General features: G+C 44.3%; 1 protein-coding gene across 2 annotated transcripts; it reads left to right on the forward strand.

Annotated features, from left to right (window-relative positions):
• Positions 1-14,155: 14,155 nt before the first annotated feature.
• LOC125458929 (transmembrane 9 superfamily member 2-like) lies at positions 14,156-148,235 on the forward strand. 2 transcript variants are annotated; one of them, XM_048544776.2, is made up of 17 exons: positions 14,156-14,546; positions 37,746-37,813; positions 67,402-67,495; positions 72,480-72,607; positions 75,861-75,990; positions 79,560-79,687; positions 89,548-89,665; positions 94,442-94,521; positions 98,151-98,259; positions 103,952-104,084; positions 108,222-108,341; positions 110,391-110,448; positions 113,299-113,458; positions 116,998-117,149; positions 119,203-119,314; positions 125,778-125,949; positions 147,239-148,235. In XM_048544776.2, exons 1-17 carry the CDS (start codon positions 14,193-14,195, stop codon positions 147,304-147,306), a joined length of 2,184 nt encoding a protein of 727 aa, XP_048400733.1. In that variant the 5' UTR covers positions 14,156-14,192; the 3' UTR covers positions 147,307-148,235. The 2 variants fall into 2 exon arrangements, with proteins under 2 accessions (XP_048400733.1, XP_048400735.1); XM_048544778.2 differs by lacking the exons at positions 14,156-14,546; positions 37,746-37,813 and adding an exon at positions 38,015-38,131.
• The last annotated feature ends 140,123 nt before the right edge of the window (positions 148,236-288,358 follow it).

A 288,358-nucleotide genomic window follows, 5' to 3' on the forward strand; every position in this document is an offset into this window, starting at 1 on the left:
CCCAACTCTCTGCCTTCTGTCAGTCAGCCAATCCTCAATCCAAGCCAGTAGCTCACCTCGAACACCATGGGCCCTCACCTTGCTCAGCAGCCTCCCGTGAGGCACCGTATCAAAGGCCTTTTGGAAATCTAGATAGATAACATCTACTAGCTTTCCCTGGTCGAACATATTTGTTACCTCTTCAAAGAATTCTAACAGGTTTGTCAGGCTCGACCTCCCCTTACTAAATCCATGCTGACTTGTTCTAATCTGACGCTGTACTTCCAGGAATTTAGAAATCTTATCCTTGACAATGGATTCTAGAATTTTACCAACTACCGAGGTTAGGCTAATCGGCCTATAATTTTCCATCTTTTGCCTTGATCCTTTCTTAAACAAGGATGTTACAACAGCAATTTTCCAATCATCTGGGACTTTCCCTGACTCCAGTGACTTTTGAAAGATCACAACCAAAGCCTCTGCTATTTCCTCAGCCACCTCCCTCAGAACTCTAGGCTGTAGCCCATCGGGGCAGGAGATTTATCAATTTTTAGACCTTTTACCTTTTCTAGCACTTTCTCTTTTGTAATGCCTACCATACTCAACTCTGCCCCCTGACTCTCCCTAATTGTTGGCATACTACTCATGTCTTCCACTGTGAAGACTGACACAAAGTACTTAAGTTCTTCAGCTATTTCCTTATCTCCCATCACTAGCCTTCCAGCATCACTTTGGAGCGGCCCAATATCTACTTTTGCCTCTTGTTTGTTTCTTGTGTATTGAAGGAAACTTTTTTACTATCATTTCTAATATTACTAGCTAGCCTACCTTCATATTTGATCCTCTCCTTCCTTATTTCTCTCGTTGTTATCCTCTGTTTGTTTTTGTAGCCTTCCCAATCTTCTGATTTCCTAGTGCTCTTGGCCACATTATAGGCTGTCTCTTTTTCTTTGATATATTTCCTGACTTCCTTTGTCAGCCATGACTGTCTAATCCCACCCCGGATAATCTTTCTTTTCTTTGGGATGAACCTCTGTACTGTGTCCTCAATTATACCCAGAAACTCCTGCCACTGTTGGTCTACTGTCTTCCCCGCTGGGCTCTGCTTCCTGTCGATTTTCGTCAATTCCTCTCTCATGCCCCTGTAATTACCTTTATTTAACTGTAACACCATTACATCCGATTTTGCCTTCTCTCTTTCAAACTGCAGACTGAACCCTACCATTTTATGATCGCTGCCTCCTACGTGTTCCCTTACTTTAAGGTCTTTTATAAAGTCTGGCTCATTACATAGCACTAAGTCCAGAATAGCCTGCTCCCTTGTGGGCTCCCATTCCTTCAGTTATTTTTGTACAGATTGAAAACATTTAAAGATTTAAAAAATGCATTATGTTGCAGTCAAACTTCACACAAAATTCCATCATATGATTGCATTTCCCCCCAAGATTACTTTGAAGCAATGTATTAGCTGTCAGTGTACGTCAAATGCAAAATAGGCCAATGTCTGATTGGCTCTCAAATGTCAAGAACCAGAAACCTATTGTATCAGAGATAATGGGAACTGCAGATGCTGGAGAATCCAAGATAATAAAATGTGAGGCTGGATGAACACAGCAGGCCAAGCAGCATCTCAGGAGCACAAAAGCTGACGTTTCGGGCCTAGACCCTTCATCATAGACCCTCTGATGAAGGGTCTAGGCCCGAAACGTCAGCTTTTGTGCTCCTGAGATGCTGCTCGGCCTGATGTGTTCATCCAGCCTCACATTTTATTATCTCAGAAACCTATTGTTTTCAGTTCTAGTCACCTCATTATAGGAAGGATGTGGAAGCTTTAGAGGGTGCTGAGGAGATTTATCAGGATGCTGCCTGGACTGGAGGACAGGTTTTATGAAAAAAAGTTGAGGGTGCTAGGGCTTTTAGCAAAGGAGGATGAGAGGTGACTTGATAGAGGTGTGCAAGACGGAAAGGCATACATAGTGTGGATAGTCAGAGACTTTCTCCCAGGGCAGAAATGATTATTACAAGGGGGCATAATTTTAAGGTGATTGGAGGAGGGTATAGGGAGATATCAGAAGTAGGTTCTTCACACAGTGGTGGGTGCGTGGAATGCACTGCTGGCAGTGATATTTTAGAGACTTTTGTGTGACTCTTGGATAGGCACATGGAGGATAGTAAAATGTAGGGTATACAGGGGACATTGATCTTAGTAGGATAATAGGTCAGCACAACATCATGGGCCGAAGGGCCTGTACTGTTCTATGTTCTGTGCACACTCCAGGAATTCATTATGTTTTTGTGCATGTGCAAGTTACATTCATGTGATATCCAAATTATGATTTTGTTCAACATCAGAACAACAATTTGGTCTTGTATACAGAACTCCCATCATCAACATTTGCTATCCCTTGCTGTTTCTTAGCTCCATCCAAACAGATCATTAAAAATATTGTGATACTTTGATTAAAGAATTTTTTCTCATTATTATACTGAAGTTACATATTATGAGTGCTACCCCATCTCCTTTTCCCCCGTTGCTTATCCCTCCTATATGTAATCTATCCCTGGATATTCAGTTCCCAATTTTAATCACCATATATGCTTGTCTCTGTATGAGCAATTACATCGTATCCATTTATCTCAGTTTGTTCCTTCAAATCAACATTTTGTTCATGCTATCCCTCTTGCCCTCCTGATTTCCCTTTCAAGCATACCCTTACTCCCCTCATACTCAAAAGGATTCACTTCATCCCAGATGTTTATACCGGACATATGCCTCCTTTGTTTTCTTGTCCAGACCCTAAATATCTGTGATTCACCATTGTTCCCTACTTCTACCAACTTTGCTCTTCCCTAACAGGAACAAACTATTTCAGAACTCGTTATCATAGAACATAGAACAGTGCAGCTCAGTACGGGCTCTTCGGCCCACAATGTTGTGTCCAACTTTTACCTGAATCCTAAGGTCGATCTAACCTTCACCCCTGCCTTATACTATCATCCATATGCCTATCTAATAGCCCCTGAATGCCCCTCATGAGGCCAACTCCACACCCTTATCACTCTCTGGGTAAAGAGCCGACCTCTGACGTCTCCCCTATGTCTAGCTCCACTAACTTTAAAACTACGTCCCCTTGTATAGCTACCTCCACCCTAAGAAAATGTTTCTGGCTGCCTACTCTATCCATATCTCTGATCATTTTGTATATCTCTATCAAGTCAACTCGAAAGCCTCCCACTTCCCAATTGTCCCTTTACCTGTAAAACAGTCTACACGAATCAACTCTTGAATGTTCCTGTCTCATACCAAAATTTGCATTACTTCAATTAAGAAGTTGAAATTTTATACAAGACCTATCCTTTTCCATAAGGATTTTAAACTTAATAGATTTATTGTCGCTGATCCCAAAGTGCTCCCCTGCTGACACCTCCATTACTTGCCCTGCCTTATTTCCTCAAGAGTAGGTCAAGTTTTGCCTCTTTTCTAGTTGGTACATCTACATAATCGATAGAGAAAGTTTTCTTAAACATATTTAAATTCCTCCCTATCCAAGCCTTTAACACTATGGCAATCCCGGTCTCTGTTTGAAAAAGTTAAAGATCCCTAATGTTACAACTCTAGTACTCACAGGTCTGACATCAACCTGCATATTTGCTCCTCCATTTCCTGCTATTACTGGAGTTCACTGTATCAAGAGGGACTGTTCATTTGAAACAGAAGAGGAGAATTCCCACTCACACCCTCCACCCACCTTAGAGAAGCTGGAGTGTCTTTGGAAATGTAATAACTCACAAAAGTCAAACTAGAAAGGACATTTATTTTTGAACATCAAAATAGTGCCCCTATTCAGGGTGTTTTTGGCTAGTCCCAGCTTGAACAGACAGCTCTGCAGATCCATCTCTAGGTCAACTTCATCCTGGTTCAGTGGTAGCAACACAATCACTGCACCACAAGAATACTTAGCTGGGCCTGTTTTTTTTTTAAAAACTATTTTGAGAAGTGTTATCACACAGAACAGAATGGTTGTTTTCCCCATCACTAAATCAGCATGATAACAAAGTGTGGAGCTGGATGAACACAGCAGGCCAAGCAGCATCTCAGGAGCACAAAAGCTGATGTTTCGGGCCTAGACCCTTCATCAGAGAGCTCTCTGATGAAGGGTCTGGGCCCAAAGCGTCAGCTTTTGTGCTCCTAAGATGTTGCTTGGCCTGCCGTGTCCATCCAGCTCCACACTTTGTTATCTCGGATTCTCCAGCATCTGCAGTTCCCATTATCTCTACCTCAGATATTAGTTCAGAGGACAAAAGCTTGTTTAAAACAAAAAAAAGCTAAGTTTCAAGCAGTGTCTTCAAGAAAGAAAGCAAAGTTGAGAGTGGAGGTGTTCAGTGAAGGTATTCATGTATTTGGGGCTGAAGCTTCTGAAGGTACAGTCACTCATTATGAAACAACTAAAATTTGGATATTCACAAAAAGGCCAGAATTAGAGGAGCTCAGATAGCCTGTAACAATGACAGTTTTAAAAATCAAGATGTTGCTTGACCTGAATCAGAGACAGAGACAATGTGGATCAGTGAACAGAGGAGGGATAGGGGAATGAGACTTAAGACACAGGTAGCAGAGTTTTGGATGTACAGAGCTTAGAATGTTGGAGACCAGCTGGGGGTGTGCTGGAATAGTCAAGTTTAAGTAGTAACAAAAAATATGGTTTACATTAAATTCATGGACAATGTAGGAAGGTACACTAGCAAATATAGAAGAATCCAGGAAAGAGTTGGAGTAAAATATTCTACAGGCACATAAATAAAGCAAAAGATAAGCTGGGTTGGGAATAGGTCATTTAAGAATAATATCATAGACAGTGATAGCAAAATGGCAGAAATATTACATAATTACTTTAGTCTCAAAACTCACTAATTACTTTAGTGTTTACGGGGGGGGGGGGGGGGGCAGGACAAATCAAGCAGACGTGACACTGAAAGTAGATATTTAAAAGAATAAATATTAATTAAACTAATAGACTTAAAAGGGATGCAATTTCTTCCCTGGATGGATTCCATCAGGCATTTTAAAATAAATTAAGAAGAAATAGCAAAGATACTATTACATTTATTGAATAATCTATCAGAAAAAGGTACCCAAATAAAGGGTCTTAAACCTAGCTTTTCACAAATCAAAGGTGTCTGAGAATGCAACTAATGCATTACCATTTAAGTAATTCTAAAAAAAATAAATAAAATAACTGACCTACTTGTTGGGCTAGGTTCTGCATGAATACACCTAGTTATCAGCTTCATATGCTGGACTGTTTCTGTGCTTTGAGTGCTCAAATGTCTCTTCAGTCATCCAACTCAGCTTGGCCCAATCTCCCTGACTCAAGCACAGCACTTATCGGAAATCTGATGCAAACACAATCCTGAGGTAGTCATCTTTGAAACGTAGTAATTGTATAGTACCAAAAACTGAGTGGAACCCTAACATCACACCTATTTTTAAGGTAGCTGCATGTTCACATAGAATTATGCTAGTGGGCTGTTATCTACAAAATTCAGCTAACAATTTAAAGGTATGAGGTCAGGTCCTACAACAGTAGCTGGGGAATTTAAATTCAATTAATTGAACTGCTCTGGAATGAAGCACTAATATCAGAATGATCATTATTGCTTTCTTTGTTTAAAAAACTACCTGATTCAGGAAAGCAAATCAATCATGCTGACCTGATCTGACTGATAAATACTTTCAGAAACAAAGCAATATCATTCACTCTTAACAGCTCCATGAAATCACCTTGCCAGCCATTCAGGTGTTTTCAATGATGTAGCTTATCACCACCTCCTCAAGGACAATTAATGATGATCCACTAAGTGCTAACCACATGCTGAGATGGAGCACAAATGAGGAACATACACATAAGAAACAAGATTAGGCTATTCAGCCATTTGAGCCTGCTCTGCCATTCAATGAGATCATAACTGATCTGACTTTAGCCATAATTCTACATTCTTGCTTATCCCTAATAAACTTACATCCCCCTTAATCCTCAAGAATGTATCTCCCTCTGCCTTAAAAATATTTAAAGATTCTGCATCCACTGTCTGTTGAGAAAGGGAATTGCAAAAACTCAAAGCCCTTTAGGACAGGAAAAAAGTCCTCATTTCCATTTGAAATGTGGTTCCCTTTATTTGCAAATTATGACTCCTCGTTCTAGATTCTCCCAGAGGAAGAAACACCCTTTACACATCCACCTCGGGATCTTATATGTTTCAATCAAGTCATGTCTGACTCTTCTAAACTCCAGAGGATACAGGCTTAGCCTTTCTACTGTTTCCTCATAAGGCAATCCACTCATTGCAGGTATTAGTTTAGTAAACCTTCTGCAAACTGTTTCCTATGCATTGACATCCATTCATCAGTACATTGAGTACACAATACTTCAGATGCGATCTTGCTCTATAACTGAAGCATGACTTCCCGACTCTTGCATTCGATTCCCCTTGCCGTCAAATAGAACATAAGGGGCATGGATAGGGTGAATAAACAAGGTTTTTTTCCTCAAAGTAGCAGAATCCAAAACCTGGGGGCATAGATTTAAGGTGAGAGAGGAAAGATTTGAAAGGGTTCTAAGGGGCAACTTTTTCACACAGAGGGTGGTCTGTGTATAGAATGAGCTGCCAGAGGAAGAGGTGGAGTCTGGTACAACATTTAAAAGGCATCAGGATGGGTATATGAATAGGAAGGGCTTAGAGGGATGTGGGCCAAATGCTGGAAAATGGGGCTAGATTAATTTAGGATATCTGGTTGTTGTGGATGAATTGGACCAAAGGGTCTGTTTCCATGCTGTACAGCTCCATGACACTATTGTATTGGCTAATTTGAATACTTGCTTCATCTGCATATAAACCTGCAATTCATGCACAAGGACACCCAGAGCACTCTGTATCAGAGGTACAGCTCTATGACTCCATTGTATTGGTTAACCTGAATATCATAGAATCATAGAACCCCTACAGTGTGGAAACTGGCCATTCGGCCCAACAAGTCCACACTGAACCTCAGAGCATCACACCCAGACCCCATCCCGCATAACCCACTTCACCTACACATCCCTGAACACTCTGGGCAATTTAGCATGGACAATCCAACTAGCCTGCACATCTTTGGACAGTGGGAGGAAACCCACGCAGACGTGGGGAGAATGTGTAAACTCCACACAGACAGTTGCCCGAGGGTGGAATCGAACCCGGGTCCCTGGTGCTGTGAGGCAGCAGTGTTAACCACCGAGCCACCATGCTGCATCTGTATACAAACCTGCAATTCATGCACAAGGACACCCAGAGCTATCTGCACCACAGAGGTCTGATATCTCTCACCAATTAGATAATAAGAAACATTGAAACCGGTTGCCATGGATTCAGCTGAGAAGCTTGGTTGCTAACAAACCTGGTTGCTAAGGTACTTCTTTGTCAGGGAACCCGGTTGGCACAGAGCTCAGTTGCCAGAAAACCCAGACGACAGGGGAAAGAAACCAAAAGAACTATGATGCTGGAATTCAGAAACAAAAACAGAAATTGTTGGAAAAACACAGCAGGTCTGGCAGTATGTGTGGAGCAGAGTTCACATTTCAGGTCCAGTCATCCTTCTTCAGAAGTGAAGACTATTCAGTTGAGAACTAATGCGTGTTTGAGAGGTAACCCAGTTGCCAGGAAATCACATGGGATCCACAGTGAGCCGCTAAGATGGATACAGAATTGGCTGAGGCATTGAAGACAGGGAGTAGCGGGAGGAGTGTGTTTTTTCTGACTGGAGATCTGTGACCAGTGGTGATCTGCAGGGATGGTACTGACCTGTTATTTGTAACCTATAGAAATGATTTGGAGGAGAATGTAGGTGACCTGATTGTTAGGCTTGCAGACAGCACAAAGACCGGGGGAGATGCGGATACAGTGGATGATTGCCAAAGGCTATAGTAGGATAGAATTAGGCAGAAGACTTGGCATAGAAATGGCTAATGGAGTTTAATCTGGACAAATGTGAGGTGGTGCATTTTGGGAGATGAAATGCAGGAGACAAATATACAGGAAATGGCAGAACCCTTAGTAGCATTCACATGCAGAGGAATCTGGGCATACAGGCCCGCAGTTAGCTGAAAGTGGCAACACAAGTGGATAAAGAGGTCAAGAAGGCATATGGCATGCTTATTTTTGATCAAGGCGTAGAGGATAGAAATGGACAGTTATGTCGGAGACTGAGGGTGAACTGAGGCCTATAAATTCATGAGTGGCATGGGTAGGGTGAACAGCCAAGGTCTTTCCCCCAGAGTAAGGGAGTCCAAAACTAGAGGGCATGGTTTTAAGGTGAGAGGGGAAAAATTTGAAAGGTTATCTAAGGGGCAACTTTTTCACACAGAGGGTGATGTCTGTTTCAAATGAACTGCTGGAGGAAGTGGTCGAGGCTGGTACAATTACAATATTCAAAAGGCATCTGGATGGGTACATGAATAGGAAGTGTTTAGAAGGATATGGGCCAAATGCTGGCAAATACGACTAGATTAATTTAGGAAATCTGGTTGGCATGGAGTAATTGGACCGAAGAATCTGTTTCCATGCTGTAAGCCCTATCATTCTATGTCTCCATGTTGCAGCTGTCCAATGTTTTAGTTCTGTCACATTTTGAGTATTGTGTACACCCCTGGCATCTGACTGCCAGAAGCATGTGGGGGCTTTGAAGAAGGTACAGAAACAGTTTACCAGGATGTTTCCGAGTTTGGAGGGTTTTACCTATGGGGAGAGATTGGGTAAACGTGACCTATTTTGACCTGAATGTCGAAAGCTGAAGGTTGACCTGATTATTTGAGGTATGGATAGAATGGACAGAGAGAGTCTTTTTCCCAGTGTCGAAATGTCAATTATGAGGAGATGTTAGGTTTAAGGTAACAGGGGAAAGTTTAAAGGAGTTGGGAGAGACAGGATTTTACACAGACGGTGATAAGTACCTGAAATGTGCTGTCAGAAGAGGTGGTGGAGGTGATTGCAATAGCAGCATCTCAGAACCATCTTGACAGATAGAAGAATAGGCAGGTAATCGAGGGATACCGACCGCATAGAGGCAAAAGGTTTTTTAGTTTAGAAAGGCATCAAGTGTTGGTGCAGAATTGCTGGGCTGAAGGGCCTTTTCCTGTGCTGCATGGGTCGTTGTTCTTTTTAAGTCAGGAAACGCAGTTGTGGAGAAACCCACTTGTCAGGGAAATCAGGTGCCATGGAAACCGATGGCCAGAAGTCAGTTGACAAGGAGCTTGGTTGCCAGGAAACTCGGTTGCTGGTGAATCAGGTTGACAAAAAGCTTTGATGCAAAGGAGCTTGATTGACAGCTAACCTGGAACTCAATTGATAGTGAGTTTGGTTACCATGGGACTGGTTAGTTAGGGAACCCAGGTTGCTCAGTTGGTAGGGAAACTGGTTACTAAGGAAAAAACATTAAAGAATTGCAGATGCTGTAAATCAGAAACTGCTGGAAAAGCTCAGCAGACCTGGCAGCATCTTTGAAGAGAAACCAGAGTTAACGTTTCGGGTTCAATTTGACTTCTGAGGGTCACTAGACCGAAATGTTAACTCTGACTTTTCTCCGCAGGTGCTGCCAGGCCTGCTGAGCTTTTCCAGCAACTTCTGTTTGTGTTTGTGGTAACTAAGAAACTCTGTTGCCATGGAGCTCAATTCCCAAGGAGCCTGGTTGCTTGGCAACCCTGTTACCATGGAATCTAGTTACCACAGATTGTGGTTGTGTGGGAGGCCAGTTGTCATGGGACTGGTTCACGAGAGCATCTAACTCTCAAGAAATCCAAGTATAAGAAGGTGTGAAGCTGGATGAACACAGCAGGCCAAGCAGCATCATAGGAGCAGAAAAGTTGACGTTTATGGTCTGGATCCTTCTTCAGAAATGGGGGAGGGGAAGAGGGTTCTGAATTAAACAGGAAGAGAGGGGGAGGCGGATTTCAGAGCCCCTTCACCTGCCCCCATTTCTTAAGGAGGGTCTAGGCCTGAAACATCAGCTTTCCTGCTCCTCTGATGTCCATCCACCTCTACACCTTGTTATCTTGGATTCTCCAGCATCTGCAGTTCCTACGATCTCTCAGGAAATCCAGTTTTTGGAGATCCAGGTTGCGAAGAAACCTTGATAACAAAGTGTGGAGCTGGATGAACACAGCAGGCCAAGCAGCATCATAGGAGCTGGAAAGCTGACGTTTATGGTCTGGATCCTTCTTCAGAAATGGGGGAGGGGAAGAGGGTTCTGAATTAAACAGGAAGAGAGGGGGAGGCGGATTTCAGAGCCCCTTCCCCCGCCCCCATTTCTTAAGGAGGGTCTAGGCCTGAAACGTCAGCTTACCTGCTCCTCTGATGTCCATCCACCTCTACATCTTGTTATCTTGGATTCTCCAGCATCTGCAGTTCCTACGATCTCTCAGGAAATCCAGTTTTTGGAGATCCCGGTTGCGAAGAAACCTTGATAACAAAGTGTGAAGCTGGATGAATACAGCAGGCCAAGCAGCATCTTAGGAGCACAAAAGCTGACGTTTCGGGCTTAGACACTTCATCAGAGAGGGGGATGGGGAGAGGGTTCTGAAATAAATAGGGAGAGAGGGGGAGGCGGACCGAAGATGGATAGATGAGAAGATAGGTGGAGAGGAGAGTATAGGTGGGGAGGTTGGGAGGGGATAGGTCAGTCCAGGGAGGACAGACAGGTCGAGGGGGCGGGATGAGTAGGTAGGAAATGGAGGTGTGACTTGAGGTGGGAGGGAGGGGATAGGTGAGAGGAAGAACAGGTTAGGTAAGTGGGGACGAGCTGGGCTGGTTTTGGGATGCAGTGGGGGGAGGGGACGAACTGGGCTGGTTTTGGAATGCAGTGGGGGAAGGGGAGTTTTGAAGCTTGTGAAGTCCACATTGATACCATTGGGCTGCAGGATTCCCAAGCGGAATATGAGTTGCTGTTCCTGCAACCTTCGAGTGGCATCATTGTGGCACTGCAGGAGGCCCAGGATGGACATGTCGTCTGAGGAAAGGTAGGGGGAGTTGAAATGGTTTGCGACTGGGAGGTGCAGTGGTTTATTGCGAACCGAGTGGAGGTGTTCTGCAAAGCAATCCCCAAGTCAATGTTTCCCCAATGTAGAGGAAGCCACAATGGGTACAGTGGATGCGGTATACCACATTGGCAGATGTGCTGGTGAACATCTGCTTGATATGGAAAGTCATCTTGGGGCCTGGGATAGGGGTGAGGGAGGAGGTGTGGGGGCAAGTGTAGCATTTCCTGCGGTTGCAGGGGAAGGTGCCGGGTGTGGTGGGGTTGGAGGGGAGTGTGGAGAGGACAAGGGAGTCCCGGAGAGAGTGGTCTGTCCGGAAGGCAGACAAGGGTGGGGATGGAAAAATGTCTTGGGTGGTGGAGTCGGATTGTAGATGGCGGAAGTGTCGGAGGATGATGCGTTGTATATGGAGGTTGGTGGGGTGGTATGTGAGGACTAGGGGGATTCTCTTTGGGCGGTTATTGCGGGGGCGGGGTGTGAGGGATGTGTTGCGGAAAATGCGGGAGACACAGTTGAGGGTGTTCTCGACCACTGTGGGGGGAAATTGCGGTCATCAACGACTGTCAACAGAACCCCGCCCACAGGCGACTCCGACATCGGTCCGCTCACAGCCAGCAACCCCAGAGAAGACAGCCACACTGAGCCCTGCCGAATTTTCACCAGCCCCCCAGACCTCCCCCTGACTGAGGACGAACGGTGAGTCCTCAGCAGGGGCTCACCTTTGTCCCCCTCCACCCACACATCAACGAATACCAGTCACATTTGGACATAGAGCAGTTTTTCCGCCGCCTTCGCCTCCATGCTTACTTCTTTAACTGGGAGCCTAACCCTCCCTCCACTGACCCCTTCTCCCGCCTCCAACACAAGTCCTCCTCTTGGACACCACCCCCAGGCCTCCTACCCTCCCTCGACCTCTTCATCTCCAACTGCTGTCGAGATATTAACCGCCTCAACCTCTCCACCCCTCTCCAACCTCTCCCCTGCAGAACGGGCAGCCTCCGCTCCCTCCGCTCCAACCCCAACCTCACCATCAAACCCGCAGACAAGGGAGGCGCAGTGGTAGTATGGCGCACTGTCCTCTACATCGCCGAGGCCAAATGCCAACTCTCCGATACCTCCTCCTACCGCCCCACCCCTGAGCACCAAACCATCATCTCCCAAACCATTCACAACCTCATCACCTCAAGTGATCTACCACCCACAGCCTCCAACCTTATTGTTCCCCAACCCCGCACCGCCTGTTTCTATCTCCTTCCCAAAATCCACAAATCTGCCTGCCCTGGTCGACGTATTCTCTCCGCTTGCTCCTGCCCCACCAAACTCATCTCCACCTATCTGAACTCTATTTTTTCCCCCTCGGTCCAGGAACTCCCCACCCACATCCGTGACACCACCCACTCCCTCCACCTCCTCCAGAACTTCCAATCCCTTGGTCCCCAACACCCCATGGATGTCCAGTCCCTATAAACCTGCATTCCTCATGCAGATGGCCTCAAGGCCCTCTGCTTCTTCCTGTCCTGCAGGCCCGACCAGTCCCCCTCCACGGACACCCTCATCTGCCTAGCCGAACTCGTCCTCACCCTCAACAACTTCTCTTTCAATTCCTCCCACTTCCTACAGACAAAGGGGGTGGCCATGGGTACCCGCATGGGCCCAAGCAATGCCTGCCTCTTTGTAGGTTACGTGGAACAGTCCCTCTTCTGCATCTACACAGGCCCCAAACCCCACCTCTTCCTCCGTTACATTGATGACCTGTATCAGCGCCGTCGCTTGCTTCCAGGAGCTCGAACAGTTCATCCACTTCACCAACACCTTCCACCCAACCTCAAGTTCACCTGGGCCATCTCCAACACATCCCTCACCTTCGTGGACCTCTCTGTCTCTATCTCAGGCAACCAGCTAGAAACTGGTTTCAAGACCACCGACTCTCACAGCTACCTCGAATACACCTCCTGCCACCCACCCTCCAGCACAAAATTCCATCCCCTATTCCCAATTCCTGCGCCTCTGCCCCCAGGATGAGGCATTCCACTCCCGCACATCCTAGATGTCCGTGTTCTTCAAGGACCGCAACTTCACCCCCACAGTGGTCGAGAACGCCCTCCTCCATGTCTTCCGGAGAGACCACTCTCTCTGGGACTCCCTTGTCCACTCCACACTCCCCTCCAACCCCACCACACCCGGCACCTTCCCCTGCAACCGCAGGAAGTACTACACTTGCCCCCACACCTCCTCCCTCACCGACATCCCAGGCTCCAAGATGACTTTCCATATCAAGCAGAGGTTCACCTGCACATCTGCCAATGTGGTATATTGTATCCATTGCACCCGGTGTGGCTTCCTCTGCATCGGAGAAACCAAGCAGAGGCTTGGGGACAGCTTTGCAGAACACCTCCGCTTGGTTCGCAACAAACAACTGCACCTCCCAATCGCGAACCATTTTAACTCCCCCTCCCATTCCTTAGACGACATGTCCATCATGGGCCTCCTGCACTGCCACAATGATGCTACCCGAAGGTTGCAGGAACAGCAACTCATATTCCGCCTGGGAACCCTGCAGCCCAATGGTATCAATGTGGACTTCACCAGTTTCAAAATCTCCCCTTCCCCCACCGCATCCCTAAACCAGCCCAGTTCGTCCCCTCCCCCCACTGCACCACACAACCAGCCCAGCTCTTCCCCTCTTACCCAGTGCATCCCAAAACCAGTCCAGCCTGTCTCTGCCTCCCTAACCTGTTCTTCCTCTCACCCATCCCTTCCTCCCACCCCAAGCCGCACCCCCAGCTACCTACTAACCTCATCCCACCTCCTTGACCTGTCCGTCTTCCCTGGACTGACCTATCCCCTCCCTACCTCCCCACCTACACTCTCTCCACCTATCTTCTTTACTCTCCATCTTCGGTCCGCCTCCCCCTCTCTCCCTATTTATTCCAGAACCCTCTCCCCATCCCCCTCTCTGATGAAGGGTCTAGGCCCGAAACGTCAGCTTTTGTGCTCCTGAGATGCTGCTTGGCCTGCTGTGTTCATCCAGCCTCACATTTTATTATCTTGGATTCTCCAGCATCTGCAGTTCCCATTGTCACTGATGCCAAGAAACCTCCGTAGCTCGGTTGCTAGGGAGATTGGTTACTAAGGAATTCTGTTGCCATGGAGCTCGATTGCCAGGGAGCCTGGTTGTCATGGATCCCGGTTACTAGGGAACCATGTTGCCATGGCACCCGTTGCCAGGGGAGGCGGGTCGTCGTGCCGCGCCGAGCCGCACCCACACCCACACGGCCTCGCGCTGTCAGCATTCCCCTCCCCCTCTCCCGCTCAATGTCTACTTCGACTGTTCCGAAAGGCCTAGGCCGAGCCCGGCCTAGTCCCTGGTTCTGGGACCCAGCCCCGCTCCTGTTTCTCACCGTCATCCTGCTGCAGCTAGCGCTGTCCTCTGCCTTCTACCTGCCTGGACTAGCTCCTGTTAGCTTCTGCCAGAAAGGGGAGGAGACCGAGACGTGTAAGGTAAGAGCGGCCGAGGTCGTGGGCCGGGGCCTGGGTTGGAGTTGGACATGGACCCGGATGGTCGAGGCCTGGTCGCCGGCTGAACAGAGCCATTATCCTCACCGACCCACACAGCATCGGAGGCCGTTTGCGGGGTGGGGGTGGGGAAGAGAGAGAGGAAAAGAAAGCCTTGTTCCGTTCTCCCGAAGTGGCTGACTAAAGATTTACACAGCTGGCGCTATCCTGATCCGTCTCCTGGTCTAAACTTGAGCGGATGGGTCGGGGTGGTCCTGTGTGAGTGGAGGGAGAAGGGGAAGCAGAGATAAGAGGTGTCCTGTCTGCCTTTATCTTTGTGTGAGGACGAGCTGAGTGGTCCTGTCTGTGGGTGGGTGGGTGATTTCATGCTCAGAATTAGGTGGATGGACGGATAGCCGAAATAGCAAGTTAGATCCACAGTAGAAGTTCAGGAGTTAGAAAAGTTGGTGAGTCCATTCGGAGGAAGATAACAAAGCACGGACGTTCGAAGTGAAGACCCAACAACCTTGAACTGGTCACTGTTATAGAATCAGAGCTGTAAAACACAGAAACTGACCCATTGGTCCCGCCAGTCAACACTGTTCATAATCCCTAACTAAACTCGTCCCACCTGCCTGCTCCTGGCCCATATCCCACCAAACTTTTTTTTGTATTCACGTACTTATCCAAATATCTTTTAAACATAATAACTGCATCTGTCTCCACTACTTCCTCCGGCAGATCATTGCAAACACAAACCACTCTGTTTTAAAAAAAAAGTTGCCCCTCACGTTCTTTTTAAATCTTTTTCTCTCTCACATTAATTTTTCCCTGAGTTTTGAGCTCCCCTCCCCAAGGGAAAAGATCGTGTCACTCACCTTATTTATGCCTCTCATGATTTTACAAACCTCCATAAGGTTGAAATCACATGCCACCAGGTTTATTTGAAAACAAAAGCTTTTGGAGCTTCACTCCTTCAGGTGTTAGTTTTATCCACCCCAGAACTACCCAGCGCTTATGCATCATGAGGCCTAGAAGAAATAGATTAGAAACTGAGGAAAGAAAATTTAATGAGTGGTACCTTTGAGACCTAAACTTAAGAGAATCTTGTAGAAAGCCAAAAAAAATCATTGGGTGATACCACAGGTAATGATGTAGCATAAAGAGCAAACATTGCAAGAGATGCAACATTTTGCAAATCTGTGACGTAGGAACTGAGTAAACATAAAAAATATGGCATCAAGAAAAGTGACTGTGGTTACTTTAAAGTCTCTTATTGGGAAATGTAAGTCTATTTGAAAGGAATGTAATAAAGCATTTAAAAGTACACAATGGTCAAGCAGCGTCAGCATGGCCTCATGAAAGGGAAATCATGCCTGAGAAACTTAGAAGAATTCTTTGAGGATCACTGGGCCGTGGGAGGTTGAGAGGCAACCTTGTAGAAGTTAACAAAATAATGAAGGGTACGGATAGCGTTAAAGAATGGGGGATTTCAAGACTTGGGGCACGCTTTTGAGGTGAGACGAGAGACTTAAAAAAGACATGGGCAATTTTTTTGCTTTTAAGACGCTGGTTTGCCTATAGAATGAACATCCTGAGGAGGTGGTGGATTTGGGTACAATTACAACGTTTAGAACATTACAGTGCAGTACATGCACTTCACCCTTCGATGGTTTCACAGGTCAGCGCAACAATCTGAAGCCCATCTAACCTACACTATTCCCTTATCATCCATATGTTTATCCAATGACCATTTAAATGCCCTCAAAGTTGGCGAGCCTACTACTTGTTGCAGGCAGGGCATTTCACGCCCTTACTACTCGCTGAGTAAAGAACCTACCTCTGACATCTGTCCTATATCTATCACCCCTGTATTTAAAGCTATGTCTCCATTTGGGGACATTTGGATAAGTACGTGAATAGGAAAAGTTTGGAGGGATAGAGGTCTGGAACAGGTAGGTGGGACTTGTTTAGTTTGAGTTTGCGGTCAGGGTCTGTTTCCACGCTGTATGACTCTGTGGTGAGTAGGGTAGATAAAAGGAAGTCGTGGATGTAGGGTGTTTGGATTTTCAGAAGGCATTTTGGTAAGGTGCTCAAGCTAGTTGACTTAAAATAAGAACCCATCATCCTCAAGGTGGTATTTTAGCATGGATTGAGGATTGGCTAATAGAACGCAGAATTGCCTTGGAGGGGGTGTTTTCATCATGGGAAATCTGTGACTACTGGAGTGCCACAGGGATCAGTGCTACGGCCATGCCATTTATAATCTCTTTACTGGATGAAGAAAGTGATTATACTGTAGCCAAGTTTGTGGATGACTCAAACATAGGTGGGAAGGCAAATGATGATACACTGTCTGTAGAGGTATATAAACAGGCTAGGTGACCAGGCAGAATCTTAGATGGGATAGAATGTGGGAAAATATGAGGTTATGCACTTTGGCGGAAAAATACAGGTGCTGAATAGTATTTAAATGGAGAAACGTTACAGAATGGTGGGATTTGGGAGTTCTCATCCAAGTTCACTGGGCAGGAAGAAAGGCAAAGGGAATGAAACATAAATACTCAAATTATATAAGGCACCAGCCAGATATCAGATGGAACACTGAATAGTTTTGGGCTCCTTCCCCCAAAATAACGTAGTGGCATTGGAAGCAGTCCGGAGAAAGTTCACTCGGTTGATAGAAGGTTTGGAGGGGCTGTGCTTTACGAGGAGAGTTTGAGTAGGTTGGGCCTGTAATACCTGGAATAGAGAAGGATGGGAGGCAGCCCTCATGAAACATTCAAGATTCTTCGGGGACTTGGCAGGGATAAATGCAGAATGGTTGTTTTCCCTGGTGGAAGAGTCTAGGACCAGAAAGTATAATCTCAAGCGGTGTCACATTTAGGATGGATGACAAAGAATTCCTTTTCTCAAAGATTAGTGAATCGATGGAATTTTTACTGCAGAGGATGATAACAAAGGAAGTCCAATAGAATCTGTGGATAGAGAAACTAGTTGTTTGAAAACTATTTAATCTTTTGTTTCTGTTTCTCTCCAATAGCAAATGCTTGAATGGTTATGTTCTAGCATTTAATACTGCAGAACATGAGTATATCTGAGATTTTGGGAATCAAGGGCTATGGGGCAAGGAAAGTGGAGTTGTGGATTATCAGATCAGATCAGACATGATCTCATTGAACGGCAGGGCATAATCCAGCTGAATGGCCTATTCCTGGTTACTAGCTCATTTGGCTGGATGGCAGGTTTGTGATGCAGAGTGACACCAACAGCATGGATGCCATTTGTGCACTGGCATCTTTATCTAAACTTGTGCCCTCGCCTAAGGTGTGGTAACCCTGAGGTTGAACTGACACCAGTTGTGTGTATGGTGTAGTAAGACAATGGAATCTTTACTTTCCCTTCATATTATCCATCTTTCAAGCCCACTCCTCCATTTAGTAAGGCCAGGTGATTTGAATTCCACATTCTCATCCGCTCTTAATTAGCTTTGATTTCCTTGCCAAATAATGTATCCACTACCACCTCAGATAAATTCGATAGCACCACCTTTAATAGTTTCTGAGACAGATTTCCAAAGTTCCACAGAAATAATTTTGCCTCATTCTGTCTTGAAAGGCTATCCCCTAAGTTTAAAACTAGTGCCCTCTCATTTTGGATTCATTCACGAGGAAACCACCTTTCCACACCCACTGTGTCAAGACCATCCAAGATCGTCTACACTTTGATTATGTTACCCTCGCTCTTCTAAATTCCAGTGACAGCAATTCTTTCCTTAGAAGACAACCCACTCAATTCCAGGTGGAAGTCAAGGAAACTTCCTCTGTACTGCCTCAGGATTGAGTGCCAGTTTGGTACCATAATGGCACAGAAACTGATTGGAGGGATTCAGACATGAAGTCATGATAAATATGGATCATAAATATATATCAGGGAAACAACAAAATAAGGGACTTTGGAATGGGGAGAGACATTGGAATGTAAACGGCATGGTTGAAAAGAACTTGGCAAGCCTGGTTGCATCTGTAGAGAGAGAAACTCCAGTTGTCTGAAGAATAGTCATATTTTCCTCCTATTTCTCTCCAATTGTGAGTGCTTTACCCGCTAAATGTTTCTAGCATTTGCTGGTATTGGACTTGAATAAAGCTGTGAAAAAGGCATTTTGCCAAAGCTTTCCACCTTGCACTTATCAGGACAGTTCGCACGAATTTCATCTTTATTGGCGTGCCGCGCCAATTTCCCTAGTGAATGTCACATTGTTTTTTTTCTCAGCGATGCTCAATTTCTAGCAATGTGCTTTTACTTCACATTTACAGATGGGGAGGGAGACTAGAAGTGGGTGGGGAATAGTGAAGAGCTGCACAATAGGAAGGGGTTCTAAAGAGGGCATCAAATGGGAAGGGGGAAGAGGGAGTGGGAGACTCTTCCGGTCTTTGCTGTTACCAATCCACTCACTTTATCTCGTTCAGCTAAACAGCTATTGAAATATTGTTAATTATTTTATTCTTGAGTCTGGTTATATTCTCTTTACAAGCTGAATAATTTTTCAGGCAGCCTTTCTGTCCACTAATCAGAGAAATGTAAATTAAAACAGGAGATCTGAGTTTCTTGATATCTTTCACTAAAATGTTCATATGACTTTGTGCGTTCTACATGGGTTTCCGGAATTTGTCTCAATGTGCAGTCAGGTGATCCTTAAGGCCATCTTGAGCCCATGTTTCTTCCCTTTTTGAAATCATTTTAGTCTCTTAATGTCTTGGATTAAAATCAAATGATGGAAGTTGAAAATCAATACAACGCAATACAATTTTTCCCCACCAAACCTGCATCGATTCAAATCCTTATTTAGATCTCCTAGTTAATACCCACATGTGGTCTCTATCTCTTTTTTTTGCTCTCCTGTACATGTCTATCAATATCCAAGTTAAACGTTCCTAATGTGCCCTGCTTCACTGTCTCTACTGGCAATGTGTTCAGACACCCATGACCCTCTGAAAAATTTTCCACTGACATCTTCCCCCAAAATTGGCTGGCCAACAGAAGACAGCGAGTGGTAGTAGAAGGAAAATATTCTGCCTGGAAGTCAGTGGTGAGTGGAGTTCCACAGGGCTCTGTCCTTGGGCCTCTACTGTTTGTAATTTTTATTAATGACTTGGACGAGGGGATTGAAGGATGGGTCAGCAAGTTTGCAGACGACACAAAGGTCGGAGGTGTCGTTGACAGTGTAGAGGGCTGTTGTAGGCTGCAGCGGGACATTGACAGGATGCAGAGATGGGCTGAGAGGTGGCAGATGGAGTTCAACCTGGATAAATGCGAGGTGATGCATTTTGGAAGGTTGAATTTGAAAGCTGAGTACAGGATTAAGGATAGGATTCTTGGCAGCGTGGAGGAACAGAGGGATCTTGGTGTGCAGATACATAGATCCCTTAAAATGGCCGCCCAAGTGGACAGGGTTGTTAAGAAAGCATATGGTGTTTTGGCTTTCATTAACAGGGGGATTGAGTTTAAGAGTCGTGAGATTTTGTTGCAGCTCTATAAAACTTTGGTTAGACCGCACTTGGAATACTGCATCCAGTTCTGGGCGCCCTATTATAGGAAAGATGTGGATGCTTTGGAGAGGGTTCAGAGGAGGTTTACCAGGATGCTGCCTGGACTGGAGGGCTTATCTTATGAAGAGAGGTTGACTGAGCTCGGTCTCTTTTCATTGGAGAAAAGGAGGAGGAGAGGGGACCTAATTGAGGTATACAAGATAATGAGAGGCATAGATAGAGTTGATAGCCAGAGACTATTTCCCAGGGCAGAAATGGCTAGCACGAGGGGTCATAGTTTTAAGCTGTTTGGAGGAAAGTATAGAGGGGATGTCAGAGGCAGGTTCTTTACGCAGAGAGTTGTGGGAGCATGGAATGCGTTGCCAGCAGCAGTTGTGGAAGCAAGGTCATTGGGGTCATTTAAGAGACTGCTGGACATGTATATGGTCACAGAAATTTGAGGGTGCATACATGAGGATCAATGGTCGGCACAACATTGTGGGCTGAAGGGCCTGTTCTGTGCTGTACTGTTCTATGTTCTATGTTCTATGTTCTAAACATTCTTCCTCTTTCCTTGAATTTGTGTCCTCTTGTTGACCTCTTCACCCTGGGAAAAAGCCTCTCACTATCCACCCTATCTAAGCCTTTCATAATGTTGTAGACCTCTATTGGTTACCCCCCAGCCTGTGTCTTTCCAGGAAAACAATCATAAGTTCATCCACCCACTTGTTATACCTAAAACCTTCTGGATCAGGCACCACTCTGGTAAACCTTCTTTGCACCCTTTCCATAGTATCCAAGCCTATCTGGTAGTGTGGCAATGAGAACTGCATGCAATATTCCAAATGTGGCCTAACTCAAGTTTTGACCAGCTGTAACGTAACTTCCTAACCTTTATATTTGATGACGGAGCCAATGAAGGCAAGCAAGCTGTATGGGGCAGCACAGTGGCTCAATGGTTAGCACTGCTGCCTCACAGTGCCAGGAAGCTGGGTTTTATTCCATCCTTGGGTGACTCTGTATGGAGTTCGCACATTCTCCCCATGTCTGCGTGGGTTTCCTCCCACAGTCCAAAGATGTGCAGGCTAGCTGGATTAGCCATGCTAAATTGCCTGTAGAGTTCAGGAATGTGTAGATTAGGTGGGTATGATGCTGTGAGGTTTGCTGTGGACTTGTTGGGCTGAACAGCCTGTTTCCAAACTGTAGGGATTCTATTCTTGACCAGTTGCTTTGTCACTTTGTGATCAGTGGACCACTACTCTTAGATCCTTCTGTCTGCCAATTTGGCTAAGGATTCTGCCACTTATTGTACAATTTGCCCCTGAATTTTATCTTCCAAAGTACACCACCTTGTGTTTGTCTGGATTAAACTCCATCTGCTATTTTTGCCCAAATCTGTGTTCTGTTAATATCCCACTGTGTCCTTCGACAATCTTCCTCACTGTCTGCAACTCTACCAATCTTGGTGTCATCAGCAAACTTGCTGGTTAGACCATCTGGATTTTCTTCCAGCTCATCTATATATGAAACACAACAAAGGCCGTAGCCCTGATTTCTGCGGAACACCACTAGTCACTAATCTCTATTCCAAAAAACACCCTTCCACTGTCTTCTGTGACTAAGCCAATTTTGTTCCCTCTAACCAGCTCGCTCCAAATCCTGTGAGATTCTACGTCTTGTATCAGCCTGCCATGAGGTATGTTATCAAATGTCTTGAAGTGCAGGTAGACAACATCCCTTTCCCACATTAATCATTTTTGTTGCCTCCTCAAAACTCATTCATATTAACGGACAACATAACCATAGAAGCCCAAACCAAACATAGATACAGGAATACCTAGAGGCATGTTTCTCAACCTCATAATGCATTCAACAAACATATAGACTTGGACCTCATGTACAACTCACACAGAACAAAACCAGAAATGAGATAACAAGGTGTAGAGCTGGATAAACACAGCAGGCCGAGCAGGAAAGCTGCCGTTTCGGGGCCTTAGACCCTTCAGAAAAATTGGCCTGCTGTGTTCGTCCAGCTGTACATCTTGTTATCTCGGATTCTCCAGCATCTGCAGTTCCTACTGTCTCCAGTATCAGAAATGACACTACTCAGTGTAACGGACTGGACAGTATAACTTCCAAGAGGAGGAAAACAACACCACTTCAATGGATGCCTCACTGATGTTACGTAGCGTGGTGACGAAATGTCTGGACAAAACACGTCAGCTTGGCGAGCAAGTCAACCATGCCCATAACCCGAGTCACAAATTTTTGCTGAAACCTTAAATCTTGATGCATTTCAAGACACCCAACACCACTCCCCTCATTACGTTGACTTGCCTGAGGATATTCATAACTTTCCCTAACCTCACTCAAAGCCCCCCTCTTTGGTGAATACGGAGGTGGTCATTTAAGAATCTCACCCATTTCCTCTGTCTCCACACACAACCACAGTCCTTAATCTTTGATGGGTCTCCTCTTCCCTTAGCAACCTTCTTGCTCCTAACATGTATATATAAAATGCCTTGTGATTCTTCTGTACAGGACATTCTTTGGCCCCTTTTAGCCCTCTGAACTCCCCATTTGAGCTCTGCTCCTTCCTTCCTTTCTCTGTATTCTTCAAAGACTTTTGTTTTATTTGCCTAGACCTTGGGTATGGGTTTTATTTGGCCAAGCTGGTAATTTCCCCTGTCATCTGAGGATCCTGAGTTCATCCTTTCTGATTCTCCATTTTCACAGGAACATGCTTATGCTGCACTGTAATCAACTGGTCCTTAAAATATTCCCACATGTTAGATGTAGATTTATCCTTAACAGCTGCTCCCAATCTACATTCTCCAATTCTTGCTTAATTCTGTTATAGTTGACTGTCCCCCAATTTAACACCACCTTCCAAAGTGTACTCTTGTCTTAGAAGTATCCGAAGAATTATGGAATTATGGTCGCTATTCCCAAAATGTTCCAAAGGCATTCGACAAGGTGCTGCTCACAAGGCTGCTGCATATGCACAGTGTTACAGGCCCTAAATTAGCATGAATTGAGGATTGGTTAACTGACAGGAAGCTTAAGTGGGGATAAATGAGCAAGTTTGAAGGGCCAGATGCTTACTCCTACTCCTGCTTCTCGTTCTTGGGATCTTATGTACCCCCACTAAAATTTTGATCACCTGCTGGGCTCATTTCTTAATACCAGATTCACTCTGGCTCCCACCCTTGTTGGACAATCCACAGACTCTCAAAAATCTCTCCTGGGCACATCTAACAATATGCCCCCAGACTAAACTAAGGGACTCCTCATCAATATGGGGGAAGGTTAAAATCACTCTCCAAACAACCCTGTTATCTTTCCACAATCTTCCTCTAGCTCCTGCTGGCAGCTGGGAAGTCTGCAGTACAATCCTAACATTGTGATTGCACCTTTCCTTTTCCTGAGCTGGAACCATAACACTCGCTGCAAGATCCCTCAAGCGTGTCCTCCCTCATTCACAGCTGTGATGTTCTCTCAAACCAGTAATGCAATTTCCCCCACTTCCTTTGTTTCCTCTTCTGGATATCCTGGAACAATAAGCTGCCAATCCTGTCCTCATTCCAACTATATCTCTGTGATAGCAAGAACATAATTGCGTTTTTAATGTTTAAATGAATATCTGTAGCTCAGGTTGCAGTTTGCCAAGCTGACTGGCTTTCATGCACAACTATGTGAAAACCAGTCAGCTCGGATAATGGCAAGGGTTAATCCAGGCTCTAAATTCATCTATGTTATCTGCTATAGTTGCATTGAAGCACCTACAGTGCAAGCATCCTGTTCGGCTGAGCTCAGCAGCCTTCCCCTGCCCGCTCTTCCTCCTAGCTGTATTTGACTTAGATTCAAGTCTTCCTTTGCCTCTCTACTTACTGATCTCTGTTCTGTATCTCACACACTGCCACACTAGGTTAAACCCTCCTGAGTGGTGCTGTAGAACCTTCCTGCCATAATATTGGTGCCCCTGCAGTTTAGGTGAAACCTGTTCTTCTTATAAGGTCCTATCTGCCCTAGAAGAATTCCAATAATCTACATATGTGCAGACCTTCCCAGCTCCTTAGCCACGTGTTCAATTGTACTTTGTCCCTTGTCTCAGCATGTGGCACGGGGAGTAATCCTGAGATTACTACCTTTAGAGGTCCTGCTTTTTTTTAAAGTTTACTCCCTGAATCATTGTTGCAAGAGCTTGTCACTCTTCCTGCTGATGTCATTTGGGCCATTGTGGACAAGGATGTAGATAACAAACTGTGGAGCTGGATGAAAGCAGGAGGCCAAGCAGCATCTCAGGAGCACAAAAGCTGATGTTTCGGGCCTAGACCCTTCATCAGAGAGGGGGATGGGGAGAGGGAACTGGAATAAAAAGGAAGAGCGGGGGAGGCGGACTGAAGATGGAGAGAAAAGATAGGTGGTGGGGAGGTAAGGAGGGGATAGGTCAGTACAGGGAAGATGGACAGGTCAAGGAGGTGGGATGAGGTGGTAGGTAGGAAATGGAGGTGCAGCTTGAGGTGAGAGGAAGAACAGGTTAGGGAAGCAGAGACAGAGATAATGGGAACTGCAGATGCTGGAGATTCCAAGATAATAAAATGTGAGGCTGGATGAACACAGCAGGCCAAGCAGCATCTCAGGAGCACAAAAGCTGACGTTTCGAGCCTAGACCCTTCATCAGAGAGGGGGATGGGGGGAGGGAACTGGAATAAATAGGGAGAGAGGGGGAGGCGGACCGAAGATGGAGAGTAAAGAAGATAGGTGGAGAGGGTGTAGGTGGGGAGGTAGGGAGGGGATAGGTCAGTCCAGGGAAGACGGACAGGTCAAGGAGGTGGGATGAGGTTAGTAGGTAGCTGGGGGTGCGGCTTGGGGTGGGAGGAAGGGATGGGTGAGAGGAAGAACCGGTTAGGGAGGCAGAGACAGGTTGGACTGGTTTTGGGATGCAGTGGGTGGGGGGGAAGAGCTGGGCTGGTTGTGTGGTGCAGTGGGGGGAGGGGATGAACTGGGCTGGTTTAGGGATGCAGTGGGGGAAGGGGAGATTTTGAAACTGGTGAAGTCCACATTGATACCATTGGGCTGCAGGGTTCCCAGGCGGAATATGAGTTGCTGTTGCTGTTCCTGCAACCTTCGGGTGGCATCATTGTGGCAGTGCAGGAGGCCCATGATGGACATGTCATCAAGAGAATGGGAGGGGGAGTGGAAATGGTTTGCGACTGGGAGGTGCAGTTGTGTGTTGCGAACTGAGCGGAGGTGTTCTGCAAAGCGGTCCCCAAGCCTCCGCTTGGTTTCCCCAATGTAGAGGAAGCCGCACCGGGTACAGTGGATGCAGTATACCACATTGGCAGATGTGCAGGTGAACCTCTGCTTAATGTGGAATGTCATCTTGGGGCCTGGGATGGGGGTGAGGGAGGAGGTGTGGGGACAAGTGTAGCATTTCCTGCGGTTGCAGGGGAAGGTGCCGGGTGTGGTGGGGTTGGAGGGCAGTGTGGAGCGAACAAGGGAGTCACGGAGAGAGTGGTCTCTCCGGAAAGCAGACAGGGGAGGGGATGGAAAAATGTCTTGGGTGGTGGGGTCGGATTGTAAATGGCGGAAGTGTCGGAGGATAATGCGTTGTATCCGGAGGTTGGTAGGGTGGTGTGTGAGAACGAGTGGGATCCTCTTGGGGCGGTTGTGGCGGGGGCGGGGTGTGAGGGATGTGTCGCGGGAGATGCGGGAGACGCGGTCAAGGGCGTTCTCAATCACCGTGGGGGGAAAGTTGCGGTCCTTAAAGAACTTGGACATCTGGGATGTGCGGGAGTGGAATGTCTTATCGTGGGAGCAGATGCGGCGGAGGCGGAGGAATTGGGAATAGGGGATGGAATTTTTGCAGGAGGGTGGGTGGGAGGAGGTGTATTCTAGGTAGCTGTGGGAGTCGGTGGGCTTGAAATGGACATCAGTTACAAGCTGGTAGCCTGAGATGGAGACTGAGAGGTCCAGGAAGGTGAGGGATGTGCTGGAGATGGCCCAGGTGAACTGAAGGTTGGGGTGGAAGGTGTTGGTGAAGTGGATGAACTGTTCGAGCTCCTCTGGGGAGCAAGAGGCGGCGCCGATACAGTCATCAATGTACCGGAGGAAGAGGTGGGGTTTGGGGCCTGTGTAGGTGCGGAAGATGGACTGTTCCACGTAACCTACAAAGAGGCAGGCATAGCTGGGGCCCATGCGGGTGCCCATGGCCACCCCCTTGGTCTGTAGGAAGTGGGAGGAGTCAAAAGAGAAGTTGTTGAGTGTGAGGACGAGTTCCGCTAGGCGGATGAGAGTGTCGGTGGAGGGGGCCTGGTCGGGCCTGCGGGACAGGAAGAAGCGGAGGGCCTTGAGGCCATCTCCATGCGGAATGCAGGTGTACAGGGACTGGACGTCCATGGTGAATATGAGGTGTTGGGGGCCAGGGAATTGGAAGTCCTGGAGGAGGTGGAGGGCGTGGGTGGTGTCACGGACATAGGTGGGGAGTTCCTGGACCAAAGGGGAGAAAATGGAGTCCAGATAGGTGGAGATGAGTTCGGTGGGGCAGGAGCAGGCTGAGACGATGGGTCGACCGGGGCAGGCAGGTATGTGGAGACAGGCTGGTTTTCGGATGCAGTGGGGGAAGGGGAGATTTTGAAACTTGTGAAGTCCACATTGATACCATTGGGCTGCAGCGTTCCCAAGCGGAATATGAGTTGCTGTTCCTGCAACCTTCGGGTGGCATCATTGTGGCATGGCAGGAGGCCCATGATGGACCTGTCGTCAGGAATGGGAGGGGGAGGTAAAAAGGTTCGCGACTGGGAGGTGCAGCTGTTTGTTGCAAACTGAGCGGAGGTGTTCTGCAAAGCGGCCCCCAAGCCGGGCTCAGCCCAGCTCGTCCCCTCCCCCCGCTGCATCCCAAAACCAGCCCAGCCTGTCTCTGATCCCCAAACCTGTTCTTCCTCTCACCCATCCCTTCCTCCCACCTCAAGCCGCACCTCCATTTCCTACCTGCCACCTCATCCCGCCTCCTTGACCTGTCCATCTTCCCTGTACTGACCTATCCCCTCCCTACCTCCCCACCTATACACTCCTCTCCACCTATCTTTGTTTTCTCTCCATCTTCGGTCCGCCTCCCCCTCTCTCCCTATTTATTCCAGTTCCCTCTCCCCATCCACCTCTCTGAAGAAGGGTCTAGGCCCAAAACGTCAGCTTTTGTGCTCCTGAGATGCTGCTTGGCCTGCTGTGTTCATCCAGCTCCATACTTTGTTATCTTGGATTCTCCAGCATCTGCAGTTCCCATTATCACTGGACAAGGACATGTCTGTTTACCCTCCTGTTTCAGGATGCCCTGTGTGCCTGCTCAGACAACCATTTACCTGGCTCCAGGGAGGCAACATATCATCCTTGTGGCCACCGAAGCGCATGCACGCCTAACTATCAAATCTCCAATTACTGGTGCTTGACATTGTTTTTCCCCAGCAAGGCCATCCGTGGTGTTCTGGCTGCTGCTGACACTTGATGGCACCCCTCTTCATCAGGACCCAAAAGGGAATTCCCGCTTGACAGGGAGGCAGATGCAGAGGATCTTCACACTGACTGTCTGCCCTGTCTAGCAGTCACTCGTCTATCTTCTTGTAAGTCGGGTGTGACCACGTTTCCATAACTCCTCTCTGCCATTTGTGTGCCGTAGTGGCTGTTAATCCCTTTGGTGAGCAGCTGAAGCTGGGTACACTTCGTGCAGATGTCATTATCAGGGAAGCTGTTAGCGTCCATGAGTGACCATATCCTGCAGGCAGAACACACAACTCCAACTGACACTACCCCAAGTATTTTGGCTTTTAGATTACAAGTTAATATTTAATTACCGAACAATAGCTCCCCTCCCCCACAACTTATTCTTCATCTGAACTGCCTGTACCAACCAGAAAATGAACTAACTGTACTGACCTTGTGCTAACTGACTAATAATAATGTATATGGGACACTACTTTCGTGGCGGAGGATGTTCACTGGCAATAAGCAAATATTCTGTCCAGTAGATGTTCGAATCTCCTGTGATACCACTGAATAACGGGATCTTTCCGAGAATGATGTGGCGTATGTTGCACAGTACAACTTCAAACACCCATATGGGTCACGTTACAGGCCCTAGTTCCCAATGTTTATCTTGTGACCTTGTTGAAATTTTTTTAAAACTTTTACTGGATTTCTGGCTCCTTTGTTTCATGATCAAAAAGCTGGTTGCCTGAGATGGAGTCTGAGAGATCCAGGAAGGTGAGGGATGTGCTGGAGATGGCCCAGGTAAACTGAAGGTTGAGGTGGAACGTGTTGGTGAAGTGGATGAACTGTTCTCACACACCACCCCACCAACCTCCGGATACAACGCATCGTCGTCCGACACTTCCGCCATCTACAATCCGACCCCACCACCCAAGATATTTTTCCATCCCCACCCTTGTCTGCTTTCCGGAGAGACCACTCTCTCCGTGACTCCCTTGTTCGCTCCACTGCCCTCCAACCCCACCACACCTGGCACCTTCCCCTGCAACTGCAGGAAATGCTACATTTGCCCCCACACCTCCTCCCTCACCCCTATCCCAGGCCCCAAGATGACTTTCCACATTAAGCAGAGGTCCACCTGCACATCTGCCAATGTGGTATACTGCATCCACTGTACCCGGTGTGGCCTCCTCTACATTGGGGAAACCAAGCGGAGGCTTGGGGACCGCTTTGCAGAACACCTCTGCTCGGTTCGCAATAAACAACTGCACCTCCCAGTCGCAAACCATTTCCACTCACCCACCCATTCATTAGATGACATGTCCATCATGGGCCTCCTGCAGTGCCACAATGATGCCACCTGAAGGTTGCAGGAACAGCAACTCCTATTCCACCTGGGAACCCTGCAGCCCAATGGCATCAATGTGGACTTCACCAGCTTCAAAATCTCCCCTTCCCCCACCGCATCCCAAAACCAGCCTAGTTCGACCCCTCCCCCCACTGCACCACACAACCAGCCCATCTCTTCCCCTCCACCCACTGCATCCCAAAACCAGTCCAACCTGTCTCTGCCTCCCTAACCTGTTCTTCCTCTCACCCATCCCTTCCTCCCACCCCAAGCCGCACCTCCATCTCCTACCTACTAACCACATCCCACCTCCTTGACCTGTCCGTCTTCCCTGGACTGAGCTATCCCCTCCCTACCTCCCCACCTATACTCTCCTCTCCACCTATCTTCTTTTCTCTCAATCTTCAGTCCGCCTCCCCCTCTCTCCCTATTTATTCCAGAACCCTCAGCCCATCCCCCTCTCTGATGGGTCTAGGCCCAAAACGTCAGCTTTTGTGCTCCTGAGATGCTGCTGGGCCTGCTGTGTTCATCCAGCCTCACATTTTATTATCTTAGTTCCGAATTCTGTTGGGTTTCCTGGTTGCTGCTCTATATTGGATGTGTTGTAATGCGTTTACTAGGATTCAATGTCACTTAGCCGTATCCCCAGCTATTTTGCTGTTGTCCATGGCATATCTTGGTATTCCTCTTTACCTACATTTAACCCTTTTAGTTAATTGGTATTATTGATGAAAATAACAGACAATGTATTTTTGTATAGCCTTGGGAAGAAAAATTGGTTCACATGATTTTTCTGGTAATGAACACTGGATTGTAATTTTGAGCAGAGGTTTTCATTAGTTTGCAATCTGTTATTTTGGTAAAACTGTTGCTGAGGACTTAATTACAAGTTCTGATGACTTGATACACCACGATGTTCCATGGTATAGAACATTACAGTGCAGTATAGGCCCTTCGGCCCTCGATGTTTTCACAGGTCAGCGCATCCTTGCAGTACATCATTAATAACTGAACTCCAGGATGAACATTTCCCATCAACCACCACCCTCTGCTTTCTTACAGCTGGCCAGTTTCTGATCCAAACTGCTAAATCACCCTCCATCCCATGCCTCCGCATTTTCCGCAATAGCCTTACCGTGGGGAACCTTATCAAACGCTTTACTGAAATCCATACACACCACATCAAGCGCTTTACCCTCATCCTCCTGTTTGGTCACCTTCTCAACAAACTCAATAAGGCTTGTGAGGTACGACCTACCCTTCACAAAACCGTGTTGACTATCCCTAATCAAATTATTCCTTTCTAGATGATAAATCCTATCTCTCAAAAATCCTCCCCAACACTTTACCCACAACTGAAGTAAGGCTGACTGGTCTATAATTACCAGGGCTGTCTCTACTCCCCTTCTTGAACAAGGGGACAACATTTGCTATCCTCCAGTCCTCTGGCAGTATTCCTGTAGACAATGACCGCATAAAGATCCAGGTCAAAGGCTCTGTAATCTCCTCCTTGGCTTCCCAGAGGATCCTAGGATAAATCCCATTCGGCCCAGCGGACTTATTTGTTTTCACACTTACCAGAATTGTTAACTCGTCTTCCTTGTGAGCCTCAATAACTTGACAATAAAAAACTGGGGGAAAAAAAAATCAGAAATTTATCAGTTGGTAAGGTGGTGGAATGGGAACGGGTGAGTAATAAAACAAAAAAGCAAGAGAGTTAGGATAGAAGATGGGAGGCATTATATAACTTGTTCCTCAGTAAAGACAGAGGCAAGATACTCAGTTATCACCTTCCCACACTGCTTGGCTACATGCATAAATCCACTGGCAGTCATTTCGGAAATGTCTTTGATGTCGGGGAGAGTAGTTATGGTTTCTGAGCCCGTTTTGTCTGTTTGGGTTTGTTGCTGAGAAACAAACCCAAACAAACAGACAAAACGGGCTCAGAAACCATAACCACTCTCCCCTACATCCAAGACATTTCCGAAATGACTGCCAGACTACTCGGACCCCTTGGCATCTGGGTAGCCCACAAACCCACCAACACACTAAAACAGCAGCTAATGAACTTAAAAGACCCTATACAGACAACAAATAAAACGAACGTCATCTACAAAATACCTTGCAAGAACTGTGACAAACACTACATTGGACAAACTGGCAGAAAGCTAGCCACCAGGATACATGAACATCAACTAGCCACAAAGCGACATGACCCACTATCACTCGTATCCTTACATACAGATGAGGAAGGACACCACTTTGATTGGGACAACACATCCATCCTAGGACAAGCCAAACAGAGACACGCACGAGAATTCCTAGAAGCATGGCATTCCAACCGGAACTCCATCAACAAACACATTGACTTGGAGCCAATCTACCATCCCCTGAGAAAAAGAACAGGAAATAACATCACCAACCCAAGGAAACCTAACCAGATAAATAGAAAGCGGGACATAACACCAGCGCTTCGTCGGAGGCTCACTGATGATGTTACCTAGAATAGTGATGAAACGTTTGAAAACTAACCTTCCAGCTCAGTGAGCAAACTCACATCCAGAACCTCAACCTGAGCTACAAATCTTCTCAAAACTCGCTAACCATTATACTATTTATCTGCCTATTGAAGATTTTTGAATTCTGTTTTATGTTAGCTGGCAGCCTTCTCTTCATCATTCTCTTTGTTTCTTTTGTTTGTTTTTTCCACTTCTCATTTTACCTGCAGCAGATGTCAGGCTTACTGACTTGTAATTTCCAGGCTAGCCCGTTCACCATGTTTTAAAAATAAGTGATTTTCAATAAGACTAAGTTGTGGGCTCTGGAGAGCTCAATATATTACCAGCCACTTGACTGATTCCTGGACAAGTAACCACAGCCTTGTATTTGAGCAATATTGAGGAAGCTTGCAGCCCTCACAGAGAAAGCACCTCAATTTCTTTCTGCGCTGGCTGTGCTGATGAGGAACATGGTCTCCCAGTGGATGTTCTTGCTTAGCATTTCCCGTTAAACAATTTGCTCTGCAAATTCCCTTGTTGAAATTAAAAGAGCAACAAAACCACCGTGAAAGGTATCGAAAAAATGTATCCTTGGACAGTGAATGAAAGACACAGTGGGGTATCCATAAACCTCAAGGCATTAGTAGAAAGTCTGAAGAAAGCCACTTTGAAGTCTGTGCTTCAAACTGGTGCTAGAACTGTGCTGTGGTTATTTTTATTTTGGCCCTTCATCACCCATAATACTTGTCTGTCTTCCTTGTATGTCTGTTTCTATGTTGTGGGAGATATTGAAAGAGATAATGTTATTGTTAGAAGTCTGTGGAAGGGTCACTGGACCCAAAATGTTAACTTAATTTTTTTTTCTTGGCAGATGCTTACAGATCTGTTAGCTTTTCTATCAACTTCTGTTTTGTTCCAGATTTACAGCATCTACAGTTCTTTTGGCTTTCATTTGATTACAGTAGTTATTTTCTTAATGGAATACCTGGTGTGCATATTCCTTTAACAATCAGCTAAAATTGAGCAATTTGTGGTTAAGCTAATTTTCACATCTGACAACTCCGTAGAGCTTGATTTTTGTGCTTGTCCGCGCTGATTTTAGAGATTCCTTAAATAACTTTGTCAGAAATATCATAAACCCTGTTCTAGGCATCCTTTGCCCTTTAAATTTAGTGAGCAATAAACGACATCTATTAAGAAAGAGTTAAAGCTTAACTGCTAGACAGACGGGATGTTGGAAGAACACAGCAGGCAGGATGAAAGCAGCAGTCAACATTTTAGGTATTCTCTTTCTGGGGACTGGAGAAGCTTCACCGAAATGGAAGCAAACCTACAGTGTAAACTTTGTCTCCATAAATGCCGGTCACCTGATGACATAGACATCTTGCGAATGATTGAAAAGAAATTGGTTCTGCTTGATTTGCTGAGTATTTTCTGTATTTTTCTGTTTCTTCAGGTTCCAGTATCTGTAGTATTTTGTTTTGTAAGGGGCTGGTAATGACTCCGTGTACTGCTGAACAGTTCTACTGTTTGTTTAACCTGCTACTCAGTGTCTCCTTGATGTGTTACTCAATAATCAAATATTCATGCCATGTTTTTCTCTATTCAAAAGCCACAGTCTTCCTGAAGCCGCCTGTTAGCCCATGCTTAGCAGCAATTCAGTACAGGTAGACCAGGTGATGAAGAAGGCATGCGGTCTGCTTGCCTTCATTACCCAGTGCTGAGAATACAGAAGTAAGGAAGACTTGTTAGAAGTTAGTAAAACATTAGTCAGGCCTCAGATGGAGTAGTGTGTTGTTGTAGTCACAATGCTGTGGGAAGGACATAATTCCTCCGGAGAGGGTACAGAGGGTTGCATCAGGATGTTGCCTGGGTTGAAATCTATTACGACGAGAGATCGGATAGGCTGCGTTTGTTTTCCTTGGAACAAAGGAGGCTGAGGGGATGTCTAATTGAGGTATGTAAAATTATGGGAGGAATCGAAAGAGTAAATTGAGAGAATCTTTTCCTGTGGCAGACATGTCTGAGACTGGTGTGCATAATTTTAGGGTGAGAAGCAATGGTTTCAAGGTGATCTGAGAATAATTTCACCCAAAGGTAGATACTCTCACATTTAAGTGGCACCTGGATGAGTAGTTAAAATGCCAGGGCATAGGCTACGGACCAATTGCAGGTAAATAAGATGAGTAGTGTGGTGTTTGCTAGTTGGCAAAGACATGGTGGACCAAAGGGCCTGTTACTCTGCTGAATGACTCGATGAATTTAAACAAGCTAGTGACTCAAAGCAAATTTTATTCTAGACAAAACCTTTTCAATTCCTGCTACTCCCATAGGAGTAGGAGGAGGCCACTCAGCCCTTTGAGCCTGCTCTACCATTCTTCATGATCATGGCTGATCGTCCGACTCAATAGCCTAATCCTGCTTTTCCCCCATAACCTTTGATCACATTCACTCCGAGTGCTATATCTAGTTGCCTCCCGAATACATTGTGTTTTGGCATCAACTACTTCCAGTGGTAATGAATTCCAGAGGCTCACCACTTTTGCAGGTGTAACTAAGATTGTTGGCTAGCAGATAGTGAAGGGGTCTGTCAGAGATTACATCAGACGGGGTATTGAGTACAAGAGTTGGCAGGTCATGTTGCAGTTGTATAGGACTTTGGTTTGGCCACATTTAGAATACTGTGTACAGTTCTGGTCGCCACATTACCAAAAGGATGTGGATGCTTTGGAGAGAGTGCAGAGGAGGTTCACCAGGATGTTGCCTGGTATGGAGGGTGCTAGCTATGAAGAGAGGTTGAATAGGTTAGGATTATTTTCATTAGAAAGATGGGGATTGAGGAGGGACCTGATTGAGGTCTACAAAATCATGAGGGTAATAGACAGGGTGGATAGCAATAAGCTTTTTCCCAGTGTGGGGGACTCAATTACTAGGGGTCATGAGTTCAAAGTGAGAGGAGGAAAGTTTAATGGAGATATGTGTGGAAAGTTCTTTACGCAGAGGGTGGTGGGTGCCTGGAATGCGTTGCCAGCAGAGGTGGTAAACGCAGACAGGTTAGCGTCTTTTAAGATATATTTGGACAGGTACATGGATGGGCAGGGAGCTAATGGACACAGACGGTTAGAAAGTAGATGACAGGTTAGACAGAGGATCTCTATCGTCGCAGGCTTGGAGGTCTGAAGGGCCTGTTCCTGTGCTGTAATTTTCTTTGTTCTTTGTTCTGTGGGTGAAGAAATGTCTCCTCATCTCTGTCCTAAATGGTCTGCCCTGAGCCCTCAGACTGTGACCCATGGTTCTGGGCACGCACACCATCAGGAACATTCTCCCTGCATCTGCCCTGTCCAGTCCTGTTAGAATTCTAAGTATCTGAGATTCCCCCCCCCCGCCCCATTCATCTGAACTCCAACGAAATCAATCCTAACCTAGTCAATCTTTCCTTAGATGTCAATCCTGCCATCCCTGGGGTCAGTGATAATGGGAACTGCAGATGCTGGAGAATCCAAGATAACAAAGTGTGAAGCTGGATGACCACAGCAGGCCAAGCAGCATCTCGGGAGCACAAAAGCTGACGACTACCTCATCCCGCCTCCTTGACCTGTCCGTCTTCCCTGGACTGACCGATCCCCTCCCTACCTCCCCACCTATGCTCTCCTCTCTATGTATCTTCTTTTCTCTCCATCTTTGGCCCACCTCCCCCTCTCTCCCTATTTATTCCAGAACCCTCTCCCCCATCCCCCTCTCTGATGAAGGGTCTGGGCCCGAAACGTCAGCTTTTGTGCTGCTGAGATGCTGCTTGGCCTGCTGTGTTCATCCAGCTTCGCACTTTATTATCCCTGGGGTCCGCCTGGTTAATCTCTGCTGCACTCCCTTGAGCATCCTTCCTTGGAAATGGAGATCAAAACTGCTTGCAGTTTTCTAGGTGTGGCCTCACCAACGTGCTGGATAACTGCAACAGGATCCTAAATATATCAACATCTCAGGACTTGGCAAAATCTTCTCAACACTGTCTGGGATTACATTTTGAACATGAAATTCTTCTGTCTCTTGTTTTCTTTTGACAATGTTTTTGATCTCGAATGCTCAAGTTCAGTGCTTGTGTAGATCATGACCTCGATGAAAGTTGGAGGTTTGTCACGTTTCGATGTCTTTACTTTAATGTCCAAAAATAATGGTTCAATTTAGACATTTTTTTATTCACTCATGGGGCATGGACAACTGTTTTTTGCCTGTTCCTAATTGCCTATGGAATAGTTGAATTGCTGACATTGCTGCATCGTTCGTAGGTCAAAATAGTGGATTTACATTGGCGAACCAGATGGGTTTTTACATCAAACAGTATTAAGTTGGTTTCAAATTTCCTCATTGCCATTGGTAAGATTTGAACTTGTCCTCGGAACATTAATTAGCCCAAACTCTGGATTCCTAGTCCATTGTTATCACTGTGCCATACATCCCCTGTTACACAATGAGATGATTGATCACTGTTGCCCTTTAGCACACAGTTTTACAATGTCTGATCTAATTGAAACTTAAATGTTTAAAGGGGTCATCAGAGAGGAAATTTCCCTTGTTTTTGTTTATTGATAGGGAGGGTGCAGAAGATGATGGGAACCTGCGACACTTAGAGAATAAAGAGCAGGGCAATTAACAGTGAGATAAGGAATTTCCTCATTGAGTGGCAAGTCCCTGGAGTCCTCTATTCCCAAGGCTCAACAGTTGAATATGTTTTGGCCTGAGATTTCTAATATCAAAAACAGCAAGCAATACAGAGTGCATGAAAATGGCGTTGCAACAAATCAGCTTCAGTTTTACCAAATGGCAGAGCTGGCCCAAAGGACTGAATGGCCTGCTCTGACTCCTATTTTTAGTCTTCTCAAGCACAAGATGATAGCCATTTGGCTCATTGTGCCAAGCTTAGTTCACTCCCCACTGTTTCCAGTAGCCCTGTCAATTTGTCTATTTTCCAATAGTTATCTAATTCCCTTTTGAAATGTAGCTTTAAATTTCTTTCAGCACTTTTCATCCTATGAATTCAGGTTCATCTTGACTTGAAACAGTTAAGTTTCAAACAAACCTCTTCAAGTTATTTTGCCAATTATCTTAAATCTATGTCATTTGATTATGGACTGTCATGTCAGTGGAAACTGTTTCTTCTCTCAAACTTTTTTCAAAATCCTTGGTAAGTCATCGACCTATAACTGAAATCTTTATCATCACTATTATCTCTCTGGCTGTTTTAATTGCCTTATCTGCTGGTAGATTGGTTTCAGCATGTTTTGTGACACATATTCTTTAAACTCATACTATTTCAAATCAGAATATGAAATATATTCAGGCAGTATTTTCTTTCTTTTACTACAAGGTGATAAACATAAAATTTATGTTGAGTGCATTGTTCTGTTACATCTCACAGAATCTTAACTTGGAGGATTTATCTGTCAGTACAAAATAAGGATTAAACATGCAGCCTTGCTGATTTTGTTATTTGCAACTTGTCCAACCCACTGAACCACAAGGCCATGACCCTCACTGTTTGTACTTGAACAATGAGGGTGGGAGAGTGCAAGGGGAAGTGGTGTAGCAATACAGTTTCCTGAGCCAAGTTTGGATGTATTTGGATTTCCAAAACAATTCCATAAGCTGTTACACATGAAGCTACTTAATACGATAAGCGTACTTGATGTTGAGGGTCATAAAATTCCATTGCTGCCACTGGAAGCAGTCCAGGTTCACTCATTTGATTCTGGACGAGGAGGGATATTTTTGGGGAGAGGTTGAGTAGGTTGGAGATGTAATTTTGGAGTTTAGAGGGAGTGGAGACCATGCCAAAACTAGACGATTCTTGAAGTAACCAGGTAGATGAAGAGAGGTTATCTCCTTTGGGGATAGTCTAGGACCAGAGAGGGTAGACTCGGGGTAAGAGGTTGCCCACTTCAGACAAAGATGAAAAAGAATAACATCTGAGGATAATGGCCTGTTTCTGTCCCTGTGTTTTACGTTGAACTTTCTTGTGCCATTGAGTCATATGAAGGAATTGGAAATCATAATAATATGCCCTGGTGTATTGAAAGCTTTACAACTAAAAATGTTCTGTTTGTTTGTATTAAAAAAAATTCTAGGTGATCTTTGAATGTATCTATATAAGTGATAAATGTTGTGTGAATTGTAATATTTTGACTAAGTTGACAGCATGACCTAGAATTTATACTTGTTTATTTCCCTCATCTGTATTGTTTAGTGAGAAACTTGGACATTTTAACAAAATTGTAGCAGTTTGGATACACCAAAAGAGTTACTAAGCATTAACTAAGATGCAAATACTTAAAAGTATTTATTTTATTTTCAGTCAAACATTGAAGTATTTGTAAACAGATTGGACTCTGTGGAATCTGTCTTACCGTATGAATATGATGTGTAAGTATATTTAAGAATTACCAGATAATTTATATTTTTGATAAATTAGTCTATATTTGAATACATTATGCTAGCTATCTCGTTGCTTCAAAAGTGCATTAAATGTACATGACTAGCTTCTTTGTTCTGGTTCATGTTTTTGCATCTTAATCTGTTTGCAAATAATACATCTCAAAAACTAATCAATGATTTTTGACAAAATTTGGTACAACGGGTACGGTGCACGGAAGAACTCGTGTTGCAAAATTACGCATCTGGATGTAAATCCTGGGGTTACTTAAAGGATCCAATCATAATGAGAGATGGAATTAATTTTTCGTAAGTATTATAGATTGTTCATATTTTAGCAGCTGCGATAATTTGCACCATTGCATCCAAAAACAGAGTATTCACAAGTTTGTTAGACATGGATTGGCCTGCAGACACCTCGATGGAAGCTTTTACTGAACAGACTTTTTTCCAGCCTTGTGGTTACAGAGCATCAATTAGGTGGATGAAAGCCACAAGGAAAAGATTCATGTAATTGGAATAATATTGAATTAAGGTAGCACAGTAGAGATATGAGGTCTGTGTCTCCACTTAGCACTTGAATACGAAGTAGTTATAGCCTCCGATATGATTTGCATTGATATGCTTGTTGCTTAACTCCTCTCTTTCCCCATCTTTATCACAATTTTAAATTGATGGCTTCTTATTGCATTGTCCACATTGACCAGATAAATCACATAAGTCATGAATAGCAATGAACAGGTATTTATTGAAGCTTGTAAATGAAAATGGTGAGTGTGAATTAAGTGCAGTTAGCATGGCTTCGTGAAATGGAAATTCACCACCAGTTGTTGAGAGTAAATGTGCAGGTGCAGCAGGCAGTAAGGAAGGCTTTTAGAGATAACGGGAACTGCAGATGCTGGAGAATCCAAGATAACAAAGTGTGAAGCTGGATGAACACAGCAGGCCAAGCAGCATCTTGGGAGCACAAAAGCTGATGTTTCGGGCCTAGACCGTTCTTCAGAGAGGGGGATGGGGAGAGGGTTCTGAAATAAATAGGGAGAGAGGGGGAGGCGGACCGAAGATGGAGAGAAAAGAAGATTGGTGGGGAGGTAGGGAGGGGATAGGTCAGTCCAGGGAAGATGGACAGGTCAAGGAGGTGGGATGAAGTTAGTAGGTAGGAAATGGAGGTGCTGCTTGAGGTGGGAGGAAGGGATAGGTGAGAGGAAGAACAGGTTAGGGAGGCAGACATAGGCTGGGCTGTATTCCACTTGGGAAGCCTGCAGCCCAATGGTATCAATGTGGACTTCACAAGCTTCAAAATCTCCCCTTCCCCCACCGCATCACACAACCAGCCCAGCTCGTCCCCTCCCCCCACTGCATCCCAAAACCAGCCCAACCTGTCTCCGCCTTCCTAACCTGTTCTTCCTCTCACCTATCCCTTCCTCCCACCTCAAGCCGCACCTCCATTTCCTTCCTACCTACTAACCTCATCCCATCTCCTTGACCTGTCCGTCTTCCCTGGACTGACCTATCCCCTCCCTACCTCCTCACCTATACTCTCCTCTCCACCTATCTTCTTTTCTCTCCATCTTGGTCTGCCTCCCCCCTCTCCCCATCCCCCTCTCTGATGAAGGGTCTAGGCCCGAAACGTCAGCTTTTGTGCTCAAAGAAGGCATTTATGTTGGCCTGCATAATGAGAGGATTTGAGTGCAGGAGGTGGGATGTCGTGTGCTGAAATTATCAGCATAATGGTGAGGCCCCATCTAGTATATTTCTGCTGTTTTGACCTCTTTATCTGAGGAAGGATGTTGCTACAGGGGGAGTACAGCAAAGATTTAGCAGATTCTAGAGATTCCAGGACTGACATGAGATTGAGTCCATTCGTACTCTCTACTGGAGTTCAGATGAATGAGGAAGGCATCTTAGGCTATAAAATTTATAACAGGACGAGGTGGGTTAGATGCAGGAAGAATGCTCCCAACGGTGGGGAGTCCAGAACCAGGGTTCATAGTTTAAGGGTAAACCTTTTAATACTGAGATGAGAGGAAATGAGAGTGGGAAGCCTGTGGCGTTAACTACCACAAAGTGGCTGAGGCCAAAACACTATCGGACATAAAGAAAGAGTTGGTTACATTTCAGGTCAGTTGAGACTGTAGCAGATTTTTACGAGATATTGCATTACATTCAGCAAAGATGCATTCAAAAGAGAGAGAGAGAGAGAGACACACACACACTATAAGAGAAGGACGCAGCATCCTTGATTCACTAAGGAAGTCTTGGATACCATCAAATTGACAAGTGAAGAATTTCACAAGGATTAGACAGATTTTTTACAAAATCAAAGAGTGAATATAAAAATAAGGGAGAAACAAAGGTATGAGAGAAGGCTATTTAAAAATAAAATCTAGTTAGTTGTTTCTACAGATTTAGGAAAAATATATAGGTGTAGTGTTGATTTGTAAGTGACTTTGAATCAACTGTCTCAGGAACTAGCAATTGAAAGTAGGGAAGTAGCAGATGAATGAAACAAGTATTTGTCAGTCTTCACTGTAGGAGACATAAGTGGAAATACTTGTAAATGAACAGGTGAAAGGGAGGGAGGAATTTGAAACAAATGCAACTTTGAGTGAAAGAATACTGAGAAAATGATTAGAACTAAAGGCCAGTAGGTCCCTATATCCTGATTCACTTCATTCTAAGATCATAAAAGACCACAACAATGGCAGCAGAAACAGGAAATGCCTTTGTCATAATTTTCCGAAATTTCCCAATTTTGAGAAGGTCCCGTCTGACTGAAACATAGTAAAAATAATTCCTCTGTGATGATGGGAACTGCAGATGCTGGAGAATCCAAGATAATAAAATGTGAGGCTGGATGAACACAGCAGGCCAAGCAGCATCTCAGGAGCACAAAAGCTGATGTTTCAGGCCGAGACCCTTCATCAGGGAGGGGGATGGGGAGAGGGAACTGGAATAAATAGGGAGAGAGGGGGAGGCGGACTGAAGATGGAGAGAAAAGAAGATAGGTAGAGAGGAGAGTATAGGTGAGGAGGTAGGGAGGGAATAGGTCAGTCCAGGGAAGACGGACAGGTCAAGGAGGTGGGATGAGGTGGTAGGTAGGAAATGGAGGTGCAGCTTGAGGTGGGAGGAAGGGATGGGTGAGAGGAAGAACAGGATAGGGAAGCAGAGACAGGCTGGGTTTGGGATACAGTGGGGGGGAGGGGGACGAGCTGGGCTGGTTTTGGGATGCAGTGGGGGAAGGGGAGATTTTGAAGCTTGTGAAGTCCACATTGATACCATTGGGCTGCAGGGTTCCCAAGCGGAATGTGAGTTGCTGTTCCTGCAACCTTCGGGTGGCATCATTGTAGCACTGCAGGAGGCCCATGATGGACATGTCGTCTGAGGAATGGGAGGGGCCGTTGAAATGTTTCGCGACTGGGAGGTGCAGTTGTTTGTTACGAACCGAGCTGAGGTGTTCTGCAAGGTGGCCACCAAGTCTCCGCTTGGTTTCCCCAATGTTCTTCAAGGACTGCAACTTGCCCCCCGCAGTGGTCGAGAACGCCTTTGACCTTGTCTCCCACACTTCCCGCAACACAGCCCTCTCACCCGCCCCCGCCACAACTGCCCCCAGGGGATCCCCCTCGTTCTCACATACCACCCCACCAACCTCCGGATACAACGTATCATCCTCCGACACTTCCGCCATCTGCAATCCGACCCCACCACCCAAGCTATTTTTCCATCCCCACCCTTGTCTGCCTTCCGGAGAGACCGCTCTCTCTGCGACTCCCTTGTCCGCTCCACACTCCCCTCCAACCCCACCACACCCGCCACCTTCCCCTGCAACCACAGGAAGTGCTACACTTGCCCCCACACCACCTCCCTCACCCCTATCCCAGGCTCCAAGATGACATTCCATATCAAGCAGATGTTCACCTGCACATCTGCCAATGTGGTATATTGTATCCATTGCACCCGGTGTGGCTACCTCTACATTGGGGAAACCACGTGGAGGCTTGGTGACCACTTTGCAGAACACCTCCGCTCATTTCGCAACAAACAACTGCACCTCCCAGTCGCAAAACATTTCAATGCCCCCTTCCATTCCTCAGACGACATGTCCATCATGGGCCTCCTGCAGTGCCACAATGATGCCACCTGAAGGTTGCAGGAACAGCAACTCATATTCCGCTTGGGAACCCTGCAGCCCAATGGTATCAATGTGGACTTCACCAGCTTCAAAATCTCCCCTTCCCCCACTGCATCCCAAAACCAGCGCAGTTCTTCCCCCTCCCCCCACCACCACTACATCCCAAAACCAGCCCAGCCTGTCTCTGCCTCCCTAACCCGTTCTTCCTCTCGCCCATCCCTTCCTCCCACCTCAAACCGCACCTCCATTTCCTACCTCCCACCTCATCCCGCCTCCTTGACCTGTCCGTCTTCCCTGGACTGACCTATCCCTTCCCTACCTCCTCACCTCTTCTCTCCTGTCTACCTATCATCTTTTCTCTCCATCTTCGGTCCGCCTCTCCTCTTCCCCCCCCCCCCCCCCAAACTTATTCCAGTTCCCTCTCCTCATCCCCCTCTCCGATGAAGGGCCTAGGCCCGAAACAGCAGCTTTTGTGCTCGTGAAATGCTGCTTGGCCTGCCGTGTTCGTCCAGCTCCACACTTTGTTAAAAATAATTCCTCTGTTTGGCAAAACAGGAAGACCAAAAGCAAGAAACTGCGAGTTAGCCTAACGTCTGCTTTGGCGAAATTGGATTCTGCCATTAGAGTCTAAAACAGGATAGCTTAAAAATGTCAGTACAGTCAAAGAATGAAATAGTTTTGTTCGAGGGATATCTTACTTGCCTAACATGCTGGAGTTCTTTTCAGGAAATCATAAGCTTGTAAGTGACACAAACAAATTGGTTGTGAAACTCGGAAGGTCTGGCAGCATTGCTGGAGGAAAAATCGAGTTAATGTTTTGAATCCTGGCTCCCTTCTTCAGAATGCAAGGCTGTAAATGTTAACTGTTTTCTCCACAGATGTTGCCAGACCTGCTGGGTTTCTCAAACAATGTTTGTATCTGGTCTCCAACGTGTACAGTTCTTTGTTTTATTTCAATATTTGTGGGTGTACTTGACTTTGACAAGACGCTATGTCAAAGTATACTTAAGTGGTATTGAGCTAACATTATGATGGACAAAGGATTGATTAGGTGACTGGGCACTGTTAGCCTAAATGGGCTTTTTTTGGTTAGACAAGATGTAACGAATGGACTGCCACAGGGATCAGTGCTGGAGAGTTAAACTCTTCATAATTTATGTCAATGACTTGGATTAACACACTGTTGATATGGTTACTAAATTTGCCGGTTACACAAAGATAGGTAGGAGAGTGAGTTGCGAAAAGGATATAAGGAGTTTGCAAAGTAATACAAATAGGTTATGTGAGTGGGCAAACATTGGGAAGAGTTAGTGTAATTTGGGAAAATGTGAACTTGCCTGTTTGGAAAAAAATGGAAAACCAGCATGTTGTTCGTTAAATGGAGAGAGTATGCAGAACTATGTACAGAGGGATCTGGGTATGAAAGTATAGCAAGTGATTAGAAATGTAAATGAAATAAGTTTTTATTGCAAGGGAAATGGAATATAAAAATGAGCATGTCTTGCGACAGTTGTGCTCGACGTTGGTGAGATCACTTTTGCACATTTTTAGTTTCATTATTTAAGAAAGGATGTAATTGTATTGAATGTAGCCCAGAGAAGGGTCACTTGTCTGATTCAAAAACAAAGTTGCTGGAAAAGCTCAGCTGGTCTGAACTTGTTCTAAGGAAGTGTCACCCATCCCGAAACGTTAACTCTGAACTTTTTTTCTTCACAAATGCTGCCAGACCTGCTGAAGTTTTCAGCAACTTTGTTTTTGTTCCTGATTTACAGCATCCGCAGTTCTTTTTGGTTTTCACTTGACTGATTCTTGGATTGAAAGGTCTATTGAATAAGGCAAGGTTGGATAGGTTTGTCTATTTTCATTGGAGTTCAAATGAGAGAATATCATTTCAGATCCTGGGGGGATTTGAATGTGCAAGAGATTAGAACCAAGGCCTGTGTGGAATTCTCTTCCCAAAGAGAGGTAAAGAAAATGTCTGAATATTTTTGAGGAGATGAATACATTATTGATGAAAGACAGGTACAGGGGTAGCCTGGAAAGTGGAGTTGTGGCTGTACCATCCTTGATATTACGCTGTTATATAACATTATGCTAATCATTGGTCAGTTAACCTGCAAATAAACCTTGAGAAATCTTCAGATTCTTTATCATTTTACAGAACCCGAAGGTTGAAATACTCAGATGAGTCAGGACAAGTATTTCGTGGAGGAGGTGCTGTCTGTTTTGTGGTCTGTTTCCATGCTGTGGAAATGGAACATTTGATTATCAGTGTTTGAGGAAAGATAATAGCTGAGAAGCTGGTTTAAGAGTAGGACAAACGACTACAAGTCCCCTTTTCTGAGAATTTTGCTGTAAGTTATAAATACTCGTAGTAAAATGAATTTGGAATTAGTTTACCACAAGTTAGTGTTACATTTTCACAGGTCAGCTGTTGTGACTGTTTGAAACACTATTCCATGGACAACATTACAGACTATGTTCCATAAAAATTTTCTCTGTATTTTTAAGTATGTGTTTTCACATTGAGCTAAGATTTCTGTTCAACGTGTCAAAGTCTTGGTGAGGTGTCTAACTTAACCTCTGATATGAAGGCAGCATTTGAGCAAGTGAAGCATCAAGAAGCTGTAGTAAAATTGAAGTCCCTGGGAATCTGGGGGAACTCTTTTTTTTTATATTCACTCGGGATGGAGATATTGCTGGCTGGTCAGCATTTGTTACCTGTTTCAAGTTACTCTTGAAAGTAGTGATGTTCTGCTGTCTTGAATTGTTATAGTTCATGTACTGTAAGTTGACTCTCACTGCTGTTTTGGGAAGCAATGTCAAGATTTCGACAAGTAACACTGAAGGAACAATTGGAGTTGAGGTTAGTGTTGAAGGCTGTCAAAGGATACACAACATGAATAAGTTGGAAAGTTGGGTGGCAAAGTGGCAGATGGAGTTCAATCTGGACAAATGTGAGGTGATACATTTTGGGAGGTCATATGCAGGAGCCAGGTATGCAGTAAGTAGTAGGACCCTGAGGAGCATCAATATACAGAGGGATCTTGGTGTACAAGTCCATTGCTCCCTGAAAGTAGGTTAAGCAGTAAAGGAGGCATATGGCATGCTTGCTCCCTTAATTTGGGGCATTGAGTATGAAAGTTGGCAACTTGAGTTGCAACGAGTTTATGCGTTAGTTAGATACATGACTTTAGTGCAGTTCTGCCGGCCACACTGTAGGAAGGATGAGAACACTTTGAAGAGGCTTAGCTTTACCAGATAATGCCTGGATTCAAGTGCATTAGTTGTAAGGAGAGTTTGGACAAACTTGGGTTGTGTTTTTGCTAGAGCTTTAGAGACTCAGGGTGACCAGACGGATGAATAGAAAATTGAGTGGCATGGGTAGGGTGGACTGTTAGTCTTTTTGCTCTGGGGTGGAAATGTCAAATACTAGGGAGCGTAGGTTTATGGTGAGAGGGGGAAAGTATAAACAAGAGATTTCTGAAGAAGGGTCCTGATCTGAAATATCAACTTTCCTGCTCCTCTGATGCTCCCTGGTCTGCTATGTTCCTCTAGCTCCACGCTGTTATCTCTTTATGATGAAATGTAAAACACACTTGGTTTTTACAGATGACGAAATGAAGGTGGGCTATGTTGTGGACAGTGCAGAGGGCTGTTCTACATTACAAAGGGACATTGATAGAATGCAGACCTGGGCTGAGAAGTGGCAGATGGAGTTTAACCCTGAAAAGTGTGAGGTGATTCATTTTGGATGGACAAACTTGAAAGCAGGATACAGGATTAAGGGAAATATTCTTGGCAGTGTGGAGTATAAGAGGGATATTGAGGTTCATGTCCACAGTTCCCTGAGAGCTGGTTACAGTTGTTAAGGTGTATGGTGTGTTAGTTTTCATGAATAGAGGGATTGAGTTCATGAGCCATGAAGTTATGCTCCAGCTATACAAAAGCCTGGCTCAGCCACATCTGGAGTATTGTGTCCAGTTCTGATCACCTCATTTCAGGAAAGGTGTGGAAATGTAGGATAAGGCGCAGAGGAGATTTACCAGATGTTGCCTGGATGGATGGAAGGTCTTACGAGGAAAGGTTGAGCGAGCCAGGGCTTTTCTCTTTAGAACGATGAAGGATGAGCGATGACTTGACAGAGGTGTACAAAATGATCAGAGGTATAGATAGAGTAGACAGCCACAGACTTTTACCTAGGATGGAGGTAGCTATTACGAGGGTACATAGTTTTGGAGTGAGTGGAGGTAGATACAGGGGAGATGCCAGAGGTAGGTTCTTTACTCAGTGGTAGGGGCATGGAATGCATTGCCGGAGAGGGTAGTGGAGTCGGCCTCATTAGGGGCATTTAAGCAGCTATTAGATAGGCATATGGATGATAGGATAAGGTAGCAGGGGAAGTTAGACCTGAGGTTTAGGGTAAAAGTTCAGCACAACATTGTGGGCCGAAGGGCCTGTACTGTTCTATGTTCTGTGTTGTACAGCTGGTAGAAGGTGCCTGGGCTATGCTTAGGAGTAGAGCAGATATGTCAGCAACATTTAGATATATGAATATGCAGGGAGAATAGAAGAATACAGACCAGGAAATGGGATAAGTTTAGAATGGCATCATGTTCATCATAGGTATGCTGGGCCAAAGGGCTTGTTTGTGTTCTGTGCTGCAGTGTGTTGTAAGTCAGTCAAGATGGTGAGTGATTTAGCGGGAACCTAGCAGATGGTGGTGCCTGCTGCCCTTGTCCAAGATGGAGGTGGTCATGGGCTTAAACAGTACTGTCTAAGGATCTCTGCGTTTTTGCAGTGCATCTTGTAGGTAGTATGAAGGAGGTGAGTGCTTGTGGATGTGGTGCCAATCAAGTTGGTTGCATTTGTCCTGTGTGATACAGTAGCCTTTGTCGTGTGAACTTGAATGAGTGCGGTGAAAACTTTGTAATGTCGCCTCTTGGCACCATCTTAGATATGGATACTTTGCTATTTCAATTCTGTAACGATGATGTTGAGCTTCTTGAGGGTTATTGGAACTGCACTCATCTAGGCAAGCGTGGAGTATTCCATCCCACTCGTAACTTGTACCATGTAGATGGTGGACAGGCTTGTGGGATCAGGAGGTGAGTTGCTCACCACAGTTTTCCTATCATCTGATCTGCAGTTGTAGCGACAGTTGTGGAAAGTCCAGTTGAATTTCTGGTGCATGGTAACGCCTAGTGAAGGCAACCGCACGAAGTAGTTAATGCCAAAACATTGAATGTATTCAGGAGGCGACTAGGTATAGCACTTGGGGTGAATGAGATCATTGGTTATGGAGAGAAAGCAGGATTGGGCTATTGAGTTGGACGATCAGCTATGATTGTCAAGACTGATGGAGCAGGCTCCTTTCCTATCTTCTATGTTTCTATGTTGACCAATTGAATCAGAATCAGGTGGTTATTTTCATCTGATGGTGTGCATTACGTACATTTATAAAATGAAAACTCCTCATTTATTTTGCTCATTGCCTGGTTTCTGGGGGACCTTGCTCATTCTAAACTAGTTCAGGCAGTTTGGATCGAAACCTAAAAGGCAGCTTTCTGAACGCTGATACAAAATGAACTCTGGAGAATGCACAAGTAGCACTACCCAGAGCAGGCTCCCAAGGAAATAACTTGCAAGTGGACAGCTAATGATCTTTGTCAGCAAGGGTGTAGAGCACAACAGTGTAACATTATATTTGACAGACTCAGTGTTTTTGTGCTCAAATCATGCAAGCAATGCCACATGTCGTTCTTAAATAATGATATGGAATTGCAGTTTATTCTACAGCAGCTAAAACAAAAACCACAAGTATTTTAACACCATTACAGGTTACAGAATATTTTACTTGAATGATAATTTAATTCCTTAACAATTATCTTGGGTCAGACTAGAGGTTGCCTGAATTAAACAAATGTTTAAGAAAGAGCTTTCAAAATCTGAACCTGTCACTGCAGTGTTTATCAAATGACAAACAATATAAAAGAGAGACAGGCTTTTCAAAATCTTGTGCATCTTGAACAAACTCCTTAGAGTCCAACTTCAAAATATTCATGTTGCAAATGCAACACATACTGCCATAGAAGTTCAAACTAAAAGAGTTAGACAGATTGGCCAATAGCAAATGCAGTGCAATCTGATAAATGCGAGGTGATGCACTCAGGCCGGACATCCAAGGCAAGGGAATACTTGATGAACAGTAGGACACTAGGAAGCACTAAGGATCTGGGGGACCTTTATGTGCCTAAAGGTATCAGGACAGGTGAAAAGAAGGATTGAGGCAGCATGTGGTAAACTAGCCTGTATTAGCCAAGCCACTGAGTTTAAGAGCTGGAGACTATTGCTGGCACGATCCAAAATGTTGGTTAGGTCACAACCAGAGTATTGTGCACAGCTCCAGAATTACAGGAAGGATGTGGCAGCACAGGAGAAGGCGTGGAGGAGATTTACCAGAATGCTGCCTTGGCTGGAGAGTTTCTCAGGCAGAGAGATTGGACAGATGAGCTGTTTTCCGCAAAGCAGAGATGATTGAGAAGAGACATGATTGCGATGTGTACAATAAGGATTAGAGGTAAGGTACTCTTAGATACATTTCCCCTTGATGAAGGCACAGATTTAAGTTCAAGGGCACAGAAGGTTTAGAGAAGATTGAAGAAAAGTTTGAAGATGGTGGGAATCTGCAATTCAGTGTTTGTAAGCGTGGATGAGCAGTAACCCTCAAACATTTTGGTATTTAGATGTATATAGTGGCATGACAGATGCATGTGTTTATGGGGACAAGTGCTAGAAAACAGGAGTGAAATAATTAGGGAGTTGTTTTTGACCAGGAAGAACACTATGGGCTGAAGGGTCTTTCCCTGAGCTGCAGATCAATGACGAAACAAGAATGAAGAAGATATAACATTCCTTAAATGGAAAGAACAGTAATTTGAAGCAACAAGTTTCAATAAACTTCTAAGTAAAAGCATTTCAGTTGACTGAGGCACAAAAACACAGACCAAACATCAATTAGTTTAAAATCCTTTTGTATTCTTCCATAGTATGTGGGTGGTGTTGGTTGGGTCACGCAGCTACTGTGACCCCCGTTGGCCCTCAAGGTGGTGGTGAGCTGCCTTCTAGAACTGCTGCAGCCCTTGTGGTGCAGGGACACCACAGTTCTATTAAGAATTGAGTCCCAGGATGGTGAGTGGCTTGGAGGAAACCCTGCAGATGAAGGCTTTCACTTGTATCTGTGGCCCTTGATTATCTGTATGGCAGCTGTAACAGGTTTGAAAGGTTCTTTTGAAGGAACTTTTGGAACGCTACTCCACTGCATCTTTTAACAGTAATAATGTGGAGGTGCTGGTGTTGGACTGGGGTGATTCCTGACTTGGAACAGTACGCACTTTTGCCATCCCATCACTGGTGGGGGGACTGAGTATTGGGGTGCTTGATGGGGTGTGAATCAAGTGAGATCCTTCATCCACGATTGTGTCAAGCTTTGTGTTAGAGCTATATTCATTCATCTAAGTGAGGAGCACTGTATCAAAGAACAAAGAAACCTACAGCACAGGAAGAGGCCCTTCGGCCCTCCAAGCCTACGCCAATCGAGATCCTCTGTCTAACCTGTCATCTGTTTTCTAAGGGTCTGTCCATTTGCTCCCTGCCCATCCACATACCTGTCCAAAAGACGCTAACGTGTCTGCGTTTACCACCTCCGCTGGCAACGCATTCCAGGCACCCACCACCCTGCTGCGTAAAGAACTTGCCACGCATATCTCCCTTAAACTTTGCTCCTCTCACTTTGAACTCATGACCCCTAGTAATTGAGCCCCCCACTCTTGGGCAGGAGGGGGGAAGCTTCTTGCCATCCACCCTGCCTATACCCCTCATGATTTTGTAGACCTCAATCAGGTCCCTCCTCAATGCCAAGATAATAAAATGTGAGGCTGGATGAACACAACGGGCCAAGCAGCATCTCAGGAGCACAAAAGCTTGTGCTCTCAGCCAAAAGCTGCTTGGCCTGCTGTGTTCATCCAGCCTCACATTTTATTATCTTGGAATTCTCCAGCATCTGCAGTTCCCATTATCTCCCTCCTCAATCCCCGTCTTTCTAATGAAAATAATTCTAATCTACTCAACCTCTCTTCATAGCTAGTGCCCTCCATACCAGGCAACATCCTGGTGAACCTCCTCTGCACCCTCTCCAAAGCATCCACACCCTTTTGGTAGTGTGGCGACCAGAACTGTACACAGTATTCTAAATGTGGCCGCACCAAAGTTCTATACAACTGCAACATGACCTGCCAACTCTTGTACTCAATACCCTGTCCAAATAAGGAAAGCAGGCCGTATGCTGCCTTGACCACCCTATTGACCTGCATTGTCACCTTCAGGGAACAATGGACCTGAACACCCAGATCTCTCTGTTCATGAATTTTCCCCAGGACTTTTTCTATTTACTGTATAGTTTGCCCTTGAATTGGATCTTCCAAAATGCATCACCTTGCATTTGCCCGGATTGAACTCCATCTGCCATTTATCTGCCCAACTCTCCAGTCTGTCTATATTCTGCTATATCACAATTATGACTTGTGCTTTGTACATAAATTTGGGGAGTCAGGTGATGAATCAGTCATCGCAGCATTCCTAACCTCTGACATGCTCATGTAACCACATAAAACTGCACCAATGATACAAGGGGTTTTAGGTTAGCCGTGACTCTGAGGATGCCAATAGTTGGAGATTCAATAATCGTAGTGTTTTGAATGTTGAGAGCGCTTGTCATTGCTTGGCACTTGTCATGCACAAATTGCCCCTGTCATTTGTGGTCCTAGATCTGCATGTTGGTCATGTCTTGTTGCATTTGGCTATGGGCTGCTTCAGTATGAAGAGTAGTGAGTGGTGCTGAACATTGTACAATCAGTGAACAACATCACACCTAATATCAGTGGCCTTCCTTCTATTGTGAAGTAACTGAAGATGATTGGGCCAATGACACTACCCTGAAGAACTCCTGAAGTGAAATGATCTTCCTGAAGAGAGAGAACTGTGATAGCAAAAAAAATCTGGAATAAAAAGATAACCTAACAGTGACTGCACAGTCATTTGGAGTTAAAAATACATCTCGTTCACAATGTATTTTCCGGAAGGAAATGCCTGTGTTTGCCTGGACAGGCCTGCAATCTGACTCTGAACTGTCTACTAAGCAATTAGGGAGAGAACATAAAACATAGAACATAGAACGTTACAGCACAGAACAGGCCCTTCGGCCCTCTATGTTGTGCCGACCTGCCATACCGATCTCAAGTCCATCAAAGTTACACTATTCCATGTACGTCCATATGCTTGTCCAATGACGACTTAAATGTACTTAAAGTCGGTGAATCTACTACAATTGCAGGCAAAGCGTTCCATACCCTTACTACTCTGAGTAAAGAACCTACCTCTGACCTCTGTCCTATATCTTTCACCTTACAATTTAAAGCTATGCCCTCTTGTGCTTGCCGTCACCATCCGAGGAAAAAGCCTCTCCCTATCCACCCTATCTAACCCTCTGATTATTTTATGTCTCAATTAAGTCACCTCTCAACCTTCTTCTCTTTAACGAAACAGCCTCAAGTCCCTCAGCCTTTCCTCGTAAGACGTTCCCTCCATACCAGGCAACATCCTAATAAAACTCCTCTGCACCCTTTCCAAAGCTTCCACATCCTTGTTATAATGCAGTGACCAGAACTGTACACAATACTCCAAGTGCGGCCGCACCAGAGTTTTGTATAGCTGCAGCATACCATTTTGATTCCGGAACTCGATCCCTCTATTAATAAAAGCTAAAACACAGTATGCCGCCTTAACAGCCCTGTCAACCTGGGTGGCAACTTTCAAGGATCTGTGTACATGGACACTGAGATCTCTCTGATCATCTACACTACTAACAATCTTACCATTAGCCCTGTACTTTGCCTTCCGGTTGCTCCTACCAAAGTGCATCACCTCACACTTGTCTGCATTAAACTCTATTTGCCACCTCTCAGCCCAGCTCTGCAGCTTATCTATGTCTCTGTGTAACCTACAGCATCCTTCGTCACTATCCACAACTCCACCGACCTTAGTGTCGTCTGCAAATTTACTAACCCATCCTCCTATGTCCTCATCCAGGCCATTTATAAAAATGACAAACAACGCTGGACCCAACACCGACCCTTGCGGTACACCACTAGTAACTGGTCTCCAGGATGAACGTTTCCCATCAACCACTACCCTCTGTCTTCTTTCAGCAAGCCAATTTCTGATCCAAACTGCTATATCTCCCACAATCCCATTCCTCCGCATTTTGTACAATAGCCTACTGTGGGGAACCTTATTGAACGCCTTGCTGAAATCCATATACGCCACATCAACCGGTTTACTCTCATCTACCTGTTTGGTCACCACCTCAAAGAACTCAATAAGGTTTGTGAGGCACGACCTACCCTTCTCAAAACTGTGCTGACTATCCCTAATCAAATTATTCTTTTCTAGATGATTATAAATCCTATCTCTTACAACCTTTTCCAACATTTTACCAACAACCGAAGTAAAGCTGACTGGCCTATAATTACCAGGGTTGTCTCTACTCCCCTTCTTGAACAGGGGAACCACATTTGCTATCCTCCAGTCTTCTATAGACAATGACGAGTTAAAGATCAATGCCAAAGGCTTGGCAATCTCCTCCCTGGCTTCCCAGAGGATCCTAGGATAAATCCCATCCGGCCCAGGGGACTTATTTATCTTCACCCTGTGTAGGATTTCTAATACCTCTTCCTTGTGAACCTCAATCCCACCTAGTAGCCTGTATCTCAGTATTCTCCTCAACAACATTGTCGTTTTCTAGAGTGAATACTGTCGAAAAATATTCATTTAGTGCTTCCCCTATCTCCTCTGACTCCACACAACTTCCCACTACTATCCTTGATTGGCCCTAATCTTACTCTCGTCATTCTTTTATTTCTTAAATACCTATAGAAAGCCTTAGGGTTTACTCTGATCCTCTCCGCCAACAACTTCTCATGTCTCCTCCTGGCTCTTCTGAACTCTTTCTTTCGGTCTTTCCTGGCTACCTCGTAGCGCTCAAACGCCCTAACTGAGCTTTCACATCTCATCCTAACATAAACCACCTTCTTCCTCTTGACCAGAGATTCCACTTCCTTCGTAAACCACTGCTCCCGCTCTGTATACCTTCCTCCCTGCCTGACAGGTACATACTTATTTAGGACACGCAGGAACTTTTCCTTGAGTAAGCTCCGCGTTTCTGATGTGCACATCCCCTGCTCCCTAAATCTTGCCTAATTTCATCGTAATTTGCCTTTTCCCCCAGCTGTAACTCTTGCCCACTGGTATACACCTATCCCTTTCCATCACTAAAGTAAACATAACAGAATTGTGATCGCTATCACCAAAGTGCTCACCTACTTCCAAATCTAACAGCTGGCTGGCCTCATTCTCCAGTACCAAATCTAATGTGGCTTCGCCCCTTATTAGCCTGTCTACACACTGTCAGGAAGCCTTCCTGCACACACTGTACAAAAACTGACCCATCTATAGTACTCGAACTATAGTGTTGCCAGTCAATATTTGGAAAGTTGAAGTCCCCTGTGACAACTACCTTGTCTCTCTCACTCCTATCGAGATTCATCTTTGCCATCCTTTCCTCTACATATCTGGAATTATTCGGAGGTCTATAGAAAACTCCCAACAGGGTGACATCTCCTTTCCTGTTTCTAACCTCAGCCAATACTACCTTAGTTGAGGAGTCCCCAAACATCCTTTCTGCCACTGTAATACTGTCCTTGACCAACAATGCCACACCTCCCCGTCTTTTTTTTAAACCATCTTCTCTGTTCTTACTGAAACATCTAAATCCCGGAACGTGCTACAAGCATTCCTGTCCCTGCTCTATCCATGTCTCCGAAATGGTCACAACATCGAAGTCCCAGGTACCAACCCTTGCTGCAAGTTCACCCACCTTATTCCGGATGCTCTTGGCATTGAGGTAGACACACTTCAAACCACCGTCTTGCTTACCGGTGCCATCTTGCGTCCTTGAAACTTTATTTCGGACCTCCCTACTCTGGACCTTTTCTATAGTCGAACTACAATTTTGGTGCCCATCCCCCTGCTGAATTAGTTTAAACCCACCCGAATAGCCTTGGCGAATTTGCCCCCCAGGATATTGGTACCCCTCTGGTTCAGGTCAAGACCATCTTGCTTGTAGAGGTCCCACCACCCCAGAAAGAGCCCCAATTATCCAAGAATCCAAAACCCACCCTCCCTCCTGCACCATCCCTGTAGCCACGTGTTCAACTCCTCTCTCTCTCTCTCTCTCCCTATTCCTCGCCTCACTAGCAAGTGGCATGGGCAACAACTCTGTTCGTCCTAGCTCTCAGCTTCCATCCTAGCTCCCTGAATTTCTGCCTTCAATCCCCATCTCTCTTCCTACCTATGTCATTGGTGCCAATGTGGATCACGACTTGGGGCTGCTCCCCCTCCCCCTTAAGGATCCCAAAAACACGATCAGAGACATCACGAACCCTGGCACCTGGGAGGCAACGCACCAATCGTGAGTCTCTCTCGTCCCCACAGAACCTCCTATCTGTCCCCCTAACTGTGGAGTCCCCAATGACTGTTGCTCTGCTCCTCTTCCCACTTCCCTTCTGAGCAGCAGGGACAGACTCTGTGCCAGAGACCTGTGCCCCCCTGCTTTCCCCTGGTAAGTTGTCCCCCCCAACAGTATCCAAAACAGTATACTTATTGTTGAGGGGAATGGCCACAGGGGATCCCTGCACTGCCTGCGGGTTCCCTTTCCGTCCCCTGACCGTAACCCATCTACCTTTTTCCTGTACCTGAGGAGTGACTACCTCCCTGTAACTCCTCTCAATAACCCCCTCTGCCTCCCGAATGATCCGAAGTTCATCCAGCTCCAGCTCCAGCTCCAGTTCCCTAACGCGGTTTTCAAGGAGCTGGAGTTGGGTGCACTTCCCGCAGATGTAGACAGCAGGGACACTAGTGGTGACCCTTAGCTCCCACATTCTGCAGGAGGAACATTCAACTGCCCTGACCTCCACTCCCATTATTCTAAATTCCCAAAGCGACTGTTGAAAAATAAAGAATTAAAAAATAAACTAGTTACCTTACCAATCTGGTGCACAAAACCTTTTTTGGCTAGAGGAGGAGGAGGAGGAGGATGGGTGGGAGACACTACCCGAATACTGTTTCGGGTAACACAATCACACAAATATATCACCTCACTTACTCAGCAGTCCCGCATACGCTCCGCCTATTCATGGTAAATTTTTAGAACTGTAACTCACCTTCCCGGCAGCTACCCAGTCGACGCTTCTGCTGCTGAAACAAAAATGGAGGGCCCTGACGCTCGCGGTAAGTGTTTTGTTTTAAAAATCCTTACCTTCTTGGCAGCCTCCTGGTGCTCTCTGTCTGGGTCTCCCTCTCCTCCTGAAAAAACATGCAATGAGCAATAAATAGATAATAAAATGTGAGGCTGGATGAACACAGCAGGCCCAGCAGCATCTCAGGAGCACAAAAGCCTTCATCAGAGAGGTCTAGGCCCGAAACGTCAGCTTTTGTGCTCCTGAGATGCTGCTGGGCCTGCTGTGTTCATCCAGCCTCACATTTTATTATCTTGGATTCTCCAGCGTCTGCAGTTCCCATTATCTCTGATACAATGAGCAATAAATGTTGGCTGAGTCATACCCACACCCCAAAAAATAATAACAAAAAGAAACAAATGCCTTTCTGCTAGGTAATGCTCCAACCCTTGACATTTTGCCACATTTGATAGTGTGGCATTGAGGAGCCCGAGCAAAAGTGGAATTATTGGGTGTCAAGGGACAGACTCACTGCTGGTTAGAGTCACCTGGAATATTGAAAAGTGGTTGCAGTAAAAGAGGGTTATCAACTCAGCTCCAGGATGTTTTGTGCAGGATTTCCTCATGGTGGTGTTCTAGGTCGAACCACCTTCAGCTCCTTCAATGATCTTCATTCCACGATAAGGCTGGAAATAGGGATGTTTGCCATTGGTACAATGTTCAGCACCATTCATGGCTGCTCAAATGCTGAAGCAGACAACATCCAAATAGAACAAGCTCTGGACTATGTCCAGGCTTGAGCTGATAAGCGGCAAGTCACATCCATGCCACCAATGCCAGGCAATGACTTTCTCCAACAAGGGACAATCCAACCACTACCCCTTGACATTCAATGGTGCTACCACATTTAATACCCACTATCAAGCCTGCTGCTTCTGCCCGCATGACTGTTCCCATATATGCACCGTCTTTCAAGACAGTGTCCACCTCAGCTGTACACCTCGTCCCAAATTCACCATTCTCGGACCATATGATACAGGAACAGAAATTTAAGCCGTTCAGCCCATTGAGTTTTCTCCGCCATTCAGTCATGGCTGATAAGTTTCTCAACCCCCTTTATCCCCGTAACCCTTGATCCCTTTGACACTCAAGAACCCATCTATCTCCATCTTAGCTATGCTAAATGCCCTGGCATCCACCCCCCTCACAGCGGACGAACGGTCAGCCCACACATCAAAATCTCTTTGTCCCTAGATGTCAAACTCTTTCTGCTGCCTCTGCCCTGTGCCTATTTCTTTCGCAGGGAGTCTAACCCCCTACCACCAATGACCCTACTGCCGTCAACAGACTTCATCTTCCTGGATGCTACAGTACAGCCACCTTGACCTCTTCATCTCCAACTGCTCCCGTGACATCAATTGCCTGATTCTCTCCACTTCTCTCTCTCACTCCAGCCTCTCTCCAATGGAACACACAGCCCTCCGCTCCAATCCCAACCTCACCATCACACCCGCTGATAAGGGGGATACGTTGTTAGTATGATGTCTACATTGCCGAGATCACGCATTTCCCCCCTCACCCACTTTCGGGGCACTGCCCATGCCCTTTGCCTCTTTTCAAGACATCCAATTTCCTGGCTGTCAACATCTCATTTTCATTGCGGACATCCACTGTCTCTACACTCATCCCCCATAACAGCCCTCTTCTTTCTCTCCATTGATACTCTGATCCGCTCAGTGAAACTTGACCTTGCCCTCAACAACTTTTCCTTCAACTCCTCCCAGTTCCTATAATTAAAAGGGTGGCTATGGACACCCGCATGGAACAGAGCTATGCCTCTCTCTTTATGGATATGCGGAACAGGCCCTGTTCTGCAGTTAAACCGGCACCATCCCTCACCTCTTCCTCTGCTACATGGACTGCAGTGGTGCTGCCTCATGCTCCCATAAGGTGCTTGAACAGTCCAAATTTACTAACATCTTTCACCCCAACCTCAAATTCATCTGGCCCATCTCCAATAACTCCAGCACCCCTTCCTGAACACCTCTATCTCTGGTAACCACCACCTCAGCATCGACATCTACTTCAAACCCACCAAGTCCCGTAGCTACCTTGATTACACCTCCGCTCACCCACCCTACTGCAGGAATGCAATCCCACACTCACAGCTCCTCTACCACGTATGTTCCAAAATGGAGCATTCCATTCCCTGATGATGTCCTCCTTTTTAAAGGACTGTAACTCCTCCCTCCTTCCTTTCTTCCTCCATCCCCCCCCCCCGCCCCGTGAATGCAATCAACTGCATCTCTTGCATTTCCTGCACTTATGTTCTCAACCCCGCCCCAAAAAAAATAAAAACGAGGACAGAGCCCCAGTCCTCTTATACCACCCCACCAACCTCTGCATCCAGTGAATCATCCTCTGCCACCTACGATCTGACTCTACTGCCAAAGAGATATTTCCCTCCTCACCCCTATCTGCTTCTGTCGGGACCGTTCACTCTGCAACTCCCTCATCAGCCCCACACTCCCCACCATGCCTGCCAACTTTCACTGCAACCACAGGAGGTCTGCACCTGCTTCCACATCTCCCGCCTCTGCCCAAGGCCCCAAACAATCTTTCCAAATCCGACGGGTTCACCTGTACATCCTTCAACCTGGTCTGCTGTATCCATTGCTCCCGATGTGGCCTGTACTACATCAGTGAGAGCCAGCACAGACTTGGTGACTGACTTGTGGAGCATCTGCGCTCTGTACACTGTAATCAACACCATCTTCTTGCTAACCATTTTAACTCCTCCCTCCCACTCCCTGGGTGACGTCCATCCTGGGCTATCTCCAGTGGCACAATGACGCCCCACACAAACTGGAGGAACACTCCTCATTTTCCACCTCGGGAGCTTTCAGCCCAATGGCCTGAGCATGGAATTCACCAGTTTCAAAATCTCCCCACCCCCGATGTCATCTTCTGTCCAGCCCTCCCTCTCATCTCCAGCTCCTTGACCTGACACAACTTGTCCATCATCTTTCCCACCCAACTGTTCCACCCTTCCCATGACCTATCTCCACAGTCCCCTACCTGCATCCACCTATCACCATCCCCCTTACCTTCCCCCAGCCCCACTCCCCCCTCTCTATTTATTTCTGAGCTCCTTTCTACCTCCCCCATCCTGATGAAGGTGTAAACCTGAAATGTCGACTCTTTGCTCCTCTGCTGCCTGACCCCTGTTCCTCCAGCTCCACACTGTATTGACTCTGATTCAGCACCTACAGTTCTTGCTATTTCCCTTTGGAAAGTTTTTAAGTTTGGCCAGCTAACTGATCAGAAGCACACTTTTAAAACAATGTTTGAGGTCTTGCCACTGAATTAGGTAGGACCTTTACATCTCTGGAACTTTCTGGCTTCTTCATCTGCTTCTAACCTCCTTGTTAATATCAGTCCTCTTTTTGTTATTAATTGTACGTTGCTGCCAGTGTAAATGATCTGAATGATTGAGTGTCATCCTGCCAAATCACGCCTTTCATATGCACCTGAAAATGCATCATCTGCCACTTTCCCACATTCTATCTGGCATGATTTTGCCCACTTGCTTAACCTATCTATGTCTCTTTTCAGATTGTCATCCTTGCTTTCCTACCTGTTTGCTCGTCGTCTTGCATGGGTTTCCTTACTTAAGAAAGGATACACTTGCCAGAGGAGCGCAGTCAAAATTTTTAAGACTAACTCCTGGATGGCAGATTTGCTGAAAGGAGACATTCAGTGATTGGGCCAGTATTTGTTGGAGCTGAGAATGAGAGGGGACCTCGTGAAAGGCCTAAATTTCTGACAGGATTCCAACTAGTTACAAGGATGATGTTTCATTTGGATCGTCCATAATGAGGGCTAATGATGTCTGGATATGCAGTAGTCCATTTTGGACAGATGAGAATGGTGAACTTGTGCATTTCTCTACCTCTCCAAGCTGTGGAGGCTTGATGGGCTAAATGTCTTCTTTCTGCTTTCTGTTTCTGACTGATTGGAACTCTTCCAGAAAAGGTGGTAGAAGCAGTGAGAGATCCTTGTCAAATATGGGGTGAAAGGATATCAGGAGCCTATGGAAGTATGGATTTCAGGTTACAATCAGATCAGCATTTATCTTATTGAATGGCAGAGCAGCTTTGCAGGACTCGGCCTACCTCCTCCTAAATTAGCATGTATTTTCACATGAAATTCATGCATTAGTGACTTCCTGTTAGATTCCTTTCTCCTCCAGTTATGTTCTTGCGTCGTCTCGTGCTCCTTCAGAAAATTCTGCTCGTGCTGGTACACAGGCTTGATGCCCTTGTGATCCATGACCAAGTTGAAGATACTTAGTGCTCAGTATATACTTAGATTCTCTGGGAGAAATGCTCATTTAGATTGTGATTACTAGAAAACACTGTGCCCATTCTAGATGTGAGTTTGCTGGCTGAGCTGGAAGGTTAGTTTTCAGATGTTTCGTCACCATTCTAGATAACATTATTAGTGAGCCTCCAATGAAGCGCTGGTGTCATGTCTCGCTTTCTATTTGTGTTTAGGTTTCCTTGGGTTGGTGATGTCACTTCCTGCATTGATGTCACTTCCTGTTCTTTTTCTGAGGATGGTAGATGGGCTCCAAATCAATGTGTTTGTTTATGGAGTTCTGGTTGGAATGCCATGCTTCCAGGAATTCTCGTGCGTGTCTCTGTTTGGCTTGTCGTAGGATGGATGTGCTGTCCCAATCAAGGTAGTGTCCTTCCTCATCTGTATGTAAGGATACGAGTGATAGTGGGTCATGTTGTTTTGTGGCTAGTTGATGTTCATGTATCCTGGTGGCTAGCTTTCTGCCAGTTTGTCCAATGTAGTGTTTGTCACAGTTCTTGCAAGGTATTTTGTAAATGACGTTCATTTTGCTTGTTGTCTGTATAGGGTCTTTTAAGTTCATTAGCTGCTGTTTTAGTGTGTTGGTGGGTTTGTGGGCTACCCTGATGCCAAGAGGTCCAAGTAGCCTGGCAGTCATTTTGGAAATGTCTTTGTCGGGGAGAGTGGTTATGGTTTCTGAGCCTGTTTTGTCTGTTTGTTTGGGTTTGTTGCTGAGAAATCAGCGGACTGTGTTCATTGGGTACCTGTTCTTTTTGAATACGCTGTATAGGTGATTTTCTTCTGCTCTTTGTAGTTCATCTGTGCTGCAGTGTGTAGTGGCTCGTTGGAATAATGTTCTAACGCGGCTTCGTTTGTGGGTGTTGGGATGGTTGTTCCTGTAGTTCAGTATTTGGTCCGTATGTGTTGTTTTCCTGTAGACGCTGGTTTGAAGTTCCCCATTGAGTGTTCGCTCTACTGTGACATCTAGGAATGGCAAACTTCAAACCAGCGTCTACAGGAAAACAACACATACGGACCAAATACTGAACTACAGGGGCAACCATCCCAACACCCACAAACGAAGCCACGTTAGAACATTATTCCAACGAGCCACTACACCCTGCAGCACAGAGGAACTATGCAGAGCAGAGGAAAATCACCTATACAGCGTATTCAAAAAGAATGGGTACCCTATGAACACAGTCTGCTGATTTCTCAGCAACAAACCCAAGCAAACAGACAAAACGGGCTCAGAAACCATAACCACTCTCCCTGACATCAAAGACATTTCCGAAATGACTGCCAGACTACTCGGACCTCTTGGCATCAGGATAGCCCACAAACCCACCAACACACTAAAACAGCAGCTAATGAACGTAAAAAGACCCTATACAGACAACAAGCAAAACGAACGTCATCTACAAAATACCTTGCAAGAACTGTGACACATACTACATTGGACAAACAGGCAGAAAGCTAGCCACCAGGATACATGAACATTAACTAGCCACAAAACGACATGACCCACTATCACTCGTATCCTTACATACAGATGAGGAAGGACACCACTTTGATTGGGACGACACATCCATCCTCGGACAAGCCAAACAGAGACATGCACGAGAATTCCTAGAAGCATGGCATTCCAACCGGAACTCCATAAACAAACACATTGATTTGGAGCCCATCTACCATCCTCAGGAAAACAAAGAACAGGAAATGACATCACCAACGTGGGAAGTGACATCCCCAACCCAAGGAAACCTAAACACATAAATAGAAAGCGGGACATGACACCAGTGTTTCATCGGAAGCTCACTGATGATATTATCTAGAATGGTGACGAAACATCTGAAAATGAACCTTCCAGCTCAGCGAGCAAACTCTCATCCAGAAACTCAACCTGAGCTACAAATCTTCTCAAAACTCGCTACCCTGCCCATTCACTGCTGTTGCCGTTCTCCCTAGTTTCAGAAAACTAATGGTATACTGTCACTGCAATGGTGGATCAATTTTAATGCCACAGCATGTGAAACATTGCTGTTTGGTGATTCAGTATGGAGTGCCTGTAGTGAGCAAGAAATTGTGAGATGCGGGGAATAATTGTAGCAGCCTTGTCTGAGGTTTGGCTTTTTCTTAAATAAAAAAAATTACTAAGAATTGCAGATGCTGGAAATCAAACAAAGACAGAAGTTGCTGTAAGATCTCAGTAGGTCTGGCAGAATCTGTGAAGAGAAATCAAAGTTAACGTTCAGGCCCTGTGAACTCCCCTCCACAACTTCCAAGGCTTGGCTTCTTCCTGTTGAGCAATTATAATACTTTGAGGTGACTATTTTGCTTAAAGATGTAACCATTTTGTTCTATTCCCTCTATGTCCAAATGATTTTGACACTTCATTTGCAAGAAGCAAGTTCTATAGCTAATGCAAAACAGGAAACACTGATAATAGGCCTCAAATATTAATGGTTTCTCATGACAAATGTTGTATGATTTTTAACACTTCTTTTCCAACATCATCTGAATTTTCCTGAAATTCTACATATAGCTTGTTTATTATGCTGAAGCTTTCCACCCTGTGTCCATCAGGGAAGGCACTAGAATGCCAAATTTAAATGATCATCAAGCATTCTACAGCAGAAAAGACTGCTGGGTGGTAGGCAAGCTGATTCTGATTGGTCAAAGCTTTGCTATGTGGAAAGCAATGGGGAGTGCACAACTTTGCAAAATCCTGGGTAATTCATAGTGAGCGAAGATTGAACATATTCCTTTTGTTTACACAGGTATCTGTGTTAATGTATGTTGCTTCTAGAGAAGCAACATTATAAGTTTGGTGTAATTATCTTTAAATTGGCTGTTCAAATTTGTGTACATGCTGTCGAATTGCAGAATTGCATCATTGTTGTGCTTTTTGGGTTTTGCTAGTGTGGACTGGTTGATTGTGGTATGTATTCTGCCTGTTGTCAGCATGCTGTTTGATTCAATCAGCCAATTGTTATAAGACATTGACATTAAAATTCACGCGTAACCTACTATATTGTGTGGAAGGCAAAATCCACTTGTGTAACCACTGCGTAGAGTAAAACGGCTTAGCCTGTTGAAATTTTTACATACCATGTTTCAGAGATAACCTGAGGGAAACTGGGCGCTTTTTGAAACTGCTCAGCTGGTCTGGCAGCATCTGAAGAAAAGAAATCAATTAACATTTCAGATTCAGTGACCCTTCCTCAGGACTTCTTACTTTTTGAAACTGGTGGTTTTTGGCCTTTTGGTCAATAGGCAAGAGAACGATAATCTGATCAGCATTATTGTCCTGCAGGATAATGTTCAACAAGCTCAGTGTGTTGCAAAAGTTGAGTCCCGAGGTAGCAAAAATCAGAAGGCCACACTGGATCTGCTGTGTGAGGGAGGCAAATTCATCAATTTGATGAGAGGTAACAAATTATCTGAGCAGGGAAAATTTTTGTGGCTCCCAGGAAAAGGTGATAAACACACACAGTTGCTTCAGCTGAGAGCTAGCATTGACTGTATGTCATAGGGTGAAGTTGTCCTTCTGTGTTGTAACCGTGCTATGATTCTATGACCTGCACATTAAAAATCATATTTTTAATCGCTTTATATAGAGTGATGTGTCCTTAACTGTTTTGTTTTCAAACCAATCTACTGAGAGATTGCAGGGGCAGAGTTGTTTCCTCTGGTCTGACACAGCTCTGGGAGAGCACCCTGCATAGATGCAGTTTGAAGTAAAGGTTTCAGAGCGACTGATGAGTTGAATTACTATTCAATTTAGTACTAACGAATCTATTTTCTCTGCAAAGCATCAAAGAAAATTGTTACAATACAGAAGATAGTTACTTAGATGTTGTGTTTGCGTTGGTTAACTGAGCAACATGAATTTATGCCATCCACATACCCTTTCCCCACTGTCCTGTGCATTATTTCTGTTTATATAATTTACTATCCTTTTTGAATGCCTCAGATAAAACTGCCTGTACCAACTTCCAAGTAGCGCATTGCAGACCTGAACCGTTCCATGTTTTGTTTTCCTTGCATCACATTTATTATTTCAGCAAATTACTTTATATCTGTTTATTTAATTCTTGATCTATTTGAATGAAAAGTTTTCGGTCCCTGCCTGGACACTCCTTAGTTGTGAAGTCTTCAGACCAATCCCCTTAACTTGTCAGGAAAGTCATTCCTTCTCCAAAATATTTTCATCAGGGACAGGAATAGCCCCTTTGGCTGATAGAATTTACCCTGCCATTTAATATGACTATGGTTGATCAAACACTTCTGTGTCTTTTGCTGATTAAAATTTCTTAGCTCTGGAACCATTCTTGTAAAAACTAAGCCTAAATAAATAATAGTGAATGGAGCAAGTTGCATAGTCTCTGCTCTTCTCGACCTTGCTGCCCACCCAGATCATCAATATCAACAGTGGACCATTGTTCAGTGTGGATTAATTGCCAAATCTTGGGAGCTTTCTTTAATTGAAGACAGGCATTGACGAAAAATTTCACCATTGCCTCAAGTGTTCAAATGCAACCTTTAGCCACATGAGCAATTGATGACGACAAAGCCAAGCTGGTCACCAAGCTCTCAATCTACAGGGCAGCAGTGATTTCAGCCCTTCTTAAATACAACACAATGTACACCAGGCACCTTAAATCCTTTGAAGTATTTCCACACTTCCCTGTGCAAAATGCTGCAAATCTGTAGGCTGGATAGCACTTCACTCTCACACAGGGCCTGAAACATTAACTCTGATTTCTCTCCACATATGTTGCCAGACCTGCTGAGCTTTTCCAGCAATTTGTCTTTGTTTGATTTATAGCATCTGCAGTTCTCTTGGTTTTTATTTAGTACTTCTCTTGTGCCACCTCTTCCATTACGAAGGCAATTGTTGCTGTCAACCAGCTTCCAGGTAGTGTGTTCCAGATTCTGGTTCTGTTTAGGGAAACGTTTTTTTCCCCTTGCATCACATCACCATTACTTTACATCACTTTAAACCCAAACACTTGATTTGTTTTTGGCAGCCCGTATCACCCGTGTGCCTGAGACAGACTTCCAAAACAAGGTCTGTACTTCTGAGCTCTGAATGGCAAGTGGTTACTGGAAGACCACAGGAAACATATTGTCCCTCATTCTCCCAAGAATATGCATTAACACCACTGACTCTGGGAATCTCTAGCCTAGCAGTGTCCAAATTGAAGAAGCCAAGAAGCTAACAATTTGTGACGAATACAGATGGAGAATAAGCATCGACAGCTGCAGGAACATTAGGAAATTCAAGTATCAAGCTGTCATACCTGTGATAGATTATTATTGGTCTATTTTAGTCACCTCAGAACCTCCACAGTGGGTAGAAGAAAGGCATCATTGATCCCAAGGTAGTGTCTAAGTAGTGAATTCTGTTATCTCATCATAGAATCCCTACTGTGTGGAAGCAGGCCATTTGGCCCATCAAGTCCACACTGCTCCTCCAAAGAGTGTTCCTGTATCCCCACATTTCCTGTGGTTACTCTACTTAGCCTGCATATCCCTGGACAACATGGGCAATTTAGCATGGCTAATCTACCCTAAGCCCCACATGTTTGGACAGTGGGAGGAAACTGGAGCACCTGGAGGAAACCAATGCGCAAACTCCGGCATACGCAGTCGCCCAAGGCTGGATTTGAACCTGTGATCTTGGTGCTGTGAGGCAACAGTGCTAACCACTGTGCTGCCTCTGGAGAAGATAATTGAATTCCCAGTAATGGAAATGTCCTTTGGTCTGTTTGGCTGGCTAATTGTTAGCAATGACCACTGACTTCCTGTTAAGATGTTAAATTGCTGATTCAGCTACAGTGTTCTTTATTGTGAAGAGATTAGAGGCTAAGACTGGTCATGTTGATTGAAAACTTGTTAATCATGCAGTACAAAGGACTACAGTTGTTAATTATAAATAGTCAGTGAGGCTAACCAGGGGTACAGTTTCTTGACATTTATGGGATACCTGAAAAGTGCAAATGTGAAATTCTTGGAGCTTAATAGGTAAAACTCTTCAAATTTAAATCTAATTGAAGTTACTTTAACTTTTTAAAATAAAACAGGAGTAGGTAATTGGCTTGTCGACCCTTTTCCACCATTTAGCTATTCAGTGGTTGTGCTTGGGCTTCAACTCCACTGCTGTACCTAATCTCTATCTCTTGATTCCCTGACGGACTGAAAATCTGTTTCTTTCAGCCTTGAACTAATCAATAATGGAACATCCCCAATCCTCTGGGATAGAGAATGAGTGTCCACTTTTCTTTAAAAAAAATTGTTTGTGGGATGTGAACCACAATCTACCTGTTGCCAGTTTTCTTGTGGACCTTTAAAGCGAGTTATAGGACTGGAATGCCACCCTGCCAGAATAAGGAAGGATATTGGTGAACCAGTTGGGTGTTTAGCATAGTCTAGCGGTTATTAGCAACTTCTTATTCTTGAACTGCATAGATGGAATTTCCTCTACTTTTAGATTGTTAGCCCAGACTTGTGGATTAACACAGAATTTTTAAACCACTGTTCAGACATACAATGGTTCCTTTCTGGAGCAGGAGCGCTTGAATGCAGGCCTTCTCCTGCAGAGACAGGGACGCTGTCACTGGGCCACAAGAGCCTCAACCATACCCCTGTATAAAACGTTGAAATTAGCATGGGTAATTGGTTTACAAACAACATGTTTTTGGTTTTTTGCAACAGGTAAATATATTCCTACGTATATCTAATGTACGAAACAGACCAAAGGGACAAAAATGCACAAGAACTGCAAGTGTTGAAGACAAATTGCTGAAAACTTTCGGGCCTGACGGTGTCTGTGGGGAGGAATAAAAGTTAATGTTTCAGGTCCAGTGACTGTTGTCAGAACTCTGAAGGAAAGTTGCTTGGTGGTCTGTTGCTAGTTACTTGAAGAGCAAGATGGCAATCTGGAGTGGAATTCCACAAATTTCCGATAAATGTACTATAGTTTGCAAGTGTGCAGTTACAGGTACTTAAATAATCAAATGCTTAACGGATCATTAAAATTCCCGGGTTGTTGTGAGGGGATGAGCAAGATGTAGGGCAAAGGTCAGATTTCAGCCTGTGATGAACAGTAGCAATACAGTGATGGGTAAATATCCTGTGGTTTTTGCCTTTATACTCCAGCTTTCAAGTCTAGGAGTATTTATGAAGTTGTTCTTGACAAGGTTGAGTCCACTTTGTACACCAGTTTTTTTTTTGGAGTGAATAACCCTTGTTTAGTCTTCTATGTATTGGTAACATGAGGTTTTGCTTTCCTGTTCGGAAAGATTAGCAGATCTTCGCTGCTTAACTGTGGTATCACATTAGGTTTCATCTGGTTTTCATTTCATATCCATACAGTGAAGATTTGTTTAAAATCTGGCGGGCCGTCTTTATGTTGAGCATGCCATCAAAATGCAACACGGTTCATATCAATCAATAGAGTTACATTTGTATATGACTTAAGATATTATAGTTTGATTTTACTTGGTCAGTTAATTCTTGAAAGTTTCAATGTTGAACCCTTTCTTAAAAGATCCTTTCCAAGCTTTAAATAGTACTGGAAATGTGACCGCTCACAGCAGCTTCTGATTTTGTTAATGGTATAAAATTTTTTCCTGCAGTCTTAAGTTGTATAAAAATTTATGTTTACTGTAGTTTTGCTTTGTGAAAGCTGGTGTTGACAGTACAATTACAGTTTACTTTGCTTTTCAAAGGTTTGACTTCTGTCAGAATGAAACTGAGAAAAGACCTTCGGAAAATTTGGGACAAGTATTATTTGGAGAGAGGATTGAGTCATCACCATATAAGGTATCGCATTTGAGATTTTTTAAAATGTAATTGCTCATAATTGAACCATTTCACTTTTCATTGTAGACCAATCTATTTTAATTTTTATAGCCAAGTGCTAATCTGTGAGGAAGGTATTATATTGAGTGGTACACAGTACAGAAATAGGCCATTTTGGTCCAGCTGGTCCATGTTTATGCTGCAGAGGAGACACTGCCTCCCTGATTCATTGCTGTCACTCAGTGTACTTTTGTACACATTTTCCTCTGTTTTCCCTGGCCTTAGAAACCTGAGGCAACTGATTCTCCAAATGAAAAATCAACTCTTTGACATAGCTTTTAGTTAGTACTTCAGTTCTGGAATTTACATGAACAGCTCGGAGGTGGAATTTTTTTTATAATTATTCCTGGAAGTACTTGGGATTTTATTTTTATTTTGACCTTGTGGCAGAACAATATTTAAGGCTTTGAAATGAGAAGCAGTTAGGAGTGTAGAAATGCATATTATTAATTCATACTTACTTTGAATGCATCAAAAATGATTTCACCAATTTTGTAGTCCTGAATGTATTTTGGCACATAAATAACAATAGGTTGATTGGCTTGTCAAACTGGCTCTGCTGTTTTGTTTTTGCAACGGCTCTTCGTAACCCTTAACTCAGATTTCAAAGATGTACTTTCCTTCTCTTTTAATACTTCCAGTGATTTTAAATAGTGAATCTTAGGCATTTGGTACCCACTTGAGGAAGTAATTGCTTTGCATCTTGTTTTAAATGAATGTCCCCTTATTCTGTAACCACTTCTAGGCTGAAGGTTCCCCCACTGGCAGAAATATCTTCTCAACATTTACACTGCAAAGTCCTCTCAAAATCTTTTATGCTTCAAAAGATCATCTATCATTTTTCTAAACGCTAACAAATAAAGACCTTACTTGTCGTTCTTGATAAGTCAACCTGTTTAATCCAAGAATTAGCCTATTGAGCCTCTTTTGAACTGTCTCCAATGCCAGCCTATTCTTTTTAAAATGTGGGCAGCAAAACTTATACTGAACTCTAGGTGTGGCCTTGCCAACACCCTCTACAGTCGTACCCACACTTCGCTATTTGTAACTTAGAACCCTGTAGAAATACTGTGGATTCTGTAAATCAAAAACAAAAACAGAAATTCGTGGAAAAGTTCAAGTCTGGCAGCGTCTGCGGAGAGAAGCTAGAGTCAACATTTTGGGATGTGTGACCCTTTCTTAGTTATATCTGATTTTTGTCCACAGATGCTGTTAGACCTGAGCTTTTCGAGCAAGTTCTGTTTTGGTGTTTTTTTTATTCTTCCTAACAAAGTGCATGACTTCACTTTGCTACGTTAAACTCCAGCTGTGAAGCTTTGCCGAATCACTTAACCCAGCTATATCCCCTCAGATTGTTTATGTCCTTGTTGCAACAAGCTGTCCCACCTAGTTCTTGTATCATTAGGAAATTTAGCTATTTTATTCTCTGTCCTTCCAAGGCAGTTATAGATGTTAAATAAATGAGTCCTTTTGGATTTATCCTTGTGGTACTTCACTAGTTGTCTTTTCAAACTGAGCCTCATTCATCCCCACTCGTTCTTGTGTTTTAGCCAATTCTCGGTCCGTACTAATACATTGCTCTCACTACCGTGAGCTCCTTTCGTTTGCAATTTTTTGATGTGGGACCTTTATCAAATGCTTTCTGGAAATGCATATACATCTCCCTGTTGTCCCTTATCAACTCTCCTTGTTATATTCCCTTCAAAATCTGGCAAATTTATCAAATGTGATTTCACTTTCACAAAACCATGTTGACTGGTTGCGTTAAGCTTCTCTAAATGGTGTGCTTTTTCTTTCTTAATATTGGACTCTAGCACTTTGGTAAAGTTAGGCTAACAGTTACCTGTTCAAAAAGGGACAGACAGAAAGCAGGTGTGTTGGCCAGTTTACCAATCATCTGGAACCTTTTGTTTTACCAACAGCTCCAAGATCGCAGCAGCCTCTTCCTTGTAAATCGTTTAGAACCAAGCAATCAGGCTTTAATGACTGGTCTGCCTTCAGTTCTATTAATTTGTTAAATACTTTGTTCCACATGATAGAGACTTTGTCCCTGTCAGCACCTTGCTTATTTGATACATTGGGATGCTTACACTCCTCCACCACAAATTTTTTCTCTCTTTGCTAGGCTCTTAGTCAACCATTGCTAGATCCTTTTTAAAAAAAAAGCTCAATCGTCTGGCCTACTGCCCTTTTCCACTGCTTTGTTTCCTAAATTTTTGTTTGGATACTCTTCTCACTGCCTTTGTTAAGAATGGGTGATTTAACTATTCTCATCCTCGTTTTAGACTCAAATAAGTTTTTTGCTGAATGTTTTGAAATAGATATTTCAATGTCTGCCACTGTTTATCAACTGACTTTTCCCTTGGCCTATTCCTCCAACTGAGTTTAGACAAGACTTTCTTCATATCCCTGTAATTGCCTATAATTGACACTGGTGTCGACCTGTGTTGCTATCTTTGTCAAACTGATTTTGAAATTCTACCATGGTGTTGTGATCGCTACGTCAGAGAGGATTCTTAACTACAAGATCTCTTTAATAATCCTACTTCATTTCTTATCACTATATCGAAAATTGTGCTTCTTGGCTAAGTTCTACAATGTGCTGCTCTCAGGAGTTATCCCTGACTCTTCACTTTTTTTTTCATGTTCTCTTTGTTCAACTGATCCATTAAGATGCACGTTACAGTCATCCGTGATCCATGTAATGCCTCTCTGGCGTGCCTTCATGATCTTCTGATTTATATTTTGCCTTATGATGAAGTAACTGATGGATGGCACTAGATGACTTCCAACTGGAATTTCTTTCTCTTGCTATTCCTTATTTCCATATGTGCTACCATTCTGAAAGGACTGCAAGAATCCAGAGCCCCATTCATGTGGGTAAAGGGGTCTCACCACTTGCACACTCAGGACAGATTCAACATTATTGTCCTCCAGTTAGAAAGAAGCCAGGTGATCTTGAGTGAAGCCGACTCACCATTCTTTAAAAGAGAGACACTGCAAGAGTACCATTTAACTGACGTTTTAGTCTGTTGACCTTGACTTTCCCATTTTAGAGGTTGGGATCCTTTTTTTTTGCTTTCTAGCCCCCTTTGGCCTGAGCTCTCGGTCACACTACACTGACTCCATAGGTTCTGAGTGTGCTCCCTTCAGTTTATGGTTCATTTGTGTCTTGGTTCTGCGGTTAAATATTGCTGAAGATCTTTTATTTCTGGAGCTTTAGATAATCACTGTCCCCCTAGTGTCTGATCTCTTTTCACTTCTTCCCAATTTATGCTTTGTAGCTCTCTCCATCCTTTCATGTTTTATTCCTAGTTGAATGTGATATTTTGCATCGCTTAGGAATATGCCCAGTTATCCTGAATTGTGAAATTCCTTTTCAGCATGCTGCACTTCAAGTTTGTAGGCTTCTTTTAAAGTGAGTTCTCTTGGTCTTTCATTTGACCATACTACTTAATAATGTTTTCCACTGGGTTTTTTTCATGCATGCCTTGTCACTTGGTTGCTGGTGGATTGCATTTTTCCTGACTTTTAATGATCAGTGAAAGAACATTTTTAAAAAAATGTGATGGTAGAAGCCATATTTTGGTTTAGTTAAGTTGAGTCCAGTAGTGAGATTTCAGTTTATGCCACTTCAGTGTTTTATCTTTCTTTCACCATGAATTGTGTAAGAAAATTGTGCACATCAATAGATTTGTTCCAGTGAATTAGCTGACCCATCAATAATACACAAGATCACTGTGCTGTGAAATAGAATCATAATATTGTGGTTTAGTGTGGAACAGGTGTGTCTCTTGGTCAGAGGCTTGAAGTACACTGCACAGACTTAAGCAGAAAACCTAAGTGTCCATACCAGTGCAATTATGAGTCAACTCCATTGCAGTGGGCTTAGATTCAGGTGAGGTTCACACTGAGAAGGAAACTTTATCTTCCCTAATAGACTTCAAAAACTAATTTCATATTTACCACTGCTGATCATGGCTTTTCATTCCAGATTCATTTGATGAACTTCAGTTCCCTAGCTGCTATGGTGGAATTTAAATTTTTCTTGATATCATTAGCTCAGAGCTCAGGATTACTAGTCTGGTAACATTTCCATTATGCCAATAAACCCAGAATATTATGCATTACAAAATGTGAAAAGCCCACCTTGAGACTTCCATAAAATAGTATACCTTCCTTTACTTTCAAGTGACTTTGAATCATCCCGAGGTAGTGGCGGGTACGATGTGAATCCAAGTGCTTTGCAGCTAATGAAACACCATTGAAGCAATGACACTGCTGCAATATGGCACATGTTCCAGCTGATTTGGGCAGAGCAAGCACTTAAAAGCAGCAGTGAAATAATTTTCCCATATCATTTATGCATCCTGTTAAAAGGCTAAAACACTTCATGTCATGTCGTTACATGTCTGAAATTTACTCCTGTTTCTCCATGTCTCCATCTATAGCTATCCTTTTCGGTAGGATGTAATTCATGCATGGCAGCCAGCTTTCACCTACTGACAATTTCATCTGCTTCCGTGGCACCTGTTTCCATTCAATGTAACCTTGTACGATATTGCAGACTGCACCATTGCTGAACTCTTGAGCCAAATGTTCAAAAATTAGGTTTGTGCATCAGTTAGTCCTTAAAAAGCAGCTTGTTTTTATTGTGAGCAGCAACATGGGAGAGTGATTTTATATTTTATAGAATTGCATGGGATTTCGTTGGTCTAACAGTCAGATGAAAAATCATCAATTGATTATTGTTCACCTGAAGTACCATTGCATTACAATGAAAAACATCAATGCTTCTGAGTTTTCCAGTTGTATATAAGTTTGTTATACAGTTACTACATTGGAATCCACTTTTCTCTTATTTTGTGATAGTGTGAATGTCTTAGCAATTAGGTTCAGGAATTAAAATAACCTTTTTCTTTTCCCCCACCGCTTCCCTGAACAGTTCACGTTTAATGAACCTGAAGCATGTAAACTTGTTTGTATGAAATCCTACAATCCAAAAGATAAGCAGAGTGCAGACAAGTTGTCGTTCATAAAGAAAGGAATTCTTCTGAATTACCAACACCATTGGTAAGTGCATGAAATTGCATCCATGTTTCACGCTTTCTTTGATCTTCAACATTTTTCAGTGGATTGCGGTCCAGTTTTGACTTGGCCCAGAATTACTAAGTTGAGGAATTTTATGTGCAACTACAGAAAGTATAATCTTTGTGCAGGTCACTTAGCTCAACCAGTCTTCTGGTGTTTGCATGTTGTTCCTTTCAACTCATTTTTGCTTCACAACATTATGACAACAGCAAATTTATATTTATCTTTATCTGTGTTCTTCAGGACAGATAGAAAAATGCTAACTTTCAAAAGAACCACAATTTGAGATACATGAGAAATAGGGTGCTGATTAGTAAATCAACTGTGGTTGGCCATGGATAATCGTGGAGTTTTCTTTGTGCAGTGGCCAGTGTTTGTGGTCCATTACTAATTGTCCTTGAATTGAGTGGCAAGGTAGGACACTTTCGGAAGGCTGATGAGAGATGGGGATGGTAATTAGTGCATAAGTGAATGAAATGAGTTTTTACAGGGATAGTCATGGTTGCTATTGCTGATACAAGGTTTTTGTTAACAGTTTGAATTGCACCAGCTGTTGAGGAATTTGAATCCACGTCCCTGGAGCATTGAAATAAAAATAGAAATTGCTGGAGAACCTCAGCAGTTTGGGAGCATCTGTGCAGAGAAAGCAATGTCAATGTTTCTGGTCAGGTGACCCTCCTTTAGAACTGAATATAGCTCTGAAAAGGTGGCATTTTAAGACTGGGGTTTGGAGAGGGGAGTAGGGCGCAAGATAGTTGGAAAAAGAGACTAGAGAGAGCGAGCGCAACAGTTGGGCTGACAAAGGAATGGACAATGGATGTGCTAGGGAGAAAGAATTGTCACTAATGGGAGTGATCAGTGGATGAAAATGAGTTGGATGCGATGAAAGCAGCCCATGTGATGACAGCACATTGGCATGGGGACTCTGGATTATATGCTCAGTCATGTTTGAACTGTGCTACCATAGAGTTGACTTGGACACTGACCTAAGAATAGAATTGCAACATTCCCTGTGGTTGCTTTGACCAATCCAGATCAACTTGCCTTTTTGAATTTAACTAACAGCGTGGGGTGACAGTTGCCTGGTGCATTGGTAATGGCTTTGCAATGGGGAAACTAGATTGCCTAGCCAATCACTGCCTTGTTTGTCATGCAGTATAAACTTTCGTTCCTGCAGGTTTTTTAGCAATTCTCAATCCTACTAAACAACTAACATCTATGTGGAGCCTTCATATATGTAGTTGCGTATATGGAGCCTTATACAAGAAACTAGCTTATAATAGAACTTTCTTTGTAATGTAATGAAATGCCCTTTAAAACAAGGTGTGCCATTGGGTCACAAAGGAGTTATGAGGTCAGGTGACTAGTAGCTTGATCAAGGAGTGAGGTTTTAAAGGAGGAAGACCAGGTAGAGAATAAGGGATAGTGAATAAATTCCAGGCAGCTGAAGGCATGGTCACTAATGGTCAAGCAGTTGTGATTGGGAATGCTTTGTCAGACTGTGACAGTCTGAGAGTCGTGACGTTGTTAGATGTCAGGGATGGATAGGGCAAGGCTCTGAGGTTTCAGGACCTGGATGAGAATTTTAAAATCAAGAACCTGCTTCTTGAAGTCCAGCTTGGGGAATTTGGGGTTGAGGCTAGTTCTGAGTTAAGATGTGGATAGCAAACCTTCAGTTTATAGAGTATAGGATGTGAGAATAGCCAGAAGGCTTCAGAAAAGAGAAGTAGGAGAAATGGAGTTATTAGATGTTTTTTAAGCCGTAGATGGGCTAATACTGAGTAGTGTTACAGGCTCTGAAACAGGCTGTCTTTACACAATTGACGTCACATACTCATCTCAGTAACTCTGAGAACTGTAGACTCATATAGTACAGAAAAGACTCTTTTTGGCCCATCAAGTTTGTATCATCAAAGCTACACTAAATATGTTAATCCCACTTTCCAGCACTTGGGCCTATAAACTTGAATGTGATGACATTTCAAGTGCTTATCCAAGTACTTCTAAATGTTGTGAGGGTACGTGCCTCAACTATCCTCCTGTGCCATATGTTGCAGGCTCCTCCACCCTCTGCATGTAAAATATGTTGCCTCATTCCTCAAACTCCCATCCTTCAACTAAATATTATGTCCCTTTGTAAGGGAGCCTTTTTTAGTCATCCAGTCCATGTACCTCATTTTGTGCAGGTGTATCCGGTCCACCCTCAACCACCTCTGCTTCAGTGAAAACAACCCAAGCTTATCCAGTGTGTCCCCCAAGATGAAACCCACTGTTCCAGGCAGTGTCCTGGTGAATAGACTAGGAAGGTGATGACCTAGTGCTATTATTGCTGGTCTGTTAATCCAGAAAATATTCTGGGAACTTGGATTTGAATCCCACAGTGGCAGATGGTGGAATTTGAAATCAATTTTAAAAAAATCTGGAATTAAAACCTTAATGATCATGAATCCATTGTTGATTGTCAGGATAACCCATCTGGTTCACTAATGTCCTTCAGGGAAGGAAACTGCTGTTCTTCGCTGGTCTGGCCTGCATGTGAGTCCAGACCCGCAGCAATGTGGTTGACTTTAAACTGCCCTCTGTGCACTTAGGGATGGGCAATAAATGTTGGCCTAGCCATTGATGCCCTCATCCTGTGAAGAAATTTAAAAAAAAATCTCCTCGGCAGTCTGATCAGTGCAATCACATTCTTCCTATAGTGTCAAGACCAGAACTGAACAGTGTACTCGAACAATGACTAACCAAAGTCCTGAGTGGCTCCAATATGATCTCCTACTTTAATAAGGCATGCCTCAACTGATAATGCATTTGGGACACTTGCCTTTTAATTACGCTATTTAAATGCTCTGCCACCGTCTGTTTTCTCTCTAGATGCTGCCAGTCCTGTTGAGCAGTTGTTTCAGTTTCTGAAACGTTCAGTACGGCCACTGCGGCTTCCTTTAAGTTTGAAAGTGGAAGCGTACACTTTGGTTTTGTTTTGGGTAAACCTCAAATTCAGTGTAAATTTTATAGCTGTGTTCTGTCTGGGTATGTCTGATCAAGGGGAGGAGGACCCACCCATAACTTCAGTTTTGAATTTTGCAGACAGCTCCATTTGCATGGCAGTCTGCAGACATCTCAGTGTGAAAATCTGCCTCATTTTTGTGTTAAATTTTGATAATACTGCATTGAAATTCCTGTTCTTTTCTATCTTGTGTAATTTGAAAAGCTACAGTATACTCTTGTCCATTTGTAGGATTATTGATAACATGCCTGTCACATGGTGTTATGATGTGGAAGATGGCCAAAAATTTTGTAATCCTGGATTTCCAATCGGATGCTTTGTTACTCAGGATGGCCGCCCAAAAGATGCTTGTGTCATCAATGTAAGTTGCCTTTCTCTAAGTAACTATTTGTATCCAAGTGCTGCCTCTATCATTTTTAAAGTTGTTAGTCAATTAAATGTGACCCTTTATGCAGAATTACATAGAATTTGCAATGTAAAAATATTACTGGCCTTTTGTTCATCTTTATGCTCCACAGGAGCCAACCCTAACCCTTCTCACCCTTATCAAGGTACCTTTCTGTTCCTTTCTTCTTGCACTTGTCCAATTTTCCTAAGTGTATCCAAGGTGTTCACTTTACCCACTTGTTCATGTTTCATTTGCCATCTTCTGGATAAAAATGCTTCTCTCTGAATTCCTTTTAGGATTCACTCCTGTTTGACTGCTGTACATTTGCAACCTCCTTTACAGCTCCCCCACAAAGGGAAATATCACTTCTGCATTTCCCCTGATTTTTTTTTAAATAAACATTTATTTTGAAGATTTCTGTCGGATCATTTGCTCTTTTCGGGGGATGGGAGACTGAGCCTGATCGGTCTGTCTTAATAGCTGTATTGTCTTGGTTCTTTTAGTTGTATTTTACAATTATAGTATTGGTTTTGCATCCCTTATGATATGGACATGATAAATCTGTGCAGAACAACCCAGGTGTGTTCTGAACAAAAGCAGAGTTGCTGGAAAAGCTCAGCAGGTCTGGCAGCATCTGTGAAGGAGAAAACAGTTAATGTTTCGGGTCTGGTGACCCTTCCTCAGAGGAGGTCTGACATAGTTAATACAACTTGTCGGCTTTTTTCAATTTCTTCCTATTGAAATAAATCCTAGTACTTTTCAGAACTTCGTTGACTTGAGTTATTTTAAATTTTTTTTATCATTCATGGGATGAGGGCATTGTTGTGTAGGCAGCATTTATTGTCCAACCATAGTTGCCCAGAGGACAGTGCAGAGTCAACAACATTGCTATGGGTCTGGAGTCACATGTAGGCCAGACCAGATAAGGATGGCAGTTCCTTCCCTAAAGGACATCAGTGAACCAGATTGGTATTTCTGATAATAGACAATGGATTCACAGTCATCATCAGATTCTTAATCCCTCATATTTATTGAACTCAAATTCCATCATCTGCTTCGACGGGATTCAAGCTCGGCTCCCCAAAACATTGTCTGCATCTCTGGATTAACAGTCCAGCAATAAAATCACTAGGCTATTGCCAGTGTGCTGTCAAATATTCAATTTTTTAAACCTGTATTTTTTTTGAGGAATATCTGATATCTTTGATTTCAGTTGGAAATTTTGGGCCACTGTTTGATTTGGTTACTTTAGACTAGATTGAAGAAGTTGAGACGACTGTCCTTGGAGAGGAGAAAATTGAGAGGACATTTGATAGATATTTTCAAAAGCATGGTGTGTCGGGTGGAATAGATAGAAGCTGTTTCTGCTTGAAGTGAAAATGAGAAGGCATTGATCGAAAGTGGCATTAGGATGAAGCAAGAGTGAAGTGAGAAAACCTTTTAATCATAGCAAGTGCTTAGCATCTGGAACGCATTGCCTGGAAATCGGTGGAAGCAGCTTCAATGAGATATTCAAGAGAACACTGGATAACTCATTTGATAGAAATGATGTGCAGCGATATAGGGAAAGGCAGGAGATTGGCACTGCAAGCACAATGACCAAAATGGCCACCTACACAGTAATAATTGTTGAAGACTGGGGTTTGGAGGTCCAACCAGTCCCCCTCCACTGACACCCTCATCCACTTAACTGAACTTGTCCTCACCCTTAGCAACTTCTCCCATTTCCTACAGCCTAAGGGGGTGGCCATGGGAACCTGCATGGGCCCAAGCTATGCCCTCTTTGTCCCTCTTCTGCTGCTACACTGGCACTATCTCTCACCTCTTCCTCTGCTACATCAATGACTGTATCGGTGCTGCCTCGTGCTCCCGCAAGGAGCTTGAACAGTTCATCACCCTTACTACACCTTTTCACCCCCAACCTCCAGTTCACCTGGGCCATCTCTGATACCTCTCTCTCCTTCCTCGACCCCTCTGTCTCCATTTCTGGTGACCACCTTGAAACTATCTATTTCAAGCCCACCAACTTCCCATGCCACCTAGGCTACACCTCTCACCCACCTTACCACAAGAATGTGATCCCCTACTCTGAATTCTTCTGCCTCCTCCACATCTCCCAAGATGGAGCATTCCACTCCTGAGAATCCCGGATGTGCTCTTATTTCAAGGGCCGCAACTCTTGCCCTTCCTTCCACCCCGAGGGGGTCAAAAATGCTTTCAACTGCATGTCTTGCATTTCTCGCATTTCTGCCCTCACGTCCTCTCCCCACAACAAAAACAAAGACAGAATCCCCTTGATCCCCATGTGTCATCCCACTAACGTCCGGATTCAACGTGTCATTCTCCGCCACTTCTGTCATCTGCAGTCTGACCCCACAACCAAGGATATGTTTCCCTCCCCATCCCTATCTGCCTTCCATAGGGACTGCTCTCTCCACGACTCCCTTGTCTGCACCATGGTCCCCACTAGCCCCACCACCCCAGCACCTTTCTCTGCAACCGCAGGAAGTGCTACATCTGTCCCTACACCCCCTGGTTTTACGTCCATTCAAGGCATCAAACAAACCTTGCACATCATACCCTGGATCACCTGCACATCTGCTAACGTGGTCTACTGCATCTGCTGTTCCTGATGTGGCCTCACTCTACATCGGTGAGACCAAGCCAAGCACCGTTTGAAAGAGAACCTGTCCTCTTTTCTCAACAAACGACAACACCTTACAGTCGTGAACCACTTCAGTGCCTCCGCCACACCTCCCACCCCTCCCTCCCTGGACGATATGTCCATCTTGGGCCAATGCTACTCAGAAACTGGAGGAGCAGCACTTCCCATTCCACCTTGGGAGCCTACAATCCAATGGTCTTAATGTAGACTTCACCATCTTCAAAATCTCCCCAACGTCATCCCATGACCAACCCTCCCCCTCATCCCCTCCTCCTTCACCTGTCCATCTTAGAACATAGAACATAGAACAGTACAGCACAGAACAGGCCCTTCAGCCCACAATGTTGTGCCGACCATTGATCCTCATGTATGCACCCTCAAATTTCTGTGACCATATACATGTCCTTTCCTCTTCTCTTGCACCTATTTGTTTCTCCCACCTCACTGACGAATCCCCACCACTGCCTACTTGCATTAACCTGTCACCATCCCACCTAGCTCCCCCAACCCCACCCCTCCTCTATTTCTGAAGAAGGGGCCCAACTCGAAACAACAGCTTTCCTGCTCCTCTGCTGCCTGGCCTGCTGTGTTCCTCCAGCTCCACATCGTTGTCTCTGACTCCAGCATTGGCAGTTCTTGCTTTTTTTTTCTGTGCTATCAAAGATATTTCCTTTCTCAAAGATGTTTTTGATCATTTTGTTTAATTGCCAATGACTTAAGAACATAAAGCGCTGACATGAGTGATACTGTGGATTTGAAATGTGATGTGTGTTTAGGTTGCGTATATGTGAGACAATTAGGATGCAAATTTCTGGATTTCTTTGCATCAAGACTTTCAAATTTTGTTAACTTGTTAAAGTTCTTTTTTATCTTGTAGTCTGAATTTAACAAGAAGAATACATACTACGTCTTCAATCATGTGGACATCATCATTACGTATCACAGTGGAAAGAACAAAGAATGGGAAGGTGCAAGACTGGTTGCTGCAAAACTAGTTCCTAAGAGGTAGGATCATTGGTGTTTGAGGAGTGGTGGGATCAAGTATGACAAATAACTTTAAATGGAATATGAATGTCAGCTCCAACCAGGAGCAGGCTATTAGTCATAGTTATAAAGCTGTACAGCATGGAAACAGACCCTCCTGTCCAACTTATCCATGCTGATCAGATATCCTAAATTATTCTAGTCCCATTTGCCAGCATTTGACCCATATCCCTCTTAAACCCTTCTTGCTCATGTACCCATCCAGATGCCTTTTAAATGTTCTAATTTTACCAGCCCTTTGGCAGCTCGTTCCATACATGCACCACCTACTGCGTAGATGCCATTTGGGTTCCTTTTTAAATCTTTACCCCTTACTTTAAACCTTTGCCCTCTAGTTTTAGACTCCTCCACCCCAGGGAAAAGACCTTAGCTATCCGCCCTGGCCATGACCGTCATGATTTTATAAACGTCTATGAAGTCACCCCTCAGCTTCTGACTCTCCAGGTAAAATAGTCCAGCCTATTCAGCCTCCCCCTATAGCTCCAACCCTCCGATTCTGGAAATATCCATGTAAATCTTTTCTGAAACCTTTTCAAGATTTACAACAGCCTTCCAATAGCAGCGGGATCAGAACTGAACACAGTATTCCAAATGTAGTGTAACCAATGTCCTGTACAGCTGCAACGAGACCTCCCAACTCTGACACTCAATGCACTGACCAATAAAGGCATCCTGCTGCCCTCATTATCCTGTTGACCTAGGACTCCACTTTCAAGGAACTATAAACCTGCACTCCAAGGCCTCTTTGCTCAGTAGTTTGTTCAGTACTTATTCCCTCGTGATGGCAACTGTTCTAAATTCCTCCTTTTCAAGCATGGTTGAGCTAAAGAGCTCCTAATAAGGGATTCTCTCGGAAAGGTGATCATAATGTGCTGGAATTTCAAGCTTCTCATCCTCCAACTGAATTTGAGTCCCACACTCATATTGTTACTTAATAAAGACGAGCATAAATATGAGGTCAGATTTGTTCCCAGATTGAATTGTCAGACAGCCTAAAAGATGGGACAATTGATTAACAATGGCAGATTTAAAGGAAATTTTCTAATCATCCCAAATAAAATACATTCCAAAGAAGACAAAAGGTTGAAAATGCATCCATGATTAAGCAAGAAAGTTAAAGGTAACAAGGGCAAAACTGAAATCTTTGCGTATTGTAAAGATAAATGGCAGGCTGGAGAATTAGGAACTTTCAAAGGCCAACAAAGTTTCTTTAGTAAAAGTTTAAAAGACAAATAATCGTTCTTTATGAAAGAAAATTAGCATAAAGTATAAAATGTACAGCAAAAACTTCTGAATATATAAACAGGAAGGGAGTAGCTAAAGTGAATGTTGCGACCTTGGAGGACAAGAGAGGAGGACTGGGTAGTTGTTGATAGAGAATGCAAAAATGGCAGAGAAACTCAACCAATGTTTTGCTTCACTTGACAAGGTGGCGGGCACTAGTATCATCCCAGCTACAAAGGAGGAATTTAAAACAGTTTGCTTCACAAGGGATTAAGTGCTGAGTAAACTATTAGGATTGAAGAAAGACAAGTTCTCCTGATATTGTAAGGTCTTAAAGTGACAGTAGAGCTGGTGGATCCATTGGTCATAATATTACAACTTCCTGGATTCTGGAAAGCTTTCAGTGAATTGGAAAAATGGCAAAGTAATGCCCTTATTCAAAAAGGGAGGAAGGTGGAAAGTTGAAACAATCCACCAGCAAGTTTAATGGCTGGAAAATTAGGATCCATTATTTAAGGATATATTAACACAGGACTTTGCAAAGTCAAAACATATCCGTTGCAGCATCATTTCATGAAGTGAAAATCATGTTTGATTAATTTGTTAGATTTCTTTGAAGATCTACCAAGCAAAGGGCAGCGTGTTGGCTCAGTGGTTAGCAGTGCTGCCTCACTGCACCATGGAACCAGGTTCAATTCCAACCTCTGGCAACTGTCTGCACGTTCTCCCTGCGTCTGCTTGGGTTTCCTCCAGGTGCTTTGGTTTTGCCCCGCAGTCCAAAGGTGTGCAGGCCGAGTGGATTGGCCTTGCTAAATTGCCCATAGGGTTCAGGGATGGGCCTGGGTGGGATTCTCTGAAGCTCGGCGCGGACTTGTTGGACTGAAGGGTCTGTTTCCGCACTGTGTAGGGATTCTGAAAGTGAATAATGGAGTTCTTTAGATGCAATACATCTAGACCTCCAGAAGGTATTTGATAAGCTGCCACACGAAAGGCCAATACACAAAGTAAGTTGGCATGGCGTTAGGGGTAATTTATTAGCTTGGATAGAGGACTGGCTAATCAACAAAAAGCAGAGTGTGTGTATAAATGAGTCTTGCCAATTGGTAAATTGTAACTAGTAGGCTGTCATGGGGATCGGTGCTCAGGCTCAAATTGACTGTTCAGTCCTCTTCTTTACCGTAATCCTCATTTGTTTTGGCTCTGAATCAATCTCTTTACATCAATTTTAATGAACTTGAATGTTATTGTTGCTGTTAATTGCTATCAAAAAAAGTTTATCAATCTCATCTATTAATTGAGTTGTTTTTTAATACCACTACAGAAATCTAGATTGTTTTGTGTAAATCATAGTTCATGTCACGACCAGTGAATAAACCAGACGTAATTTTACTTGAATGCACTTTTTCTTATTATAAGTGAAACTTTAGATTGTCAATTGCAGGTATTTTTTAAGCATCCTGTTTAATAATAAAAACAAATCTTGTTTTGGAAGTCAGCAAACGTAACCATTCATGAAAGGATGAACGTGGGATAACAGCTGGCTAAAGGGCCCTCTTGAGATACAGTGGTAGAGTCTCTGCCCTTGAACTGGGAGGCCCAGGTTCAAGTTCCACCTGTTCTAGAGGTGTGTAATAACACCTCTGCACACTGATTTGAAAAATGGGTAACAGCTGTCCACAGGCTGGCTAGTCTGTCAGTCTTCAGGAAATTTCTAGAATCTATTACTTTAGGGCAATGTAGATCAGATGATGTTCATAGAACATAGAACATTACAGCACAGTACAGGCCCTTCGGCCCTCGATGTTGTGCCGACCTGTCATACCAATCTGAAGCCCATCTAACCTACACTATTCCATGTATGTCCATATGCTTGTCCAATGATGACTTAAATGTACCTAAAGTTGGCGAATCTACCACCGTTGCAGGCAAAGCGTTCCATACCGTTACTACTCTGAGTAAAGAAACTACCTCTGACATCTGTCCTATGTCTTTCACCCCTCAGTTTAAAGCTATGCCCCCTCATGCTCGCTGTCACCATCCAGGAAAAAGGCTCTCCCTATCCACTCTATCTAACCCTCTGATTATTTTATATGTCTCAATTAAGTCACCTCTCAACCACCTTCTCTCTAATGAAAACAGCCTCAAGTCTCTCAGCCCTTCCTCATAAGACCTTCCCTCCATACCGGGCAACATCCTAGTAAATCTCCTCTGCACCCTTTCCAAAGCTTCCTCATCCTCCTTATAATGCGGTGACCAGAACTGTGCACAATACTCCAAGTGCGGCCGCACCAGAGTTTTGTACAGCTGCAGCATAACCTCATGGTTCCGGAACACGATCCCTCTATTAATAAAAGCTAAAACACTGTGTGCCTTCTTAACAACCCTGTCAACCTGGGTGGCAACTTTCAAGGATCTGTGTACATGGACACCGAGATCTCTCTGCTCATCTACACTACCAAGAATCTTACCATTAGCCCAGTACTTTGCATTCCAGTTACTCCTACCAAAGTGCATCACCTCACACTTGTCTGCATTAAACTCCATTTGCCACCTCTCAGCCCAGCTCTGCAGCTTATCTCTGTCTCTCTGCAACCTACAGCATCCTTCGTCACTATCCACAACTCCACCCACCTTAGTGTCGTCTGCAAATTTACTAACCCACCCTTCTATGCCCTCATCCAGGTCATTTATAAAAATGACAAACAGCAGTGGACCCAACACCGACCCTTGCAGTACACCACTAGTAACTGGTCTCCAGGATGAACGTTTCCCTTCAACCACCACACTGTCTTGTTTCAGCAAGCCAATTTCCAATCCAAACCGCTATATCTCCCACAATTCCATGCCTCCGCATTTTGTACAATAGCCTACCGTGGGGAACCTTATCGAACACCTTGCAGAAGTCCATATACACCACATCAACTGGGTTACTCTCATCTACCTGTTTGGTCACCTTCTCAAAGAACTCAATAAGGTTTGTGAGGCACCACCTACCCTTCATAAAACTGTGCTGACTACCCCTATCAAATTATTCTTTTCTAGATGATTATAAATCCTGTCTCTTATAACCTTTTCCAACACTTTACCAACAACTGAAGTAAGGCTGACTGGTCTATAATTACCAGGGTTGTCTCTACTCCCCTTCTTGAACAGGGGAGGCACATTTGCTATCCTCCAGTCTTCTGGCACTATTCCTGTAGACAATGACGAGTTGAAGATCAATGCCAAAGGCTTGGCAATCTCCTCCCTGGCTTCCCAGAGGATCCTAGGATAAATCCCATTCGGCCCAGGGGACTTACCTATCTTCACCCTCTGTAGGATTTCTTATACCTCTTCCTTGTGAACCTCAATCCCACCTAGTCTAGAAGCCTGTATCTCAGTATTCTCCTCGACAACATTGTCATTTTCGAGAGTGAATACTGTCGAAAAATATTCATTTAGTGCTTCCCCTATCTTCTCTGACTCCGCACACAACTTCCCATTACTATCCTTGATTGGTCCTAATCTTACTCTTGTTATTCTTTTATTCCTTAAATGCCTACAGAAAGCCTTAGGGTTTACCCTGATCCTATCTGCCAACAACTTATGTCTCCTCCTGGCTCTTCTGAGCTCTCTCTTTCGGTCTTTCCTGGCTACCTCGTAGCCCTCAAGCGCCCTAACTGAGCCTTCATATCTCATCCTAACATAAAGCCGCCTTCTTTCTCTTGACCAGAGATTCCACTTCCGTCGTAAACCATGGTTCCTGTGCTCTACAGCTTCCTCCCTGCCTGACAGATACTTCCTTATCTAGGACACATGGACTTTTCGTTGAATAAGCTCCACATTTCTAATGTGCCCATCCCCTGCAGTTTCCTTCCCCATCCTATGCTCCCTAAATCTTGCCTAATCTCATCGTAATTGCCTTTCCCCCAGCTATAACTCTTGCCCACTGGTATACACCTATCCCTTTCCATCACTAAAGTAAACATAACAGAACTGTGATCACTATCACCAAAGTGCTCACATACTTCCAAATCTAACACCTGGCCAGGCTCATTACCCAGTACCAAATCTAATGTGGCTTCGCCCCTTGTTGGCCTGTCTACATACTGTGTCAGGAAGCCCTCCTGCACACACTGGACAAAAACTGACCCATCTATAGTACTCGAACTATAGTGTTCCCAGTCAATATTTGGAAAGTTGAAGTCCCCCGTGGCAACTACCATGTCTCTCTCACTCCTATCGAGAATCATCTTTGCTATCCTTTCCTGTACATATCTGGAATTATTCGGAGGCCTATAGAAAACTCCCAACAGAGTGACTTCTCCTTTCCTGTTTCTAACCTCGGCCAATACTACCTCAGTAGATGAGTCCCCAAACGTCCTTTCTGCAACTGTAATACTGTCCTTGATCAACAATGCCACACCTCCCCGTCTTTTTTTTTTAAACCATCTTCTCTGTTCTTACTGAAACAACTAAATCCTGGAATGTGCAACAACCATTCCTGTCCCTGCTCTATCCATGTCTCCGAAATGGCCACAACATCGAAGTCCCAGGTACCAACCCATGGTGCAAGTTCACCCACCTTATTCCGGATGCTCCTGGCGTGAAGTAGACCCACTTCAAACCAACTTCTTGCCAGTGCTATCTTGTATCCCTGAAACTTTATTTCGGACCTCCCTACTCTCAACCTTTTCTGTACTCGAACTACAATTTTGGTTCCCATCCCCCTGCTGAATTAGTTTAAACCCACCTGAAAAGCCTTAGCGAATTTGCCCCCCAGGATATTGGTACCCCTCTGGTTCAGGTGAAGACCATTTTGCTTGTAGAGGTCCCACCTACCCCTGAAAGAGCCCCACGTGGCTTTGTGAAAGGCAAACAAATTGACAAATTTTTCGATAAAATGGACTTGTGGGCACTGTGCCTGGATTTGTAAAACACATGAAATAAAGTGCGACAGAGAGGGTTGTGCAAGATGAGGGCTTGTGTGGCGTAAGAGGTTATGTATTTGCATAAATTGAAGATTGTCTAACTGACGAGAAACAGTAGAGAGGATATCCAGCATTTTTCAAGCTTGCAGGCTGTGATTTGTGAAGTGCAGCAAGAACTGTGCTGGGGGAGTTTAAAATTATAACAGATCAAGGATATTGTCTCCCAGTACGCTGATTTTTAAAAAAAACACAAATCTAGATGCAGGTGCAAGCTGTGAGAAGGATGCCAAGAGATATAGACAGGTTAAAGAAATGGCTGCAAGATTGCCGATGAAATGTAATGTGGTAAGTGAGACCGTTTTTAATTTTGTTCAGATTATTTTTAAAAGACCCGAAACTTGTTAGTGGTGGGAGGGAATTGGAGGTGGTAGAAATCTTCGTTTGATTGAGTATTGTATATACTGAGATACAGTAAAATCTTAATTTACATGGCATCCAGTCAAATCATATCTTAAGTACATCAGGGTAATAGAACAGAATGCAGAATATAGTGTTACAGTTACAGAGAACCTCTGAGGTGTGTGCTTAAATCTGATAACAGCAGGGAAGAAGCTCTTCTTAATTCTGTTGGTACATGTTTTCGAACTTGTATGCTTTCCGCCCCATAGAAGAGTGACAAAGTATAACCAGGGTGGGAGGATTCTTTGATTATTTTGGCTGCTTTTCCGGACAGTGGTGTCGGTGGACAGAAGGCTGATTTGTGTGGTGGACTGGACTGTCTTCAGAAATTTCTAACTTCGGTTTTCCGCAGAGCAGTTGGCATATTGTGCTGTGATGCATCCAGATAGATGCTCCAGAGAAAGCATCCTTTCAAAATTGGCAAGAGTCGTTGAGGGCATGCCAAATTTCCTTTAGCCTTCTGAGGAAGTAGAGGCATCGGTGTGCTAGCTTGACTGTTGTGCTGATGTGCATGGACCAGGACAGATTATTGATGATATTTACTCCTTGGGACTGGAAGCTCTCTTCCATCTCTATCTCTGCACCATTGATACAGACGGGGGCATGTCTTCCAGTTCACTTACTTGATGACCAGTTTTTTCATTTTGCTGATATTGAGGGTGAGATTGTTTTCTTTACAACATGCTACTAAGCTCTCTATCTCTTAGCTGTACTGGCTTGTCTTTACTTGAGATCTGACCCACTGCGCTACTATCATCAATTTTGTAAATGGAGTTATAACAGATTTTGGCCACTCACTTGAATATAGGGAATCCAATAAGGGGCTGAGTACTGCAACACTGTGGGACACCAATGTTGAGAATTATTATGGAGGAGATGCTGCCTGTCCTTATTGATTGACTATGTCTGTGGGTCAGGAAGCTGAGGATTTGGTTACAGAGGGGGGGAAAACAGATCGAAGTCTGAGTTAAGGGGGGTTTGTCTGGAATGATGGCCCTGAAGGTGGAGCTACAGTCAATAAATAGAAATCTGACATAGCTGTCCTTGTTATCCAGATGTTCTAGGCATGTCAGGCCAGGGAGATGGTGTCTACTGTGGACCTATTGTGGCCGTGAGTGTATTGTAGGGAATCAAGACAGTCTCGGAGGATGGAGTTGGTGTGCTGTTATGAACCTCTCAAAGCCCTTAATGATGGATGTCAGTCACCAGGCAGTAGTCACTCAGGCATGTTGCCTGATTTTTCTCTGCTTTGGGATAATAGTCGTCGTCTTGAAGCAGTTGAGGACCTCACATTGTAGTATGGAGAGGTTAACTATGCGAATTTGTGCCAGCTGGTCTGCGCAGGACCAAGTGCATGACTATGGACACCATCTGAGCCGGTCACCTTCTCTGGGTTCACCCTCAGAAAGGCCTATCTGGTGACTGTGGGTACTGGTGCACCCAAGGCTGTTGGTGCAGACGATGTCATCTCATTGACCTTCAGTTCAAAATGACATCAAGCTCATCGGGGAGAGATGCATGATTGTCAGTGATTCTACTTGATTTCACTTGCCCATTTATGGGCTATATAGAAGCCTTGCCACTGTGGCATGTTTTGTGTGGTTAGTCTTGGTCTCCAATTTAGTCTGGTATTTCCTCTTGGTATCCCTGATAGTTTTGCAAAGATCATACCAGATTTCCTATATAGGTCCGTGTCACCCGACTTGAACGTCTCACAGCAGGACTTCAGGAAGAAGTGGATTTCCCGGTTTATTCATGGTGTCTGTTTGGGGAGCACCCAGATAAACTTGGGCATGCAGACTAATGCATGCTAACTGTTGGAGTGACGGTGGTGGCATGCTTAGGGTGACCACTGAATTCTTGAATATGGACCAGTCCACTGACTCCAAGCAGTTGTGTAGAAGCTCATCAGTTGTATGTACCCCTTCAGTGTGTCATTCTGACCCACAGATCCAGGCAATCTTTGCAGTTATATTTTATTTGTTTCTGGAATTTTATAGGCCCAGATGTTTGTATGGTGGCTCTTGTAGCAAGAATTGTTTCGAGCTTATCATGAGCTATCTCTTTGTTTGGCTGTCCTGCTTTGTCTCAATCCCCATCTGGGCTTCATCTCCAAGATTGCTGATGGAATGTAATGTGGGAAGTGAGACCAATTTTAATTTGGTCAGTCCCTCTGCTCCTCCCCTTCCAATTGCTACTGTCCTCCCTAATAAAACCTATTTACTGGCTTGCTCTGCGCGATATTTTCTGGGCTTGTTTATAAATTATTCGGCTGTTTTATTCACGAACAATACTTAGTCGTCTTTTCCAGTGCTGATAGCTACTTTCCACAGGACAGCCTTCATCTCCAATGTTCTGATCAGACTTAAGACCAAAGTGTTATTCAATTCAAAAGTTGTCAACTTTATTAGATAGAAACCAAAAGAACTGCAGATGCTGCAAATTGGGAACCAAAACAAAGCTGCTGGAAAAGCTCAGCAGGCCTGGCAGCATCTGTGAGGGAGAAAACAGAGTTAACGTTTTGGGTCCAGTGACCCTTCCTCAGAACTGCGTTCCCAGTTCTGAGGAAGGGTCACTGGACCCGAAGCGTTAACTCTGTTTTCTACCTCACAGATGCTGCCAGCCCTGCTGAGCTTTTTCAGCAGCTTTTTGTTAACTTTATCAGATGCTGTTAGACCCTTTTTTTTCCCCCCAGCAATGTATGATTTTTGATGCAGTGTTATTTATTGCTTGAAATGTTGATTGATGGAATCATTTACCTGAATTTTATATGTTGGCATTGGGTACATTCTGTACTTTGCACAATCTCTAGTCAAATCAACCAGCTGTCTAGATGCTAGTCCTTGTCCTGTCTTCCATGTTCAAAATATTCTGAATCTTTTTACTGGTTTCCTCACTCCACTGTTGATGTCCCAAGCTGTAATTTTTCAATTCTCTTGAGTAATGTTCCTTTTGCGCTGCCTGTAAGTTCTAAAAAGACCACACTGACAGAATGACCCAGGCAATCCTTCTTGATGTGTTCTGAGTTCAAACTGTGGATCTTAAAATGTAATTTTATTGGAGTATGTAACAGAAACTTGTTTGCTCTAAACCGAAACAATAAAGTGAATTGACTGATAGTGCAGTTGAATGAAGCATGAGGAGCAAATATTGAGTATATGTGAAGTTGAAGATAATTCTGTATGACTACCACTGTTTAAAATAACACTTGCATTTTGTTATCTCCAGTTACAATCATGTAGACGCTTCACACCTTAATTGTGACACATCTCCTCCAATGGAGATTCCTGCTGAAGACAAGGAAAAGAAAATTAATATTTTTTACACCTATTCAGTTAAATTTATGGTAAGAAACATTAACAGCTTTGGCTTTCTTTACCTGTAGAAGTAAGGGGTGGGAACTTGTCTTAATCTTAATTTTTGCCCAAGTTGTCTGGATGCACTGATAAAAGCTGAAAGAACTACGGATGCTGTGAATCAGGAACAAAAACAAAGTTTCTGGAAAAGGTCAGCAGGTCTGGCAGTCTTTGTGCAGGAGAAAATAGTTAACGTTTTGGGTCCAGTGATGATGGCTGGGAAAATGTCTCAGGTTCTGGAGTCGATCTGTAGTTTGGGATGTGGATGTTGTGGTTGGATGGCTCGCTGAGCTGGTTTGTTGTTCTGCAGACATTTCATTACCCTGCTGGGTAACATCATCAGTGCAGCCTCCGCTGAAGGGTTGGTGTGTTTTCCTCCCTGGTTTTTAAACTCTAGAGTCTCTTGAGTTGGATTGTCCCACTTCGGGTTTTCCTTCATAATGGAGTATATATGGGGTTGACTTCTGTGTTTATTGATGGCTTTCTTCGTGGAGTACCAGGCTTCTATGAACTCCCATGCCTGCCTCCGCTTAGCTTGTCCTCGCATTTTGGTGTTGTGCCAGTCTAAGTCGTGGTTCTCCTTGTCCATGTGGATTGAGATGAGTGAGTATTGGTCATGTCTTTTTGTAGCCAGTTGGTGTTCATGTTCTCTTGTTGTTAGTTTCCTTCCTGTTTGTCCGATGTAGTGTTTCTCTCAGACTCTGCAGGGGAACTTACAGATGACTTTGGTCCTATCCACGGCGGGGAGTAGGCCTTTAGTTCAGGAGAGCACTTGTGGTAGGGTTGATGTGGGCTTGTGTGCCACTCTGCCCCGTGGTCGTAGGAGTCTTGTGGTTAGTTCTTGTGTATTCTTGATGTAGCGTAGTATGATGAATGTGTTGGTGTGTGTGGTGTCTTCCTGATGTTTGTGTAGGCATCTTCTCACCCAGTTTATTTGGATATCCGTTACCCTTGAAAACCTGGAAGAGGTACTCTTCTTCCTCTTGGCGTAGTTGTGTTGCCCTTTTAAATAGTGTTGGAATGGTTAATGTTGAAGTTCAGTACTCTGTGTGTGTGTGTGTGTGTGTGTGTGTGTTGGGGGGGGCGCTTTTCTGGGTACTTTAATTTGGAGTTCCCTATTTGTCTTGCGCTCTACGTTGACGTCCAAGAATGGGACTCGTTTGTTCTCATGGGAATTTTTTGTGTGCCTGCTCTCGTTTGGTCCATTTAATGATGGCAAAGGCGTCATCCACGTAGCGTATCTGTAGTTTTGGTTGGATTAGCGGCCGGGTCGTCCTTTCTAGTCTTTGCATCACTGCCTCTGCTATGAGTCTGGAGATAGGTGAACCCATGGGTGTCCTGTTGATTTGTTCGTGTGTTTGGCCATTGAAAGTGAAGTGGGTCGTGAGGCATAGGTCCGGTAATTTGACCATGTCTGTGGAGATGGATTTGCTGGGGTCTTGTTCTTGTTCTAGGAGTGCTGTCATTGTTTCCCTTGCTAGTGGTATGTCTAATTCTGTGAATAGGGCAGTGACATTAAACGATATCATGGCCTCCTCGTCATCTATCCTTATGTCTGTGGAGCTGAGGAATTCTTGGACTGAGTGGATGGAGTGGGGTGACTTGTTGACTGGTTGCCTGAGTCTCTTTGTAGTTCATTGGCTAATCTGTGCGACGGAGTGCCTGGTAGGGAGACAATGGGTCTAAGGGGTATTTCCAGCCTGTGTAATTTCGGGAGGCTGTAGAATCAGGGTGTGTTGGTTCCTTTGGGTTTCATTCTTAAGTCTGCTTTGTTGATCTGTCTGGTCTGTTTAAGACTTTCTGGCATGTAGAGGATTTTTATTGCCTAGTTGTGGTGTTGGATCAGTTTATACTGGCCGGTATATGTTTTCATCTGTGATCAGTGTCCGTGCCTTGGAGATGTAGTCCCTTTTCATTCAGTATTACGGTCATGAGCCCTTTGTCTGCAGGTAGTATTGTGATGTTTGTGTCCTTTTTCAGTCCTTCCAGGGCTTGTCTTTCCAATGTACTGAGGCAGTTAAGTTCACTTCTTCTAGTTAGTTTTAGGATTACTGTCTGTCTTATCGTTTTTTGTTTCTTTGATGTTGGTCTTCAATGTGGCTAGGAATTCCATTTTGTTGGTGTCCCTGTAGTTATAGTTCAGTCCTCGGGTGAGAACGGCTTTTTCCGTGTCTGTCAGTATGCTGTCAGAGAGGTATTTTTTAATCCAGGTGACGGTTGTGTTGTCCTTTTTTGTGGGTAAGTGTGGCTAGCTTGTCTTAAAGGGTCTCTCTTTTCTTAGCCCTTGTGGTCTGTTGGCTGATGTTGATGACTTGTTCCGTGTCCATTGTCCAGTCTTGATTGGTAGCTTCCAAGAATCACATTTTTTGGCGCGTAATTTCTCTGTTACATCTGTGGAACCGGTTGTGTGCGTCATTTAGCATTACCCTTACCATCCTGCAGCTCTTTTGTTCTGTTTTGTGGGCTTGTGGGTTGTTGATGGGTGGTTGGTACACACTGATATTACCTGGTTCCTGAGGCACCCATGTAGGAAGTAGAGTTGTTCGCGGGTCGCGCGCCTCGTTTTGACATAGTTTTCCCATTTTTGTGCTAATTTGAGCATGTTATGCCTGTATGGGGAAAATGTCAGAAAATGGGGAGGTGGGTGGGGTAGTGAGTAAATGATAGGATGGAGCCGAGAGAGAGAGAGACAGGTGGACAGATAAAGGAGTTGCTAATGATCAGGCTGAGGGTGAATTGACAACTGTTAATGGACTGTTAGTGACTAACAACAGGGGGTGTGTAATGGCAGGCTGTGGTAGCAAGGCCTGGTGTGTGGGGTGGGGGTCTGGGACATGGGAGAGTTTAGGCCCTAGACTTATTGAAATCAATATTGAGTACGGAGGGCTGTAGGATCCCCAAGCAGAAAATGAGGTGGTGTTCCTCCAGCTTGCGTTTGACTTCACTGCCTGGATGTAGTGTTCATTGAACTAGAATCTGCATTCTTTGGGATCACCAGAAATCCAAAACAAAATTGTTAAATCAGGCTGGTTGAAGTGAAAATTTACAGTGACTTTGCAAATTTATTTAATTTGTTCCTTGGGATGTGAACATTTCTGGCCAGGCCTGCGTTTGTTGTCCATGTTTAATTATCTTTGACCTGAGTGACTTGAGGGCCATCTCACAGGGCAGATTAAAATCAGCTACATTGCTGTGTGTTGGGCAACTTTCACTTGCGATAAAGATGTTAGATTTCCTTCTGTGAAGAATATTAATCAAACAGATGGGATTTTTTCCAACAATTGATGGGAGTTGTCATGATCACTAGCCCTGAGACTGACTTTCAAATGAATTCCGTGAGCTGCCATGCTGAGCTGTGAATCCATGTACCCAAAGCATTATCCTAGATCTCTGGATTACTAGAATGTAAACAGAAATTGCTGGGAAAAAAAACTCAGCGGATCTGGCAACATCAGTGGAGAGAAAGCAGAGTTAAGATTTTGAGTCAAATGACCCTTCAAAATAGTTTCTCCAGCATTTGTTTCAGTTGTCCAGCATCTGCAGTTTCATTTTCGTTCTCTGGAGACTAATTCAGTGACATTGCCATCTCCCTTTCATGGTTCTTGAACTACACTCTAGCATCGGTTGGTACAAGGTGGTTTTGGCTTCAGAGGAATTGATGCAAGGAGCAGCCAAATCAATTTCAACTGAAGATTTTGATATGGATGAAAGGCTGAGGGAAAGTCACACCCTTTCAAACAGATGTGATGCTTGCCATTTAGTTTCTAAACTTTAAAACTGGATTTATAGACCTCTGTTCCTTGAATCAGCAGTAGGTATAATTTACTGCTGTCTCCTATCCAAAACATTCACTTTTTGAACTTGGAAATCCCTAATGACCACTATCACTGCCAGTCCTGTAGAATTGCAGACTTCATGTTTAATTGCTGTACCCCTCAAGCCTTGGCAATCATTTTTAGAGAATTTTGTACAATATTTCTCAGTCATTTCCTGACAAATGAAACTCCTTGGTATTCTCAGGTCAAGTTGTTCGACTTGCCCTTCATTATTGTCAGTGTAGTTTTAGAAGTACCAAATCATACAGTACAGAAAAGGATAATTAGGACCACCTTGCATGCACCACTTCTCTGAAACAGCCAGTCAATTAATCCCACTCCTGCAGCTTCCCCCCCCCGTACCCCTGCAATTGCTTCCCTTTGATTTATTTGTCCAGTTCTTGAAAATTACTACTAACTTGGTTTCTGTGACCTTCGTGATTTACAAAAAGCCTATTGAATTTCCTCTTAACTCAGTGCCTCCACATTGCTGAGTTCATGTATCTCTAGTATTACGACAATTTGCCTCTGGACCCTTAGCAAGGCCTTGACGTCCTTCCCAAAACCCATCTAGTCATTTTTTTGATGCAGTCAGCAATTATAAGTCCAAAGGTGAAAACTTCCTTCGTATGTTTGCAAATAAAAAGCACACTGAATTTTACACACTACCTCTAATTGCAAGAGAATAATTGGACATTAATACCAAACACCTTGTACTGTTGCAGAGTTTGACAGCTTATTAGTTAATGTATCTGAATTCCAATATTGTAATTAAGTTTTTAATTATGTTTATTGAAGTAATAAATGGGTCAAAATAAATGTTGATTAATGTTACCTAAATTGAGTTAGATTTCACTGTGCAGTGCATATCCCTGCCCAGTGTTTACTTGCAGTGCCTCTGAATTAATTCCGTTTTGTAGTAAATGTATACTGTTTTGTTCTTTTATCTAGGAGGATGCCAAAATAAAGTGGGCCTCCAGATGGGATTATATTTTGGAATCCATGCCCCACACAAATATTCAGTGGTTTAGGTATGTGATGTCTTAAACTTCGAATTTGTGCATACTCATCTACTCATGAAGCTAATAAGAAATCTGGTTTACTGCAATGTAAGGCTATCATGCATAAAGTAGTCATTGTTCTGCTGTCTGTAAACACTGCAACTAAAATTCTTTGTGTTTCTATGCTATTAGAAATACAAATGGAACAGTTTTAGACTTGGTTAACAGACTTTTCTTTTGCACGTAAGTTTTATCAGGTTGCTGTTTCTTTATACATCACTGTTGTTTTAGGTTGTAACAATAGTGTTGCAGAAATGTTGGTGTTGATGCCAAAATTTAGCAGTTGCTGCTGAGACCGACGTGCACTATAATGTGACTATCCAAAAGTTGCTGTTGATGATTGTATGCTGCTCTAATTAAAAAATTTTCTATAGCGTTCACTCTTTATGCATCAAGTATGCTGCTGAGAATTTGAACCTGTCTACGAGTGCTTGCTTTGTAAAAACTTTGTGTACACCTTGTTGAATGAGGTACCCTGATAATAGAAGGACACAGCATACTATAGTATGGGAACAAAGGAAAAGGGAATTCGGCCAAGTTGAATTTCAGAGGGGAGTCTGAATGGCCATGACTTTAATGCGAGGGTATGGTAGTATTGATGGATTGGATTAGATTGAATTACAGTATTGTTGCCAACACAGACTTGGTTCAGGGAGGGGCAGGACAGGCAAGGTAACATTCCAGAATATAGGATCTTCAAGCAGGACAGGGGAGAGTGTAGATGAGGAGGTGGTGCTGCATTATCTAGAAAGAGGTCAGTTACTGCAGTAAGGAGTGATGATATTCTGGAAGGATCAAGTGCAGCTTTATGGGTCAAAAGAAGAGGGCACAAACATTTTTATATTTTAGCCCCAAACAGTCAGTGGACAATAGAAAAGCAGATGTGCTGGTAGTTGAGGTGTGTGAAAAGAACAATAGAGTTATATTAGGGGATTTCAGCTTCTCCAAAATTAATTGGGATAGTCATAGTTTAAAGGTTTTAAGAGGGCATGGATTTCTTGAAATGTATCCAGGTCAAAATGTTGAAGGTACAATAAGGGATGGCATAATTCTGTCCAGCCTCCCTCACCAGGTGTTTGAGGTAGCAGTGACGGACTTTTTGTGACTGTGGCCACAACATCTCACATTTACATTCCTTATGGAAAAGGATATAATGCCGACAAGCAAGTGATTTTTGGATTGTAAGGAAAGCAGATTTTACTAACATAAGGAAGATTCTGGCCAAAGACTGGGAGCAGCTACTTGTGGAGAAATCTGCGGAGGAGGTGAATTTTCAAAAAGGAAAAAAGAGACTATACATCCAACTTGTTTCCTTTGTGTTGAAATATAAGAATAATAAGCCAGAGGGTAAAGAAACTGTAGTGTTGCTATGTGCATCCTGTTGAAGTTGTCGTTAACTTAGTGCTAGTTGATGTTTCAAATTTCCAAAATCTCAAGGTAACTTATTCAAGATAAATAATTTACTTGCTCCAGTGATTTGCACAGTAAAATGACCTAAACTGTTTGGCATCATCTTGGAAAAAGAGCAATTAATCCTATTCTGTTGTAGACAGACTGGAAATTAGGTTCTGCTGAAAGAATTTAAACAGTTTAAAAGTCTCACAATACCAGGTTATAGTCTAACAGCCTTATTTGAAAGCTTTTGAAGCACTGCCCTTCCATCAGCTAAAGTTAAGAAAAGCTATGGGCACGATTTATGGCCAGAGAGATCAAAAGATCATACAAATGTTATGAGTGGTGTGTTGAATGATAAGCCCCTGCAGGTGATCACAAGCGTCAGAATGTGTGAGTAAAGTGTCAATGGCGAGTTTTGAGAAGATATGTAGCTCAGGTTGAGGTTCTGGATGTGAGTTTGCTCACTGAGCTGGAAGGTTAGTTTTCAGACTTTTCGTCACCATTCTAGGTAACATCATCAGTGAGCCTCCGACGAAGCGCTGGTGTTATGTCCCGCTTTCTGTTTATCTGGTTAGGTTTCCTTGGGTTGGTGATGTCATTTCCTGTTCTTTTTCTCAGGGGATGGTAGATTGGCTCCAAGTCAATGTGTTTGTTGATGGAATTCCGGTTGGAATGCCATGCTTCTAGGAATTCTCGTGCGTGTCTCTGTTTGGCTTGTCCTAGGATGGATGTGTTGTCCCAATCAAAGTGGTGTCCTTCTTTATCTGTATGTAAGGATACGAGTGATAGTGGGTCATGTCGTTTTGTGGCTAGTTGACGTTCATGTATCCTGGTGGCTAGCTTTCTGCCAGTTTGTCCAATGTAGTGTTTGTCACAGTTCTTGCAAGGTATTTTGTAGATGACGTTCGTTTTATTTGTTGTCTGTATAGGGTCTTTTAAGTTCATTAGCTGCTGTTTTAGTGTCAATGTCATTAAAGTGTCAATGGCTGAATTGCAAGTGAAGGGGATGGCTTGTAATTAATTGAGGCAGAGAGATAATAACAAAAAATTTACAAAGAAGGTGGTGCTGGAAACAAACCAAATACGTGGAATAACATGATTGGTTATTTTTTGGCATGCAACCTAAGTAACGAGTAATTCGAAACTGTACAGACGAAGCTAGAGAGGTCAAACTTGTTATCAAGGTGATGGTGCCAAAACAGGAAAGTAAGGAAGATTTTACAAATATGGATCAGTATGGTGGGGCTACATGTCCAACAACAACGTCTCCACATCATTAAACATTTAAGACCTAAATCAAAATGCAGAACCTTAAAGCTGCTAATCTCCGGATTACTGCTTGAGCTAGGGGTGCAAAGGCATAGTGTAAATCAAGCCAATGAGCTAAATGTATAGGTCCAAGATTGGTCTGAATCTGTCCAATGACTAAGCATCCACAATGCTCTTAGAGAACTTCAAGATTCATACTCATTCAAGTGAATTTTCTTTTGTCAATCCCTTCCATAAGACCGTAAGACATAGGAGTGGAAGTAAGGCCATTTGGCCCATCAAGTCAACTCTGCCATTTAAATCATGGCTGATGGGCGTTTCAACTCCACTTCTCTGCGCACTCCCTGTAGCCCTTGATTCCTTCTGAGATCAAGAATATAAGACCATAAGACATAGGAGTGGAGGGTGTGCCCCATGTTCCAAGAGTCCCCAGTTATTGAAAACCACCTCCACACCACTTACTTGTGAAAAAAATTAAACTGTTATACAGCAAACTTTCTTTTAACGGGCATTTTTGATAAATTAGCAAAACATTGCATCCTTGAAATACTAGAAGCTTATTGTATAATAGCAATCTCCATGATGTCAGACTAGTCAGTTGACAGTGCAACTGAGAAGCTGTCTACAAGCTGTCTAGTAAGTTTTATTTAAGTGATTTATGCTGTGAATAAAATTTATCAGTCTAACCCCCTAAACTTTTCTGTTATGCCCATGTATGTGGAACTGCCAGTGTTGTGATTTTTTTAAAACTTATTTTTACATTATGTGGCCCTCTTGATCAACCATTTGCTGTTGGTCCTATAAGTGCCGGTTAATAAAAGATTTGTTGTACTTAGTTAATTCAGTCCTTTAAACGGTGCAGCTTGCAGAAATCTGTCCATGTTATATCTGAGGAGTTAAAAATTCAGATGTTGATATTTCCTTTTCTTTCTCAGTATTATGAATTCCCTTGTGATTGTCCTGTTCCTATCTGGGATGGTGGCCATGATTATGCTTCGGACCCTTCACAAGGATATTGCTCGATACAATCAAATTGATTCTGCAGTAAGTACCACGTGGCTGTGTCTGGCTCGAACTAGTACTATTTACGTTCTTGATTGACGTTGTGTATGTTTTTATAATTGAGACATGAATATTCTTCCAACACCTGTACTTTTTGGTTTTGTTTAACTTGTTCCATAGTTACTCTTTTCATTACCCTGGATTTCTGAAGACTCAACTCTTTTTCCTCACTCTGAGGCCTGAGTTCCTTTTAACATTCACAACTTCTTCCTAAGTTGAAATATGTAGTATTGCATGCTGTTTCAGTGATGAAAGTTTGATATGTTCTTATTTGGGAATTTAGATTCTAAAGTGAAAGTAAGGATTTTGGTTTTCAGTGTTTGAAGATTGGATTTTTTTAAAGAAAGGGTTAGCAAGTCTCTTTTGAACAGTAAGATCAAAAGAGCCTTTCCAAGAAATCAGATGGCCTGAGCTAATGACTCAAGCCTCTGGGTGAGATAAGTAACATGGATAAAAGGGAACTTGCAGATCTGGTGTACTTGGGGGGATTTCTAAAAGGCATTTGGTAAGGTGTCTCTTCAAAGATTATGATGCAAAATAAGAGCTCGTTGTTAAGGGGGCATTACTAAAAGGGGAGGTGATGGTGTAGTGGTATTACCCTATATTATTAATCCAGGAACCCACTTTTGAATACTGCAATGGCAGATGGTGGAATTTGAATTCTTCACCTGTCTGGGATTATGAGTCTAATGACCATTGTCCATTATCAGAATACCTATCTGGTTTACTAATGCCCTTTTTAGGAGGGAAACTGCCGTCCTTACCTGACCTGGCCCACATATGACTCCAGACCATGACGCTTAACTGTCTTCTGGGCGTTTAGGGATAGATAATAAATCCTGGACTGGCTGGTGTCGTCCACGCCCTGTGAATGAATAATAAAAAAATTGCTGTCCTTGGTTGACTTCAGAGTTTTACCTTTTACAGAAAGGTGGATGGGCAGAGTCAAGCTCAGAAGAAAAGATAGCAGCAGAGAGGCAGTTTGATTTTTTTTTTGGCTACCTCACAGCTAACAGCGCAAAAATTTCTTCATTTATTTTACCAACCTTAATATTCCATAGTTGAAGTCAGTGAGCCAATCTGTTTGTCTGTGAGACCTGTTCTTAATTTTGAGACTTAGATAAAGTGCATGTGCAGAAAGTCGCTGAAAGGAAATGCTTGTGACGACTTGAGTTCAGCCCTGTTGACCCTGCAAAAGTCCTCCTCACTAACATCTGGGGGCTGGTGCCAAAATTGGGAGAGCTGCCTCACAGACGAGTCAAGCAACAGCTGACATTGTCAGTAAGGGGTAGTAGAACTCCAGATGCTGGAGAATCTGAGATAACAAGGTGCTGGATGAACACAGCAGGCTGAGCAGGAAAGCTGATATTTCGGAAGGGTCTAGACCTGAAACGTCAGCTTTTCTGTTCCTCTGATCCTCCTTGGCCTGCTGTGTTCATCCAGCTGTACACCTTGTTGTTGCTATTGTCAGTAAGGTATGATTCTTTGAGTATGACTGTGTTCCAGATACCACCATTTTCCTTGGATATGCCCTGCCTCACTAGCAGGACAGACCCAGCAGAGGTGGCAGCACAGTGCTGTACAGTTGAGAGGGAGTTACTCTGGGAGGCCTCAACATTGAGTCCGAACACTCTCATCTTTCATGGCTTTAGGTTAAAACATAGGCAAGGAAACCCCTTGCTAATTATCAGGCACTGCCCTCCCTTGGCTGATGGTACACATTGAGCAAAGCTTGGAGGAAGTACTGAGCATGGAAAGAGCACAAAATATATTCTGCATGGGGGAAATTCAGTGTCTGCCACAAAGATTGGCTTGGGTGGAGCACTAATGATCAAGCTGCTTGTGTCTGAAAAGACATTGCTGCTAGATTGGCACTGGAGCAGGTGCTGAGGGAAAAACATTCTTGCCATCATCCTTGTTAGTCTGCTGGCTGCACATACCTCTGTCCATGACAGTGTCAGTAAGAGTCCTTGTGGAAAGGAAGTAATATGTTCACATACTTCCATTTGTATTCTGTAGTACTGTCACTGTGCTAAATGGAATGGACTTTGAACAGATAAGCATTGCAGGACTGTGCATGCATGAGGTGCTGTGAGCCATCTGCAGCAAAATTGTTATTCAGCACAACCCGTAAACTCATGGCCCAGATATCCCCCACTCAACCATTACCATCAAAAGTCAAGGGATCAACCCTGGTTCAAAGGAGAGTGCAGGAGGGCATGCCAGGAGCACCACTTGGCATACTATAAATATGAGGGCAACCTGGTGAAGCCACCAATTGGACTACTTGCACGCCAGACAGTATAGGCAGCAAGTGATAGACAGAGCTAAGCAATGCCACAAATAACAGATGAGATCTAAGCTCTGCAGTCCTGCCACATCCAATCATGAATGATGGACAATTGAACAATTCACCGGAGGAGGAGACTTTGCAAATATCCCTATCCTTGATAGAAGAGACCAGCACATCAGTGCAAAAGATAAGGCAGAAGCTTTTGCGACAATCTTCAGCCAGAGGTGCTGAGTGAATGATCCATCTCTGCCTCCTCTGGTCCCCAGCATCTGAGATACAGTCTTTGGCTAATTCCATTCACTCTGCAACATAAAGAAATGTTTGGAAGTACTGGATACTGCAAAGGCTATGGGACTGACAAGATTCTGGCAACAATACAGAAGACTTGTGTCCCTGAACTTGCTGCTCCTGGAGCCAAGTTCATCCAGTTCAGTTACAGTAATGTGGAAAATTGCCTGAGTATGCCCTGCATGTTTTAAAAATAAAACAGGACAGCCATCACCCCATCAGTCAGCTCCTGATCATCAGAAAAGTGATGGAAGATGTCATCAGTAGTACTATCAAGCAATAACCTGCTCAGTAATGCCCAGTTTGGGTTCCGCCAGGGTCACTCAGCTCCTTACCTCATTACAACCTTGGTTAAAACATGGACAAAAGAGCTGAATTCCAAAGCTGAGGTGAGAGTGACAACCCTTGACATCAAGGCTACATTTGACTGTGGCATCAAGGAGCCCTAGCAAAAGTGAAATCAATGGGTTTTGGGAGTAAGCTCTCTGCTGGTTGTTTGATATTTGACACACAGGAAGATGATTATGGTTGGTCAATTGTCTTAGCTCCAAGGACATTTCTACAGGAGTTCCTTAAGATAGCGTGAGAGGCCCATCTTCTGCTGCTGCTTCAATGGCCTTCCCTTCATCTTCACCCCTTACGTAGAGATGTTCGCCGATGATGTAATGATATTTGGCACCATTTGCGGCGACTCTGATACTGAAACAGCCCACGTTCAAATGCAACAAGATGTGGACAATGTCCAAGCTTGGGCTGGCAAGTGATATTTGTGTCACACCAATCAGACAATCTACCAACCACACCATGGCATTCAATGGTGTTACCATTGTGAAATTCCCCACTATCAACATCCTGGGGGATGACTATTGACCAGAAACTCAACTGGACTCACCACATAAATAGAGTGGCTATCAGAACATTTCTGTCTACCGTCCTTGGCACAAGTCCAGAGTGTAAAGGAATACTCCCCACTTGCCTGGATTAGTGCAGCTCCAACAATACTCAGAAGCTTGACACCATCCAGGGTAAAGCAGGCTTGAAGGGCTGAATGGCCTAATCCTCTCTTTATATTTCTTACTGTGGTATGGTTGTGAATCTGTGGAATTCACAAACCCAAATTACATTGGATGATGGGATATTGAGTCAACTTAAGGAAGAGCTGGACTGATTTTGAATTAATAATGGGTTGAACAGTTATTAGGCCCAGGTAGGAAAGTGGAGTTAGGCTTGAGATGAGAGCAGCCATGATTGTAATGAATGGTAGAGCAGACTTGAAGGGCTGAATTGCCTACATCTGCTCCTACTACATATCATCTTAAGAAGTACTTGGCAAGCTTGGGTTCCACTGTCTAACCTGTTGCTTTCTCTTGATAAGGCTATACATTGGTCCTTGACTTTGCTTTCCCACTTAACATCCTTTGGATAGTTTAGCTTTTCTATTGCATCCTTATTAATAAGCATAATTAACAAACTCACTTTCAGCTTATTCAGGGCAGCTAGAAGTGCAATTAATGTCCAAGTGTCTTCTGCTTTGCACTCACTTCAAAGTTTTAGCAGTGAAAGTAGAACAGTGGATGTGGTATATGTGAATTTAAGTAAGGCGTTTGATAAGGTTCTCCCTGGTAGGCTCATACAGAAAGTAAGGAGGCATGGGATAGGGGGAAATGTGGCCGATTGGATTCAGAACTGACTGACCCTGACAAGAGACAGGATGGAAAATATTCAACATGGTGCTCAGTTACTAGTGTGTACCATGAGGATCTGTTCTGGGTCCTGTTCGATTTGTGACTTCTGTAAATGATTTGGACGTAGGAACGGAAGGGTGGATTAGTATGTTTGCAGACGATACGAAGGTGGGTCGAGTTGTGGATGGTGCGGAGGGCTGCCCTCTGTTACAAAGGGACACTGATAGAATGCAGAGCTGGGCTGAGAAGCGGCAGTTGGAGTTTTACCCTGAAAAGTGTGAGGTGAATTGTTTTGGAAGGGCAGACTTGAAAGCAGGATACAGGGTTAACGGAAGGATTCTTGGCAGTGTGGAGGAGCAGAGGGATCTTGGGGTTCATTTTCACAATTCCCTGAAAGCTGCCACGTGGGTGGATAGAGTTGTTAAAAAGGGGTATGATGTGTTAGCTTTCATTAATAGAGGGATTGAGTTCAAGAGCCATGAAGTTATGTTTCAGATATACAAAAGCCTGTTCAGCCACATCTGGAGTGTTGTGTCCAATTCTGGTCGCCTCATTACAGGAAAGATGTAACTGCAAGATGTAAATTGCTACGGTAGTAGATTCGCCAACTTCAGGTACATTTAAGTCGTCATTGGATAAGCATATGGACGTACATGGAATAGTGTAGGTTAGATGGGCTTGAGATCGGTATGACAGGTCGGCACAACATTGAGGGCCGAAGGGCCTGTACTGTGCTGTAATGTTCTATGTTCAATGTGGAACTGTTGGAAAAGGTGCAGAGGAGATTTACCAGGATGTTGCCTGGGATGGAGGGAAGGTCTTGCAAGGAAAGGTTGAGACCGCTAGGGCTTTTCTCTTTAGAACGACAAAGAGAAGTGACTTGATAGAGGTGTACAAAATAATGAGAGGTATAGGTAGAGTGGACGACCAGACGCTTTTTCCTAGGGTGGAGGTAGCTATTACGAGGAGACATAGTTTTAAAGAGAGTGGAGGTAGATACAGGGAAGACGTTAGAGATAAGTTGTTTACTCGAGAGTGGTCAGGGCATGGAATGCATTGCTGGAGAGGGTAGTGGAGTCAGCCTCATTAGGGGCATTAAGCAGCTATTAGATAGGCACATGGATGATAGTATGAGGTCGGGGTGGAGGTTATTAAGACCTTAGGATTACGGTAAGTTAGGCACAACATCGTGGGCAGAAGGGCCTGTACTGTTCTATGATTAGGGATGGGGACCAAGCCAGAGTCCACCATGTGGCCATGTTGCTATAGAGTCGTTAGTTACACTGCTGCTTCCAAATTGTTACAGAGTGGCGGTGACTTTCAGCAGTTGGTTATAATAAACATTCATCGTTTTTGTGAACTGTTTTTTCTATCTCATGACAATAATGCATTTAACTATCCTGCACAGGAGGACGCTCAGGAAGAGTTTGGTTGGAAGCTGGTGCATGGTGATGTGTTTAGGCCTCCCAGGAAGGGAATGCTTTTATCTGTTTTCCTTGGTCAAGGAACACAAATCTTCATAATGATGTTTATCACTCTTTGTAAGTATTATTTGATAGATAGCAAAATACAGAACTGAATAACTAACTTCTGGTTTATTATTTTACCCTATTGAATGTTTCTAGGCTAGTTTCTGAAAATAGCCATATGGTTTACCTGCTTTTGTTGAATTTGGTCTAGTTTCTCAGTGCAGCTGTCCGAAGAGCAGTGGAATGTAGTGAAAATCCAGATAACTGAGGGAAAGTCTGAGTCTGTTGTCCGGTTGTCAGCAGTGGGAGGCGTGTTAGCTGGTTCATGGTTAGCTTAAAGCAGGAAGAGCCGATGGACAGGTGGGCAAACATCAGCGAGAGTAGAATGTTCATACTCTGCTAATTGTGGAGTTTACATGTTAAATCTTTTTGGAGGCTGCAGTAAATAATGCAAGTGACTGCAGTGCCTGCATTAATAATCCATCGTCTTGAGTTGAAATCCTCCCCTTTGAACCTGGTAATCAGAAACTTGAAGCTATTGTCTGTGATGAAATCACCAGATTGACACACAAGTTTACATGTTCCCATTGGTGAAGGAAACAAATAAAAACCGAAAGAGCTGCAGATGCTGGAAATCAAATGTAAACACCAACTGCTGGAAAACCTCAGCAGGTCTGCAGCATCTGTGGAGAGAAATCAATTTAAAATTTCGGGTTTGGTGACCCTTCCTCAGAATTGATGGTAACTAGGGATTTTTTTAATGCAGCAGACGGGAAGTAAGGACTAAACAAAAGATGGGGAGAGCGCCCAAGGGGACAGAGAACAATTGGTTAAACAAAATGGATAATGATCTGGCTAGGATAATGAATAGCTATTAATATGGACCGTTAGTGGCTGCTAACAGGTTGTGTGTGATAGCAGACAATGTAGTAATAAGGCCTGGGTGTGTGGAGGCTTGGGGTAAGAATGTGGGAGAAGCTGCCTCTGCTAAAATTGTTGAAATCTATTGAGCCCAGAAGGCTGTCGCATGTTACAATTTCTGTGGTTGCAAGGGAAGGTGCTATGGAGTGATTTTGGGGTGGGCGTGATGGATGTAGATGCTGAGACTGAAGGAGGAGTGGACTAGGGTGTCGAGAGGGAGCAGTCCTTGTGAAAGGATGAAGGAAGGGGAGTGTGTCTGGTGGCAGAAATAGTGGCTAATAGTCCCCTGGATGAGGATGCTGATGAAATGGTGGGTGAGGACAAAGGGGACCCTATCGCTCATGGTGGGGTGGCAGAGAGGAGCTGAAGGCTGAAGTACGGATGGTCAGACCAGATGAGGGCCCTGTCAACTATGGCGAAGGAAACATTGTCTTTCCCCTTAACCGGCCTGGATTGATAGCAATGCGGCTGACTACTAACTGCCTTCTGAAATGTTTGATTAAACATAGAAACCAGGATCAGGAGTAGGCCTTCAAACCTTTTGAACTTGCTCCAAAAATGCAATTTAATCATGATTGACCTTGGGTCTTAATGCCACATTCCTGCTTTGCCCTAAACCCCTGGATGCCTTTAATACCTTGAAAAAAAAATTACTTACCTGTTTCTTGAATAGATTCAATGATTTGGCCCCCACAGCCTTCTGTGATAACAAATTTGACATGTTTTCACTCAAAGGACAGTGAACCTGTTTCCTCATCTGTCGTTAGTAGCCTGCCTTGAATAAGGCTGTGACTCCTGGTTCTGTGCTCTCAGCCAGGGAAAAGATCGTCCCTGCACCTTTGTCTGTCCATCCCTGTTGGAATTTTAGTTAAGACCGCCATCTAACATCTGAATACAGACTCAGTAGAACCAGTATCTCCCTAGGCCTGTCGTCCTTGGTACCAACCTAGTGAGCGTCCGTTGCCTTGCCTCTATGACAAATATATCTTTTGGTCATGATCATCAAAAATGCTTGCAGTATTCCATGCGTCGTCCCATCAAGGCCCTGGAGTGAAACATCGCTACTTCTGAACTCTCATTATATTGCAGTGAATGCCAATGTAAAGAAATGCTTGCTGCACCTATCTGTCTGCTTTCATTGGCATACAAAGACATACAAATCCCTTCGCACATCTACACTTCCTAATATTTCACCATTAAAATAATACTTTGCCTTTTATTTTTCACACTAAACCATATAACTTTATAACAATTGTGCTCACTTGCCAATATTTGTTGACTTACCCAACTTATCTAAATCACTGAAGTCACTTTACACATACCCACAACTCTGAAACCCATCCAGTTTTATGGGTACCAAACTTGGAAATGTTGCATTTGGTTCTTTCTTCCAAGTCATAAAAATATTATATAGTGAATAGCTGGTGCCCCACTCATCAGTGCATTCCGCTGGGGGCGGGGAGGGGGAGGACTCGTTTATTCCCTCTTTATTTCCTTGCTATCGGTCAGTTGTTAACCCATGCAATACATTGCCTCCAATCCTGTGTGCTTTAAACTTGCCCACTAACCTTTTTTAAAAATTTAGGACCTAATCAAAAGTCTTTTAAAAATCCAAATGAACAGCATTCAAGTGCGGAGCTGGATGAACGCAGCAGGCCAGGCAGCATCAGAGGAGCAGGAAAGCTAACGTTTTGGGTTTCAGGGAAGAAGGGTCCCAACCTGAAGTGTGTGCATTCTTGCTCCTCTGATGCTGCCTGGCCTGCTGTGTTCCTCCAGCTCCATGCTGTGTTATCTCTCACTCCAGCATCGGCAGTTCTTACTATCTGTGCACAATGCTGACATTTTTTTTAGGGTGTGTCTCAATATTGGTTGTCAGCTAGGTGTTTTCAAGAAGAATGTTAGTGCCGTCGACATGAGGATGTTCAATTTGTACTAACACAGGAATCCACTTAGGCTATGTTGGTCTCAAAAATAGTTTCCTTTTGTGAAGTACAAGTTTCTGGTTTGAAGGTCAGCTCAGGGTTAGGTTCAGTGATAAGTTAATTTGAGAAATCTGGGAATGGAGGATATGAATTTTAAAAAGTTGCTTTTGTCAGTCAGACTTGTGTTTTCTTGGAAATTAACAATAAACGTGCTTAAAACAACATGATGTTGATTCAGAGAATAGGAAAAGCGAGTTTTGAGAAGATTTGTAGCTCAGGTTGAGGTTCTGGATGTAAGTTTGCTCGCTGAGCTGGAAGGTTCGTTTTCAGACATTTTGTCACCATTCTAGGTAACATCATCAGTGAGCCTCCGGTGAAGCGCTAGTGTTATGTCTCGCTTTCTATTTATCTGTTTTGGTTTCCTTGGGTTGGTGATGTCATTTCCTGTTTTTTTTCTCAGGGTGATAGATGGGCTCCAAATCAGTGTGTTTGTTGATGGAGTTCTGGTTGAAATGCCATGCTTCTAGGAATTCTCAAGCATGTCTCTCTTTGGCTCGTTCTAGGATGGATGTGTTGTCCCAATCAAAGTGGTGTCCTTCCTCATCTGTATGTAAGGATACTAGTGATAGTGGGTCATGTCTTTTTTTGAGATGACCCACTATCACTATCACTAGTATCGTTACATACAAATGAGGAAGGACACCACTTTGATTGGGACAACACATCCATCCTGGGACAAGCCAAACAGAGGCACACACGAGAATTCCTAGAAGCATGGCATTCCAACCGGAACTCCATCAACAAACACATTGATTTGGAGCCCATCTACTGTCCTCTGAGAAAATGAACAGGAAATGACATCACCAACCCAAGGAAACCTAACCAGATAAATAGAAAGCGGGACATAACACCAGCGCTTCACCAGAGGTTCACTGATGATGTTACCTAGAATGGTGACGAAATGAACCTTCCAGCTCAGCGAGCAAACTTGCATCCGGAATAGGAAAATTTTACAGGTGGGATTCTTTGTCAAAACAAGTATCAAGCTCCAGCATTAACTCTGTCTTCACAGACAATAGTTATAGAGTGAGCAAATCACTGTATGCAGAAAACTGAAGTTTATTTAGTTTTAGGATTCAGAGCAGAAAATCTAATGAGGGAGATAATTTCGACAAAAAGTTTTTAAACACTGACTCATAATCAGTTTGTGTGTGGGGATAAAAGTCTGCTTCTTTTACATGAAATGAATAGCAGAAAGACATCCATTACTTTACTGAAAAGCTGCATTCAGTTGAGAAAATTAAATCTCCAAGTTTCATTTCTTGCTCTTAATGAAAGATTTCATGTTTTTCTCCATCCTGTATAGTCCTCGCATGTCTTGGGTTTCTTTCACCTGCTAACCGAGGAGCATTAATGACTTGTGCTGTTGTTCTGTGGGTTTTGCTTGGAACACCGGCAGGATACGTTTCTGCCAGAATGTATAAGAGTAAGTGATGCATAGTGGAACTTTTTTTTTGTCACTGACTACTTTTGCCTTGCTAGATCAATCATGTTACTCATGAAGAAGATAATTGTGTTGCAAAAATATTAATACTCTAAAGCTGCTGCAGTTGATAAACTGGCACACAGTATTGTGTATGGCATGTGTCTCTAATGTTAAAATTGATTATCTGAGAAGCTATAATCAGTACTATTGTTTTTTCCATTTTTATTCAGTTTATAAACATCTAGATTTTGAAACCGGATCCACTGGGTGTATCAAGTACTAGATAAGCACGCTGCATTGTTGCCAATCAGATTAAGATCTGGGCAGTGAGTGTCTGGGTGGGATTGTCGTTCAGTCGGTCATTGCAGAATGGCCTGTTTGTGCACTGAGGGAATCCCATGATTCATGTAAAATCCGCAATTTACCTATCGTAGACCCATGTTAACAGAATACATAGGCCGGGTTTCTGTATTTGACAAGAAATACTATATATTACAAATTAAGATAGAGAAACTGGTCAAAAAAAAATGCTGTTATGGGTGGAGGCAAAACCTGGTAAGACATTCAGTGACTCCCTCCTTACAGGATTTGCTGAGATCCTTTTTCTCTTGCAGGACATGCTGGTTTTCAGTCTCAATTTCAATTGCCATCTTTTCCTTTATATTGATAAAACCTTTAGTTTTCTCAGGACAGTGACCTGAAAGGAATTTTGGCATTTATATGTATGTATTTGTCAATTAAAACATTCAAACTGAAGATTTAATAGCATCTTGGGTTTGTTTACTACTACTTCATCAGTGGTGTGACCCTTTGATCTTTTACTTATAAATTCTGTGTCTGACACTACCCCTTTCTCTAATGCCTGGAGGAGGAGTGGGGCTGCGAAAGCTTGTTTTCAAATATACCTATTGGACGATGACCTGGTGTGTGATTTCTGACCATTTAAATTGAGCTCCTGTAGTCACTGCTCATGTGGAAAGCAGACATTTCTGTTGCTCAAAAAAAACCCGACTTCATCTTGGCCATTGCTTCAGTGCAGCTAGTCTCAATATCTCCCCTCCTTACTAAGAATGGGAATTATTGTTTTGCATTACACTTTGTCTGCCAAACACCTTGGTTTTTGCTTTGGAGGAAGTGGGAAGTAGGCTGCGTGGAAATTAAGCAAGTAAAATTTTATTGACAATTGTACAGTGTAGAAACAGGCCATTGAGTCAAATGGGTCAGTATCAGCAATCACAGGCCTCTTGCATCTTACATCGTCTTGACTTTTCAGCATTATCATTCAACATGTGAACGATTGGAACGCAAATAAACTCAGTGATTTTTTTTCATGATTAGCTCATGAAATGCATGAGGTCTCCCATTCATGAGCAGCAGCAGCTGCCATTTTCCTAGTAGGAACCCAATAAGATTGGCCAAGTCCCATTGCTGTGATTTGTGGCTTCAGGCTTCAGGGGCATTTTTCAAAGCCAAAAGCAAGAGAAGGTTCTTTGACCACAATAAAACAAACTTGGGAAATTGCAAGCTGGAATTATTTTTTAAAATTTGAGAGGCGTGGGTGTCACTAACTGGCCAGCATTTATTAGCTGTTACGCTTTGTGACCGAAGTAGTTACCTACTTCCTTGACCTACTACAGTAATAACTGAACTAAACGTAGAATTTGCGGCCTTAGAGAAACAGGTTAACTTTGTCAAATCAGTGATCTTCTGTCAGATCTATTTGGGATTTCATTTAGCCATCCTATCCCTTATTGAAGAAAAAAGTTGCCTGTACAATTTAATTTGATACTAGTGTCTGGGTAAGAAGTTTAGCCAAGAAGTGTGACTGCATAAAATCTCAAATCATTTTCTTTACCATGATGGCTGAGTTCGGAACTGATTCTGTGTACCGTCATACTGGATTGGATCTTGACTGAAAGAAGGGAACACACCTAATCCAGCAAAGTTCAGGAATGACCACATGTTTGAAGTTGGATAAGATTTCAGTTCTCAGGATTATTTGTCAAAGTTTCACAGGATAATCTTTGGATAATTATGATTTTTCCACAGCATTTGGTGGTGAGAAATGGAAGACCAATGTTCTCCTGACTTCTTTTCTATGTCCTGGGTTAGTACTTGTCATCGCATTTCTATAGCTTGTAGAATCTATGCTTTGCTTTAACATTGGTAATGCACACTCTTTAATCAAATCACATCATTATGAATAGACAGAGCAAGATGAGAACTTTGCAGAAACGGTGCCATGTCATACAATTTTTACCCAATTTAACTGTGATGTGTATAATCATTGTTCCGTTAATTTTAGATTCCTGAAATAACAAGCTTAGTCTGAAAGTAATGGCTGCAGGGTATGGACAACTTGACTCTGACCCTGCCCTGATGTGGAGTACAGTCTCGGCTAATTTTCTATCTGAACTCCATCTTTCTGCACTGTTCCCATCTAATTTAAATCCTGTCTGATTTGAATTCCAGTAGTTACACCTGAATAAAAACATACCAAATTAAATCTAAAAGGTGTTTTGGGGATTCTTTGCAAGAATAGATGAAACAAGAGCAGGATTCAGCCATTCGGCCCCATCAGCTCTACAGTTTAAAATCTTTGCTAATCTGTGGTCTGAATGCTACGTTACTGACTATCCTTCGTAACCTTCGGTTCCTTTGTCAATCTATCCAAATCAGCCTTGAAAACATGCAATGACCCAGCCTCAGCTGCGCTCTCTAGAATTTCCACAGTTTAAAACTCAAAAAAAAAATTCTCCTGATCACAGGCTTAAATAGGAAACAGTTTATTTTAGAACTGTTTCCCTCAGTTTTAGTCTCTCCCATGAAGGACAATATCCTTTCAGCAATACCCTATCAGGATTTTTGCAAGAAGATCATCCCTGCACACATGGAGTGAGGTGGAGGGGGGAGGGTGATGCATGCAGAGTGAGGGTGGGGGGGGGGGCGGAGGGTGACGCACGCAGAGTGAGGGTGGTGGGGGGAGGGTGACACACGCAGAGTGAGGGTGGGGAGGGCGACACACATGCACACTCTCACCCAGCTGTCCAACCTTGTCTTATGATACAACAGTGTATTAATTATTGAAACATCTCTCAAGCATGTACTGTGTTTACATGCTGAAAAAATTATATTAGATTAATATTAAGGATGTATTTACAGAGCTGGTTGCAATGTGAAACCACAAGCTGCACTTTGGGTTCTGGCTTGGTTGTATGCATGGGCAGTTTAAAAACTAAAACTCTGGGATCCCTGATATGCAGTGTCGTGACACCTCCTTCTCCCCTTCCCCAGTCATTCAATGTGAAGCTTGTCCAACGCATCATCCTCTGACGTTTCCACCATCTGCAATCCAACCCCACCATCAAAGACATTTTTCCCTCCCCACCCTTGCCTGCTTTCCTGAGGGACCACTCTCTCCGTGACTCCCTTGTCCGCTCCACACTCCCTTCCAACCCCACCACACCCGGCACTTTTCCCTGCAACCGCAGGAAGTGCTACACCTGCTCCCACACCACCTCCCTCACCCCCATCTCAGGCCCCAAGGAGACTTTCCACATCAAGCAGATTATCACGTGCATATCTCCTAATGTGGTATACTGCATCAACTGTACTTGTTGTGGCTTCCTCTACATCGGGGAAACCAGTCTGGCTTGGGGACCACTTTGCAGAACACCTACGCTCAGTTTGCAGTAAACAACTGCACCTCCCAGTCGCGAACCATTTCAACTCCCCCTGCCATTCCTCAGATGACATATCCATCCTGGGCCTCCTGCAGTGCCACAACGATGCCACCCGAAGGTTGCAGGAACAGCAACTCAAATTCCGCTTGGGAACCCTGCAGCCCAATGGTATCAATGTGGATTTCACAAGCTTCAAAATCTACCCCCCCCCCCAACGCATCCCAAAACCAGCCCAGTTCATCCCTGCCTCCCTAACCTGTTTTTCTCACCTATCCCCTCTTCCCACCTCAAGCCACATCCCCATTTCCTTCCTATTAACCTCATTCCGCCCCCTTGACCAGTCCGTCCTCCCTGGACTGACCTATCCCCTCCCTACCTCCCCACTATGCTCACATCTGCAGGCCCCATCCCCAGCCCTTTAACTTGTCTGTCTCATCTCCACCTATCTTCTCGTCTATCCATCTTCAATCCACCACCCCCCCCCACCCCCATTTATTTCGGAACGCTGTTTCCCTCCCCCATTTCTGATGAAGATTCTAGGCCCGAAACAGGAGCTTATCTGCTCGTCTGATGCTGCTTGGCCTGCTGTGTTCTTCCAGCTCTACACCTTGTTATCTCAGAAAGTAGGCAACCCTGGTTTAATTATTCTGTTGATAGATTAGGAGATTTGTGTTGAAATTATTGGTGGGCTGATTTACATAGCACCTGGATCCTGTTTGTTTGTATTTTTTATTTTCTGCACGATCAGTGCTCTGTCTTACACTTCTTTGTTTGATTCTTCCTCCCTAGCACCAGCCCTAAGCTTTCCAGTTTAATTTTAGTTATTTTTAATTGTCTTGCACATTTGCTGTATTTGTTGAGCGCTTGAGCTCCTTCATTCATGGGATGAGGACATCTGAGTTGCATGATGCAGACAGTATGAGCTTATACAAAATACTTCACCTCCCATTTTTTTAGTTTAAACTTTGACTTTCTTTGACACATGAAAAAATCTTAAGATTTTAAGAAATGTTATCATATTCTTCTGTAAAACAAAATGGTTTCGGGTTTCTGTTATTGGCCCTGGCCCCACCCCCACCGTGTAACCATTAAACTCAAACAGTCTGTCATTAGTGCAACTGAGTCTTATAACACTGTACACCTGGATTAATTTGATTTGTACAAAGTAAACAACAGATGTAGAAGCAGTGTACATAGGATGGTGAAGTTTTTCTTAGAATGTCTGATGAAACGATGCTGCTATGCTAATAAGGCAATGTTATTTCCATTCACAGAGTTGTCTTCATTGATTTCTTTATTACAAATCTCATCCTTTGGGTAGAAGGATCATCTGCTGCCATTCCTTTTGGAACACTCGTGGCAATTTTGGCGATGTGGTTTGGAATTTCAGTGCCACTGACTTTTGTTGGTGCTTATTTTGGATTTAAAAAAAGAGTGAGTTTCTCAAAATAGTCATTGCTCACACACTTGTAAACTGAAGTTATTTCAACTGTGTGTACTTAAAATTGCAGGAATTTTTTTTTCTGGGACACATCCAAACCCCTAAAACTGCTTATAGCTGAACCAAAGCAATGGGACATGGGTCAAATTTGTGAAAAGTGAATTTTGAACAAACTCTTGGAGGTTTGCCTCACCTGCTGTAATCAACCAGTTGTAGTTTACTAACCAGGTTAGTTCAGACAGGATATTCGTCTAACAAAAAATATGTGGGTAGGTTTTCAGGTAAATGAGACTAAGTGGGAATCAAGAACACTTGTCAGAGCCTAGGTTATGACTAAACTGCGTTTAATTTGTTGATGTAAATGTTATATAAAATGGTCCAAAACATTAAGGATTAAAAGTGCAGGAGAGCCTGCAATGTTCTGGTAAATTGTCTCAAGACTTAGTAGAAATACACCTGTGTACCTTCTTTCAAATGGAAGCAGGTAAATCTGAACAGAGGAAAAGCCCATCACACTTGGAATTTGGAGTCTGTATGTAATTACTCTCTCATGGACTTCTCACATACCAACTTGTTCTGTGTGTCAGTTAGTAACATTAATTTTCTTGGATCATCCCTGAAAAGATTAGGTGCATGCAGCTCTTTTCTAAGTTCTCCTCTGTTTCATCATTAAGACTGGCAATAATTATGTGGGATTTGAGGAAATGTGTACCTGGCTTTGTGAAATAATGTAAATCTGGTACAAATTGTCAATATTTAAAGGTGGGTCATTTGTAAAACCAGCAGTGCAGTTATCTTAATATAATTGAATCTATGGCATTGCATTCAATACATATGTATTATAAGTCCAACTGTTTGAGTTATTGTTTTCCCATACTCCTGTTGTGAGAAAATTGCATTTCTTGTAAGCAAGTGAGCATATATCGGATGTTTAGAATGTCTTTGTAGAGGATTGGTACAATTATCACTAGCAAGTTGTTTTATTTAACACATTTATATTTGAATCATACCTGTCACTAAGAGAGATGGTTGTGGTTGCCCGATGTATAGCACTATTTGTGCAGACTCATGCTACTGAAGCAGTCCATGTCCAAGTGCAGCAAGACCTAAACAATGTCTACGTTTGGGCTGACAAGTGAGAAATAACACTTTACATGTGCCAGACTATGGTCATGTCCAACGAGAAAGCCCAACCGTCACCTGTTGACATTCAATGGCATTACCATCATTGGATCCCAACTGTTAACATCCTGGGATTACAGTGGACCAGAAATATAATGGATTAGCTGTAAATGTATTGTGGCTATAAGAGATCAAAGGTTAGGAGTCCTGCATTGAGAAACTACCCTCCTGATCCTCCAAAACTTGCCCATCATCTATAAGGGATAATGGGAACTGCAGATGCTGGGGAATCCGAGATAACAAAGTGTGGAGCTGGATGAACACTGCAGGCCAAGCAGCATCTCGGGAGCACGAAAGCTGATGTTTCAGGCCAAGACCCTTCTTCAGAAAAGGATCAGACCCCAATCCACCAACTCTTCCCGCAACGCTCCAAGTCTCTACTCTGCTTCACACCAGTTCTCAGCTGCCTTGCTGTCGCCAGCCACCATTCCAGGGTTCGCCAGCTCAACCATTCTTCTCCAGTTAAAACCAAGTGATGAAGGGTCTAGTCCCAAAATGTCAGCTTTTGTACTCCTAAGAAGCTGCTTGGCCTGCTGTGTTCATCCAGCTCCACACTTTGTTATTACCATCTATAAGGCACAACTTGCGAGCATGATGGAATACACCTCACTTTCCTGGATTGGTTCAGCTCCAGCAGCACTCGCAAAGCTGAGCATCACATTCAGTCCCTCCACAATCGACATCTTGCAGCACCACTATGTAACTGTCTACTGGATACACTGCAAAAGTTAACCAAGGCTCCTTAGATGGGGCCTTTGAAAGCCCCAGTCAACACCATCTAGTAGACAGGCATCAGATGCAAAGGATCCTGACAAGATGGTGGCAGAGTAAGACAGTCCAGCTGGAGCTTGTTTACTCCACCTGTTCTTTCTCCTTTTTTTTTCTTCCTTTTTCTCCTATTTCTCCCCTCTTTTCTGTGCTTTTTTCCCCCTCAACCGATAACTTGGATTTAACCGGAGAAGAATGGATGTGCTGGCGAGCCCCGGAGCGGGGGCTGGCATGGGGGAAGACAGCTGAGAACTGGTGTGAAGCAGGGTGGAGACTTGGAGCGTTGCGGGAATAGTTGATGGATTGGGGTCTGACGCAGGCAGTCAGACCACATGTGGAAGCCCCTGTGTTGAGCCACTGCAACGTAATGTTTATTTGCATTTCTTAATCTGGCTGCAGTATCTATCCTTTTAACTGTTGTATTTATGACTTTTACTTCAGTGATTCTCCAGCACATGTCACTACTTTTTTATTCTTCTGTTATGCCTAGTACCTGCCTACTTGTACCTAACATGGCACCATAAGAGGTGAAATTGTAGAACTTTTCACTGTCCTCCAGTAATTCTGTGCTAGAGTACACATGACAATAAAGGATATTCTAATTCTAAAGCTGCCATCCTGACTCGCAGTACATAGCTGTTGCTTCAGTGTTATTATGTCACAATGGTTGAATTTTCTTCCTAATACCAGTGGGTGTATTTTGCACCAAATGGACTGCTACTGTTCAAGAACCTAGCTCACCACCACACCATGCCTTTGACAGAATTTCCTAAAGCCTTGAGCTTGACCACTTGAAAGAAAACGACAGCAGGAGCACATCATTTGGACATTATTGATGTAACAGCATTGTGCGAGCACTTTAACATAATGCTCTTCGGCAACTCAAGAAAGTGGCTTACCACCACCTTGTCAATCAGTTGTTGAAGGGCAATAAATGCCAGCTTGCTGGTAATCCTTGCATGCTGAGGTTTTTTTGTGGGGTTTAACAGGCATCAATCGATGAGGGAAGTCAAACAGCAAATGAGTAGGATTGTAAATTGTAGAGGTGTTGACATCTATGTGAGGAATGTGACGTGTAATTGAAATCCTGCAGTCAGTGTTTTACTTTCAGAATGAAGCAAGTGAAAGCCTTAATGTGCAGGGCGTTCGTTACGGGTGATGCTGTCATTTGAGTGCTGTCTTCGCTCACTTCACTTAGGCCCATGCTGATAACTAAATCTATTTTAAGAATTTTTCAGAATATTTGAGTGCAGCTTACTGATACATTACACTTTAGCTCTGGGAAGAGTTGGTCTGTATAGGGATGGAAGGATACAGCACACTAAAATTGTAAATACGCAATAAAAACTTGACAGACTAGACCCTTTATGAATTGAAGTGCATTTTAATTTGTAGCTAGCAATCCATTAAACCTGCACTGGTGCTTGAAGAAGTAATTGGTTATAGGGTGTTTCTTTGGTATTGTGTGCATGCTTTGGTTCTGTTCTTTCAAAACAAAAATTACACACCTAAATGTAGTAACAATAATAAGAATGGTAGTTATCAATGGCACATTAAATTTTTATTACTTTATTTCTTTCAGCCTATCGATCATCCTGTCCGCACAAATCAAATTCCACGTCAAATCCCAGAGCAGTCATTCTTTACAAAACCTTTACCAGGCATTGTTATGGGTGGCATCCTACCTTTTGGCTGCATTTTCATACAACTGTTTTTTATTTTGAACAGCATCTGGTGAGTTGAAATAGATTGTGAAAACTAATTGGGTGCTTTCTAAGAATCTGGAGTTTGACGTTCTGAAATATCAATATATTATTGATCTCTGTAAGTTATAGAATATTATAGCCAAGAAATGGAAAAGCGAAATATTGTGGTTGCTGGAAATTTGAAAGATAAACAGAACATGCTGGAAATATGTGGCAGGTCAGGCAGCATAGAATCTCAGTATAGAAAAGGCCTTCAGCCCACCGAGTCTGAACTAAACAAGACCACTCCAAATCTACACCCAGTGATAATGGGAACTGCAGATGCTGGAGAATCCAAGATAATAAAATGTGAAGCTGGATGAACACAGCAGGTCCAGCAGCATCTCAGGAGATGCTGCTGGGCCTGCTGTGTTCATCCAGCCTCACATTTTATTATCCAAATCTACACCCATCCCACTTTCTAGCACTTGGCCCATAGCCTTGAATACTATGACATTTCAAGTGCCCACGTACATACTACTAAAAGGTTGTGAGGTTTCTCACCTCATTGACCCTTCAGGCAGTGCACTCCAGATATTCATCACACTGGGTGAAAAAAACAAATCACGTTCAACTTGAGTTCACTTGTCAACGAAGGAAAATGGCTACCTCCCATCCATGCCCGTCACATCTCTCAGACTGCATTCAGGACTCCTTATTGCCTTCTCCATTGTAAGCAAAACAATGCCAGCTTATCCAGCCTCTCCTGCACTGAAATGCTCCACCCTAGGTGACATCCTGGTGCACCTCCTCTGCACTCCATCCAGTGCAATCACATACTTCTGATAGTGCAGAGCACAGTGCTGAAGCTGTACTTAATCAAAGCCCTATGTAGGTTTGATTTAACCTTTCTCCTCTTACAACCTGTGCTGCAACTGATAAAGGCAAATGTCCCTTATGCTGCTTTAAGATACAGGGACAACAGTTAGGCCATTTAGCCCTTCTAGCCTGCAGCACTATTCAGTAGGATAATGGTTGATCTGGTAGTCCTCCTATCCACTTTCCTCACTTTTCTCTGCAACCCTTGAGTCTGCTACTGCCTAAGAATCTATGTCCCAGCCTTAAATGTACAGTCTACCCTCGCAGCTGTCTGTGACAAGGAGTTAAGACTTCCAATCCTCCTGAGAGAGGACCCACCCCGGCCCCATCCTGGTAACTATCTTACTAACCTGTCCTCTGGCCTTCAGGAATCTGTGGGTAAGGTCCCCAAGGCCCCTCTGTTTCTCTGACCTATCTAGTACCTTGGCATTCATTGAGTACTCCCTTGTCTTGTTCCTTCGAAGTGCAACGCCTCATGCTTGTGAGGATTGAATTCCATTTGACTAAGTGATCTTTATTTTCCACAACCCAAGACCATCTTCTTCACCATCAACCTCCTGATTAATCTTTGTTGTTCATAAACTTGCTTATTACCTGTCCCAACTGCCACATTTCCTTCTGTCATTTATGTGTTCATGGAATATGTTTGCAATCTGAAGGGGGTGTGTTTGGAAAGCTGGCCCCAGTCACTGTTTGGTTTCCTGTGTTCAGGAAGCAACATTGTCATCACCAGAATTCACTTGATAGAATCGCAAGAAATGTTTGTGAATTGTTGTTTTACCTGGAAGGAGTCTTTGGCACCTTGGCCAGTGAAGAATGAAGAGATAAAAGGGGCAGGTATTATGCTCTGAGAAGGGAATTTAATTACACATGAAGTAGGAGCAAAAATAGGCCATTCATTCCTTGTAATCTGCTCTGCCATTCAGTAAGGTCAAGGCTAATCTGTTGGCCATTCAAACTTAAGGTACCTTGGCTGCCTCATACAAACTGAAGTGCAAGCCTTCCAGCAAGTTTTTTTTTTGTAATACAGAAATATCTAATTTTTTTTACTGGTTCAAAAGTTTTCCCCTTTGATTTATTTATTTGTAATTTCAATTGTTTCAATCCTCAAGGCATTATTTCATCGTTGCTTGGGTGATGCTTCATTTGAAATTGAAATTGGTGTTTTTAATCAATACTTCCAAATATTTGCCTTGTATTAATTAATAACATTTCATTTTCAGGTCACATCAGATGTATTACATGTTTGGATTCCTGTTCTTGGTGTTCATCATTCTGCTCATAACATGCTCAGAAGCCACCATCCTACTCTGTTACTTTCACCTTTGTGCAGAGGTTTGTACTCCCAAGCTTGTCAATACTATAGTAATATAGTAGCAATTCTTGTCAAAACATTACAGCAACAGGGATAGTAATGTGAGAGATAATGGGAACTGCAGATGCTGGAGAATCCAAGATAATAAAATGTGAGGCTGGTGAAGTGTCTAGGCCCGAAACGTCAGCTTTTGTGCTCCTGAGATGCTGCTTGGCCTGCTGTGTTCATCCAGCCTCACATTTTATTATCAAGGATAGTAATGTGTAGTGTCTTCTGTACTTGCTTTCAGTACTGTTTCTTTTTAGTGAAGCTTTGGAAGAAGTTTAAAATGATTAGTTGTCACCAGGGAGGTATGAAGAATATGAAACTCAATTTATCAATAATTGACCAATTCGCTAAAACCCTTTAGACTGCACCTTCCAGACTTGCCACCAAGAGCAGCAGATATATGGCAACATGACTATCTCCAAGTCTCTTCTCTCCTCTCGCCTCCCACCCCAATCCAATCCACTAACCATCCTGACTTGGAAATACATTGCCATTCCTTCGGTGTTGCTGAGTCAACATCTTTGGGTCTACCTACCTACGGGAACCCATCAGCTCAAGAGGCAGTTTGCCACCATCTTGAGGGCAACTGGGAATAGGCTGTATAATCCTGGACCAGCCAGTACATCGGTGTCCTGTGAACGAACAGGAGAAACTATAATTATGAGAAGTAACTAGTGAAGACACGAGAGGATTATTTCTACTGAAGCAGAGGAGATGAGGAAAAAAAAACTTGAGGTTTTTGCGTTATATGGGGTTCAATATTAAGTTCTTGTTGATTAGCATTTTAAGTGATCACCTTCAATAATTTAGTGGGAATCTTAAAACCAAATTTTGGAGGTACGGAAACTTATATGAAAGTTCATGCTTGGCTGGACTGTTATTTGGAGGTGGGTGGCTTTTAGTATTATTTAGAGGATTACTTTCTGAAAGTGGTGTAACTTCCATTCCTGTAACTTTCATGGACCAAATGATAGAACTGTGTGGCATCTGATTGTACCCAGGCCTGTGTTAAAGGGAGGTCAAAGCTTCTATTCCTTTTAATAGAAGCTTTACTGAAGTTTCCTCCGAAGGTAATTATCAAATTAGTTAGTACCGTGAACTCTTAGTGTGGGTTGCAGACAGCCTCCTGCCCGATTTCTGTTTTTTAAAAAAAAATCTAATATATTTAATTGCTTCTGTTAGCTCAAAGCTGTAAAATTTGTGGACGAATTGGAAATAGGCCTGGGATCCTGCTCTTGACTACCATCTAGTGACTGCTAGAGATAATGGGAACTGCAGATGCTGGAGAATTCCAAGATAATAAAATGTGAGGCTGGATGAACACAGCAGGCCAAGCAGCATCTCAGGAGCACAAAAGCTGACGTTTCGGGCCTAGACCCTTCATCAGAGCTGATGAAGGGTCTCGGCCCGAAACGTCAGCTTTTGTGCTCCTGAGATGCTGCTTGGCCTGCTGTGTTCATCCAGCCTCACATTTTATTATCTAGTGACTGCTGTTGGTAGTCTGTGTATAGGATTGGCTTTGCTTTGAAATGGTGTTAAATTTCTGTCTGTCTCAGGATGGTCACTTGGGTCATGGGCTCAGAGTCCCCATGCTACCGGTAGAGCTGCACCCTGATGATTATGATGTGCGAATTGTTGTAATCCATTTAATAGTTGCCTCTTCCTTTTTGTGATGTTTCATTTATCTTTATTAACATGTCCTGAATTGGATTCAAAAAGGTGCAGCTCTTTCTGAAAAATTTTTATTTACTTGAAGTACTTCTGACTTATTAATATTATGTCCACAAAGATACACCCTCCATCCCCAAACCCACCCCCCCCCCCCCCCCCCCCCCATCCACCAATACACACTCGTTCTCATCCACACATCCAAACTAAAACTGTCTTACGTAGAACATAGAACAGTACAGCACAGGAACAGGCCCTTTGGTCCACCATGTCTATGCCAACTATCATGTCATTCTAAACTAGTCCCCTCTGCTTCCACATGGTCCACATCCCCGTCTTCCCTGTCTGATTGTGTCTAAATGCCTTTTAAAATGCTTCTTAAATGTTGCTGTCATATCTGATTGTACCCCCTCTTGCCTGTCACATCTCCTTTTAAACCTCCCCCTTTCCGGTAAACCTTTATCCCTGATATTTGACATTTCCATCCTGGGAAAAAGACTCTGACTATCCACTCAATATACTTTGATCAGGTCACCCCTCAGCCTTCAAAAGCTCCAATTCACATTTGCCTAACTGCTCCTAGCTAATTCAGTCCAATCCAGGCAACATCTTGGTATAACATCCTTTTCCCCCTGTCTAAAGCCTCCACACTTCCATCCTATCACAGAACAGCGCAGTGCTTGACACGTGGCCTCGCCGTTTTATGTGACTCAGCATGACTGGTCACCCTTTAGATTCAGTGCCTCGACTGAAGACAGGCATGCCTTTTGCGGCCTTTTCTACCTTATCCACTTGCATTGTCATTGTCAGGGTGCTTTGGACACGCACCCCAAGTTCCCTCTGCACATCTGTGCTCCTAAGGGTCCTGCCATTTACTATGGTACTGTTCACGTTTGACCTTTTGGAAATGCATCACCTCGTTTGTCGTCTGCTATTTCTCCCCGCCCCCAGCTGATTTATATCCTGCTGTACCGTTTGACAACCTTCTTGCTGTCTACAATACAATTGCGACAGCATGGTGGTTCTGGTTAGCACTGGCCAGGCACCCAGATTAGATTCCACCCTAAGGTGACTGTGTGGGGTTTGCATGTGTCTGTGTGGGTTTCCTCTGGGTGCTTCGGTTTCCTCACACAGTCCAAAAATGTGCAAGCTAAGTGGATTGGCCATGGAAAATTGCCCGTAGTGTTGGGGGATTTGTAGATTAGGTGGGTTATAGGGCGATGGGTCTGGGTGGGATGATCTGAGAGTCATTGTGAACTTGTTGGGCTGAAGGGCTGGTTTCCACGTTGTAGGGATTCTATGATTTATGAATACCTTCAATTTTCATGTCATCTGCAAACTTACTAGTCAGCTCACCTACATTTTCATCCAAACCATTAATATACATTATAAATAGCAGAGGTCCCAGCATTGATCCTTGGGAATGGCCACTGTCCTCCTGTCAGAAAAACACCCCTCCACAATTGCCCTCTGTCTTTTATTTTGTATCTGATGTACCAACTCACTGGGAATCCTAGGTGCCAATCTACTATGAGGGACCTTGTCAATGGCTTCAGTAAAGTGCATGTAGACAACATACATTGCCCAATACCATCAATCATCTTTGACACTTTCCTCAAATAGCTCTATCAGATTTGAGACAAGATCTCCTCTGCGTAAACCAGGGCTGAATGTCCCTAATAAGTCTGTACATTCTCAAGTGAGACCGTAAATCCTGTCCCTAAGAATCTCCTGCAATAATTTCCCTCCACTAATGTCACCTCATGGCCCTCTAATTTCCTGCATTATCCTTGTTACCCTCATTAATCAAAGGAATAATATTGGCTAATCAGACTTCTGGGACCAAGCCTGCCAAAATAGAGGGTACAAAGTTCTGTCGAGATCACAGAAATCTCCTCCCTTGGCATCCTGATAGATCCCATGAGACCCTGTGGTCTTCTCTACCTTAATGTTTTTCACGTTATCCAAAAGCAGTTCCTCCTTGATATCAACGTACTCTACCCTCGTCTTAACAGTATCCGTGTCCTTCTCGGTGTATACCGATGTGAAATAATCGTTAAGGGCCTTGCCTATTACCTCTAGCTCCATGCATAAATTCCCTCATTTGTCTTTGAGTGGGCATATCTTTCCACTTGCTACCCTCTTGCTCCTAACATGTGTGAAATATCTGGGATTCTCTTTAATCCTGTCTGATGAAGGGTCTAGGCCCGAAAAGTCAGCTTTTGTGCTCCTGAGATGCTGTTTGGCCTGCTGTGTTCATCCAGCTTCACACTTTATTCTCTTTAATCCTACTTGCTAAAGGACATTCAGTGGCCCCTTTTCTCCCCCCGGTTCCTTATGTTCATTTCTGTTTCCATTATATTCCTCAAAGGCCTTGTTTGTTTTTGGTTTCCTAAACCTTACATATGTTTCCTTTGATAACAAAGTGTGGAGCTGGATGAACACTGCAGGCGAAGCACCATCATAGGAGCAGGGAAGCTGATGTTTCGGGCCTAGACCCTTCATCAGAAATGTATTTCTGATGAAGGGTCTAGGCCCGAAACATCAGCTTTCCTGCTGCTCAGATCCTGTTTGGCCTGTTGTGTTCATTTATCTCTACACCTTGTTATCTCGGATTCTCCAGCATCTGCAGTTCCTACTATCTTTGATATGTTTCCTTTGTCTTTTTGACTGAAGTTTCAATACTTCTCGGCATCTGGGGTTCCTGAGTCTTGCCGTTCTTATGTTGCATCCTTACAGTTATATGCTGGTCCTGAGCTCTGACCTTTTTAAAGCACTTTCACGTGTCACGTGGGGATTTGCTCTCAAACAGCTGCCCCAAATCTTTAAGTTCTCCAGTTTCTGCCTGATACTTCCTCCAATTTGGCACTTTCACCTGATGACCAGTCTTATCCTTGTCCATAACTCTCCTAAAACCTAAGGAATTGTGATCACTTCCCAAAATGCTTCCCCATTAAATGTTCAATGTACTAGCCAGGTTCATTCCCTAATACAAGGCCTCGTATAGCCCCTTGCCTTGTTGGGCTATCTACATATTGTTTCAAGAACCTAACACCATCTGAACCATCTAATCCCTGGTACTGTGGGAGTCCTAGTCAATGTTGGAAGTTAGTCACCTGCTGCAACAACCTTGTTGTTCTTTGACACTGGGTCCTCCACGATCTGGTTTTTAGCCATGATGAGCAAATCAATTTCTCCCAGAATCATCCTCAGTTGCTTCTTGTCACCGCACTGAGGCCAAATGACTGAAACCTTTTGGAGTATAGGAGTTGGGATGTTATGTTATAGTTGAATACGTTTTTGAGGCCGCACTTGGAGTATTGTGTACAGTCTCGGTTACCTTGTTATAGGAAAAACATACTTATGCTGGAAGGTTTGCAAAGAAGACCTACAAGGATGTTGCCAGGACTAATAGACTTGAGTTACAGGGAAAAGTCGGCCAGGATAGGACTATTTGCAGTGTAGGAGAAGAGGTGTGACCTTGTTGAGGTGTATAAATTCATGAAGGGCGTAGATCGGATGAATGCATGTAGTCTCTTTCCCAGGTATGGGGAATTGAGAACTGGAGGGTATAGCTTTAAGGTGAGAGGGAAAAGATATAAGGAGGACCTGAGGGGCAGCTTCCTTCATGCAGAGAGTGGTGGGTATATGGAATGAGCTGCCAGACAGTAGTGAGGCAGGTACAATAGCAACATTTAAACATTTGGATAGATACATGGATAGGAAGAATTCAGAGGGAAATGGACCAAATGCCTAGTCAGTTGAAACCACTGGTGTGGGCACCATGGTCAGCATGGACTAGTCTGGGCCAAAGGGCCTGTTTCCATGCTGTATTACTCTAACTCTAGTTGGTCAAACTGCACTCACCCAGTTGCTAACTTGATTGCTAGGTCAATAGTCTCCTGGAAGAGCAGACCATAGGTACATCAAAAGCTTAATCTGTCCCTCTCAATGGTGGTTCAGCCCTTAAGGCAATTTAAGTTTAAAAGCTTAAAATATTGAAGAAAGGACTCTTCAGAATGGAAGTGCTTCTGTGTCTCTCATTGTGTTGTGTGCTCCCTCGGTCTCATGCACTCCCCCTGCCAACCTTGCTCTCGGGCCACTGCCCGCCCCAATTCCTACCTGAACTGTTGGCTTTTACTTTTCCAGTGTTCCATTAAAATGCCACCTCAAAGAACTTGCTTCGGCTTAGTAGGACATGATCCCACTTGATGACCTCTTAATTGACCAATCAGGATAAAATCCTGCTGCATAACTCTCCCCACCCGTTACCATGTCTGTACAGTATTTGACTTGTATGAAGATCCTGACCCAAGGGCAAAACTCTCAAAACTTGAGCAGCATAGTGCTCTGTGGCTAGCACTGCTGCCTCATAAGATCAGGGACCCAGGTTTGATTCTCGCCTCTGTTGACTGTCTGTGTGGGTTTCCTCTGGGTGCTCTGGTTTCCTCCTGCAATGCAAAGATGTGCAGGTTAGGGTGGATTGGTTATGCTAAAAATGCTCATAGCATCCAGGGATGTGCAGGCTAGGTGGGTTAGCCATGGGAAATGCAGGGTTGTGGACAGTGGGTCTGGGTGGGATGCTCTTCAGACGGTCGCTGTGGACTCGGTGGGCCAAATGGCTTGTTTTCTATGCTGTAGGGATTCTAAGATTCTGCCCATTGACTGTCTCTAATCTTATTAAAATTCAACTCTTGTTAAATGCAACACATTTATGTTCTGCTGTTCTTCAGCTAATGTTTTAATTTTGTGTTGTTCCTTTTGTAGGATTACCACTGGTGGTGGCGATCATTCCTTACTAGTGGCTTTACAGCTGTTTACTTCTTTGTCTATGCTGTTCATTACTTCTTCTCCAAGCTTCAGATCTCGGGTGCAGCAAGCACAATACTATACTTTGGATACACACTTATCATGGTCTTGATCTTTTTCCTGTTCACAGGTAAGATGGCAGCGCATTACACGTTATGTATTTAACTGAAGGATCAATTTTTTTAACTCATCATAATTCCTAGCTTTAGAATTTCTTTCACTTCTCAAACAGCCATCAGGGGATCCGAATTTGTCTTCCTTTGCTTCATAACTCACCATTGTCTAGTGGAATAACCACAGTGCTACCATACTGCAGTCTGCTAATTTGTGTTTTGGTTATGGTTGAGCAAGTTTAATCCTCTTTGTAAAGATGCGTCATTTCATGCAGTACAGACTAGCCTTCCCATGAACAGAATTTATTTTAAAGCAGCCTTACTTATTTCTATCCATGCAAATGTTTACGTTTCAGACTAAGATTTTTTCCAATTAATGCTCGCCTAACTAGGTACTGTAATATTAGCATTTTAATTCTGCCCTAACGTAAAATACTAAATTGGCAGGAATTTGGCTGTGACACATTATTTTTAATGAGGAAACAATTTAGCAGCAAAATTTAATGTGATGTGCCCTTTTGAGTCACAGGCAAAAGAAATCCTCCAGAGTGTTTGAGTCCTTGAAATCCATAGGCTTTGTTTCTCTGATGCAGTGTGTTCACCCAGAAGGCAAAATATCAATTAAGTTTCAAAAAACAATAATGAACCAAGATGGTCTTGGCACATCATTGACTCTGAATAAATTGACATAATGCAAAGACCAAAGCTTTTAACTTTTTTTAAAATCTGGATTTTTAAACTCAAATTCTGTCCATCAGTCAGCATCGGTATTTTAAAATGGCGCTCATTAACCAGGTGTGACTGACAGGTTTGATGTTTTAAATAATGTCTAATGCAATCATTTTTATGGCAGAACCTAATCTCTCTCAATCAGTATTTTGTTCTCTTCTGTATTGCTACATGACTGGTTCCCTGTGTTAGAATAGGTTTGGGTCTATTATGGAGCTATATTATTTGTACTTGGGTGATTGCAGTACCCACCACTGTGAGGAAATTGTCAGCTTGAAGCATGTGGCAGCTGGGCTCAGTGTCATTCTGTGCCTTTATAATCAGTTGCTCGTGCTTAGAATCCTTACTAGTTTATGCAGTGAAATGAATTTTTTTTAATTCGTTAACAAGATGAGGGCTTTGCTGGCTAGGCAGCATTCATTGCCCATTCCTAATTGCCCAAAGGGCAGTTCAGAGTCACCCACATTGCTGTGGGTCTGGAGTCATATGTAGGCCCAACCAGGTAGGGATGGCAGTTTCCGTCCCTAAAGGACATCGGTGAACCAGATGGGTTTTCTTCACCAATCAGCAATGGGTTCATGGGCATCATTAGATTCTTAATTCCAGATATTTTTATTGAATTCAAATTCCACCATCTCCTGTGGTGGGATTCAAATACAGGTCCCCAGAATGTTGTCTGGGTCTCCTGGATTAACAGTGATAATACCACTACCTCCACAAGTCAGTATTTCAATATGCGAGGAAGCGTACCATTCGGCCCATCACACCGCCCCTCTGAACAGCAACCCATGCCATATCCTGTAACCAAAACCCTGCATTTCCCATGGATAATCCAGCTAACTTGCATATCCTGACACACTATGGGCAATTTCTGATTCTTAGGAAAAAGCCCATTTGCAGCACTGGAAACAAAAACACCTTTTGCCTCTACTTCAGAATATAAGTTGCCAAGTAGTAAAATATTGTAAACTTTCTTTGAGGGAATTTTGAGCCCGGTAGAGGAAGTGACAATAAAGTAGGTTGCATTGTCCTCAATGGTGGTATATATCTGGTGATGTTGCAGGCGCACCCATCCAAGCCAGTGGGGAGTATTCCTTCTGACTCCTGACTTCTGCCTTGCAGATGGAGGACAGGCTTTGGCGACTCGGGAGATGCTATTTTAGGAATTATAGCCACTGTATTTATATGGCTGGTCCAGATCAGTATTAAGCCTAGGGTGTTGATTGTGGGGATTCAGTGAAGATGATGCAATTAAGTGTCATGGGGTAATGAGTAGATCCTCTTTCGATGGAGATTGTCATTGTCTGGCATCAGATGTTGAATGTTATTGAATTAACTGTTGGTATGTAAATTTGATAATACAGCAGGACCAGGTGACACGCAACCAAGAATGTTGACGTGTTATGCCTCATAGGGATAGCACATTGGAAATCTCATACTACCTGTTTCCAAGATCTTTAATTTTTAACTCTGAGAAGTACACAGAAGTCCCTATTACCTCCTTTTAGATCTCCGTTGACAGAAAGCCTGGACCAGATTATTTTAAGATAATTTATTCAACCTTTATTACACCCTACCAGATCCAAACTAGCCTGAGCTCTCATTAGTCCACAACACATTGCGCAAGGGACTGTCATGCCAATGTAGTTAACTCAGCCACATTAGGGGCATTTAAACAGTCCTTGGATAAGCATATAGATAGTGATGGGATAGTGTAGGGGGACGGGCTTAGATTAGTTCACAGGCTGGCGCAACATCGAGGGCTGAAGAGCCTGTCCTATGCTGTATTGTTCTATGTTCCATGTAAGTACGTGTACAAAGAACAAGCATCAACCATTTGCCGTTTTGAACGGCACCATTTAATAAGATTATGGCTAATCTGATTTTCACCTCTCCTCTACATTCCTATATATCGTGGCAATCCTTCACCCTCTTGTTAGTCAAAGAGCAGTCCACTACTACTTGAAAAAGTATTTAAAGATTTTGCAACTACTGCCTTTTGAGGAAGGGAATTCAAAAGGCACTCAGCTTTCTCACAAAAGAGGTGTTTCTTCATCTGTTTTCAAAAGCTTTCCCTTATTTTTAAACTATAACCCTCCATTCCAGATTGCTTCCTCTTGTGGGACATTGTTTAAACTTCCACCTGGTCCAGCCCCCTGAGGACCTTGTATGTTTCAACGAAGTCACCTCTTTTTCTTTCCAAACGCCAAAGTATGCAGGTCTAGCCTTTCTTCAAGATAATTCACTCATTCCAGATATTAGTCCAGTAAACCTTCTCTGAACTGCTTCCTATGTATTATTGCCCTTTTGCAAGTGTGATGACTAGTACTGTACACAGTACTGCATATGTGGTCTTACCAATGCCTTGTATAACTGAAGCTTAACCTCTCAACGTTTTGCATTTGAATTCCCACAATAAACTATATCCATTCTATTAGCTTTCCTGATCACTTGCTGTAGCTGCATATTAACCTTGTGTGACTCGTATTTGAGGGCACCCAAACCCCTCTACATCTGAGCTTGTTAACCTCCCACCATTCAGATGATTTGCTTTCTTTATTCTTTCTGCCAAAATGGATAATTTCACACTCTCCTAATTGTCTTCCATTTGTCAGATCTTTTCCTACTCCCTTAACCCATGATTTCCCTTTGTAGGCTCCTTATGCCCTCAGCTCACCTTTCTATCTGTCTTTCTGTCGTCAAATTTAGCTCCTGTTACCTAGGATCCCTTCATCCAAATTATTTAGATAAATTGTCAAGAGCTGAGGCCCTTGCGCTGACCCCTGTGGCACACTACTCATGACATCGTGAAAGACCTACTTATTCCTACTCTGACTCACTGCAGGGAAAACAATCTTCTATCCATTTCCATGTGTTACCCCTTGCACCGTGAGATTTTATTTGCGCATTAACCTTTGATGTCTTAGCAAAAGCCATCTGAAATGTAAAAAATATATCCACTGGTTCTCCTTTTACCTAGGGTGCATATTACTGCTTTCAAGAATGCGTAATGCATTCTTTTAAGGACAATACTGAGATTGTGTAGCTAATATTAGGGGTCCTACAGACTGCGCTCATCAGTATCTCTTTCCCTTTCTTATTTCTTACCCCCACCCATAGATGTTACAACTTCCGATCCAAGATAATACTTATTCGGACTTAGTCCATCCCATATGAACGTTGACTCCAGTCTTACGTGGGCTCTTTGATACCATATTCTACCAAATGCTGCTTGGTATCAAGGGCAGTCACGCTCACTCCATCCCTGGATTTGAGCGCTTTCGTCTGTGTTTGAACCAAGGCTGTAATATGGCCAGGAGCTGAATGGCTCTTGCAGACCCTGAAGTGATCATCAATAAGATTATTGCTAGCATTATCAACTACGTTTGGTGATATCCAAAATTAGATTGGGGCAGTAATTGGCTGATTTGGATTTGTCCTGCTTTTTATGCATTGAACATATCTGAGCGATTTTATAGGCATTCTCATTGTACTTGAGTAACATTTTTAGGCAAAGATAGGTTTTTCAGTAGTAAAAGAATTAAGGGTTATGGTGAGCAGAGCTGAGCCCATGAAAAGATCAGCCATGATCTTACTGAAAGGCAGATCAAACTTGATGGGCCAGATGAACTACTCCTGTTCCTGTTTATGTTCTTACTGTTTACCAGTAGTATTTACGGGATGTTGTCAGGGTCCCGAGGCCTTTGAAGTATTTGGTGCCTTTAATTTTGTCAAGAGGAGATCATGGCTTGGTTGTCTTATCAGTGCATTAGCTATCTCAAGCCTGTCCTAATGCTATGGCACATGTTCAAACTCCTCCATGACTTACTAATGTGACTGTGTCTGGATTCAAATGTACGCCAAGTAAGATACGCCTGAAGGACATTAATGAATTAGGTACATTTTTATGACAACGAAAATGGTTTCACCACCATTATGAAGACTGTCATTTAATCCTAGACTCGACGTGAAATTCCTTCAGGGATTTACACCAGTTTTGGTGTTAGCTTCTGGATTGCTAGTCTAATGACATTACCATTATGTCACTTCCTCCTAAGTTTCTCTGATGATTAACATTGTGTTAATATGATTGTTAGAACACAGTTTCCACTTACTCAAGGCTAGCATTCCTCTTGTGTCGAAACTGTAACAGACACTGATGTGAAGGATACACATGCATGTGATTTCCGATTCCTTGCCTTTTCCCCTCACCACTTCACCGGTTTCCCACAAATATTGGGTACCTTCAGCCTCAATCAAGAGTAATCTCTGTCCTTGTGTACTTTGTTTAACTGCTGCCTTCACATTGTCAGTCATGAGTGGGGGTAAGGCTGCCACTTTAGGTTCTTTTTAGGAGCAGATTCATCTCAAATTACCATGAGAGTGAAACAGCTGTGAAATGTGAGCAGAGTTAGTTATTTTGTATTGCTTTAATGCTGTGGTATCTTATTTAGATTTATTGTCATGTATATAAAAATACAGCAACGCATGCAAAAAGGGCGCATATCTCCATGCTCCAGTGCCCTCTTGAACCACTAAATATAATGCAAGAGTTTACTCCAGTAGAGTTTATCTTTCCCTATTCTTGTTACCCTCTTCCGTTTGCAGCTTCACAGCAGTCAGGGGCTCAGTTACAAGCCCAAGTCTCACCACCTCCATTGCTGCTACCACAACCACTGTGTCCAAGCTGGAGCCAAGAGCCTGGTCTCACCACCAGCTTCCCGTCCAGTGTTACTCTGGGCATTGCCACCTGTTGCTGGAGTCCTGGCCCTCCACTGCCAATGCTGAAGCCTCTGCAACCCCAGAGCCAGAGCTGGCTGTGGACCTGGGACTGCGTAGGGCTTGGCTCTTACTGACTCCCCTGTGGTGGAGAAATGCCATGGACAGACAGAAAAACAGCAAGTCGCCCTTGCACTGAACGATGAAGATGCACAAGACTCTGTGGATACGGCCGGCTCTGCTACATGGTGCCCATGAGTGGCTGAGCGCCAGGATGTTTTCTATTCATTTGTGGGATGTGGGTGTCACTAGCTGGCCAACATGTCTTGCCCATCCCTATTTGCCCTTGAAAAGGTGGTAGTTAGCTGCCTTCTTGAGCTGCTGCGTTCCTCCTGCTCTGGCTTGACACTCGATCCTATTAGGGACGAAATTCCAGGATTTTGACCCAGCGACAGTGAAAGATCGGCCATATATTTCCAAGTCAGGATGGTGAGTGACTTGGAGGGGAACGTGGATGTGATGGTGTTCCCATGTATCTGCTGTCCTTGTCCTTACTAGATGGAAGTGGTCGTGGGTTTGGAAGGTGCTGTCTGAGGATCTTTGGTAAATTTCTGCAGTGCATCTTGTAGTATCAGCGTGTACTATCTACTGAGCATCTGTGGTAGAAGGAGTGGATATCTGTGGATGTGGCGCTAATCAACCGGCCTGCTTTGTCCTGAATGATGTCAAGCTGCTTGTGTTTTTGGGGCTACGTTCATCCAGGCAAGTGGAGAGTATTCCATCACACACATGACTTCTTCCTTGTAGATGATGGACAGGCTTTGAGGAGTCAGGAGACTCTGGAGATTTGATTGAGAGAGATGAGGAACCATTGGTCTTGATTAACGGGATGCTGCTGTCGAGCAAAATGATTATTGTGCTATGTGGATTTCAGTGACAGTGAGATGCCACAATATTCCCAGCTTCTTGCCTGCTCTTGTAGTCACTGTGTTTATGTGATGAGTCCTGTTGAGTTTCAGGTCAATGGTAACCCCCAGGATGTCGATAGTGGAGGATTCAGGGATGGTAACACCATTGAATGTTAAGTGACAGTGGCTAGATTGTTTATTATTGGTGATGGTCATAACCTGGCATTTGTGTGGCGTGAATGTCTGAATGTCACTTGCCACTTGTCAGTCCAAGCCTAGATATTGTTCAGATCCTCGTTGCCTGTGAACATGGACAGCTTCAGTGTCTGAGGAGTCACAAATTGTGCAGTCATCGGTGAACATCAGGCGACGCGGTGGCCCAGTGGTTAGCACTGCAGCTTCACAGCGCCAGGGGCCTGGGTTCGATTCCAGCCTCGGGCGACTGTCTGTGTGGAGTTTGCATGTTCACCCCGTGTCTGCGTGGGTTTCCTCCCGGTGCTCTGGTTTCCTCCCACAGTCCAAATATGTGCAGGCTAGGTGGATCGGCCATGCTAAATTGCCCGTAGTGTTCAGGGGTGTGTGGGATGCTTCAAGGGGCGGTGTGGACTTGTTGGGCTGAAGGGCCTGTTTCCACACAAGCGAATCTAATCCCTACCTTTGACCTTGTGGAGGGAAGGTCATTGATGAAGCAGCTGAGGATGGTTGGGCCGAGGACTCTACCCTGAAGAACTCCTGCAGAGATGCCCAGGAATTGAGATAATTGACCTCTCACAGCCATAACCATCTTTCTACATGTCAGATATGACCCCAACCACCGGAGAGTTTGCCCACTGATGCTCATTGATTCCAGTTTTGCTAGGGCTCCTCAATGCCCCAGGATCAGAACCAAACCCTGCCAACCCAAACGCTGCCATCTTGACTCTGGAGATTTGATTGAGAGAGAAGAGGAACCAGTGGTCTTGATTAACGGGATGTTGCTGTCAAACAGAATGATTATTGTGCTATGTGGATTTCAGTGACAATGTGATGCCAGACATTCAAGCTATACTCCCTAACATCTGGATCAGATTGAACTGCACCTCCCTTCATCTGTTTGAGGTGAACAGCAGTTGAGCATGACTAGTCATTGATCTGCCCGTATGAAATTGAGAATGTAATCCCCTTTTGACGTTCTGCAATTAACCAGCAATTTCTGACCCTTTACAACCAGTTTCAGGTCAGCAGTCAGACTCGCAGTGTGGCTCATTCATAGTTGCTAGAAACTGCATGTATTCATACGCAGGATCCTGTTCTTTGCAAACAGAATATATCCAACTGTGATGAAGGGTCTAGGCCCAAATCGTCAGCTTTTGTGCTCCTGAGATGCTGCTTGGCCTGTTGTGTTCATCCAGCTTCACACTTTGTTATCTTATATCCAACTGTGCCTTTTTCAACTTCACAAAAGTATGGGTAACAGCTGTTCCCTGGCGCATTCTCCACAGCCATGTTTCCAACCAATTAGCACCCTTTTCACATGTAATACAAATTATTGATCTCTTCTAAAACTTGATATTCCAGCATATGTCCTGATGAGTGCCAGGCAAAAGCTTCAACAGCATATTGTCTTTGTTCAAGAATGTTCCAGTTTCTGTACTCCTGTGTTACTATTAGCATGAATAAATAATACAACCTATTCAAAGTAACACATACTTAAATTAGGTGTAAATTTGATTTGTAGAAAGCTAACGGATTATCATTTAAAGACATCTGATTGAGAAATTAAAAAGGAAGGTACTGAGTCTAAAATTACATTAAACCTTGCAGCCTGCCACCATGGCTACTGTAATTTGAGCTCTGCTGAAACTGTTTCGTCATTTCTTCATTATCTGATAAATGTTTTAATGACGTGCAGTTAAGTTCAGGTGCACAAATCTCAGAAATGATCAGTAATGCATTTTACAAAAGTTTTCAGCTACATTTATTAATAGTGTATATTTCAGTTTTAGTTCTTAAGTGAACTGCTGTTCTTGTTCTTGACATGCAGAGTTGCAATTATAGATGCTCTTGGGCTATTAAAATGAGGCAGTCCTGAGTGAACAATCACTTTCTGCCTATTTCATCACTACACACAGTTCTGTGGGCTCTTTACAGAGTGAGTAATTGTTCCCAAGAAACAGGTTGGTTTGTGTACTTAGAAAAATTTGGACAAATGATTTCATTTTAAAATCAGTAGATTGATGGACTAAACAAGTCAGTTTAATGAAATCATTCTCGTCTAATGAAACGTGGGTTTCCTTTAAGTGTGACCTTTGTTTTCTTAGTCTTCATGTTGCTAACACTCTGTCCTTTGAGACAAAACCCTGTTCTATTGCTAAATGATGTCAAACTGAAGCAGGATTTTAACGATCTTTGTAACTTCATAATTGTGTCTGGATACAGAGCTGTAAGGCTGATTCCAGGAAATTTTGCAGAGTGAGGACAAACTGTACAAAGAAATTGATTTTATAAAAAGCTTGTTTTAAAGTGAGGGTAACTGTCTTGTCCAGCCAGTTTTAAAATTTATTTATATAAGAGCTTGCACTTTAGAAGTATACTGTAGCTTCTCCTGAATGGGCTGATGTTTTCAGGTAGTCTAAGGTGAGCTAAGGAGGGTGAAGGCTGCATCAGTCAGTGCCTGTGAAGTTGATCATTTCAAACCGTTTTCTCAATGCCCTTTGAATGTTGAGAACAATTAGAGCATTTTCGTTCTGGATGAAACACCTTTTTGCTAGTTTGACAATTGACGATATGCTTATGCTTTGGCATCTGTATTCAAATCCAGCCCAATTTGGTTTGGGGGGGGGGGGGGGGGGGGCAGCGTGTAAAGTGTGCTGTAAAACTAGCTACATCCACTGATGAGAGATAATAGGAACTGCAGATGCTGCAGTGATGACTGGACTTCCCAAGTTCTTTAATGTTAGTGTAAAGCGCTTTGGCAGGGGCAAGGTGCTACGTCACTTCAGCTTAGTTTATTCCTCTTTGGGAGAGCTGCTGTCTGTCTTTTATGTATTCTGCTTTATTGGATAAATCCAGCCCAAAACATCTCAAATGCACAGTTCACAGCACTCTACTGCACCTTATTAAACACAGTGATTTATGATGAAAGAAGATTGGCAGGGCAGTTTGAAATACTGCATTTTTTTATCTTTGGTCATGGGAAGTGAATGCCTGACATTTATTGCCCACCCTTAATTGCCCTCTGGTTAATTAAGAGTCAACCACATTGATGTTGAACATGTGGACCAGACCAGGTGTCCATGTTCAAACAAGTTGTTCCAAAATATGTTAGAAGGTTGGAAGAAATGTCTAGGTTAACCCTATTTCAGCTAATCTAAACTTAAGATCATCTGAAGAAGGCTGCCTAAATATTCAAGAACCCTGCCATCCTTGTACTGCTAATTTGAGAGTCACCAGACCTGAAATGTTAACTGATTTTTTTATTCTCAGATGCTGTCAGACCATTTGAGCTTTTCTAGCAGCTTCTTTATTCCTGACTTATAACATTCGCAGTTCTTTTGGTGCTTGTAATTCAAATTATCACCTGATACTGACTTCACAGCAAGTCCAGGTTAGGCATGAGACAATAAGATAGCAGCAGAATTAAGCCATTTGGTCCACCATGTCTGCTGTGCCTTTCGTTCATGGTTGATATGTTTCTCGCCCCCATTCTTCAGCCTTCTCCCTGTGAGACTTGATCCCCTTACTGTTGAGTAATCTATATCTGGGTTAAAATGTATTCAGTGACTTGGCCTCTGCAGCTGTTGAGGTCCACAGGTGAATCACCTGGCTGAAGAAATTCCTCTTTATCTCACTTCTAAAGGGTTACCCTTTCACTCCTGAGACTGTGCCTTCTCCAAGTCTCTCCTAGTAGAAGGATCCTCTCCACATTCACTCTGCCCAAGTCTCTGAGTATTTTGTAAGTTTCACTCAGATTCCACCCCCCACCCCTTATTGAAAGAGACCTTCTATTGCCCTCTCTGCTTTCTGCCAGTCAACCAATCCTCTATATGCCAGTACCCTGCACCTTGTCAAAGGCTCTTTGGAAAGCCAAAGAGATAATGTCTGTTGGCTTTTTTTGCTCTAACTCGCTCATTACCTCCTGAAATAATTCTAACTGATTTGTCAGGCATGACTTCCCATGGATTAAGTTGTACTGACTCTGTCCTCTTGTAATATACACTTGCAAGTACTTCACAATCTCATCCTTAATAATAAAAATCATAACAATGACTGAGGTCAGGCTAGCTGGCCTCTCGTTTCCTGTCTTCTGCCTCCTTCCCTTCTTGAACAGGGGCTTTATATGAACTGTTTTCGAGGCATCTGAGACCCTCTCTGACTGTAGTGATTACTGACAGATCACCAATGCCACTTTTGCAATTCTGGGGTGTGCACCACCTGGTCCAGCTGATTTATCCACTGGTAGACCTTTCCAGCTTTCCCAGCAACTTCTCCTTCGTGATGGCCACCACATGTACTCGTGTCCTCTGATCCTGTTATAGTTCTGATATTCTGCTGGTGTCTTCACTGAAAATTGATGCAAAGTATCTACTTAGTTCCTCCATTTCCTTGTTCCCCATTTAATGCTTCTCAAGCCTCATTTTCCAGTGGTTCAATGTCCACTCTCGCCCCTCTCTTGCAGCTTAAAAAAGACTCTTGCAATCTTTACATTGCATGCTAACTCTCATTTTACCGTGTCCCCTCATTGATTTTTTTTTTTGTTATCCTCAAGTTTTTAAAGTTTTCCTAGTCTTCTGGATTCTCACTGATCTTCACCACATTGTACGTTTTCACTTTTGCTTTTATGCTGTCCCTGACGTCCCTTGTCCTCCCCTCAATATGTTTCTTATGCTGGGATGAATTTTTGCTGTGCTTCCTAAATTGCCCCCAGAAGCTCTTGCTATGGCTGCTAGTACTATTGGAAGTACTTGTGAAGTACTTCCAATATCTCCGGCTGGTTCCTCCCTCGTTCTTCATAATTACTTTCACTTAGAGTCACAGGTAGACAGGGTGGTGAAGAAGGCACTAGCTACACTTGCCGTCATTGGTCAAAGTGTTGAGTACAGGAGTTTGGACATCGTGTGGTCGTACAGGACATTGGTGAGGCCACTTTTGGAGCACTTTGTGCAGTTATGGTCACCCTGCTATAAGAAGGAAATTATTAAATTGGAAAGGGTGCAGAAAAAATTCATTAGGATCTTATCGGAACAAGAGGGTTTGAGTTATAAGGGGAGGCTGGATAGGCTGGTACTCTTTTTAAAGCCCTAGAGCGTAGGAGCTTGAGGGTTGACCTTTTGTATAGGTTTGTAAAATCATGAGGGGCAGAATCATAAGGTCTTTTCCTAAGGACAAGGGAGTTCAAAACTAGAGGGCATATGTATAGGGTGAGAGGAGAAAGATTTAAAAGTGGCCTGAGGGGCAAATTTTCCACTCAAAAGTTAGTGCATATATGGAATGAACTGCCAGAGGAAGTAGTAGACGCAGGTATGGATGCAATATTTAAAAGATATTTCAGATAAGTACATAGTTAGGAAGGGGTTACAGGCATATGGGCCAAACTCGAGCGAATAAGATTAGTTTAATTTGGGAAACCTGTTTGGCATAGATGAGTTGGACCAAAGGATCTGTTTCCATAATGAATAATTGTAATAATGTTGCACCTGCCACTGCAGGGTGAATTCTGTCATATTGTGGCCACTGCCTGCTGGATGTTCCTTCACCTTCAGCTCCCTAGGAATGGGCAAGGAAACCTGCTCCCATTAGCTAAAGAATCCATTTGCTCCATGCTGAGCAACATTTTGAAGAAGCACTGAGTATGCCAAAGGCACAGTATGTACTCAGAAGGGTTAAGTCCTAAAGAACACTGGTACATGTGGAAACAATCTTTCTACACCTACTTTGTCAATCCCCTTTTGTATTTTTTTTTCCTCAAGTACATCTCCTTTTACTGAACCCCAGAAAGTGTCGGCCTAAAAGGGTCGATGTCTCGATCAAGCTCTTGTCTCTGAAATCAATCTAGCGAACTTTCTGTGAACTGCCTCCAGTACAGCTACCTCGTTGCTCTAGTGAAGGGACCAAAATGATATGCAGGTCTTCAGGTGTGGTCTCCCTTAAGTCTTGTACAATTGCAGCAATGCTTCCCCTATTTTTATAGGCACATTCAATTTGTCTTGCTCATTACCTGCTATATCTGCATACTAAAATCTCCTCATCTAATGGTCACAAAACTTTTCAATTGTTGGAACAAAGCATCTGGCTCACAAATGGCTTTCAGAGACAAAAACTGTCATCCTGACCTGGTCTGGTCTATATATGACATTCAGATCCACAGTAATGTTGTTCACATTCAACTGCCTTGTGCAATAAATGCTGACCTAGCCAGCAAAACCAACATCCTGTGAATTTTTTTAAAAATGAGGACCTTCTTCTGAAGGTAGTGTATCTGCAATTTTTTTATTATCGATGTCTGGGTTACTAAATGTGTTCAGGCTGAGATTGGCAGATTTTTTTAAACCAGTAAAGGAGGGTTATGGGGCCAAAGGCAGGAAAGTGAAGTTGTGGATTATTAGATCAACCATGATCTCATTGAATGCCAGAGCAAACTTGGTGGGCTGAATGGTCCATGTCTGCTCCTATATTTAATAGCATGAAATCTGCAATTTTTACCTGATCTGGCCTGTATGTGACTCCCATCCTATTAAATATATCTGACTCTTAACTGTCCTCTGGGCTACTGGGATAGGCTAGAATTAGGGAGCTGGCCTCATTGGAGATGCCCAAATCCAATAATTGAATACAGAAGTGTCAAAATATCAATAACCAGAAGAAATAGATTTGCAAAGGAACCAGAGGGAACATGTTATGGGACAATATTAGCAATGACTGATACCATGGACTGGTTGCACAGACACTTGTACGTGCTGAATTACATGCTTGTGATAACACAGTGGAGCTCCAGTTTAGTCAGTAAGATATCTGAGGACTGTGAATTTGTGTTAACGATGATGGAGCTGGCCCAACCATCAAAATAGTTGCAGTGGGAGAGATCCCCTGAGGTTTGTCTGGAGGGAGGAGGGTAACTTCAGGTTAGGCATCTCTGGAAGAGGCTTCGCAGTGAGGCTAAGATTGTATCAGTGATAATGGGAACTGCAGATGCCGGACAATCGGAGATAACAAAGTGTGGAGCTGGATGAACACAGCAGGTCAAGCAGCATCTTAGGAGCACAAAAGCTGATGTCAGCTTTGTGTTTGTTTAGTTTCGTTTAGTTTAGAGCATTGTTTAGAAATTAGTTTTCCTTCTGCATCTAGAGCAGCTATCTCAATAGACAGTTTTCAAACAGTATTTTTTTTATTAATTGCTGAAATGTGAAATCTGAATTAAAAATTCATGGATTCATCATAATGGTAAAGTTATCTGTGAAGAAAAGTGGGAGCTCCTTGCCTGTGACAGAGTGGAGTTTTCTGTCATTAATAGACTGTTGTGCAAGAAGAACATAAGTATTATTTGCTAAAAAGAGCCAATATTGAGAGAGTTCACCTTCCTCTGTCCTGGTGGTCACCCTTATGATAAAAAGTGGAGTTACTGGCCAATAGCAATGTAATCATTCTTTATCCATGAGTCTACAATAGAGCTGTATGTAGGTGTGAAGTACTCCAATGGGGGAAGAGATTTGGAAACCATAGGCTCAACAGCGCCACCTCTTCTCCCCGCGTGCCTCTTCCCAATTCATTCCACTCACCACATGTGTCTCAAATTACTTAAATACTCGATCCCAAAATCTTTGATATCAACCCCAAGTTCTAGTATTCTTCTGTGGCGTTCAGTTTATGATTAAGGCATGTGGTTAGGGACGCAAGCATTGATTAGGGATAGTTAGCATGACTTTGTGTGGGAAATGATGTCTCACAAATTTGAATTTTTTTTAGGGGGGTGGCTGTGACCAAGAAGATCGATGATGGCAGAGCAGTAGATGTTGTCTTTGTGGACTTTAGCAAAGCCTTTGACAAGGTTCCACATGGTAGACTGGTTCCGAGAGTTGGATCATATGGGATCCAGGAAGAACTAGCCAATTGGATGCAAAATTGGCTTGATGGTAGGAGACACAGGGTGAGAGGGTGGTTGTTCTTTGGACTGGAGGCTTACGACCAGTGGTGAGCTGCAAAAATAGGTGCTGGGTCCACTTATATCAATGATTTGGATGTAAATATAGGAAGCATAGTTAATAAGTTTGTACATGACACCAAAATTGGTGGCAAAATAAACAGCGTGACGTAATAAAAACCAAAAGAACTGCGGATGCTGTAAATCAGGAACAAAAACAAAGTTGCTGGAAAAGCTCAACAGGTCTGGCAGCATCTATGAAGGAGAAAATAGTTGACGTTTTGGGTCTGGTGACCCTCAAGGGTCAGATGCTGCCAGACCTGATCTTTTCCAGCAACTTTGTTTTGGTTCTAGCATTACCTAAGATTACAACGGGATCTTGATCAACTGTACCAGTGGGGCAAAGAAGTGGCAGATGAAGTTTAATTTAGATAAATATGAAATATAGCGCTTTAAAATAAACTGGAGTAAGACTTCCATAGTTCATTTTAGTGCGTTGGGGAGTGTTGTCAGGCATAGACCTAGGGGTTCAAGTAGACAGGGTGGTTAAGAATGTTTTGCATGCTTGCCATCTTTGCTCACAACATTGAGCGTAGCAGTTGAGAGGTCATTTGTGGCTGTACAGGACATTGGTGAGGACACATTTTTAGAACTCTGTACAGTTCTGGCTATCCTGCTGTAGGTGGGATGTTCTTAAACTGGAAAGGGTGCAGCAAAAATGTAAAAAGATGTTACTGAGACTATCTGGGACTTTTTTCCCCTGGAGCATAGGAAGTGGGGGGGGATCCTTTTACAGAAGTTTCTAAAACCATGAGGGGTGTAGATATGGTGAATAGCCAAGATCTTCCCTGGGATGGGGGAATTCAAAAATAGAGGGCATAAATTTCAAGTGAGAGGGGAAAGATTTAAAAGGGACTGGAAGGGTAACTTTTTCTACACTGTGCCTGTATGGATTGAACTGTGAGGAAGTGGTTGAGGTGACTACAGTTTCAACATTTAAAAGATATTTGGACAGCTCCATGAATAGCAAAGTTTTTAAAGCAGTTTTGACTAAACACAGGTAATTCGAGCTAGTTCACTTTGCAAAACCTGTTCAGCATGGATGAGTTGGACCAAAGGGATTGTTTCTACACTACGAAAAGAGGGCTTTGAAATTGAGATTAAGATGATGGAGCTAGCCCTGACTTCAAACAAGAATCAGATGCCTAGGAGCCATCTGGGCTCTGCGCACCAGTTACACTGTCTCACACCAGGACAGTGTTGTACAACATTTTCTCTACACTGCATGGTTGTGCAGCCAGTTGTAAGCTCCAACATACTAATCATCCTGAGTACGCATTGACTTTCAGACCTGGAAGCCACTGCCGTACAGGGACCTTGGATATTCATAAAGCAGCAAGAAAAATTGGAGCGACTATAATAGCATAGAATGCTGGCTTTCTGAACATCAAAAATTAAGTCAGAAAAATCTTGTGTGGTGCCGTCAGTCCTGGAATTTGGAAAGGTGCCCTCCAATTTGAGAGTTTCTAGTTGAATTGGGGTGGAGTCATGGTCTGTCTTCCTGGAGTAGGTTAAATTTTGTATCTGTCTAGTCTTGCATTTGGTCAATGTAATCAAATGCTGAATCAGTCAGTACTTGAGGTAAAAATAATTTGCTGTAAATTATTTTTAAATTGTGGTGTTAACCACTGTATTCAGCTTAATTGGGTTTCAATGAAAGAATGTGTCTGTTGCAAGTCAGTTCTCCACAGTTGAAAGCAGCACTGCTTGTTGACTAGTGTTGGCTTTAGTTTATTGAATAAATGCTCCAAGCCCCACTGCAGAGACATGAGCCAAGCCTAGGTTTTAATAGACAACAGGAGAGTGGCACTTAGGATAAAAACCGAAAGAACTGCAGTTGCTATGAATCAGAGACCAACAAAAATTACTGGAAAAGCTCAGCTGGTCTGGTAGCATCTGTGGAGAGAATTGGTTAACATTTCAGGTCGAGTTTTGGGTTCTGAGGAAGGGTCACTTGACCGAAAACATTAACTCTGATTCTCTCCACAGGTCTGTTGAGCCTTATCAGCCATTTCTATTTTTGGCACTTATGCTCTGGATTATTAGTTCAATGTCATAAGAGTTTAAACCCCAAGCTGTCAGTTTGGGAATTTGCATTCAGGTTTCTTTTAAGGATTTGGAAATTGAACTCTGGCCTTGGTAAAAGTGATACTATTATAAAACAACTGCTTCACTGTCTGTGAAGGGAATGAAATTGTCATTCGTATTCACATAGCAAGAACTGCTGATGCTGGAGTCAGAGATAACACTGTGGAGCTGGAGGAACACAGCAGGCCAGGCAGCATCAGAGGACCAGGAAAGCTGACGTTTCGTGTTGGGACAAAATTTTCTGAAGAAGGGTCCAGACTCAAAACATCAGCTTTCCTGCTCTCGGGCAACTGGGGATGGGCAGCAACACCCCTTTACCTCATGAATGCATAATACAAGTTCTTTTTCCTGAAGCATTAACAAAAAAATTCTGGAAACATACAACAGGGGCGAAGCCACATTAGATTTGATACTGGGTAATGAGCCTGGCCAGGTGTTAAATTTGGAAGTAAGTGAGCACTTTGGTGATAGCGATCACAATTCTGTTATGTTTACTTTAGTGATGGAAAGGGATAGGTGTATACCACTGGGCAAGAGCTATAGCTGAGGGAAAGGCAATTACGATGAGATTAGGCAAGATTTAGGGAGCGTAGGATGGAGAAGGAAACTGCAAGGGATGGGCACATTAGAAATGTGGAGCTAATTCAAGGAAAAGCTCCTGTGTGTCCTAGATAAGTATGTACCTGTCGGGCAGGGAGGAAGCTGTAGAGTGCGGGAGCCGTGGTTTACGAAGGAGGTGGAATCTTTGGTCAAGAAGAAGAAAGCGGCTTATGTTAGGATGAGATGTGAAGGCACAGTTAGGGCGCTTGAGGGCTACGAGGTAGCCAGGAAAGACCGAAAGAGAGAGCTCAGAAGAGCCAGGAGGAGACATGAAAAGTTGTTGGCGGATAGGATCAGGGTAAACCCTAAGGCTTTCTATAGGTATTTAAGGAATAAAAGAATGATGAAAGTAAGATTAGGCCCAATCAAGGATAGTGGTAAGTTGTGTGTGGAGTCAGATGAGATAGGGGAAGTGCTAAATGAATATTTTTCAACAGTATTCACTGTAGAAAACGACAATGTTGTCGAGGAGAATACTGAGACACAAGGAAGAGGTATTAGAAATCCTACAGAGGGTGAAGATAGATAAGTCCCCTGGGCCGGATGGGATTTATCCTAGGATCCTCTGGGAAGCCAGAGAGGAGGTTGCCGAGCCTTTGGCATTGATCTTTAACTCGTCATTGTCTACAGGAATAGTGCCAGAAGACTGGAGGATAGCAAATGTGGTTCCCCTGTTCAAGAAGGGGAGTAGAGACAACCCTGGTAATTATAGACCAGTGAGCCTTACCTCAGTTGTTGGTAAAGTGTTGGAAAAGGTTATAAGTGATAGGATTTATAATCATCTAGAAAAGTATAAATTGATTAGGGATAGTCAGCACAGTTTTGTGAAGGGAAGGTCATGCCTCACAAACCTTATTGAGTTCTTTGGGAAGGTGACCAAACAGGTAGATGAGAGTAAACTGGTTGATGTGGTGTATATGGATTTCAGCAAGGCGTTCGATAAGGTTCCCTACAATAGGCTATTGTACAAAATGCAGAGGAATGGGATTGTGGGAGATATAGCAGTTTGGATCGGAAATTGGCTTGCTGAAAGGAGACAGAGGGTGGTAGTTGATGGGAAATGTTCATCCTGGAGACCAGTTACTAGTGGTGTACCGCAAGGGTCGGTGTTGGGTCCACTGCTGTTTGTCATTTTTATAAATGACCTGGATGAGGGCGTAGAAGGATGGGTTAGTAAATTAGCAGACAACACCAAGGTTGGTGGAGTTGTGGATAGTGACGAAGGATGCTGTAGGTTGCAGAGAGACATAGATAAGCTGCAGAGCTGGGCTGAGAGGTGGCAAATGGAGTTTAATGCAGACAAGTGTGAGGTGATGCACTTTGGTAGGAGTAACTGGAAGGCAAAGTACTGGGCTAATGGTAAGATTCTTAGTAGTGTAGATGAGCAGAGAGATCTCAGTGTCCATGTACACAGATCCTTGAAAGTTGCCACCCAGGTTGCCAGGGCTGTTAAGAAGGCATACAGTGTTTTAGCTTTTATTAATAGAGGGATCGAGTTCCGGAACCAAGAGGTTATGCTGCAGCTGTACAAAACTCTGGTGCGGCCGCACTTGGAGTATTGTGTACAGTTCTGGCCACTGCATTATAAGAAGGATGTGGAAGCTTTGGAAAGGGTGCAGAGGAGATTTACTAGGATGTAGCCTGGTATGGAGGGAAGGTCTTAGGAGGAAAGGCTGAGGGACTTGAGGCTATTTTCGTTAGAGAAAAGAAGGTTGAGAGGTGACTTAATTGAAACATAAAATAATCAGAGAGTTAGATAGGATGGATAGGGAGAGCCTTTTTCCTAGGACGGTGATGGCGAGCACGAGGGTGCATAGCTTTAAACTGAGGGGTGAAAGATATAGGACAGATGTCAGAGGTAGTTTCTTTACTCAGAGAGTAGTAAGGGAATGGAATGCTTTGCCTGCAACAGTAGTAGATTTGCCAACTTTAAGTACATTTAAGTCGTCATTGGATAAACATATGGACGTGCATGAAATAGTGTAGGTTAGATGGGCTTGAGATCAGTATGACAGGTCAGCACAACATCAGCCGAAAGGCCTGAACTGTGCTGTTATGTTCTATGTTCTCGGTCTGGTAGCATCTGTGGTTAAAGAAACTGGGTTAAACTTTTGGGTCAGTCACTTTGTTTTAAATTCTGAATTGGAGTAAGATATTGTTTCAAGGATTACGAGGTAAGAGATGGGGCTGATGGTGGGGTGTAGGAAAAAGCTAAAGGGAGTTTGTGATAGGATGACAGGCAGGCGAGGAACAGTGCCATAAGAGAGAATGTTGCAGTGCACATGGGGATGGAATAAGCAATGGAACAAAAGATGGGTCTAAAGGTGGGATAATTGGAAATGGCAGAATTGACAAAAGCTTGTTTAGGGAAATGGATTAGAGGGGAACACTAGCAAAATAACTAGACATCTTGGTGAATAATACAAAGGTATGTGTTCAGATTCAGCCATGGCAAGTAGGGGTAATGTAAATTCATTAACTGATCAGTTATAATGGTCAAGCAACCAGCAGAATATTAAAAGGTCAATTTATTTAATTAATGTATTTGAGCGAGGACTGTTTGTCCGCATGCAGTCGGCCTGATGAGTAATTCCAAACCCACAAATGGCTGGCCGAGTGCAAATTCTTCAAAAGGCAACACTCTGCCATCTTCTCAAAGGTAATTAGGGATGAGTAATAAATGCTGACCTAGTCAATGGGCACATTTTATGAATGGATAAATTTAGAGACTTTTATCTGAATTTTTTGAAACATTGAATCTGGAAGGTTGTGAAGTGACAATTCGTTGCACCTTCCAAATGAGTAATCTTTCTAATTTTTCCACCAAAATAATTGCCTTGCATTTGTGATGTACCTTTGTTTGCTGAATTTTTAATTTGGCAGTGCTGTAACTTAATGTCCAGCTGTAAATTAATTCATGTCCTCCTGTAATTGTTAGTCTTACTCAGTGCTGACTGCACCCCCTGTAAATATTGTCTCCTGCCAACTAGGGCGGCACAGTGGCTCAGTGGTTAGCACTGCAGCCTCACAGCGCCGGGGACCTGGGTTCGATTCCCACCTCTGGCGCCTGTCTGTGTGGAGTTTGCACATTCTCCCCGTGTCAGCGAGGGTTTCCTCCGGGTGCTCCGGTTTCCTCCCACACTCTAGAGATGTGCAGGTTAGGTGGATTGGCCATGGGAAATTACCCACAGTGCTCAGGGGTGTGTGGGTTACAGGGGAATGGGTCTGGGTGGGATGCTTCAAGGGGCGATATGGACTTGTTGGGCCGAAGGGCCCGTTTCCACACTGTAGGAAATTTCATCTAAAAAACTTTGAAACCAAAAATAACATTTGAGTTCAAATGTTGGCACTCTTTCTGCTTGCAACATATTCTGCCTGTTGTCCAACTGCTGGTAAATTCTGAGTTGTTATACTATTCTGGGACACCTAATCTCAGACTTCTTTTAATCCACCAATTACATCTACTGCATTACCATAGTAAATAAACTGTAACGTGCTTTTTAAAAAAAAATCAGCAAAGTTGGTAAAGCAAAACTTTCCCTTTCGATTTCCATGCTGATTGTTCATCATTTTTAATTGAACTTGTAATCCCCATCTGACATGTTTGGATTTGAACTTTTGTCGCCAGATGTCATTAGCTCATTAGACGTCATTAACAGAACTGAGTCCAGGAATATAACAACAATGCTCCCCAAATCTGCCTCTTTTATTTTCTCCCCCTTCAAGGAATTTATCCCCATCCTACTTTGTCGGACTTATTGCAGGAATGCTTACAGTTATAAGAGAACACATCTGGTTTATACTTTAACAAGTTCACAAGGTAACATTCCTTGAGCAGTTATAATTAGTTAATATTGTCCATACAATGTATTACTTTAATATTTCATAGCTGCGCAAATGCTTCAATGAAACATCAGTGAATACACGAGCAAAACTATTGCAGCACATCCAGTGTAGCCCATGAAACCTCTCAGTAGTGATTAGATCTTACTAAAAGTTGTTGATGGCTGTTTTTCTTTGTCTATAATACTGTCATGTGCAAGTAGCATTAATTCTTGGTATCCTAATTGTTTTTCTTTGTTTCAGGCACTATTGGATTTTTTGCCTGTTTTTGGTTCGTCAACAAGATCTACAGCGTGGTGAAGGTGGATTAACAGCAGGCTCCTTATGGAGCAGATTGATGTGTATTTTCTTTTCCCTTGCATTTAAAATATTTATCATATGGCTTCGATTCCAGAAAATTTTCTAGAGAGCATTATTCACTTTTAATTACAAATCTAGGATAATAGCAACAATAAAAATAGTTTAGTTCACAGTCACTCAATTTGCAATCATGTACTTATGGCTAGAGTAACAGGTCAGGAGCAGCTTGGCTGGCAACTGTAAATTCAGAAGCCTTTAATTCAATGCATCAGCTTTGACCTTCTCATTTTGGTTTTTAGTGCATGTTTGGGCTTGTTCTGTCCTTGTGCCTTCATGGACTGGCCTCACCTAGCAGGAAGGCATGATGGATATCCAAACACAGATTTCCAATGGGGTGTCACAGGATGCAACACCCATATTTTCGCCCTGCAGTTCTCACAGTTGAGGAATCCTACTGGTAGCACAAGGTCCAGGAATAACCCCTGCTGTGTTTATTCCAAAGATGTCTGTCACTGTGCTCTGGTGTTTGAGTTCCAAAGTTGTGTTTGAGTAGGTAATTGAATAATTTTACTGAAATTAATTTTGAAGCTCTGCATTTTAAAAGCATTGCAATAATATCAGTTAATTGTACATAGACCCTGTGTCTTTTCCTTTAAATGTAAATACATATGGATTTACATTAATATTTCCCCTTCTATTTAAAATTTGATTTGATCTTAACCCCTTTTTCCCGACTGCAGAAAGAGTTTGTTCTTTTATCTGTATTTCCATTGACTGTCATTTTGTAAATAGTCCCGAGATCCGTGTTAATTTGAACAAGGGGTTGTTTAACAAGTATGTTAAATAGCACAGGTTGGTGGCTTTGTTATCTATCCGCAGTGCCTGATTATGTCTTGAAAAAAATACCAATTTTTGTTCAATAAACTTGAGATGAATCACTTTTTTTATCCAGCTTTGTTCTTCTTAAAGCTTCATAGTAAATGTTTCATGTACGTCGATGTAATTGAGAAGAATCTGTTCAGGATGCTTTTACACTTTTAAATTTCACCATGTGCATTAGACTTGTATTGAACATACACACCAATTGTGAGCAAGCAAATCAATGCTTAACAAACTGAAGTGCAGTTTTGAAATTTAGTGCTAGAATTTAAGAAAAAAAAATTAGGTGCTCTTTCATTGTATCAGGAAATATAATTCAGTCATTGAGGCTGTGGGTGATGAGGGCTGACTCAAATTTTCAAGATGTGGAGGGGTGTGTGTTGGTCTGGGGTGGACAAAGTCCAAATCACATGGTAGTAGGTTTATAGTCCAACAGGTTTATTTGAAATCACAAGCTCTGAGTGTTCCTTCATCAGGTGACTTTGCCTGATGAAAGAGCACTACTCTGAAAGCCTGCGATTTGAAATAAACCTGTTGGACTATAAACCTGATGTCGTGATTTCATACTTTCAGGGTTGAGATTGATGGATTTTTGTTGGGCGAGTGGACCTGGATATGGCTGAAAGGCTAGGATTTGAGGTTTCTACTCATCGTGGTCTAATAGGATGTTGGAGCAGACTCAGTAGTGAATGGGCAGTTCCTATTCCTGCACTCAAACAAAGCCATGATGTGGATATATTTATTAAATAACACAATGTAAAGGATCTTGGCACGCTGGTGGAGCAGACTTGATGTGCTGAAACATGTGCTAGTGATTTAGTCGAGTCTGTACCCCTCTGGTTGACCATGCAGCTTGGGAAGGTGAAAATAGAATGATGTGGCCATAAATCTAAGCCATTCAAATCCAATTGGGAATTCAGATGAAACTTTGCTAGATTTTGGACAATGTGGAACAAGCTCACAGGGTGAAATTGGAGCAAATAACAAATGTGTATTTAGGGAGAATTGGATTAGGATGCTAAGGCAAAAGTAGAAAGTTTTGATATAGGATGTGGTGTAGAAAGAAGTACTTAAATCAGAATGACTGACTACTTTGCAGAGGGAAGACATTTTGCTCATTGTGTGTGCTAAGTCTCTGGAGAAGCAGCAATAATAACTCGACATTTTCCTTCCTAGCAGCCCTGTATTGTTTTTATTCGAGATAATTGCCCATACTTTTTAAGGGTCTCCATTGAACTGGTCTCCACCACAGTCTCTGGCAGAGCATTCCAAATCTTAACTATGCTGTGCACAGACATTTTCCTTGCACCACGTTCCTGTTGCCAAGCCGATCCTCCTCTTGTGGAACAAAAACAATTGTGTAGATCAGTTGGGGGCCAGATGGTCAGTTTCTGTGCAGTTTGTCCATGAGCTATTTGAATAGAATCAGTAATTTTGAAAATGACCAATGATTTCTGGTGTGCTGGCCTAGTGGCTTAGCGTAAGATCTTGGAAAGGGCAACAAGATATTGGAGCACAAGAGAACAGTTAAGGCAAGTACTAGGAAGAAATGTTGAGTGGGGGCTAGGAATTAAGTAATCTTGGGACAAGGAAGGGAAATGGCAGCCAATGAGAAGTGGCTAGATAGAGACTGAAGCTGATGGTATGACACAGGCAGCAATAGTTTTTATCAATGTCATTGAAAGAGAGTTTGGGACTGTGCAATATGGCAGAATATCAATAAAGTCTAGGCATAATGAGCAAGCAGAGAAAGTCACTAAAGTCTGTTGGGTCGCCTCTACTATTCAGTCAGTTAATGGCTGCTCTCTATCAACTCTAACTTTACACTTAGGGTTCTTAATACTTTACCTATCCATATTCTACAAATTAAAGTCCCTCTATCTCAGTCTTAAGTTGTGATTGTGTCCTAATGTTGACATTTTTTTTAAGGCACAGAATTCCAGATCTGGAGTTGATATGGTTGATCTAGTTGATGAGGTTCACATGTGGAGGTGCTTTTGTTGGATTGGGATGGATGAAGTCAGAAGCCACACGACACCAGGTTATAGTCCAACAGGTTTATTTGAAAACCCGAACTTTTGGAGCACTGCTCCTTTGTCACGTGATTTTTAAATAAACCTGTTGGACGAAGCCTGGTGTTGTGTGACTTCTGATGAGGCTCAAAATGGCAGGAAAGCTTAACCCTGTGGAATGCTCCTCCTGCTAAATGTGGGAAATCAGGAACACATCCAGTGTCCATGGTGACTCTGTCAGGAAGTGAGTTCAGGTGTAGCTCCTACTTTGTTGATTGGAGTGCCAGGATCTGCAGTTGGACTCCAGATGGAACTTCCATGAGGCTGAGAATGTTTTTGGTTTGCACGGTTAGCGACTAGTCGTGTGGCCACCAGAAAGACTGGTGAGCATGGGCAGTCAGTGCAAGGGACCCCGTGGCCATTCCAACCTCAAACAAATATGCTGCTTTGAGCACTGTAGAAGTTGTGGGGGAATAGTCTCTGGGGTGGGGGTCTAGTGGGTGGTATCATGACTGACACTGTTGTACAGCAGGGAGGGTCGAAGTGCAGGTGAAGCTCAGTGTTCTTTGGCTGTCAGTGAGACTCCAGGATAGTGTGCTGCCTCCCTGGTGCTAAGGCCAATGATTTCTGAGTAGGCACAAGATATTCTGAAGGGGGAGGGTGAGTAGTCAGAAGTTGTGATCCATATTGGAGCGAATGACATAGGCAGAAAGAGAGATGAGGCCCTACAAAGGGAGTTAGGTAGTGAGTTGAAAAGTAGGACCTCTGGGTGATCTGATTGTGGCCTTGATTCAATCCCAGGTAATAAAGTGTGAAGCTGGATGAACACAGCAGGCCAAGCAGCTTCTCAGGAGCGCAAGAGCTGACGCTTCGGGTCTAGACCCTTCATCAGAGAGGGTCTGATGAAGGGTCTAGGCCTGAAACATCAGTTCTTGTGCTCCTGAGATGCTGCTGGGCCTGCTGTGTTCATCCAGCCTCACACTTTATTATCTTGGATTCTCCAGCATCTGCAGTTCCCGTTATCTTTGATTCCATCCCACGTGCCTTTTGATTCCCTTGTGTGAATTAAAAAAAATTCTCAGGAGCAGCCTTACAAATATTAAATGCCCCAGCCTCCACTGCTTTTTGAAGAGAATTTCACAGACTTGAACCCTTGGTGGGGGGGGACACAAAAAGAAATGTTTTAAATGGGAGACTCCTTATTATTATGCAGTTCATTCTTGTCTGCCCACAAGGGATTAAATACTGTCAGCGTGTATCTTGTCACGTCCCCTCAGCATGTTTTTATGTTTCAATAATCATAGAATCCGTACAGTGTGGAAACAAGCCCTTCAGCCCAACAAGTCCGCACCAACCCTTGGAGCATCCCACCCAGCCCCATCCCCCATAACCCACCTGATCTACACAATCCCTGGTCACTACGGGCAATTTAGCATGGCCAATCCACCTAGCCTACACATCTTTGGACTGTGGGAGGAAACCCATGCAGATAGAGAGAAAGTGCAAACTCCACACAGACAATTTCCCCAGGGTGGAATTGAACATGGGTCCCTGGCACTGAGAGGCAGCAGCACTAACCAGTGAGCCAAACAGCTCGCTTTCTTTCAAACTCCAATGGATATAGGCACAACCATTTCTTCTTCAGATAATGTCACATCCCAGGTAACAGTTGTGTGAACTTCCTGTGAACTGCTTCTAATGCATTTGCCAATGTTTTTAATCAGCTTGTTCTGATACAACCTACCTCTCCTGTAGGTGGGACTTGAATCTGCACCTTCTGGCCCAGAGATGGGCTACATACCACTGTAGTACAAGAGCCCTTTCTAATGCATTTATCTGATATATTGTGTGCTTTGGTCTCTATGATCGTACATACTGTATACAACTACTGAAAAACATTTCTGCTTTTATGTTGTATTTCGATTGCAATGAACAGCATTCCATTTCCCTTTCCAATCACCATACTAACTTTCATGTTTCAGAACACCCAAATCCCTCTGTACCAGAGAGTTCTGAAATGTCTCCATTAAGGGATAAGATTTATGACCATCTGGAAGAGCATGGCTTGATCAAATACAGTCAACACGGCTTTGTGAGGGGTAGGTCATGCCTTACAAACCTTATCGAGTTTTTTGAGGATGTGACTAGAAAAGTTGATGAGGGTCGAGCTGTGGATGTGGTGTATATGGACTTCAGTAAGGCATTTGATAAGGTTCCCCATGGTAGGCTCATTCAGAAGGTCAGGAGGAATGGGATACAGGGGAACTTAGCTGCTTGGATACAGAATTGGCTGGCCAACAGAAGACAGCGAGTGGTAGTAGAAGGAAAATATTCTGCCTGGAAGTCAGTGGTGAGTGGAGTTCCACAGGGCTCTGTCCTTGGGCCTCTACTGTTTGTAATTTTTATTAATGACTTGGATGAGGGGATTGAAGGATGGGTCAGCAAGTTTGCAGACGACACAAAGGTCGGAGGTGTCGTTGACAGTGTAGAGGGCTGTTGTAGGCTGCAGCGGGACATTGACAGGATGCAGAGATGGGCCGAGAGGTGGCAGATGGAGTTCAACCTGGATAAATGCGAGGTGATGCATTTTGGAAGGTCGAATTTGAAAGCTGAGTACAGGATTAAGGATAGGATTCTTGGCAGCGTGGAGGAACAGAGGGATCTTGGTGTGCAGATACATAGATCCCTTAAAATGGCCACCCAAGTGGACAGGGTTGTTAAGAAAGCATATGGTGTTTTGGCTTTCATTAACAGGGGGATTGAGTTTGAGTCGTGAGATCTTGTTGCAGCTCTATAAAACTTTGGTTAGACCGCACTTGGAATACTGCGTCCAGTTCTGGGCGCCCTATTATAGGAAAGATGTGGATGCTTTGGAGAGGGTTCAGAGGAGGTTTACCAGGATGCTGCCTGGACTGGAGGGCTTATCTTATGAAGAGAGGTTGACTGAGCTCGGTCTCTTTTCATTGGAGAAAAGGAGGAGGAGAGGGGACCTAATTGAGGTATACAAGATAATGAGAGGCATAGATAGAGTTGATAGCCAGAGACTATTTCCCAGGGCAGAAATGGCTAGCACGAGGGGTCATAGTTTTAAGCTGGTTGGTGGAAAGTATCGAGGGGATGTCAGAGGCAGGTTCTTTACGCAGAGAGATGTGAGAGCATGGAATGCGTTGCCAGCAGCAGTTGTGGAAGCAAGGTCATTGGGGTCATTTAAGAGACTGCTGGACATGTATATGGTCACAGAAATTTGAGGGTGCATACATGAGGATCAATGGTCGGCACAACATTGTGGGCTGAAGGGCCTGTTCTGTGCTGTACTGTTCTATGTTCTATGTTCTAACTAATCTGCTGCTTTTCAATCTTTCCTGTTAAAGTAGACAGGTTCACATTTCCCTATCTTTTATTTAATTTTCAAGATGTTGCCTGCTTCCTTAATCTCTCTCGCGCTCGCGCTCTCTCTCTCGCGCTCTCTCTCTTCCTCCCCCCCCCCCCCCCCCCCCCCCAACCTTTGTCGGCTCTTTTCTGTGGTGAATGTACATTTTGGTTCCTTCCTCCAAGCTACTGAAAAATATTATGTAGATATTAAAAAACAAACTTTATTGTTTGAGACATAGTTACAGCCACTAGTACTTGAGATTTCATCATTTCCCATTGCCCTGTAATTGGTAACTGTGCCATGTCTATCTGAGGGTGCCACCTCTCCACTGCCAATCACAAGGCAATATGAATGCAATGGTGTGGGTTGGGGGGTGAGGGGGAAACACATCAGAGGCTGGAAATCCTGCAGTGAGTAACTCCCCAGAGCCTGGCCACCATCTACCAGGCACAAGTCAGGTGTGCAATGGAATACTCCCCACTTGCCTGGATGAGTACAGCTCCAACCTCAAGATGTTTGACACAATCCAGGACAAAGCAGTCCACTTAATGGGTACTACGCTCTTTCTCTCCCCCACCCCATCCCCCACCAAACACCCACTCCCTTCATTATGGATGCTCAATAGCAGCAGTGTACACCCTCCACAAGATGAATTGCAGAAATTCGCCATATTAGCACCTTCCAAATGTCATAGAATCCCTCCAGTGTGGAAACAGGTCCTTTTGGCCCAACACGTCCACGCTGACAGTCAGAGCATCCCACCCAGACCCATCCCCTGAGAACCCACCTAAGCTACAAATCCCTGAACACTGTGGACAATTTAACACGGCCAATCCACCTAGCCTGCATAACTTTGTCCCTTTGCGTGGGCTTCCTCCCACAGTACAAGGTGCAGACTCCACACAGACAGTTGCCCAAGGGTGGAATTGAACCCGGGTCCTTGGCGCTGAGGCAGCAGTGCTAACCACTGAGCCTGTGACCATTGCCACTTCTAAGATAACGAAGTGTAGAGCTGGATGAACACAGCAGGCCAAGCAGCTTCTCAGGAGCATAAAAGCTGACGTTTCGGGCCTAGACCCTTCATCAGAGAGCCTGAAACGTCAGCTTTTGTACTCCTGAGATTTATATCACTGAGCAGGTGCTGCTTGATAGCGCTGTTACTGACACTTTCCATCACTTTACAGATGGTTGAGTGGTGACTGATGGGGCGGTAAATGGCCGGGTTGGATTTGTCCTGCTTCTTATGTACAGGACATGCCTGGGTAATTTTCCACATTGTTGGGTAGATCCCAGTGTTGTAACTGTACTGGAACAGTTTGGCTCAGGGAGTGGTAAGTTCTGGAGCACAAATCTTCAATCCTATTGCAGGAATGTTGTGAGGGCCCATAGCCTTTGCAGTATGCAGTGTCTCCAACCCTTTCTTAATACCATGTGGAGTGAATTGAATTGGATGAAGACTGGTATCTGTGATGCTGGGGACCACTGGAGGAGGCCAAGTTGGATCATCCACTCGGCACTTCTGGCTGAAGATTGCTGTAAATGCTTCAGCCTTATCTTTTGCACTGATGTGCTGGGCTCTTCCATCATTGATGATGAGGATACTTGTGGAGCCTCCCCCTCCAGTGAGATGTTTAATTGTCCATCACCATTCACAACTGAATATGGCAGGACTGCAGAGCTTAGTTCTGATCCATTGGTTGTGGGATCGCTCAGCTCTGTCTATCACTTGCTGCTTTTGCTGTTTGGCGTGCAAGTAGTCCTGTTTGGTGGCTCCACCAGGGTGACACCTCATCTTCAGGTATGCCTGGTGCTGCTCCTGGCATGGTCTCCTGCACTCTCCATTGAACCAGGGTTGATCCCTGGCTTGATGGTAATGGTTAAGTGGGGGATATGCCAGGCTGCGAGATTACAAATTGTGCTGGAGTACAATTCTGGTACCATTTCTACTTACTTTTCTTAATTCCAGGCTTTTTTCCTTGAATTCAAATTTCACTATCTGTACGGTGAGCTTTGAACTCTGATTACTAGCCCAGTGATATTAAACGCAATGCCAGCAGCACATCCTCTAACAAATGGTCCAAAAACATTTTATCCACAGCGCACTCAGGTGGGGGAATACACCTACTGGTTCTCTCCCATCCACTTGCACTTGATCCCATTCCTGAGTCCATGGACCACCAATAATGTCATGTTTGGTTCCAAAATGTTGACCATGCCAGGAGCAGCACCAGGCATACCTGAAGATGAGGTGTCAACTTGGTGAAGCCACCAAACAGGACTACTTGCACAGCAAACAGCAAAAGCAACAAGTGATAGACAGAGCTAAGTGGAGAATTTCAGGCTGATAAAAGCAAAATTCTGAAGAAGAGCCATACCAGACTTGCAACGGTATCTCTGTTTCTCTCTCCACAGATACTGCCAGACTTGCTGAGTTTCTGCAGCATTCTGTGTTAGTTTCAGTCTGATGTTGGTCTGCATATTCAGCTCATTCCATGTCTTTGTTTTCAGCCTCAGAACTGTGATCAATCTAACCCAGCTGGTGTGTGTCGTGACCATTGTCAATCTGCATCATGCAGTCTGAGTGTGAGACATCCTGGGAGAGGTTCTATGGCATCAGAGATAATGGGAACTGCAGATGCTGGAGATTCCAAGATAATAAAATGTGAGGCTGGATGAACACAGCAGGCCAAGCAGCATCTCAGGAGCACAAAAGCTGACGTTTCGGGCCTAGACCCTTCATCAGAGAGGGGGATGGGGGGAGGGAACTGGAATAAATAGGGAGAGAGGGGGAGGCGGACCGAAGATGGAGAGTAAAGAAGATAGGTGGAGAGGGTGTAGGTGGGGAGGTAGGGAGGGGATAGGTCAGTCCAGGGAAGACGGACAGGTCAAGGAGGTGGGATGAGGTTAGTAGGTAGCTGGGGGTGCGGCTTGGGGTGGGAGGAAGGGATGGGTGAGAGGAAGAACCGGTTAGGGAGGCAGAGACAGGTTGGACTGGTTTTGGGATGCAGTGGGTGGGGGGGAAGAGCTGGGCTGGTTGTGTGGTGCAGTGGGGGGAGGGGATGAACTGGGCTGGTTGAGGGATGCAGTGGGGGAAGGGGAGATTTTGAAACTGGTGAAGTCCACATTGATACCATATGGCTGCAGGGTTCCCAGGCGGAATATGAGTTGCTGTTCCTGCAACCTTCGGGTGGCATCATTGTGGCAGTGCAGGAGGCCCATGATGGACATGTCATCAAGAGAATGGGAGGGGGAGTGGAAATGGTTGGCGACTGGGAGGTGCAGTTGTTTGTTGCGAACTGAGCGGAGGTGTTCTGCAAAGCGGTCCCCAAGCCTCCGCTTGGTTTCCCCAATGTAGAGAAAGCCGCACCGGGTACAGTGGATGCAGTATACCACATTGGCAGATGTGCAGGTGAACCTCTGCTTAATGTGGAATGTCATCTTGGGGCCTGGGATGGGGGTGAGGGAGGAGGTGTGGGGACAAGTGTAGCATTTCCTGCGGTTGCAGGGGAAGGTGCCGGGTGTGGTGGGGTTGGAGGGCAGTGTGGAGCGAACAAGGGAGTCACGGAGAGAGTGGTCTCTCCGGAAAGCAGACAGGGGTGGGGATGGAAAAATGTCTTGGGTGGTGGGGTCGGATTGTAAATGGCGGAAGTGTCGGAGGATAATGCGTTGTATCCGGAGGTTGGTAGGGTGGTGTGTGAGAACGAGGGGGATCCTCTTGGGGCGGTTGTGGCGGGGGCGGGGTGTGAGGGATGTGTCGCGGGAAATGCGGGAGACGCGGTCAAGGGCGTTCTCAATCACCGTGGGGGGGAAGTTGCGGTCCTTAAAGAACTTACCCACCCACTGCATCCCAAAACCAGTCCAACCTGTCTCTGCCTCCCTAACCGGTTCTTCCTCTCACCCATCCCTTCCTCCCACCCCAAGCCGCACCCCCAGCTACCTACTAACCTCATCCCACCTCCTTGACCTGTCCGTCTTCCCTGGACTGACCTATCCCCTCCCTACCTCCCCACCTACACCCTCTCCACCTATCTTCTTTACTCTCCATCTTCGGTCCGCCTCCCCCTCTCTCCCTATTTATTCCAGTTCCCTCCCCCCATCCCCCTCTCTGATGAAGGGTCTAGGCCCGAAACGTCAGCTTTTGTGCTCCTGAGATGCTGCTTGGCCTGCTGTGTTCATCCAGCCTCACATTTTATTATCAGAGGTTCTATGGCATTGGGCATTATTTACTTGTGTTGTGGATGAGCCCAAGAACCATCTGGGCCATACTCTTGACCCAAGGATCACATTTTGAGAAGCATTGCCCTGGATGGACTGCAGCAGAGATTGAAGGCCCCAGACTATTTACTGTAGGGAGGGTTACAGCTGGGCATCAAGTCACTCATCACAGCTTGTAGTGAAATTTTACATTGTGGAAAAATGTCACAATTTTCATTTGTCAGCGTCAAAAAAAAAATGCTTCCATCATGAGAGTTTACAATGATTTACCAGTTTCATAAAGAAAATCATAGAATTCCTACAATATGGAAACAGGCCTTTTGACCCAACAGGCCCACACCAACTCTCCAGAACATCCTCCCAGACCCACCTCCCTACCCTATCATTGTAACCCTGCATTTCCCATGGCCAATCCACCCTAACCTGTACTTCTTTGGACTGTGGGTGAAAACTGGAGCACCCGGGGGAAACCAACATTGGGACGGCAATTAGCACTGCTGCCTCACAGCACCAGAAACCCAGGTTCGATTCCAGCCTCGGCCAGCTGTCTGTGTGGTGTTTGCACATTCTCTCCATGCCTGCGTAGGTTTCCTTGCCTCAGCCCAAAGAGATGCAGGTTAGGGTGGATTGGCCATGCTAAATAGCCCTGTAGTGTCCAGGGATGTGCAGGGTAGGTGGTTTAGTCAGGGTTACAGGGATAAAAAGAATTCATTGCAAACTCAAAGACTATCCTTTACCCATACACTTCTTCCCCTCCAATCTTCTAAGATTTGTCCATCTCCAAAATTGCAATACCTATTTATGCCATATCTCCAAGGTCTCTATGGATTGGCAACAACACCTCTGCATCTACATAGCACCTTTAACATCATAGAAAGAAAACCTAATATGTGCCCCAGGAAGTAAGTCAATGACTTCCAAGTGCTACACTGAGCCTTAAGGGGATCCTGTGGAATGCGGACTATTCTCCACAGAAGGGCGCATCTTTGTAACTCTCGTTGGCCAGCAAATGTGTCTTGACTAATATCAAGGACACACAAAGAAGGTTTGATGGTGGTGTAGTGGACAGTGAACAAGGTTACCTCAGAGTACAAGGGGGACCTAGACCAGATCAGCCAATGAGCCGAGGAGTTGCAGATAAAGTTTAATTTAGTTAAAGATGAGGTACTGTATTTTGGAAAGGCAAGCCAGGGCAGGACTTATACACTTAATGGTAGAGTCCTGAGGAGTACTGCCGAACAAAGAGGCCATGGAATGCAGGTTCATAGTTCCTTGAAAGTGCAGTCACAGGTAGACTGGGCGGTGAGGAAGGTGTTTGGTACGCTTGCCTTTATTGGTCAGTGTGTTGAGTATAGGAGCTGGAGGGTCACATTGCAGCTGTACAAGATATTGGTCAGGGTCACTTTTGGAATACTTCATTCAATTCTGGCCTCCCAGCTACAGGAAGGATATTGTTAAACTTGAAGAGGTTCAGAAAGGATTGAGGGTGATGTGTGTATGGAATGAGCTGCCAGATGAAGTGATGGAGGCTGGCACATTGAAAAGGTATTGGGAGGGGTACGTGAATGGGAAGGACGAGTTGGAGCAAATGGTCTGTTTCAGCACCGTACAGCTCTAGCAGTCAATAATTTTACAATGTACAAGGTTTTCAATCTGAGAATGTAGCTTTATAGGATGCTATCGGCAGCTGAACAGACCCCATTATAGTGAAATCGTTCCTCTTGCCAATGGCTAATGATCCAAAGTCATTTTATCCCATTAAGGGCTGGGAAATAGTTCAAGATAATCCCACTAAATCCTCATCCATTTGTACACCACAATGATTCCTTGGCTTTGCTCCAAATGAGGTTGTCAGTTACTTCATTCGGTGTTTGTGACCCAGTAAAAGGCCAATCAGCTCCACTGCATGAAAATATTTCACATTTCTATCACACCTGTCACTACCTCATGATGCCCCAAAGGTACTTACAGCTGATAAAACAACTTAAAGTTTGGAAAACACTCTAACACAAGAAATACAGTAAGTCACATTTTACTCAACAATTCCTCATCGGCCGAATGGAACAATGACTACGTAACCTGTTTCCAGTGACATGCATTAAGGAGATGGAGTGTGAGAACTCCCTCAGCACTGACCCTCTGACAGTGTGGCACTCCCTCAGCACTGACTCTCCAGCAGTGTGGCACTCCCTCAGCACTGACCCTCCAACAGTGCGCACTCCCTCAGCTCTGACCCTCCGACAGTGCCCTCTCCCTCAGCACTGACCCTCGACAGTGCCCACTCCCTCAGCACTGACCCTCCGACAGTGCCCACTCCCTCAGCACTGACCCTCCGACAGTGCCTGCTCCCTCAGCACTGACCCTCCGACAGTACCCGCTCCCTCAGCACTGACCCTCCGACAGTGCGGTGCTCCCTCAGCACTGAGCCTCCGACAGCGCCTGCTCCCTCAGCACTGACCCTCCGACAGTGCAGCACTCCCTCAGCACCGACCCTCCGACGTGCCCACTCCCTCAGCACCGACCCTCTGACAGTGCCCACTCCCTCTGTACTGACCCTCCGACAGTGCGCCACTTCCACAGCACTGACCCTCCGACAGTGCGGCACTCCCTCAGCACTGACCCTCTGACAGTGCCCGCTCCCTCAACACTGACTCTCCGACAGTGTGGCGCTCCCTCGGAACAGGTAACACTCCCTCTTTCTTTTTACATCAGTTCAGTGTCTCTGAACCATTAACTCGGATTTCTCTCCATAGAAGCTGCCAGACCTGATGAGATTTTCCCGCAATTTCTATTATTACCTTTGAGACTTTGGTTTTTTGTCTGGTATTTAATGTGGGCACCGTCCTTGTGTGTGTTTAATGCTGGAGATCCCAATCTTCCTCAAACTCTGTTGGAGATAATCCTCAAGGCTTTAGGAATCCCTCTGATTCCCCTTTCCGTGTCCCAATCCTTTACCTGTTACACTTATCTGCTGAGTTAAAATTTGGGATGTATTTTCTTCGAGAAAGTGTTAAGAATTGAACTGAATGGTTAGTCTGTGATTCACTGGATCAATCCAGAATCTGAGTTGTGCTGTTTGAAAGTTGATATTTAGATAATTTATCATTTTAGATAAGTCCATGAATAAGAAATGTTTGGGGGGATATGGGCCAGGAGCAGGCAGGTTGGACTAATTTAGTTTGGGATCATGGTTGGCATGGACTGGTTGGACCGAACCGTTTGGTTCTGTGCTGCATGAGTCTATGAAAACCATCATTTGAGTTTCAGAGTCCTGTTGTGTGCTGCAGCTCACCATTAAATGGATCATCACTGCCATCTAATGGTGGCTCAGTCTTATGATCCTTTCTTTAGATTCAGCAAAATTCATGTAAGAACCAAAGGCAACATAAAGAAACATTTTTATGATGCAGCAAGTTATCACCTTGAACATACTGCCTTTCGGGATAATCAGACTTAACAGTAATTCCCAAAAATGGGAATCCGACAAATGTTTGAAAGCAAACATTTCACTGGATTATGGCAAGTGAGAGTAATTGGATAACGTCATTCAAAGAAGTAGAACTGGCACAAATAGCCTCTTTCTGAGCTTGGATTGATACAGGTTTTGGGGAGATAATGGGACTAGTTTGGGATTTGAATCGGGGCAATGGGGAGAGTGTGGGGGCATTGAGATTAGTTTCAAATGACTGTATTGACATTTTATCTGAAGCAGTATTGTAAGGAATTAATGTTATTATTGAACAAATGAGCTTCCACACTGAATTCAGGCTTGATAGATCATATTTTGTTTTGTTCTAATTTAACAAGCTGGTGTTTAACTGAAACAATGCCACACAGTACTACAAATGAGGTTTATCAATAAAAGACAAGTTTAGTACACAAAAGAAATGACTATATAATAGAATCTTTATATCATAGAATGGGGGAGAGACCCGCAGCAGCACATGGGGGTGAGACACAAAGCAACACGTGGGGGAGAGTCCCGCAGCAGCACGTGGGGGAGAGACCTGCAGCAGCACATGGGGGAGAGAGACACAGCAACACGTGGGGGAGAGACCCGCAGCAGCACATGGGGGAGAGACACACAGCAACACGTGGGGGAGAGTCCCGCAGCAGCACGTGGGGGTGAGACACACAGCAACACGTGGGGGAGAGTCCCGCAGCAGCACGTGGGGGAGAGCCCCGCAGCAGCAAGTGGGGGAGAGACACACAGCAGCATGTGGGGGAGAGTCCCGCAGCAACACGTGGGGGAGAACCCCACAGCAGCACGTGGGGGAGAGTCCCGCAGCAACACTTGTGGGAGAGACACGCAGCAGCACGTGTGGGAGAGTCCCGCAGCAGCACTTGGAGGAGAGTCCCGCAGCAGCACGTGGGGGAGAGTCCTGCAGTAGTGCATGGGGGAGAGACCCGCAGCAACATGTAGGGGAGAATCCCGCAGCAGCACGTGGGGGAGAACAGCACCTGGGGGAGAGCCCCACAGCAGCACGTGGGGGAGAGTCCCACTGCAGCATGTAGGGGAGAGTCCCGCAGCAGCACGTGGGGGAGAGTCCCGCAGCAGCACGTGGGGGAGAGACACACAGCAGCACGTGGGGGAGAGACCTGCAGCATCACGTGGGGGAGAGTCCCGCAGCAACACTTGGGGGAGAGACACACAGCAGCACGTGGGGGAGAGTCCCACAGCAGCACGTGGGGGAGAGTCCCGCAGCAGCACGTGGGGGAGAGACACACAGCAGCACGTGGGGGAGAGACCTGCAGCATCACGTGGGGGAGAGTCCCACAGCAGCACGTGGGGGAGAGTCCCACAGCAGCACGTGGGGGAGAGTCCCGCAGCAACACTTGGGGGAGAGACACACAGCAGCACGTGGGGGAGAGTCCCACAGCAGCACGTGGGGGAGAGTCCCGCAGCAACACTTGGGGGAGAGACACACAGCAGCATGTGGGGGAGAGTCACGCAGCAGCAAGTGGGGGAGACTCCCGCAGCAGCACATGGGGGAGAGTCCCACAGCAGCACGTGGGGGAGAGACACACTGCAGCACGTGGGGGAGAGTCCCGCAGCAGCACGTGGGGGAGAGTCCTGCAGCAACACTTGGGGGAGAGACACACAGCAGCACGTGGGGGAGAGTCGCGCAGCAGCAAGTGGGGGAGACTCCCGCAGCAGCACATGGGGGAGAGACACACAGCAGCACGTGGGGGAGAGACACACAGCAGCACGTGGGGGAGACTCCCACAGCAGCACGTGGGGGAGAGTCCCGCAGCAGCACGTGGGGGAGAGTTCCACAGCAGCACGTGGGGGAGAGCACAATCTGGTGGCACAAGCAGGAGCAGGCAACCTGAGGCTGTGATCGAGGGGTCGAGTCCTGGAGCGATGAAGTGGCTGCGATACAAATCCCAGTACAGCATGACTTGCCTTGTTGTCGCTGAGTGCCAGTGAGGAGCGGACTGGAGGTTGGAGCGATGTGGGACAATTGTTGGACTTGGGCCTGGCACTATTTGCTGAGCTGCTGTTATCGATCTATTCCAAACCTAAACTTAAAAGCACCCTTTCAAGCAATCAACATTCCCTTCAGATCAAAAGAACTGTTTTGGAATCTTTTATCTGAAATTGTTCATAAATTCTCCCCAATGTGAAAAAAACTGCAACCACACTCAAGAAACCGACACAACTGAGAACACAGGAATCAGTTTGATTGGCACTATAGCCTGTCCTGTTATTGCACAATAGCAGAAATATATCCCATCAATAGAATGATATACCATCAACAGAAATATATACATCAACAGAAATATATACCATCAACAGAAATATATGCCATCACAAGAATATATGCCATCAACAGAAATATATACCATCAGAGAAATATATACCATCAACTGAAATATATGTAATCGCAGAAATATATACCATCAACAGAAATATATACCATCAATAGAAATATATACCATCACAGAAATATGCACCATTAACAGAAATATATACCATCACAGAAATATTATACCATCACAGAAATATATACCATTGACAGAAATATAGACCATCAACAGGAATATGTACTATCACAGAAATATATACCATCAACAGAAATATATACCATCAACAGAAATATATACCATCGAAAGAAATATATACCATCAACAGAAATATATGCCATCACAGAAATATATACCATCAACAGAAATATATATCATCACAGAAATATATGCCATTGACAGAAATATAGACCATCAACAGGAATATGTACTATCACAGAAATATATACCATCAACAGAAATATATACCATCAACAGAAATATATGCCATCAACAGAAATATACACCATCGAAAGAAATATATACCATCAACAGAAATATATGCCATCACAGAAATATATACCATCAACAGAAATATATACCATCACAGAAATATATGCCATCACAGAAATATATACCATCAACAGAAATATATACCATCACAGAAATATATACCATCAACAGAAATATATACCATCAACAGAAATATATACCATCACAGAAATATATACCATCAACAGAAATATACACCATCGAAAGAAATATATACCATCAACAGAAATATATGCCATCACAGAAATATATACCATCAACAGAAATATATACCATCACAGAAATATATGCCATCACAGAAATATATACCATCAACAGAAATATATACCATCACAGAAATATATACCATCAACAGAAATATATACCATCAACAGAAATATATACCATCACAGAAATATATGCCATCACAGAAATATATACCATCAACAGAAATATATGCCATCACAGAAATATATACCATCAACAGAAATATATACCATCAACAGAAATATATACCATCACAGAAATATATGCCATCACAGAAGTAGACACCATCACAGAAACATTATACCATCACAGAGAATATATACCATCAACAGAAATATATACTATCACAGAAATATATACCATCACAGAAATATTATACCATCACAGAAATATAGACCACCAACAGGAATATATATCATCACAGAAATATATGCTATCAACAGAAATATATACCATCAACAGAAATATATACCATCACAGAAATATAGACCATCAACAGGAATATGTACTATCACAGAAATATATACCATCAACAGAAATATATGCCATCAACAGAAATATACATCATCGAAAGAAATATATACCATCAACAGAAATATATACCATCACAGAAATATATACCATCAACAGAAATATATACCATCACAGAAATATATGCCATCACAGAAGTAGACACCATCACAGAAACATTATACAATCACAGAGAATATATACCATCAACAGAAATATATACTATCACAGAAATATATGCCATCACAGAAATATATACCATCAACAGGAATATATATCATCACAGAAATATTTACCATCACAGAAATATATACCATCAACAGGAATATATATCATCACAGAAATATATGCCATCAACAGAAATATATACCATCAACAGAAATATATACCATCACAGAATTATATACCATCAACAAAAACATATACCATCAACAGAAATATATACCATCAACAGAAATATATACCATCAACAGGAATATATATCATCACAGAAATATATGCCATCAACAGAAATATATACCATCAACAGAAATATATACCATCAACAGAAAAATATACCATCACAGAATTATATACCATCAACAGAAACATATACCATCAACAGAAATATATACCATCAACAGAAATATATACCATCAACAGAAATATATACCATCACAGAAACATTATACCATCACAGAGAATATATATCATCACAGAAATATATGCCATCAACAGAAATATATACCATCAACAGAAAAATATACCATCACAGAATTATATACCATCAACAGAAACATATACCATCAACAGAAATATATACCATCAACAGAAATATATACCATCACAGAAACATATACCATCACAGAGAATATATACCATCAACAGAAATATATACCATCAACAGAAATATACACCGTTACAGAAATATATACCATCAACAGAAATATATACCACCAACAGAAATATGTACCATCACAGAAATATATACCATCACAGAAATATATACCATCAACAGACATATATACCATTACAGAAATATATGCAATCACAGAAATATATACCACCAACAGAAATATGTACCATCACAGAAATATATACCATCAACACAAATATATACCATCAACAGAAATATGTACTATCATAGAAATATATACCATCAACAGAAATATGCGACCATCAACAGAAATATTATACCATCACAGAAATATATACCATCACAGTAATATTATACCATCAACAGAAATGTATGCCATCACAGAAATAGATACCATCACAGAATTATATACCATAAACAGAAACATATACCATCAACAGAAGTATATATAATCACAGAAATATATACCATCACAGAAATATATGCCATCACAGAAATTTATGCCATCAACAGAAATATATACCATCTCAGAAATATATACCATCAACAGAAATATGTACTATCACAGAAATATATACCATCAACAGAAATATATACCATCAACAGAAATATGTATTATCACAGAAATATATACCATCAACAGAAATATGTGACCATCAACAGAAATATTATACCATCACAGAAACATATACCATCAACAGAAGTATATACTGTCACAGAAATATATACCATCACAGTACTATTATACCATCAACAGAAATATATGCCATCACAGAAATAGATACCATCACAGAATTATATACCATCAACAGAAACATATACCATCAACGGAAGTATATATAATCACAGAAATATATACCATCTCAGAAATACATGCCATCAACAGAAATATATACCATCACAGAAATATATGCCATCAACAGAAATATATACCATCATAAGACCATAAGACCATAAGACATAGGAGTGGAAGTAAGGCCATTCGGCCCATCAAGTCCACTCGCCATTTAAATCATGGCTCATGGGCATTTCAACTCCACTTCCCTGCACTCTCCCCGTAGCCCTTGATTCCTTCTGAGATCAAGAATTTGTCGATCTCTGCCTTGAAGGCATCCAACGTCCCGACCTCCACTGCACTCCGTGGCAATGAATTCCACAAGCCCACCACTCTCTGGCTGAAGAAATGTCATCTCATTTCCATTTTAAATTTACCCCCTCTAATTTTAAGGCTGTGCCTACAGGTCCTAGTCTCCCCGCCTAACAGAAACATCTTCCTAGCGTCCACCCCTTCTAAACCGTACATTATCTTGTAAGTTTCTATTAGATCTCCCCTCAACCTTCTAAATTCTAATGAGTACAATCCCAGGATCCTTAGCCGTTCATCATACGTTAAACCTACCATTGCAGGGATCATCCGTGTGAATCTCTGCTGGACACGCTCCAGCGCCAGTATGTCCTTCCTGAGGTGTGGGGCCCAAAGTTGGACACAGTATTCTAAATGGGGCCTAACTAGAGCCTTATAAAGCCTCAGAAGTACATCACTGCTTTTATATTCCAACCCTCTTGAGATAAACGAAAACATTACATTCGCTTTCTTAATTACGGACTCTACCTGCAAGTTAACCTTTAGAGAATCCTGGACCAACACTCCCAGATCCCTTTGCACTTCTGATTTGCGAATTTTCTCACCATTTAGAAAACAGCCCATGCCTGTATTCTTTTTACCAAAGTGCAAAACCTCACATTAATTCACATTGAATTTCATCAACCATTTCCTGGACCACTCTCCTAAACTGTCTAAATCTTTCTGCAGTCTCCCCACCTCTTCAGTACTACCCGCCTGTCTACCTATCTTCGCATCATCGGCAAACTTCGCCAGAATGCCCCCAGTCCCTTCATCAACAGAAATATGTACTATCACAGAAGTATATACCATCAACAAAAATGTTACCATCACAGAAATATATACCATCAACAAAAATGTTACCATCACAGAAATATATACCATCAACAGAAGTATATACCATCACAGAAATATATACCATCACAGAAATATATACCATCAACGGAAATATATGTCATCACAGAAATATATATCATCAATAGAAATATATACCATAAACAGAATTATACACCATCAACAGAAATATATACCATCAACAGAAGCATATATCATCACAGAAATATATACCATCACAGAAATATATACCATCAACAGGATGCGCTGGAGGAACTCACCAAGGCACCAAGAGCAGGCCAGAAGCTGGGAATACTGTGGCGAGTACCTCATCTCCCGACTCCCCAAATCCTGCCCGCCTTCTACAAGGTACAAGTCAGGAGTGTGATGGAATATCCCTCATTTGCCTGGATTATGAAAGCAAGAAATATAAAAATCAACAGGAAGATCTTCTACAGATATTTAAGAAGAAGCAGAGGTACCAAAGTGAGCGTGGAACCTTGGAGGATGTAACTGGGGAATTGATAACGGAGAACAGGGAAATTAACCCATTTAAAACATACGTTTTCTGTCAGTCTTCATGGAGGAGGACTGTAAGCATCCCAAATATATCAAATAAGCAAGGTGCTGACAGGAACAAAGTCTCTATCATGTGGAGCAAAGTATTTAACAAATTAATAGGACTGAAGGCAGTCAAGTCACTAAAGCTTGACTGCTTGGTTCTAAATGATTTACAAGGAAGAGGCTGCTGCGATCTTGGAGCTGTCGGTTGAAATGTTCAATAGAGAGTGCACCGGGCCATGCCGAGAACAGAACCAGGCATATATAAAATGTCAACTGAAAAAGCTACAGAACAGGACTACTTGCACGCCAAACAGCGAAAGCAGCAAATGATAGACAAAGTCCAGCCACATCCAGTCGGGAATGCTGGAGAACAATTAAACAACTCACTGGAGGAGGAGGGTCCACAAATATCCCCATCCTCAATAATGGAAGAGCCCAGCCCATCAGAGCGAAAGATAAGGCTGAAGCATTCTCAGCAATCTTCAGCCAGAAGTGCTGAGTGGATGATCCATCTCGGTCTCCTCCAGTGGTCCCCAGCTTCACAGGTCCAGTCTTCGTCCAATTCCATTCATTCCACATGATATCAGGAAACGGTTGGAGACACTGGATACTGCAAAGGCTATGGTCCCTGACAACATTTCTGCAATAGGACTGAAGACTTGTCCTCCAGAACTTGCCGCTCCCCAAGCCAAGCTGTTCCAGTACAGTTACAACACTGGGATCTACCCGACAATGTGGAAAATTGCCATCCCTTACAGAGACTCAGACTCAGAAAAACATCACTCCTATCGCTGGATTTAAAATCTTTACTGAACTGACATTTTCTAGTTTCTTTCCCTGGAAGGGGGAATTAAGGGCTATGGGGAGAGTGCGGGTAGGTGCAGGTGGAGTTGAAATGCCCATCAGCCATGATTAAATGGCGGAGTGGACTCAATGGGCCGAATGGTCTTACTTCCACTCCAATGTCCTATGGACTGTTGAGACCTTTTCTCATAATGATTTCTTTCTGAGTGTATTGATGTGAATCTTTCACTGTTCCAATGATGTAAATTTCTCCGAGCAAATAACCTGATGGTTTCTAACCAAACTCTCCTGAATCTGAAGCTGCGCAGACTAGAAGTCTCTTCTGCTGAGGTGACTGGATCCCCTGAACTGAATCAATTCCCCTGCAAGGAGATACTATTTGACCTTATCTCGTTCTTCCTAACTAAAAGCTTGAATGTTCTGTTCTGAAGTCAAAGCTGAACTGAATAAACTGCCTTAATGAGCTTATTTGGAATATTGTGAGTAACTTTGGGCCCTGTATCCATGGAAGGATGTGCTGGCATTGGAAGCAGTCCAGAGGACGTTTACAAGAATGGTCCTGGGAATGAAGGGCTTGTCATGTGAGGAGCAGTTGAGACTCTCTCTGGTCTGTGCTCTGTGGAGTTTGGAAGGATGAGGCAGGGTCTGATTGTAACTTACAGAATATTGAGAGGACAGAGTGGACATGGAGAAGATATTTCTGCTGGTAGGAGAGCGTTATCTATTAACCTGAGACCATTTGACAGATTAATTGGAAATTTGGGGGGCTTTGGTTTAATCTTTAACTTTTGTGATGATTCCAGAAGTGAGTGAGGCTCAGTATCATTGCTCTTTCCCAACTTGGTACAAAATAAAGCCAGTGAGGAGCTGAGACCTAAACACAGCAGTTCCAAAAAAAAAACAGCCATGCAATGGAGGTGGAGTGCCTGAAGAAACCATGATATGCTAATGGGCAAAATGTTTATGTCATTGGATTCATGGCAGGCAATATAAAGACCCTAAGGTGTAGCAGCAGAATTAGGCCTTTTGGCTCATCGAGTCTGCTCTACCATTCGATTATGGCTGATAAGTTTCCCAACCCCATTCTCCTGCCTTCTCCCTATAACCTTTGATCCTCTTGACAATCAAGAACCTATCTATCGCTGTCTCAAATACACTCAATGACGTGGTCTCCACAGCCCTCTGTGGCAATAAGTTCCACACAGTCAACACCCTCCAGCAGAAGAAATTCCTCCTCATCTCAGATCTGAAGGGTCACCCCTTCAATCTGAGACTGTGTCTTTGGATCCTTGGGGTTGGGAAACTTATCAGCCATATTCGAATGGTAGAGCAGACTCGATGGGCCAAAAGGCCTAATCCTGCTGCTACACCTTATGGTCTTTATATTGCCTGCCATGAATCCAATGACATAAACATTTTGCCCATTAGCACATCATGGTTTCTTCAGGCACTCCACCTCCATTGCATGGCTGTTTTTTTTGGAACTGCTGTGTTTAGGTCTGAGCTCCTCACTGGCTTTATTTTGTACCATGACCAAGTTGGGAAAGAGCAATGATACTGAGCCTCACTCACTTCTGGAATCATCACAAAAGTTAAAGATTAAACCAAAGCCCCCCAAGTTTCCAATTAATCTGTCAAATGGTCTCAGGTTAATAGATAATGCTAACTTAATAAGAAAAATGAGTTATTACAAATATATCAATTACACCCACAGACAAAAATAAAATATGAATTATCAACATATAACTCCATTAGTTGACACTAAACTCCTTTAATCACCAATACATACACAATCAGACACAGTGTAGCCAATTAAACATTTCCAACTAAAGCCCTTTAGTGGAAATAGAAACCATCAAAAGTGAGGCGTGGTAGTGAGAGAAGGAAGGGATTAAATCAAAATGGAGTTGAAGCAGGAGCTTTCCATTAGATTTCTTGATTATTATCTGCATTTGTTCCTGGTATTTTAAAGATCTATGCACCTGAACCCCTAAGTCTTCTTGGGCATGCATTGCATTCAACTTCATGCCATTTGGAACGTCCCCTGATGTAACCTTTTTCAATCCAAAATGGATGATGTCACACTTGCTTACATTGAACTCCATCTGATATAGTTTTGCCCATCCACTTCATCTATCAATATCCCTTTGTAATGTTATGCTGCCAATTACACTGTCTTCAGGGTCAACTAACTTTGTGTCATCAGCAAATTTCAAAATATGACTTTCTACACCATTTTTCAAGTTATTAATAAATAACGTGAATAATTGAGGCCCTAACTCAAGTCCTGTGGGACACCACTGGTCACATCCTGAGGACTTGCCCATTATCCCTACTTTCAGTCACTTGCTATTCTACCAATTTCCCCGGTTTGTCAATAATTTACCCTCAATTCCATGGGCTTCTACCTTAGTTAATAGTCTATTATATGGAATTTTTTCAAATTCACTGTGGATGTTGATACAAACAACATCCATAGACAATCCCTGTCACCATTAGTTACCTTTTCAAAAAATTCCATGAGGTTTGTCAGGCATAACCTACTGAGATAATTCCATGACTTAGCTGTCATGGATCCATGCTATCCCTCCCTGGCTAACTGAAAAATTTTACTATGTTCACTTACACCATCCGTGATTAAAGGCTCCAACAATTTCTCTGCTTTAGATGTCGATCTAACTGATCTGTAATTCCCCGGATTTTCTTTTTCACCCTTCTTAAAAAGCAGAGTGACATGTGCAAATTTCCAATCTAGTGGTACAACTTCCGCATCTAGTGAACTCTGAAAGATTCCCAGCCCTAGCCCTCCCCTCTCTACTTATTTTGGAGCTCCCTTCCCCTCCCCCATTTCTGAAGAAGAGTCCTGACCCAAAACCTCAGCTTTCCTGCTCCTCTCATGCTGCCCGACCTGCTGTGTTCATCCAGCTCCACTGCTTGTTATCTCTGAAAGATTGTAGTTAGGGTGTACACAATGTATCCTTTACTTCCTTTGACACTTTCAGATGGAAACCATTAGGTCCCGGGGATTTGTCACTCTTCAGTTCCATTAATTTCCTCATTAGCGAAGTATTACTTACATTATTTTTCTGTAGTCCCTGTCCTTGACATTTTATTAATTTTCTCAGGACTTCCAGCAAGCTACCCTCCTTTTCTGTGGTAAACATAGAGGCAAAACATGGCTGTCATTTCCAGATAGTCACTGACAATATTCCACTTACAGTCATTGGTGCTTCAACATTGCTCCTGTCCTCACCTACAGGATCCATATCCCTCCACTCCCTTCCTGTTCATGTAATTTGTCCAGGTATTTCCTGCACGCTGCTATTGTGTCTGCTTCCACCACCTCCTCCGGCAGCGCGTTCCAGACACTCATCCCACTTTGTGCGAAAAACCTGCCAAGCACATCTCTTAAACTTTCCCCCTCGCACCTTGAGCCTGTCTCCCCCAGTATTTGAACCCTCCCCCCGTGAAAAAGCCTCATGATTTCCACTCTATTCATGCCATTCCTAATCTTATAAACTTCTATCGGGTCGCCCCCTCAGCCTCCTGCATTCCAGTGAAAACAAACTCAGTCTGCCCAACCTTCCTGTATAGCTAAATTACCTCCCCCCATACCAGACAACATCCTGGTAACCCTTTTCTGTACCCTCTCCAAAACATCTACATCCTTCTGGTAGCGTGGTGATCAGAACTGTACACAATATTCCCTGTGTGGCCGAACTAAAGTTCTATAAAGCTGCAACGTAACCTGTCTATCCTCACACTCAATGCCCTTCCAATGAAGGCCAGCATGCCATAGGCCTTTTTTACTGTCTTATCTACCTGCGCTGCCACCTTCTGTGACCTGTGGACCTGCACACCCAGATCCCTCTGCATATCAATACGCCTAAGGGTATTGTCGTTCACTCTATAATTTCTACCTGTACTTGACCTTCCAAAATGCATCACATTGCATTTATCCAGATTAATCTCCATCTATCATTTTCTACCTATGCCTCCAACTGATCCACAACTCCACCAACCTTTGTATCATCTGAAAGCTTATAGAACATAGAACATAGAACATTACAGCACAGTACAGGCCCTTTGGCCCTCGATGTTGTGCTGACTTGCCATACCGATCTGAAGGACATCGAACCTACACTATTCTATGTACATCCATATGCTTATCCAATGACGACTTAAATGTACCTAAAGTTGGCGAATCTACTACCGTTGCAGGCAAAGCGTTCCATTCCCTTACTACTCTCGGAGTAAAGAAACCACGTCTGATATCTGTCCTATATCTTTCACCCCTCAATTTAAAGCTATGCCCCCTCGTGCTCGCCGTCACCATCCTAGGAAAAAGGCTCTCCCTATCCACCCTATCTAACCCTCTGATTATTTTATATGTCTCAATTAAGTCACCTCTCAACCTTCTTCTCTCTAATGAAAACAGCCTCAAGTCCCTCAGCCTTTCCTCGTAAGACCTTCCCTCCATACCAGGCTACATCCTAGTAAATCTCCTCTGCACCCTTTCCAAAGCTTCCACATCCTTCTTATAATGCGGTGACCAGAACTGTACACAATACTCCAAGTGCGGTCGCACCAGAGTTTTGTACAGCTTCACCATAATCTCTTGGTTCCAGAACGCGATCCCTCTATTAATAAAAGCTAAAACACTGTATGCCTTCTTAACAGCCCTGTCAACCTGGGTGGCAACTTTCAAGGATCTGTGTACATGGACACCGAGATGTCTCTGCTCATCTACACTACCAAGAATCTTACCATTAGCCCAGTACTTTGCCTTCCGGTTACTCCTACCAAAGTGCATCACCTCACACTTGTCTGCATTAAACTCCATTTGCCACCTCTCAGCCCAGCTCTGCAGCTTATCTATGTCTCTCTGCAACCTACAGCATCCTTCGTCACTATTCACAACTCCACCGACCTTAGTGTCGTCTGCAAATTTACTAATCCATCCTTCTACGCCCTCATCCAGGTCATTTATAAAAATGACAAACAGCAGTGGACTCAACACCGACCCTTGCGGTACACCACTAGTAACTGGTCTCCAGGATGAACATTTCCCATCAACTACCACCCTCTGACTTCTTTCAGCAAGCCAATTTCCGATCCAAACTGCTATTTCTCCCACAATCCCATTCCTCCGCATTTTGTACAATAGCCTACCGTAGGGAACCTTATCGAATGCCTTGCTGAAATCCATATACACCACATCAACCGGTTTACTCTCATCTACCTGTTTGGTCACCTTCTCAAAGAACTTTATTTATTAATTTCCTCCAAATTATTTATGTGCACCATCCTCAGCAGAGGTCCCAGTCCTGATCCCTGTGGAACACCACGAGTCACGGCCCTCCATTCTGAAAAGCATCCTTCCACAGCTACCCTCTGTCTCCTATGACTAAGTCAGATCTGTACCATCTTGCCCCTCACCCCTGATACCACGTGATGTCACGTTTTGTACCAGTCTGCCATGAGGGACCCTGTCAAAGGCTTTACTGAAGTCCATGTAAACAACATCAACCGCTTTTCCCTCATAATCATCTTCATCACCTCCTCAAAACACTAGACCGAGTTCATGAGACACAACTCCCCCCGACAAAACCATGCTGTCTACCACTAATAAGTCCATTTACTTCTAAATGCATATAGATCTTTTCCTTGAGAATCTTTTCCAGTAATTTCCCTACGACTGTTGTGAGGCTCACAAGCCTGTAATTTCCTGGATTATCCCTGCTGCTCTTCTTAAACAATGGGGCAGCAGTGTCTATTCTCCAGTCCTCTGGGATCTCACCTGTGGCCAAAGAAGATGCAAAGATGTCTGTCATTGCTCCATCAATTTATTCTCTTGCCTCCCTCAATATTCTGGGATAGATCCCATCAGGATCAGGGACTTAAATACCTTAATATATTTTAAGAGGCTCAATATCTCTTCCTTTTTAATAGCAACTTGGCTTAGAAATTTGGCACTCCCTTCCCTGAGATCACCCTCCACCAATTTCTTCGGGTGAATACCAACACAAGTGATTTGTTTATGACCTCACCTACTCCTTCCAGTTCCACACATGGAATAGTTGGGCTGAATGGCCTGTTTCCATGTTGTCAATTTATGAAGCTTCTTGTGTAGTGTTCACATTCTCCAGTATCAGGAAATTGAAGAGTTAGTCTGCATCTCTCTCACTTCATATCTTTGTTGCTTTCCCAGGTGTTATGTTCAGGGAAGGTTGATTAGGATGTTCTGAGGAAGGGTCACCACAGCTGAAGCTTAATTCACCCGTTTTTTTCCTTCACAGATGCTGCCAGACCTGCTGTGCTTTTCCGGCAACTTTGTTTTTGTTCACTAGGATGATCTCTGGTAAGGAGAAATTGTCTCATGAGCAAAGGATAAACAGGTCAGGACTCTCTACACTGGAGTTTAGAAAAATGAGAGGTGATCAAATTAAAACATAATGGATTTTTAAAGGGCTTGACAGGGTAAATGCTGGGAGGATGTTTCTCTGCATGGTGGAGTCTAGGAACAGGAGACATAGTCTCAGAATAAAGGGGCACCAATTTAAGACTGAAATGAGGAGGCATTTATTGTTTCAGTGGGTTCTGAGTCTTTGGAACTCCTTGGCACAGAGAGCTGTGCGGACAGAGTCCTTGTATATATTTAAGCCTGAGATAGATTCTTGATCAGTCGGGGAGTCAAGGGTTATAGGAAAAAAGCAGAAAGTGGATGTGAGGATTGTTGGATCAGCCATGATCCTATTGAATAGTGGAACAAGCTCGAGGGGCTGAATGGCCTACTTCTGTCTCTATTTCTTATGGTCCAACAATGTGGCATTACACTCAGACAAGTAACAAACTGCAAACTCCTCAGTGAGCCAGGCAGCTCCAACTGGGAATTGGAATTCCACTCTTTGAAGCTAATGGGCTGCAGACAGCCGTCTTCCATTCATCACCTCCCCACAGGAAATCTCCAGTACAGAAACACTGCTGAGCATCGTTTTGAAGTCAGGCTGCAACACAGGCAGCGATCCTGAGATCTAAACTGAAATGACAATTTTGATGAATTGACTATTTTAAGGTCCAGCTGCGTCATGAGTACTTTTTTTTGGGTTCACCTCCTTGTGAACTTGCTTCGGACATTTTACTCCAAAACAAATAGGAATACATAACAAATGGGAAGTCTTTAGTTTCATGCATACCACATTGGAAATAGTGACTATGTATTGAGAGACCTCTTGTAAGATTTCAATAGTCAGCTGCTCAGTTTTCCTTTCACGGCTTTCAACATTTCTCTTTTTGAATTTAGAGGGCTAGAAATTCAACTCATTGTAACTCATTTGAAATTGCATGGCACACCCATGCTCTGTCTTTACCAGCGTAACACCAGTTATAATACTGACTTTGAAGTTCCCCACTGCCTAGCCCGGCCTGCACTCATTAAGGATACCCTGCAGAAGAAAGCAGCTTCCTGGTATAAGGAGGAGTGTCCTTACTTCTGGGCTCAGAGCCTTCTCAGCAGAGGTCCCAGTCCTGATTTGGTTTAGTTTGGTTCCTGCCTCAGGAGGTGATGGAAGGTGTGTTAATGAAGGTGTTAGTGGAAGGTGTGCTAATGACAGATTAATGGGTTGATTATCACAGAATTGTTTTGGATAGGCCATTCGGCCTATCATGCCAGCTGTTCAAATGAGCATTGCTACCTCGTGCCAATCTCTTGCAATTTCCCCACATCCCTGCACACCATTTCTATAGGCCCGAAACGTCAGCTTTTGTGCTCCTGAGATGCTGCTTGGCCTGCTGTGTTCATCCAGCCTCACATTTTATTATCTTGGAATCTCCAGCATCTGCAGTTCCCATTATCTCTGAAACCATCCAGTACCCTCTTGAATGCCTGATTTGAACCTGCCTCCACCACATTTCCAGGCAGTGCATTCCAACTCCTAACTACTCACTAGATCAGAAAGCTTTCTCTTACTCCACCCACGGTTTGTTTGCACATCACTTTAAATCTTTGCCCTCTGTTTTTGTTCCTAATCGTCAACTTTTTTATCCTTGCATTGCACCAGTAGCAGGCAGCAAGAGTGGGAGAGCTTGCAACTCGGCCAGAACCATGGGGTAGCTACACCCACAGTCACCTTTGTTCTGAAGGACAGCCACTCACATTGCAGCTATAAGTTACGTAAAATAGAGAGGCCAGAGAGAGACAGAGCTATTCAATTTCAACACTGCTACCCACGAATGTAGAAACGATTAAACCACAGTAGAAAAGAACTGGGGTTCAGCTTTGGTTTTGACTAAGTTGCATTACAGAATGATATGACACAGAATGATCATGTCCATGCTAGTTCTTTGAAAGAATTATCCAATTAGCTCTGCTGCCCTGGAAACTTATCTCGGCTAAGTATTTACCCAATACTCTTGCCCTTAATTTTGAATCTTTTTCCATTGTGCTTTAAATTTTTAAGCAATGAGCTGCGATTTGGAATGCATTCAAACTTGTTGTGTAAAAGATTGTTTTCTCATATTGCTTCAGATTATTTTATCAATTACCTCTTGTTACTAAACCTTTTCTCTGTTGTCAATATTTACCCTAACTAAACCCACTGGGATATTGATACTGATATCGCAATCATACGTGCCACTCACCCAGGTTCTGCCACCCTTATTTCTTGCCATTTCTACACAATATTGAACCTTACACTCATTGGTTGAATTAAAATGTTTGATGACAACACTTCATATTTTGTGAATCATTCTTCTGTAACATCTCCTTGTCATAATTTGTTGCTTCATTGATTGTAATTTGTGAACTGGCAGATATTGCTGCTTGTTGTCAGTTCTGTGACACAAACTTCATGGATTTCATTATTTTTTCCCTTCAAAGTTCACAACAAGCTTCCCAACTACTTAAGAAAACTACCCAGCTGAAAACATGGCTTAATGAAGCTGCAGTGCAGATGTGATTTCAGTACTGAATTTATAAAGTCTGATGTCTTTACTTTAAAATTAATTTTAATTGACAGAATCCATTAGAAATTGCACCAAACTGACATTGACTTCTTAGCTGGTGTTACAAATTAATTAATATTATAATTAAGAAAAAAATGTGTCATGTGGAATCTTGAATTTTAATTATCAGTTTACAAATCAATATGAAATGATATCGTAACTCCAACACATTATTATGAGGATTGCAGGATTCTGAAACAAGGTCTAAGAGCGTTTTTAATGCTATGAAATGTCAAGGAAGATTTTGGAGCAAAGATCTGAGCTTCCTTATGACTTGTGAAGCAACTTGCTTTTATATTTCTTTTAATCTCAATCAGAGAATGTGAATATTGTTGGTTGGGCCAGTATTTCTCGCCCATCCCCAGTTGCCCTTGAGAAGGTGGTGGTGAGCTGCCATCTCGAACTGCTTAGTACTCCTGCTGTGGGTTGGCCCACAATGCCATTAGGGAGGGAATTCCATGATTTTGTCCCAGTGACAATGAAGGAACAGTGAAATATTTCCAAGTCAAGATGACGAGTGGTTTGGAGAGGAACTTGTAGATGGAGGTGTTCCCAAGTATCTACTGCCCTTGTCCTTCTAGATGGAATTGGTCATGAGTTTGGAAGGTGCAGTCTATGAAGTCCTAGTTAATTTCTGCAGTGCTTCTTGTAGTTCAATTCTCTCTTGGAAAATAGTCATAGAAATATAAAGAATAGAAAATGACAATAGGGCGTTCTGCCCTTCAAGGCTACTCCACCATTCAGTAGAGGAGTACCAGCTCTGAGGAAGGGTCACTGGACCCGAAGCGTTAACTCTGTTTTTTCCTTCACAGATGCTGCCAGACCTGCTGAGCTTTTCCAGCAACTTCTGTTTTTGTTTCTGAATTACAGCATCTGAAGCTCTTTTGTTTTTTATTGAACTTTACAGGTTTCTACAATGTCCCCTCATTCTTCTAAACTGCAGTGAATGTAGTCCCAGCTGATCCATTCTCTCTTCACATGAATTAGACTGGAGAACCTATCGATGGAGATAGTCATTGCCTGGCAACTGTGGTTTTTCTTTTAATGAGGTTAGGAGTTGAGTGGCCCTGGTAGAACTCAGACTGAGTGTCGGTGAACAGATTATTCCTTTGCAGGTACCATGGGTTAGCACTGCTGATGACCACTTTCACACCACTGATTGGGGGTGGAGGGGGGGGGGCGGTGGTAGTTGGGCGGGTTGGATTTGTCCTGCTTTTGGCGTGTAGGAGATATCCGAGCAATTTTCCATATTGTCGGGTAGATGCCAGTGTTGTAACTGTAGTGGAACAGCTTGGCTCGGGGAGTGGCAAGTTTGGGAGCACAAGTCTTCAGTACTGTTGCTGGAATGCTGCCAGGGCCCATAGCCCTTGCAGTTTCCCGTGTCTCCAACTGTTTCTTAATATTGCGTAAAATATCGAACTGGCTATTGACTGGTATTTGTAATGCTGGGGGCCACTAGAGGAGGCCAAGATGGATCATCCACTGGATGAAGATAAGTGTTAATACAGTATCTTTAAGCTTTAAATTGTCCCCAAGTTGTTTAGAAATGGAAATAGAGAGGGGAGAAATTGGAGTATGACTGACCTAACAACATTCCAGCAACAGTACTGAAAGCAAAATGGAGAAACTGCAGTTTAAGGACAGCATCCCAGAGAGTGGGAGCCTCGGATGTCCATTTGGGCACCAATGCTGGATAAAAACAAAGGAGCAAAATAAAGAGCAGGAATCTGAGAAGCACTGGGGATGGTAATGGGAGAAATAAAGCTGGAAAAGGTGGTCAGCGTGGATGTTTGTAAAGACGGTGCAGCTATTTAACAGCGGCGAATTGGATCAAGCTTGAAAATTCCTCCATTTCCAAAGCTGCTAATTTCCAATGGTGCAGGGTTCAGGTGGGAAGAACCTTTGATCTGACCAACAACACTACAGAGGACACCGCCCCGATGTTTTGATCTTGAGAATTGTGTTTATCCTGTTTATGTTGATCCCCCCGTAATATTTGTGTCAAGCTATCTGTCTGTTGGTCTGTCTTATTTGTGAATACATGTGTGTATTTTGGAGTTTTAAAGTGGTATAGTTTAAGTCACATTAGAATTTTCATTTTTTCAGTCATTTATCAAAGAAAGAATAAGTTTGTCTACAATAACTGGTCATTTTCCTGATATTGACGGTATCTAGTGTGAATTACTTTTGTATTTACACATTGTGACAGCTTGGGGCTTGATTCTGGGGCATTCTTCCTCATTTAGTGATAATGTTCTAAATAAAGCGAAGGTATGAAGGTTCAACGGTCAAGTATTTGAGATAAGGGGGAAGCAGTGGATATAATATATTTGGATTTTCAGAAGGTGTTTGATAAGGTACTACACATTAGACTGTTTAATAAGATTGGATAAGCAAACAGTGCTGATGTAATATTTTAGCATGAATTTGCTAACAAATAAAAGGCGGAGAGTTGGGATAAGGGGGGCATTTTCCAGATGGCAACCTGTAAATAATGGAGTGCCACAGAGATCAGTGCTGGGACTGCAATTATCTATGATAGATGCTAATGATTTAAATGGGGAAAGCGAATGCACTATCATTAAGTTTGCAAATAACACAAAAATAGGTGGGAAGGCAAGTGGTGAAGTTGACACAAAAAGTGTGCAGAGGGATACAGATGATTTAAACAAATAGGTAAAAACATGGCAGATGGAATATAATGTGGGGAAACATGAGGTTATGCACCTTGGCAAGAAGAATAGAGGAGCCTAATATTATTTGAATGGAGAAAGGCTGCAGAAAGCTACAGAACAGTGGGATTTGTTAGTCCTCATGCATGAATCTCAAAATGTTAGCACTCAAGTTCTGTGGGTAATTAGGGAAGGCAATTGGGTATTAAAGTAGGGACGCTTTGCTAAAACTATACAAGGCATTAGTCAGACCACAGCTGGAATACTGTGGACAGCTTTAGTCCCTTTATTTAGGCAAAGGTTCACAGGTACTGGAGGCAGTCCAGAGAAGGGGGGATGGACGCACTGCGTTATGAGGAGAAGTTGAGTAGATGTGATATGTACTTGTTGTGGTTTAGAGGAATTGAGAGGGGAGATTCAGAAAAATTGTTTCACCTTACTGGAGAGCCTAGGGCCAAAGGGCATCATCTCAGAGTAAGGGTCCACACAGACAGAGATGAGGTGGAGTTTCTTCTCACATAAGGCAGTGAATCTGTGAAATTCTTTCCCACTGAGGGCTCTCAAAAGCTAGGTCATTTTAGCAATAGACAGATTTTTAATCAGTAAGGGAATCAAGGGATATGGGGAAAATTCAGGGGAGTGGAGCTGAGGATTACTAGTTTAACCAATCCCTCATAAATAGGCAGAGCAGAGTCAATGGGCTGAATGGCCTACTGCTGCTCCCATGTCTTTTGATTTTAAGAAACTCCCGTCAGAAACTTACAAACAGACAATAGGCCAGAAAAGGTCTGATGTTCAGTAATCCTTGAACAGTAAGAATTATTTCCCTGTTTGATTCCTAGATTGAATTACTATAATTAAACATCAATCTGGGGTGTGTTACATCTCAATGGGGTCATTGTTCTGAGCCCTACACTTAGACCATAAGACATTGAGGCAAAGGAGCAGAATTAGGCCATTCGGCCCACTAATGCTGCTCCACCATTCAATCATGGCTGATATGTTTCTCGACCTCATTCTCCTGCAGTCTACCCATAACCTTTGACCCCCTTACTAATCAAGACCCTTTTTGTCTTTGTTTTAAATAGACTCAATGCCCTGGCCTCCACAGCCTTCTCTGGCAATAAATTCCATAGATTCACCACTCTCTGACTGAAGACGTTTCTCCTTATTTCCATTCTAAAGGGTTTCCTCTTTACTCTTTACGCTGTGCCCTCAGGTCCTACTCTCACCTGGTAAACCCCACATTTCCCATGGCTAACCCACCTAGCCTACATTTCTCTGGACACTATGGGGCAGTTTAGCTTAGTCAATCCACCCTAACTTGTAGATCTTTGGACTGTGGGAAGAAACTGGAGGAAACCTTCACAGACACGGAAAGAATGTACAAACTCCACACAGACAGTTGCCCGAGGATGGAATCAAACCCGGGTCCCTAGGGCTGGGAGGCAGCAGAGCTAACCACTGAGCCACTGTGTCTCCCAAAAAATTGCCTTAAATACACAGCCTGTTGCATCTCCTTCAGCTGCTGAGTTGTCAGGTCACTGGGATATCCAACTCTCTACTCAAATCAGAAGTGCATTGTCTCATGAACTTATTTAATTAACTAACCTTCCTCTCCAATGTGGCTGACTGTTCCCCATGCCTCCTATTTGTCTTTCAGGTTTTATTTAACTCTTCCATGTCCCTCTCCCATCTCCTCCCAGTCTTGTTCACACTCTTGTTCTGGCCTCCCTCTCATGATGTATCTGCATTTGGTCAGCAGGGGGCAAGAACAGTCAACATTTCAGACTAGTCCTACAACTTTATTCAATGCTGCTGTTTTACGTACACTGGTGCACATTTTCTTCCTTTGAATTTTGAATAAATTTGGACTACTGATCTTTGCACAGCTGCTTGCTGAACTGATACATGAAATGTTTTCAAAGCCTCATTACCTTTAGACAAAATGGATAGAGTGCAGGACTGTTCGCCCTAACTGACTGTCTTCAATATTACTGAGATATAAAAACTTACGTGCAGCATAATGTTTGTGACTGCCATCGTTTCTTTAATCTTAACTCCCTCCTTGGTGTATGGTGAATAAATGGGGGAATTGAAGGGTTATTGATGCATCACAGTGTGCATGTTTACTCTGCAACTTGACAGGAAGAGCTAGTCCTGTACCAGAGGCAGGTTTTATCAGCTCCTGCACCTACACAGTGAGTGGTTGGCCATTCAAGCCAATTGCAGGTTTAGGATCTGGCTGGATGTCAACCTGAGCTGGGAGGCAGGAAGGAACGGGGGGATATTTCTGTGACTGGGGCTCTGTTTCCATTGCGGTTTGTCCAGCAAGGCTCAGGATTGGGATCCTGTAGGGTACAGGAATGATTTGGGCTTAAACGTAGAGGGTATAATCAAGGAGCTTGTGGATGACAGGAAAATTGGTAGGTGTTTGATAATGAGGAGGATATCAGTAAACTGCAGAAAGATATCAATAGGCTGTTCATTGGCACAGCAGTGACAAATGGAACTCAATGCAGAAATGTGTGAGGCAGTCCTCGTGGGAGCACAAGGCAAGGGATTACTTTATATAATGTAGGAATTACAGTAATGTCGCTGTACTGGGAGGGCTTGGCTAGTGGAGAGGCTAATTTTGGAGCATAAGTCCTCAGTTCTACTGCCGGAATGTTGTCAGGCCCAGAGCTTTTGCAATATTCAGTGCCTCCAACTGTTTCTTGGCATCAGGTGGAGTGAATCGAATTGGCTGAAGACTGGTATCTGTAATAGGGGACCACTGAAAGAGGCCAGTATGGATCATCTGCTCAGCCTTTCTGTCTGAAGATTGCTGTGAATGCTTCAGCTTTATCTGGGCTATTATGTGCAGTTCTGGTCACCGTGTAATAAAAGAGATGTGATTATACTAGACAGAGTGAGGGCATCGCTGGCCAGGCAGCATTTATTGTCCATCCCTAATTGCCCAGAGGGCAGTTAAGAGTCAACCACATTGCTGTGGGCCTGGAGTCACATGTAGGCCAGACCAGGTAAGGATGGCAGTTTGAACTTACCAGGGTGCGACATGGGCTGGACAGAATGGGTTATGAGGAAAAAGTGGATAGGCTGGTATCGTTGTCCTTCAAGTAGGAAAGGCAAAGAGGGGTTTATAAGATTAAGAGGGGCATAGGGAGGGTGGATAGGAGTTCTCTAGGGATCAGAGTTAGGACCCTTGTTTTTCCTGATATATCATTAACGACCTTGAGCTTGGCGTTCAGGACACAATTTCAAAGATTGCAGTTGTTATAACATTTAGAAGTAGAGTGAACCATGAAGTGTAGAATTTTGAAAGGGCAAAGACAAATTGGTGGATTGAGGAGACAAATTGCAGGTGAAATTTATTTCAGAGCAATGTGAAGCGATTCACTTCATAGAATCATACAATCCCCACAATGTGGAAGTGAGTCATTTGGCCCATTGGGTTCACACTGATCTTCTAATGACCATCCCAGCCAGATCCACCCCCTACCCTAGAGCCCTGAATTTTCCATGGCTAATCCACCTAACCTGCACATCTTTGGGCTGTGGGAGGAAACCCACTAAGGTACAGTGGAATGTGCAAACTCCATGAGGGCAGTCACCTGAGATTGGAATCAAACCTGAGTCCCTGGTGCTGTGAGGGAGCAGTGTTAACCACTGAGCTGCCGTGCTGCCCGTTGGTGGGAAGAGTGCAGAGAGATAAGTAGGGTGAAAGAGGTCCACAGATCACTGAAGGTGGCAGTGCAGGTAGATAAGGCAGTGAAAAAGGCCTATGGCATGTGCCTTCATTGGAAGGGGTATGGAGTAAGAGGATAGACAGGTTATGCTGCAGCTTGATAGACCTTTAGTTAGACCACACTTAGAATATTGCGTACAGTTCTGGTCACCATACTACCAGAAGGATGTGGATGTTTTGGAGAGGGTACAGAAAAGGTTTACCAGGATGTTGCCTGGTATGGGGGACTTTAGCTATGAAGGAAGGTTGGGCAGAAGGGTCTAGGCCCGAAACGTCAGCCTTCCTGCTCCTCTGATGCTGCTTGGCTTGCTGTGTTCATCCAGCTCTACACCTTGTTATCTTGGACAGACTGAGTTTGTTTTCACTTGAATGCAGCAAGTTGAGGGGCAACCTGTTAGAAGTCTATAAGATTGTGAATGGCATGCATAGAGTAGAAAGTATGAGGCTTTTTTCCTGGAGGGAGAGGCCAATTACTAGGGGACACGGGCTCAGGGTGCGGAGGTGATGTTTAAGAGAGATGTGCGAGGCAGGTTTTTCACACAAAGGGTGATGAGTGTCTGGAACACGCTGCCGGAGGAGGTGGTGGAAGCAGACACAGAAACACCTGGATGAATACATGAACAGGAAGGGAAAAGAGGGATATGGGTTCTGTAAGTGAAGACAGTTTAAGGGTCTAGGCCCGGAACGTCAGCTTTCCTGCTCCTAAAGTTCTGCTTGTCCTGCTGTATTCATCCAGCTCCACACCTTGTTATCACAGTTTTAGTATGGCAGGGCAAAATGTGTTGTCACAGGCTTGGAGGGCTGAGGGGTCTGTTCCTGTGCTGTATGGTTCTTTTTTCTATAGAATTCAACACAGGGTTCAGGAGTATAGGGATCTGGGTATATATGTGCATAAATCATTAGGGTGATAGGACAGGTGCAAAGTGCAGTTAATAAATTGTACAGTGCCTAGGTTTATTTATAAGTGACATAAAGTACAAAAACAAGGAGTTTGTGTTAAAGAGTGATCAGAGATAATGGGAACTGCAGATGCTGGATAATCCAAGATAACAAAGTGTGGAGCTGGATGAACACAGCAGGCCAAGCAGCATCTCAGGAGCACAAAAGCTGACGTTTCAGGCCTAGACCCTTCATCAGAGAGGGGGATGGGGTGAGAATTCTGAAATAAATAGGGAGAGAGGGGGAGGCGGACTGAAGATGGAGAGAGGAGAAGACAGGTGGGGTATGTGGTATACTGCATCTGCCTCATGCTCCCACGAGGAGCTCGAACAGTTCATCCACTTCACCAACACCTTCCACCCCAACCTCCAGTTCACCTGGACCATCTCCAACACATCCCTCACCTTCCTGGACCTTTCTGTCTCCATCTCAGGCAACCACCTACAAACCGATGTCCATTTCAAGCCCAACGACTCACACAGCTACCTGGAATACACCTCCTCCCACTCACCTTCCTGCAAAAATGCCATCCCCATTCCCAAATCCTTCGCCTCTGCCGCATCTGCTCCCAGGGTGAGGCATTCCACTCCCGCACATCCCAGATGTTCTCGTTCTTCAAGGACCGCAACCTCCCCCACTGCAGTCGTCGAGAACGCCCTCAAACGCGTCTCCCACATTTCCCGCACCTCATACCTCATTCCCCGCCCCCACAATAACCGCTAAAAGGGAATGCCCCTCGTCCTCACATACCACCCCACCAACCTCTGGATACAACGCATCATCCTCCAACACTTCTGCCATCTACAATCCGGCCCCACCACTAAAGAAATTTTTCCCTCCCCACCCTTGTCTGCCTTCCGGAGAGACCAATCTCTCTGGGACTCCCTTGTCTGCTTCACACTCCCCTCCAACCCCACCACACCCGGCACTTTCCCCTGCAACCGCAGGAAGTCCTACACCGGTCTCCACACCTCCTCCCTCACTCACATTCCAGGCCCCAAGATGACTTTCCATATTAAGCAGAGGTTCACCTGCATATCTGCCAATGTGGTATATTGTATCCATTGCACCCGGTGTGGTTTCCTCCACATTGGGGACACCAAGCGGAGGCTTGGGGACCGCTTTGCAGAACACCTATGCTCAGTTCGCAACAAACAACTGCACCTCCTAGTCGCGAACCATTTTAACTCCACCTCCCATTCCTCAGACGACATGTCCATCCTCGGCCTCCCCCAGTGCCACACTGATGCCACCCGAAGGTTGCAGGAACAGCAACTCATATTCCGCTTGGGAACCCTGCAGCCCAATGGTATCAATGTGAATTTCACCAGCTTCAAAATCTCCCCTTCCCCCACCGCATCCCAAAAGCAGCCCAGTTCGTTCCCGCCTCCCTAACCCGCTCTTCCTCTCACCTATCCCCTCCTCCCACCTCAAGCCGCATCTCCATTTCCTACCTACTAATCTCATCCTGCCCCCTTGAACTGTCCGTCCTGCCCAGACTGACCTATCCCCTCCCTACCTCCCCACCTATACTCTCCTCTTCACCTGTCTTCTCCTCTCCATCTTCGGTCTGCCTCCCCCTCTCTCCCTAATTATTTCAGAATCCTCTCCCCATCCCCCTTTTCTGATGAAGGGTCTAGGCCTGAAACGTCAGCTTTTGTGCTCTTAAGATGCTGTTTCATCCAGCTCCACACTTTGTTATCTTGAATTTGTGTTAAAGTTGTATAAAACACTGGCTCAAGCATCCAACTAGAAATTTGTGCCCAGTTTTGCACAACACACTTTAGAAAAGCTGTTAAAACCTCAGAGAGGGATAAGAAATTTGGCTACAAAGATGGATTGCGGAAGCTGGGATGTTTTCCTGGGGAATGGTAAAGTTGAAAGGAGATTTGATCAAGGTGTTCAAAACCATGAGGAATCTGAGCAGAGTAGATCGGGAGAAACTGTTCTCATTGATGGAAAGCCCAAGAATCTGATGACACTAATTTAGGGCAATTTGTAAAAGAAATGATGGCTCCTTGAGGAAAATGATTCTCACAGCGAGTGGTTTGGATCTATAATGTACTGCCAGAAAATCTAACAAAGGCATAGTCAGTTGTGGGACTCAAAGGAAAATAGGATCATTATCTATAAAGGGAGGTTTTGTGGGGCCATGGGGAGCGGACAGGGGAGTGGGATTTAATAAAATTTTCCCTCAGAGAACCAGCACAGACATTACAGATTGAATGGCCTCCGCTGTGTCGTAACCGTTCTATGAATAAATTCACTGATTATGAATTGGAAAAGGCTTGTCAGTTGTCAATCCAACATACAGCAGTTTGCATCAATGCTTGCATTTGCTCAGGCCCACACTACCTGCCAGTGAGGCTGCACCGTGAGTGATAGCCTGAACATTGAAGGATACTCGGATCACGCATCATGCGCATGTTCCCTTACAGAAACTGGTGAATTTGTAGCTGCAGGCTCTGGGCCAGGGTTCTGTTAGGCTCTTTTGTCAGGGATACATGGTTAAGAAGTTTAATTGAGTTAAAAGCATTTAGCTGATCAGTGACAGAATTAATGCATCCAGCAGGCTTTTTAAAAGATGCTGTTCCACCTCAATCCACTAAAGTGTTTGATTGATTGATGTGTGGAACTGGCAGCTGGTAACTGCCCCTCTGAAGGCTTTATGTAGTCTTTGACCCAGCTATAAGAGAACACATTCTGCAGCACTGATAGCCTCATTTATCGTGTAGCTGGAATAAATGACTGGCATCGAGAATATAATGATGGCCGGGATTGTCGGAGGGAACAAAGATTATGTCAATGCTTTGGTGACTAGAACTTTAATGGGATCTGAAACCTAAATTTGAAATCATATATCTTAACAATACATATAGATCATGTCAAGGGGATGTCATTAAAATCAGATGGAACTCAGACAGACCTTCACAGTGCACTGCTAGTTATTACATTATAAACCATGGGCACAAGCTTGGGCTCATTACAATGAAGTGTGAAGATTGGCATGTAATAGATTCAGGTTCCTAATGCATGTGAACATCATAAGATGATACTTCTGCAATTATCTACAGAATTACTGACAAGCATGCTGGGTTACTTTAATGGAATAATTCTCAAATTTCCACAATTTTGTTCACTACCTGTACAGCTTGCAATCTTCACACATCCATCCTCTAACTGAGTGGAGATGCAACTATTTCTGCATTTTCACATTGATCCATAATTGATCGCCACCATCTCACATGTGAAGCACCTCCCAGTGGAGAGGGTGGAATGTGGGAGAGTGGCCAGGAATATTTTAGTAGATTTGAGCCTTGGAATAATAAAAGCGTGACTAAAGATTTCATCAGCAGATGAGCTGAGACTGGATGACATTGAGTGATGGAATTTGGCGTTGGCAGAATCGTGAAATTGGATGCTTATCTCTCAATGAAAAGTGACACTGAAGTTGTGAGCAGATTGTGGCTGAGAGAGGGCTGAAGTCAGTTGTTAGAGAACTCAACACTACAGTGACTCACCTGATCAAATGTGGGACTGTTTCTGACTAGGTCTAATTTTCTGAGGATTTCTGAAGTCAAGTTGCCGATGTTCTTTATATCCACAAGTGTGCTAGCTTTGATTCTGCAGCCACTTCTTTCAAAACTTTCCCCTCCCCCTTAATATCAAGATCCTCTGTGACTTCTTCATCCCAGTTTCTGGGAATACTTTTGAGCTTCTGCGGAACAATTTTTCCATGGAGAGGATGTTTAAACATTTCTGACAAATGTGAGGTCAGACAAATGTGCTTACAAATTAGGAACAAAAAAGAGACCATTTGGTCCCACGAATCCTCTCCGCCATTCAATGAGATGCTGGCTGATCTAATAGCCTCAATAACTCTACTTCTAATAACCTTTGTCTCCCTGGGTCATCAAGAAGCTATCTACATTCTGCCTTTAAAATATTCAATGACCCGAGTTCCACTGTTCCATGGAGAAGACAGTTCCAAAATCTCACAATTCTGTGAGAGAAAAGTTCTCACTATCCCTGCTTTAAAGGGAAGACCAGCTATCAAAGTATTTCAACATTAAATTCATTGGGGAAGGATTGTAGGGTAAGGGTGGGGGAGGGTGTGTTCCGAGTCTAGCTGATGCACGACTGTCTCTAATGAGGTTAAAGGTCAACCCACCATGTCAAGTGGTTACCCAGTCTATTATCAACAAAAGAAACACACAGTTTGCCCCCTTTCTGCAGCCTAGGGCTTGCTCACCTCACTGTTAGCAGAGTACATTTTGTAATCTGGAGATTATAAATTGAAACCTCTCAACTGACGGATGTTATTTTGAATTTAGTTTGTTTGTGGGTTGGATAATGGGGGAAAAATAAACAAAAAAATCCAGCTAAAATTGTTGGAGAAAGCCAAATGTGTTGCCAGCTTCAATCCTTTTGCCTGATACAGGGCTCCACTCCTCACTGACTGGTCGATTCAGGCCTATAAGGGATGGGCAATAAAACTCGTTTACAGCAGTTACATTTCAGCTATAGGAAGCTGGGCAGTTCATGGCTGCGTCTTCCACAGTATACTCCTTTTCCGGCTGGCTTTTAATTTGACAGTGCACATTCCATTTACTTTTGACAATTGGTTCCATTACTTAATGATTATGAATAAGGATCCCAGTATTATAAGACCATAAGACCATAAGACATAGGAGTGGAAGTAAGGCCATTCGGCCCATCAAGTCCACTCTGCCATTTAAATCATGGCTGATGGGCATTTCATCACCACTTCCCTGCACTCCCCCCGTAGCCCTTGATTCCTTGTGAGATCAAGAATTTGTCGATCTCTGCCTTGAAGGCATCCAACGTCCCGACCTCCACTGCACTCTGCGGCAATGTATTCCACAAGCCCACCACTCTCTGGCTGAAGAAATGCCGTCTCATTTCAGTTTTAAATTTACCCCCTCTAATTATATTTGTTAATTGTATTGATGTTGTATGTGATACAAGCTTGTTTCACAATTTAATGAGATTTCTCAGCTTTCAAAAGGGACCATTCAGGCCCTTCAGCCCCTCCAGGTTTTCATACCTTTTATTTCCATCGCAGTTACTCTGTACTTCCACCAACAGCTGTCCATGAGACCATAAGATATAGGAGCAGAATTAAGACCATTTGGCCCATTGATTCTGCCCACATTTACTCATGGCTGGTACATTTCTGAAACCAATTGTCCTGCCTTCTCCCTGTAACCCTTGATCCTGTCACTATTCAAGATACTATCTCTGTCTTAAATACACTCAATGACTTGGCCTCCATTGATCTCTGGGGCAATGAATTCCACAGATTCACCTCCCTCTGGCTGAAGTAATTCCTTCTCAACTCAGTCCTAAAGGGCCACTTCTTCACTGTGGGGCTGTGCCCTCAGGCCCTCGTCTCTTCTACTAATGGAAACATCTTCTCCATGTCCACTCTATCCAGGCCTCTCAGAATTTGGTAAGATCAGAAATCGCTCAACACCAGGTTACAGTCCATAAAGTTTATTTGGCAACATAAGCTTTCGGAGCATTAGTCCTTCTTCAGGTGACTAACACCGGTAGAAGGAGTGAGTGTCCGAAAGCTTGTGTTGTCAAATAAACCTGTTGTGCTATAACCTGGTGTTGAGCGATTTCAAACATTCCAAATGCAGACTGACCAGACCTGCGTAGAGCCTCAGCGGTACTTCTCTGCTCTTGTGTTCTAACCTGCTTGAAGTGCAGCTGTTGTTGCTCGCTATCTCATGAAAACGTTGTCCAATAAAAATTTATCTACCTCAATTATGAATGAGCCAACCAACTGATCTTCTTCCATCCTCTGGGATACAGAATTCTGAATGAACTATATGGTAAATGGGAAGGCCCTAGGCAGAGTAAAATACAGAGTAGATGGAAAAGCCGTGGGGAAAATTGATGAACAGAGAGATCGGGTGTTCAGGTCCATTATACCCCGAAGTTAGAAACGCAGGTGGATAGAGTGGTCAAGAAGGCATATGGGATGCTTTTATTCATCGGACGGGGTATTGAGTACAAGAGTTGGCAGGTCATGTTACAGTTCTATAGGACTTTGGTTCGGCCACATTTAGAATACTGTGTACAGTTCTGGTCACCACATTACCAGAAGGATGTGGATGCTTTGGAGAGGGTGCAGAGGAGGTTCACCAGGATGTTGCCTGGTATGGAGAGTGCTAGCTATGAAGAAAGGCTGAGTAGATTAGGATTATTTGCATTAGAAAGACAGAGGTTGAGGGAGGGCCTGATTGAGGTCTAAAAAACCATGAGAGGTACAGACAGGGTGGATAGCAAGAAGCTTTTTCCCAAAGTGGGGGACTCAATTACTCAGGGTCATGATTTCATGATGAGAGGGGAAAAGTTTAAGGGAGATATGTGTGGAAAGTTCTTTACGCAGAGTGTGGTGGGTGCCTGGAACGCGTTGCCAGTGGAGGTGGTAGAGGTGGGCACAATAGCGTCATTTAAGATGTATCTGGACAGATCCATGAATGGGCAGGGAGCAGAGGGATACAGATCCTTGGAAAACAGGCAACAGGTTTCAATAGAGGATCTGGATTGGTGCAGGTTTGGAGGGTCGGAGGGCCGAAGGGCCTGTTCCTGTGTGTAATTTTCTTTGTTCTTTGAACAACTTTCTGATCAACTCATATAAGGGCAAAATACTGCAGATGCTGGAAATCTGAAACAAGCACAGAAAGTGTTGGAGAAACTCAGCAGGTCTGGTAGGATCTGCAGGAAGAGAGACAGGGGAGATGTTTTGTCTCATGTACGATTTTTCTTCAGAACTATGAATGGTCTCTGCATGAGTTTTGTATGGTTGAATAGGATCACCTCTCATTCTTCTAAATTCGAGGATATAAAGGCTCAGTTTCCTCACAGAACATCCCAGGAATCAGTTTGGTCAACACTTATTGAACTTCCTCACCATAAGTTGATCCTCCCTTAGATAAGGAGTTGTGCAGTTCAGCTGCTTCTGATCAGCCTGGCTGAAATGTTAATGTATCATAGAATCTCTATAGTATGAAAGCAGGCCATTCAGTCCATTGAGTTAACACGATCTTTGAAAGAGCATCCCACCCAGACCCAACCCCTACCCTATCCCTGTAACCCTGCATGTCCCAAGGCCAATCATCACTGACCTGCACATCCCTGGACACTATGGGCAATTCAACATGGCCAATCCACCCAACCCGCATGCTTTTGGATTATAATGCTCCTTATTCAAACTCTCTCTCTTTGATAACATCAGCAGTGTAAATACTACCATCACATTCCCCTGGTACAGAGAAATTGAGAAATCCTGCCCCATCCTATACCGGGGCAGAATAAAAGCATCTTAAAAAAAGCACTGATAAAGTTTGAAGCAGTTGGTGGTTAATTATGCGTCATCCCAGTCTGATAGAATTGTTCAATTGTCTTTGATTTGAAGACATGTCCTTCACTGAAAGTGCTTCACTCAGGAATAGCAACTAATTGAGCTATAGTTGACTAAACGCAATATTTAAGGCAATTACACTGTTTTTATTTGTCTTCTGTCCTCTTTATCTGCAGATATCAAACCACATCCCTCCTTTTTCTCAAGGAGGAAGAAAAGTTTTGTCGGCACCCTGTCTGCTTTGTTCTTTCCGTTCTCTCAGAAGTCCATTTTCCTTTCATTCGACTCACGGCCATGCATGAGGGAGCCGCTCTGCTTTGTTGTGTGTCTGTTCTGCCAGTTTTGAATCAGTCGGGTTCCTTTCTTCTGTTGCTGGCAGTGTAAGGTAAAACAGAATGAGCGATAATAGCATTCACCCTTAAAAGGAGATGGCATGCATATTAGAAAACGAAAACTTTTGATGATTATCTCTCATCCATTTTCATGTTCAGCAATTACTGTAACTGTGCTGTAACTTTCTCTATTTCAATTTATTTTTCTTTTCCTCTTTGCAACAACAGAATTTACTTCAGCTTCAGTGGCCGTGAAAGTTGTGCTCCGTTCCCTTTTGAAGCTGCCCCAGGCCCATTGTAATAAGACAGTGTGGAGCTGGAGGAACACAGCAGGCCAGGCAGCATCAGAGGAGCAGGAAAGCTGACGTTTTGGGTCTGAACCCTTTTTCAGAAATGGGGGAGGGGAAGGGGGCTCTGAAATAAATAGACAGGTGGGGGGGGTGCGCAGTGACAGCAGGTGGTGGTGGGGGTTGGTCAGTGAGGTAGGAGCAGACGATAGGTGGGAGAGAAGATGGACAGGTCAGTGAGGCAGGGACGGGGTTGGGGGGAGGTGGGCTGGTCTTGGGTTGAGGTCGGGGTGGGGAGATTTTGAAGCTAGTAAAGTTCACGTTGAGACCATTGAGTTGTAGACTTCCCAGGTGGAATACGAGGCACTGTTCCTCCAGTTTTTGGGTGCCACCATTGTGACACTGGAGAAGGCCCACAATGGACATGTCGTCCAGGAAGTGGGAGGGGGTGTTAAAGTGGTTTGCGACTGGGAGGTGTTGTCATTTGTCGTGAACCAAGCGTAGGTATTCTACAAAGCAGTACCAGGCCCATTGTAATCCTTCAATGCTTTGTTGCTAAAATAACAGATCACTTCATTGAAGCTTGTGAGACCTTGCTGTACACAAAATGGCTGCTGTGTTTCCAACATTAAAACAGTAACCATGTTTCAAAGAAAAGGATGCCCTGCCTTTAGCAGACTGTTAGTGTCAATGTCAGTGGTAACAATGGAATGGAGAACTGAATGAGCAGACTAGAAAGGGTCAGAGATCTTCAGTACCTGGGCCTGGTGGAGGTGAATGAAGGCGGAGGGAAGAGAGGGGCCGGGGGAGGGGCAAGGTACAGCTGTGGTGGCAACTGACAGATGTTTTCCAAAGTTTCTACCAGCTACTCACACTGTTAGCAAAAACAGGGTTAAGGGGACCGGGTGTGTGTGTGTGTGTGTGTGTGTGTGTGTGTGTGTGTGTGCGTGTGTGTGTGTGTGTGTGGGGCGGGGGTGGGGGGGGGCGGTGAATGACAGCACCGACACTTAATATAAAATATAATCAATGGTTCTGTTTGTGTTGTTCGTATATGGTCATATAACATGGAAACACACCCTTCGGTCCAGCCACGTTCGCAAACTAAACCAGTCCTTTTGCCTGCTCCTGGCCCATATCGCTCCAAACCTCTCCCATTCATGTACTTATCCATATGTCTTTTAAATGTTGTAATTATATCTAGGTCCACCACTTCCTCTGGCTGTTCATTCCACACTCAAACAACTCATGTCCTTTTCAAAATTTTCTCCTCTCACCTTAAAAATATGCCCTCTCCTTTTGAACTCCCCTCTCCTTGGGAACATACCCTTGCTATTCACCTTATCTATACCCCTCATGATTTCATAAGCTTCTATAAAGTAACCCCTCAACCTCTTACACTCCAGTGAGAAAGGTCCCAGCCTATCCAACATACTTTTATAACTCAAACCCTCTATTCCCAGCAACATCCTGGTAAATCTTTTCTGAACACCCTTCAATTTAATAATATCCTTCCTATAACAGGGAGACCAGAAGTGTACTTCAGACGAGGTCTCACCAATGTCCTGTACAACCTCAACATGATGTTCCAACTCCTGTACTTGGTGGTCTGAGTAATGAAGGCAAACGTGCTAAGTGTTTTCTCTACCATCCTGTTTACCTGTGACGCAACTTTCAAAGAATTATGTACCTGAACCCCTTGGTCTGTCTGTTCTACAGCACTATCTAGGACCTTACCATTAATTGTGTAAGTCCTGCCTTCTTTGTTTTACAAAAATCCAATGAATATCTGGGCGCTTTCAGTCAAAAAATAAAATGTTGACGTGATGCAGCCATTTTTAAAATTCACTCATGGTATGTGGGTGTTACTGACTGGTCCAACATTTATTGCTCGTCCCTAGTTTCTCTCTTGAGAAGTTAGGGCTGATCAGGGATAGCGCAGGGAACTTGTGCGTGGAGTCTGAGCAGATAGGGGAAGCCCTAAATGAGTTTTTTGCTTCGGTTTTCACTAAGGAAAGGGAACTTGTTGTGAATGAGAACTTTGAGGAGCAGAAAAACAGGCTTGAACAGATCGAGATTGAGGAAGTTGATGTGCTGGAAATTTTGGCAAACATTAAGATTGATAAGTCCTCAGGGCCAGATCAGATTTATCCTAGGTTGCTCCGGGAAGCGAGAAAGGAGGTTGCTAAGCCGCTGGCGAAGATCTTTGCTTCCTCACTCTCCACGGGAGTCGTACCGGAAGATTGGAGGGAGGCAAATGTTGTTCCTCTTTTCAAGAAAGGGAATAGGGAAGTCCCTGGAAATTACAGGCCAGTCAGTCTTACGTCTGTGGTCAGCAAGGTTTTGTAAAGAATACTGAAGGATAGGATTTATGACTATTTCAAAAAGCATAGCGTGATTAAAGGGAGTCAGCATGGCTTTGGAGGGGCAGGTCATGCCTTACCAATCTTATTGAGTTGTTTGAGGACGTCACGAGACAGGTTGACGAGGGTCGAGCAGTGGATGTGGTGTACATGGACTTCAGCAAGGCATTTGATATGTTTCTCCACGGCAGGCTCATTCATAAAGTCAGGACGTATGGGAGACTGGGTGATTTGGCTGTCTGGATTCAGAATTGGTTGGCTGACAGGAGGCAGAGAGTTGTTGTAGATGGTAAGTATTCTGCCTGGAGGTCAGTGCTGAGTGGTGTCCCACAGGGCTCTGTTCTTGGGCCTCTGCTCTTTGTAGTTTTTATAAATGACTTGGATGAGGAGGTTGAGGGGTGGGTTAGTATGTTTGCTGATGACACAAAGGTTGGAGGTGCCGTTGATAGTATCGAGGGCTATTGCAGGCTTCAGCGAGACATTGACAGTATGCAGAGCTGGGCTGAGAAATGGCAGATGGAGTTCAACCTAGATAAATGCACGGTGATGTATTTTGGAAGGTCGAACTTAAATGCTGAATATAGGATTAAAGGCAGGATTCTCGGCAGTGTGGAGGAACAGCGGGATCTTGGTGTTCAAGTGCATAGCTCCCTCAAAGATGCCACCCAAGTGGATAAGGTTGTTAAGAAAGCATATGGTGTTTTTGCTTTCATTAACAGGGGGATCGAGTTTCAGAGCCGTGAGGTTATGCTGCAGCTCTACAAAATCCTGGTGAGACCACACTTGGAATATTGTGTTCAGTTCTGATCACCCTGTTATGGGAAAGATGTGGAGGCTTTGGAGAGGGTGCAAAAGAGGTTTACCAGGATGCTGCCTCGGCTGGAGGAGAGGTTGACTGAGCTCGGACTTTTCTCTCTGGAGAGAAGGAGGAAGAGAGGTGACCTGATCGAGGTGTACAAGGTAATGGGAGGCATGGATAGAGTCGATAGCCAGAGACTTTTCCCCAGGGCAGGATTGACTGCCACGAGGTGTCATAGTTTTAAGGTGTTAGGAGGAAGGTATAGAGGAGACGTCAGAGGGAAGTTCTTCACCCAGAGAGTTGTGAGCACATGGAATAGTTTACCAGTGATAGTCGTGGAAGTGGAGTCATTAGTGACATTTAAGTGACTGCTGGACATGCACATGGACAGCAGTGAATTGAGGGGAATGTAGGTTAAGTTATTTTATTTTTGGATTAGGATTATTCCACGGCACAACATCATGGGCTGAAGGGCTTTGCTGTGCTGTACTTTTCCATGTTCTATGTTCTATACTAGTGACAGTATTCCTAGCCTCTGGCCTGCTCTTATCGCCATTGTGTTTATGTGGTGATTCCAGTTGAATTTCTAGTCAATGGATGTTGATAGTGGGGGATTAAATAAACTCAATTTAGAAAGTTGCAAAGTGAAGCATGAACCAAAATAAACTATGTTTAAGATGGTTCAAATGGAACATTCATAATTAACACTTATGGCGATGGCCAGGAGTTAGAACCAAATGCCTGATGGAGAGTAGAGTTGAGGATAATGGAAGATCATGTAATTACATGAGGAGCCTAGCAGGGAAAATGGCAGAGCAGCAAAGGCAGGAGTTTCATGGACTAATTCCAAAGATATAGCAGAAGTTCATCCCAAGGAAGAAGTAGAATACTAAGGGGATGAGGATGCAACCATGGCTTACATGGTAGTCAGGGACAACATAAAAACCAAAGAAAGAAACATGCAATGTGGTGACGATTAGTGGGAAGCCAGAGGATTGGGAAGCCTTCAAAAAATAGCTGAGGATAACTAAAAAGCAATGAGCCAGGAGAAGGTGAAATATAAGAGTAAGTTAGCTTGTAATAGAGAAGACGTTTGTAAGAGTTTTTTTTAGATATCCAACAGGTAAGAGCGGACATTAAGCCACTGGAAAATGAGACTGGAGAGGTAGTATTGGGCAATAAAGAAATGGAGGAGGAGCTGATTAGGTAACTTGCATCAGTTTTCACAGGGGAAGACACCAGCCGCACACCAGAACTTTAGAGAGTCAGGGGGCTGACATGAATGTAGTGTCATATCTAAGAAGAAGATGCTGGAAAACGGAAAGGTCTGAAGGCGGTTAAATTGCATGGACCAGGTTAACTACACCCCAGAGCTCTGAAGCAGATAGCTGAGGAGATTGTAGAGGCATTGTAGATCATCATTGGTGATGATCTTTCCGGGTTCGCTAGAATAAGGGAGGGACTAGAAAATGGTGAATGTGACACCCAGTTTAAGAAGGATGGGAGGAAGAAGACAGGAAACAATAGGCTGGTTATTCTGACCTAATATTTTAGTTGGAAAGATTTTAGAGTCCATTATTAATGATGAGAGTGCAGAGCACTCGGGAAGTGCATGGTAAAATAGGGCAGAGTCAGCTCAGCTTCATCAAGGAGAGGTCATGCCTGACAAATCTGTTAGAATTATTTGATGAGGTAACAAACAAGTTAGACAAAGGAGGGCCAGTGAATGTGATCTATTTGGATTTCCAAAAGGCCTTTGACAAGGTGCCACACAGGAGGCTGCTAAATAAGATAAGACACGATGGTGTTAGGGGCAAGATACTGGTGTGGATAGATGATTGACTGACTGGCAGGAGACACAGTGGAAATAAACGATCTATTTCAGGATGGTAGCTAGTGACCAGCAGAGTTCCGTTAGGGTCAATGTTGGGACCACAGCTATTAACATTATACATTAATAATCTAGATGAAGGAACTGAGAGCATTGTTGCCAGTTCTGCAGTTGACACAAAGATAGGTCATGGAGGGACAGGTCATGTTGAGTAGATAGGAAGGTTGCAAAATGACTTGGACAGGCTAAGAGAGTGGCAGGTGGCTCAGTGGTTAGCTCTGCAGCTTCACAGCACCAGGGACCTGGACTTAACCCCACCCTCGGGCAACTGTCTGTGTGGAGTTTGCACATTCTCCCCGTGTCTGCATGAATTTCCTCCGGGTGCTCTGGTTTCCTCCCACAGTCCAAAGATGTGCAGGCTAGGTGGATCGGCTGTGCTAAATTGCCCGTAGTGTTCAGGGGTGTGTGGGTTATAGGGGGATGGCTCTGGGTGGGATGCTGCAAGGGGCAGTGTGGAATATTTGGGCCGAAGGGCCTGCTTCCACACTGTAGGGAATCTAATCTAACCTAATCAGAGTGGGCAAAGAGGTGACAGATGGAAACGTGTGAGGTTATGCACTTTGATAGTAAGAATAGAGGCATAAACTATTTTCAAAACTGGGAAAGGTTTTGGAAATCTGAAGCAGAAGGAGCTTGGGAGTCTTAGTTCAAAATTCTCTTAAGTTTAATAGGCAAGTTCAGTAGGCAGCTATGAAGGCACATGCAATGTTAGCATCTGTTTCAACTCGGCTAGGATACAAAGGCAGGAATGTACTGCTGAGGCTGTATAAGGCTCTGGTCAGACTGCATTTGGAATATTATCAGCAATTTTGGCCCCCGTATCTCGGAAATTATGTGCTGGTGTTGGAGGGGGTCCAGAGGAGGTTTAAGAGAATGATCCCAGGGATGAGGTACTTGTCAGATGAGGAGCAGTTGAGGACTCTGGGGCTGTACTCGGAGTTTCAAAGGATGAGTGGGGATCTAATTGGAAATAACAAAATACTGAGAGGCTGGATAAAGTGGATGTGAACAATCTACTTTCATTAGTAGAGGAGACTAGGGCTCAAGTGTGCAGCCTCAGGGTGAAGGAATGTACCTTTAGAACCAAGATGAGGCGGAATTTCTACAGCCAGAGGATGGTGAATCTGCGGAATGCATTGCTGCAGAGAGCTGTGGAGGCTGAATCATTGAGTGTGTTTAAAGCTGAGGTAGATAGGCTCTTGATTAGGAAGGGGATCAAAGGTTATGGGGAGAAGGTAGGAGAATGGAGTTGAGAAACATGTCAGCTATGATTAAATGAAGGAGCAGAGTCAATGGGCTGAATGGCCTAATTCTGCTCCTATACCTCATGAAATTCATTGAAGATTCTGAAGGGGCTTTGACAAGGAGAGGCTTGGAGGAGTGATAATGGGAACTGCAGATGCTGGAGAATCCAAGGTAACAAAGTGTGGAGCTGGATGAACACAGCAGACCAAGCAGCATCTCAGGAGCACAAAAGCTGATGTTTCGGGCCTAGACCCTTCATCAGAGAGGGGGATGGGGAGATGGTTCTGGAATAAATAGGGAGAGAGGGGGAGGCAGACCAAAGATGGAGAAAAGAAGATAGGTGGAGAGGGGAGTATAGGTGGGGAGGTAGGGAGGGGATAGGTCAGTCCAGGGAAGACGGACAGGTCAAGGAGGCGGGATGAGGTTAGTAGGTAGGAAATGGTGGTGCGGCTTGAGGTGGGAGGAAGGGATGGGTGCGAGGAAGAACAGGTTAGGGAGGCAGAGACAGGCTGGACTGGTTTTGAGATGCGGTGGGGGAAGGGGATGAGCTGGGCTGGTTTTGGGATGCAGTGGGGGAAGGGGAGATTTTGAAGCTGGTGAAATCCACATTGATACCATTGGGCTGCAGGGTTCCCAAGCAGAATATGAGTTGCTGTTCCTGCAACCTTCGGGTGACATCATTGTGGCACTGCAGGAGGCCGAGGATGGACATGTCGTCTGAGGAATGGGAGGTGGAGTTAAAATGGTTCGCGACTGGGAGGTGCAGTTGTTTATTGCGAACCGAGCGGAGGTGTTCTGCAAAGCGGTCCCCAAGCCTCTGCTTGGTTTCCCCAATGTAGAGGAAGCCACACCAGGTGCAATGGAGCTTGCAGCCACTGTTTAAACTTAAGGAGTTTCCCAAGGAAGACAGATGAGGAGGGATTTCTTCTCTCTGAGGGTCTTCAGTCTTTACAATTGAATGCAGTGGAGGCTAGGTCACTGCGTCTATTCAATGCTGAGATAGACTGATTTCTGATCTACATGGGAGTCAAGGGTGATCATGGGAAAGACAGGCAAGAAATGGCCATAAGGTCATAATCAGATGAGTCAAGTGAAGAAGCAGCCTCAATGCTCCAATTGGTGAACTCCTGCTCAGAGGGTTGTTCAGCAGGATGGTGCTCTACGTGTTTAAGGCAGCAATTCGCTGGCAGTCAAGTGCAGTGGGACAAAGTGAGAGTTAGTGTGGAAAAATAGCTGTTGAACTGGAGATTTGTGCTGTTTGAGTGCAGACAGTACTCCCAAACACACTGTCAGACATAATCCAAGGTAAAAATGATTCTACTTCAGCAGGAACAACATCACTGAACATCCTGAAAAGAAATCTAAGAATCTATTGCGAATTATCAATTCTCATTCCTGTAGAATAAAAAATCACGTTGATGTAAGTTTGTGCATTCCTACCCTTGGGGTTCTGTGATTCTGTGTTCAAGTGAATTCTGTATCCACTTGTTAGCACAGAATTGTGTGTTTAAAATCAGAGTACAATAGTTTAATAATTCAGAGGCACAATCCAGCAGACATGAGTAAAATCTCACTGTGGACTTTGTGAGAATTTGCCATTTGGCTTATCATTCTGCTCTGCCGTTCAATGAGATCATAGCTGATCTGATAATCCTCAACTCCACTTTCCTGTCTTTCCCCCATAACCCTTGATTCCCTAACTTATTAAAAATCTGTTCATGTCAGCCGTAAATATACTTAATGACCCAACTTTGACAGCCCTCTGTGTGAAAAATTCCTAAGATTCACAGCCCTCCTCAGCTGTGTATTAAATATATGACCCCTTATTCTGAATTATACCTCAGGTCCTGGCCTCCCCCCACAAGGGGAAACATTCACTCCACATCTCCCCTGTCAAAACCCCTGTGCTTCCCTTTATACGTTTCTAGAAATACAAGCTCTTTCTTTGCTGGAAACAAGACTTTGGAATACTTTTAGATAATTGTGTACAGTTCTGGGTGTCCTTCTATAGGAAGGATGTTGTTAAACTTGACAGTGTGCAGAAAGGACTCACAAGGTTACAGCCTTGAATTGGAGGGCTTGAGCTCCAAGGAGGGGCTGAATAGACTGTGCATTTTTTTTCCCCTGGAGCATCAGAGCTGAGGGATGACCTTATAAAATCATGAGGACCACGGACAGGGTGAAAAGCCAAGGTCTTTTTACTAGGGTGGGGGAATCCAAAATTAGAGGGTATAAGTTTAAGGTGAGAGGGGAAAGTTTCAAAAGGACCTGAGTGGCAACTTTTTCATGCAGAGGGTGGTTCATAAGTGTGTATGGAATAAGCAATTAGTGGAGACGGTGGAGACTACTACAATTATAACATTTAAAAGACAACTGGATGGGTAAATGAATAGGAAGGATTTGGAGGGATATGAGCCAAATGCTGGCAAATGGAGCTGTGTCAGTTTACAATATCTGGTCAGCATGGATGAATTGTCCTGAATGGTCTATTTCTGTGCTCTGTGACTCTATGACTCTAAAGCTGGTTTTACACAGAACACCACATATTGTCTAAGGTTCTGCTCTCATTTATTATCCTGAGACATATCCCTTCTTCTCTCTATTAATGATGACTTTGCAATCAGCTATGATGGATCTGGAATTGGATGGTCAGTTGGTGTGGATTATAGATGAAGAATGCAGGTTTGTTGTGAAACATCGAGAGATGCACCAACAAGAATGATGTGAGGAGGAAAGAGTGGAGATCATTAAAGGAGAGAGATTTCAGCTGAAATTTCACAATATCAATTTCCTACCAAGTGTAATTGACAGGTTACTTCATCCCTGGGATTTCCAGATAGTCTGTAATGGATTACATTTTGGAATTATTTGCAATATTTCAACAAGTTGAACTTGTATGTCAACACTTTATCTTTGCAGAGTTTAGGACTCATAGATGGGCTGTCTGATGGTTACTGAATCAAGAAATGATCTGTATTTGCACTCTTGTACCTTCTTGTTTGAAACCTTCTCCCCCCTTTTTTGGGGTTTTTACTATGTCACTGCTTTGCCTTATCGGAACAGCCCCACTGCAAGAGATGAAAAAAATAGTCATCAAATCGAATCAGTTTATAACAGAAACATGGCAATAGGACACCACTGTTTTGGCTACTTGTATAAGGTTAACAGATCCTTGGTTATTTCATCTTCAAAGTGAAATGGGGCTAGTTTAATTCTCTGTATTTCCTTTGGTTGTCGCTATGGAGATGTAAATCCTGACATCAGCTCTCATCATTGACCATAAAGTTCTTGAAATCTTTGTCAATTCTCCCCCTTCCCCATACTAATTGTTTCCTCTTGTGTTTCGCAATTAATTATTATCAAGTTGCTGTTATTTGAATAGGTGTTCGTTTTGCAATTCACCCTAACATTAGGCTATAGAACAGCGAGAGAGAGTGAGAGAGAGAGAGAGAGAGAATGGCTGAGACAAAATCTGTTCAAAGAGTTAGTTATTGTTGCTGTCTGAATTTCTACTCTGTGCTTGTCTGGCTTAATTAAAAGTAATTCAGAGTACACAGTGGGAGAGGTGCATGGATCACCAAGAAATGATGATAGTCAAAGTCTTCCTGGAGAGCTTTGGACTTGGCACTACAAAGTGCCCTCCTCTCCAGCTACCTGAATGGTGCTGAATTAAAGCAGACAACCGCATCACCCAATACACAAGTGACAATTGTTGATTGGAAGGCTGGGATTAAGAATCTCTTCAAGGAAACTCGATTTGCTTTTGAGGCAAAAAACCAAGGGGTAAAGAATCTCATTTTGAGTCGCACAGTCTGAATGAATGAATGGTGTCTGGCCTGTACATTAAAACACACCCGCTCACTCCTATGTTTCTCTGAGAGCAACTGATGCAGGTGAGCGCCTTAAAGAAGGTAAATTCGTGACAGATCAAAAATAAATCTAGTGTATTTACCCTCATAAATAAGTCAATCTGTTGCCTACATAGTTCCTTCCTTTGAGCCTTTGGCTCTGGTAATAGGATCATTGTGTTGGTTTGAGTGCTTGTGAATCAATTAACAAGTGTTATTAATGATAATTTCTGAATTCATTATTAATTGGTTGTGTTGAATATCTTCAATGTTTCAGGTTTAATGATGTCACAACAGGTTTTCCCTTTTCTTCAGGATTCAACGTATCTCATTGTTTAAAACCTGCTCTCTTTGTTTGGCTGGTTTCATTCTGAACTGGTTGATTCAGCTGCTGCCTATTGAACTCTGTACGAGGGAACAATGGCACCAGATCCGCCTTGTGTAGTTTATTGGGGGCCGCTGGACCGCACTACAGATTCGGTCAGTGATTAACAGGAGTGAAAACAAACTACACAAGGCACAAGTAAAGCTGGAGGAGGAATGAACTCACTTTATCAACGGCTTTACCAGAAAACCTTTTTAATGATTGAGCCAAGCTCTTTAGTTCTCTGCTTAATCATGTTGTTCTTTTCAAGTGTTAGCTCCACTTAATACTCAAGATGATGTCTATTTCTTTTTGCTGCATGATGACTTTCAAAGATAACTTACACGGGAAAAATATCTTCATGAATGATGTGGAAGAAAGAGGATGTTGCATGATTTTACTGGTTCCATTTGCCAACACTTTATCAGCACTGTATTCCAATTTTGCTTCAGAATTTGAAAGGGATGTTCTTTTAGAATCCAAGTTGTTTTATTTCTTTAGAACGGAGATGAGGAGACATTTCTTCACCTAAAGAGCGGTGAGCCTGTGGAATTCAAAACTACAGGAAGTAGTTGATGCCAAAACATTGAATGCGTGGAATGTGCTGCCGGCAGTGGTAGTGGAGTCAGACACTTTAGAGACTTTTAAGCGACTCTTGGACAGGCACATGGAGGATAGTAAATGTAGAGTATTCAGGGTAGATTGATCTTAGTAGGATAATAGGTCAGCACAACATCATGGGCTGAAGGGCTGAAGTGTGCTACGTTCTATTGAATGTATTCAAGGGGCAACTAGGTATAGCATTTGGGGGTGAATGGGATCAAAGGTTATGGGGAGAAAGCAGGATTAGGCTATTGGGTTGGATGCTTGGCCATGATTGTGAAGGATGGCGGAACAGGCTCGAAGGGGCGAATGGCCACCTCCTGCTCCTATCTTCCACGTTTCTATGGATTATTTCTCCTGACCCCTTCCCCATTCTGTTTTTCTTCCTTTACTCTTACTTATCCCATGAGCATGAAACTCTCTGTGAGTGAGATCTTCCCATCAAAAACCAAATCCCCTTTCCTTTTCAGAAACCAACTAGACAGACAAGCCCAAAATAATAAAATGTGAGGCTGGATGAACACAGCAGGCCAAGCAGCATCTCAGGAGCACAAAAGCTGACGTTTTGGGCCTAGACCCTTCATCAGAGAGGGGGATGGGGAGAGGGAACTGGAATAAATAGGGAGAGAGGGGGAGGCGGACCGAAGATGGAGAGTAAAGAAGATAGGTGGAGAGAGTATAGGTGGGGAGGTAGGGAGGGGATAGGTCAGTCCAGGGAAGATGGACAGGTCAAGGAGGTGGGATGAGGTTAGTAAGTAGATGGGGGTGCGGCTTGGGGTGGGAGGAAGGGATGGGTGAGAGGAAGAACCGGTGAGGGAGGCAGAGACAAGTTGGACTGGTTTTGGGATGCAGTGGGGGGAGGGAGCTGGGCTGGTTGTGTGGTGCGGTGGGGGGAGGGGACGAACTGGGCTGGTTTAGGGATGCAGTAGGGGAAGGGGAGATTTTGAAACTGGTGAAGTCCACATTGATACCATTAGGCTGCAGGGTTCCCAGGCGGAATATGAGTTGCTGTTCCTGCAACCTTCGGGTGGCATCATTGTGGCAGTGCAGGAGGCCCATGATCTACATGTCATCTAGAGAATGGGAGGGGGAGTGGAAATGGACCAACCTGTCTCTGCCTCCCTAACCGGTTCTTCCGCTCACCCATCCCTTCCTCCCACCCCAAGCCGCACCCCCATCTACCTACTAACCTCATCCCACCTCCTTGACCTGTCCATCTTCCCTGGACTGACCTATCCCCTCCCTACCTCCCCACCTATACTCTCCTCTCCACCTATCTTCTTTTCTCTCCATCTTCAGTCCGCCTCCCCCTCTCTCCCTATTTATTCCAGAACCCTCTCCCCATCCCCCTCTCTGATGAAGGGTCTAGGCCCGAAACGTCAGCTTTTGTGCTCCTGAGATGCTGCTTGGCCTGCTGTGTTCATCCAGCCTCACATTTTATTATCTTGGAATTCCCCAGCATCTGCAGTTCCCATTATCTCTAGACAGAGAAGCCCCTTTCCAAGCCTCAAAAGTTTTACAACCAGCCTCTGTGGCGACATTCCCCAATTTGAAATGGTTTCAGAAGGGGTGCCCTGAATTGATATGCTCCTGGGTGAGGGATCATGAGCAGGCTCCCTTGGTTATTCACCCACTCTCAGCTGGTTGCAACAAGGTTAATTTAAGAAGCATTCTCTCCCTGTGAATACTCTTCCCCACAGACTAAATGGTTTGGTGGTATTAGCACTGGACTGTTAATCCAGAGATTCAAATAATGTCCTGGGGACCCAGGTTTGAATCCTGTCACGGCAGATGGTGGAATTTGAATTCAATAAATATCTGGAATTAAGGGTCTAATGATGACCATGAATCCATTGTCAATTGTTGGAAAAGCCCATCTGGTTCACTCATGCCCTTTAGGGAAGGAAACTGCCATCCTTACCTGGTCTGGCCTACATGTGACTCCAGACCCACAGAAATATGGTTGACTCTGAACTACCCAGTGGGCAATTAGGGATGGGCAATAAATGCTGCCTGGCCAGCGACGCCCTCATCTCATCAATGAATAAAAAAAACTAAATGAAGTTACGTTTCAAAAGGAACCAATTTAACCTTGCTGTCTTAAGTTAACTAAAGAGTGAGTTTATGAGTTACTGAACTTGAAATGAAATAATAAAACACGCACAGACACTGGTAAAAGTAAGAAGTGAGTCCAGAGAAAAATAAAAGTTAAGAAAAAATGATGTAAGCATAAGTTTGAGTGGCTTGGGAAGATAGATATGAGGATGTTACTGAAGTTATCGTGGACATGTCTGCTAGATCTGGCATTAGTGGTTGAACAGTGGATTTTGAGATTCTTGGTTTCGCAAGTTGATTGAAAGTCTTTTCTCTTGCTTTCTTTTGACTGTGACTAGCTGACAGTGCTCAGAGTTTGAGAAATTATTTTCCCTTTCCTTAGAATAAAAACCAGAACAGTGGATGATGGAGTTCTGAAAAAAAAAGCAGAAAGTACTGGAGAGTCTCAGCAGGTCTGGCAACATTTGTAGAGAAAGAAATAGAGTTAACATTTCAAATCCAGTGACCCTTCATGAGAACTGCTTTCATCAGAGTGTGCTTTCCCTCTATAGGTGCAGCCAGGTCTTCTGAGTTTCTCCAGCAATTTCTGGCTGTGTGTTATCTTTCTTTACTTGCAGTGCAGGGGTGTTTAATGGCTGTTGTCAAACTGTGGCATTCACAGCACACAGCTAGGACATCAGACCACTCACACACATATTGCAGAGTGGAAGCTTGTTTTCAACACATGGTTTTTGTATTTTTCTGGAATTGTACAAGACAAGCATATCTGTGAGTGATGGCCTCCTACAAAGAGGGGTTTTGGCAATCAGACACTAGTTATCTCTTCCTTTAAAGTCTTTCTTTTGACTCTGTACGAGTGTAATATTCAATGGATCCACAAAGTTCTTTACCAGACGGTCAATGAATTCACAATCACAGTCATTTTTTGGGTGAAGCAGTCATCTTTAAACAAAAACAATCATGTTTAAAGTTTAGTAAATCTGTGAGCTGTTTGGGGGGCTGTTATCATGACCAAGGATAAGAACGATCAGAGTTAATACATTTCTTGAAATTACTTCATACAGCACTTCAAAAGACAGAAGGGATATTAAATTGAAAGAGGGGGACTGTGTGGACAAATGTATGAAGGGAAGATCCTCTCAGAGGTTTCAGAGCAAACAGTAAAATGTCGCAGGATGGAATTCTGGATCGTTGTCAGTTCTAGCTGCATGCAGTCCTGGTGAACTAGTCAATTGGCACCTGAATCCCATGTGATCTAACGTTCAGCTCCCTGTGTTTGGGCTTGTAGTGTCATTATTGTGACAGAGTATGAGGCTATTCTGCTCATCAAGGCGGTAATGGCTGTCTGTGCAGCAGTTCAGTCAGTCTATTCCCTTGCTCTATCCCCTTAGCATAGCAAGCTTCCTTCAAGTGGCCAATCAATTTCCTTGTGATATCACCAACTGTGCTTGCTTCCATCATCCCATATGTCGCAAGCTCCAGGTCACAACTCCTTGCTGTGTAAGAGCTTTTGTATTTCAATCCCCCTTCATGACTAGGCAAAAATCTTGTTCATGTCCTATGGTCCTTATCCATCAGTTAATGGGATCAGCTTTCTTTGTCCATCTTTCTATAAATGTCTCATAATTATGACCTCCCTCCACCTCCTTTGCCCCAAGAAGAACCTCAGTTTCTCTAACTTAACACATGTTGCTAAAACCCATCATTCCTGGCAGCAGGCTGGAAAATCTCTTGTCTGCCATCTCATCCTTCTTTTCGTGCTGTACAGATGCTTTGCTGCATTCTCCTTGGCATCAGTGCAACTTTGGGAAAAATGACTCCACCTCCACCCACACCTGGGATTTGAACCCATCTCCCCAGAACACGTGAGCTTCAGCTTGAGGATTACTGGTCTGATGGCATTGCCACCACACCTCTGATGCTGCTCACAGCAGTTCAACAAGGCAGCTCACCACGACCATCTTCAGGGCAAAAACCAGTGGGCATTAAATGCTGGATCAGCCAGCCACATCCACTTTTCATGAATGAATTAAAAGACGAAATCAGTGTGCTGTAGCTGGGCCCACTATGCCACCTGGGAGGGCGTTCCAGGATTTTGACCCAGCGGCAGTGACGGAACAGCGATATATTTCCAAGTCAGGATGGTGAGTGGCTTGAAAGTGAACTTGCAGGGGGTGGTGTTCCCATATATCTGCTGCCCTTGTCCTTCTAGATGGCAATGGCCATGGATTTGGAAGGAAAATGTTTCTGAGGCAATGACTATACTTTGAAAGAAACTGGTGAAAGGTTGTTGACTGGAAAGTTGGTGCAGAATTTCCATTGCCCCATGCAGACAGAGACAGAGGTTGAGGGCTGGAAAAGTAAATGCTAATTGCATCAGGACAGTTCTAAATATTCTCACTTGAGGGAACTTTCCAGGCTAGATAGGAAACTGAGTCATTTCTTGCTTCATGGCTATTTTGGCTTTTCTAAGTAGCAGCTGAGGGCACCCACATACTGAGGTAACTTTACCCCCACCTGCCTTGGCAACTCCCACTTCTCCCAATATGACTGCCAATCTAACATCGCTGTGCACCTCTAATGCACCTCTTCTAGCCTGTAAAGGGAGCATGGGACTGGCCATTTAGGAACAATCTCCTGGAAGGTTGAATTGGCAACTATGCTGATGACAGGGCTAAGCTCCGAACTCCCATAAAGCCCCAATGCTGGGCCCTGACAGCGATCAAAAAATCTACTGCATTCATTCCCTGCTCCTCTCTCTCACACATACATGCTATATGACCTGCAATGTATCTGCCACAGTTTTTGTTCTTGTTTCAGATTTCCAAATCCATCATATTTATTATTTTCCTCTTTGCATGTGACACCTGTGTTTGCAAATTAATTGACTTTACCCACAGTGTGGCATAGAAAATATTTCAGTCCCATTGATCAAAACTGTTATTTTAAATTTCTGGTGTCAAAACCAGATTAGATTTGTATCAAGCAAATATTCTTAACAGTTTAGCACTTACAGATCTCATATATGTGGTGACAGGTATCTGTTTTCAGACATACACAAGATTTAAGCAAGATGTGTCTAACAGTGTTCTATTTGGGCACCTGTTTATTTTTCTCAAAGCTATCAGCCTTGGCTCATGCACTAGCATTCCTGCCTCAAAGTCTGGCGTTTATGAGTTCACGGCCCTCTTCAAAGGCATGAGTGCACAATTAAGGCTGATTAACCCAATACAGTGCTGGGAAGATGCCACACAGTCGGAGATGCTACCCTTTAAACCCAAGGCCATGTCTGCATCTTTCAGATAAATGTAAAGAGGCCCAAAAGAGGATTTTGGTGTGGAATAAAGGAGCTTGTCACAGGGTCCTGGTTTCTATTTATTCATTAACCAACATCATGAAGGAAAAAAGAATTTGATCATTAATTCAGAGAGAGTAAGAACTGCAGATGCTGGAGTCTGAGATAACACGGTGTGGAGCTGGAGGAACATAGCCGGTCAGGCAGCCTCAGAGGAGCAGGAAAGTTGACATTTCAGGTTGGGACCATTCTTCAGAAATGTCCCGACCCGAAACATCATCTCTCCTGCTCCTCTGATGCTGCCTGGCCCATTGTGTTCCTCCAGCTCCACACTATGTTACCATGGCTGTTAATTCCAAATTCCAGGTGGCAAAATCCCACCAGGTCACTTGCAGCTCTCCAATTTCCATCAGCAACCTAGGCTCTAAGCTCTGGAATTCCCTCCCTAAGCCTCTCTAACCCTTAGTTCTCTCACTAAAACCAGCCTCCTAGACTAACATAATAAAGTGTGAAGCTGGATGAACACAGCAGGCCAAGCAGCATCTTAGGAGCAGGAAAGCTGATGTTTCAGGCCTTGACCCTTCATCAGAGAGGGGGATGGGGAGAGAGAACTGAAATAAATGGGGAGAGAGGGGGAGGCGGACCGAAGATGGATAGAGGAGAAGATAGGTGGAGACGAGAGTATAGGTGGGGAGGTAGGGAGGGGATAGGTCAGTCTGGGGACGACGGATAGGTCAAGGGGGCGGGATGAGGTTAGTAGGTAGGAAATGGAGGTGTGGTTTGAGGTGGAGGAGGGGATAGGTGAGAGGAAGAACAGGTTAGGGAGGCGTGGATGACCTGGGCTGGTTTTGGGATGCAGTGGGGGGGGCGGGATGAGCTGGGCTGGTTTTGGGATGCAGTGGGGGAAGAGGAGATTTTGAAGCTTGTGAAGTCCACATTGATACCATTGGGCTGCAGAGTTCCCAAACGGAATATTGGCCTGCTGTGTTCATCCAGTTTCACACTTATCTTGGATTCTCCAGCATCTGCAGTTCCCATTATCTCTTAGAACATAGAACATAGAACATTACAGCACAGTGCAGGCCCTTCAGCCCTCAATGTCGTGCCGACCTGTCATACTGATCTCAAGCCCATCTAACCTACACTATTCCATGTAAGTCCATATGCCTATCCAATGATGACTTAAATGTACTTAAAGTTGGCGAATCTACTACCGTTGCAGGCAAAGCATTCCCTTACTACTCTCTGAGTAAAGAAACTACCTCTGACATCTGTCCTATATCTTTCACCCCTCAATTTAAAGCTATGCCCCCTCGTGCTCGCCATCACCATCCTAGGAAAAGGGCTCTCCTTATCCACCCTATCTAACCCTCTGATTATTTTATATATTTCAATTAAGTCACCTCTCAACCTTCTTCTCTCTAATGAAAACAGCCTCAAGTCCCTCAGCCTTTCCTCGTAAGACCTTCCCTCCATACCAGGCTACATCCTAGTAAATCTCCTCTGCACCCTTTCCAAAGCTTCCACATCCTTCTTATAATGCGATGACCAGAACAGTACGCAATACTCCAAGTGCGGCTGCACCATAGTTTTGTACCGCTGCAGGATAACCTCTTGGTTCCGGAATTCGATCCCTCTATTAATAAAAGCTAAAACACTGTATGCCTTCTTAACAGCCCTGGCAACCTGGGTGGCAACTTTCAAGGATCTGTGTACATGGACACCGAGATCTCTCTGCTCATCTACACGACTAAGAATCTTACCATTAGCCCAGTACTTTGCCTTCTGGTTACTCCTACCAAAGTGCATCACCTCACACTTGTCTGCATTAAACTCCATTTGCCACCTCTCTGCCCAGCTCTGCAGCTTATCTATGTCTCTCTGCAACCTACAGCATCCTTCGTCACTATCCACAACTCCACCGACCTTAGTGTCATCTGCAAATTTACTAACCCATCCTTCTACGCCCTCATCCAGGTCATTTATAAAAATGACAAACAGCAGTGGACCCAACACCGACCCTTGCAGTACACCACTAATAACTGGTCTCCAGGATGAACATTTCCCATCAACTACCACCCTCTGTCTTCTTTCAGCAAGCCAATTTCCGATCCAAACTGCTATAGCTCCCACAATTCCATTCCTCTGGATTTTGTACAATAGCCCACTGTGGGGAACCTTATCGAACGCCTTGCTGAAATCCATATACACCACATCAACCAGTTTACTCTCTTAGACTAACATTTTGCTTCTTTCTTCAACTATCTCTTTAAATGGCTCAGTTTGGCTTTTGTCTGATGACACTTGTTGGAAGTGCGCAGGTAAGAGAGGGTGATTTCAGACAGAAGTTATCTATTAGGGGGTTGTATAATTTGAGATATTATCTATTAAGCAGTGAAATATTATACAAGGTTATCCATTAGTGGGTGATAAAGGGTCATAGAGAAGTACTGCACAGAAATGGACCCTTCAGTCCAACGTGTCCATGACAACCAGATATATTAAATCAATCTAGTCCCATGTGCCAACATTTGGCCGATATCCCTCTAAACCCTTCCTATTTAAGTACACATCCAGACGCCTTTTAGATGTTGTAATCGTACCAGCTTCCACCTCCTTCTCTGGCAGTTCATTCTATATACCCTGTGCATGAACATGTTGCCCCTCAGGCCTCTTTTAAATCTTTCCCCTCTCATCTTAAACCTATGCCCTCTAGTTTTGGACTCCCCTATCCCTCAGAAGGGATTGTGATTGTTCACTGTATCTGTGCCCCTCACGATTTTATAAACTTCTATGAGGTCACCCCTCAGCCTCTGATGCTCCAGACAAAATAGCCCCAGATTATTTAGCCTCTCCTTATAGTTCAAACCCTCCAATCCTGGCAACATCCTTGTAAATCATCTCTAAAACCTTTCAAGTTTAACAACATCTTTCCCATAGTGGGGAAGACCAGATTGAATGCAGAATTCCAAAAGTGGCCGAACTTAAGTCCTGTGCAGTTGCAACATGATCTCCCAACTCCGATATGCAATACAGTGGCCAATAAAGCATGCATACCAAATGCCTTCTTCACTACCCTGTCTACCCAGGACTCCACTTTCAGGGAACTGTGAACCTGCACACTACAGTCTCTTTGTTTGACAACATGCCCAGGACCTTACTATTAAGGGCATATTATAGAATTTATCAATTAGAGGGTCTTGGGATGCAGAGTATAACTTCAAAAATTTGTCGATGACACCAAATGAGGAACCATGATAAATAATGAGGATGATATGAACTGTCTGCAACAACAGGATGTGGGTAGATTAGAAAATCGTCATGGAAATAATGGATGGAATTTAATACCGGCAAGTGTGAGGTGTTGCATTTTGGCAGAAGGAATAGGGAGAGGCAATATAGACTTATAACACTGAAAAGTTGTATGGGGACAGAGAAATCTGGGAGTACATCAATATCAATAAGGGATCCTGGGCTTCATAACTAGTGGTGCCGAGAACAACGGCAGGGAAGAATTCTGAAATTTCATAAAGCTCTGGTTAGACAATAACTGGAGATTTAGGTGCTGGGCTAGTTCTGCACTTTCACTGAAAGTCCTTGACAGGGCTCAGGAGTAATTGACCAGAATGCATTCAGTAACCATGGCTTTACTTCCAGGTTGAGGATGGAGAAGCTGGGATTGTTCCAATGGAGCAAAGGAGATTTGATTGAGGTGAACAAGATTATGACAGGTTTAGCTGAGGTGGACAAGGAATGACACTTCCCATCAGCTGATGGTACAAGGTCTAGGGGACTCAGGCTCTGGGCAAGAGTTGAAGGGGTTTGTTTGTAAGAACCTTTTTACACAATGAGTGGTATTAATCTGGAACTTGCTGTGTTATGGGGGCAGTTCAAGGGGATATGGGTCAATTGGATGAGTAAACAGCCAATCATTTCAAAGGAAATTGAATGGGCATTTGAAGGTAACAAATTTCAGGGCTACAGGAATGCGGTGCGAGAGTGGGACTGCATGAGGAGCCCACATGGACTTGATGACCTGAATGGCTTCCAGTTGTTTCATTCCTGACTCCATGACTCTATTTACAATGGGGCCTGAACTTAAAAAATGACTTTGTTGTCTGTAAAACACTTTATGATATCCTGACTTTGGAAAAGGTGCAAGCTTTCCTTTTCTTGGTAAACACAGCCAGTAACCATTTAGTGTTTTATTACGCTGCTACTTTAATTGCACCTGAACTTTCTTCTTTAAATCATTCCAGTTATAGCTTCTGAACTGAGTGGAAAAATGAAATGTTGTGCCCTTATTGCTCACCCTTAGCTTTCCTGAACACATTAGAAATCAACCAGATGCTCTAAGTCTAGAGGCACATGTACATTGGAACATTGAAAGAGAAAAAGGCCTTGCAGCCCGATTCCTGCGCTGTCATCCTATCAGATGTTTTAATATTGCAAGCATTGTTAATTTCTCTGAATTAACAACTCAATAGCTCAACTTCTTTCACCAGGAAACCAAGCTAATAGAGGAATGACAGGACAACAATGTTTAACTAGACTTCAATGAGGAGACTGTTTTCAGATTTAAGCTGTGGGCCATACTGAGGCTTTGTAAAAATTAGAGGAGGTCTACAAAGTTAATTCTTGATTTTCAAAGGATCTCTATGATCAAAACAGGCTAGAGGAATTTGAGCTTTAAATGTTAAGAGAATTATAGATTTCAATGTGACCTCGTTGCCATGTGAATCACTGCAGTACCAGTGATATTTTGATCCATCAGATGGATTTAGATGATTAGAACCGTGTGTGTGATCAGATCTAGATCAATCTCAGGAGCTGTGTCTTTTCTCAGTGAATCTCTGAAATAGCCTTATATCTATTGGAATGAACACAAGTACCACAAATACACCTCCCAGTCGCGAACCATTTTAACTCCCCCTCCCATTGCTTAGACGACATGTCCATCATGGGCCTCCTGCAGTGCCACAATGATGCCACCCGAAGGTTGCAGGAACAGCAACTCATATTCCGCTTGGGAACCCTGCAGCCCAATGGTATCAATGTGGACTTCATAAGCTTCAAAATCTCCCCTTCCCCCACTGCATCCCAAAACCAGCCCAGTTCTTCCCCTCCCCCCACTGCATCCCAAAACCAGCCCAGCTTGTCCCCTCCCCCCACTGCATCCCAAAACCAGCCCAGGTCATCCCCGCCTCCCTAACCTGTTCTTCCTCTCACCTATCCCCTCCTCCCACCTCAAGCCGCACCTCCATTTCCCATCTACTAACCTCATCCCGCCTCCTTGAACTGTCCATCCTCTCCACCTCCCCACCTATACTCTCCTCTCCACCTATCCATCTTTGGTCCGCCTCCCCCTCTCTCCCTATTTATTCCAGAACCCTCTCCCCATCCCCCTCTCTGATGAAGGGTCTTGGCCCGAAATGCCAGCTTTTGTGCTCCTGAGATGCTGCTTGGCCTGTTGTGTTCATCCAGCTCCACACTTTGTTATCCACTGAAAGAGGGCCCTGTTTCTGACTGGGAGTTTCGGACAGGAGGTAGTTACTGAAGGAAATGAACAGACCCATGGCAATAACCTGATTCATTTTTGTTGCTGAGAGGATGAGAGAAACAATTTTGTAGATCTCCAACCACCCTCTGCAAATTATCCTGAACTTTTTACTCTGATTTTTCACCTCTGCCACGGGATCACATGGTTCTAGTTGTGTGCAGTCGGTCTGTTGGCGATAAAAGCCATGGTGACATGTCAGACATTCCTTGTCCCTTGTTGTTGCCATGTGACATTGTTTGAGGAGGGACAGGTCTGCCTTGTCACCAGGCAATGCTTGCGAATGTGAGTGATAATAGACAATAGACAATAGGTGCTGGAGTAGGCCATTCAGCCCTTCGAGCCAGCACCACCATTCATTATGATCATGGCTGATCATCCACAATCAGTATCCTGTTCCTGCCTTATCCCCATAACCCTTGATTCCACTATCCTTAAGAGCTCTGTCTATCTCTTTCTTGAAAGTATCCAGAGAGTTGGCCTTCACTGCCTTCTGGGGAAGAGCATTCCATATATCCACCACTCTCTGGGTGAAGAAGTTTTTCCTCAACTCTGTTCTAAATGGCCTACCCCTTATTTTTAAACTGTGTCCTCTGGTCTTGGACTCACCATCAGCGGAAACATGCTTCTGGCTTCCACAGTGTCCAATCCCTTAATAATCTTATACGTCTCAATCAGATCCCCTCTCATCCTTCTAAACTCAAGAGTTTACAAGCTCAGTCGGTCCAATCTTTCAACATATGATAGTCCCGCCATTCTGGGAATTGACCTTGTGAACCTATGCTGCACTCCCTCAATAGCAAGAATGTCCTTCCTCAAATTTGGAGACCAAAACTGCACACAATACTCCAGGTGCGGTCTCACCAGGGCCCTGTACAGCTGCAGAAGGACCTCTTTGCTCCTATACTCAATTCCTCTTGTTATGAAGGCCAGCATGCTATTAGCTTTCTTCACTCCCTGCTGTACCTGCATGCTTGCTTTCATTCACTGATGTACAAGAACACCTAGATCTTGTTGTGCTTCCCTTTTACCTAACTTGACTCCATTGAGACAGTAATCTGCCTTCCTGTTCTTGCAACCAAAGTGTATAACCACACATTTATCCACATTAAACTGCATCTGCCATGCATCCGTCCACTCACCCAGCCTGTCCAAGTCACCCTGTATTCTAATAACATCCTCCTCATATTTCACACTGCCACCCAGCTTTGTGTCATCAGCAAATTTGCTAATATTATTTCTAATGCTTCATGTTGATTGTTGAACAGAGTTTAATCTGCTTCTCACTTCTTTGTGAGCTCTGATGTTAATAATGCACACTGATTCCAGCCTATGGTGTGTCATCTGAGACTGTATGGCTCCTAACCTCCAAATCACTCTCAAAACCCAAAGAGTAGAATCTAAGGGTCACAATGTCGACTTTGGCAGGCAGTGCCGTTTTTCAGACCTTGAGAAAAAGGTAATTGGCTATTATAGCAGTTGCTCCCTCTCCTGAAGTGTGCCAGTCATGATCATCCAAAACCCCAATGTCTGTATCCTAACTTAAATCAGGGGTCATTCACCCATCATTCCATACTAGCAGACCTGCCTTGTCCTGCTGATTTGGCAATGCATCAATTTTTAAAATTCTCCTTTTTATATTCAACTTTCTTCAAGGTCTCCCTCCTCATTGTCTCTATAAACTCCCCCAGTCCCACAATGCCACAAGGTCTCTTACACATCCCCAAATTTAATTACACCACTCCATACTCTGGAATTCCCTCCCTAACCTTCTTTAATTCTCTTACTGAAACCTGTCTGTTTGACCTAAGCTACTGGCTTTCTATCTGATTTTCTCCTAAAGTAGTTTTGTTCACCTTTTGTCTAATGATAATCTTGAGAAGCAATTTTGCCTAAGTTAAAGCGTAACAACTAGGAGCAGGAGAAGTCCATTCGGCCCATCGAGCCTATTCTGCCATGTAATACAATCATGGCTGATCTCATTTCAGCTTCAACAGCACTCTCCTGTCCACTCTGCATAATCCTTCAACCTATTACTAAACCCATTACTCCTCCTTCAATTTGCTCAATGTCCCAGCATCCTCTGTAATCTGGGGTGATGAAGAATTAGAGGGTGATATTGAAGTGCCAGTTGTTGTTGCCTTGACACATCCATCAGACAAAGTTTTTAAATAATTTTCAGTGATGCTGACGTGAATGGTCATATCAGATGTTCTCTAATTACATTATTCCTTACACAGATTATTTATTTGAGATCCTTACCTAATGCAATTACTGCCTTTGAAACAAGGATTGGTACCTCCTTGAATTTGTACTTTGTTTACAGTTATAGAGTGGTAGAGTCATACAGCATGGAAACAGTCCATCCAGTCCATGTCACAAACTAAACTAATTCTACCTTCCTTCTCCTGGCCAATATTCCTCCAGCTTTTCCTATTTATGGATGGATCCAAATGTCTTTTAAACATTGTAACTGGACTCACATCCATCACTTCCTCAGGAAGTTTATTCCACGTGCGAACCACCCTCTGTGAAAAACATTTGCCTCTCATGCCTTTTTGGATGAATACAGAATTGAATGCAGTGACAATTTGGATCCAGGTTTGATCAACAAGCTTAAATCTGAAAGTGTGAGCTTTTTCAATCTGTCCAAATTTCCAGCAACATAAGGCAGTCTCTAACCTGCCAAATCTCTGAGTAAATGTATCTGTTCAGATTATAGTCTTATTTATTTCGAAAACAAAGGTTCCCTTTCGTTCCTTCTGAAGCATCCTTTTTGCAGCTGCACATTAATTTTGCTTTTCCTTGGGATGTTGAACACTGCGTTGATAATTTCACAGAATGTGACAGGGTGCAAACCTACTTTGAGAGACAGGCCACTTGTTTCTATAGAAACTGTGAGCAAACCAGCAAAGAATGCAGATTTCCCAGCAAACAGTCCAGACGACAACAGGAAGTGGGAATCCGTTTGTTGTACCCAGGAGAGTCAGAGAGGATTCTCTGCAAAGTATGAGCCAACAACTTGATTCCAATTCACAACCTTCATCGGTTTATTTCAAGCATGTCACTGTTTTATTTGATTCTTTCGAATCTGTGTGCAACATTACTGTGGATACATTGATGCAACAACAAACAAATTTGAACTCACTCAGGGCTCAGCAAAACAGGAAATTACCAAACCCTTAAAATATCATTGCCACCAACCAGAACAATTTTGCATTTTGTATTGAACTTGGAAAGTAGAAAAGAAGATTGGAACAGGAGGCCATTTAGCCCAAGCACCATTTGTACTAATCCATACCTCAATTCCATGGTCTCGCTTTTGCTCCATATTGGTTGTTATCCTTTCACATCAAGAAAACTATTTCAGTCTTGAAAGCACCAATTGTGTGCCAGCATTTTCAGAGAGAGAATTTGAGATTTATATTTATGTGGATAAAGGTTTTTCCATTTCCATATTGCCTTGTTCTTATGTTATTATGTTCCTTTGTTTTGGATTTCCTCAACCAAATAAATTGTTTCTCAGCATCTTTCTTCCAAACCTTCTAACTGCATACTAACTATAACTTTGCGTGATAATCCCTCAAACTATTAAACTCAAGGGAATACAAATCCAAATATACCTTGTTCTCATAATTCATACCTGTAAACGCCAGGTATTCTACTGTTTTCGAGGCCATAGGAAGGTGGCTGACGTTGTTGGAGGTCAGTCATCTCAGATCCAGGACATCTCTGCAGTAGTTCTTCAGACAGCACCTTCCAAACCCATGAGTATTTCCATGTAGAAGGACGAGGGCAGCAGATACATGGGAACACCACCCCCTGCAAGTTCCCCTACAAGCCACTCACCATCCTGCCTTGGAAATGCTCTCATCTGGGTGGAGTCCTTTGAGAGCATCTCCAAATTATTGTGCTCTATCACCTGGAAGGACATCTGTGTATGATATATACATGATATATATACTTTATAGTTACCCATCATTGTTACTGAATAATGCATTGACACTTTATCTGAGAATCCCTCCAGTGTGGAAGCAGGGCATTTGGCCCTTTAGGTGCACATCAATCCTCTGAAGAGCATCCCACCAATACCCAGCCCCTACCCTATCCCTGTATTTCCCCCCTAGACTACAGGCAATTTAGCACAGCCAGTCCACCTACCCTGCACATCTTTGCACTGTGAGAGGAAACTCACACAGACATGAAGAGAATGTGCAAACTCAACACAGGCAGTTGCCCGAGGGAGGAAACAAACCCAAGTCCCTGATGCTGTGAGGCAGCAGTGCTAACCACCGAGCCACCATTCAATATCAACATTTTTATCAATATTTGTGATCAGAAAACCGTACGTAAACCTTTACCAGTCATGATGATATGCTAGTCTCTGGTCCGTAATGACACAACAGTAGAATGTTGCGGGCTTCTGGCTACTGGGATTCAACATTGCAGTTACAAAGGGTTCCTTATCACTGTGATTTCTACCAAGAGTTTCTCTTGTGTTTCAGAAGAGTTCTTGGAGTTTTCTCCTATTTTTGGGGACATGTGATAAGAACCCCACACAATTTATGGGTTTTGGGCCATATTTTTGCAATTTCCACTGCCTCTCCATTCCTTCTCACACCTCCATATCGTCAAACTTTAAGTTTATCACTCAGCCCGCTTCCAGCTGCTGGATCAGATCAGCACTGTCTCTCAGTCTGCTCACATTTAACAAAGTTGTTAGTAGCATGCAAGGCTTTAGCTTAAGGTCTTAATTTTCAAGATTCCCTCCATATTATGATCTGAGACCCTGAAATCCACTGTCCCATGATTCATAACCCAAACTCCTTTCATTCCTGACCTCTTTATAGTGCATCATCTTAACCCATGTTCCCTCTTCTTGCTTCAGAACATCTCAGACAGAAATCTTTGACAGGATGAATAACTTACAGGAGCACCTGAGGGAGAGCTGCTTTGATGAAAAAGCTATCTTGTGAGAAGGCCTGTCTGTCTTCATTGAAAAGCAGGAGGTTTTGCTGGCATTCTGCTCAATTTACATCAGTGAATGGATTAATCATTTATTTCCTTTTCCTGTTTGTGAGGTCTTGCTGTGCACAATTGGCCATGACCTTTGTTAATGTAACAATAGTTTCTATGGTCTAAAATTTGTCCATTACTTGAGAAGCATGTTGGGATATCCAAGGATGGTAAAAAGAAATGTTGGGTTCAAGAGGGTGATATCAGTCTCTAGGATCATGAACCTCATGTCAACACAGTACCTTGGAGATAATGGGAACTGCAGATGCTGGAGATTCCAAGATAATAAAATGTGAGGCTGGATGAACACAGCAGGCCAAGCAGCATCTCAGGAGCACAAAAGCTGACGTTTCGGGCCTAGACCCTTCATCAGAGAGGGGGATGGGGGGAGGGAACTGGAATAAATAGGGAGAGAGGGGGAGGCGGACCGAAGATGGAGAGTAAAGAAGATAGGTGGAGAGGGTGTAGGTGGGGAGGTAGGGAGGGGATAGGTCAGTCCAGGGAAGACGGACAGGTCAAGGAGGTGGGATGAGGTTAGTAGGTAGCTGGGGGTGCGGCTTGGGGTGGGAGGAAGGGATGGGTGAGAGGAAGAACCGGTTAGGGAGGCAGAGACAGGTTGGACTGGTTTTGGGATGCAGTGGGTGGGGGGGAAGAGCTGGGCTGGTTGTGTGGCGCAGTGGGGGGAGGGGATGAACTGGGCTGGTTGAGGGATGCAGTGGGGGAAGGGGAGATTTTGAAACTGGTGAAGTCCACATTGATACCATATGGCTGCAGGGTTCCCAGGCGGAATATGAGTTGCTGTTCCTGCAACCTTCGGGTGGCATCATTGTGGCAGTGCAGGAGGCCCATGATGGACATGTCATCAAGAGAATGGGAGGGGGAGTGGAAATGGTTTGCGACTGGGAGGTGCAGTTGTTTGTTGCGAACTGAGCGGAGGTGTTCTGCAAAGCGGTCCCCAAGCCTCCGCTTGGTTTCCCCAATGTAGAGAAAGCCGCACCGGGTACAGTGGATGCAGTATACCACATTGGCAGATGTGCAGGTGAACCTCTGCTTAATGTGGAATGTCATCTTGGGGCCTGGGATGGGGGTGAGGGAGGAGGTGTGGGGACAAGTGTAGCATGTCCTGCGGTTGCAGGGGAAGGTGCCGGGTGTGGTGGGGTTGGAGGGCAGTGTGGAGCGAACAAGGGAGTCACGGAGAGAGTGGTCTCTCCGGAAAGCAGACAGGGGTGGGGATGGAAAAATGTCTTCGTCAGCTTTTGTGCTCCTGAGATGCTGCTTGGCCTGCTGTGTTCATCCAGCCTCACATTTTATTATCACAGTACCTTGGAATTTTGTTTGCTAAGCTTTGAGGGCAATTCAGTTAAAATATGTAACAACGCTCGAGGAGCTCAATGCCATCCAGGGCAAAGAAGTTGCTTAATTGGCATCACATCCAGAAATACTCACTCCCTCCACCACCAACACTCAGTAGCAGCAGTGTGTACTGTCTCTAAGATACACTGCAGAAATTCACCAGAGATCCTTTGACAGCACTTTCCAAACCCACAACTATTTCCATCCAGAAGGTCAAGGGCAGCAGATACATGGGAACACCAGCCCCTGCAAGTTCCCCTACAAGCCACTCACCATCCTGCCTTGGAAATGCTCTCATCTGGGTTAAAAAAAAGGCTCAGATGCACAAATGAAATCAGGGCCATGTCTCACAGGTGGACATTATCCCAGTTTAAACCAGGGGTCAGAAACTCTGCATCTAAACCAGAAACTAGCACCCAATCTCCTGGTCGAAACAACATACCTTCAGAAAGGGAAAATATGTTCAAAACATCGATTGATCTTATGATAAAATAAAATAGGATCTTACTTTTAAAATAAAACATAAATACTCTTGGCGCTGGAGAAATGTAAGAGAAACAGAGAATTCTGATGTTCCGGACACAAAACGTGAACACTGTTTCCCTCTCCACAGATGCTGCTAGACCGGCTGAGTTTCTTCAGATCTTCCCAAATAATACTGTTACAGCCTCAAAATCTTGATTTTGCCCGAACCTTTAGAATAAGCGGTTTCTATAGCGGCCAGCTGCCCAGTTGGAACCTGCCCTCGCTGTGCTGCTTTTCAGGAGAAGCAGAATAGCATCTGCACTAATCCTCACAAAGTGCTGAGCACCAGAGTAGAGGCTAATCGCCGTGCACGGAATTAGCCTGAAACTGCGCGGCACTAACATCCCACTGGTCTTTCAGATAGCGAAGGGACTTCCCTGCTGGGTCCATCCTTTCCCCCAAAACAGTCTGACAGCTCGCTTTCCGAGCAGCCTCTGGCCTCTTCCCGTGCTCTTGTTCGGCCACTTCTTTTCAGTGCTCTTCCTCTGAGAAGATCGCATATCACATCCTTGGCATTTTGAAATGAAACCAAGGTTAAAAATCACCTGGCAGACAGAGAGAGAGAGAGAAAGCAACTCTAGGCTGGTGATGTGTCAGCCTGATGGCGGGGATTTTGTCCCAAAGGGAAAGTTTGAAAGCAGCCCTCAGTGTAAAGTGTGTCCAACAGTAAGGAGGTAATATCAGAGACGGTCAGGTAGAGGGTGCTGTCATTTCAGGAGAGCGTCTGTTTGTGAAACAAAAATCGGGAATAAAACAGAACCCAGCCTCGGCTTGACAGCTTTTATAAACTCTGGTTTTTCCAAGTAGCTTTGCAGAAAAGGCCTAATTTCCACAGGCCGGACCCCGTGATGGGTCAGGGCTGCTTCAGATGGAAAGGGTCACATTGGGTGGCCTATTTCCTGAAAGTCATTTATAACAAGATTTATATATAACAAGCTTGGTCTAGGCCTGAAACGTCGGCTTTTGTGCTCCTGAGATGCTGCTTGGCTTGCTGTGTTCATCCAGCCCCACACTTTGTTATCTATAACAAGATTCATTGCGCGATTGTCACTTTGGGCTGAACTTTCCTCTCTCTCTGGGACATGGTGAGGGAGCGGCTGATAGGCCCAGCCCTCTCTCTCCCCTCCCCACCCTGCCCCCATGTTAGGAAGAGGGCAGGATGGTTGTTGGGTCAACTCCTCAACCCACAACTAATAAAACCCTGAAGTTGTCTGAAGGCGAGAAGTGGAGGTGTGGGGAAGATGTTGGTGAGGAGCACATCATCATCCATAATGTGTTGATGACAGCAAAGAACGTGGATACGTTCAATTCATCGATCGCCAATTCCAAAGTGCCACAGCGAGAAACTGTAATGACCTCCTCAGAAAACAGTCGTGGCATACATCCGATAGGGTATCCTTTGCTGTTCAGTACATCCTGGGAGCGGAGAAACTACACCATGTTCTTCACAGCCTTCAGGGGAATATCCTCCAAGGCAGACTGTGGGATACACAACAAAGCAGTCACCAAGCAGGAGCTAATAGCCAAGTTCGATCCCCATGAGGACGGCCTGAACTGGGAACTTGGGTTCATGTCGCACTACAGGTGACCCCACCACACTATATACTCTCTCTCTCTCTCACACACACTCACTCACACACACACACACACACACTCACATGAATCTATGCAGTGAATTTGAATTTGTATTTGTACACACATTTTAATTTGTTCAAAAAACACACAATTTAGACAGTCAGTCAATGTGGTGTATTATAAATTCCTACTTTAGAAATAAAACCAGTCTGACTCCAAACTAAAACACAAACAGATTCTAAACAAGGCCTCACACCTAACTTACATTGTCTGGCCTAATATGTGCGTGGCATGGTGGCTCGGTGGTTAGCACTGCTGCCTCACAGTGCCGGAGACCCATGTTCAATTCCACCCTCAGGCAACTGTCTGTGCAGGTTTCCTCCGGGTCCAAAGGAATGCAGGCTGAGTAGATTGGCCATGCTAATTTGCCCATAGTCTTCAGGGGTGTGTAGATTAGGGGGATGGGTCAGGGTGGGGTGCTCCAAGGGTTGGTGTTGACTTATTGGGCCTAAGGGCCTGTTTTCACACTGCAGGGACTCTATGGTCTTCTTTACTCTGATAAAACCTTCAGTTCTCTCAGGATAACCAACCGTGGAGCTGGATGAACACAGCAGGCCAAGCAACATCTTAGGAGCACAAAAGCTGACATTTTGGGCCGAGCCCCTTCACCAGAAAAGGGGGAGGGGGAGAGGGTTCTCTCAGGATCGTGACTTAAAAGGAATTTGGGGATTTGCATATTTATATTGATCAATTAAAACCTGCTAACTGATTAAAGATTTTGCAGCATCTTAGGTTTGTTTAGTACATCCTCATCAATGGTGTGACCCCTTGATCTTTTACTTATAAATTCTTCTGAAGGTTCTAGGAAGGGTCACTGGACCCAAACTCAGTTTTTTTTCTTCACAGATGCTACCAGATCTGCTGAGCTTTTCCAGCAACTTCTGTCTTTGTTCCTGATTTACAGCATGTGTCGTTTTTTTCGGGTGTCCTTTGAATTCTAATGCCTGATACTGCCTCTCTCACTAACACCCGAAGAAGGAGTGAGGATTTGAAAGCTTGTGATTTCAAAAATACCTGTTGGCCCACAACCTGGTGTCGAGTGACTTCCAACACAGAAAAACAAAGCCACAAAGTCCATCCGTCAGCCTGTTATCACTCAGGTGCTCAGCATCCCCACACGCAGCTGGAACTCTACAGCCTTGGCTCTCAGGTACTTGGGCCCAATGATGTCCTGGAGCCGTGCCACCATTTTGCTTCCACCAATGCCTTCACCTCCATGAGTGTGCGCTGGGCTGGTTTCAATAATACAGCCACCGCGGAAGCTGCTGGGTCCTGAACTGAGTTCAAACCCGACATTAGGTCCATCGCATTTAAACAGCCGGGGCCTCGTTCTGGATGATGCCACCTCCTGGGACCACCATTTCAGGAAAGGAACCGGCTGCTGCCGACTCTCCTCCCAGCTCCTCCCACTTCAGGACTAAACTGCTCCCACTGCTGCCAACACTCTGGGTGGAAGACCACTCCCACCACTGCTAACCACCAGTCCGGAAAGGGGACTGTTCCCCATTGCCACCCACACTCCACAAAGGAACTGCAGCCACCATTGCTGACCCCCCCTCCCCCACCCCTGGGAAGGAACCGCTCCCGCTCCTGCTGATACTTGGGAAGGGGATCCCTCACCTTCCTGCTGGTTCATCGTGGATTGAAGTGGTTGCTTCTCCTTCAAGTGAATTGTTCTTATCCTGATTGCCCTGAGCAGTTTGAGGTTGAATTGCCCTCTTCAAAAGCTGCCTAAGTTTGTATTGATTCTAGGAGCTTTGATACAAGCTATAACTTGGCAAATTGTATCCGACATTGGCTTCGTGGAAGGAGACAGAGGGTGGTGACAGAAGGCTGTTTGTGTTACTGGAGGCCAGTATGCAGTGGTGTACCTCAGGGGTCAGTGCTGGATCCCATATTGACCATGATAGATATAAATGATGGAGGTGAGATTGTGGCCGAGGAAGTGATAAGTAAGTTTGTGGATGACACTTAGGAACATGTTTTATTGAATATAGTTGTATATTTTATACAGCTGCCACATGACTTGCCAACTTTTACAGTCAGTGCCCCAAATGACGAAAGCAAATAGGGCATACACCTTCTTTTCCACCTTATCCACTTATGTTGTCACTTTCAGGGAACTTTGGACTTGCACCCATGATCCAGCTGTATATCAATGCTCCTTGAGGTCCAGCCATCAACAGTATACTTTCCTCTTAAATCTGATCTCCCAAAATGTATTCCCTCACACTTGACTGGATTAAACTCCATCTGCCATTTCTCTGCCTGACTTTCCAGCTGATCTATATCCTGCTGTATCCTTTGAAAACCTTCCCCACTATCCCCAATTCCCGCCAATTTTCATGTTGCCTCAAACTTACTAATCAGACCGTCTACATTTTCTTCCAAATCATTTATGAAAATTAAAAGCAAGAGAAATCTCAATACTGATCCTTGCAGAACACTACTGATCACAGACCCCCAGTCAGAAAAAGACATCCCCGCAACTACCTTCTGTTTTCTATGACCAAGCCAATTTTGTATCCGATTTGCTAAATTATCGTGGATCCAATGTGACTTAATCTTCTGGACCAGCCAATCATAAGACACCTTGTCAAATGCTTTAGGGTGAAGTTCACTTAGACAACACCCACTACCCTACGATCAGCAATCATCTTTGTTACTTCAGCAAAAAACTTAATCAAGTTTGTGACACAAAGACCTCCCTTGTATATAGCCATGCTAACGATCCCTAATAATGCCAATCTTTTCCAAATGTGAGCAAATCCTGCCCCTGAGAATCTTCTCCAATAATTTTCCCTGCCACTGATTTAAGACACACTGGCTTATAATTTCCTGGATTATCCCTGTTGCCCATCTTAAACAAAGGAACAATATTTGCTATTCTCCAGTGTCTGGGACCTTACCTGTGGCTATAGAGGATAGAAAGATCTCTGTCAAGGTCCCAGCAATCTCCTACATTCCTTTCCTCAGTATCCTAGGATAGATCCCATCAGGCCCTGGGAACTTATCTACCTTAATGTTTTTCAGGAGACCCAACACCACTTCCTTCTTCATAGCAACATGCCCCAGAATATTAACACACTAAGTAGGAAACTACTTAGTTTAAGAGCAGGTCAGGATGGGCAACAAAAGAATGAAGATTCCCAGAGAAGAGGTTAGTGGGCTGATTGGGTGTTTGATATCACTCAGCGTCTTGCAGGCCACCACAGAGAGCAATCGTGAAATAACAACAAATTGCATTTATGTAACACCTTCGCTGCGGTAAAATGTTCCAAGACAGTCACATTGACGTAGTGCTGGAGTCACATAGAGGCCAGATTAGGGAAGGACAGCAGGTTTCCTTCCCTATGGGACTTTAACAATCGAGATAAATTTTAATAACAATTTAAAACTTATTTGTGTCAACTTTTTATTGTCACATTTAAAAAGAAACCGAATTTTTATTCCTAAATTCCGATGGAAGAATTTGACCTCATGTTTACTGAATTATTAACCCCCCGATGAAGAATTAACACTGTTTCACACAGCACAAATGCTGCTGATTATTTCACACATTTTCTACCTTTATTTCCTTGGGTTTGCTCACCCGATAATCTAACAGTGTGCGGGGGTTGCGTCACCAATCAACCATGATCTTAGTCTCTAGTGAAACAGACTAGGGGGCTAACTAGCCTTTTCACATTCCATCACCATAACATTACTGTACCCCTAATAAAATGCAATCCGTGTTTTAAAAAGTGTCTACAAGAAATTAGTGCTGGAACGTTGTGTTCCTGACCTAACAACTGAGCTATTTGATGAACTACTGGGATAGGTATCCCTTTGAAGCTACTGTGCATGGCTATTGGGCTAGCAGAAAAGTAATGTTGGCAATTTGTTTGATTCCTCTCAGCTCTGTACTGATTCCATACGACTTGATCGTACATTCCCACACCCAACTCATACTGAAAATATTAAACATTGGAGGTGTTTAAATAAAAATAACGAGAAGGAACAGCCAGACACTGAACATATAACTGGCTGTGAATCCATACATAATATAACAAGGACAGTGAAAATATTTTGGAAAAGTGAAGAATATTATTTGGAATCCTTTTTTCTGTCTAGCTGAGGAGATACCCTCTTATTTACAAGTAACAAACTGCATGTATGAGATTCCATTTGAACTTGAGAAATTAGCAGCTTTGTCTTCAAGTGATCAGGGTTCTTTACTGCATAGGTCAGAAGTTGTACGCTCCATTGCTGAACTGTGTTAGGGAGGTGTGATGTTTGAATTTTGTTTTATTTATTCCTATCTTAAAAATACAAATCAAAAAGACATCCAAATACTTAAATTGAATTAATAGGCAGCACAAGAAATTTATCTTCTATTTGAAGATCTCATTGACTGAAAAGGAATGTTCTCTTTGATATTTTACGAAGCTTTTTTCAGAAAATGAAAACATGTTCTTAACAGAGAAATGAGGGATTGCATAGAAGGTCAATTCTCCGGTGAAGGTCACTGTGAACAGTTTAATCAAATATTATGAAAAGTCCCAAATGTTGCTCGAATTTGGCTGTGTGCCAGACAGATTTTCTTTGACATACATAACTCTGTGTTATTGCTCAGCTTGAATACCAGTTAAGATTTCTGTCAAACTCAAAATTTGCCTGAGTGAACTGGTCAAACTGTGGGGTTCCAACTCTTTGAGGATTAAGAGGCCGGCAAGAGAATAATGTTTCTCCCTGAAAATTATGTATCCTGTCAAGTTGGGTTTTTTAAAATTCCACATCGCTAGGCTACAAAAATCATCTTCGTGCTGATTTGACCATTGAAAATCAAGACTGCTGGGCAATGACTTCAAAGCAATAGTCAGTTAAAATTCAGCTTAGGTTTGATTTACGCTGAAAGTAGAAAAGCATTTGAAATGGGATATTTGGTGATAAGTTGAATTTTGTTCTGTAATGTCAGTAGCGAACCCTCTAATAGGCACAAAAACATTGCTTGACAACATTTTAACTTAGTTTGAGGGGTTTTGAGATTAGAAATTAATGTCAAATTCAAATGAATTGAAATGTTAATTTTTGTAAATTATCACGAGGTCATTCCTGACCACCTGAAGTAGTGTGACGTGCTGAGGACAATTTGATTAAGAGCTGTTTCCAGGTTGACAATTTGAATATCGAAACCAAATGTCCACAGAGACAATAGTTGCATCTAATGTTGCTTAGCAACTTCTTGATAGATACCGGAGTGGGGAGTTGCTGGGATGATTTTTAAAACTTTGCAGTTGTTGGATTAGGCTGCAATTCATGTCCACATTGAGAGAGAAGTGCTAATGATGTTGTGATATTTACAGAGGAAGTTCTCATACATGAGAGCATGTTCACTACAACAACAGTCACAGGACTGCAACATCCAACAGGCAAGATAAACTCATCAAACATTTTAGCATTGTATAACCTTGATTATCGAAGTGCTGATTAAACATTGGCACCTGGCCAGAAAGGGAAAAGGAAACTGGATCTTGCCAAAGTCAGAGTTACACTTAGAATATCTCTTTTTGTCTCTGCTGGATAAATACAATGCCCTGCCCGTCATTAGTTCAGTCTGACATATATAAGGAAAGACAAAAGGACAGAGTGTGAGAGACAGACAGAGAATGAGAAGGAAAGAGGGGAATACTGAAAGGGTGAGGTAGAGAGATAATAAGATGTAGAGACAGAATGAAATGGAAACAGTGTGAGGAATAAGACAGGGAAGAAAAGAAACAGAGCAAAGTGAAAAGAGATAGACAGACCTGATGAAGGAGATGCGCTTGTAATGTCAAGGGACTTCAACATTGGTTTTTTGCTTTAAAGGGTGAGTGTACGGTTTGAAGATCATCGCAGTCCCTAAAATGAAATGGTTGCATTTTACATCCTGTTGTTTAGCTGTTGATGGATTTTGTTTTGGACTGGGAACTCTGGCAGAGTTCTGGATGGCAACTCAATTCTTGTGGAGAATTGCAATTGGAAAAAGGGCCTGGTGTTTTGCTTTCCATATTGCCAGAGGTTTTCTCAAGGCTGCAGTTGTTTAATAATTACGCGATGCTTGTCTCTGTATTATGTGTTCTATCGACATGGCAATGCAAGAACATAGAAAGAGATGAGCTTAAGGGTTTCTAACAGAGACATACTGGTCTAACAGAAGTATCAGTAGTTTCAAGCACTCACACTGTGATATTTTGCTGCAGTACCTTCATGCATGAAGGCTTTGATTAATTCCCCAAAAAGTTATTTTAGTGATAATTTTCTTTTCGGTCATTCTGGGGACATGGGTGTGACTGACAAGGGCTGACAATTGTTGCCCTGTGTCAGCTGTGAACAAGCATCCTGGCCTCAGAGTGAAAGATCTGTTTTCAAGTCCTTCTGTAAAATTTTAGCAGAAAAATGAAGGCTACTCCCCCATTCAGGTAGTAGGGTCCTACTGAACATGGGACATTTATAATATCCAGAACCAGGTTAGGTCTTGCTCTGCTCGATTTGGCTGTTGATTTTCCTACTCAAGACCAGAACTTCACAAATACTTACTTCGTTTTGTTTAGAATGTCCTGAGATCAATGTTGAAGTATTAAATATGGAAAGGAATCTCCTTTAAACCTTTCATTCTACTGCTACTCTCATTGCTTTACTGTGTCATTCCAACCTCACTATTCCTTTTCCAAAACAGATGAGGCAACTACCAGTTAAAACACTGATCAGTGCAGATTGGCATTTCTGTAGCTTATATAAATATTTTGATTTGACTATCTGGGCACAAGAGGGAGAAGAGATTTTGCGAGACAAGCAATAAAAGACAAATCAGCAACGAGAGAATGAGAACACAAAGATGCGATGCTACCTTCAGAGGAAGTGCACAGAGGCAAAGAAAAACCGACTATATGTCAAAGGTAAAGTCAATGTTGCATCATATAGTGGGATATCTATATAGAATGTTTGTGGCATTTACGGTATTAAAACAGGCCATTCGGTTCATCTGGTAAAAGTATTGTCTTACTTCAAGCTGGTTTGCTCCCATCTCTTCAAAGCGATTCACCCTTAGGACCTTATTTAGCTTCCCATAAATATCACCTCTGGAACCTCTGGAATGAATTCTGCATCCCAGCACTCACTATACCAAAGATAATGGGAACTGCAGATGCTGGAGATTCCAAGATAATAAAATGTGAGGCTGGATGAACACAGCAGGCCAAGCAGCATCTCAGGAGCACACTCTGACAAAGCTCTCTAAAACGTCAGCTTTTGTGCTCCTGAGATGCCTCTTGGCCTGCTGTGTTCATCCAGCCTCACATTTTATTAACTCACTATACCAAGTTGATTTTGCAGAACTCCTCCTGAGATTTATTAGTGACCATTTGATATTTATGGCCTTCAATTATAACCTCACCTGCAAACTGGAGCATCTTCTCTATGTCTACTCCATCAAACCCTTGCAGAATCCTTCAGACCTCGACCATGTTGTCTTTCAGTCTTCTGTTTTGGAAAGAAAACTCATTGCATCATAATGCCTGCAGAACTTTATGTAACAATTAGAAGTATTCCAAGTTGCGTAACTAATAATGGTGTTAATTAAATTCCTCATGAGCAAACAGAGTATAATAAAACTGCTAAACATATATATTTTTCAGGATGTGAATTTCTTTTTTTGCAGAATACAATCTGTAACTACTTGAGATAATTTGGATAACAGTTAATTTGAAACACATGGCCATGTGGGAGAAGAAGGTTTTGGATATGTTTCTCCTGAACTCACACGTGCAAGGACAAGCTGTGAGTAATCTACTTTCTCAGTCTAATATTCTTCCTGCTTCCTGACACTGTGCCTCATTGCTGGCAAACCCTTCCAATGGTACCAGACCCCGGCAGGTACAACAAAGCCAACCAGTCTCTGAATGTGCCTGAGTTCAGATCCTGAATCCTGGCAGGTTGTTGGCTGAAGTGGAACATCAGGTCATTTTTAGATCAGGTTTGGGAATGCACTCTAATTGATTTGCCTCATTGAGCAGCACTGAACAGTTGCACCATTAGGGGATTGAACCTTATCTCTCCCTAGTCAATAAGAATCAATATTTATTTACTGAACCATTTGAGGAGCTTAAAGTAAACGTCATCTCTTTCTTCTCTGGAGGTGTTCAAAACCACAAGGGACTTGTCTCAGCGAATGATGAGAAACAGTAGCAGGAGGGTGGGTAGCCAGGGGGACATAGCTTTAAGATCATTTGCTGAAGAACTAGAAGTGAGATGAGGAGACTTTCATCTCACTCAGTGAGTTGTTGCGATCTGGAGTCTGCTGCCTGAAAATGCAGTGGCAGCAGATTCAAAAGGAACGTTCAAAAGGGAACTGGACTGAATCATTCAAAAGTAAACATTTGCAGAGCCCTGAGAGAAAAACCGAGGATTGGCACCAAATGAGTCAGCTCTTCAAAGAGGCAGAACAACAGGCAAAGTGGCCACCATCTGGGCTGTGACACTTGGTGATGTATTCTGGATGCAGCTGTCTCCTGGAGAAATGATCCAGACGATGTGAGTTCAAACCCCTAAATGACAGTTTGTCAGCTTGTTCTTTGTTAAACAAAGGTTGGTGTTAAACTGCAAGCTGATGTGCACTGCCTTTGAAGCCGATTTACTTGTTACTGTGAGGACAGGACTGATTAAGATAATTGTTCAGTTAGCCAGTCAGTAGAAGGATTGGATGGGACTGGAAGATATGGTTTGTAGCTGGGCTTTTACCCATAAATGGTACTTACACAGGCAGCCTCTGATTGGACTTTGTCCTTTCAGGTTCTGATTTGAAAGCTGTAGATGGTGGGGCTGTAAGGGAGGGAAATCTTTAAGATCAAGAATATCTGATCGTTGGTTATGATTGAATATAAGTTGAGAAAATATCTCACTGATTACAGGTCAATGCAGAGTAATAAAGTGATACATAGTGGCACGATGGCTCAGTGGTTAGCACTGCTGCCTCACAACATCAGGGTTCTAGGGGTTTGATTCCAGCCTTGGGCAATTGTCTGGGTGGATTCTCCCTTTGTGTGCGTGGGTGGGTTTTCTCTGGGTCCTCTGGTTTCCCTCCCACAGTCCAAAGATGTAAACGTGCTAAATTGGTGTCCAGGGATGTGCTGGGTGGATTAGCCATGGGAAAGGTGAGGTTATGTGGATAGGGTGAGATGTTCCTCAGAGGGTCAGTGCAGACTCAATAGGCTGAATAGCCTCTTTCCATGCGGTAGTAATTCTGTGACACCCATAGTGTGACATGTTGGCTATTAGGATAATGTGAGTCAGATTACTTTCTGAAAAGTACTAACAATCCCAAGTGACGCTGAATTGGTATCTCATCCCAAAAGTATAATCAAGAACTGAATTTCTGGTGATGACAGCCCAGGTAGACACTGTTTAGGGAAGTTGGCATTTTTAAAACTCTCACCCTAGTTGAGAACACTTGGAATGTAAAGATATTCTGTTCTTTAGCATAAACATTTCTCACCCGCAAGATGTTTCACCATATCACAGCGGTTATGGTGGGTGTGGCACAGCCTGTCCAAATCCAGGAAGTTCTAATGATTGTGGGGATGAGAATATAACCTTCAAAAGATAGGAACTAGAGGGGGCAAAAACCCCTGAAACTGCTGTGCCATGGGGTCTATCAGCACCTCAACCCTATTTCCCATTCCTTCCCCCATGCTTTTTTTGCTTTATTCATTCGAAGGCTCTGGGCATTCCTGGCTAGGCAGCATTCATTGCCCACCCTTAATTGCTGTGGGTCTGGAGTCACATGTAGGACAGACCAGGTAAGGATGACAAATTTCCTTCCCTAAAGGACATTATTAAACCAAATGGGTTTTTCCAACAATTGGCAATAGTCATGGTCACCACGAGATTCTTAATTCCTGATATTTATTGAATTCAAATTCCACCATCTGCTGTGGTGGGATTTGAACTTGGGTCACCAGAACATTATCTGGGTCGCTGGATTAACAGTCCTGTAATAATGCCACTAGGCCATTCCCTCCCCTGATACTTTTAATCCAAGAAATCTCTCACCAATGGAGTTTTGAAAGCTCCAATTGCCTGCCAACATCCAGAGTGTTTTGGGGAAAGGGTTCCTGGATTTCTTTCCCCTGATGTGAAAATACCTGAGGAGTCATCAGAAGAGGTTGCTGATCTATCAATGGAATTAATCAGTTGAGTTACAATCTGGGGTGTCATGAGATTGGACGGTGGAGGGTGGGGGAAGTTTCAACTGGCCTTGCATCCACTAACTCACCCAAAATCCAGCAATGAATGGTCTGAAACACAGTGCCAGGATCACGGCTTTGCCTTTGAGTTGAGGATTATCAGATCAGCCATGATCTCATTGAATGGCAGTGCAGATTCAATGGGCTGAATGGCCTACCTTTGCTCCCCATCTTAATGTCTTTTGGTCTTTTTCTTGGAATTCAGTGCATTTCCAAATTATTATGAACAACTCTAAGGTTCTTGAGTGTGAATATCATTGGCTCACGTGCTAGAGCTGCTGTGTGCTCATGGGATGTGAGCATCCTGGGTGGCACGGTGGCTCAGTGGTCAGCACTGCTACCTCACAGCACCAGGGACCTGTGTTAAATTCCACCCTCAGACAACGGTCTGTGTGGAGTTTGCACATCCTCCCCGTGTCTGCACAGGTTTCTTTCTGGATGCTCCAGTTTCCTCCCACAGCCCAAAGATGTGCAGGCTAGGTGGATTGGCCATGCTAAGTTGACCACAGTGTTTAGGGATGTGATTATGAGCTGGATTATAGCAGGATGGATCTGGATGGGATACTCTGAGGGTTGGTGTGGACACTGTAAGGATTCTATGATCTATGATCATTGGTAAAGCAGGAGTAAACTACTGCTAGAGATTATGGCTTTGGAAGGTGCCATCTAAGGATCTTTGGTTAATTTTACAGTGCACCTTGTATATGTATACACTGCTGCTACTGAGTGTTGGTGGTGGAGGGAGTGAATATTGAGGGCGATGGATGAGATGCCTCTTAAGCAGCTCCTTTGTCTTGTTGTTGTGGTTGATCTGCACTAATCCAAGTTCAATGGACAGTATTCTGTTACACAACTAATCCTTTATGGAATTGATTACTTCATTCTAGTGAAGATTTTGTGGCATATTGATGGTCTTGGTACAAATCAAACATAGCCTCAGTCAATATTGTGTGATGGGATGTGCCTTTAAGAGGAATTTCCTCTGTCCTGTTTCTGTTAAAGAGGGGATGTTGTAAACCTGGTCCCGAGGTATCTGCTCCGGGGAGAGCAGAGTAAATAGTTGTGGGTTTTTTTGACATTAGACAAAAAGAAGCATGAGTGAGTGGAGTCAGGCTCATTACAGACTGAGGGTTTTAGTTTTGTTTTCAGTTGTTGAAGTTGGGTTTTGAGATTCCAGCTGTGTGTCTCGGCTACTGTAAGAGTTTGAGTTCTGTCGTTGCTGTTAAATTTGTTCTGTTGGTGTTCCTTCTCCTGGATTGGAGGAGACAGCAAGTGAGGGTAATCTGTTATGTTGAATTTGCCTTTGCCAAGCCTGTGTTTATGGCATGCTGTTCAGTTGAAACAGTTGATGGGTAGTAGTTAAATAATATATTAGATTATATTAGATACCCTACAGTGTGAAAACAGGCCGTTTGGCCCAACAAGTCCACACCTAAAGGCCAGGAAAGTGCCCTAAGGACACAGACTCTTGGTGAAGAGGTTTCGAATGGTTGGACATGAGACCCGTTGATGAACTCAATTCATTTGAATTGAAGAGTTTTGTTGAAAATGCTGAGTAATCATTGGATCAGGAGGAGGACATTCAGCTCTTTGTGACCGTTTCAGCACTGAATTAGAATATCTCAACTAAAATTACCTGCTGTTGTCTTTTGGTATCATTAATGAACAGAAAGTCCATTAAGTGCAGCCATGAATCGCAGCATTTTGGAGGGGAAGGGGTCTTGGTGTTTTATCACCTTTGCACAAAACATTGATTCCTGGAACTCAGACTGAACCAAGTCCAGCCCTAAATGCTTGAACTGCCTGGTAACTAACAAACTTCCTATGTTCTCTTGCGCTGTGAATTCCCCAAAGACCAGAAATAAAAGGCCATAAAACATCAGAGCAGAAATGAGGCCATTCAGCCCATTGAGTCTGCTCCACCATTCAATTGTCGCTGATAAGTTTGCCAAGCCCTTTTCTTCCCCTGACCCTTGAACCCCTTGGCAATGAATTTCGTATTGAATTTGCAATACCCAAAATCACAAAATAGTAACACTGTCAAACTGATAAGATTGTGCAGCCGGCAGATGCACAAACTGATCAGGCAACAAGTCACATAGGGCCAGGAGAAGGCAGTTCATCCCTTCGAACCTGTTCCATCATTTAATATATTTTTTTTAAAAGTCATTCATAGGATGTGGGGGAGCTGGCTTTATTTATTTATTTATATTTATTGTACGTATTGCCCATCCCTAATTGCCTCTTACAGGTGATAGCCGGTTATTTCTTGAAGTGTTGCAGTTCATGGGGACAAGCACACCCACAGTTCAGAAGAGGGATCCAGGATTTTGAACCACCAACAGTTATAGAATTAGCACGTGGTTAAGCTATACCTGGAGTCCCATTGACTTGCCTTTACTCCATATTTCCTTCATATTTCTTCCCCCAAAAAAAATCTTCCAGTTAAAGCGCTGAGACTTCAGGTTGGCGTTGACGGTTGCAGAATTCACTTGTTAGTGCCGTTGGAACAATCTCTTCCAATCATGGCCTGTGTTTGCAGCCCCAGTGAGAGAATGAAGCACTGAGGAAATGAATCAGCTGCTACCCAGCTCCTGCCTGAAACTCACATTTTCCAACAAAACAAGCACAGAGCAGTCTCCTGGAGTCAGCCCATGATGTGTGGAATATCAGGAAATAATTAAACTTTATCACCACGAGCTGACTCTCGCTGGGCACAGTTTGCTTATGGTAGTCATCCAAATAATCTTAAGAATGCTTTAAAAGGAATTGTAGTTGCCTCCAGAAATGTCTGTGCAATGCACTGACTGAAAGAAAGTAGCAGGGGATGATTTTACAAGCAGGATAATTACTGAGGCTTTGATAATGAAATGGACACGTTGTTTGTTTTCTTTCTGGGGTTTAGATTTTGCAGAATGAACAGGGTAAATTATCAGGATGGAAAGTAAACGTGCTTTTAGGATGGTGCATTGTCATTTGGCAAGGTGGGGATTCGAACTTGGAGCATGCATTCACACTACAGCTGTATCAGCTGGTGTGAAATGGTTATGGTGTCGCACAAACTGGTTGGTCGGAGGGTGAATGTGGTTTGGAATGGCAGTAGCGGTTTACCAGATACCAGGGGACGGAGGATTGTTCTGCCTTATTTCATGATGCTGCGGACCTTAACGGCAAGTTTACACATCTCAGATTTCATCATTAATGAGCAGCTGAAGGCAGTTTGGCCCAAGGCTGTATCAGAGATAATAGGAACTGCAGATGATGCTGGAAAATCCAAGATAACAAGATGTAGAGCTGGATGAACACAGCAGGCCAAGCAGCATCAGAGGAGCACAAAAGCTGACGTTTTGGGCATAAACCCTTCATCATGGCCCAAGGCTGAATTTGTGGCTACATATCGTAAAAATTCAAGATAAAGGCTGGTTACAGATCATTGTTCAATGAGGTCATTATTGAAAATGTGTTGTTCATTGTGACACAGTATCACTTTGCCATGTACTGAACTTCACTTGTGCTTAATGCTTAACTTAAAACTGATAGGAACTCTGCCGCAGAAAAAAGCCATTCAGCCCATGAATCTGATATGACGTTAGACTGTCGGAGATCCGTTTCTCAACACCATTTACCTTGAGACCCCAACTCAACAACAAAAAATCCATCACAGATGTAGAAGCTGAAAATCCAAATTGACCTCAAAACTCACAAACTTTTTGGGAAGGAAGTTTTTGATTTCTACTGGCCTTTGTACATAGGAGTGCTTCCTGACATCACCCTGGTACAGTCCAATGTTAGTTTTAAATTTATACCCTTTTGCCTTTACTCCAATATCAAAGGAAATAGTTTCTCCAAATTCTATCAAATCTTTTTAATTTTTATGCATCTTGGTTAGGTCAACTGTAAATCTTTCTGCTTCACTAAATAGAACACAGGTCATAGTTAGGCATTGAAAATGTGCTCCATTGTGCCAATTAACACGGCACTGATGGGCTGTTCTTCATTTAGTTCACTATAGCTCTTTAGGAAGGGAAGCTTCACCTGATCTGGGTAATGATGTGACCTCACACCCTTGTCAAAGCGACTGATCTCATATGTCCAGGGACGTGGCCATGCAGTTCACTCAATTGTACAAGAGTAATGAGGGATGGACAGCAAATTCTGGCCTTCCTGATAATTCCTGAATCCAGGGAATGAAGGAAGAAATCAGGTCTTGGAAATCTTTTGTCTGGAACGTTGATTTTTAGTGGTAAGAAAGGTGTTGGAGACACATTCTGGGATGTGTCCAGAGATGGAACTGGACTCACCACATAAACACAGGGGCTACAAGAGCAGGTCAGAGGTTGGGAATACTGTGGCAAGTAGCTCCCCTAAGCCTGCCCACCACCTACAAGGAGTCTGATGAAATACTCCTTGCCTGGCACCAGCAACACTCAAGAAGCTTGACACCATCCAGGACAAAGCAGCCCACTTGATTGATGGCACATCTACAAGCATCCACTCCGTCTGCCACAGACGCTCAGTAGTGGCAGTGTGAACTATCTACAAGATGCACTGCAGGAATTCACCAAGACTCCTTCAATGGGCAACTTCAAAGCTCACCTCTGAAACTTAAAAGGACGAAAGCAGCAGATCCATGGGGACAATCTGCCATGGTGAGGTCAATCCTCTGTCAGATCGATTTTTAATCAGTAAAGAACCCAGAGCTATGGGGGAAAGGCAGGAAAGTGCCGGTGAGGTTTATCATATTAGCCATGACCTTATTGAATGGTGGAGCAGACTATATGGAATAGAATGGAATTTTGAATAGAATTAAGGAGATGGGCTGAATGGCCTACTTTTGTGCTGATGTTTTAGGATCTTATGAACATTAGCCTGACATTACTAGTGCAGTGCTATTACCACTAGATCACCACATCCCGCAAACCAAAAAGGAAATTTAAAATATAATCTGAGAATTTATTGCAGACAAAAATACCTGTTGCTTTGAGAGTAAATGAAGGGTAATTTGTGACATATTGCTTGTATGAATATGGCACTGATACGATATGCTGCAGGAGTTTCTGCTCATCAGTAGTTGCTCTGTGAACAAAGAACAAAGAAAATTACAGCACAGGAACAGGCCCTTTGGCCCTCCAAGCCAGCACTGACGTGCTGCCCGTCACAACTAAAACCCTCTACACCTCTGGGGACCATATCCCTACATTTCCATCCTATTCATGTATTTGTCAAGACGCCCTTTAAAAGTCACTATCGTATCTGCTTCCACTACCTCCCCCGGCAGTGACCCCAGTGAGAGATGGAATGCTCTGCCCCAGAAGGCAGTGGAGGCCAAGTCTCTGGATACTTTCAAGAAAGACATAGATAGCGCTCTTAAAGATAGTGGAATCAAGGGTTATGGGGATAAGGCAGGAACAGGATACTGATTGTGGATGATCAGCCATGATCGTAATGAATGGTGATGCTGGCTCGAAGGGCCGAATGGCCTATTCCTGCACCTATTGTCTATTGACCCACCACCCTCTGTGTAAAAAACTTGCCGTGTACATCACCTTTAAACCTTGCACTTTTGCACAACAGAAATGTGGAGATGGTGGTCATCTTCTTGAACTGCTACAGTCCTTTTGGGATTATCCTGCGAACCTTTATTATAATCTTGAAACAATTTAGTCGTTTCTAGGCCACCTCAGAGGACAGTTAACAGTCTGTCACCTTGACACAGAATTAAAGTCAGTCCTGCTTTACTAACCAGATTTGTACTTATTGAGGAGAATGTAGTCAAGTTAGTTACTAAATGGAGATGGAGGAGACAGGTACAATTTAGTGAGGACTAGTGTGAAGTAATACTGAAATTATACAGTAGTAGAATACATTTCCTGAAAAGCGAAAAAATGTCAGTGAATATTGAGCTACATAATTCTTTCAAAGTATCGTTAGCTAAAACTACACAAAACACTGGTAATATTTGAATTTTATAAATAGAAACCTATAGTACAAGAATAATTATGTTCTCTGGGTAAAGACATTTCTCCTCCTCTCAGTTCTAAACACCCTACCCTGGGTCCGTAGACTGTAATCCCTGGCTCTGGACACCGTGGTCATCGGGAACATCCTTCCTGTGTTTACTCTGTTAGAATTTATTAAATGTCTATGAGATCCTCCTCAGACTTCTAAACTCCAGTGATTACAGCCATATCAAACCAGTATCTTCATATGTCAGCCCTGCCATCCCAAGGATCAGTCTGGTAAACCTTCGCTGCACTCCCTCTGCAATCAGAACATCCTTCCTCAGACCAAGAGACCAAAACTGCACACAATACTACAGGGGCAGTCTCTCGAAGGCCCTGTACAGTTGCAGCAACACTTCCCTGCTCCTGTACTCTAATCTTCTGGCTGTGAAGGCCAACATACCATTTCCCTTCTTCACTGCCTGTTGCCCCTGCATGTTTAACTTTCAGTGACTGGTGTACGAGAATGCCCAGGTCTGGTTGCAGCGCCTGCTTTTCCAATCTTTCTCCATTTGGATAATATCTGCTTTCCTGTTTTTGCTACCAAATTGGAAAATCTCACATTTATCCACATTATAATCCACCTGCTATTTGCCCTCTCACTCAGCCTGTCCGAAACACACTGAAGCATCTCTATGACCTCCTCACAGATCACCCTCCCACCCAGCATATGTCATCTGCAAACCTGGAGAAGTTACATTTAGTTCCCTCATGCAAATCATTAATATATATTGTGAATCACTGGGGTCAATGCGGACAAAGTCTGACAAAATGCTGACAAATCCCAGGGGCTTGATCATCTACATCCCAGAGTATGAGAGGAAGTGGCTCTGGAAATATTGGATACATTGGTGGTCAATTCGATAGACTCTGGAGCAGGTCCTACAGAATGGAGAGTGGCAAATGCGACCCTGTTATTTAAAAAGGGAGTGGGAGAAAACAGAGATAATTACGGACCAGGTATCCTAATATCAGGGGAAGTGCTAGAATAAAAAGAAAATGATTAAAAAAGATAATTCTGTACAAAACGTGTGTTATGCTGCTGTTACAATCTTGAGTGCTGTTTTGGGTAAAGCTTGGCAGATGGCAAGTGTAGTGTAGCAATGAGGTGCAGGAGGGGATGGAAATTACAGTAATGGAGACCGATTTGAATCACAGGGACAATACCCACTGGGACAGAGAAGACTGAGGTAAGATTTAATAAAGTTTATTAAAAAATGAAATTGTGTTTTACAAGAGTGAATAGGAAAAGACAATTTCCTTTAGCTGGGGAGTTGGCACTGAGAGGACATGAACTGAAAATTCTCACTGAGGAGAGGGTTTAAAGAAACATCTTTATTCAGAGAGCTGTTGGATTAAAGGAGTCTTTAACTCAGATGATGGTTGAGGCCATGACTCTTCATATTTATGGGGGAGGTTGGATAACTATCAGAAACAGAGAAGGACACAATGCTATGGGTGAAAGGAAGATAATGGTATTATTTTTGAGATTGATACAGGGCTCTGGGAAGAAAATGGGACATTGGGATCAGTTTGGGATTTATACAGGTCTATGGGGAGAGCGCAGGCAGTGGGATTGGTTTGGGGATTGATACAGGGCCATGAGAAGAAAGCAGGGCAGTGGTTAAGAAGGTGGTTAGCACACTTGCCTTCATTGCTCAGACCACTGAGCATAGGAGTTGGGATGTAATGTTGAGGTTATGCAGGATGTTGGTGAGGAGTCTTCTGGAGTGCTGCATACAGTTCTGGTCAGCCTGTTAGAGTCATAGAGATGGACAGCATCTTCAGTCCAACTTGTCCATGCTGACCAGATATCCTAAATTAATCTAGTCCCATTTTCCAGCATTTGGCCCATATCCTCTCTGATGAAGGGTCTAGGCCCGAAACGTCAGCTTTTGTGCTCCTGAGATGCTGCTGGGCCTGCTGTGTTCATCCAGCTCCACACTTTGTTATCTTGGATTCTCCAGCATCTGCAGTTCCCATTATCACTCCCTCTAAACCCTTCCTGCTCATGTACCCATCCAGATGCCTTTTAAATGTTGTAATTGTACGAGCCTCCACCACTTCCTCTGGCAGCTCATTCCATGCACGCATCACCCTCTGTGCGAAAATGTTGCCCCTCAGCTCCCTTTTAATTTTTTCTCCTCTCGCCTTAAACCAATGGACTCTAGTTTTTGACTCACCCACCCCAGGGAAAAGACCTTGTCTATCTAATCTGGAGAGGATTCAGAAAAAATTTACCGGGATGTTGCCAGGAATGGAATGTTTGAGTTATAAAAATAAACTGGAAAGGCTGGAATGTTTTTCAACTGAGTGTAGGAGGTCGAGGGGTGACCTTACAGAAGTTTGTAAAATTGTGAAGGGCATAGAGAGGGTGAGTATTTTCACTCGGGTGGGGGAGTTCAAACTAGGGGGTCATATTTTTCAGGTGAGAGGAGAAAAGTTTATGAAAGACATGAGTGGCAACTTTTTTTTTACGCAGAGAGTGGTTAATGTATGGAATGAACTGCCAGAGAAAGTAGTGGATACAGGTAGTTACAACATTTAAAAGACATCAGTACATGAATAGGAAAGGTTTTGCAGGGATTTGGGCAGATAGGACTAAATAAAAACCGAATTAAACTGCGGTTGCTGTAAATCAGGAACAAAGGCATAAATTGCTGGAAAAGCTCAGCATGTCTGGCAGCATCTGTGAAGAAAAAGATCAGAGTTAACGTTTCCCGTGAAGTTCTGAGAAAGAGTCACCGGACCAAAATGTTAAATCTAAATTTTTCTTCACAGTTGCTGCCAGACCTGCTGAGCTTTTGCGGCAACTTCTGTTTCACAGCAGTTTGGGACTAGTTTAGTTTAGGATTATGGTGACACGGACTGTTTGGACCGAAGGCTCTGTTTTCATGCTGTATGACTCTGAGTTACACCCGCGGATATTTTCGGCTTCTGTGTCACTACCCGTGTTAAGGTAGCGCAGAGCGGAATTTCAGACAAATGTGACACGTGTTGCATGCTGGGCCCCAGCCCCGGGGGCACCGGGTCCCCTGGAAATCATCATCATGTCATTTCAAACTTAGTAAAGTCTAAAAAAATGAGGTGTGATTTATCTGTAATGTACTGGCCAGGCTCAGTTCCCGAACAAGTGAAAATGCAATCAAATATATATTTCCATTTCCACCCTGCAAGCGCTTCTTGTTTTAAAAAGTGGCATTTTTATTTCAGTCTGTTTTATTTTTTTATTGCCCCCCCTCCCTAGTTTAACCCCGGATCAAATTAATCCGCTCCATTCTGGGTTTAAAACAGAGAAGTTAAACGGGAGTCATTGCATTTTGAGAAAGAAATTATTCTTAATTTGAAACAATGAAGACCACACAAATGGTTAACAGGGCAGTCAGGATTTGCTGGTGTGTACAGGGGCATATGGACTGGGGTATAGAGCACTTTGGAAAGTCCTCACCGAACGGTAGTGCATTAAGGGAATGGAGTTGCACGAACTGTTTGATGTTCAGCCGGAGAAGCTTCAGTTTCTGTGTTTAATTACATTCAGTGGATAGCGTTTCCTGGACACCAAAATCTCATTACATCCCATACATTTAATTTCTCACAGGTGCCTTTCAAACTGTAGAGGAAAGCAAATAACCTCCTCTTAAAATAAAAACAAAAAGCGAATCATTCAGATCTTTGCAAATCCGATTCTGTCAGGCAGGAGCGTTGATTTGACAAACCCCGCGTTTGTTTTAACACCATGGATTTTTAAAAACTGGTTAGAATTTTTTTCCGCTACGGGTCTCATAGTAATTAATTTTGACCATGTCTTTTTGGCGAATTTTGGCAATTGTATTTTCCTTCATGTTTCTCGGCTAATTGAGAGCTTCGAAATTAAACCACGGAACCCCCTGCTAAACCAGTAATGATAGAAACAGCGAGCATTCACATTGTCATTGTTTGTGACAAAAAAATCAAAGAAAATGCAGATTTTCTTTTGAATTTGGTGGGTTGCAAAATGAATTTTTATTTTTTTAAAGAAAGAATTCTCTTTCACTGTTTCGAAGTTATTAGCAAACAACGCAGTAATCCAAGTGGAGACTGGGCGGTCAATGGTGAGAATTCTTTCTACAGTGAAAAACGAACCAAATCTAACCGTTCGCTCAGAACATGTTCCCCCTCCTGCTGAATAATTTCAGGTGTCCGATGAAGCCTGCAAACAAAAATGTCACTAACTCTCGCATGACTAAATGCTGAGAGTATCGAGCCTGTGATTTGCAGAACATTCTTCCAAATGTTGGGAAGCTTATTTTCTGGAAGGTATGTTTGCCGATTGCGGCTTTTTTGTGCTCGGTCAATCTCAGGTTTTGCTGATGTTTCAGAGAGTTAGTGTTTGTAATTTTCTTTGTGAGCTTCGCCAGATTCAAAGAAACACATACACTCGGAAACATCAGTTCATAATGTGGGAAATGTTGTAGAAAAAAAACATTTTAGGTAACACCTGATTTTCTCAAGCTATAGCTCACATTATCTATAGCGATCATCGCTGATGCTTGTCCTTGAAAACTCACTATCAGCTGTACATTGGTGGGAAATGTTGCAAAAATGGATTTGCAGCGATTCTGTACAGGTCCAGCAATGAAACGTTTGACTTAATAAACTCCATATAGCTCCGGTGCAGTTCCAAAGATCGCAGAAAACTCGTCCGATTGAATAATGGATGGTTTCTAAATAGCTTTGGAAACATTTTTTTTGGAAGTGGGAGTTTATTTCTCCCTTTTCTGTTTTGATCGCTAAGGCAATCAGCCTGATTCCAAGCTGGACATCCAACAAGCCGCTCTGTCGAATCCGCGGTAAAGAGGATTTTGTTGCTGTTATTTTTCTATTAAAGCGAATATTATGCTAAGCCTTTATCAGTCATTTTAACGTTGCCGTGGCAACAGTATCCCTGCAGGGTTGTGACCTACGATGACTACAGTACAAAGCTAAATATCCCTTTGAAGACAGAAAAATAGGTTTCTATTTATGCAAGAAGAATTTCAAAATATGATTCAGCCGTTTAGGAATAAATGGGTAAGAATGTTTGTGATATGACCACTAAAATTGTCAGACCAGGGAGAGTTCTTTTTCTGGGTCGCTATCGTTTACAAACAACCATTAAATGTTTGCATTTATTAAAACAACATTTTCTGCAACTCCAGGGTATATATTCAGAAGTTTCCCTTCCACTCGCAGCCAAAGAGCAACTCGTTTCTTCCCAATATGTAACCAGTAGCGGTTTATTTCTTCCTGGTTTCTGTGTCTGTGTTGTAATGTTCCAGTCTTTGCACAGAGTTAAGAACCAGTTGCCTTAAATTGGTTGCTGTGATAAGGAATTTTTGGAAAATCCCAGTGACCGACTTGTAACTGGAGCTTTTTTTTAAATATAAACGCACTTGGAAACAGCACGTTTGGCCAGTTTACTGAGAGTAACAAAACGATCGGGCTTAGTAAGTATTAGATTGGCAGTACCAAGCGTACAAAGCGCAACAGGCTCCTGCTTTGAAGAAAATTGTCCTCCGGGTGTCAAGTTTCTGTCAAAACTAGTGACTGCATGCATGTTTAATTGTGAATAAGAACTGTTGTGCTATTGCGAGGCATTAAAGACAGGTATTGCAATCAAATTCCAGACTAAACATATTCAACAGGCCTCAAGATCAGATACAACAACCACAGCAAAAGCCCCACACATTTGTTACAGGTTTATCTGGTCATAGAGATATCGATTGTCACGACTGAAATCATTTCGACTTGTTTATTTGATAAACCATGCATTTGTCGTGTCAGGAAAACGATCTCAGTGGCGAAGATCAATTGTAATTGCATTCGCTAAGGTAATTCTGCTCATAATGTTCCAACAGCGATTTTAACTTCCAATTTCAAATGATAAACTTCTGAGTGTTTTCACATCTGTTTCACATTCAGCTGTCTTCAGTGGGGAATATGAATGTAATCTTAATCTCGACAAGAAATCGTTTTTACCCCAAACGCACCATTTCTTGTCCCCCTACTGAGATTACTGCTTTTATTTTAAAGGTAATGTATTTTGACATCCAGCACTATTTATAGAGTCAGAGAGTCAGAGAGGCATACAGCATGGATCTGATCTGGCAGATCTTATTTTATGGAATTTACTGACCTTGGGGACATGGTAAAGTTAAAGCTGGGCCCTAGTTGTTCAAAGAGATTGTTTAAAATGTTTAAAGTCTGTGTGAAGTTTTACAAAGTTTTTGTAAAAACAAAATGAAGATGTTTTCATGACTGACAACTATCTGTGATGATTATAATAGTTTCTTTTTTCAATGGAACATGCTGGTTAGTTTGTTTGGTGAGTTACCCAATAGTTCCATGTTAACAAGATATGAGCGAAAAGAGATAATCTGAGTGTTCAAGGTGAAGAAATAAAATGAAGCAAGGTCAAAGTCAAGTACTGAATAGAAATATGACAGAATAACCACTAAAAATCATCAATTTTGCATGTTCGTGTATTTTAAGAGCAAATTTTAAAAATGCTTTGGATTTGGTTTGCCACGTTGAAATATGTTTGTTTTTCTTGGTTTGATCTGAACAGGGCTGGTTCCCTAGTTAATGTGGCCCCATTGACTGTGAATTGATTCCATTTGCACAGCAGTTCGAGAAGTAATTCCTGGCACTCGGGTGTTTGGGCCACCGTAGGCAAGGAATGCGGCTCAATTTCCTAGTGGTATTATTGCTGGACTGTTAATCCAGAGACCCAGGTAATGGCCTGGGGAACAAAAACAGAAGTTGCTGGAAAAGCTCAGCAGGTCTGGCAGCATCTTGGTAAGATTCTTCGTAGTGTGGATGAGCAGAGAGATCTCAGTGTCCATGTACACAGATCCTTGAAAGTTGCCACCCAGGTTGACAGGGCTGTTAAGAAGGCATACAGTGTTTAGCTTTTATTAATAGAGGGATCGAGTTCCGGAACCAAGAGGTTATGGTGAAGCTGTACAAAACTCTGGTGCGGCCGCACTTGGAGTATTGTGTACAGTTCTGGTCACCGCATTATAAGAAGGATGTGGAAGCTTTGGAAAGGGTGCAGAGGAGATTTACTCGGATGTTGCCTGGTATGGAGGGAAGGTCTTACAAGGAAAGGCTGAGGGACTTGAGGCTGTTTTCGTTAGAGAGAAGAAGGTTGAGAGGTGACTTAATAGAGACATACAAAATAACCAGAGGGTTAGATAGGGTGGACAGTGAGAGCCTTTTCCTAGGATGGTGATGGCTAGCACAAGGGAGCATAGCTTTAAATTGAGGGGTGATAAATATAGGACAGATATCAGAGATAGGCTCTTTACTCAGAGAGTAGTAAGGGTGTGGAATGTCCTCCCTGCAACAGTAGTAGACTCACCAACTTTAAAGGCATTTAAATGGTCATTGGATAAACATATGGATGGTAATGGAATAGTGTAGGTTAGATGGGCTTCAGATTAGTTTCACAGATCGGCGCAACATAGAAGGCCGAAGAGCCTGTACTTTGCTGTAATGTTCTATGTTCTATGAGGAAAAAAATAAGAGTTAACGTTTTAGGTCCCATGACACTTCCTCAGAACTGATGGTAGGTCTAGGCCAGAAATGTCAGCCTTCCTGCTACTCTGATGCTGCTTGGCCTGCTGTGTTCATCCAGCTCTGCTCCTTGTTATCTCAGATCCTCCAGCATCTGCAGTTCCTGTTATCTCTGTAGCTAGGAAATTGTTGGTTTATAGGCAGAAGATTGGGTGGTAGGAGAGCGTAAGGAGTAAATGATAGATGGGGGTAGAGTCCAGAGTAAGAGAAGATCAGTTGGATAGACAAAAGAGGTGATAACAATCAGGCTGGGAGGGTGAATAGCTGTTAATGGGGACTGTTAGTGACCAACAATAAATAGTGTGTAATAGCAGGCTATGTGATAACAAGGCCTGCTGTGTGGGGTAGAGGGCTGGGACATGGGAGAGTTTAGGCCCTAAAATGATTGAACTCGATGGTATTAAGTTTAGAGGTTTGTCGGGTCCCTAGGTGGAAAATGAGGTTTTGATTTTCCAGCTTGTGCTGAGCTTCGCTGTTGCACTGCAGGAAGCCAGAGACAGAGAACAGGGTGGTGTGTTATAGTGGCAGGCAACAGGTAGTTCAGGATCTTTTTTCGGGCAGGTCGCAGATGTTCTGTGAAGCGGTTACCAAGTCTATGCTTCGTTTCCCCAATGTAGAAGAGACCACATTGTGAGCAGCAAATGCAGTAGATTAGATTGTGGGAGGTGCAGGTGAAGTGTTGCTTCACCTGGAAGGTATGTTTGGGCCCTTGGATACTGGGGAGGGAAGAGGTAAATGCGCAGGTGTTGCACCTTCGCTGGTTACAGGGGAAGGTGCCGTAGGGCTGTGGGGAGGTGTTGGGGATGAAGAAAGTGAGGACCAGGGTGTCCTGGAGGGAAAAGTCCCTGCTGAAGGCGGACAAGGGAGGGGAGGGGAATATGTGTCTGGTGGTGGAACCTCGCTGGAGGTGGCGAAAATGGTGTTTGATGATCTTCTGGACGTGGACGCTGGCGGGATTGTCGGTGAGGATAAGGGGAACCCTATCGCTGTCGTGGGAGGGAAAAGAGGGGGTGAAGGTGGAAATGTGCGAGATGAGTCGGACCCGATTGAGGGCCCTGTTGACATCGGAGCTGGGGAATCCTTGGTTGAAGAAGAAGGTGGACATTTTGGAGGCTCCCTTGTCAAAGTTAGCCTCATTGGAACATATGCAACAGAGATGGAGGAACTGAAAGGATGGGATGGAGTCTTTACAGGAGGCAGAGTGTGAGGATGTATAGTTCAGGTAGCCATGGGAGTCAGGGGGTTCATAGTGTATATAATGACTAGCCTATTCCCAGAAATAGAAATAGAGGAAGGGAAGGGAGAAATCACAGATGCACCAGGTGAAAGTGAGGGCAATAATTGGAAACCAAATTGATGAATCTTTCCAATTCTGGACTAGAGAGGGAAGCTGATATGTTGGAAGAGTTGTGGGCGGGGGCCAGAATAGGACTGGAACAAGGAATGTTCCACTTACCCCACAAAGAGACAGGCATAACTAGGGCCCATGCAGGTACCCATGGCAACCCTCTTAGCTGAAGAAAATGAGAGGAGTTAAAAGAGAAGTTGCTGAGGGTGAGGACGAGCTCGGCCAAGCGGAGGAGGGTGGTGGTGGGTGGGGATGGTTCAGGTGTTTGTTCCAGGAAGAAGTAGAGAGCCCTAAGACCCTCCTGGTGGGGGATGGATGTGTAATGGGATTGAACATCCACGGTAAAGAGGCGGCAAATGGAGCCGACAAACTGGAAATTCCAAAACTGGCTGAAAGCATCAGAGGAATCATGGAGGTATGTGGGCAGGGACTGGACCAGGCGAGAGAAGGCTGTGTCAAGGTAGGAAGAGCTGAGTTCTGTGGGGCAGGAGCAGGCTGAAACAATGGGTCTGCCTGAACAGTCCTGTTTGTTGATTTTTGGAAGGAGGTAGAAGCGAGCTGTGCGAGGCTGAGGGTTCAGTTTCTTTTTTCTGAGGACTGATGACTGATCACCAGCAGAGGGACACACAGTCAGAACAATTCCTTTAACCTTCCTAGCTGGGCAATTTTTCTTTTCTAAGATTCGGAAACATTGTTTATCTTTTGAACGGAAGAAAAATGTTTACTGTATCCGAATCTAAAAACAGACACTTAAAAAAACATGCTTCTGGGATCTATTTATTGCCCATCCCTAACTGCCCTTAGGGAGAAGGTGATGATGAGATGCTTTCCAGATGGAGGTAGATGTAGCTGTTGTGGCTAAAAGGATCGAGGATATGGGAAGTGGGTGAGATTGAGCTCAATGATCATCCATGATCATATTGAATGGCAGAACAGGCTCAAGGAGTTGAATAGCCTACTCCTGCTCCTATTTTCTATGTTTCTTTGTCTTCCTGCACAACAGATGCTGTACTGTGGGTGTGCCACAGTGCTGTTAGAGAAAGAGTTCAAAGATTTCACCCCTGTGACAGTGAATGGTTTGAACAGCAATAGTGAATGTATAATTGTAGCTTGCTTTAGAACAGCGAACAAACTTTTACTGTATCCGACTACATTATCAAACTACTTTCACCAAATGTTGCATGTTTACATTTGTCTTTTGTTATCGGTTAAGTGCTGAAAGTCTAAATTTTAAAAACTAAACAAGTAGATTCAGCGATTTAAAAATGAATGCAGTGAAGTCAATTTTATTATTTGATTCCATGAATTAGTTTTATTTAATTTCAGCAAAATGGAAATCTTACTTCATTGGAAACAAGTGAATGGCGTGTGATTTCTGAAGCATGTTTATTTTGCAGTGTCATATTTGGTTTAAATTCAGAACCACAATTTTGTAAGTCTTCTAAAATAACTTGAACCTTCACTTTTCTTTTCAAGATGTTGGCAGTGTAGCTGGGTTGAGACCGTGGCTTGTCCAGTCCCATTAACTTTCTTCCTCCTTATCTTTTTTTTCTTCTTTTCTTCTTTAGCTCTTTGTCTTCACTTATCCTTTTTTCTTTTCTTGTTTTTGTTTAAAGCCAGAAGAACGGTAGGTGAAGGAGGAGGCCTCTGGCCCCAGTGTCAACAACAGAAAGACTCTGCTCCACCTCAGCCCGTGTCTCCTGGTGAGCAAGGAGCAGGTCCTGGGCTGACTTCCTGGTCCAGACTCGCTGGCTACGCTGTGGCACCAGGTTCATGGTAAGACCCAAACACCTGAAGGAGAAGAAGTGGCGGTCTTGGCACAGTCTGGTGGTCTTGTCCTGGTGTGGAGGTCATGTTCCCTTGTGGTGGCCTTGTCTTTGGCTTTCAGGTATTCCAGCTGCCCAGCTTGCAGCATTGTCCAGGGGTAGTGGTTCTGGCCCAGCATGCTATTCTTCTTCAATGGAGTCTTCCGGCCCAGTGTTCCAGCAGCCCAGCATGACGGTCTCTTCGAGGCTGGGTCTTCAGCGTATACTATTGTTCCTTAATCAGCTTTCCCGAGCCCAGGAGCCACTAACTGAACTGTGATGAAATTTGACATAATTTTACTTTTTACTTATTATTTTGTATGACTTCTGTCATTGATGCAGGCACCGTGTTGGAATGGCTTGTAAAACCTTTCAAGCTTTTTTCATGTAAAAGCATATGTGACAATGAATTTCTACTCTATTTTCTATTCTAAAGGCTGCCCATCTGTTCTTTTCTGCAAGTCATGGATTTGAGACAATATGTGTTCTCCACAAACTGTTAAATAAAGCAAGTTGCGAGTTGTAAAAAGATGTGATCTGCAGCCAACAGAGTGATGTAACTGAACATTAATTTCAATTGAAAATTAAGTAATGAGTGAAATAACATGAAAGGATTGCAATTAATTATTTTAACACTATCATTCTGCTATTCTTCTAACCTGTATATGAAAGGCTATATTTCTCATAATTTATCCTGTGAATGTGTCAAATAAGGAGTTGTTTTTAGTTTATTTACTAACTCATATTTTGTTCAGCATGAAACATTTTATTTGTAAAAGAGAAGGTTTTGGAAACAGTGACTGCAGTCTTTCTCCTTTAAATATTTATCTGCAATTTCAAAAGCATCTGAAATGAATATTGCATTGCAAGTTTTGGAAAAGAAATATGAAACTCGACATGAGTGGTACGGGTGAGTAATTGCTCAGTTTTTCACACCACCTTCCTTTGTTATTTTAGCATTGGTGAAATAATGGACGGTGCTACATAAAGAATTCCTTTTCAGTTTATTAAAATCACCAATTGCAATATCAGGGTTTGGACAAAGCCGCATAGAAAATCCATGAGGGACATTTACACAGCTAAAGTCAAATTGCATTGACGCAAGTAATTTTTCATAATTTTGACAAGAGTAAAGCCTCCATATTTAGATGCTACTGAGATTTTGTCCATTGTTCAATATTCCTCTCAGCTCTTTATTGATCAAATTCAAATTGACAGCTTTTTTCCATGATGAAATTTTAATCTGTAGAATTAAAAGCAATTATGATACTTTTGTGAAAACATTAGCATACAGAATCCAATGATGCTTTACAAACTCAAATTAGGAGTACTTACTGCAGAGATGACTTGTACATTACTAGCTCACCAGGTTTTCCTTCAGTTTCCTTTTGTATTGTTGTAGATACTCACCCAATAATATTGCTATGCAATACCAGAGATCTTTTGTGTTCATCTAATTCTCGATCCTGATCATTTCCTTTTAATTGCTGTGTCTTTGGTGGCCATTGGTCCAATTTTCCAGGTCTCTAAGCTCTGAAATTGCCACACTAATTCCCCACTCTCTCTCTCTCTCTCCTCCTTTAAGGCGCTTCTTAAAATTTTCCTCTTCCATCAAGCTTTTGGTCATGTGCCTAACATCTCCTTACGTAGCTCAAAATTTAATTTTGTTACAAAGTGCTCCTGTCAAGGGTTGGGAGATTTCATTGCCATTAAGAGTGCTGATAAATATTTGTTTCTGATGTTGTTGATGTGCATAGCTATGTTCCTGCAACATTTCAATTTGGAAAGGGATATTATTAACCTAATTTATGAATGAGGTTTGTCACGGTGTGGCTTTCTCATCTTTCCTATAACTCTATTTCTAAGGATGTATCACCCATCTATAAGATTAAGCCTTTCTCTATAGATGCCACTTAATCAGTTCAGCTTATTCAGGATTTTCTCCTTTTATCATGGTTTTCCAAAATTCAGAGTATTTGGCTTTAAATGGTATGCTTTGTTCCATTAGGTACTCCTCTGAACATTGTTTAAGATTGCTATATCTCCTCCCTTCAACCAATTTTCCATCAGTTTCGTATCTGGGCTGAATCTTTCCAGTAATTGACAAAGTGTGACTGTTTTGTTGGATTTTAAGGATTTTGCGTTGCGAACCCAAGTGAGTTTTCTTGTGCTGACTTCCCAAATGAGTTATCTCTGCAGCACTCCATTCCATTATCCCACACACCTAAAGCAGACATTGTATCTCCTGCCATGAGCTTCTGGGATTCCTGATGCTGGCTCCCCCATCTTTAAAGCCTAGCCATGTACCAAGTCAAGCACTGGCTGTTAACAGTTGCCTCACACGGTTTGTTTTACTTGCCCTGGACATGTTGGATGGAGGGTAATTGACACCATGCTTTGCCAATGGGAGCCTGAAGGTCACTGGTGGATAGGGAGTGTGTGTTGTGGTTACCGCCTGTGGAATGTGCCCTGATGTGTTATTGACTGATGGTGGTCCATCAGTAGTAAGCTGTGAGCTGGATTCATCCAGTACTCGTCTGTCTTTCACATTGGGAATTGTCACCAACTAGTTTCTTTTGGCGGGGGGTGGGGGGGGGGTCGTTGAATGAGACACTGTGCATCAGTAAGATGAGATGACGTTCTAATTAAGGAAGTCAATGTATATATATATAGTCCTCTCACTGCTCACTAGTAAGAATCTTGTCTTACTGTTTGACATTTGATTGTAAAATAGGGCGATTTTGCCCTTGACAGAGGGCAGCTCCCCACTGCCACCTTCCCATCAATCTCCCAGTGTTTTCACCAATGCCCGCATTGTATAGGGGCTGGGAAGATTCCACTCTGTGTGTTTCAAATACATAACATTCTATTGATAATCTATTGTCCATCACTTCCTTGTAAATATCTATCACGTTTCATCAAATTTGAATTAAGCTGCCTGAATAAAGGTTAGGACACACCTGTTTCTCAGTACGTATTGATCTGTCTTGTGGCAGGTTACGGAGGAACAGGTGACTCTAGATCTCCGGTCCTAAATCTCTCCTCCACAGGAAACTGTTCCTTACCCATGCCTGGGTCTATAGTGCACTATTGATTGGATGGTAAAAGGTGAATGTGATGATCCTTGATCATTGAGTGTTTTAAAAAACCCGATTTCATACTGTAGATACTGCCAAATAAAGTAAGCAGTAATCAGCGGTTGCCCCACAAGGTTTGTTTTACTTGCCCTGGACATGTTGGACGGAGGGTAATTGACACCATACTTTGCCAATGGGAGCCTAAAGGTCACTGGTCATACATCATCCTGACCTGAAACTTTATTACAGTGCCTTCTTTCTTTGGTTCTGAAGAAGAGTCATATCGGACTCAAAAAGTTAAATGTATTTCTGTCTCTAGAAATGCTGCCAGAGCTGCTGATTTTCTACAGCAATTCCTGTTTTCATTTTCACTGTTCCTTTTATTGTTGCTGGGTTAAAACACTGGGGCTGTTTCCCTCACAGATCTGTGAGTGTACCTACACACTATTGGACTGTTGTAGAAGGCATCTCACCATCACCTTCTCAAAGGCGATTCGAGTTGGTCAGTAAGTGCTGGCCTTGTCAGTGTTGCTTATAATCCTGAAAATTAACTGCTAAAGTTAATCCAATTTTGTGTTGAAACTATTTTTATGGGGCTTTTTAAAATATATTTTAGGAATGGTAAACAATATATAACTAACTAATCTTGTGCCTGTGTAGTTTAAATTAAGTGAAGACTGCTTCTGCTGCAAATATAACCAGACTGTCAAGAGAATCAATGGAAACTCACCCACAGGAGCAGCTTTCTCCTATTCACACAGTGTAATGCTTTAAACGTTACATTTTATTTGTACTTTCCTGGCTATTTTTCGATTTATTTCCAAATTGATATGTATTATTCAATAAAGTTACAGTGAAACATTTTTTGAGGAGATTGCATTTAGGCTAAAAATCTAAACATACCACAAACCCAACATTTCTCTGCAGCCAAAAATTATCTCAAGCCATTGAGATTGCATCATAGGATGAGGTCAGTAAGTGTCTGCAGCCATTTTCAGTGCTGCTTGCATCGAACAGAATGAAACCACAGCAATAAATTGACCAAATGGAAAACAATTGACTGTGCAGTTCAGAAATGTGTTTACAGGAATTACGTGGATCTCAGGATCAAAGAAAGATGCCATCAAAAGAGTTGGGTGGCAATTGTGAATTCACAAAAGCTGTCAAAACTGCTCTTATAAATGTTGGTTGAGGAAAATAATGTTTCCTTACATGTAGACACAGTTAGTTATCACCCATAATGACCAAATAAATATGATATTAATGAGAAAAGTTTTGTTTTAGATTTTGTTTTGTTCTGGATTGACATAAAAAGGTGCACCTACTGACTGGCATTGGATAAATAAAGTGTGGGTATCAAATCCTTCTGTCTGAACGAAGAACTTACATTCAGACAGCGGCTTTCTTGCCCTCAAAGTGCTCCAAAGTGATCCCTAGACAATTAATATTTTGAAGTATAGTCACTTGTTTCTTTGACAATTCCTTTTGACTTCCTCTTTCCTGTCTGTAAACCATGTTGGTTTTTGATAGGGGTGGCGTCAGGGGTCAAGTGAAAAAATGAGCGTATTTTCCACAGATTGAAGGGAGAAGGTGGATATTGTGTCTGGAAGGTAAGGGATGAGCTGCTAGAAGGTGATGATAAGGTAATGCATGAGAGATTTGTCTTCTTTTCGCTCGATGAGATGATAATGAGGGAGAACAATTTGAAATGATTGCAGAAAGAAAAAAAAGGAGCTCAGTAAATTTATTTTTACACAGAGTATAGTTGGAATATGCAGCTTTCAATCACAAACCATCATCTAACAGAGTGCATGAATATTTTTAAACAACAGTTGAGTGATTGTTTGAAAAAGATATTATTAAAAGCATAGGATTGAGCAGGACAGCAGGATTAATCTGCATGGAATACTGGATGGCATGTGGAGCTAGCAGGAGAGTGGGATATTAAGGGAAAGGAGAGAGAGAAAATGAATTAAACAAAACAACACTTAGCAGCAGCACAATTCATTCTGTATTGCATGATTTCTTAATCCAGTTATTAGAGCAAGACTACTGGAGATTTGCATTTAATTGAATTTTGTAAATATTGCAAAACCCATATGCAGTACTCTGTGACCATTCATTCCCTGACTTTGAAGTAAACGTATTGTTCATTTTCCACTTTCAGGATGTCTCTTGCAAAAATGTATAGATCAAACAAAGTCATTGGCTGAATTAGTTTATTTCTGCACAGTTCCAGATCCTTGCTCATCTAATTTCACAACTACATCCAGCAGCTTTCAGGTAACATAGAACATAGAAAAGTACAGCACAGTACGGGCCCTTCAGCCCATGATGTTGTGCCGTGGAATAATCCTAATCCAAAAGTAAAATAACCTAACCTACATTCCCCTCAATTCACTGCTGTCCATGTGCATGTCCAGCAGTCGTTTAAATGTCACTAATGACTCCGCTTCCACGACTACCACGGGGAAACTATTCCATGCGCTCACAACTCTCTGGGTGAAGAACCTCCCTCTGACGTCTCCTCTATACCTTCCTCCTAACACCTTAAAACTATGACCCCTCGTGGCAGTCAATCCTGCCCTGGGGAAAAGTCTTGAAATAGAAGAAATGTCCAGGGCCAGGATGCACAGACAGGATCATGTTTTCCTTCATTATGAGACATTGATGGTTTCAGTGGAATCAGTTGAATTGGGCATAGATTGCAGTGTACGGTGTGCCACTTGTACAATATATCTAACATACAGCTTATGCAATTCCCTTTTCACCTTCCCTTTGTCCACTTTTACCTGCCTTACATTTTACACTTCTTGCAACAAGCAAGTAAAATTAAACAGGCAATGTGTTATCTTTAGTGATTTGAGTGCTCAGTATCTTCTGTGTCACCACACCATGTCATTTCTCGCTTCCAAATTTTGTCCACAGTTTGGAAACATGCAGCCTTTTCAATCTGCCATAGCGCAGTTCCTGTGGCCAGTGGGATATCTTGCAACATGGGCCCCTCGCAATTCTTTTTTTAACATCTTCTTTTGGAAGGTAATTTTTTTTTGCCTTGAGCTTATTGACACGCACCAATTATTTTCTCCACAAAATGCTACAATTTCAAATTAAGTGTCCATTCAGAACAATGTGCTTGCACATCTCATAAAGGCATGGAGCACTTGACATCGCAAAAGCTGGTGTCGAACAATAAAGTATTGTTTCATTTTATGTCATAAGGCATTCATTTTGAATAAGTAGTTCTGTCATTTATGGAAAAAATTAACATTAATGGTAAAAGGTTACTGCTGTGCTAATCCTATAGCAAAATGTGCAGAATGCTATTAACAACATTGAAAGCACCTAAACACCTAGATTGCAATTTTCCATTTGACAGCAACTGTGCCATAAAATCACTAACCCTCTAAATATCTGCTCCACAATTAATTAAAAATAATTTAAGGTTTCTGTAGTTCAAAAAGCAATGTATTATCTTGCTAACCGGTAACGTTCTCTCATGCCAACGCAGTTACGGATATCTCTGTAAAAATCCCCCCCCTAATTCTGAAATAGTCTTTACCCTGAAAATGTAGTGAGGTATCTACACTTGCAATACAGCTTCCTGCACATCTACCAGCGTAGTTGCTCCACCTTGGTGCTGTGCGTTCAGCTGCCTGAACCTCCGGCTCTGGGATCCTTAAAGCTTGTGGCATCTCTACCTCAGTCTTTGCCTTCAAGAAGGGTCTAGGTCCGAAACGTCAGCTTTCCTGCTCCTAAGATGCTGCTTGGCCTGCTGTGTTCCTCCAGCTCCACACCTTGTCATCTTGGATTCTCCAGCATCTGCCGTTCCTATTGTCTCCTCTACTCCTAAAATCTTTCTCTTTAGCAAGCTTTTGGTTACCTGTCTTAATATTGCTCATGTGGCTTGATGTTAAATTTTGTTTGATAATGCTCCTAAGATGAACACACTTTCAAACACACAAATGAACAGCAGACCAAGACAATTCAGCCCTTCAAGTCTGCTGCACCATTCAGTCAGGCCAGGCCTGATTTGTTTGTGTTTTGAATTCCATATTCCCCCTTATTCCCCATTTAATTCCCTGTCTGAAAAATCCTCTCACTTTCCAATTTAAAGTTATTCACTGACTCCACCTCCACTGCTTTCTAAGGTAAAGAGTTGCACACTCCTCTGACAGTGAATAAACCCTGAGCTCTGTTCTAAAAGGGTGACCCGAATTTTGAACCTGTTATTTCTGGATTGACCTGCGAGATAAAACAACCTTTCCACAGTCATCTTATCAGGAACATTCAGGATCTTATATACTTCAATCTAATCACACCTCACGCTTCTAAACTGGACTAAATATAAGCCCAGCCCATCCAATCTTTCCTCAGAAAACAATAGGGGGAGGTGATGTCCTAGTGATATTATTTCTGGACTGCTAATCCAGAGACACAGATAATATTCTGGGGACCCAGGTTCGAATCCTGCCACAGCAGATGGCAGGAAATAGAATTCAATAAAATATCTGGAATTAAGAATCTAATGATGACCATGAATACATTGTCAATTGTTGGGGAAAAACCTGTCTGTGCCACTAATGCCCCTTAAAAGACCTTTAAGTAAGGGAACACTTAGGAGGCAGCGATCATAATATGGTAGGGTTCAGTCTGCAGTTTGAAAGAGAGTAGGCAAAATCGGATGTAATGGTGTTGCAGTTAAATAAAGGTAATTACAGGGGCATGAGAGAGGAATTGACGAAAGTCAACTGGAAGCAGAGCCTAGCGGGGAAGACAGTAGACCAATAGTGGCAGGAGTTTCTGGGTATAATTGAGGACACAGTACAGACGTTCATCCCAAAGAAAAGAAAGATTATCCGGGGTGGGATTAGACAGCCATGGCTGACAAAGGAAGTCAGGAACTACATCAAAAAAAAAGAGACAGCCTATAAAGTGGCCAAGAGCACTGGGAAATCAGAAGATTGGGAAGGCTACAAAACAAACAGAGGATAACAAAAAGAGCAATAAGAAAGGAGAGGATCAAATATGAAGGTAGGCTAGCTAGTAATATTAGAAATGATAGTAAAAGCTTCTTTCAATACATAAGAAACAAACGAGAGGCAGAAGTAGACATTGGGCCGCTCCAAATTGATGCTGGAAGGCTAGTGATGGGAGATAAGGAAATACTGAAGAACTTAATAAGTACTTTGTGTCAGTCTTCACAGTGGAAGACATGAGTAGTATGCCAAAAATTAGGGAGAGTCGGGTGCAGAGTTGAGTATGGTAGGCATTACAAAAGAGAAAGTGCTAGAAGAGCTAAAAGGTTTAAAAATTGATAAATCTCCTGGCCCTGATGGCTACATCCTAGAGTTCTGAGGGAGGTGGCTGAGGAAATAGCAGAGGCTTTGGTTGTGATCTTTCAAAAGTCACTGGAGTCAGGGAAAGTCCCAGATGATTGGAAAATTTCTGTTGTAACCCCCTTGTTTAAGAAAGGATCAAGGCAAAAGATGGAAAATTATAGGCTGATTAGCCTAACCTCGGTAGTTGGTAAAATTCTAGAATCCATTGTCAAGGATGAGATTTCTAAATTCCTGGAATTGCGGGGTCAGATTAGAACAAGTCAGCATGGATTTAGTAAGGGGAGGTCGTGCCTGACAAACCTGTTAGAATTCTTTGAAGAGGTTAACAAGTATGTTAAACCAGGGAAACCCAGTAGATGTTATCTATCTAGACTTCCAAAAGGCCTTTGATACAGTGCCTCACGGGAGGCTGCTGAGTAAGGTGAGGGCCCATGGTGTTCGAGGTGAGCTACTGACATGGATTGAGGATTGGCTGTCTGACAGAAGGCAGAGAGTTGGGATAAAAGGCTCTTTTTTGGAATGGCAACCGGTGACGAGTGGTGTCCCGTAGGGTCCAGTGTTGGGGCCGCAGCTGTTCACCTTATATGTTAATGATCTTGATGAAGGGACTGGGGGCATTCTGGCAAAGTTTGCCGATGACACAAAGTTAGGTGGACAGGCAGGTAGTACTGAGGAGGTGGGGAGGCTGCAGAAAGATTTAGACAGTTTAGGAGAGTGATCCAGGAAATGGCTGATGAAATTCAACGTGAGCTAATATGAGGTCTTGCACTTTGGAAAAAAGAATACAGGCATGGACTATTTTCTGAACGGTGAGAAAATTCATAAAGCTGAAGTACAAAGGGATCTGGGAGTGCTGGTCCAGGATTCTCTAAAGGTTAACTTGCAGGTTGAGTCCGTGATTAAGAAAGCGAATGTAATGTTGTCATTTATCTCAAGAGGGTTGGAATATAAAAGCAGCAATGTGCTTTTGAGAGTTTATAAAGCTCTAGTTAGGCCCATTTAGAATACTGTGTCCAATTTTGGGCCCCACACCTCAGGAAGGACATACTGGCACTGGAGTGTGTCCAGCGGAGATTTACACGGATGATCCCTGGAATGGTAAGTTTAACATACGATGAACGGCTGAGGATCCTGGGATTGTATTCATTAGAGTTTAGAAGGTTGAGAGAAGATCTAATAGAAATTTACAAGGTAATGAGTGGCTTAGAAGGGGTGGACGCTGGGAAGTTGTTTCCGTTGGGCAGGGAGACTAGGACCCGTGGGCACAGCCTTAGAATGAGAGGGGGTAAATTTAAAACGGAAATGAGACGACATTTCTTCAGCCAGAGAGTGGTGGGCCTGTGGAATTCATTGCCATGGGGCGCAGTGGAGGTTGGGACGTTAAATGTCTTCAAGGCAGAGATTGATAATTTCTTGATCTCGTAAGGAATTAAGGGCTACGGGGAGAGTGTGGGTAAGTGGAGTTGAAATGCGCATCAGCCATGATTAAATGGCAGAGTGGAATCGATGGGCCAAATGGCCTTACTTCTATCCTGTGTCTTGTGGTCTTATGGTTTTATTGCCCATCCCTAGTTGCCCTTGAGAAGGTGGGGGTGAGCTGCCTTCTTGAACCAGTGCAGTCCTTGGCCATAGGCTGACCCACAATGCCATTAGGGAGGGAATTCCAGGATTTTGACCAAGTGACACTGAAGGAACAGCGATATATTTCCAAGTATTGGTGATAAATCGCTTGGAGGGGAACTTGCAGGGGGTGGTGTTCCCATGTATCTGCTGCTTTTGTCTGGTTAGCCACTTTGAAAGCAAAAGCAGGAAGGGAGATTATTATCTGAATGGCTGTAGATTGAGAAAGGGGATTGTGTAATGAGACCTGGATGCCCTTGTACATCAGTCACTGAAAGTAAGTTTGCAGGTACAGCAGATGGTGAAGAAGATAAACTGTATGTTGGCCTTCATAGTGACAGGGTTTGAGTACATGAACAAGGATGTCTTGCTGCAATTACACAGGGCATTGCTGAGGCCACATCTGGAATATTGTGTGTAGTTTTGATCTCCTTATCTGAGGAAGGATGTTCTTGTAATAGACGGAGTGCAGTTCATCAGACTGACTCCTGGGATGGCAGGACTGAAGAGAGATTGAGTTAGTTAGGATCACATTCATTAGTTTTTAAAAGCATATGGAGGGATCTCATAGAAACCTACAACATTCTAACTGAACTAGACAGCTTAGATGCAGGAAGGATGTCCCTGATGGTGAAGGATTCTGGAACCAAGGGGGTAGTAGGAACTGCCGATGCTGGAGAATCTGAGATAATAAGGTGTAGAGCTGGATGAACACAGCAGGCCAAGCAGCATCAGAGGAGCAGGAAAGCTGCCATTTCTGGTCTGGATCCTTCTTCAGACCTTCTGAAGAAGGGTCCAGACCCAAAATGTTAGCTTTCTTGCTCCTCTGATGCTGCCTGTCCTGCTGTGTTCATCCAGCTCTACACCTTGTTATCCTAGAACCAAGGGGCATATCTTAAGGATAACGGGGAAATCTTTTAGGGCTGAGATGAGGAGAAATTTCCTTACCCTGAGATTGGTGAACCTGTGGAGTTCACAGAAAGTGGCTGAGACTAAAACACTCTGATGAAGGGTCTAGGCCCGAAATATCAGCTTTTGTGCTCCTGAGATGCTGCTTGGCCTGCTGTGTTCATCCAGCTCCACACTTTGTTATCTTGGCTTCTCCAGCATCTGCAGTTCCCATTATCTCTGAGACTAAAACACTATGTGTTTTCAAGAAGGAGGTTGATATGGCTAAACATAATATGGGTCATGGGAGCAGTGTGTGATTAGGGTACTGACCTCAATAGTCAGCAATGATCTTAATGAATGGTGGAGTCAGGTCAAGAGGTTGAATGGTCTACTCCTGTCCCTGTCTTCAATGTTTCTGTGAAATGGCTGTAGGTTTGGAAGATGCTGTTCAAAGAACCTTTGTGAACTTCTGCAGTGCATCCTGTAGATAGTGCACACTGCTGCTACTGAGCAGCTGTAGTGGAGGGAGTGGATGCTCGTGGATGTAATGTCAATGAAGCGGGCTGCTTTGTTCTGGAGGATGTCAAGCTTCTTGAGTGTTGTTGGAGCTGTACTCATCCAGGCAAATAGGGAGTATTTCATAATCCTGACTTGTGTTTGGTCAATGGTAGACAGGCTTTGGGGAGTTGGGAGGTAAGTTACTTGCTGTAGGATTCCTAGCCTGTGATCTGCTCTTGTAGCCACTGTGTTTATATGGTGTGTCCAGTCTAGTTTCTGATCAATGATAACATCTGATATGTTGATAGAAGCTGAATTCAGTGATGAACATCAAGGGTAGTGTTTAGATTCTTTCTTGTTGGCCATTGTCAGACAACTGTGTGATGCAAATATTCTTTGCCACATATTAGCCCAAATCTGAATATTGTTCAGATCTTGCTGCCTTTAGACATGGACTGAAGATATCTGAAGAGTCAAGAATTGTATAATCATGAGAAAGCATCACCATTTCTGATCTTATGATAGAAGAAAAATTACTTCAAGATATAAAATATGAAATCCAAGAGGAAATCTGAACCTGCTTTGAAGTCAATAAGACCTCAATTGGTCAACTAATGTCCGACAGGCAGAAGATATAAAAGTTTTAATATACACACAAAAACAAACAGATTCAACAACAGCTTCTTCCCCACCATCATCAGACTTTTGAACAAACCTCTCAGATGTCTCTCTCTGCATCTTCTCTACAGCTGTAACACCGTATTCTGCACCCTGTCCTGCTTCTGTGATGCACTTTGTATGGTACGATCTGACTGTAAAGCACACGAAACAAAACTGTTCACTGCATCTCTGTACTTGTAACAACAATACCTAAAACTCAAACTATTCCTAATAATGAGGTTACATTTTTGGAAGGATATTTAGGCTGAGCAACTGATTAGTACAGAGTGATCAGCTAATGGGTGGAAAGCAGAATAAAATCATGATAACTAGATGCTGCTCTTGAATATTTAACCACCAGAAACAGGCTATTTTTTTAACCATGAAATAGTGTGCTCATGTGAATGCCTCAGGTTGGATTTGAAACGAAGAGGAGAGATAGAGGCTGAGGGGAGATGGCAGTTGTAGTGATTGAAATGAGGTCAGCCAGCTGGATTTCATAGAATATGAAATTGGGGCTGTTAACCTGGCCCTATCAGGGAGCCCTGGCTGACAGATAGAAACAGGAGTGTCAGGAGTTCTGCTTAGTCTAGCAGTTGGTTCTGTACTAGCTGGTCAGAGTTATGTGTAAGTAAAGGCTGACTTGGTGATGGGATGCGGAGGGATGTGGAGTTATTTCAGCAGCTACGTGGTTAGGCTTGAATTATTTTTTGGCTACGGTGTTGGCCAGTGAGATATTCATGCAGCAGTGCATTAAGGACATAAGAATATAACTTGAAGCAGAGTAGGCCATTCAGCCCCTCAGGCCTGCTCCACAATTCGTTATGATCGTGGCTGGTCTCATCTCAACCTCAACCCCTCTTTCCTGCCCACACTCCATTACCCCGCAACCCATTACTGATTAAAGATCTGTCTACAGCTTACTTAAATTTACTCAATGTCCGAGCATTCATGGCACTCTGGAGTAGTGAGTTCGACAGAATCATGATCCTTTGAGAGAGAAGTAACTTCTCCTCATTCAAATCCCCTCTCCCTCCCCACTATCTCTCTGGCCGGGAGTAAAGATGAGTCTGAGCAGGTTTCTGTGGCCATGAGCAATTCCACAGGAGATCAGGTGAATTCTGGCAAATCGTTTTCTTGAGACAGAAAGCAACTTGCCGGGTATGAGCTTCGTGAAGTTGCTGTCAGGAATGCTCCCCCAGCACAACACCTCCCCTCAAAACCTGTTTCCAGTGTCGGCTTCTCTCAGCTGACTGAACATAGAGTTTCCAATTGGTAAGTGTAACAGCAGGTTTCTCTCAGCCACACTATTTCAAATTGAAGTTGTGATTAAATCACCCAGTAATGGCTACAGTCACTGACTGAATGACCGGCTGTCACAGTTACCAGCTGGAAACCTTGTTTACTCTGAAGCAGGTTTAGAGATTTATTTTTAATTATTCACTCTTGAGGCCTGAGGGGTGCTGACATGACTGGCCCTCATTGCTGAGCCACTGGTTAACACTTTCCTTTTGAAAGCCTGGGCCCTGCTCGAGATAACAAAGTGACCTTTGGTAAGGTGACTGCAATTGCTCACGACCAGGCAGAGCAGGACAGCAAATTTACTCCCATTAGGGACATTAATGACTCTGCTGTATGTTTACAGCAATCCAACAATTCATGGTCACTATTACTAAGGCAAGCTTTTAAAGTTTATTTCCAGCTTTTCAGAATTGAGTTCCAATTGTCAAACTGATTTACTAAGATTCAGGGTAACAAAGTGTGGAGCTGGATGAACACAATAGGCCAAGCAGCATCTCAGGACCACAAAATCTGACGTTTCGGGCCTAGAACCTTCATCAGAAAAGGGGGATGGGGAGAGGGTGCTGAAATAAATAGGGAGAGGGGGAGGCGGATCGAAGATGGATAGTGGAGAAGACAGGTGGAAAGGACAGTATGGGTGGGGAGGTAGGGAGGGGATAGGTCAAGGAGGCGGGATGGGGTTAGTAGGTAGGAAATGGAGTTGCAGCTTGAAATGGGAGGAGAGGATAGGTGAGAGGAAGAACAGGTTAGGGAGGCGGGGACGAACTGGGCTGGTTTTGGGATGCAGTAGGGGGAGGGGAGATTTTGAAGCTTATGAAATTCACATTGATACCATTGGGCTGCAGGGTTCCCAAGCGGAATATGAGTTGCTGTTCCTGCAACCTTCGGGTGGCATCATTATGGCACTGCAGGAGGCCCAGGATGGACATGTCGTCTCAGGGATGGGAGGGGGCGTTGAAATGGTTCGCGACTGGGAGGTGCAACTGTTCAGGTTTGTGTTTTTCAGATTAAACACACTGCTGATTAAAGGTTAGCTGGGATGGTGAGTACTTGAGGGGTTTCCTGTCTGGGCATGGTCTACATCAATGACCAGTGGTTTTATTGACACTGTGCCTGGTAAAAGGAAGGTGTTAATATGAAAAGGAGTTGCAAATCTGTTGCTCTAGTGATGTTATTTTAAAATGTAATGGGTGAGACCAGTCGTTAGCACTGAGCATTAGCAGACAGGAAAGAAACAGTGAAGCCAACAGTAACACCTAGAGATTAACCTACTGTTTACCGAAGCCCAATTTTGAAGTACAAAAGCGTAATAAGCATCATTGGTAAATTTTGAGATAGTAGGATTTGCAGATTCTGGAGAATCTGAGATAACAAAGTGTAGAGGCCAAGCAGCATCAGAGGAGCAGGAAAGCTGACATTTCAGGATTTTCTGAAGAAGGGTTCTGACCCAAAATTGTGATCAGAGATAATGGGAACTGCAGATGCTGAAGAATCTGAGATAACAAAGTGCGAAGCTGGATGAACACAGCAGGCCAAGCAGTATCTCAGGAGCACAAAAGCTGACGTTTCGGGCCTAGACCTTTCGTGAGAAAAGCTTTTCTGATAAAGGGTCTAGGGAAACATCAGCTTTTGTGCTCCTAAGACGCTGCCTGGCCTGCTGTGTTCATCCAGCTCTGCACGTTGTTATCTGTTGGTAAACTTTGTTGGCTTTTCCTTCTGGGTTGGCAGGAGGTGGATGTGCTTGCAGAGCACCAAAGACAAAGGCAGCATGATGGGGACTGTTCCTGGTTTGTAGAAGAGAGTAGGCAGTACCCTGGAGAGCTGGAAGCTTCACCCAGCACAAAACAGACAAATGGCCAAACTTCTCTCAGCCTCCAAACTGTTTCAGTGTTAAAAAGGATAACTTCTGCTCACTTTGAGCCTCACAGCTGTTTTGTTTTGGCGACTTTCACTTTGAACAAATGTCTTCTCACTCTCTTCCACCCATTGTCAAGTTTTTCAAAGGGATTTTAATTGGAGGTGACAATTATGCCCACTTTTCTCACCTCTTTCCTTTGAAAACAGCATCATGTTCTGGAGGCAGTGGGATTCAGTGATGCCTTTGGGAAGGTAATTTTCAAATTGTGCCTGTTCTGATCTTACCTGGTTGAAGGGGTTGATTTTAACTTTATGTGACTGAAGGCATTTTGAATGGGTTAAAATCAGCTCATAGAATGGACTTTTAGTGAGTTGCTGTGAGAGATTCCCTCTGTGACCCTACGCTCCCCATGTTCTATCTTTTTGTCCCACGTACTTCCTCCTGAGAAGGTGCTGAGAAAATATTTCCCTTGTCAGAGAGCTTGGGACATGGGATTCAAGTCTCCAGGTAAAGAATTGCTGAAAAAGGAAAAGCTTTCCGTGCAAAGGTAGTCTGATCCTTGTGACTTCTCTACTCAGAGGGTGAGGTTGTGAATGCACCATCGTTAGAAGTATTCCAAACAGACGCTGGTAGATGTTTCAATCTGGAGGGGATTGAGGGATCTGGAGATTGTGCAAGAGAGATGTTGTGCGATGGAGAAGTGGCCACAATCTAGTACACTGTCACTGGGTCCAGAAGCCCAGGCTAATGCTACGGGGTTGAGTTCAAATCATCATCATTGTCAGAAAAAGTTAACTCTTTTCCACTCTCAGGGTGAGCCCATAGGTGTCTCTGTACAGGCTGATATGGCTAACACAGGCTCTGTTACAGTTGAGGCAGGTGGTGGTTACAGGAAGGGGTAAGTGAGGTGTCGGTGTGGCAGCGTGCTCCTTACTCTGTTTTCTCCTGTCGTCCACGTTTTCCCAACAGCAAGTCTCGAGGTGCTTGATGCCTTCCTGGATGCTCCTCCTCCACTTTGGATGGTCTTGGGCCAGTGATTCCCAGGTGCCTGTGGGAATGCTGCACTTTGCGGGCGAAGGCCTTGAGGGTATCACTGAAGCACTTCCTCTGCCCACCTGGGCCTCGCCTGCTGCTTCGGAGCTGGGAATAGAGCACCTGCACGAGGAGTCTCATGTTCGGTCATGCGGACAATGTGCCCAGTCCATTCTAGCTGATCAAGGGTGGCCAGTGCCTCGTTTCTGGTAATGTTGGCCTGGTCAGCTGGCAGAATTTAAATTCAGTTAATAAATCTTGAAAACTCATCACAGTTATGACGACCATGAAAGATCATCAAATTTCATCAAAGAGCAAGAGCAAATTGTTATGAAAACCTTTTAATGCCCTTCAGAGAAGAAAACTGCCATCTTAACCTGTCCTGGCCTACTTGTGACTCCAAACTCACAGCAATGTGGTTCACTCTTATTGCCCTCCGAAATACCCAGTAAGCCATTCATTTCAAGGGCAGTTAGCATTGGGCAACCAATGAGGAGATAAGGGTGGTGAGGCAGTTAGGAGATTTGAAATAAAGGTGAAAAATTTTAAATCACTTTAAAGTTTTGACTAGACCTCAACATTGTTCAACGAGGATATGTGAAGAGTGAATAGGATTTGGTGCGAATTAAGACACTGGTAGTGGGATCTTTAATAACCTCAAGATTACAGAGCATAGAATGTGAGAAAGCAGCCAGGAGTGTGTGGGATTGTCAAATCTAGAGTGAAGAATATCGAAGTTAAGGGTTTCAATGACAAATGAGCTGGCACAGAGATGACTTTGGGGCCTGCAATCCAGTAGAAATATGCAGCCCTAGTGATGGCATGGATGTACAGTTGGAAGGTCATCTTGGGGTCAAATGGGACGCCAAGTGTGTGTACACTCTGGTTGAGCCTCTGATATTGGCTAATGAGAGGACAATAGACAATAGACAATAGGTGCTGGAGTAGGCCATTTGGCCCTTCGAGCCAGCACCACCATTCATTATGATCAGGGCTGATCATCCACAATCAATATCCTGTTCCTGCCTTATCCCCATTACCCTTGATTCCACTATGGATTCAGTGGCTAAGGAACTGAATTTGCAATGGTGAGCAATGCCAGTGGCTTTGGTTAAATCAATATTTAGTTGGAAGAGGAGGGGGTGTAGCACTACTAATCAGAGAGGGTATCACAGCTACAGAAGCTTCCATTGTCGAGGAAGATCTGCCTACCGAGTCAGTATGGGTGGAAATTAGGAACAGCAAGGGAGTAGTCACCTCGTTAGGGGTTTACTACAGGCCCCCCAATAGCAGCAGGAAGATTGAAGAAAGCATAGGTCGACAGATTTTGGAAAAGTGTGGACGCAGTAGGGTTGTTGTAATGGGTGACTTTAACTTTCCTAATATTGATTGGAACCTCCCTCGAGCAGAAGTTTGAATGGAGCTGTTTTTGTAAGGTGTGTTCAGGAGGGTTTCCTAACTCAGTACGTTGATAGGCCGACGAGGGGAGAGGCCATTCTAGACTTGGTGCTCGGAAACGAGCCGGGGCAGGTATCAGATCTTGTGGTGGGAGAGCATTTTGGTGATAGTGACCATAACACTCTCTCATTCTACATAGCTATGGAGAAGGAGAGGATGAGGCAAAATGGGAGGATATTTAATTGGGGAAGAGGAAACTATGATGCGATTAGACATGAGTTAGGAAGCATGGACTGGGAGCAATTGTTCCATGGTAAGGGCACTATAGACATGTGGAGACTGTTTAAGGAACAGTTGTTGCGAGTGATGAGTAAATATGTCCCTCTGAGACAGGCAAGAAGGGGTAAGATAAAGGAACCTTGGATGACGAGAGCGGTGGAGCTTCTTGTGAAAAGGAAGAAGGTAGCTTACATAAGGTGGAGGAAGCTAGGGTCAAGTTCAGCTAGAGAGGATTACACGCAGTCAAGGAAGGAGCTCAAAAATGGTCTGAGGAGAGCCAGGAGGGGGCACGAGAAAGGCTTGGCAGAACGAATTAGGGAACACACAAAGGCATTTTACACTTATGTGAGGAATAAGAGAATGGTCAAAGAAAGAGTAGGGCCGATCAGGGATAGCATAGGGAACTTGTGTGTGGAGTCTGAGGAGGTAGGGGAAGCCCTAAATGAGTTTTTTGCTTCTGTCTTTACGAAAGAAACGAGCTTTGTAGTGAATGAAACCTTTGAAGAGCAGGTGTGCATGCTGGAATGGATAGAGATAGAGGAAGCTGATGTGCTGAAAATTTTGTCAAACATTAAGATTGACAAGTCGCCAGGCCCGGACCAGATTTGTCCTCGGCTGCTTTGGGAAGCGAGAAATGCAATTGCTTTGCCACTTGCGAGGATCTTTGCATCCTCGCTCTCCACTGGAGTCGTACCTGAGGACTGGAGAGAGGCAAATGTAATTCCTCTCTTCAAGAAAGGAAATAGGGAAATCCCCGGCAATTACAGACCAGTAAGTCTCACGTCTGTCGTCTGCAAGGTGTTAGAAAGGATTCTGAGGGATAGGATTTATGACCATCTGGAAGAGCATGGCTTGATCAAATGCAGTCAACTTTGTGAGGGGCAGGTCATGCCTCACAAACCTTATCGAGTTCTTTGAGGATATGACTAGAAAAGTTGATGAGGGTCGAGCTGTGGATGTGGTGTATATGGACTTCAGTAAGGCATTTGATAAGGTTCCCCATGGTAGGCTCATTCAGAAGGTCATGAGGAATGGGATACAGGGGAACTTAGCTGTCTGGATACAGAATTGGCTGGCCAACAGAAGACAGCGAGTGGTAGTAGAAGGAAAATATTCTGCCTGGAAGTCAGTGGTGAGTGGTGTTCCACAGGGCTCTGTCCTTGGGCCTCTACTGTTTGTAATTTTTATTAATGACTTGGATGAGGGGATTGAAGGATGGGTCAGCAAGTTTGCAGACGACACAAAGGTTGGAGGTGTCGTTGACAGTATAGAGGGCTGTTGTAGGCTGCAGCGGGACATTGACAGGATGCAGAGATGGGCTGAGAGGTGGCAGATGGAGTTCAACCTGGATAAATGCGAGGTGATGCATTTTGGAAGGTTGAATTTGAAAGCTGAGTACAGGATTAAGGATAGGATTCTTGGCAGTGTGGAGGAACAGAGGGATCTTGGTGTGCAGACACATAGATCCCTTAAAATGGCCACCCAAGTGGACAGGGTTGTTAAGAAAGCATATGGTGTTTTGGCTTTCATTAACAGGGGGATTGAGTTTAAGAGTCGTGAGATCTTGTTGCAGCTCTATAAAACTTTGGTTAGACCGCACTTGGAATACTGCGTCCAGTTCTGGTCGCCCTATTATAGGAAAGATGTGGATGCTTTGGAGAGGGTTCAGAGGAGGTTTACCAGGATGCTGCCTGGACTGGAGGGCTTATCTTATGAAGAGAGGCTGACTGAGCTCGGACTTTTTTCATTGGAGAAAAGGAGGATGAGAGGGGACCTAATTGAGATATACAAGATAATGAGAGGCGTAGATAGAGTTGATAGCCAGGGACTATTTCCCATGGCAGAAATGGCTAACACGAGGGGTCATAGTTTTAAGCTGGTTGGAGGAAAGTATAGAGGGGATGTCAGAGGCGGGTTCTTTACACAGAGAGTTGTGAGAGCATGGAATGCGTTGCCAGCAGCAGTTGTGGAAGCAAGGTCATTGGGGACACTTAAGAGACTGCTGGACATGCATATGGTCACAGAACTTTGAGGGTGCATACATGAGGATCAATGGTCGGCACAACATCATGGGCTGAAGGGCCTGTTCTGTGCTGTAGTGTTCTATGTTCTAAGACATTTCTGATCATGCAGTGCTGGACGCTAGATGTACGGGATGGGGAAAAGGTGCTGGTCCTGTCTTCTGAGGAGACAGAGATGGTGATGGCAGTTAGGAAAGACAGAAGAGTCGTGCCTGAACAGAGAATTGTTAACAATATCGGCTAAATGTGGGGCTTTGGAGGGGACGTTGGGTGCACAGCAGTTTCATGGGAATAGAGTTTCCATCTTTCAGAACCTTGGAACAAAAACAGAAGGAAAAAGTGTCATCAGGCCCGAAATGTTAACTCCAATCTTTTCTTCACAGACCTGCTGAGCTTTTCCAGCAACTTCTGTTTTTGTTCCTGATTTACAGCATTTACAGTTCGTTTGGTTTTTATTTCAGAACCTTGAGCTGTATGAAAATACTTACAGCCAATGAAGTTCTGTTTGATGTGCAGTCACTGTTCTAATGTAGGGGATATATAAGTTATATATAGGAATACATGGAGGTATATCAGATGTTAACGGGGTTTGCCAATGTAGATGTAGAGAGGATCTCTCCTCATGTGGGGCAATCTAGAATGAGAGGTCATTGTTTTAGGATAAGGGGGAAACAGAATTTAAACAGAGATGAGGAGAATTTTTTTAGAAAGGGTTGTGAACCTGTTGAAATCACTCTCCCAATGTGCAATAGATACTGGCACATTGTCTAAACTTAAGGAGGAGACAGGCAGATCTTTAATTAGTAATGGGCTGACAAATTATGGAGAATGGGCAGCAAGATGGAATTGAGGTTGAGATGAGATCAGCCATGATTGTATTAAATGGTGGATTAGGCTCAAGTGGCTGAATGGCCTGCTTCTACGTTCTAGTTCGTATGTTCTTAATTGTGTGCAGAAGGATGTCACAAACAGAAGGGCAATAATGGTCAGGTCATCTATCTTTTGGTGGTGGCTAAATATTGCCCAGGATACTGGAGAGAACACTACGCCCTTGAAATTGAACCTCAGACATCCACCGGACTGGGCAAAAGAACTTTTGGTTTAAATTCTCTTAGGGCGGTTAGAATCCTTCTTGTCCTCACATGCCACCCCACCAACCTCCAGATACAACGCATCATCCTCCAACACTTCTGCCATCTACAATCCGACCCCACCACCCAAACCATTTTTCCATCTCCACCCTTGTGTGCCTTCCGGAGAGACCACTCTCTCTGTGACTCCCTTGTCCGCTCCACACTCCCCTCCAACCCCACCACACCCGGCACCTTCCCCTGCAACTGCAGGAAGTGCTACACTTGCCCCCACACCTCCTTCCTTGCCCCTATCCCATGTTAAGGCTTTCCATATTAAGCAGATGTTCACCTGCACATCTGCCAATGTGATATACTGTATCTATTATACCTGATATGGCTTCCTCTACATTGGGGAAACTAAGCGGAGGCTTGGGGACCACTTTGCAGAACACCTCTACTCGGTTCGCAACAAACAATTGCACCTCCCAGTCGCGAACCATTTTAACTCCCCCTCCCATTCCTCAGACGGCATGTCCATCCTGGGCCTCCTGCAGTGCCACAATGATGCCACCCAAAGGTTGCAGGAACAGCAACTCATATTCCGCTTGGGAACCCTGCAGCCCAATGGTATCAATGTGGACTTCACAAGCTTCAAAATCTCCCCTTCCCCCACTGCATCTCAAAACCAGCCCAGCTCATCCCCTCCCCCCACTGCATCCTAAAACCAGCCCAGCTTGTCCTTGCCTCCCTAACCTGTTCTTCCTCTCACCTATCCCCTCCTCCCACCTCAAGCCGCACCTCCATTTCCCACGTACTAACCTCAAACCCACCTCCGTAACCTGTCCGTCCTCCCCAGACTGACTTATCCCCTCCCCACCTATACTCTCCTCACCACCTATCTTCTCCTCTATCCATCCTCAGTCCACCTCCCTCTCTCTCCCTATTTATTTCAGAATCCTCTCCCATCCCCCTTTTCTGATGAAGGGCCTCGGCCCGAAACGTCAGCTTTTGTGCTCCCAAGATGTCGCTTGGCCTGCTGTGTTCATCCAGCCCCACTGGGACTTTGTTATATAGCAAAAACTCTTCCTATTAGCATGATGAGTGAGAACCAGAGGATAGAGATTTATGGTGATTGCTAGAAGAAGAAATGGAGGCTTGAGGAGAAACTTTTTTACTTGGCGAGTAATTGGAATCAGGAATGTGCTGCCTGAGTATGTGTTGGAGGCAGGTTAAGTAAGGTCTACAGAATAACATTGGATTATTACCTGAAAAGGAAGAACTTACGGGATCATCGGGAAAAAAAAGAGGAAATCATGTGAGGTGTATTGGTCTTCTGGTAGGTCAGCATACTGCTGATGGGCCAAACTGACTTTTTGCGGTGAAAATAGTTTTAAAGTACAGTTGCTATTGAAATGCACGAAGTACAAAATTCAATTGGACACAGCAAAGATCCCATGAGGAGTAGTGAGATAAATGACTTGTTCATATGGTTTAGTGACAGATGTGTGTCAGGGGATTGGCACTCCTGTCCTTGGTTGTATGGTGCCAATAAATCTTTTAAACTCACCTTGACATGGCAATGGTTTACTGTTCTATCTGAAAGGTGGCACCTCCAGCAGTACAGCATTCCCTCGGCACCGTATGGGCAATGCCAACTTCACTTTGGGAAATAATATCCAGCTTGAACAGTAAATTGACTGTATGTCACGATTCTCTTACAGACACACCAACTTCCATTTTAACTGACTTCAAATCAGGCAGGTCTCGTTCCAGGAAGGTAGTCTTTTCAGCTACAGTCAAATAGATTTAGCATGAGCTTTAGTTCCAAGCACCTGGCTCACAGTGTCCGAGCTATCATTCCTAAACAGGGGACAGCGAAAACAGTCAGTCCTTACTCTCTCCTGCAATCACAGCTCCTGTACATGAGGTAGTGGGCCCACTGCATTTTACCTTGTGAAAGCATTGGCAAAGGAATTACACAGATACTTACACAGTCATTTGATTTGATCTGATTTAATACCATCACATATGCTGAGGTAGTGAAAAGTACTCTCTTGCATTCTGTACAGGCAGGTCATACTATACAAGTGCATCAGGGTCACAGAGCAGAGTGCAGGCCACATTGTTACAGCTGCCCAGAAGATGCAGACAGAGATCATCATTAATGTCAACGAGGTCCATTCAGAGGTCTGACAGGCAAGCTGCTATTCTTGAATCTGTCCATACATGTGTACCAACTTTTATATCCCCTGCCTGACAGAAGAGAATGGAAGAGAGTACAACCAGGGTGGGAGGGGTCTTCGAATAGAATGGTTGCTTTCCCGAGGCAGTGGGAGATGTAAATGAAGTCAATGGATAGAAAGAAGACACCAAGAACTGCAGATGCTGGATTTGGAGAACATAGTGTAGAGCTGGAGGAACACATCAGGTCAGGCAGCATCAGAGGCGCAGAAAAAGTTCTGGCTTGTGTGATGGACCTGGGCTGTGTTCACATTTGGTCTTGGGAAGCGTAGTTGCTGTACCAAGCTGTGATGCATCCATAAGGATGCTTTGTATGGTGCATCTATAAAAACTCAGTAAGTGTCTTTACGGACAAGCTGAACTTCCCTAGCCTCTTGAGGAAGCAGAGGCCTTGCTGTGCTTTCTTGAGTGTAGTGTCAAAGTGAACAGTTTGCTGGTGATCATCACACCCGGAAACTTGATGCAGTCAATCATCTCCACCTCAGCGCCATTGATACAGACTCAAAATTAAAATCAAAGCAGAAAAAAACTGAATGGAAGGGTGCATGTCTGAAATGTTAATCTCTCTCCACAGTTGCTACCAGACCAGCTGAGCTTTCCCAGAAGGGGCTGCTTTTATTTCAGATCGTTATCATCTGCAGGATGCCACCATCTATTAATCGTGTGAGAACAGTTGGAGGTCAGAGGCTGTGATTCCTGGAGAACTTGGTCAGCCAAGACTGATCCTAGCTGATCACCTGAACTGCTCCATCACAGCGATCTTGATGGAAATTTCCAAAACTGAAGGTCAGACCTATTGCATAAAGCTCTCTCTTAGCAAAGACACATTAAAGAAAAGATTGACTGATTGATTGATTTAATTGTCACGTGTACTGAAATACAGTGAAAAGCTTTGTTTAGATGCCATACAGGCAGATCACAGCAACAAAGGGCGTGCAGATCTCAAAGACTCAGAGGTATACAGGTTACATTGCAGGTTTAATTATTTTAGGCTGGAGAGTGCGTTCATCAGTTTGATAATGGCTGGAAAGATGCTGTTCTTGAGAATTGCTTGAAATTCATCCTGTGGAGGAGCCGGTGTTGGACTGAGGTAGACAAGGTCAGAAAGCACACACGACACCAGGTTATAGTTCAGTGATAATGGGAACTGCAGATGCTGGAGAATCCAAGATAACAAAGTGTGGAGCCGGATGAACACAGCAGGCCAACCAGCATCTCAGGAGCACAAAAGCTGATGTTTCGGGCCTAGACCCTTCATCAGAGAGGGGGATGGGGAGAGGGAACTGGAATAAATAGGGAGAGAGGGGGAGGCGGACCGAAGATGGAGAGAAAAGAAGATAGGTAGAGAGGAGAGTAGAGGTGAGGAGGTGGGGAGGGGATAGGTCAGTCCAGGGAAGATGGACAGATCAAGGACAAGAGAGTTGCAGTGGGAGAGAGATTCCCTGAGGTTGATCCGGAGGGAGGAGGGTAACTTCTTCAGGTTAGGCATCCCCGGAAGAGGCTCCGCAGTGGGGTTGAAATTGTATCAGAGATAATGGGTGGATAATAAAATGTGAGGCTGGATGAACACAGCAGGCCAAGCAGCATCTCAGGAGCACAAAAGCTGACGTTTCGGGCCTAGACCCTTCATCAGAGAGGGGGATGGGGAGAGGGAGCTGGAATAAATAGGGAGAGAGGGGGAGGCGGACCGAAGATGGAGAGTAAAGAAGATAGGTGGAGAGAGTATAGGTGGGGAGGTAGGGAGGGGATAGGTCAGTCCAGGGAAGACGGACAGGTCAAGGAGGGGGGATGAGGTTAGTAGGTAGCTGGGGGTGCGGCTTGGTGTGGGAGGAAGGGATGGGTGAGAGGAAGAACCGGTTAGGGAGGCAGAGACAGGTTGGACTGGTTTTGGGATGCAGTGGGTGGGGGGGAAGAGCTGGGCTGGTTGTGTGGTGCAGTGGGGGGAGGGGACGAACTAGGCTGGCTTAGGGATGCAGTAGGGGAAGGGGAGATTTTGAAACTGGTGAAGTCCACATTGATACCATATGGCTGCAGGGTTCCCAGGCGGAATATGAGTTGCTGTTCCTGCAACCTTCGGGTGGCATCATTGTGGCAGTGCAGGAGGCCCATGATGGACATGTCATCTAGAGAATGGGAGGGGGAGTGGAAATGGTATGCGACTGGGAGGTGCAGTTGTTTGTTGCGAACTGAGCGGAGGTGTTCTGCAAAGCGGTCTCCAAGCCTCCGCTTGGTTTCCCCAATGTAGAGGAAGCCACACCGGGTACAGTTGATGCAGTATACCACATTGGCAGATGTGCAGGTGAACCTCTGCTTAATGTGGAATGTCATCTTGGGGCCTGCGATAGGGGTGAGGGAGGAGGTGTGGGGACAAGTGTAGCATTTCCTGCGGTTGCAGGGGAAGGTGCCGGGTGTGGTGGGGTGGGAGGGCAGTGTGGAGTGAACAAGGGAGTCAGGGAGAGAGTGGTCTCTCCAGAAAGCAGACAGAGGAGGGGATGGAAAAATGTCTTGGGTGGTGGGGTCAGATTGTAAATGGCGGAAGTGTCGGAGGATGATGCGTTGTATCCGGAGGTTGGTAGGGTGGTGTGAGAATGAGGGGGATCCTCTTAGGGCGGTTGTGGCGGGGGCGGGGTGTGAGGGATGTGTTGCGAGAAATACGGGAGACGCGGTCAAGGGCGTTCTCGATCACTGTGGGGGGAAAGTTGCGGTCCTTAAAGAACTTGGGCATCTGGGATGTGCGGGAGTGGAATGTCTTATCGTGGGAGCAGATGCGGCGGAGGCGGAGGAATTGGGAATAGGGGATGGAATTTTTACATGAGGGTGGGTGGGAGGAGGTGTATTCTAGGTAGCTGTGGGAGTCGGTGGGCTTGAAATGGACATCAGTTACAAGCTGGTTGCCTGCGATGGAGACTGAGAGGTCCAGGAAGGTGAGGGATGTGCTGGAGATGGCCCAGGTGAACTGAAGGTTGGGGTGGAAGGTGTTGGGGAAGTGGATGAACTGTTCGAGCTCCTCTGGGGAGCAAGAGGCGGCGCCGATACAGTCATCAATGTACCGGAGGAAGAGGTGGGGTTTGGGGCCTGTGTAGGTGCGGAAGAGGGACTGTTCCACGTAACCTACAAAGAGGCTGGCATAGCTGGGGCCCATGCGGGTGCCCATGGCCACCCCCTTAGTCTGTAGGAAGTGGGAGGAGTCAAAAGAGTTGTTGAGGGTGAGGACGAGTTCGGCTAGGCGGATGAGAGTGTCGGTGGAGGGGGACTGGTCGGGCCTGCGGGACAGGAAGAAGCGGAGGGCCTTGAGGCCATCTCCATGCGGAATGCAGGTGTACAGGGACTGGACGTCCATGGTGAATATGAGGTGTTGGGGGCCAGGGAAATTGGAAGTCCTGGAGGAGGTGGAGGGCGTGGGTGGTGTCACGGACGTAGGTGGGGAGTTCCTGGACCTGTGAACTGCAGATGCTGGAGAATCCAAGATAATAAAATGTGGAACTGGATGAAAATAGCACGCCCAGCAGCATCTCAGGAGCACAAAAGCTGACGTTAGTTCAACAGGTTTATTTGAAATCACAAGCTTTCGCAGCGCTGCAGCCAAAATTCACCAAGAATGATAATGGTCCGGTTCATGAGGTAGGTATTTATTATGAAATTAAATACGCCAGGCTAGAATGCGATCTCTGTGTGTGTGTGTGTGTGTATGTATTAAACCCCCATTGTTACTGAGGGAGTTTTGACATTGTGTTGCTCACTGGTTTTTGGGACGGTTCAGTTCCACTCGGAAGGTGTGAGATTTCCTTCCCCGGGATTGGTTCCTTCCACCGTCAGTGGCTCAGTCTGGCTGTTGGTCCGGTTTGTCCCTGACTCCGGAATCACTTACACTCAGAGCCTCTGCCTCCGGGACAGATGCTACCCCTCCCTCCCTCTGTGCCGGAGCTCAGATTCCCAGTCCACTCTCTGTCACTCAGCTCACGGCGTCGGAAGTAAGCTTTATTGCCGTGTTATCTCTGGTGTTGTGTATTCACAAACGGACCGGGCTCCAGGTAAACCTCACACCGCAGGGGAAACATTGCTGCCCAGAGCCGTAAATGTAAATGGTTAGGAAACCAGTGAAGGTCAGGGAGTGAGAGCAACGCCATTTAATAAGGGGCTTCCATGGAAAGCAATCAGCTGGAACGCGGTTGGAGTATATTTATGGCACTGGTTTTATGATTTGTTTAAAACAAAATCTTAATCTTTTTGGGACTGGGCTCACTGCGCAGTGACAGAGCCGGAGTGCGCTGTATTCCGCAAGATCCAGGGGAACTGGAAGGACAGTGGATCCGTGTGAATTTACCCTGGGCACCGACAGACGCTGGCATTTTACCGAAGTGAATGTTTGATCCAGAGCAGCTCCCCGCCAGCTCATTGCAGACTGTGATCCCAGAGCTGTTCCCGGTGCACGGAGCTCAGTACTGTCAGCTCACCGACACTGACCATCCGGCGAAACACCAGCTCCCAGCCCGGGGACACTCACCCCGGCTCCGGGGAAGGGCGGAATGTTTAAGGAAGAGATTCTCCGGAGCATAGCGGAAAGTTAGACGCAACTGCAGAACGTTCCAGTCATTTAAAACAGAGATTCCCTGATCCCCACATCCATCCTCCGGGAAATTTATACTGGAAACTAACTTATCCCAGTGAAGGTTTTAAACATGGAGCAGGGAGGGTAAGAGAGATAATGGGAACTGCAGATGCTGGAGATTCCAAGATAATAAAATGTGGGGCTGGATGAACACAGCAGGCCAAGCAGCATCTCAGGAGCACAAAAGGAGGGTAAACCTCGATTCAGCTCAATTAACAAATCAGTTCGTTGGAAAGCATTAAATCCGGTGTAACAAAGTGTAGAGCTGGATGAACACAGCAGGCCAGGCACCACCTTAGATGCTGCCTGGCCTGCTCTGTTCATCTACACCTTGTTATCTCAGATTCTCCAGCATCGGCAGTTCCTACTATCTCTGAATCAAATCTTTAATGCGCTAGAAAAGTTGTATTTTGCGATGGATTAGATTAAATCCGAGTCAGATTACAGTTTATTGTCGAAATCAAGAACCATTCTGGGCTGCAGGATTTCATTCACGGCCACATTTTCTTTTGAACCCACCCTGGGGTAGGTTTTATAAACCATTTGTCATGCGGGCCTTTCCCTTCCCCAAGAAGTCCCTCAAAAGTGACTTTGCTCCGTCTCCCGGGAACAGCTCGGGATACCCCAACAACAGGCCGCTCTAACACTGGGAGCTGAGCGAAGCGGAGGATATTTTTGAAATTTGTCAGAACGTGTGAGTGTCCCAAACCCATCCCGGCGATTTGGAAGCAGACGGTATTCCGAACTCACGCATTAATACACCACCACTCCAATGTGGGGAGGGGGGGTGGTGTCAGGATCCCCTTTCAAAACGTGGGGTCACTGTGGCGGGGGGGGGGGGGGGTGGGCTGTCTTCACCCAGGACCATGTGAGAGAAAGAGATAACACAGTGTGGAGCTGGATGAACACAGCAGGCCAAGCAGCATCAGGGGGTCAGGAAAGATGATGTTTCGGGTCAGGACGCTGCGTGTGTGTCTGAGTATGTCTGTGTCTGTGTGTCAGGGTGTGTGTGTCAGTGTGTGAGAGAGTGTGTGTGTGCGTGTCAGGAACAAAAACAAACTTGCTGGAAAAGCTCAGCAGGTCTGGCAGCATCTGTGAAGGAGAAAACAGAGTTAAAGTTTCGGGTCCGGTGACCCTTCCTCAGAACTGAGTATCGGTGTGTGTGTGTGTCTGTGTCAGTGTGTGTGTCAGTGTCAGTGTATGTCAGTGTCTCTGTGTCAGTGTGTGTCTGTGTGTGTCAGTATGTGTGTGTCAGTGTGTGTCTCTGTGTCAGTGTGTGTGTCAGTATGTGTGTGTGTCTGTGTGTGTGTCAGTGTGTGTGTGTTTCAGTGTGTGTGCCTGTGTCAGTGGGAGAGTGTGTGTGCGTATCCTTGGATAAGCATATGGATGATGATGGGATAGTGTAGGGGAAGGGGCTTAGATTAGTTCACAGGTTGGCGCAACATCGAGGGCCGAAGGGCCTGTTCTGCACTCTATTGTTCTATGTTCGACGAGTGTACGTGTGTGTGTCAGTGTGTGTGTGTGTCTGTGTGTGTGTGTGTCAGTGTGAGTGAGTGTGTGTGTCTGTGTGTGTCAGTGTGTGTGTGTGTCAGTGTGTGTGTAGGGTGGGGGTGCTGTCTCTGGAGAACGGTGGGGACACTGTTGCAGGGGGTTTTCAGCATCAAATCCGGCATCTCTCTCCTTCAGCATTAAATCATTTACTGTCCAACAGATCCAACAGGCCCGGAGCTCACACTGCCACACGGGAACGGGACACAATTCGAGCCTGCCCTGCCGTCAGGACCCTATGTTTGGAAAAGACCTGCTCTCCATTTCTCTCACACATTTACTGCGACATTCCTGGGAAAATCAGGCCAGAGTCCCGCTTGAAAATCCGCGTCAACCGCTCTGAACGTTACAGCCCCTTCGCCCTCCGGTTACTGCCCCCTCCCCCTCCTGTTACTGCCCCTCCCCCTCCTGTTACTGCGCCCTCCGCTCCTGTTACTGCCCCCTCCCCCTACTGCTCCTGCCCCTCCCCCTCCTGTTACTGCGCCCTCCGCTCCTGTTACTGCCCCCTCCCCCTACTGTTACAGCCTCCTCCCCCTCCTGTTACTGCCCCCTCCCCCTCCTGTTACTGCCCCCTCCCCCTCCTGTTACTGCGCCCTCCGCCTCCTGTTACTGCACCCTCCCCCTCCTGTTACTGCGCCCTCCGCTCCTGTTACTGCCCCTCCCCCTACTGTTACAGCCTCCTCCCCCTCCTGTTACTGCCCCCTCCCCCTCCTGTTACTGCCCCCTCCCCCTCCTGTTACTGCCCCTCCCCCTCCTGTTACTGCGCCCTCCGCCTCCTGTTACTGCCCCCTCCCCCTCCTGTTACTGCCACTCCCCCTCCTGTTACTGCGCCCTCCGCTCCTGTTACTGCCCCTCCCCCTCCTGTTACTGCCCACTCCCCCTCCTGTTACTGCCCCTCCCCCTACTGTTACTGCCCCTCAACCTCCTGTTACTGCCCCCTCCCTCTCCTGTTACTGCCCCCTCCCCCTCCTGTTACTGCCCCCTCCCCCTCCTGTTACTGCCCACTCCCCCTCCTGTTACTGCCCCTCCCCCTACTGTTACTGCCCTTCCCCCTCCTGTTACTGCCACTCCCCCTCCTGTTACTGCGCCCTCCGCTCCTGTTACTGCCCCTCCCCCTCCTGTTACTGCCCACTCCCCCTCCTGTTACTGCCCCTCCCCCTACTGTTACTGCCCCTCAACCTCCTGTTACTGCCCCCTCCCTCTCCTGTTACTGCCCCCTCCCCCTCCTGTTACTGCCCCCTCCCCCTCCTGTTACTGCCCACTCCCCCTCCTGTTACTGCCCCTCCCCCTACTGTTACTGCCCTTCCCCCTCCTGTTACTGCCCACTCCCCCTCCTGTTACAGCCCCTCCCCCTCCTGTTACTGCCCCTCCCCCTCCTGTTACTGCCTCCTCCCCCTGCTGTTACTGCCCCTCCCCCTCCTGTTACTGTCCCCTCCCCCTCCTGTTACTGCCTCCTCCCCCTCCTGTTACTGCCCACTCCCCCTCCTCTTACTGCCCCCTCCCCCTCCTGATACTGCCCCCGCCCCCCTCCTGTTACTGCCCCCGCCCCATCCTGTTACTCCCCACACCACCTCCTGTTACTGCCCCCACCCCCTCCTGTTACTGCCCTCTCCCCCTACTGTTACTGCCCCCTCCCCCTCCTTTTAATGCCACCTCCCCCTCCTGTTACTGCACCCTCCCCCTCCTGTAACTGCCCCCTCCCCCTCCTGTTACTGCCCCTCCCCCTCCTGTTACTGCCCACTCCCCCTCCTGTTACTGCCTCCTCCCCCTCCTGTCACTGCCCCCTCCCCCTCCTGTTACTGCCCACTCCCCCTCCTGTTACTGCCCCATCCCCCCACCGTTACTGCCCCTCCCGCTCCTGTTACTGCCACTTCCCCTCCTGTTCCTGCCCCTCCCCCTCCTGTTACCGCCCACTCCCCCTCCTGTTACCGCCCACTCCCCCTCCTGTTACCGCCCACTCCCCCTCCTGTTACTACCTTCTCCCCTCCTGTTACTGCCTCTCCCCCTCCTGTTACTGCCCCTCCCCCTCCTGTTACTGCGCCCTCCCCCTCTCTACCGCTACTGCCCCTCCCCCTACTGTTACTGCCTCCTCCCCTCCTGTTACTGCCTCCTCCTCCTCCTGTTACTGCCCCCTCCCCCTCCTGTTACTGCCCACTCCCCCTCCTGTTACTGCCCTTCCCCCTACTGTTACTGCCCTTCCCCCTACTGTTAATGCCCCCTCCCCCTCCTGTTACTGACCCCTCCCCCTACTGTTACTGCCCCCTCCCCCTCCTGTTACTGCCCCCTCCCCCTCCTGTTACTGCCCCCTCCCCCTCCTGTTACTGCCCCCTCCCCCTCCTGTTACTGCCCCCTCTGCTCCTGTTACAGCCCCTCCCCCTCCTGTTACTGCCTCCTCCCCCTCCTTTTACTGCCCCTCCCCCTCCTGTTACTGCCTCCTCCCCCTCCTGTTACTGCTCCCCTCCCCCTCCTGTTACTGCCTCCTCCCCCTCCTGTTACTGCCCACTCCCCCTCCTCTTACTGCCTCCTCCCCCTCCTCTTACTGCCCCCGCCCCCCCTCCTGTTACTGCCCCCGCCCCATCCTGTTACTCCCCCCGCCCCATCCTGTTACTGCCCCCACCCCCTCCTGTTACTGCCCTCTCCCCCTACTGTTACTGCCCCCTCCCCCTCCTTTTAATGCCTCCTCCCCCTCCTGTTACTGCCCCCCCCTCCTGTTACTGCCTCCTCCCCCTCCTGTTACTGCCCCCTTCCCCTACTGTTACTGCCACTCCCCCTCCTGTTACCGCCCACTCCCCCTCCTGTTACCGCCCACTCCCCCTCCTGTTACTGCCTCCTCCCCTACTGTTACTGCCCCCTCCCCCTCTCTACCGCTACTGCCCCTTCCCCTACTGTTACTGCCTCCTCCCCTCCTGTTACTGCCTCCCCCTCCTCCTGTTACTGCCCCCTCCCCCTCCTGTTACTGCCCACTCCCCCTCCTGTTACTGCCCCCTTCCCCTCCTGTTACTGCCCCCTCCTCCTACTGTTACTGCCTCCTCCCCCTCCTGTTACTGCCCCCTCGCCCTCCCGTTACTCTCCCTTCCCCCCTGTTACTGCCCACTCCTCCTCTTGTTACTGCCTTCTCCCCCTCCTGTTACTGCCTCCTCCCCTCTTGTTACTGCCTCCTCCTCCTCCTGTTACTGCCCCCTCCCCCTCCTGTTACTGCCCACTCCCCCTCCTGTTACTGCCCCTCACCCTCCTGTTACTGCCCCTCACCCTCCTGTTACTGCCCACTCCCCCTCCTGTTACTGCCCACTCCCCCTCCTGTTACTGCCCCTCACCCTCCTGTTACTGCCCCTCACCCTCCTGTTACTGCCCACTCCCCCTCCTGATACTGCCTCCTCCCCCTCCTGTTACTGCCCCCTCCCCCTACTGTTAATGACCCCTCCCCCTACTGTTACTGCCCCCTCCCCCTCCTGTTACTGCCCCCTCCTCCTCCTGTTACTGCCCACTCCCCCTCCTGTTACTGCCGCCTCCGCCTCCTGTTGCTGCCCCCTCCACTCCTGTTGCTGCCCCCTCCCCCTCCTGTTACTGCCCCCTCCCCCTCCTGTTACTGCCCCCTCCCCCTCCTGTTACTGCCCCCTCCTCCTCCTGTTACTGCCCACTCCCCCTCCTCTTACTGCCCCCTCCGCCTCCTGTTACTGCCCCCTCCACTCCTGTTGCTGCCCCCTCCCCCTCCTGTTACTGCCCACTCCCCCTCCTGTTACTGCCTTCTCCCCCTCCTGTTACTGCCCCTCCCCCTCCTGTTACTGCCCCCTCCCCCTCTCTACCGCTACTGCCCCTCCCCCTACTGTTACTGCCTCCTCCCCTCCTGTTACTGCCTCCTCCCCCTCCTGTTACTGCCCCCTCCCCCTCCTGTTACTGCCCCTCACCCTCCTGTTACTGCCCACTCCCCCTCCTGTTAATGCCCCCTCCCCCTCCTGTTACTGCCTTCTCCCCCTCCTGTTACTGCCTCCTCCCCTACTGTTACTGCCCCTCCCCCTCCTGTTACTGCCCCCTCCCCCTCCTGTTACTGCCCTTCCCCCTACTGTTACTGCCCCTCACCCTCCTGTTACTGCCCCCTCCCCCTACTGTTACTGCCCCTCACCCTCCTGTTACTGCCCCTCCCCCTACTGTTACTGCCTCCTCCCCTCCTGTTACTGCCCTTCCCCCGATTGTTACTGCCCCTCACCCTCCTGTTACTGCCCACTCCCCCTCCTGATACTGCCTCCTCCCCCTCCTGTTAGTGCCCCCTCCCCCTACTGTTACTGCCCCTCCCCCTACTGTTACTGCCCTTCCCCCTCCTGTTACTGCCCACTCCCCCTCCTGTTACAGCCCCTCCCCCTCCTGTTACTGCCTCCTCCCCCTGCTGTTACTGCCCCTCCCCCTCCTGTTACTGCCTCCTCCCCCTCCTGTTACTGCTCCCCTCCCCCTCCTGTTACTGTCCCCTCCCCCTCCTGTTACTGCCCCCTCCCCCTCCTGTTACTGCCCCCTCCCCCTCCTGTTACTGCCCCCTCCCCCTCCTGTTACTGCCTCCTCCCCCTCCTGTTACTGCCCCCTCCTGATACTGCCCCCGCCCCCCTCCTGTTACTGCCCCCGCCCCATCCTGTTACTCCCCACACCACCTCCTGTTACTGCCCCCACCCCCTCCTGTTACTGCCCTCTCCCCCTACTGTTACTGCCCCCTCCCCCTCCTTTTAATGCCACCTCCCCCTCCTGTTACTGCACCCTCCCCCTCCTGTAACTGCCCCCTCCCCCTCCTGTTACTGCCCCCTCCCCCTCCTGTTACTGCCCCTCCCCCTCCTGTTACTGCCCACTCCCCCTCCTGTTACTGCCCCATCCCCCCACCGTTACTGCCCCATCCCCCCACCGTTACTGCCCCTCCCGCTCCTGTTACTGCCACTTCCCCTCCTGTTCCTGCCCCTCCCCCTCCTGTTACCGCCCACTCCCCCTCCTGTTACCGCCCACTCCCCCTCCTGTTACTACCTTCTCCCCTCCTGTTACTGCCTCTCCCCCTCCTGTTACTGCCCCTCCCCCTCCTGTTACTGCGCCCTCCCCCTCTCTACCGCTACTGCCCCTCCCCCTACTGTTACTGCCTCCTCCCCTCCTGTTACTGCCTCCTCCTCCTCCTGTTACTGCCCCCTCCCCCTCCTGTTACTGCCCACTCCCCCTCCTGTTACTGCCCTTCCCCCTACTGTTACTGCCCTTCCCCCTACTGTTAATGCCCCCTCCCCCTCCTGTTACTGACCCCTCCCCCTACTGTTACTGCCCCCTCCCCCTCCTGTTACTGCCCCCTCCCCCTCCTGTTACTGCCCCCTCTGCTCCTGTTACAGCCCCTCCCCCTCCTGTTACTGCCTCCTCCCCCTCCTTTTACTGCCCCTCCCCCTCCTGTTACTGCCTCCTCCCCCTCCTGTTACTGCCCCCGCCCCCCCTCCTGTTACTGCCCCCGCCCCCCCTCCTGTTACTGCCCCCGCCCCCCCTCCTGTTACTGCCCCCGCCCCATCCTGTTACTCCCCCCGCCCCATCCTGTTACTCCCCCCGCCCCATCCTGTTACTCCCCACTCCGCCTCCTGTTACTGCCCCCACCCCCTCCTGTTACTGCCCTCTCCCCCTACTGTTACTGCCCCCTCCCCCTCCTTTTAATGCCTCCTCCCCCTCCTGTTACTGCCCCCCCCTCCTGTTACTGCCTCCTCCCCCTCCTGTTACTGCCCCCTTCCCCTACTGTTACTGCCACTCCCCCTCCTGTTACCGCCCACTCCCCCTCCTGTTACCGCCCACTCCCCCTCCTGTTACCGCCCACTCCCCCTCCTGTTACCGCCCACTCCCCCTCCTGTTACTGCCCCTTCCCCTACTGTTACTGCCTCCTCCCCTCCTGTCACTGCCTCCCCCTCCTCCTGTTACTGCCCCCCCCTCCTCCTGTTACTGCCCCCTCCCCCTCCTGTTACTGCCCACTCCCCCTCCTGTTACTGCCCCCTTCCCCTCCTGTTACTGCCCCCTCCTCCTACTGTTACTGCCTCCTCCCCCTCCTGTTACTGCCCCCTCGCCCTCCCGTTACTCTCCCTTCCCCCCTGTTACTGCCCACTCCTCCTCTTGTTACTGCCTTCTCCCCCTCCTGTTACTGCCTCCTCCCCTCCTGTTACTGCCCCTCCCCCTCCTGTTACTGCCCCCTCCCCCTCTCTACCGCTACTGCCCCTCCCCCTACTGTTACTGCCTCCTCCCCTCTTGTTACTGCCTCCTCCTCCTCCTGTTACTGCCCCCTCCCCCTCCTGTTACTGCCCACTCCCCCTCCTGTTACTGCCCACTCCCCCTCCTGTTACTGCCCTTCCCCCTCCTGTTACTGCCCCTCACCCTCCTGTTACTGCCCACTCCCCCTCCTGATACTGCCTCCTCCCCCTCCTGTTACTGCCCCCTCCCCCTACTGTTAATGGCCCCTCCCCATCCTGTTACTGACCCCTCCCCCTACTGTTACTGCCCCCTCCCCCTCCTGTTACTGCCCCCTCCTCCTCCTGTTACTGCCCACTCCCCCTCCTGTTACTGCCGCCTCCGCCTCCTGTTGCTGCCCCCTCCACTCCTGTTGCTGCCGCCTCCCCCTCCTGTTACTGCCCCCTCCCCCTCCTGTTACTGCCCCCTCCTCCTCCTGTTACTGCCCACTCCCCCTCCTCTTACTGCCCCCTCCGCCTCCTGTTACTGCCCCCTCCACTCCTGTTGCTGCCCCCTCCCCCTCCTGTTACTGCCCACTCCCCCTCCTGTTACTGCCTTCTCCCCCTCCTGTTACTGCCTCCTCCCCTACTGTTACTGCCCCTCCCCCTCCTGTTACTGCCCCCTCCCCCTCTCTACCGCTACTGCCCCTCCCCCTACTGTTACTGCCTCCTCCCCTCCTGTTACTGCCTCCTCCCCCTCCTGTTACTGCCCCGTCCCCCTCCTGTTACTGCCCCCTCCCCCTCCTGTTACTGCCCCCTCCCCCTCCTGTTACTGCCCTTCCCCCTACTGTTACTGCCCCTCACCCTCCTGTTACTGCCCACTCCCCCTCCTGTTAATGCCCCCTCCCCCTCCTGTTACTGCCTTCTCCCCCTCCTGTTACTGCCTCCTCCCCTACTGTTACTGCCCCTCCCCCTCCTGTTACTGCCCCCTCCCCCTCCTGTTACTGCCCTTCCCCCTACTGTTACTGCCCACTCCCCCTACTGTTACTGCCCCTCACCCTCCTGTTACTGCCCCTCCCCCTACTGTTACTGCCTCCTCCCCTCCTGTTACTGCCCTTCCCCCGATTGTTACTGCCCCTCACCCTCCTGTTACTGCCCACTCCCCCTCCTGATACTGCCTCCTCCCCCTCCTGTTAGTGCCCCCTCCCCCTACTGTTACTGCCCCTCCCCTTCCTGTTACTGCCCACTCCCCCTCCTGTTAATGCCCCCTCCCCCTCCTGTTACTGCCTTCTCCCCCTCCTGTTACTGCCTCCTCCCCTACTGTTACTGCCGCTCCCCCTCCTGTTACTGCCCCCTCCCCCTCTCTACCGCTACTGCCCCTCCCCCTACTGTTACTGCCTCCTCCCCTACTGTTACTGCTTCCTCCTCCTCCTGTTACTGCCCTTCCCCCTACTGTTACTGCCCCCTCCCCCTCCTGTTACTGCCCTTCCCCCTACTGTTACTGCCCCTCACCCTCCTGTTACTGCCCACTCCCCCTCCTGATACTGCCTCCTCCCCCTCCTGTTACTGCCCCCTCCCCCTACTGTTACTGCCCCTCCCTCTCCTGTTACTGCCCACTCCTCCTCCTGTTAATGCCCCCTCCCCCTCCTGTTACTGCCTTCTCCCCCTCCTGTTACTGCCTCCTCCCCTACTGTTACTGCCCCTCCCCCTCCTGTTACTGCCCCCTCCCCCTCTGTACCGCTACTGCCCCTCCCCCTACTGTTACTGCCTC

Source organism: Stegostoma tigrinum, chromosome 15 (assembly GCF_030684315.1).
Source record: "Stegostoma tigrinum isolate sSteTig4 chromosome 15, sSteTig4.hap1, whole genome shotgun sequence".
NCBI lineage: Eukaryota > Metazoa > Chordata > Chondrichthyes > Orectolobiformes > Stegostomatidae > Stegostoma > Stegostoma tigrinum.

What these genes read in the sequence shown, in the direction of transcription:
- LOC125458929 (XM_048544776.2), top strand. Translation starts at nt 14,193, where the DNA reads ATGGAGCTCGATTGCCAGGGAGCCTGGTTGTCATGGATCCCGGTTACT. An exon ending in TTGAGTCATCACCATATAAG is followed by an intron (nt 67,496 to 72,479) that starts GTATCGCATTTG and finishes TTCCCTGAACAG; the next exon opens with TTCACGTTTAATGAACCTGA. An exon ending in ACAATCAAATTGATTCTGCA is followed by an intron (nt 98,260 to 103,951) that starts GTAAGTACCACG and finishes TATCCTGCACAG; the next exon opens with GAGGACGCTCAGGAAGAGTT.